Source organism: Anas acuta, chromosome 3, assembly GCF_963932015.1.
Source record: "Anas acuta chromosome 3, bAnaAcu1.1, whole genome shotgun sequence".
In the NCBI taxonomy this organism is placed as follows: Eukaryota; Metazoa; Chordata; class Aves; order Anseriformes; family Anatidae; genus Anas; species Anas acuta.
Window position 1 is genome coordinate 10,840,830 of NC_088981.1, and position 288,358 is coordinate 11,129,187.

General features: G+C 39.4%; 5 protein-coding genes and 2 long non-coding RNA genes across 28 annotated transcripts; 2 read left to right on the plus strand and 5 right to left on the minus strand.

Moving 5' to 3' along the window:
- Positions 1 to 13,489: 13,489 nt before the first annotated feature.
- On the minus strand, positions 13,490 to 18,473 carry MKKS (MKKS centrosomal shuttling protein). Its single transcript, XM_068675668.1, has 4 exons — positions 17,483 to 18,473; positions 16,810 to 16,985; positions 15,999 to 16,109; positions 13,490 to 15,550 (listed from the first exon to the last, which is right to left on the minus strand). Exons 1-4 carry the CDS (start codon positions 18,471 to 18,473, stop codon positions 15,113 to 15,115), a joined length of 1,716 nt encoding a protein of 571 aa, XP_068531769.1. The 3' UTR covers positions 13,490 to 15,112.
- Positions 18,474 to 18,555: 82 nt separating this feature from the next.
- Positions 18,556 to 18,861, minus strand: LOC137853386 (uncharacterized). The gene has a single exon (XM_068675692.1). It carries the CDS (start codon positions 18,859 to 18,861, stop codon positions 18,709 to 18,711), a length of 153 nt encoding a protein of 50 aa, XP_068531793.1. The 3' UTR covers positions 18,556 to 18,708.
- On the minus strand, positions 18,707 to 20,823 carry LOC137853385 (uncharacterized). The gene is made up of 3 exons (XM_068675691.1): positions 20,691 to 20,823; positions 19,835 to 20,064; positions 18,707 to 18,915 (listed from the first exon to the last, which is right to left on the minus strand). The coding sequence occupies exons 1-2, from the start codon at positions 20,737 to 20,739 to the stop codon at positions 19,856 to 19,858; spliced, it is 258 nt and encodes an 85-aa protein (XP_068531792.1). The 5' UTR covers positions 20,740 to 20,823; the 3' UTR covers positions 18,707 to 18,915; positions 19,835 to 19,855.
- Positions 20,824 to 20,894: 71 nt separating this feature from the next.
- Positions 20,895 to 98,150, plus strand: SLX4IP (SLX4 interacting protein). Of its 22 annotated transcripts, XM_068675678.1 has the most exons (13): positions 20,895 to 21,034; positions 21,963 to 22,004; positions 22,107 to 22,141; positions 26,553 to 26,610; positions 58,229 to 58,262; positions 58,705 to 58,794; positions 60,220 to 60,250; positions 62,359 to 62,479; positions 72,916 to 72,972; positions 79,372 to 79,449; positions 82,081 to 82,169; positions 94,698 to 94,807; positions 96,326 to 98,150. In XM_068675678.1, the coding sequence occupies exons 6-13, from the start codon at positions 58,730 to 58,732 to the stop codon at positions 97,143 to 97,145; spliced, it is 1,371 nt and encodes a 456-aa protein (XP_068531779.1). In that variant the 5' UTR covers positions 20,895 to 21,034; positions 21,963 to 22,004; positions 22,107 to 22,141; positions 26,553 to 26,610; positions 58,229 to 58,262; positions 58,705 to 58,729; the 3' UTR covers positions 97,146 to 98,150. The 22 variants fall into 22 exon arrangements, with proteins under 22 accessions (XP_068531779.1, XP_068531777.1, XP_068531775.1 ...); XM_068675676.1 differs by lacking the exon at positions 58,229 to 58,262 and adding an exon at positions 31,768 to 32,109 and having other exon boundaries at positions 21,963 to 22,141; XM_068675674.1 differs by lacking the exons at positions 58,229 to 58,262; positions 60,220 to 60,250 and adding an exon at positions 31,768 to 32,109 and having other exon boundaries at positions 62,356 to 62,479.
- Positions 98,151 to 104,710: 6,560 nt separating this feature from the next.
- On the minus strand, positions 104,711 to 141,766 carry JAG1 (jagged canonical Notch ligand 1). The gene is made up of 26 exons (XM_068675667.1): positions 141,162 to 141,766; positions 140,028 to 140,333; positions 129,250 to 129,301; positions 123,557 to 123,811; positions 122,508 to 122,568; positions 118,577 to 118,707; positions 118,141 to 118,260; positions 117,580 to 117,693; positions 116,922 to 117,035; positions 115,985 to 116,098; positions 115,539 to 115,585; positions 114,822 to 114,995; positions 114,156 to 114,306; positions 113,544 to 113,708; positions 112,911 to 113,024; positions 112,180 to 112,293; positions 111,956 to 112,069; positions 111,715 to 111,831; positions 111,176 to 111,203; positions 110,977 to 111,062; positions 110,087 to 110,200; positions 109,737 to 109,846; positions 109,418 to 109,654; positions 108,850 to 108,981; positions 108,245 to 108,395; positions 104,711 to 107,500 (listed from the first exon to the last, which is right to left on the minus strand). Exons 1-26 carry the CDS (start codon positions 141,246 to 141,248, stop codon positions 107,043 to 107,045), a joined length of 3,666 nt encoding a protein of 1,221 aa, XP_068531768.1. The 5' UTR covers positions 141,249 to 141,766; the 3' UTR covers positions 104,711 to 107,042.
- LOC137853387 (uncharacterized) lies at positions 121,880 to 127,317 on the plus strand. Its single transcript, XR_011094459.1, has 3 exons — positions 121,880 to 122,001; positions 122,880 to 123,005; positions 126,786 to 127,317. It is a non-coding gene; the product is annotated as an uncharacterized lncRNA (long non-coding RNA).
- A 14,679-nt stretch (positions 141,767 to 156,445) lies between the features above and the next one.
- LOC137852953 (uncharacterized) lies at positions 156,446 to 162,868 on the minus strand. Its single transcript, XR_011094089.1, has 3 exons — positions 162,769 to 162,868; positions 161,848 to 162,071; positions 156,446 to 160,105 (listed from the first exon to the last, which is right to left on the minus strand). It is a non-coding gene; the product is annotated as an uncharacterized lncRNA (long non-coding RNA).
- Between the last annotated feature and the right edge of the window lie 125,490 nt (positions 162,869 to 288,358).

Genomic DNA, 288,358 nt, shown 5'->3' on the forward strand with positions numbered 1-288,358 from the left:
ATAAACCATGAAGCTATATGTAATCTACAGTTCAAAGTTTTTACGGATTTTGAAGTGCTATCTTAAACACTCACATCCACTGCACAAAAATATTTTCTTAGATACAGCGGGGAAAAAATCTTATTATTTGAAAAGTTTAATCTGGATAGAAAGCAGAAGCAGCATAGATAACCAGTTTTAAGACACGAGGATTCAAGAATACTCAACAGCCATTTCCCCAGTAAATCATCGGTCAAAAATAGTAGAAATTTATTCCATGATTGTCTGCAAGTTTGTATTCCTGGGGATGCAAGCCAAGAAATTTTAGGGTCTCTGTGCACAGAACACAGCAGCCAGAACACAGAATCCCTGGACCAAGCACACCAAGAAGTCACAAAACAAAGGCAATTCTATGTCCTGAAATCTCTGGCTATTCCTTTTATTCCTTTTAATTCTGTTTCCCACAAATTTCTTTATTGACTTTTAAACAGGAGTATGCCAGAATTTTTCATTAATTTTGAATGTACCTATGAAAACTTTTTTTTTCCCCTCAAAAAACCCTTCTAATTTTTGTATGTTAACATAAGGGAGACACTTAATATTCACCCTTACTGAGTAACCTTTAATTTAATGAGGCCCTTTCAAACGTGTCTAAATACTCAAATTACAGAGCACCAGCTCTTTGCCTCCAAAAAAACTGTAGTAATGCTATTTTCATCATATCCTTGGGTGATCAAGACATGTTTCATTGCATTTCAGCCTAAAACACCAACTGAAAAGGGAAGATATCACAAAGCACTAGTCTCAAATGGATTCAATCAAGTTCCTGCAGTGAAACAAGTTTAGTTAATGATTACTTTACTCCTATCTCTATTGCCCCTCACATTAAACATCAATTTGCACTACTACAACAGAAAAAAGGGTTTCTGGTATTTTATTTTGCTTTGTCTTCTCCATGTGCAAAACTGATATTTTCATGAGAAGTCCTCTTCAGTAACAAAACTGCATTTCATTGCTGAGGATTCTTTCCTTTACCAAGCAGATTATAAACCATAGCATCAAATTCTGAAAGCTGGCTGAATAGTTCACCTCTATCAATTTTGCCTGTAAGATTCCCATATTCAATTAACCAAGCAGGTGGAATGAGATATTTAGGTAAAAGGTGAAGATTTTTTTTTTTTTTTGTGGTAAAAAAATCCTGCTGATGCAATACCCTAATACTGATGACACCTAACTGCTGAACCACCTACAAAGATGAGACACGTTGGAACCACTGGAAAACTAGAAGTCCACACAGAAAACATGCAAGAAAGTGGAGAGTAAGGGTGCTTATATTTTTTCAGGGGAGATTATCTGCTGTCTGGGCCAGCCAGCTGTAAAAAAACTGAGAAAAAGCAGGCAGGGGAGAGTCTGTCAGCAAGCACAGAGGCTGGGAATGCAGAGGGATTCTTCTGCAGGAGACCAAGCGGTGCAGAAAGCAGAGCCAAATGTAAGCTCCCAAGTCAGCACCAACGTAGCCCCATCTCGCTTGAAGGCTGTGCTAAGCGACCCACTTAGCAGCCTCCACCTCCCAGCATGTGGTCAGCTCAGGCCAAGCCTGTGCAGCGCTTCCCCAGCTCGCCCGACTCTGAGCTCACACCGAGCCGCCAAAATATATGAAGGCCAAGAGGACTGCCTGGCTGTGAATTGACGAAAATACAATGACCAGCGTAGCCCTAGGCCAGCCACAGGAGTGCAGAAGCACTCCTGCTGTTGAGTCACGGCAGCACGGAGTAGGTGTGAAGGAGTTTGAGAACCGCAGACCTACCACAGAATGACAATTTTCAGTGATGCCTGGCGATTTTCCCCATGAACAGTCTGCAGACGATTAGTGCAAAGACCTGAATGCTGTCTTTTCTTTGCGAAGAAAACGCCTGGCACCCTTTGGGGCTGCAGTCCCTAAAGTATGGCTTGTACTAAGTACGCAAACTTACGTGTCAAGCCACAGCAACAAGCACCCGCTGAAGTCACCCCGGACATTTTCAAATAGGAAATGAGAGCATTTTTTGCGCCAGGGGAGTTTTAGGTTAGATGTTAGGAAGAGCTTCTTTACTGAAAGGGTTGTGAGGCATTGGAACAGGCTGCCCAGGGAGGTGGTGGAGTCACCATCCCTGGAAGTCTTCAAAAGATGTTTAGATGTAGAGCTTAGGGATATGGTTTAGTGGGGACTGTTCGTGTTAGGTTAGAGGTTGGACTCGATGATCTTGAGGTCTCTTCCAACCTAGAAATTCTGTGATTCTGTGATTAAGAATAGAGAACAAATCATGGGTTACATAAGGAGGATTTCCCTGAGCCATGACAATGCCATGTAGTAAGATGCTCCTCAATGCATGCTATATGGCAACACCCCAAAACTATGTTTATCGTTTGCGTGATAGAAGCACTGAACACTCATGTGGCTTGGTCTTCTGAATGTCACGACATTCCTGGCTGTGCAATTCAAATAAGTACCAACAGGCAAGTGTGCAAAAAAAAGTAGTTTCTCATTTTTTTCCAAGTGCACAGGCTGCACCCTTTGCTGCTGGAAATTATTCCCATCAGCCAAAATTAGGACAGACCAACAGGTGAATCCAGCAAATATATCAGATAATGAAGTAACCGGGTCAGGACATTTTCAGACACAATTCACTATGTCTTTGCTTGGGTAAAGAAAGGAAAGTTAAAACTTCATCTTAAAACTAGAAATCCTGAGACACAGCCAGACAGAGGGAAAACTGATGTTTTGGAAGATGCTTCATTCAGGTTAGCTGCTGAAATCCTCCTTTTATAGCACAGCACTGCTTGAGTGCCAGTCACCACTGATCTGCATTAAGAAGCAGAGGGCTAAATGCTGCAGTGCAGCAACACAAGCAGACAGGCAGGCCAGACCTCTGCGGGTTTTGACCTCTGTGCTCCTACTGCTCCCACTCACCAGCCAGAACCAGAACCAAAACATTTAGGGAATACAAGTTCATGTTATGCCATGGGTGCCAGCTATTTCACCTCCCAGTTTTGTGAACCACCTTAAGCAACACTGCAGTGTTTCACTGGTGTACAGGGGGTAGAAGAAGAATACTGCTAAGGCTGAGCTGCTCTGACAATGCTGTGTCCAACACCAAGACAAGTGTAAACTGTACACTTGCAGCCCAACTCGATCATCATCCCATATTTCACATGCATTTAGTGTAAACTAAACCAAAGGATTAGCAGTAAGGTTTGTCTGCCTCATCAGAGCAGCCTGAGAGCAGTCCCATGACAGTGCTGCAGCAAGCCAGAGTAACCAATAACTTTGCCTTTTCATAGCAATGCATTTGTATTATTATTTTGCTAAAATGGTCTTGGAAGGACTGGACACGTGCCGTTTTCTGTCCTTCACTTACTGCCATCTGCAGCTGACAAAAGTGTTAAAGTATACAAAGAGCAGACGGAAGAAAAGATGCAGAAGCAGAGAAGCAGAGTCTTATCTTTGATTTGCATAGCTATGCCAAACAAATTCAGCAAAAGGCACAGATTTTATCTGAGGTTGTTTCCCTAGTCTAACAACTTGCCAAAAACCTACTGGAAGAGCAGACTCTCTAGTCCATGGTATTAAGGGCATCTCAAAGGTTTCAGCCTTTAATGCAACATGAACTTCAGTATTAATTTGTTATGCAGGTGTAGGAGAACTGTGGTATCAAGCAGCAAAATCCCAAATGTCCACATGAAACAATCCCCTACTTTTTAATTTACTAGAATGTAAAACAGAAAACCTCAGGCCCTCTATAGATAAGACATGAGTTTAGGACTCATGGGACAAAAGATCGAATCCCATCTCTTCCCACCTAGGGAGTGACCTACAGCATCTTAACCTGGGCTTCCTCTTTGCATCTGTAAGAAGCTGCATCTCATTTTTTTATTTTTTTTTTTAGACAGGTCTTTAAAAAGTGACTCTGAATAAGGACATACCTAAGGAAATGCCATTTAGGCATAACTGAGAAGTAGTTCTAACAGTGCCTATTAGAAGTGCAATCAATGCAGCCCAGCCATGAAGTCCTTAAACTGCTGATTGCTGAAAGCTAAGAGAACAGTTCAGGTGACTTCTTGCTACCCCAAGTACCTGTAGGCCACCATAAAGAATAAAGATAACTGTCAACATGGACTTGTATCTCATCTTCAGTCCCTTTTGAGGACAAGGACCATCTCTCCTTTGTCTGGTCCTTGCTTTCTGCCTTCTTTACTCAAATAGCATCAAGGAACTGATCAAAATCTCAATGTACTGGTGGGGAAGTGACAGACTTTTCCACACTGCCAAGACAACCAACAGACAAAAGCCTCCTTTACAATCATGAAATGACCCAAATTTTGAATGTTTACCTTTAAAAAGTAAAAGTAATAAAATCAGTTTTACAGATTTTCTTACCATACAAGTCACTGTAATTACCCCCATTAAATAAAAGCAACCCCCCCCCCCCCCTTTTTGACTATCAGAACATCTGACAATCAAAAGTAGACATGCCAGTGTTTTTCAGTTCAGAAGGCCTCCTGGATCTTAGCAACTCAAGCTGCTGTAAGCTAGCCTGACTCCACAGCATGACAACATCCTCCCCAGCATGATGTTTAAGGCTAGAAGAAACCAGTAAGAGCACATAAGAGCCCTCGGAACAGTTCCTGCACCTACCTGCAGGCTGAAGCTGACAGTCCCCTTGGAAGAAAACCCCCTCTTCGCATAAAATCTCCGAGTTCCCCCATCAAAGTCCACGCACAGCGCACAGCCTGCCCTACTGACAATAGCCAGAACCACACAGAAATATGACTGTCTTCAAATTCATCACATGAAAAACATTCTGTTAAGATAATTTCTAAAACTCGATTTATTATCAGCCTGCTCCTGAGGAGTCTGCCGGGAAGAGGCTGAAGCAGAGAGTTTTGCCTTCTGAATGACCCCTTATCGCTAAAAGTTCTTATCTAAGTGACTTATCTGCAACAAAGATAAATATCATTTTCAGCTCAGCTTCTACTGACAGATTCCTGGGTAGTACAAATTCCTTTTTCCTATTATAGCTATAAAGAAAATACGTCTTTGATAGGAATTTAGACTAATTCTTGATGAAACGTTGCTGAATGAAAGTGACAAGCCCAGCGTATGCAGTTTGGCGATCTCTACCAAATAAAGTTGAAGCTTACTGTATTAGATAAGCAATGTAGTGATTTTCTGTTAAGGTTTTCTCTCCACTAAATGCACAGGGAAAGCCCATCGTGTACTTGCTATACAAGCTATTTTATGTTTTTATTACCTGGAAATATCAATCCAATTCCCTATTCAGGGAGCCCTTCTACACAATTATGATAAAATTGAGTGCTTTTTTCTCCTCCATGTACAGAAATAATCTTTTGGCCTGTGGCTCCAAATCCACTCAGTCCTCTGCATTTCTTGGCTGTTTCTAAAATTGTATTTATTACAGCTATGGAATTGATTTTGTGCCTTACAATTACTTCTGGGTTTGCCACTCACCATGCCTAGCCATCATTTAGACAGGCAAATATTCTCCATCTGGAGACAGAAATATAAATACAGGAAAGAAAGGAAGACTTGCAGTTAGCAAAGCGACAGTAAGCCAGTGATGAAATGAAGGCAAAACTCCGCAAGCCAGGCAGCCTTGCCACAAGGTCTCACAGCAGAACAAAGAAGTATCTGACTTCCAGAGCAGGTTTGCACATTCATTTTGAATCCTTTAATACCATCTGCCTGGCATCATGCAACAACTGCTACATTCGACCAAATCATCACAGCAAATAAAGAGGCAAATACTGCTATTTCCTAATAATACAAGTATTCCGTCTAAAGTTGGAAGGCACATTCAAGAGAGGTTAGTCTTAACCTGCTTTATGAGATAGTTATCTGCAACAGCCTTCCCCATGCAAAGCTTCAGGCAAAATGTCTGTCAGCAAAATGTAAACTCATCTCTGCTTCACTTCAGAGGTGGAACTACTCCTAGCAAAGCCTGATGAAATGTTAAGCCTTGGTTTTTGTTCAGTTCACAGGGGCGCTTTGCTCAAAATATGCCATTCAGAGTCAATTATGTCCCCGAAATTTTCAGGTTCTGCTCACAGCACTTTAAGGAACAGTAAAAAACCATTCAATGAATTTTCCTCCCAAAAGTATCAAATTGCCCCAAAGTCATTTCTTTACAATCATTTTTTTTTTTTTTTTTTAAATTGGGAAGTATGTCTCTTGAATCACTTAATGTTGCTGGGGATTTAAAAAATAAAACAGAAAAGGGAAAAGAATAAGTTCTCTCCTCCTCCTCCCTCCCAAAATAATGAGATTCAAAAAAATGTGGGTTTATGGGTGGGTAGGAAAAATCAATTATGTAAAATATCAAAACCTAGTAGCAGAATTCAGATTCTGCATTTACTGGAGCTGAGGACATGCATGCTTGCAAAGCTTTTAAAACAGCAGAACTTTAATATCTAAAAAAATAACAATCGAGGACTGAACATTTTTTACAAAAAAAAAAGTGTAATATTTTGTAAATGCAAAGAAGTGTAAAAATATAAAATGTGAAAAAATGTAAAAATTGTAAAATTTAATTTTTTTGTGATGCCAAAGATATCTACAATTCTTAAGCTTTTGCCTCTAACAACACACGATCATTAAGTGCAATTTTATTAAAATAGAATGACATGGAGCTATATTGTTATTTTTAAAAATCACAGTTATTTTCCTAAAAAGTACATTTTAATACTGTAAAACTTTTTTTAAAACTTTTTTTTTTTAACCTTTTTTTTGTTTGTTTGTTTACTTTTTTTTTTTGTTTGTTTAAGAACAACTTGGGTACTAGATTTAATAGGTGTAATCCTGGATGACTTTTTCCCCAAAAGTAAGAGTTTTAAGCAATGAAAATTCACCTATAAAACAAATATCTTGCTTTCTACTCCAGTGTCTTTATAACCCATAGCAAAGTAGGTTTTAGATCCCTACCAGTGTGCATAACCAAATCAAAACAAAGAAGTCACACACTGAAAACCATACTCCCAGGATTATACTCAGAACTTGCAGTAACTGCTCTGGAGTTTGTGGATGCTTATGATTCTCTGTGAGGCAGGAATTTAGTTTTGGCCACCTTGCTATGACAATTTTGGCCTATCTTTTGTAGCACAAGCTTCATATAAAGTCATACAAGATGTGTACACTAAAATCAGCACCATTCCAAGAAACATAAGACTGATTCTGGGCTCCCATACAAAGGAATTTATGATAAAGTTAGCTGAACTAAAACCAAACAAGAACAGGTGCATAAATAGCTCAAACTATTTGCTATAGTTTGCTTAAAATGTTAACTTCATCATGAACATAAGAAACCTAATGACAGTCCTAAAAAACTGTTTAGAACAATTCAGCCATACAACTGTATGTTTTTCCTCATTTAACACCATTGTCTTAAAACATAAGCCATACATTAGAGAAAGGTATGTGTTACTACTCAGTGCCCAGATCTCTTTATAAATTGGTTCCACACCATGCCAATATACACAGATCCAAATGGAGACAATCCAGACACTGAGTGTCTCTCTAGTACATAAAACAGCAATCCATGGTTAACCTCAGAAACTCTGTAATGCATGGTACCTATTTCTTAACATACACTTTATTAAATATAAACAGTAATGTTGTGTGTAAGTATTCTTGTGCAGGAGGAAATTCTTCTCTGGCCCACATACAGAAAGACTGGAGTGACATCTGCTGTTTTGCGTGCAGTTTTAGGAATGAGGTTTTTCATTTAGCAGCCATTTTGATTAGGCAGATGCAATGGATCTTCATAACTCCTAAAAACAGGATGCAAATGCACTCATTTTGGTTCCTCTCAAAAAGCTGCTAGTCCATTGAATGCTGATATAATGAAGCCCTTGAAGAGATTTTACATTCAGAACGACATCAAATGCATACAGCTTTTCTTATTTGACCCTACAGTATTTCAACACTCAAAGGAAGATTTTACACAGCAATTTTCATTATTAAAAATCTAAACTAATTTCTCCACTGTTTTACTTTAGACGTGAATATGTTATTTGGAGACCCTCGCTGTACCACTAAAGTGCATGGGATTATTCAACATGGGGTTTGGCTATTCCACTTTCACAGCATTTTGTATTATGTACTTCTAATTACTGACACACACAAAATAGTTTATTTTCAAAGAAAAGAGACAGCAGGGACGTCTTTCTCTGTCTTAGTTATTGCCTGATTAATCATGTTTCAGCTGAAAGCAACTTTCAATTAGAAATGTTCCCAGCTGGGGAACACAAGCACATGTGACTGGCCAGACCAAACGTTTCTTCAGTGCTCGTATACAAAACTGAAAAAAGCATGGTTTATGGTCAAATTCATGCCTACATGTAAAGCATCATGATGGGACAGATCAATACCTGATTTAATAAACACATCTAGGCCAAATATAAAGACTGGAAATAACTGCAGCATTGCTCACAGAAATGCATGATGAAGTAACACAAGGAGGGGCAGTTCCAGGACACTGTCTAGGAGCAGGATTTTAAACACCTGAAAAGAATTTAGTTATAATTTAAATATAATTTTCTCATCCCAGCTGAACCCCAACAAGGATGAAAAACAGGAGGCCATGGTTATGGCACAAAAAACAAGTGAAGAATTTATCTCACCTTTGTTTGTTACAAAGGCAATCATTGTTTGCTTAAAATGGAAGTAATGAGACAGAAAGCAGAAAGAGAAATAAGGTTGGCATAGACAGACGCCCACACGACACATAGCACTAGTTAGTAGGCACTGTGCCAGTGCAAAAAAAAATATAAAAAAACTCACTTTTCTGAGTCACCTCCTGGATTGCAACGCTCACTGCTCTGCTGTGAGTTATCCCTTCACTGCAGTAACAGCAGAGCTGTGGATCCTCCCGTTTTATCTTGTATGCTCTTGGATCTATGGACCACACTTAAACAGGCTCTCATGAGTGGCTTCCCCATCAAAACAACGTCCAGGGATCTCCACATGAAGTGGATCTTGGTCCATTCCCAGCTCACAGGAGCCAGTGGGATTCCCCTCCTTGGGGATGTTCCCTGCTTCCAGCAGGCTCCTTGTTCAGGGAGCTCCTCATCACGCTTCCAGTCCTCCTTTCAACACAGGCAGCTCCCAGTGCCCTGTCACATCTGCCCTAGGCAGCAGTCATCAGGAAACATGTCTCTGTGTTCTCCAAACCCTGCAAAAATTGATTTATTTTTTTTTTTGCTCCTTGCTGTCTTTTTAGGGGTCAGCCCTGTCATCTAGTCCATCTCCAGGACCAGCCCGCGTGCCTCATGACACGCTCGCTGCACAATTTGCTAACATCGCCTTTCTTTTCTCCACACAAATTTCTTTAAAGTTGACAATTTGTCCACGTTCTCCAATAACGTGCAAGGAAAGGCTCACAGAACGGCAGCTTATGGGGTATTTCAGAAGGGCTGCAGCAGGGGAGCCGCGGGGTCTCTGTGAGGGAGCCAGGGCTGCCCCGCGCTGCTTCCAGAAGGTTCTGGCAGGCCCAGGGCAGGGCCCAGCCCCTCAGCAGGGCCTCTGGGGAGGCAGGGGGAAGAAAGGGCAGCGTGGTGCTGGACAGCATAGGGTGAGGGGAAAAGGGTGAGGAATAGCCCTGAGGGGAGAGGAGGAGGAGGCTGGTCTTGCCCCAGGAGCTGTTCCACCTTATTTTCCCACTCTATCCTGTCAGGAGATGGGTGAGAGGGCAGCTGGCTGGGCAGCAGACCAGGGCCTCCCCACAGAGGTTTGCCTTCAAAAGCGCACAAAATCCCATCAAATGCAGTCTTTAGAGTCCCTCTTTTTACCTTACAGGGCATTTAATGTGACCAAACCCTCACATTTCATACATAATAGGTGGTAGTATGCAGTTGATAGGAGCCCCCAGGTCCAGCTGAACCACCTGCATGAGACCTGCTCCTCCTCAGTGCTAGTCCTGGAAACCCACACCTGTGCTGCATGTCTCCTGCCTCCACCTCTGGCCCTATCCCACCTCCGCAGATCTACTTGCACACTAGTAAAGAGTAATAAATTAGAATATAATGCTAATTTTGCTCCCGCCTCTCAAAGTCATCGAGTCTTTCAAGAGCTGGAACTACGATAGTCCCTACAATTCCCTGAAAATCCCTCCGTCAGAGCCCTCGAGTATGCTATTTATCAGCAGAGGATCCTACTTAGGCTCACACAGAAGTGATGACTCAGAGCCAAGCTGAGTCACAGCTACGGACTGTGAAACTAATTTCTCCCCAACCATCTATTTTCTTTACCCACTACTAGATGAGACTAACAGTATCATAAGCCTGAAGGGAAAAGATACCACAGATGGTTTTTAAAGATGAAAAAAATGTGGTCTAGCTTCTCTACTTGTAAAAGAATTAACAGTTAATATAAACTAAGAAAGCTACTGATAAGGAATAGCTGTTGATATCGCGGGATGCTGCCAAACAAATGCTTGGTGAACACTTATTAGTCATAATAGTAGGAAGCCATTTGCTGGGTACCTGGAGAGAACTGATGTTGTCAGATCAGAAAACAAAGCACCAGCAATCTACAGAAGCCAGACTATACACAGCTGTGGCCTTCAGGACGCATGATGAAAGCTTGAATAAAAGCTTCTCATGAGTGAGTAAATTTGAAAGTTCAACTTTGTAAAGATGCTCATAGTAAGGTAAAAATAAAAGTCTGCAGGAGGAATGCCTACAAGACATTTCTATATATATATAAATTATATATATAAATATATATATATTTAATAGAAAACTAGGTCAAAACTAATGGAAGTCAGTACAGTTAATGACATAATGCACAGCTCAATGCTGGAACCTATTCTGCCATAATTTTATTAGTTTCTTGACTAAAGATACGTGGATCTACTTACATATACCACATTTACATAGACCACATTTCTGCTTCCAGCATAAAGAATAGATCTGTATATACAGATCTTTTGAGCTTATACTAATTTATACAGGACAAAGTAAACAGACAAAAAGCAAAGATATTTCTTAACTGAGAATTTAAGAATACAGTCATACTGGCCAGAAACTTATTTATCAGTACTGTGCAACTTGCCTTTGCTGGAAAAAATCATATTAACATTTGCAAATAAAAAGTACTAAACACCTTGAAAAAATCATTATAAAATGACTAGCAACTGCATTCTCAAAAAGCCTGTCTACACAGATTATAAGCGTGTTGGATGCAGTCTCTTTGCAATAAAAGGACTATTTCTGCATCTTCAGAATGGTAGTAAATGCAAATCCAGTTAAAAAAAAAAGTTCTTGCTATGACATTGACTTGTGGATATTGACTTTTCTGAGATTGAACAGTGTAGTACTTACATGACTCACTTCACGTGGCACTGCTGAAAATGTAACAAATACTACATTTTGCTATTCCGAGCAGCAAACTAAGAGCACTAGTAAAATTTAAAAAGTTCAGTTTTGGAGCAAGAAAAACTGTTTGCACATATTCTGCTGTGCTTGTGACAGTCCAAGCAGTATTTTTCTTACAAAGTTGGGCAACAATAGATACTCTTCCTTTATAGGTAAAGATAAAAAGCGGTAATGGTTAATTAGCCAGAAATGCCTAAACACTTCTGAAATATCCGTGTTGTGCTATTGGTAGAGGAAGGTTAAGTTTTCTGAACTCATAAATTTATTTTTATCCCATCTTCAAGGATCTACACGACTTAGTATCACATGAAGATCTAGTCTAAAACAAGTGTAGAGCCTATATTCTTTTAGTAAGGATCTACATTTGCTTTGAAAAACCTGTTTTTTTGTTCCTCTTAATCAAATAGTTCCTTACATTTTTACTTAAAACTCTTCACCCACAAGTCTCCACGCCTTAAAAAGCATCATCTCTGATTCCATTTTACAGATAGGAAAATCAACAGGAAAAAAATTGAGATAAGGACCAGTAACTACTCTAAAAATTTGCGAATAGTAGCAGAATCAGTGAAGTACAGGTTTTCTATATTCTTAACCAAAGTAAAAATGTCAACGTTTAATGGTATCTACTTGAAATAGGATGCAGTAATAGAAATACTAAAGATCCATAAATTACTCAGCATTTCAGGTCTTACTCACTTTGAAGTTTTCAATACCAAACAAACTGAAATACTGAATTGAGAAGCAACTACATTAAACTGGTATCTTAAACATGCTGACCTGAGTGGTTATATCATCAGCACTTTTAGCTCGTGCTAGGCCATGAGCAGTAGCACAGCTGAGAAGGCTGAAGATGAATGTACCTCCTTGCGCATTATCAGCAGAATTATTAAAATTAAAAACCTCAGAGCACTCTGCAGAAGTCAACAGAAAAAATAAATGAGGTCACAATCAGAAAACACTAGTCTTCTAATAATACCTGTATAAATGCTAATTTCTCCCACTGAACAAACTGTAAATTCCAAGGAGAGCAGGAATAAAACTGTAGTGTCTTCTCAAAAGACATTAAACTGGTGATATTACATTTTGTCAACCCCAAAACATGGTGGGAGAGTTAGGAAATGCCATTTTTGCATCTACGTTTCATCAAGAAACATTGGAGTTCAGCAAAGTTAATTTTATGCTGCTCTTGGTTTGAGAATCAAATTTCAATTTACTTAAATTTTAAACAATATCTGAAGTTGTATTCCTGGTATATTACCTGTTAAAAGTAGGCTAACCAACCTTCTGAAGGTACAGAAAGAATCTAGAACAACTGAGAACTGAGCATGCAATGCCCATAAAAAACAGCACCAGGTACTTATTTGTTTGTCACATAGGGAGAAAAAAATTTTATTAAGACTATATTAATATATAAAACATTCTTTGGTTCAGGTATAAATGAATTTTTATCTAGTCATCAAAAATAAAATTTAACTTAAGATTTTCACTATGAAGTTTACACTTTCTTATGCTTTTATTAAAGTATTTTAGCCAATGACGTACCACATTTTAGGTTTTCCTAGTGCTTTCACAGTTTTCTAACGTGCTTTCTAAATTGATGCAAAATAGAATCATAGCTAACAACTGTCTGATAGGGGCTCTGAACTTATCTTCAGATACCAAGGCAAAAGGATACCAGGAACTACTTCTACTTAAATATTTTAATTTTCACTTCTCAGCTGCAGTCAGCATTTTGCAGTACATAACAAGGTGCTGTTAAAGTAAAATACTCTAATTCAATACTGAGATAGACACTCAACTGGATAAAGCAACAACAAGATTCTTCTGTGCTTTCAGGCATAGATCATCATTTACCTTCATTATTTGTAATTTTTCTGTATTTTTCATAGCATATTAGAGAATTGAGATATGGATATCCCTTGTAACATTCTTCCACACATTTCCAGGTGCCTTATAAGTGTCTTATAGCACTGAAACAATCCTTTCAGGACATAAAAAGATACAGAAATTTAAATAACATTTTTTCCCAGTGATAAAGTGATTCATGTTCCTAGAAATAAAAAGGACTTTGTACAAGAGGTCTGGAAATACCTGTATTTAATTACACCTTTCAAAACTGACTTACACAAGACAATTTCACTGTTTATACTCAGTACATACATTAAAAACTTAGGAGATGAGGAAACATAAGCAGACTATGTAACTCTGTTTTCAGGAAAAGCATGTCATGTATAATTTGCCCCTTGCGATGGAAAACGAGGGAGGAGAAAGGGACCAAAAAAAATGAATTTAAGAAACTATAACACCTCTTTTGATCTTGCATGCACGCTGAAAATGGGAAAGTTTCAATCATTCAGTCTAAGCCTTATTTAAAGATCAAAACATGTCTGTGCAGCTTAAAGCCTTAGTTCATTAAAAAAAAAAAAAACCTATATGCAAAGAGTTAAGTGAATGGTAACTGGGACATTCTTGCATCTTTACTTATATAATAGAAACATTTATAAGCTTTCCTGTATTCCAGAGAAGGCAATCATGGTCCACTGTACAAAAAAAAAGCTTCCCCACCCCCAAGTCAGTTAGTCTGCCATTTCTTTTTAAATTTTCTATTACCTGCTACCTTAAGATCTTCAGGTTGATTTTTAACTCGCTAAATAAATTATATATGAATTGAAAATCTTCCAGCAATTTAGAAACAAAGTACAGGAAAAGGTAATAGAACTTCAGAGCAGAATTTGACAGTAAGTTGCTCAAGGTATTCGCTAAGGAAACCCTTCTCTTTTTATTTAGAATATTAAAAATTCTAGTGATAATGTCTTGCTGCAGTACAAAAATCTATATAAAGCTTTTGCTGAGACTACATAAATTCTAATCCATAACATGTTTTCCTCAGCAAGTAAATCCATTTTCCCCATTCCTTTGAAGAGGCCATAGAGTTTACAGAAACATCCAACACTGCATAATACAGGAGGAACATCAGACAGCCTCCTTCAATTCAGCATTTTATTTACTGAAGCAGAACATTCAAATCTCCTAGAAGGACACGAGAAACACAATTTTTGAAGTGTAGTTCGCTCTTTTGAATATACCAATTTGAATACTTGTAAGTCATGTTGCTGTGACTCGCTGAATATTTGGCTTATCATTTCACAATTTCTACCATGTTAAACATTTGAAAATGCTGTATGTCAGTAGCTTAACAATCAGAAGAGTATTTAATAGCTGACAGACTTAATTTCTGTCTATTGTCCATACTCTAACCACTTCTAAGTACCTTACCATGTTGTATATTACTCTGCTTTCAATTATAATTACTTTGTAGACCCTCATAGTGACTTCCCAATACCCAAGAGGGGCCTCCAGAAAAGCGGGAGAGGGACTCTTTGTCAGGGAGTGTAGTGATAGGACAAGGGCGAATGGCTTTAAACTAAAAAAGGGTAGATTTACATTAGACATTAAGAAGGCCTTTACTATGAAGGTGGAGAGGCACTGCAACAGGTAGCTGAGAAAGTTGTGGGTGCCCCATCCCCAGCAGTGTTCAAGGCCAGGTTGGATGGGGCTTTGGGCAACCTGCTCTAGTGGGAGGTGTCCCCGCCCGTGGCAGTGGGCTGGAATTAGATGGACTTTAAAGTTCCCTTCCAACCCAAACCATTCTGTGATTCTATGATTAAGTATCTCACTGTGCAACACAATTCATGTCACAGAGCTAATTTTGATCTTCAATTATGCATTTGAGATCCAAAATCAGATTGGCTGTCTCCACAGCTACTTGTAGGCCACTGTACTTTGCAGCAAAACAGTCCAGTGTCAGCAAGTCAGCAGCCTTTATTGAAGGCTCTTCTGGGCAGCTCTGTAGAGTTGGAGAGCCAAAATGGGGTCGCAAGAGCCTCCAGTTGAGATTCTGAGTATTACTGTTAATTCCGCAGCCACATTTTGAGAGTAAATCTGACCAATTAGAGACAGAGGGAAAACCTGACGGGACAAGCCAACAGTGTCCATAAACCGTGTCTGTGAGAATTTCATCATCATGACTCAGAGAGCAAGCTACAGACTCCAGGGAGCAGCAAAAAGCATCAGCAATCAACTGGTATTGTGTCTGAGAATAATCTGCATCTTTAAAGCTGCTAGTGGACAGACTACAAGTCTAAAAAAAAAAACAAAAGCAAGAAAAAATTAGAACAGTTTTACAGAAATAGCTTTAGTCAAACATTTGAAGTGCTGTTATTTTTAAAGATGGTTCAGCCTTAACAGAAAAATTGTTAGATTTTTCTGATAGAAAAAAATTCTAGAGATGTCAAAGCTGAGTTATGCAGATTATCATTCAATAAAAACCCCTCAATTTTTATTTTAACACTTAAACACTATTATAGATACCTAAAGAAACACTAGCAGATACAAATACAGTATTAAATTCTGAAAAAGATGCCCCTAGCAGAGGGCTTCAAAAATACCTTGGTTTTGAGGTTATACAGAAGTGCAACATTAACCTACAAATGACAAGTGCAAACTGTAACAATAATTCTACTAAAAGTTTTGCTTCCTACGTATATTAACCAGCTTAAAAAAAAAAAAAAAACTCGTCTTAAACATACCTTGTATCTTATATATGAAGCCAAATGACTTTCTGTACAGCCACCTCCTAACAAAGCCAAGGGTTCCTTAATTGTTAACTGTAACACATGCTCTGCAGTTTCACATGCACGCTGAAAACCATATGAATTTTTTGTTACACATACCATAATATATAAGATTTCACACACACACTTAAAACAAACAAAAGAAAAAACACCTACTGGAATAAAGATTTTTAGTAATTCCTGGGAGAGACTTCATAAATTTGAATGGTGTGAATATAAACTTGGCACGTCACTTCCAAAACCATGTTTAATAACTGAAGAATAGTCTTTGTCTACGCTCCATATGGAAGAACAGAAAAAAATGCTGTATTTTATTCCTTTTTGCAAAGCTGATTTACAAAGTCAACCAATATCACCACCATTTTTAGAGTAACTACTCAATGAAGAACTATGCCTGACTAGCCTTGCAGGCATTGCTGGTGACTTTTGATGGGCAACTTTTTTTGTGCTCCTATTAACCAAGGATGAGAATGAAAACATTTACCTAGCACTGGCTTTAAGAACAGGTGAAAAATTTCTCTCTGAAGAACTTCCAGCATTAAAATAGAGGTGTTAAAGGAACACAAGCACTCCAAAGATTTTGAAAGTCTGTAAACAATAGAATTTCTAAATCACTTTTTTGGAGCTATTTCCTTAAATCTAACTAAGTTTCACTTGGGAACCAAATATTTTTTAAACTCACTGTATTTATGTTTTCCTTTACTCTTTCTTTTTTCCACTAAAAGCATGATTTTTTTCAAGAAATATTTCAAGAAAACGTGCCCACCTTCAGTTCATCCCACGTCGTTTCATTTCTGTTACAGAGTACCAAGCTGCAGACAACTGTGTCATTAGGAATTAGATGGACAAAATGTTTTGAGCCAAAACTCTTAGTGCACACATCCTTCAAACTTCCATAACAACTGGGAGAAAACGAATGTATGGAAGCTATAGGCTTGGAACCTGCCCAATTAAGAAAAGTAGAGAACAGCATGTATGAACGTCCTCAGAACAGATGCCTGTTGCGTTTCATAAAGCATGAACATTTTTTGCCCCTCTTGGCTTTTTAATTTACATTCTTCAATATCTAACATTTGTGACCCCAGAAGAAATTACAAGCAGAAACCAGCACATTTTCACAGTGCAAGATTTAGTTTTACTTTAAGGTAAAAGGTAACCTTATTACTCTCATTAGAAAGGAGTTTGAAAATAATCTACATCTGCAAATGGTTGCTAGAATTAGATACTCCTCAAGAAGCAACCAGTGATCATCTGGGTAGTATGTCATCATTACAGCTAGCCAGTCACTTAAAATTGCTTTCAGACAAGGAAGGAGCAGCTTCTGGTTTGAAACACTTGCTCTGCTGCTAAGCAATGACAGTAGGTTTCCACCTAGGTAGGTTTTCATTACAAGACTAACATCGAGGGTAACAACTTAGTGCAGAAAACTTGCTTGTTACCTGTCATTTGACTCAGGGGTTCCATCACAGATAGCCCAGCTCTGTCCACAACCATGACTTGGTTCTCTTTCAGATACTGTTTCAACGATGGGTGGATAACTTTCTGGCACACTACAAGGCCCACCTCATCATTAACCAGCTGCTTTCCTACATTAAGCAACTGATTCAGCTCTGATGTTTCTAGAGAAATTCCATGATGGACTGTTATCATTCCTTCTTCAGGGTTGAAGAGGTCTCCTGACATGGACACACAGAAAAGAGCTATCTTGATAGTGTCAGAAGAAATTCTTTTGACAGAAGGTAGTTTTGCAAATTGAATTTCTGGTGTTTCTATCAGTAGTCCAGGAAGAACTGTAGAATCCAGAACTCTTCTACCTTTCACAGGTACTGTTACACACTTTCCTAAAACAGCCTTAGTTTCAACATGACACGGAATAGTAAACATGAAAGCCTTTACTATCAGCATGGTGAGATGATCAACTTCTGTTGCATTAAGCATGCAAGCGGGTTTGCTTGTTAATACGCTGCGTACCAAACAAAGAAGAGTCTTGAGATTGCTAAAATCCACAGATACTCGGCAACCACAGGCCTCAGATTTGAGGTAGTCAGTACACAAACTCAAAAGATCTTTGCTTATTTTAATTACAGTGCAAGATGGAACATGTAGGCTTTTAAAGTTTTCAATCAAGCTACAGCAAAGAATAGCAGTAAATAAGCCACAGTCACTGAAGCGGGCTACGTGGTTCTGTACAGAGGCTGTTAAAACCTTTAACACAGGATGGCTGACAGAAAGACGGCCAAGTATGGCTGAAGATTGTGAAGTTACACATACATAGCCTCCCACACCGTTGTGGAGTTGCTTAAGTCTACCAGCAGGACCATAGCAAGATTTTAATATCCTATTTAACAGAGACAGTGACTGGCTAACCGTATCTTTAGTTAAAGGGTCACTAATAAATAATGAAGGCTTTTTAGCTTCAAGACGAGACATTTTCAAATTAACATTTTTGGTTTTACTTGGATCTAGAATTCACAGCACTTTAAACTCAAAATTTAATTCACAGTACATTAAATTCAAATTACTACATTTTATTCTTTGTAGCCAAGGATTACTATTTCCAATGTGAAACAGTATGATAAGTACATTTGATTATCTGCTCAGGATCCATCTCTTAAAACAAGGCTCAAATTGTGAAATTTATATATAATGACAACAATAAGCTATTTCATTCAAAACGATCATCTTTTTTAGTTTCCGAATGTGATCGAACAGATTTTTTTGCAACAAAGTTTACAAGCATGGTTCCAAAATGGACACCTATAAATGCCAGTCCTGCCACAAGTAGAAGATTCTTTCTACTCCAGCTAGCTTTCCTCATCTCTTCTTCTGGCAACACTCACAGGTGAAAAAAAATCTTCAAAGCTATTTATATCTACAACAAAAAACAGAAAGGCATTAGCATAATCTTCTGACAATATCACATAGCTTGAACTTCTACTTTTTGCCACGCAACATCACGTAAGGACAAATACCAATCTATAATGCTATTTGAGAATACACATTATTACACGTGATTATGCAGTACACAAACTACATTTTTGTTATTATCTTCAATTCTGACCTCCAGATTGATACTGTTTTACTTATAGGTCAATAAATAGCAGGCTACTATAAACTGTACTGGAGTGTATGAAAGTATCACAGCGTACCACATAGTATTGTATCAGCATCGTAGCGATGTTAAGCTGTTTTTTCACAAGAAAAAAAGAACTGAAATACTCAGCATTGCTTCCCAAGCAACTACTTCAGAAACAAAAGCTCTTAATGTTGAGCCAAGTTTTAAGAAGCCTCTGAAAGACATCTTGCATACATTTTTTTTTTAGCTCTTAAACACTTCAGAAATTAAATATGTATTTGTTTACATTTATACACAATCTCTAAAGTATTTAGACTTCTCTCATACTTAACCATTCTTTTGTATTATAATCAACATTGCTATAAAGGACACAATATATTACTCTATGTAAAGTCACAATTATTTCTGAGCAGCTTCGAACCTGAAAAGATGCTGTTATAGATCACGTCAGTCACAGGAATTTGACTATTGCCTTTAAAAGTGATGGGGCTGGTTTCTCAAATAAATTTAAGTCCCGTAGTAGCATAACTCAATTCATCTTATTACACAGGATTTAACAGCAGTTTGCAAGTATACATGATGCAATTTTGGGGTGCATGTAACTACCAGGTTAACTCAGCTGCAAAAGAATAAAAACTCTGGAAGACCACATCTGTTAGAAAACTCATTTGACTCATCTCCTGCCTCAACACAGGTAACTAACTAGGAAACTTACCTACAACAGATAGCACTACAGCTATTTTTCTTTATTTTTGTTATCTTTCTGCATCACATATGCCACAATCGCAGGTTCTGGCACAAAGTCCTCTGTCTTCACTTGGAAGATGGGGCTGGACTTGATGTGAAACCACCCCCAGTGCACCAGCCCAAGGCCGGTTCCCATAACAATCAGGACTTTGTAGCTCTTCCAGAAGGTTTTAAGGCCCATTGTAAAGTGGCATCTACCTAGGTAAAGACAGTTTATTTTAAAGATATTCCACAAATCCTGTCTCTTCTAACAGCACGGAACAGATATGCCTGAATGCTCATAACTTTGATTACAGCGCAGCACACGACTAAAACGAAACGACACAAGAAAGCCTTATTTTGTGACCTTCAGGAAAAAAAAAAATATAAAAGCTTTAAAAACCACCTCATTCAGACATCTTGAAACGTTAACTGGTATTTCTGCTTCCAGTTTCCGCACGCTAAAGTTTAATAAAGCTCTGTCAATTTGTTATATTGACCTAATTACACACGCTACCGCTTCAAACAGCGAATATTTGAAGAGGAAGCTAACCTCAAAGCAGTTTTAAAACGCGCTATCCCCCCAGCTAATAAAAATAACAGCGCCCGCCGCAGCGCAGCGCAGCCCGGCAGCCCCCCGCTCCCCTCAGCCCCCTCCCAGCACCTCAGGCTCCCGGGGCCGCGCGTCCGTGCCCCCACCGGCCGGCAGCGGCGCCCTCCTCCTCGCCTGCCATTGGCCAGCCCCTCACCACGTGACTAGCCTTCCCCCGAGCCCCATCCGGCCGCTGCCCCCCCCCCGGGCGCCATTTTGCGTTCGGGCAAAGCTGGGCGGGCGGTGGCTACACCTGGCGGCCATTTTGGATAGGGGAGAAGAAGCTCGCGGGCGGCGGCCATCTTGCTTGGGGGCAGAGGAGCCGTTGAAACCGTTAGGGGCCGGCGGCGGGGTGCCCGCACGGCTCGGCATCGTTGTCCTGCCGGTTACCCCTTTTCTTAGTTGTTCTCCAAAAATCAAGGTGCCGGGCGGTGGTTTGAGGAGGAGCGGCGGCCGGCTGTCCCCCCGCGCGTCCCTCAGGCGCCGCCCCGTGAAGCATCGCCCCGGCTTTTAAAAAAAAACACCGCAGCTTTGCCCCGCTCCGGCTGCAGCCGCTCTGCAGCACTGCTTCGCTCACCTGGCTGAGCCCTCGTGCAGGTAGACGCTGGTATCCTCACCAAAATACGTTCACGAAATCTTCCTTGCCTCAGTTTCCTGGCTGCTCCTCCAAACACCGCGGCTGGTGTCTTCTGCACTCTCCCGTGCTAACGCTGCTCTGCTTGCCCTGCACGCCTGCTGTCACTTTTCACTCTGTCATGTCGCTATCTTCTATCGTGCTTGTCTTTTTATTATGGTTATTTTGCTTGTGCAGAACTGTGGAGCTTATAACTGCAGCCAAAAGTCAGGTTTTTAAAAATCGTTTTTAAATTGAGACAAATTTAAGTTTTAATCTCTACACAGAAAGGAGTGTAACACTTCATAAAAAAAATAAATAAAACCGAGTAGCTGATGCTTCAGTCAGCTATGCAAAAGGGTAACAACCAGCACCTGCCTGTAATTGGACACTCTCACGTTTCTTTCATTTCCCTTAAATCACAACACTTGTTTAGTGAAAGTGTAACACTATTGCAATGTATTGTTGTGCTCTGAAAGTGCACTGGCTATTTGTGAAAGAAAATGTTTAGATAACAACGAGCTAAAATAAACTTTTTGGAAGAGCATTTTCCAATGCGTAAGAGGAAAAAAGGCTGTGGTGGGCCTGAAATTCCTGAGACAACAGAACCTAAAGATGCTGCTGTGTTCCTCCACGTGTAGAAATGCTTTACTAAACATGTGTATTGCTTAGCGTCACCACTCAATGACCTGAGGTGTAGGATCAGAGCTCAGAAACTGACTAAAAGAGCCTTGAGTATGCACTGGACAGCGCTCACTGTCTGATATCCAAGCTCTAGAGAGTTCAGAATATATATATATATATATATATATATATATGTAATGAAGGTTAATTTTGATTCTTTCATAAAAAAAACAGTTATTATTGACTACTCTTAGAGAGGTCCTCAATTAGTGTTTTTGTCTTTTTCAGGTACCTGCTTCTCCCCACACGTGGTAAAGGCACCCAAAGATGGTCAGTGTGAACAGTTTGCAGCTGTTGTGTTAGAAGCTGCTGTATTTTCAAATGGGCATGTGTGGCAGGAATTTTCAGTTCCTTATCTCTACTGAATTCCAGGTTGCTTCAGCATTGGCAGTCCCTTCTTTGCTAAGGTAAGATGCTGTGCATCAGCTGACTGAAAATACTTTAGCTTGCTTTCTGGGAAGCCCTGTTTCCTCAGTTTTCCTGGGTGTCTACCATTCCACTTAACCTCAAATTTCAGAAAGAAAGATATTACGCTACGTCATTTTTGAAATATGCCTCGCTCTTGTTACCAGGAACCTATATGTTTAATTCTAGGGCTTTTTTTTTTTTTCACTTTTCAGGTTGTCCATTAAAAATTTAGGTGTTAAAATACTACCAACAGTATATGAAAACTTGTTGGCTTTGTTTTTAAGACTATAATTTCTGAGAGTAGCTTTTTTGTCTTATGGTTGTCTTCATGTTTCCTTATGCATAGTTTCATTTTCAGGCTTGCATTAGTTTGTGAAAAATCTGATATTCCATTAAACAGATTTTGTTGCCAAATAGCAGTAGATCTTGATCTCGTGTTTTGCAACATGGAAAATAATAATGTATTTTGAGGAGCATTGGCATCTTTTCTTGTAGAACTGACTCTTTTTTTTCCCCCTGATTTCTGAATATTAGTGTTTTGGTTTTGTTTCTTCTATTGCTTTGTAAATTAGTTTTGGAAACGGTTTCTTTCTTGTAATGGTCCTTGTCACAGTAGCATTGTTGATGGGTGGCAAATTCTTACGTAAAAGAGGGGGCTGATGCCAGGTGATATAATTTAGGTGATTTAAATTTAATAATTTAGGTGATAAGCACCCATCTCTAATTTGTTTTCAAGCAAGACATGAACATTTGGGGAGGAGATGATACTCTGGCATATTACGTTTCAACTCTTCTTCATATCATTGCTACTATAAAGATTAATGATAAAACACCAGTCAAGATATAGTTCTTGAGTTCACAAACCTACAGCACCATTGTGAAATTTGTGCCGCATGCAGCTCAGAAATAATGTACCACCTAGGTAGATTAGGGAATGTACCTTGTGTTCTATCATTATTAGCCTTTGGGTTGCCATAACCCAAGGCATAGTTAATTCCATGTCAATGTTAGGTTTGCTAATATTATCTTTGCTGTTGTAGGAGCTCTTTGTTGATGGCGTGCTCCACAGCAAATTGTAATTCTAAATTTCCTAATTTAAGATTGTGATTCTTGAGGTTTGGATAAGAAACTATCTATATCAATTATCACTTTTCTGTTTTTGGTATTTTTTGCCTACTGTTTTTCTATTTCTTTTCTTTTTGGTTGGGGAAACAAGGTGGAGGGATTGTTAACAACTCTATAGATACACACCTGTCACTAAAATAAAAAAAAAAAAAATCAGAGATGCTGCTTCAAATTTGGACACCAGATTTTTTTTATTATTATTATTTTATTTTTTCACAGAGAAGCTGATAAGCCGTAAATGTCCAGGTTTTGTGCTGTTCGGAAAGGGCTGTGACGTATCTTATTACCTGCTTTTCATTTTTCTGTGTGGGGGGTAGTCCTTCCTTGGAACTTCCTAGAACTTCCTTGGAGTTCTTGAACACCAAGAGTATAATGTTGTATACCATTAGAAGACATTGAGAAACACCTATGTTTTTTGCTCTGGAGGATGCCATTTCCTAGTAGCTTCAATCTGTCCTAGTTCTAGCAGCTGCTGTTTCAAGAATTACTAGATTTTATCTCCTGCTAAGATTCTTACAATAGTTCTGTTACATTTACTTCCAAAGTGAAGTAACATCTTACTACCTGACTGAATTGAAAAATATGATATTGTAAGTGATCAAGGGCACTGTTCTCTATGCTGTTTCTGAAACTTGCTCTCGGTAATATTGACAGAATTTACTTGATAAGGTAGTAAAGATTTTAGGGCTGTTTTGTGCAAGGGAGGATGATAGTCTTGCGTTTCATGGCGTGGTATTCCAGGTTCTGTCTGTGTGAGCATTATTTGAAAATTCACCGTGCTCTTTATTACTTGCTATTTAGTATTACTGTGGAGCTGATGAGTTGCAGTAGATACAATTCCTCTAACTTTGAGCTTTTGCAGAACATAGTAAAAATGTCTTATTAGCTATATTGAAGTTTATTTTCAGTAGTTACTTGTGGAATGGCTCTTAGTTCAAACTCATTCTTAAACTGGTTGTTACTGTAACTGAGTTATTTCTTACTGTTTATGATGCATTTACTATTTCTGTTTCTTACTGCTTGGATATTGACATGATGTATAAACAAATTATTGAAGTCACTGGAAGTTTTCATTGAGCCAGTATATGGAATTGAACCTTGCAGCTTTAGCTTTTTCATGTAATTGTTCTGAGATGTCAGGTCTCAGCATTTGGTATTTGGAATGAAAGCACTGCAGAGAAGTGATTATCTATTTCAAAATTACTGTGGTTGGATCTTAAGATCAAAATTATCTGTGCTATGCTATGTTGTTCTTAAGTTGGTCTTTATATTGTTTTGCCTTTTTTAAAGCTAAATAAGGATAGTGTCTGCATTTTTAAATATGTAAGTGTAGTGCCTGACAGAGAAAGATATCACCAACCTGACTTGTGTCCTGAAGTTTTGACAGCTCTGTCGCAATGTTTTACAGTAACTGGAACTAGACAGTGGGAAGTGGGTACATATTCATGCATTCTTGCTCTTTTTCTGTACTATCTCTTAAAAAAAGATCAGATTCCTCTAGCATGTTAAGAGACTACTCCTTTAGGAAACTTTAGAATGTAAAAGTCAGCTCTGTTCTCAGTGTAATTTCTGTTGCAGTTTGTTTATTGCAGGTGCCAGATACAGACACTTGCTTTTTTTTTTTCTTGATTTTGAAGCTTGAGCTGTCTTACTGGTTCTTATTTTCCTCCAATACAGATATACTCTCGTTCACTTGGTTTTCTGTCCAATCCCCATCTCTCTCTTGTCTGATACCTTTGGTCCTATCCTACGTGAAAAAGAATATATCTTAATTTTTTATTCTCTGGTTTTTGTAGCTATTAATTTGGTACCATTGGGCTTATCCCATGTCTGTTCTGAATTCCAGCATTGTGGGGCTAGCTGGAAAGGCTTTCACCGATTTCACATAATTTGCTGCCTTCTGACAAGTGAATGTTTAGCTCCCGTTTATGTGGGAGTGGTGAACTTCTCCAGTATTTTCAGTGTAGTGACCGTAATGTTGTCAGGTAGGAAAAAGGCAGTTAAAAAACTGAAATGAATTTGACAGGTGACAAGAGCTGTGACTTGCAAGTCTACGTGAAGGCTGTAGTCATTTGAGTGAGTTACAGTGTTCTTCTAAGGAAAAAAAAAGTCTTAGTGATTAACTAGAGCTTTCCTTTTGTACCCAAGGGAGGAGAGTGGGTTTAACTTCCAACATGAATTAACACTTCCTAAGTTATTTGCAATGGCCCTAGTCAGGGTCAAGATCTGTGCAGCTAAATACTTTCAAAAAATCCTGTTTGGGATAAGCAAGAGGATGCCTGAAATTCACTTTACATTTGTGCAGCCAGAATAATGCTCAGGTCACATTGCTTTATGCACGTAATGAAAAGTTTAAAATTTTAAATGAGTGTACAAACATGCATAGTAAACCACAAGCCATAACTTCTTTAATCCAAAAACAAAACCCCAAACAAACAAACAAAATAAAATAAAAGTGTGCTCTGTTCTTCCACTGGTTTAAACTCTGAAACCCCTGAGTACCAGAACTTCACATAGCAAATAGGTGTCTCAATTCTGAAATTTGCTTTCTGCAGTTTGGCCTTGCTGAACTCCTGTTAAATATAATATGTTGTCGTGCTCTTGAGAGAGATGTTATTCCTATAGGAGGATTGACGTATGCAGCCTGTCATGGGCTCCCTAGCTACACTGGAGTGGAGTATCCACAAGATAGGAGGGAATGAACTTCACTTAGACTCTGACAAGTGCTGGTATTATTTCATGTATTAAGGTTTTGGATTTGCTATTTTTCCCCCTTGAAAACAAGTCCTTTTTTCAACTGTGTGTGTGTTTCTTCTTTCTCTTATTCTTTCTTTAAGCTATGCAAATGGATTTTATGTGAAGGCATTTTTCTGGAAGAGAAGTTAGACCAGGGGGCCAGAGGTTGAGACAGTAGTAAAGGAACATTCTGAGTTTACTATGCTGCTGTCTGAAAGGTTGTTTAGGATAATTAACGTCATTTTGTCTCTACCTTGGTACTGGTCTGAAAAATAGTTCTAATTTTGTATTTCAGGTGTTTGTTGCTTAGTGTCCAAATGGTAATAAAGTTCTTTAAAGAAACTGAGACAAGCAGCGAAGTAATTCTCCTGTAAAGAAGAGTTTTCCTTGGGTTTCTTAAAGCAGAGAATATAGTACGAAGAGCAGCAATAATGGGGAAAAAGAGTAATAGATTCAAAAACATTCCCTGTTGAATAATATCCCCTCTTTTCTGGTATAGAGGTATGAGTTTTTCCTAGTGCTGATCATTTTTAATTGTTATTTTTATAGGACCAGTTTACATTGAACAGTCATAACAGTCATGGCATCCAACAAATTTGTCATTAAGGTAAGTGGGATGTTATAGCTTTCACTTAACAAGAAAAGGAAAAGATACTTCGTGATACTGCTTAGAATGTTTGTATGGTGTTTTAAAAAGCTGATGATGAAGAGGTGCATCCTTCAGGCCTATGGTCGTGGTAGCATATTTTGTATCAATGTTTCTACCTTTGGAAACAAACTTCTTGGATTGCTGGCACAGTGTGTCTGAGGTCAGCTGAATATTAAATCATGTAACTAAAAGTGATTAGTTGTGTAGCTGGAAACTGCGTGAATTCTTGATAAAACAGTATTTGCTACCAGACTTAAAATTTAGCATTGATTCTTCTTGTACTGTAGGCTTGCAATATTATTTGTATAATTCCCAGATAATCTAGGAATTCGTGGTTTAAGGGCTGTATTTTTCTTAAACGTTTTTTATCACATTTGACTCTTCGTTTTCATCTTTTCTTGCCTCTCTTCCCATTCTCAGGGATTAGTTATTTTATATCTGGCAAAATGCTGTTATGGTTTTATTTGCAAACAATCAAATTTAGTTATACATCTGAAGTATGACACTTCTCAAAACATTCTGTAATAACTATGCTAAAAGTGCTATAACTGTATCAGTTTATTAATAGCTAAACTAATTGCTTAGTAAAAATTGTGAAGTCTTCTCTTTTGGACCATCTTTCTTACTTCTGTTTGCACATGTACATCTAGGGTAGTGCATTTCTGAATGGTTAGAGCAGTTTTCTTAACAGAAGAGACTTTTTTTTTTTTTTTTTTTTTGAAGTACAGCTACAAATATCTTCCTGGCTGATCTGGCTGTGGAAGCTGTTGAATCTTTTTTTTTTTTTTTTTTTGTGGGTAACTAACCTGTTTAACAAGCAGACAAATTTTAAAATTATATATATATATTTGCTATGGAGTACAGTCTGTGTTCTTTTCTGTGGAGAAGTTACCTTATTTAGTGGGACACTTACTTAAATCTTTTTAATGTTTTAATGTGTTTGTAAACCTTAAATTGATATTATCATGTCTTTTTTTTTTTCCGTGTTCTCCTTTATTGACATACTGTTCAGTACTTCTCAATTAGGGTAGGAGTTAGGAGGAGTATCTTTGATTTTGAGCTCATTTTATTTGATATGCTGACTTCATATGCTGCTGGTGTATTGACAGGAGAACAAAAGGAGCTGGGGGTAAAGCTATTGTTTTTCTCAGCTGCTATCTCTTGATATCATTAATAGTAATGCAAGTGGTATGAGTTGAAGTATCTTTGCTAGATAAAAAGGCCTAAGATGATTGGTTGCTGACCTGCGTTATTACAGTTTGCTGATTCAGCATAGGCACTTCAGTGTTACTCAGTATGTACCCTGGTAATCACTAAGTACTTTAATATCACCACCTGAGCAGATGGATTCATTTCACATTGAGCTTGAATTTGTAGGTAAGCAATATGATAGGTACAGCTTTTGAGATACAACTTAATTTTCTTCCCACTAACCTTTAAGAAATGAAGATTAATTTTTGCATGCACAGAATGTTGAAAATTAACTCATATTGACTTTACATTGCATATTTGATACATTTTATTCAAGGCAAATACGTAAAAAGCTAATGGGAATTCATTTTGGGCAGAGAGATGCATATCATTGTATTTTAGACCAGGGATCTTGTGTGTGAATTTTTGCTTTTTTATATTCATTGGTTGTACAATATATCCTTTTTAAAAGAATAAATCCATTTTTAAAGATAGCCCAATTTTCACGTGATTTTATTTTTTCAAGAAAGGTCCCTGTGCAGAAGACACTTCCAATGAAGGGCAGAACATGTTACCACTCCTCTCCACAGGGAGAGTATGGAACATAGTTATGTTTTTATTTTTAGGTTCCTGGTGTTTGAAATCGATGGGGATATTTTATGGAATCTGAAAGTCTGTTTCATGTATGCCGTGTCTTCTCTGTTCTCTATTTTAAATTTTTACGTTTTATAAGTATCCGTACATTAATCTTTTTGGTAAGAGACTGAAATGTGCAGCTAATTTGTCTTTTGAGTCTTGGCTAACTCGAACATAATTTAGGAGGAAAACACCTGTCATGTTTTTAATGGCTTTGCTTCTTAAAGTACAAGTTAAATCAGGATCTCAGTACCTCCAGTGTAATGGTCAGATGTTTCCAGTAGAGGGAGGGTTTGGCTTATTTTTGAAAGGTGTTCCTAAGCCTGCTTTTATGGGCAATTAAAAGCGAATGGAATAAAATAATTGATGCTGTAAAATTGCTTTAAACCTTAATACAAAAACAGTCCTAAACACACATTCTTTTCTTGCCAAATGGCTGGATGCCATAGTGCTGTGATGTGCAATAGATAATATTTTATACAGGTTAATTTCATCAGCCATTTTCAATTTTAAGTAATATTGATACTTCATAAAGCACTATATGGTAAAATACTCCTAAATATGTAAAATCAGACATATGAATTAAATTAAGCTTTTTACGTTGCTAAAGTATTTTACTGCTGTTCTGAGAAATAAATCTTAACTTTAATTGGTGAGGCTTAAAGCAAAATCATGAACTCTATACAGACTTGAAAAATAATATCACTAGGGCCTTGTTTAAAACTTTGGACAAACTAGAAAGAATTACTCTTCTGAAATTATGTAAATTGAGTTTATCCATGTGAAACTGCAAATCTAAATACAGAAAATTTTATAGCTGTAATAGAAAAATTTCATTTACTGTTTTCTGCAGTTTGTTCATTTGCCAAACACTGAAGACTTTTCAAGTTGTTACTACACTTCAATAGCTCAATGCAAAAGGAAGCTTATTTTACTTTGGCATTTCCTACTTTCAGAAGTTAAGAGCCTCTGTTCTATCTCAGAGTTGCAGGCCTTTGCTAGCATATATCTTAGATTTAATATAATTATAGTTTGTGTTCCCTCTGGTCATCCAGCACATTCTGCAATTGATTTTTCCGTAGTGTTCCTTGTTATCAGTTGAAATTACTGTATGCTGGGAGTGTATATGAAACCCCACTTGGTCCTTCCTACTTAAATATTTTTTTTTTTCTTTGTATTGTGAGCTCCTTTGAAGCAGCAAGCATTTTTCTTTCTTTCTTGAGAGTAAAGCTAGAGGTATTGAATGGGACTGGATAGGAAAATAAAAGCGTGACTGGAATGTAGTCAATCTTCCCCTTTGTTTTGCTTCTTTATGTATCTGTTACTTAATTATCCATAATATAATGAAATCATTTCTATGTTGCTTTATAAGAAAACACATCATAACATTTGTCTGTGGAATATCTTAAAGTGCCCCATGAAAGAAAGTGTGCGTACAAATTATGTTGATTGTAGGCTGTAAGGGGTAGGCAAAGAGAAATGGAAAGATACATTCTGTTTTTAGGGTCTTTAGCACAGAACTGCTCATGGTACTGTTTTGTTTGGTCTGGAATAAGAAAATGAATTATTTAATTCAGAGGGGCCACTATGACTTCATTTTTTGTTTTTTCCATGCATCTGTTAATAGGTGTCTAATGCTAAAGCTTCTTACTGTATCTCTGCTCTTTCCAGTGTGCTTTAATTTTCTTGCTACCAGCTGAAATATTATACAATGACGGTGTATTGACAAAGATTTCTGTATCACGTATGCCTTTCATTCTGATTCTTAGATGACATTGAAGTGGTCAAGCAGAATAAGGCTCATATTTCTGTGTAGTGTGTCCAGTGAATTAGCTGATTGATATTTCTGTAAATATTGATCAAATCAAATATCTGTAAGTTAAAAATGCCCCCTGTGAGAAGGAGGGGCATATTTGCTTCCTCTTGAAAATTATTGGGAGGGGGGGGGGAAAAAACAGATGATTTTTTTATCTAATTCTCTAATTCTATAGTCTGTTTCCCTCTAATGAATAATGGAGAATAGTAAAAGTGTTTTACTGCTATATTAAGTTCATAGATACATGAAAGCAGTGCTTTTGAGTGGAGAATAAGAATCAAGAATACTGCTTGTGTTTAAATACTTTTTTCATCTGTTGTGACTGTTCAAAGTTACTAGACTGGTACTAGGGATTTTTTTACATAAATAGTTTTGAAAAGTGTAACAATGTTTTCTAGTTCAAGTTGTGCTTTTTCGAGAGCACTCAGTTGAAATAAGTAACACATGCGGTATCTCTGTCCTTTTCCATGTTGCAAAGCTTAGAAATGTGTGTGAAATTGTTGTAGTTGGAATATTTGCAAACGTTTTAGTAAAAATATGCTAAGATTCAATTTTCTAAGAATAAACAGAATTTGCAAAAGTATTTTGAATCTTAGAAGTATGGTAGCAGAGATCTCACAACTGATTAAACATTGTTGAATTTTGCATTTGATGTGTATTGTGCGTTCTTATGCTTCCTTTATGGATCTTTACAATTTCAGGAATAGCTAAGTTAACCATTTAGTGGTGGTTTTCTAGGAATGTAGTTCTCCTAAAGTGATATTGCTTAGAACAATTATAAATACAAGTAGGTGGAATTAAGTACACTTCTGTGATGTTTGTGTTAATTTCTACATGCATGCATAAAATATGACACTTGTCTTAAAGAAGATACTAAGGAACCTGTGGGTAAATGCGAATTAAATTGGGAATTATTAAGCAACAATAGAGGATGGAGAAACATCTATTTTGTTTTCTTTCTTACTGTGCGTTTCAGTCCCAGTTTTATGGGACTAGATATGGAATGACCACGGTGATGAGTAAATAAGTTCCAGAAGAAAGAAAAGAGAAAGTTGGGAGGTAGAAGGGGGAGGAAAATTGAATGCATGTTCTAATTCTAAGCCTCCTGGAGTCAATGGAAGTTTCCTGACTGACCTCGGAGGATTAATTTTCAAGCTTAAGGAAGTGATGAGCGGACGGAGAACTGAGACATTGAAGTGTTAGCAGAAAGGAAAAGGAATGGGAAGCCAGAGGAATAAACATCAGTAGGGGAAACACTGCTTTCACAGGGATCATTTTGAATGAGGAGTAAAAGGATGGTTCAGCTTCTATTACTCTTTTGGCTTTGGAAATAAATTAATCTGATTAGTATAAAAGTACTAGTTGTGCCAGAAATTGAGGATTTGGCTAATTGTGAATGCTATGCTACTGTGATGGTAGTATCATTCTAAACATACATCATACCAGGTGATATGATTTTTTTTTTCTTTTAGGCATAGTAAATTTGAAGATGTTATCTCCATGACAGTTGACTTATTTCTGACCCAATTGGCCTTATTTCTGACCACCACCAACATATTTTTCACTTCTACTGTTCTGCTTGTCTGCTTGGTGGTACTGCCAGCATGACCCCTTAGTCCAGCAATGAAGGAAGAAGGAATGGGGAACTTAGAACCAAACTTAATGTCTCTCAGTCCAGCAAAACTTCAGGACTTAGCAGGAGTTACTGCATGGGGCTGGTGATTGTCTTTAGGTCCTGGGATAGGCTTCTGCTTGTGTTGCAGGTGAAATTCTTCAGTTTCTTCCAGTGAGTTCAGATGGGGTTAGGCTGGAAGGTAAGGGGATCTCTGTTTCACACAATACCTTTATGCAGTAGTGAGTAATGTCATGTCCAAACAGTTTGATTGTAGTGATGCGGTTTTTGCTGTTGGTGTTAGAATCATAAAATTGAAATTGAAAGATTCTGCATGGTTTCACATGGCCTCCCTCCTGGGTAATGTCAATAGATTCTGATGTGTGGATGTTATGTGGGTATTTCGGTTTTGAGTGTTCTGACTGGACTATGAAATAAAATGAAGAAGAGAGGCTGACAACACATTTGAATTATTTCCTTATGTTTCATCCATGTAGTTCAGTACTTCCTTAAATGGAACTTATTTTTAAAAGCAAAATTATTGCTTGGTTTCAATTCCCAGCTAAAAGCTTAGTTTCTGAACATTTTATATACTGCAATAGTTACCATTGAACTATGACTTTGCAGTATTTTTCTTGACTCAGTAGCCAAACTTTTCCTTAAATAATGGTACCACAGGATGTGGCACCCTATTTCAGTATTCTGCTGCAGTCATTGCTAAGCATGAGCACTGATGATGCTTGACTATTGTGAAAACCCTTTAAACTGCTGATAAAATGATGACTCACGGTCACCTGATGAAAACAGATTCATTACCATGACTCCAGAAACTTTAGATCCCATGTAAGTGTTTCACTTCCCACACTAGTTCTTCTAAAAGGGATGATGATGCGGTTATTTTCTAACAGTTGACAGCTGCTCATTTAAGCTGTGACAATGTGGTTGGCAAAAACTATAAATTCCAGACATTTTTTTAAATAATTTAAGGAACTAAAATCCGTATGAGCTGTGAAGAAATCACCAACATTATCAGCAGCGTTACTTGGAGTGTTTTCTAATCAAATTATACGTCTTAGATTTCATTTACCACTGCTAAATTAAGTTCGTATTATGGTGGATCTGACCCAAGCCTCAAAGTCTGTGGGCTTTAGATCAGAGCCTTTAGGAGTATACTGGCAGCACACTGTATCTTAACTAAGGACATAACTACTTTAACTTATCAACAATCTTCACTTTAATTTATCCATCTTTTTTTAAGCTCAGTCTGTTTGTCTGTAATGTTGATGTCAAAAGAAGTAGGCTGGAAAAATAGTGAAACAGACAAAAAATACAATCTAAATCAGTATTATTTTCATTAGGAAAAGAGTAAAAAGCCAACCTAACAAACTGTCTTGACAGTTTGTGATTACTCAAGCATTGTGAAAAGATAAAGCAAAAAAAAAAAGTGAAAAACATGAAATGAAAGTTTATGATTCTGTTACAAAGTAGACAAAGGTAAGACTTAATTGCTGGAATTTAATAGTGCTTGACAAGTAATTGAATGTGGGGTAGCATGGCATGGCTAATTCATTTGTAAATGATCAGGAGTTCCACTAGTGACTTTTATCTTAAACTAGTTTTCTTCTTTTGACTGGAAACATTTTTAATTTTAAGTGCTATGAGCTACCATACTTAAGGAAATAAAAGTATCAAGTGATTTCAAATTTATGTGATTAAAACTTGTGCTAAAATGGATAATGGTCAGTTTGTGTATGGGACCAATACAAAAATGTTTGTTTTTAAACAGATACTAAGTAAAATTCATGATTTAAAAGTTGACATGTAGGATCCTATGGTATTGTAGTTACATCTCCATTTCTGTTCTTTTTTTTTTTTTCTTCTGTTGTCTCATTTCAAACTTAGGTGATGGACATGATCTATCTGTTTGGTGCTAAAATCTGGTACCCATCTAATTTGAAAATAATTATCAGATCAGAACTGAATATTCAGTTCAGATATTAAGGAAAATACTAGAAACAATATAACTTTCTAATATGTTGTAATATCAGTCGTACAAATGCTGTTAAGAAGTCACATAGGGGAGAATCATGGCTTTTTCTTTTTAGTCCCTGAAAACTCTCTCCTCCATTTTTATTACCACAGATAAAATGGTAATGAAGAGCAAACATTTGCAGATTTAATAATGACAGTTAAAAATAATGACAGAAATGCATTTGAAAAACTGTATAATATGGTGTGAAGTGGTATCTTAATCAACAGACAAGAACTCTTACTGCAGAAGTTCTGCAGTTTGTCTGTATTAGAGCCCTTGTATATTTTTATCCCTATTTTTTTTTTAAATAGGATAGAATCTGTCAACTTTTGCATTTGTGTGATTTTACTTGGGCAAATCAAGAGAGAATAAATGCCTTCATATAATAAATAAAAATCCCAATAGCTATATAGGTGCATTTAGTCATGGAAATAAATGTTTAATGAAGGTAGCTTTTGGAAGCTTACTCCGTCTGCTGTACCTTTGCATATCAAACTAATCTGTTTTGTTTCCTTGCTTCCTAGAACACAATATTTTTAACAGGGCGTCTGTGAACACAAACTCTGCTTACTACGAAAGTGTCTGTAGTTGAGAAATTTTCCCTTGCGGAAGTGGGAAGAGAACAGTTTGTAGTTCAGATCACGTGCAGATAATTTGAAACCAAAAACTTAACTGCAGTGACTTGAGTGCTTTAAGATCATCTTTTCCTGTTGCTGTGTACACTTTGCTAGGGAAGTATGGTCCTTTTATGAAACCTTAAGGCCAAGTGCTGTCTGTCTTGTTTTGTACTTTCTTGTCTTTGCCTCATCTTTCTTTGAGGCCTCTGCTATTTCAGCTGTCTGTACTTTTTACAGACAGATCCTCTTGCTTGAAATCCTGAGTCTACAACCTTCAGCTTTTACCTAGATTTTTTTTCCTTTTACTATGTAACTTGCCATGTATGTCTGAAAGAGCATTCAAGTGGGGAATCACTGTTCAAATGCTGTATCAAATATTCTTTGAAGTATAGGTAGTTGTTAGTATGAGGGGGAGTGAGGAAGAGATGAGAGGAGGGGAAGATTGACATAATATCACTGATTTCCACACAAGAAACAGACAGAACATTTTGATGTGACCACAGAACATTTTCTTGGCATTTTAATGTTGCCTCTGACAGGAGTTTGAGGGTGTCTGTGGAAGTGTGTTCAGAACTCTATCATCACTTTGCTCTGAAAACCTGTGCAGTAACAAAACTAAGCTAAACTCAAACCCAAGTGCAAGGTCCTCTTTGGAAGGCCCTGCTTAGTTTCCAGGAAGTAGTGAGGTGTCTGGCATATCTGACATCACTCAGCTGATGAAACAATAGTTTATATAAGATGCAGTTAAATCCCGCCTTTCAAGTTCAAGCCAATATTCTCCTAGTTTAAACTCAGAGAATCATCTTTGTTCATTGAATATACCAGTGATTTAATAGCACTCATAATTAACCAAATATACGTGATTGTGGTTTATCCTGCTTTGTATCATACAGATTAAGATTGATAGAAGCATATAGCTCTGAACATAAAATATTTGCTGAACTAAAGAGTTGGGAAAGGGCTAAGTCTTGGGCCATTAAGGATGTTCTGTTCAATGCCAAGATCTGAGGATTTGACAGTTAGTAGGGTCATGCAGTGTATAACTTTCCCTTCTTTATTTTTACATTCCTATAGTAGAAATAAAATAAGAAGGTGAGTAATATAAGTAGCACTACCACAGTGCATTGCCTTGCAATAATATGGTAATCTCCAGTAATGGAAAGGAAGCTTATAAAGAGATTCAGTACTGGCCATAAGTCTCTGGCTCTTACTTTGCTGGGTATTAAATTGTCATGTAGTTGCAATTTGTATCTCAGATTTTACAAACAATTTAGATGGTAGGAGTAAGTCTGATAAGTCTAAAGTTGAATATGAAGCCCACAATTAAAAAGCTCTTGCCTCCAGTAAGTGTCTAGTAACAATTGTACTGTAATATGAAATAGACTCAACAGCTGTGATTGGTGGTTAAAATATTTCTTAATACTTATAATCAATAAATACATTAATAGATATCCAGAGAGATGGTAGTACTGAGGATGAGAAGGAGTTTTTCTCTAATGGACTGTTGCTAATGTAAAGTTCAATTTTTCTTTTACTCCAAAAGCTTTTGAACGTTAGCAGGAATTAAGTAGTTCTGGTAGTCTGGTTCTGCCTTATTTAGCACAGTTTGCGCTGAGCCCAGGTCTAGCTGTTACAAGTTTATCCAAGTTGTTTTGGATATTAAATGAAAATTATAATTTGACAGTTATCATTTAAAAAAAAAAAAAAAAAAAAAAAACACAAAACTTGTTTTTGGGCTAGTCTCCAAAATGGTTTTGTGGCTTAGCAGCTGGACTATATGCTGGCAAGCTCTTGGACTGTGGGCATTGTTAGGAAGCTCAGGAAGGCAGCAAGGCATTTGTGAAGTTTGACTTTCAGATTGGGTGTCCTGACCATTTTCAGGCCAGGACAAAACAGAATGAACTGGGAAGGTTGATGCATTACTGTAAATATATTATCTTCACATTGGAATAATGTTTGTGGGTTTTTAGTATTTGGATAAATAAAATTTCTAAAAGAAAAAGAAGTAACAATTTCTCATTATTGTGGTGGAGGCAGCTCACAAGAGTGCATCATTTGGCAATAGGTTGGAAACCACCCCCCACCCCCAAATGTTTTCCTTTGTTTCCCTTGTCACTAAATTTCCTCAGGCAATAGATCTTGTTTTGGAGCTGTGATACTGTAAATGAGGTACATATGGAAGGAGTCTAGAACGTAACAACAGAGACACTTTGGCTATACCCAAATAGCATTGTAAGTCTATGTATTCATCAGGTTGTCATAGCAACAGAAAATCGTGTCTCCATTTGTAGCTAGGGATAAGTCTCAACTACAAAACTGCAGAAAACTTTCTCAGTTGAGAATATGGATTCAGACAGTTTGCTGATGGGATGGATTGGGGCTGTATTCTGTTGGTTTTACTGTGCAAGGAGAGATAACATAAAATTGCAACATGAACTTTAGCTTTTTATTATTAAGAGCTGAGAAACTGAGAACTTCAGCATCATCACTAGCTGTGGGCTCTGTTGTATGGAGCTTCCTGGAACTGTGCCTGAACAGTAGTAAAGAGTTGTGCCTACTGCTCAGACAGTATAGAGGCTCCTGGGATAGTTTAAACTTTTGTCCTCCTTCTTAGTCTTTCTGTTCTCTGTAAGAACTGTCTGTCCCTTCACACCAGTCTTCTGCTATGTAGATACTAGTGTTTTGAAATCAATGCTAAAGATAGTTTTAGAATTGGCAATGTAATGCTATGTAAGGGGGTAAGCTGTATGAACATCCATTTTATAGCAATGCCCAAATCAAAATCTTTACTGCTGCTGACTGTTGTCATACAGGTACTTTATTTTTGAAATACTTAATTTTTCTTTAGATTCCAACACTATTCTAAGGTGCTCAGATATTAGGCCAGTTTTGTTTAAAATGTAGTGTCATTTAAACATAATGCTCTTCATTATCTTACTAATGTGGTGAAAAACAGCAAGTTTTTTTTCCCTGTTTTTTGTTGGGATTATTTGTTTTATGGCAATTCCATTGTGGACTGTACAATGAAGGCTCCCATTTACTTGAGGACTTTTTTTCCATGATGTGAAAAGACCCTCTGAAAATTCTTTTCTGAGAGATCATTCTCAGCAGTGAATATCTGCTGTGGTTTTACTTTCATGTTTGCAACATTGCTGTAGAGAGACTATTTTAAGTCTTCCCCTGGTTCTGCTAGAAAGTAAAATGAAAAGGGTCAGGGCTGCGGAACAGCATGCAGAAGGTCAGTACCTAGTGGGGAGAGCAACTTTGAGATAAGCTTTCACTTGTTTAGCTGTTTTTGAAGATCAGGGGGTATGTTTAACTTCTTGAATTGTAGATAATCTGCAGGTTATAAGCATGAAAATGCAATAAGGTATCATTAGTATTAAAAGGAACAGATTGCATATAAACAAGTAATGGGATTGTGACAGTTATGCTGCTAGCTAAATGGAAAGAGAATCTGTCACGGAGTACTTGGGTATGCTGGAGTTTCCCTCTGTGATTTCCACAGGAAGCATCTGCAGTCTGATTTTATACAGAATAAATTCCCAGTTAGGTCTGTCTTTGTTGCTTGCAGCTGTCTTGAGCCAATCCAGTAATGTTTCTGGACTAGAGCAGAAGCTGAATATTTACAAATTATTCCATGATGAAGAAATGCATATCATAAAGCTTTATTTAGCTCATGGAATTGTTGAAGAGCCCAGTAATGGTGAGATACAATTCTTGCATTCCTTCTTTGATGCAAGATAAAGTTTATAGTGAGGGAAAAAGTGTGTAAACTGTTTTCATTCATGCTTTTCCAGTGCCTTTAAAGCATTGCTTATTTTTTATTTCTTCCCTCTTTACTTTGGTCATTCTGAGTGTGTAAGAAATATTTCTGTATTCAAATAACGACGGGTAACAGCGCGATGAAACAGGGGAGAGAAAATTTGCAGGCTTTTGATGCCTCATTGCCGGCGGGAAGAAAACACCCATGGCAAGCCGGGGCCATGCAGCGACGGGGTCCAGAGGCAGGCGAGCAGCCGCCGCCGGGGCGCAGCGCTTCAGCACCACGCGGCCGCGGACAGCGCTTGCGGCGGGCCCGGGCAGGCGGAGGCACCGCGGCAGAGGCTGGGAAGAGGGCACCTGGGGAGGGGAGGCCTCCTTCGGGCACCTCGGAGAGAACCCTTTCAAGGATCATTCGCTCCTTGCCGAGTGAATTAGTCTTCGTAGGTGTGGTGGTTTTTTATTTATTTATTTGTTTTGTTTTGTTTTGTTTTTTCCTGCTAACTTAATTTCTCGCATTTAGGAGCCATGCTGTTAAAGTCCTAGGGTAAGATGTTTCATAAATGCTTCTGGAGCACAAGCACAACCTCATTGAGACATGAGTGTCCAAAACTAAATTTTATCGAATTAGAATGTTCCCATAGTGTTAATTCTGTTCATCGTTATATTTATGATTTTTTTCTCATCAATTTTTAACCCAATAATTTTAGAGAATAAACTATTTTGAAGAAAATATCTTTTTTTAGTACACATTAAAAATATCAGTGGGGTATAAACAAATGGAAACCTTAATAGACAAATTTTCCTTCCCTCTTTACTTTTCTATATACACAAATGAACATTTAATAAAAATAAAGGCAGATTGAAACAGGTTTCTGGTTACTTATCCTTTTAACCTTTTTATACCCACATTCTTGATGCAATCTTGTATGTTCACTCTGTCTTTTTTATGTTTTTTCTCCAATGAGTTTTTAGAAATTTCAGCTGTTCAGTGGGGTTCATAAATACATGCTGGAAAGATTATGATCTCTGCTTTTTATTGTTGGTCGTGGCAGGAGAAAACTTCAACTAGTGTGGAAACTATTGATAATCCCTGTATTGAATGATTGAAGAAAATGTATTATTCATGTTGTGTACCTGCTTCTCAAAATTGTAGGTATCTTATGCTTCATTGCAACATTTAGGATTGGAAGATGGGACAGTTTCATACACATGACCTATGCCATTTTTTAAATGTTTATATAAGTGTGTGACTGGTAAACCTACTAGTTGGTCCCTATGTGTTGCACATAGCTTGCATCTTCTATACCCGGATGGACTCACAGTGCTCTCCTTAGTAAACTGAGAGCAGAAAATCTGTTTTATTTAAAGAGAATAATAATAATAATAAAAATACCAGTTGTTGCAGAAGACTTTTTAGTGGTTTCCAAGTAAGGCAACAGCAAATTAGATACTTAAGACTTTCTTGTAATGTAGCTGTGATATAATATTTAAACCTGTAATGAAAAAATATATCCTATATGGTAAGAGGATACAAGCAAAGTTACCATAGTTTCAGAATGTGTTGGTTTTTAATGACTGTATTTGTTATTTTTAATTTCCTGATTTCTTTTCCACGATTCTTTCCCTTTCTAAACAATGTAAAGGGAAGAAAAATTAGCTTCCTTTTGTGATATATAAGTATTCTGTTTACTTTTGAAAAACCTTTGTTTAAATTTAATATTTTTTTAAAGGGGGGGGTAAACATGTGGATATGTGTATGTTTTAACGCTCATTTTGAGACACTTTAATCTCAACACTTCTAATATTGGCAGTCTGGCATTCATTGTAACTATAATAGGTTATTTCATGCTGCTTCTCTTTATATTCATGGTTATGATACTGAAATGTTAAGACCACACACAGACAGCAAAGTCTCTAGCCACTTACGCATGTAAACAGTCTGGCTTTTTACAAAGTGGAAAAATATTTCTTGTGCACCATTTTAACATGATCAGCATGTTAAGGCTCAAACTGCAACTGTGTCAACATTTCTTTGGCTGTAACCATTAATTCTGTAGCCTCTTGATAATATGTAAAATGTGAAACTGGTTTGTTTACTACTGGGACTTGTCGGCAATTACTGTCTGCATGTAGCTCAGTACTTTCAAATAGATAATAGATCAAAGAATTATTTTGCATCATCGTTCTGGTTTTAGAAAAACAAAGGTTTTCTTGGTTTTAGTTTTCAGCTGGCTTTGGGCTCTTTAGAGAGATGTTTGAGCCATAAATTTCATAAATATTTTTCTTATGTACGTTGGTAGGCAAAGGCACAATGTATTGAACAAGATTCTGTAACTACCGTTTTATATGAAATTGTCAGAGAGAGGAGACAGGAATGTAGATCTCTTTCATGTCACAGTTATCTGAAGACCCAGCATGACTTTACCCCAGCTAGGATTTTTTCTTTTATTTATTTTTGTATTTGATGTAAGTTTTCAGCATTCTTACCATTATGAACTGCAAGTGTAGTGGTCACACATTTAATATTAATGCCCATATCATCTTAATCACAAAAAATCGTAAAGACTACGAACTAATAGACTGTTCTTCATTTCTTTATAGTATGAACCTGATAAGGTTAAGGATATCTGTAAAAGATGTTATATATACGTATAAATATAATTTTTAGACATAGCATATTTTCTTGTGTTTAAGCATCCAACTAGATTTGCAAATGTTGTGCAAAGTATCTGTTTAGTACAGCAATGGGAACACAAACTTTTTCTCCAGACTCAGTAGATCTTCTAGCTGTATGTTATGGCATAGTAAAGGCCTTTGAAAAACTGCTCTTAACTGTTTTTTTCCACCCAGGTTGAACTGATAACATGCTTGGCCTCGTCAACAGATGCACATAATGCATTTAGTTTATATATGTTATGTATACTAATACCTATGTTTTTTTTTAAAGTTAATTTTTTACTTATTGCTCCCTGCAAATGGTTTGGGGAAGAAAAAAAATACCTACCAGCTATGTATTATTGTATTTTTTATGATACCAAATCACAAGCTTTAGGAAGTGACAAATTGCAGGTTGAGTTTTGTGATGAACCCTTCGCCACTACTTTGAAAAACATGCTCTCCAAGTTATACACATCTGGAAAAAAATTAGTTTACATTTGTTGGTAGAAAAGCTTTCAATACCTAGTTCAGAAATCCCTCTGAGAAAAAAATCTCAGTAGAGGACCCTGAATCTCAGTATTGCCCCCTGTATTACTGCAGACAATCCTGAATAAAGATGGAATCTGATTTAAAAGCAAAGAGGAGAAACTCTAGGGCACTAAGGGATGTGGCTTAGTGGCGAGACTTGCTAGGTCATGTTGATGGTTGGACTTGACAGTCTTGAAGGTCTTTTCCAACCTACGTGGTTCTGTGATTCTACATGGCGGGGTGGCTTATTTAAGGGAGCAGGAATAAGGAGGAGAATGATGTACATGATCAGTGGAGCAGAGATGTGTAGGTAGAGTCAAACTGAAAGCTGAATAATAAAAGGTGTAATGGCAGAGTAACAGATCTCCTGGTCGCCCTTTCTTTTTCCAAAGTATGGAGGAGGGGGAGTAAAACAGGAATGAGTATAGTAGTTTGATCATGAGCTAAGGATTAGGAGTAAGAAGGGAGATCCAAACTGATGGAAAGTCTTGAGTGACAGGATTTTTTGGGGGTGGGGGTAAAGGGGGGCACAAGATTGCATTTGCCAACTGGGAATAGGGATGAGATTAGGAAAGTCTAGATGTTAGAAAGCATCGCTTTTGGGAGATGATGGTGGAAGTCATCTGCTTTATACATGTAGTATGTGCTCTACTTTGCACCATAGAAGGAAAACTTGAGGTCCCTGGAGTCAGTCAAAATATGTTTTATCCTTCTCTAGTGCTAATCTAAAGTAAGGATAATGTTTTAAGGTAGGTTAATTGTATTGGTTCAGTTGGCAGAGACTTCTGTGGTGCTTCCCATTCTGCTAATTTCCCTGTGGGAGTCAACATGTCACCATATGGTAGGTTTTACTTAATCAGTTTTCTGCCTGTCCTTACCAAGGTTGTAGAGAGAAACTGTTAAATGTAACTCATTTACCTGCAGTTATTGGTCTTTTTGGTTGTTTCTCTGTAGCATATTGTGATTGTGTTTTAAATATATCACTGACTCGCTGTAAGCATTTTTCTTACAAAGAGATGAATAATATCTGTGTAAGGCAGTTTGAGCTGCAAAAGGTAAAGTTCACTTCATGGTGGTGTTCTTAGAGGAGTAAGTCTTTAAAGGTGTACTTAACTAGAATATAGGTAAATTGTCCTAGGAGTCCATTTTCCAAGACTTTATTAGAAAGGTCAGGCCTGTTCTCGAATGTCATCTTCTAGCTATTGCTATTCTTAATCAGTTAATGGAGGATGAAATAAATCCCCATCCCTCAGCCCCACAAAAAAAAAAGTCAAAGCCTCTTATAACACAGGAAGTCTGTAAGAATAGATTTAAAAAAAAAAAATCTCATCTACATTTATATCAGGCCTAATATTTTATCTAAAAGTGTGTACACCTCCCTTGATGTCTTTTAAATACTTGTGTGTTTGTCCAAATGTTTCAAAAGATGCTCAGCTGATGAAATTGCAGGGATATTTGAAAGTTATCATTTTTCATTTAAATTTTCTGAAGCATTTTTTATGAAATTGTTTTATGAGAAGCTATTTACCAAATACTACCAATGACTATTTTTTTTTTGCTAGTCATGCATATTCAGCCATTCATCATTAGTGTATGGGTTCAAGAAGATGTAACTTTTGCTAAGCTCAGGATGACTGTTACCTATTAATTTTTTAGATCTATTACTTCCGAACATCTTCAGCCTAATAAAGGAAGGTTGAAGGCTGTATTGAAAAACTTTAAAGCCTGCAAGATTTGGAGCATATAGCAGTTTTATCATGTGGTAATCGTTAATATTAATGAATGTAAATGTTTCCACACCCTGGTCTCTAGTGTTCTCTTTGATGTTAATTACTTTGCAGTAGATCGCATAAATCCAGTCTTTGTGTCTGACAAGTAAGGGAATATGTCCTCTTAAATTAACTATGTCCCTTAGCAACATAGTAGGCCTTATTAGTTGATTAGTAACACACTTTTTTTTTTTGCTGTGTCTTCTACAAATATTTGTCCTTCTGTGTTTTTCTTAAAACTCTGAATTTGTTAATAAATTCAAGCAAAAATATATATACATACATGGGTATATTTCAGACACGTTAAAGTGGTATTTTTTTCTTCTTCTTACTAATGTGACACAGATAAAATGGACAGTATGTTCATTTGTTCCTGTCTCTGTTGTTCTCCATGATCCTGACATCCAGGAACTGTAATCTATCCTGAGCTGTCATCTGTTTTTTCATTCCTTTTAACAAAGACAGGCTAGCACACTATCCCCTTTTTAATTAAAAAAAAAAAAAAAGCTATTGCTTTCTAAATAGTAATTTCCTTTAAATGTTTTTTTTTCCTGTTGAAATATAAGGAAAAACACACAAACACGTGTGTGTGTGTGTGTATATATATATATATATATATAGTGTTTTTTTTACTTTGCAAAAGTGTCCTCTTTCCTTTGTTGGCTCATTAAATAGATGCAGACGTATAGGAACTGAAAACTCAGCCGTAACAGTCTAGCTTTGCAGATATTGTTGAAGACCCTTAGTTGTCATGGTATTACCCACTGTTATTTTCCATAGGTGATAACTGGACCAAGTGCAAAGGTTCATCTTTGCATTTTCCTCCTGTGATTTTCACTCTTGGAATTGTGCAATGGCTATAGCTCTTTTAACACTGAAGGTGTTATTATATTAATTGCATCAATCTTCATGTATTTCAGTATATTTCTGACCGCTGAGGCATCACCTAAGCTCTATCAGAAATATTTTGCAGTATATTAAAAGGACTTTCCATCTTGCCAACCTGTCTTTTTGAACTTTATGGGTTTCTAATAAGATGGGTGCAGGTGAATATTGTTAAGGAAGAAAAGAAACTTTCAGACCTGTAATATGATCTATCTGTTGGAAGAATGTTTCATGGATCTCTTTATCTCTGCCCACAGAGGGCAAAACCTTTACAAAGGAAGCTACTGTTGCACTGCTTTTCTTCCAAAGGGGAAGTGTGTTCCCCCCAAAATGACCCTGAAATTCATGGCTGAATGTCTTGAGGAAAATGCAAATGGATTTATTCCATTGAAGCTGATTGCAAACCTTTCAAATGTTGGAGCTGCGTATTTTTTTTTTTTGAAACTTTTGTTCATCTTATTCAGAAATGTGAAACCTGTAAAGGATCTACTTGTTTTTACAGATCAACAAGTTTAAGATCCTAAAGGATGGATTTTGTTCTTGAGTACAGCAAGTCATCTCTAAGTTTCTGTAAGCCTTTTTTACACCTATGCATAAATGTTATGATGGCAGAATTTGATGCTGTCTTGTTTTGCTTTGTTTTTAAAGTCTATTCATTTTTATTGCTGGTACTATTGTTGGTATGATTTGCTTCTGTAGCTGAGATCAATTTTGCATGACAGTCATTAAAAAAAATTACATATAGGAAACTCTGTTAAAAGTAATGGTGAAAACAAGTTGATTAAATATAACACACTGCTGTAAAAACAGTAGTCTTTAAAAAAAAACAACTAAACAAAAATCACGGCTTCTGTTTATGCCGTATTGATCTGTGGTCCTGCTCTTTATGTAGGAGTAAAAGCGCTCTTGGCAGATATGGTTAATGTATGTAGATTCTTGGCAGATTTTATTCTAAAACCTCCAAAGCTTTCTTGTAATACTAAGCTGTAAAGAATAGCTGCTTGAAATATCCTTCATATCCCATGCATACTGAGTGCAAGTGCTTTTTAAAAATCCCTGCAAAATAATAAATTTTTTTTAAAAAAAAAGTCTTGCAATGTTAAAGCTTCAGTGGAAAAAAAATCTGACAGGTTACATTTCTTATATACTTTTGTGCTTCCTCTGAAAGAAAAACTTTCCCAAATGGTCAAAGCAGTGTACTGAATGTGACCAGTAATTTCATGTAAGCACTTAAGTTCATAGCCCCCATCAGAATTCCTTGCTTGGGTATCGGATTCTTTGCAAAGGTATTTTCATTTCTGGCCACTATCTTTACGCTATTAAATGAATGTAAGTTGAGGGTGAGTTTATCTGCAAGGTCATAGTGAAACTTAAAACTTGATGTACAAAGTATACTTACCAAGGTTGGAACTAGAAGTAAACCGACAAAGAAAAGTATATGGCCATGCTGATAGTTATAAATTAAGTGTCAAGGTTTCAAATCTGGGAAAGTATCATTAGAATTTATAAAGTTCTAGCTAAATAGTCCATTCTCCTCACTTCAGACATCTGTTATTGGTTATTGTTTGAGTGACCACCGTGTACATTATACAAAAAGGAATGTGTTTTTTGTAAGATCTCTGCTAATGTGGTAGATAAAATCCCAGCGTTTGATAGCAGTGCCAAAGGGCAAAGAGGTGCTGAACAATATTCCTCATCTTTACCATAACTTTCCTTCCTGGAAAAACAGGCTTTGACAGTGGGAAAATGAAGACAGAGATAAGGAGAGGCGGAAAGAAGCTTGGGAACTGAGAATGATATAGACCAGAACTGTGCTTCAGTGAGCAGGGGAAAAAAAAAAGTTTTTTCTTACACTGATGGCACAAAAATATTTTTTGTTGTTGTTGATTACAAATCTGAGTTATACATCCTTGATATGGTAATAAATTAAAAGGACTTGCAAGTTAATAAACAGTTGTCTTTCTTGGCATGTAATGTAGGCTGGCCCTGGTTTTCACTTCTCTGTCAACTGATCATTGTTTAAAGAAACATGCACTGTTCTTATTAAAGCAGAATGCTATGTTGCTCTTGATTTTTAAGGTCTTTAAGTTTTGAGAACGTTTTTCAGAGAGGCAAAATTGGAACTGATGAAAACAATGCCTCTTGCAGGATATGAAGCAGCTGGCAGTGGTAGCTATCTTGTTTTTACTGTTTGTGGGCATTAAATTGCAATGCAGCAGGTAGCAATGCTTGTTGCTTGTAAATCATGTTTCTTTTACCCTTACAGAGCTAAGCAGATAGGTGCATGTTATGGACAATTAGTTGCACTGAGGATATAAGTCAGTCAGTTTTATTTTACAGTTTTAATAAGTTGCTGGATTGACATAGCCATGGCAGTTAACCAAGATTTAGTTCAGTTGAAATCTTAGGTGCTCTTTATTAGCATATCTTAATTTACTGAGCTGCCTTCTTCTGTAAGTTTTTCTATAGCCTCCATCCATTTAGAAGATGCATTAAGGAGGGAGGTATTGTGACCTTGGTAGGCATGAAGAAAGTCTTAAATGAAGAATTTAAAGTAATGGGAAATACCATGAAGCATTAGAAGACCTATGGCACGTCTTTATAATGTGCTTAATAATAGAGCAAAGCGAAAAATAATCTGTTATATGTAGAAATATGTATCTTTAACTAGAAAGTGATTAAAATAAAAAAGGGACCATTTTATGTGAGAATATTGTCTTAGAGACAGGAGATTTTTTTTTTCCAGTTGTTTGGTTTAACTGTAGGGGGAATCTGGGAGCTGAGTGAAGCAGAATCAGTATGAGAGAGGAGAAAGAGAGAGGGAATAGTGCACAGCAGGAGAGAGTACTAAGACATTTGTAGAGTTTTGCTATTTACTAAGATGTCATTAAAAGCTGAAATTTTTGAAGCAGAGACATTTACTTTGAAAATTCAGCTGTAAAAGAATCCATGGGTTTTAATACAGTTTAGCAGATCTCATTCTTTTTGAACTTCCTCAGTTCCATGTTTTAGGCAATGCCTCATATGATAGGACTAGTAAATCTCTTAGAACAATGACTAACCCTTACAAGTACACAGATTAGCATAAGCCCCATTAAGGTAGAATTAATGAATATGTATTTTTGTGTAGTACATTGGGGGAAAAAAAATCGAAACACAGTTCGTAGAGCAAAGTCATGCATCACAGCCTACTGGCTTCTTTACAGGATCCAGTGAATGTAATGAACAGGGAAATCTGGTTGCTGTAACCCACTTATTTTCCCTGAATATGGTTGGCAAGGTGCTTCACTGAAGTTGCTAAAAGTGAGCTAAAAAAGGTGGTCCTTAAATAGATTACCTGGCTAGCAGATAAAGGGAGAAGGAGCCGAACAGGGAACTCTGGGACAGATGCTGTTTGTAGATCATCTGAAAAGGGAGCTGAATAGCAAAGACTTGCAATGAAGTGTTTGGAAAAAAAAATCTCAGTATTTAGTGGCTGTACTATAAAATGACAGATGAATAAGTAAAGATGATGTCTTGGGGTGAGGGAGAACAATTTTGCACATGGATGCTGGGTCCTGAACAACTTATCACCACACGGGAGTGAGTTCTTAAAGCTTATAATTTCTGAAATCATCAGCTTAATTCACTGCAGTGTTTTAAAACACGAAGTAAGTTTTTGGAATTATTAGGAACAGAATGAAGGAAATGTAAGTTATACCATCACCGAGCTGTGGTGCAAACTGAGGGCATGTCTACTTATACACTGTGTATGTTTATAGCTCTCCTTAGTGAAACTAAGAATTCCTAAGAGGTGTGGAACTTCTTCAATATAAGGAACAATTTATTACACTTCAGCCTGGAAGAGAGACAGCTGGAGGTGAGAATAATAGTGGTCTGTTAAGTTATGATGGCACCATGCATGGCGTTGTGTTCTAATTTAACAACTGAGGGCGTTAAATGAAACCATGGTAATTTTGAAATGAGCTAGGAGATATGGTTCCTCATGCATGTGAGATTGGTTTGTGGGACTATGTGCCCAAGAATGTTGTGGATGCAAAAAATTGAGTTTTATAAACTAGTTTGATAAATTCTGGGAGAAAACAATCACTGAGGACTTCTAAATACAAATGCAGGCTGAAGAACCCTGCAACCTCATGTTACTGAGCATCTAATACATCTACTGAGGAAAGCGTTATTATTTGCTTATTTCTTTTATATCTGTAGACGTATGCTAGCCACTGTCAAACACAGGATATGGTTCACTGTGGACCTCTGGATTGACCCAGTATAACTTTTTATATATTTAAAATATACATTTTGTTACATAAAATCAACACTATTTATCATTTTAAGTGATTTTAATGTTTTCCTTCTGTGTTAGGATTGCTGCTAATTAACACTGGAACTTGACTTTTATAAACAGAATTGTGGGAAATATTTCCCACATATTTCCAATTAGTAACATAATCCATGGGACATTTGGAAAAAAAATGCTTTGAAATTTAAAACTTCAACTTTTTAAAAATGCGTTTCTAAATATCCTTTTTAAAAATGCATTTCCAGATACTGGTTGATATCCTAGGTACTGATAGCATTTTTAATATTACTAAGTTATGTCCTTTTTCTTTTTTGAAGCTACATATTTTTTTAAGCTCAACAAAATAGAGAAGTTTTGAGACTAAATCAGTCTTCCCCCCTCCCCCCCCTCCAAAAAAAAAAAAAAAAAAAGACTTGTCTGAAATCCTGGGAGCATGTTGTTTCTATTATACTTCATAATAGGTGAAAATGAGCAATGTGTTACCCAGATTCTCTGTACATTGTATTAAAATCAGTGTTTTCTCTTGTGTGTTCATTACCTAATTGACCACATGTGAATGAAATACCTATCAATGCGTTTAGTGTAAAAAAGAATTACAGAAACTGACAAAAACAGTTATAGATTATGCTATACTCCTGGAAAGTACTGCGTTTCTTTATTTCTGTGTTTATTCAGTGTTTGTTTTCTTATTAAAAACATTCACACAGAGTTTAGATAATCTTTCCCCTAGTGGAGGAGACTCAAGTAGATTAATGAGTTTTTACAGACTTTTCAAAAAGTGGTAGGCACTCCTCCCAGCCCCAGCCAGAGAAACTGAGTTGTAGAAAGATAATTTTCAGGAGTCTTTGTTGTTGTTGTTTCAAATTCTTGATGTGCCTGTTAGGTGCATGTAAATACACATGAATATATGTGTATTGCTAATGCAGTGCACACCTGCCTTCAGGTGATGTGTTACTGAGCCCCTCCTGAAGGCCTAATGGCAGAGCACAGATGTACTTTGTCAGCTGCATCTGATTTAAGCTAAGACATAGTCACCTGCCACCTGCTTTTCATTGCTCTGCTCTCCTACCCGAGGTTGACACTTGGGTGTGCTAGGATCGATGTGTGAATAGACATTCCCTATTTGTTTCTATCAAAAGGTTCTGATTTAACTTAACCCTTTAAAACAGGTGTTGTATCAGAAGCAGTTTAGTTAGGGGTCAGCTGTGCTCATTCTGTCCCGAAATAGTAACTTAGGGCAGAAGCAAGGTGGAAGAAGCATGGGCAAGGAGGGGACAAATTGGGAAATGAGCAGCCTGCCTGGTGACAGCATGTCTGACAGGAATCTGGGGACCTTCCACCACTCATTCTTACTCATCAGTAACTCCTCAGTGTTCAATTATGGTAACGTTTTCGATGTTTTTATAAACCAGGCATTGCTACTTTTCTTTTTTCGTCATTTTTGGTTTTATTTATGCATGAAGTCTATTTATTATATGGTATATTCAGTGGCAGATGAAAGCCTTTTTCACTGGAACGCTCAGGAAAGAAAAATACATATTCCTTTGCTTCATAGCTGGTAATTTCTTGCAGTTTTTGCTGATCTGTTTCCATTTGGAGATACTGTGTATCCTCCATCCATTTGATTCTGCTTTTTCAGGGTAAGAGGTAGTGTCCCTTGTTTACTGTATGTTTGCAGATAGTGTTGATTATTTTGTTGACCTTTCCTATATTTCATGGTGACTAAATATGCTACCACTTGATTTAAGGGTTTTGTCCAAAGGAGGTGTCTTTTGTAATGTGCCATTTTCAGAAGTGAATCACTTCTTATTTGTTACGTTATTTCTGGAAAAGCTTTCATGCAGTTCTGAAACTTTCCTGGCTTAGTTTTATTTGAAAGACAAATTATTTTAAAATGCAGTTAAAAAAAAAAGTTTTTTATGCCCTTGGAAAATGTAACATTTCAACTACTTAAGCAAATTTAACAACATGAAGAAATCCTTTTAATTTGGCTTGCTAGTCCTTTTTGCAAATAAAAAATACTTTGGCTTTATGTATTTGTCTTAAAGCCTGAGCATGTGTAATCAATGTATCTTTAATCTGGTAAGTTATTTTGGCATCAGGATTTAACATCTGCAAATATTTTATATTGAAACATGGACTGCAGATGTTTGGTTTTCTGTTGCCTCCTGCTTCCCCCTCAAGTAGTTGCCTGCTGCGGTAGGTAACATCTTCATAAGAGGGAGGGAAGGAAGTAAGTTTTAGTGCAGGTGAGACCTTGTCTCTTAGTATAAAAAGGAATCAGAGGCTTTGTGAAATAGTTGCAAAGTTAGGGAACGTGGAATGATTTCCTGCTTGGGTCCTGCCCTCGCTTCCCTGTTCTGTTTTTATGAGAAGGAAGTCAGCCCATCCCTGCAGCTGTTGTACAATGTGCTCGAGAAATATCTTACGGGATGCATCATGTGCTTGGGAGCTGCTGCTCCCTTCATCTTAGTAACGTGTGTGCTACCTTCCCAAACAAACACTGGACTTTTGCTCTTTTATCTCCTGTTCACTTTACAAGAATTATGTAAGTAGTGTTTTACATGGTACCCAGTGTCTGGATTGATCTCGCACAGTTTACATCAAAAGATATTTGAGATGGTGTCTTTTTACTTTAATTTTTATTGTATTTAATTTTCTTGTCATGACTAGAATATGCAGAAACATGAAATCAGCTGGCAAATTACTAAGCTCCTTAGCCATCCTGCATGGCATATACTTAACAAATGCATTAGTAGCTTGCCAATACATATGTGAAAATCTTTTGTTATACTTCAAAGCTTGGCTTGTTATTATTAAAATACAGCATGTAAAGTGTATATTTAGAAAAGCTGTGAAAAATATTTAACAAGTTAAATGTCTGAAACAGGCACTTAGGTATTTTTAATTGCTGGCTGTAATTTCTCTAGAAAATTATACGGTCACTGTACCGTTCACAATTTCTAGGTTAGTCACCCTCCTGTTTCTTAGCAGGCTTTTAATAAGCAAACCCTTTAATATGTTGTGAAACTCCAATCATTCTAGTTATTTTAACCAATCACTAGACCTGTGTTGGTTAGAAATAGCTAATTTGAAATTCAATTTAGTTACTATGTTGAAGTGTGGTAGAAGTTGGTAATGAGCTACATGTATCTATGATCTACAGTGCTGAAATCAGAGGAAACAATGGTCGTTGTGTTACGTCAATGCTTAATATGATGATACCTTCTACTGTTTTATCTGATCATCAATACAAAGTGAATGAATTCAACTATGCAGAGCTCTTCGTGTAGGGTACTTGCTAGATTCTTTATCTTTTCCTGAGTAAGAACCTAAATCCTGGCATTGACTTTGTAGAACCACAAAGGATGTGCCAAATTCTAGTTCGGTACTGCAGTGACACAGCCATTCTCATCGTGAGTTGCTTTCATAACACCAAACTTGTGTAGTCAATAATACCTTAGGGTGAGAGCTGGTAAGGTAGCTCTCACCTTATCTGCACCCGCTTACCAAAGGTCAAGTGATACACAGTGATGTGCTATCCTGTGTCACCCTATTGATTTGTCCAAGCCCTATACAACGTCCTTAATATTTACAGATAAAAAATAATTTCACGTAGATTAACTGTGAACTTGTTCAGCTACCCAGTTGCCAAGGGGTCCCATGCCCCCCTCCCAGTAAAGCAGTGTCAGAAATGCAGGTTGCTGCAGAGATAAGTACTTCGTCGTGGCCTGCTAGCTATGATTCTAAAGATGCCGGAGTATTTATAATACTATTTCATGACAAAAGGGTGAAAGCAGCTTGTTGGAATCTCAAATTATCTTTCTATTATCTTGAACAAATACTATGCTGCTATTTCTGTTTTTCTGGATCAGTTCTGCCACAGGCAGGGACATGGTATATATTCTTTCAAAACAATGTTGAGATTGCGCTGTTACTTGGAGACTTTGCCCTGAGGAAAAACTCACTTTTTGCAATTGTTTGAGCTCCAGCTACATGACTCCTTTCAATATGTGGGCTACAAAACCTCCTACGGAATTGGGACCAGACCAGCATAGATTGACAACCTAAATTAACCTTAATTCTCTCATGCAATTTAGGCCCCTTTTTCAACATTGTACCTGATAGAGCAGTTCTCCAAGACCAGTTCAGATATTTAGATTAAGTAATGACTGCTTAGCCTGACTTCGGATAATGAACTGAAGGGCTCTGTTTGCACTGAAATGTTTTTGCATTGCTTTAATATATATATATATATATATATATATATATGCAAATGCTGTTGTTTTACCATTGCAAATACTTAGGGTGTTCTTGAAGGAGTTGTGCTGATTTACTCTTCTGATTTGGGTTGATCTCTCATAATTATGTGCTTTAACAACAATATGTTAGTCCTTAATTTGAAAATCACCATTATAATATACAACTCTATTATAATACACAGCTCCATCGGATTTGAAACTACTTAGATTTCTTTATGCTTTTCTAGCAGGCCACTGCTCCCAAAAGCTTGATTTAAAGGCTTGTTCTCTGCTTACACCTCCATGGTGGCATGGGAACCCCTACACGTGGTCTCAGTACTCCTATTATAGCTCGTTGATTGAGTTTTCAGGTGCTTGTTTTTCCTTCACTAAAACACCAGAAGATTGAATCTTTGAGGATAGATCTTCAAGTTACAAGAATGCACTGAAATGCACGGTCATTGCTGTTGATTTGTTTTTTCGCTTTTTGGTGCAGAGTGATCCCACAGATTTTGAAAGCAAGGGATGAAGGAGATGTATGTGTTAGCTGGTCACCAGAATCCATCTTTAATCAATCTTTGTCAAAACTTTTTAAAACTCTTGGAAATATGGTCCCATTTGAGATTTCCAAAGAGCAGTCTGGTTGTTTGCTGGACAGTCAGGAGACTGCAGTTAGCACACAGCCCAAGTGCCATAAAGTTTTCTGATTCACAGCAGAGCACACTCTATGGGCACAGGTTTCTAGTTGCTCTTTTAGTTGTGCAGATCTTCCATCTCTTCCCCTTTTTGTGATTCAGGATCCTGTAATCCAGTTCTGCAAGCAGTACAAGCAGCTGTGGATCCCCCTAGAATATAGCGAATAGAGCGGCTTTGAGCACATTTTGGGTTAGAACTCTTCTCAGAAGCATGAAGTATTTCCTAAAAACAACCAAAAAACAACCTCACAAGCTTTGCAAAATTTCCAGAACCAATAGATCATTATTTAGAAAAAAGATCAAAAGCAGATGAATATTTACTTAATGGTTTCATTTATTAAATCTCAATCATTCCAAAGAATGGCCTTGCAATTTCTGATGTCAGGTGTCCCCAGATCTCCTCTGTTCCCATACAGGTGTCAGCAGCAGTGATGGCATACACAGCTGTCCTAAGCCATGTGTTTGTGCAGGTTGAGGCATTTGCTTGGAAAGTATATCCTATGCTTTGGGAAACTCTTTATATTGGTTTGAATCATAGTACCCCATTGATATACTTACAAAATTAATTCATCTTTCATTTATATAATGACAAATACAAAAACACGCCTGTGCTGTACTCTCACTTACTTAAATGATTTTTGTCTGTTGCTCTTGTTCCAGAAGAGAAAAAGTGTCAAAATACTGAAAATCATTTTTGGTGATGTGTAAACAAAAGTAAAACTTGTCACTTTCTTTGGAGTTAGAAAAGTAAAGGAGGAGAACAACTTTTTCTTCTAAGAAAAAATGGAAAAGGTGAAAATAGCATCCATATATTGCCGTGATATATTTGGCAGAGACCAGTACAATACTTAATTATACTTAACACAGTAGATTTTAGAACTGATGTAACTGAACTTGGAACATTTGATTCTAGAAAGAATTTGGAAAGAATGGAATACATTAAGAATATTTTTCTGGTTATTATAAGAGAAGATTATAATCTCAAGCTTTTTACCATTTATTTTCACAATATCTCTTAGCCATGCTTTTGCCACCTAGAGACTGTTGATAGGCTCTGTCTGTGATGTCCTTGGTAGCCATTTCCAGCCTTGCGATGTGTTTTGGTGGTCATCAGGGTCTAGTCTAATTATTTTTTAAACTACTGACATAATCTGAATATGAAATAAAATTATCTCTGTATCCAGATACCTCAACTTTCTGGGAAGTTAAAAAGATGAGGAAGACTCCCTGTATGCTTAGCCTGGAGAATTCGAAGTTTTACTGCGTAGGGCATGCTTCTCTACAAGTGGAACTGAGAAATGCGCTTCAAAATCACTATTAATTAAAATTGATAATAAACAAAGCAAGGCTTTTAGGGAATGATACTGTCTTGCTCTAGACCAATTAATGTAACAAATTCCTTGAGCTTCTGGGACTACAAAAACCACTCTGATGTGAAGCAGAGGCACAAAGCACAGGCTAACTGGTAGCCTTAGGCTGATGGTGTCACCTATGTTTGCAGCTGTCCTGGAAAGGGGAAGCATGTGTGACAGTTGCAGCCAGGCTCCCTCCCTCTCGCTCCCAAAGGCTAGCCAAAGACTGTATGTTTGCTTTTTAACCAGGCGTCAATTAATCCTGACCTCTGGCCCACATCTGTAAAATAATTACAGAAATGGGAAATGCTAATGTGTCTTGGGAGGCTGGCTCTCCGTTCCTGTCTGGACTAATACGATAGAGTACATTTGGAATGATGTAGCTGAGCATAAAATCAGCATGCATCCCAAATATTTTGTTTATAATGACTGTTTTTAGGTTATTAAAAGCAATCCAATTTCAAGAAATAAGAGCCCTGATGTAGGGAGCAGTCTTACTCATTGCCACGCTCATCTTCACAGTATCTGCTTGGGTTTATCTACTTGTAATCCATCTAATATCTGATTATCCCAGGCCATGGTTTTAACAGGTTATGAGAAGATGGCTTTCCTTGACAGAGTTACCACTTTGCATTGGTATTCATTCAGTTTACATTACGTGCCTGGTTATCTTTTCCATTTGCAGAATCTATGAAGTGTTTGATGTATTTGTATAAACAGTTTGATTCCAGAAAATATGTTCTAAATTAAATGCCATTGCTGTACAACAGTACACTGACAACATTCTGAGACAATTTAAAACCCTATGTTTAATAACAATGAATGATATTAGACTGTTATGGTGAGTACATTAACATCAGCAAAATCAGCTTGTGAAAATGAAGAGTCTTGAATTCCAGAATTATAGAGGATATCAAATTGACACATCTGTTTCTGTCTTTAATTTTACAGTAAAATGTTATTCTAGTGATTCTTGACATAAGTTTATCTCAAAAAATCAGGTGTTCAGGCCTCAGTTTTGAGAACTGCATCTCAAAATCATTTCCACTACAAATTTTGAGATACGTTGAAAATATAATTAAAAAAATGTTTTTATTTAATTTTTAGTTTGCCTTTGAGTTTACATGACATAAGGGTAGTGAGTTGCTTCTTGCAGCCACAATGACTGGAAATTCTGCATTTTCTCCAAAATAAAAGCTAGTATTTTCAGGGAATTATGTCTTCAGAGTAAAAATAAAAATTGTTTAGAAAGTTTTATAAGAACACCAGATCTATTAACGTAAACACTGTACATCTTTCTTCCCATTTTCTCCATTCTCCAGTTATTTTGTATTGAAATTTAGACTGTACAGGGAACTCTTCCTTTGTGCTGGAGCAGCCAAAACTGTATTGAGCTGCTTGTAAATATCATCTGTAAAGCTGTATCACGTGGAGAAGTGTTGAGTATAAATAAAGGTGTAGGGTACAAAGTGCTTTGTATAAAGTCAGCGTGCAAAGGTGTCTGCATAGGAGCTTTGTATCATATTCAGGGCTTAGGAGAAATAGCAGTTAACAAGACCCGGCAAGATCTGTGCTTATACTTTTACTCCCCTTACTCCTTTTTGGCTGGAGCAGTTATGATTCCTTGTGTCTAAAGCTCCTCTACCTGAGTGGGGAAACAGTTGGCTTTTTGATGTTGACATAGTTCCAGATATGGTGTCCACAAGAAGAGTACTCCAAAACTCCAAGGGATAGAAGTCTTCCATTAAGAAAACTCATCTGTTCCAAAATTTACACACTACTCTCGCATATTTGGTTTTCTTTGAAGTATTACAAATGTTTGGTCAGTTTCTAATGTTTTAAGATAACTTGGAACTGTTTCAGCATATTGTTTGAAATATGATTATTTTCTGTTTTCAAGTAGTTTCAAGATTGGCAAATGAAACAAATATTGCGATTCAAAGGAAAAATGACAAACATTCTCACTGAAAACGTGTCTTTGCTGGCATGTGTATGCGTATATTTCTACATACATCAGTATCTGTATCTATTGGGTAAATAAAATTTCTGCAGTCAATACCAAATCATGTAAGTTAACATCTAGCATTAGATAACGGAATTTTTCTTGATGTATCAAGTAATTGTTTGTTGTAGTAAGTTCCAAACCATGAATATCGTACTGCCCTTCTCTTCCTATAATATGCAGTAGCTGTTAACTTTGATGTTCAGTAGTCAACTCAAAAGTTTGCTGGAGCTGACTAATGATTCACCAGAGATTTTTGAGAGAGATTTTGCCATCAATTTAAAGCTGGGAGAGGTCTGCTATTGCAGCCATCTGGTAATTCTTGGGTCTCTGGAGAAAAGAGAAGCCTTTTGATAAAACAGATCAAAGCATTCTGGTCTTTCAGTGCCTGATACCTATAAGTAACTTAGAACTGATTTCAAAATGCCAGCCTCATTTGCTAAACTCTTGCATTCTAGTTATGACACAATATTGATCAAGCATTATATTTTTAAAAATATTTGAATAATTATTTACATTATTCTGTTCATAGATAATTAAGTGAATTTAGTTACCTAAGTGTTTTGTAATCTCAGAAATATCTAATTTACTGGCTGTGCTGTCATGATTAGTAAGGATCATGCTTCAATCCTGTTGCTTTTTGTCTGTACTAACCACACAGGTAAGGAGACTCCCAAAGGCTGTTCTTTTGCTATACCACAAGCCCAAGATGTACACGTGCCTTTCGGATTGTAGGTCATGTTCAACTGTCCTGTAAGAATAAGTACCACATTATTTCTAGAAATAGTTGTGTTAGCACTTGGAGTTCTAGCACGGGCTATGCAGATGTTTGGCAGTGTAGAGCAAATACAGAGACTTAGGACAGGAATGAATGCCGCGACCTCCCTTTGAAATGAGACCGGTCTCACTCTGGATTGTACATACACATTTGAGACTTGTCTGGTATCTGGATGCTGTTTCTATTCCATCAGACATTCCAGATGTGCAATTGCCATGACCACATATGTCCGGTCTTCTCAAAGACAGTTTGTTGCAGCACGACAGTGGCACAAGTAGCCAAAAGAGAATGGTGATGTTGGCTCTTACCTTGCAAGTTGTTTACTTCAAGGACGAATGAGATTTGGTGCTGTAGTACAGTAGAAGAAAGGGAATGCTTTTGCTTACAACGTACTGTACTTCTGCATGTGAAATGAGGCATTATTCTTTTGGTAGGGTACAGTAGGTCTAAGGAGATGTGTTTGCACCCGATACACTGACAACCGGAAATAATTAAGTCTTGTATGTTGCTGTCCTCAATTAAGGCCTATTAAGGAATTTTAGAAATAATTAACATGACTTGGGTATAGCCTGCATCATCCTAGCAATTTCATATCACAGTAATTAACAAGTTAGTCTTGTTATCATTTAACCATTCAAAGTATTGGCTAAATGACAGATGCCAATGAATATTCTTCAAACATGCTGTTTCTTTTATTAGGTAATTTGGAAAGAGGAAAAGACTTCTAAAGAGGGTGAGGTTTTAAAGAATTAGTGATTTTATGATAGCTAATATAGTACTAAATTATCAGAAAATATAATGATGGGGATGTGGTGAGGAAATAATTTATTTTTCATGTGGTAAATTTTGCCTGAACTCAGATTTTGAAGTGGCCTATAGGTTGAAGAAAGTTCAGTGTGCTTGTGCTTGCTCTTATTGTTTAAATGTTTTAGTTAACTACCCATGATATGTGTCTGGCACCATTATTTCTCATTAAATCCACAGACAATGATGGTAAATTTTTGATTCCGTATTTTATAACCTTCCATGAGCTTTTATATGATGCCTGCTGTATTGCTGAATCAGATGCATATGCTTACCTGATTGTTTACTTCCTTCTCTGCTTGATATTTGCTTCCTAGCAGCTACAGTTGAACCTTTTTTTTCTCTTTTTTTTTTTTTTTTTTCTCCTCCAGTGTGGGAACTTTGCTGTTTTGGTGGATGTTCATATTTTGCCTCAAGGCTCCAGTAAAGACACCAGCTGGTTTTCAGATCACGAGAAAGAGGTACAATAAATATCAAGTCTACTTCAAAGGCATGTGGTTGCAGGGAAAAACTTGGATCACATAGAACTGTTCAGACTTTTTCAGTGTTATGTTGAGAATATTGCTAGTTATACCTAACTGTGAACGGTTGCTGTGGGACCCCTAAGTGTGCTTTTTGGGTCACTAATGACCACTTTCTATTTACCTTTTAATTTTTAAACTGTGTGTGTGTGTGCGCGCATGTGGTTTTGATTTTTCTGTCTTAAATAACTTCATTTTTAAAAACATACCTCTCATGGTATGTTTCTCTTTTGTAAACTATCCTGAGTGATGAAAAATGGATTTTGACAGGTATCGTTTCTGCAGGGCTTGTTAGTGAAATATCTGTTAATTGCTTTGCCTCATTTTGAGAAGTTTTTTTTTTTATTTAGAGAGCAAGTGCTTGAGAAGGTTTTTTTTTTTTTTTTTATTTAGACAGCAAGTGCAAGAAAATACAATGAATATGCATGATAAAGCGCTGTAGAACCACTGTGTCTTCTTAAAAGAGATTGCCAATCTTTATTTTTAAATGTATTGTTTAAAAATCCAGAAAGCAGCTGAAATCTTGGAAAATCAGAGCATCAGTGACCAGCAAAATTAGGAGTGTAGCTTTCATCAGACTCTGTGATTTCTGTTAGAATCTTGTGATGAGTTCCTGGCTGGAGTTTTCCCCTATTTCAGGCTGTGTGGGAACTTGAGAAGTTCCCTATTGAAAATGAATGCAAGACATGTTTCAAATGCCTGTGGACTTTCCCGCAAGTCTCTGTTACGGTAATTTTCAGCAGATAGCTTTCCTAATAATAGCATAATTAACTTGTCACTACAGAACATCCCTGTATGTCTTAAAGTAATGTGTTCAAATAAAAATAAAAGAAACAATAAATTAGTATCCCAAGGGAGTGAAAGCAGAATACTTAACGGTATGTGGTCTGTCTGATTTGTGCTTTAATAACCAGAAAAAGAAGAAAATAGGGGAAATCTTTTATATTTCTTTCTTTTGACTACATTAATACTCATTACTGCTTCTATTTATAACCAGTTTTACTATCTTGGTTATGACTTTTATGTGTTTTCAAAACGTATTCTGTATGATTGCCAAAACAAAAGGTATGAATTTCAGGAAATTAGGTCATGATTGATTTAATAAAGAGGCATGACAGGGCAGCATTCATTACATTTCTGCGACTGCATATTTTGAGCAAAGTATGAAGGCTGCATATTTTCAGCAACCAAGAGGTGTGATTCCAATAGCTTCACAGTTTGCTCACTGAAAGTCTTATATTGAGTGTTTGTTAGACTGGGAAGGAAAAGGTCAGATTATATCTATATAAGCTTTTTTTTTTTTTTTTGAGAGCTTTCAATTTCTCATGTCAACGTTTATTTTTATTTTTATTTTTTAATTTCCAGACTTTGGAAACAACAAAGCCCACTAAAGATAGTACAGCCTGGTTTGGCTGCCTGTCTGATGAACTGTGGGGAAAATGAGGCAAACTGTGCCTCTTAGGCCCCCTGTAACACAAACACAAATTCTGACGGCTGCCCTTTACGGGATACGGGGCTGGGTGGAAGGATGTAACGTGGGTGCTGCAGAAAAGGGCTGGGCATGCCTCTGCCAGCCCTGTGATTTGGGCTGGAGGGAGGGAGCGGTGCTGGCCTCTCATGCCAGCTCCTGCTGGAGCAGGACTTGAGTAGAGCAGCCTGGGAACTGCGAGAGGGCCTGTATGCACGAGGGTGGTGTAAGAAGACGTGGTGCATGCTGTCTGGCTGGGCGTTCCACAGACCACAGCCTGCACGCTGCTGTCACGCATGGTGTTTGTGGAGTCACTCTGGGACTGCCAAGTGCAAACACTGCTGGGTGCAAATCGATAATCTGAGGTGCTTGCAGAGCTTTTCTGTCTCTGTTCTCCTGCCCTTTCTAATTTCCCTGCCCTTTATGTCCTCCTTCTTTTCCTGTGGAATATCAGTCAAAGTTTCAGTCAAAGTTTTAGCTTTGTACTTCAAGAAACGTTTCTTTTTCTTAGACAGATTTCCCTTCACATCACTGCTATGATCTCTCCATATGCATGCAAAGGTCTAAGTCACGAGTTCTTTTTAGCGGTGGAAAATAACCAAGAGAGGATTGTCTTGAAAACTGCTCCTGTTTATACTTCTTAAAATATAAGTCAATGTAGTTCCTTGTGGAGAGCCATTTAAGTAATATTTCCAGAAGCATAACTAGAATAAATGTTTTTCATGTAAATTAAGGAAGCGCATGCTCATCTTTTTGTTGCAGAAGGAACCAAATACAAACTATTTCCGCTGCTTTCTAGACTTTTTCATTCTGACCTGAATGCATAGTCCTGCTTAAGGAATGTGTAATGAGATCGCTTTAATGAGTTAAACAGAAGAATAAGTAGATACTGTATTTTATAATTGTATTTTTCAAGCAGAAAGGAAAAAGTATTTCAAACTGTAAGGAGAAAATACTGTTTGTGGTTGACCAATATATGAATGTTGCTTTCATTTAGAGCAGTATGTTAAAAATGCTGTTGCTCTGCATACTTTATAGATTAATCAAAAATAAATTTCAAGCCAACATATTTTATTTTAGGTGGTACTAATATAATTTTGTCTGTTTTCCAAACACTATAAAAAGGTAAAATATCTTTGTATGCCACAAAGTACAATTTCTTTGAGCACGTAGTTGCACACAAATAAAAATGAGAACACTGAAGAAAAAGGCTCAACTGTGTGGATGTCTAAATCTGTTTTTTTGTTGTTGTTGTTGGTTTTTTTTCCTAGTATTTGAGAGAGTAATTTTTTGCTTTTATTTCAAGGTGTGTTTTTTTTTTCTATGGTTTTTCTGGGTGAAGAGTAACTTGGTTGAAAGATTTCTTCTTTCTGAGTTGTATATGTTTTTTTGTTTTCCTTTGCTGAAGGAAGCATGAAAGATATGAATGATTGTGGTTAGGAAGAGAAAAATCAAAATGTATTGGAGAAATTACGTTACTGTGACCAAGTTAGCTCTAGGTCTTTCCTTCGAAATTTACACTGAATTGAACTGAAATATCTGTTGTGGTTTATAAGGATTCTCACAGTCTATGCTAACAATTGGTGGCAGTATTTTTACTAATATTTTTCTTAGATTTCTAATGTTATCATACACTTATGTATTTTTTCCTACTTCACATGCAAGTGAATCTAATTTGCTGTTCAAAAATGAATATTATTTTACCGTCATAATGTATTTCATCTGCCTAGTAAGAACATTAACAGCTTTCTATAAATAATTGACATTGTATCACGTGCTCTTATCTGAATAAAAATGTATTTCCTCTCTTATTATTCAGAATATATAGCAAGATTGTTTGATTATTTTTTTTTCTTTCATTCCAATGCATTTCCTTAATTATCTGCTTCTCAACTCTATTTAATACCTCAGTATCTGACTGCAGATAATGTTTTTAGGTTTTGTGTTTGAGTGATTTCATACTGATTTCTGTTATGTGTCTGTGGGCATTTTTGGAAGCTTAGATGTGACTAGGCAAATGGTTACTCTTTCAGGAGGTCTGCATGCTCCTGGAAGAGATTGTTGCTTCAAGGGTCAAGCACTACCTGGAAGCGCCTAAACAACGTGGTCAGTGGAAATCAATGGAACATGCATCATCTGCTCCTTTGTTTATTACAGGTAAAATCAGTGATATATTTTATAGTAAAATAAGGTAAAATACAGTGGAAACTGTTGTTCATTATTTTTTTCATGAAAAACTTGCAATCAGGAAATATAATAAAGCCAAAATATCTTTTTTTGAGGGGTGTAAAGTAACTTCGACTATGTTAAAACTCAGTAGGTTTTCATTTTTCTATACATCATTTAAAAAATAACATACCACTTGTACTATTAGTATGAAGGGCTGTCATTAAGCAGAATAAATGGTATAATCCTGGGTCTTGTAAAACTAATGGAAATCTGTTTTGTGAAGTTGGGCATTTACTTGAACACTTCTTATTTTAGAAATAATATTTTTCCTTCTCTTTCCTCTTGCAATATATTAGTTCATAAAAAGTTGCTATGATGTGATAAACGGCATTTGTCAATTTATCTGTGTTCCTGCAGATTTCTGTGACCTTGGAATGCTTTGGAGGGAATGATTACTGTGCAGGAAAAAAAAAAAAACAAACAGTTGTAAGAACATTCACCCAACTGCAAGAATGTTGGATTTGTGTGTGTAAGGGTGGTGAGACTAAAACATGCAATTTCAGTACATACATTTCACATCTAAAAATAGTGATTACTCTAACTTGTGTTCTTATGTTAGGACCTAATGCCTTGCCAGTGTTTGTTTTATGTTATTTTGCTAGCTGTTTTTGTCATTGTGGTGGGTTTTACAGATGATAGGCTTACCTAGTGTTACACCTCAAAATCAATCTTTTTTTAAACACTTCTTAGGAAATAATGACTTTAGTTTATTACCAGTCTGGAGCATATTATAAACTTGTGACAGTAAAGAGTCCCTGTGTGTTTCTAGTTCCAAATGAACAAATAGAATTTTCTTATAGTGAAAGCAGGCCATTACAAAGGGTGAGATCGGAAGTTCTGAGAAGATTTTTTGAGGTTTTTCTGTATTTTCTTTTACTGAGTGATATTTCATTGTTTATTTTTTAAGTTTCCTGTCTCAGTAAAAAGTATGTTTTCAAAAACAATGATTTTGTAAGATAAAACTGCCAGACAGGCTGATTGTTTTTATATATGCAGACATATGCACTAATTTGAGGGAGTTCTTGAGATTTTAAGGTTCTGTATTTTCTTGTATAGCACGAACTTTTCAGTCAAAATACTTGTATGCTGTCCCACAGTTGTGAACTGATCTTCTGCCTGATTCTTTCCCTTATTTCCTGAAAATGAAGAGCTTAAGGTCATCAGTAATATCTGTGACAGTTTTAGATTAAAGAATATTTACTTTGGATGAGGCAGAATTACTGTTCCCTGAGTTTTCTGCAGTTAATCTTGCCATCATTAATTAACGCTAAAAAAAAAAAAAAAAGGAAAAATAAAGAAAGAAAACAGTCTGTGATAACGAACATTCATGTTGAACTTAATTTCCAAATCTCTTTCCTCTTCCCTCAGCCTGCTTTGCTCAGGGCTGTAATTTGTAAGAAAGGTGTGCTTTGTTCACGTCCAAGAATCAAGTTTATTCACGTTACATTCAAGTCTATTCTTACCTGAGAAGGAAATAACAGAATAGTAGGTGGGTGTTCACCAGAGCAACAGGGACCTACCTCTGAGGGTCTGACCCTTTTAGGTGAGCCATGTTTAACTCTGTCAGTTATCATCACTCAAATGTGGCTTCAGAAACTCTGGTCTGTTACCTTCCTCTCTAGGTTCACAGTTTCTGTTTGTGGGGTACAAAGATATATTTTTGTTTTTTTCCCAGAGGAAGTGCAAGATAGCTGGCCAGTGTTCATCTTGACAGTGTTTTGTAGTATGCAAAGAAATGTTCAAGCTCGATATGTGGCTAATTACATATGCGTTCTGTAGCTGCTGGTGGTGAAATAAATGTTGAAGCTTGCAGTTACTGTTGTATTTGGAGGTTTTAAAAAGTGTTTGAGTTCTTCAAACTGAATGGTTTTCTTTTGTTCCAAGTCATGCAAGCCTGGGTGTAGAGATTCACTGCTGCGGCAAGGAAGGGGGGATGTGTGGCAAGCACTAAGATGTGTATTAGTTGGTTATTTACTGCTTCAAGTATCACAGCTGAGCACCCCACTCTTGTTTGAACTTGCATTGTTTCAGATCAATTTTAAATAGTTTGTTCTCCACGTTGCAGGATGTATTCAAAAGTTATTAGAACCAGAATTATTAGACCAATATTAAGCCTGAAAGCTTACTATCAAAGCATGTTATATTATGATTTTCCTCAGAAATAGAAACCAAGCTACCTTACTTGGATTAGCAGATCTGGTTCTGCTTTCTAGATCTGTAGAGCAGACTGTTAAATTGGCTACCGTTAATATTTTGAGATTTTTTTCAGCTACCACAATTTCTTTTAAATATTAATATTTTATTATGTTTAATGTTAAAATTATTTAATACCACCTTTCAGTTTGGTGGCACAGAATGTAAATATCCGTGCGTGTTACTTGTTAATTTACATTTCTTTTTCATTTAAGTTACACCCACATAGCAGTATGTGGTGGGTCGCATACCATCCCATTAGGAAATCTGTGGGTGTTACACATAGGAGAAGAAAGAAAGAAAGAATGGAAAAATGAGAGAAAGTAGCCAAGACAAGCAAGTTCTTCCTATTCTTTCTTCTGTCTGAACAATTTCCCCACCCCTCCCAAATGGCCAGTATGAACAATTTGCCAAAGTAAGCTTTAATTTAGTCTTTGGACATAGGCTTTGGTATAAACTCTCAGTTTCCTGTGTTTAATTGATGTCCAAACGTGTTTGATTTTGATTTCTTTTATTTTTTAAGAGAAACTTTAGATGAGGTAGGTTTATGAAGATTTAACTTTGCCTGCATCCAATCTGCATGGACAAAATCGGGCATTGACCACGTGGTTTGCTTGCACTATTTTCAATGAACATAAGTCAACCAATAATAATAATAGGCCCTGTATTAGTGAATTTTGAAAAAAGCATCTACTTCACTTTACAATTGTATAAGCTTTAAAATTAGAACTGTTGTTTGTGTGTGTATATGTATGCCGTACGTTTTCAGTTCACAGCAATTGCGCTGCTCAGTAATGCATGGTTGTTTCTAGTGATGGTGCCAAGCATCTTAGTGTGTCGTGATGCTTACTTAAATACAGAAAGGCTGTAGTCCTAAACAGCCTAAAAGTAAAGCCTGGTTTTTCATGTTCCACAGGAAGTAGTTCTTTCTGAATAAGAGCAATAAGAATTAAATAATTGCTGCTCAAAAAGAGATCCAAGTAGAGATGGTAAATATAGGAGCATGACAAAGGCAGGACCGTGAAAATTAAGGAAGAAGGCAAAGTTTACATGTGCACAGAGTAAATATAAAGGAAGATGTGTAAAGCAAATATGGCTGGTAGAAATCTCTACCTTAGAAATGGGAGGAAGGAAGGAGATATCTTGTACAGACCTCCTCCTTTCCCCAATTCAGGGAGAAGGCTCACTATGTTTACCCTACAAGTCATTTTCAGATCTTTTCTCATTCCTTCTCTAGCATCCTTCTTGTTTTTCTTGGCTTGATTGTGGAACATTTTTGCTCTGATTTCAGATCTTTTTATTGTAGTCTATTCTGCAGTGAAAATAATTAGACAGCATGCTGTCACATGGCACAGAGAGATCACAGATTGATTTTATCTGCATTTTTTTTGTATTATTGTGTTTTTATAAGAAAATTGGGCTAACTGTGATCGTGTTTTCCGTCTGTCTGTTCGCCTGTCCATCTTTTTCCTCCAATTACTTTTCCTAAATGTGATTGAACTTTACAAACTGGTAAGAATCTTAGACGTTACATTTATCAGCCATTAACGTCCGATAAGCTTACTGAAATGACAAACTGGAAGAAGTGAAAGTGCTATTATAAATAGTTCAGCCTTACAAAGATCCAGAGTCAAAGTTCACAGCTTATTAAATATTTAAAAAATGGATAAGGCTCCATTTCATAAGAAAATGCATTTCATTTGTCCTGTTGCTCATGAAACTGTTTCTTTGGCTCCTGTAAACTAACAAAAATATACAATAAATCATGATGGTTCCAAACTGTTCTGACCTCGCATTTTCCTTACGAGTGTTCACTGTCACTATACAATATGAAACGTAGAAGATGTTCATAGGGTATATTCCATGTTACAGTCTTGTAGCATCACAAATGATTTAAAGTATTCCCACCCTCCTAGCTGTTAACTCTTATTCTTCTGTTGTGAAATATTCTTTCATTTGTTTTTAACAAGACTTTTTTTCGTCTGTCTTCCTTAAAGAGCAACTCCACAAAAACTTGATGGGTGTAACTGCAGGGAGAATAAGCTTTGTCAGAAAAGCTACCACTGGGACTGTGGAGGACAGAAATCTTTTGAATGAACTTTGATGTTTGCAGTTGCACATTTTGATTTCTCTCTCTCAAAAGAATTATACTGCAGCTTCTTTACAATGGAGTAATTTATGATTTGTGGCCCAGTCCTGCAGATCTTTGTGAACTTTAAACTTCCATTCATCCCTCTGCGACAACAGAGGCTCATAGCTCCCTGAAGTATGCAGCAACTTATGCAATAACTTAGGCAAAATGTTTTGATTAGTATTTTGTACTTAATATTTCCTGTATTTGCTTTAGTGTTTTTTATTTTTTTTATTTTTTTCAGCCAGCTAATGGGGGAGTAAAGGCATCTGTTTTTTCACTGGAATGTGTCTTCTTCTAGAAGACAAAATTACATATCTGAATTTTCTGTTGTTGCAGGGAAGAGAGGATATGTAGCGAGAACACAAAAATATACTGATGTCCTGTTTAGGTATTTTCTCTTTAGTGATTTTTCTCTTATCTTAGTTTTCAATGCAAAAGATTTGAGAAGAGCTCTGAGAAAGGCAATGGAGATGATTCCAGATAAGAAATGCAGTATAGGGAACATGGAAAGAACAGGTTGGTGTGCTAGGACTCCATCCAGCCCAGAAAGATAATAACTAGGGAGGACACAACAGGCCTACAGAATCACTTGTACTCTCCTCCTCTTCCAGTTTGGGAAAAAATGGGCATAAAATGAAGTTAGTTGAAGTCAAAGTAGCTAGCAGAACTGTGAAAACTCTTCACCGAAGAATAATGGGGATGATAAAAGCTTGTGTTGAGCCCATGGGCTTTGACAAGAACATGAGAGAGGAATCCAGGAAGGGTACGGAGTTCACAGAAATTTCCTTTGGCTCAGTAAAGTTTTGAGCTGAGAGTACTTGGAGGCCAGGAGAGTATTGGGGGAAATATTACATGCAGTTTGCTCTTGTGTTTGGTTCCCATTGCATGCACTTCTCGTGATGTTTAAATGCAAGGCGTTAAGCTATATGGACTTTTGATCTTATCCAGTATGGACTTTCTTATCAAACATCTTTGGAAAAAGCCTGCACTGTAAACAGAAAACTTATTAGTACATTGGAGGGGGTTGGTGTGCTTCAAAGACTGTCAGAGGAAGTTGTGGCTTTCTAGACTGAAGGATCTACATTTGTCTTTTTCCTGATACTGAACTGATATTTGCAGACTTGAGCAATTGCTTTTGCAATTGCTATCACTGTCTTACATGGGACATTTGCAAGTGCAACACTAGACAGGTTGAATTCTTTCTGCTTATTTTACTTATTCCCTGGGAGCATCTCCCTAGTGAAGTTATGGTCACAGATAGGACATAAAATAGCATTTTATTTATTTTAAAGATATCCTATAATAAAGTGTTTTACATGCTTAATATTGAAAACAAATATATTATTTTCTTAAAACAATAGGAGAGTTGTTTAAGTTAGTGTATTTTTGTGAAAATCTGGCTTTAGTTTTGAAAACAGCTTTTACCTCAGACCTTTAATTTATACCTGCTTAATTCATTGTTTTTCTCTTACTTGCATCTTGATTCTTTTTCTTGTTTCCATACTTTTTTATTCATATTACAAAAATGACTTTCTGTGCATGTGCACAAAGTCTGTGGTTGCATGCACAAACGTGATAGCTACTATCTTTCTGTCCATATCAAACATACAGGTCTTTCTGTAGCATCCAGCTAGATCTGCATTGTAATTTTGCTGTTACAACCTCCGTTTATGCAAACACATGTATATATTTATACACACCTAAATTTCATTTTTTGGAGTTTTAGTTGTATAGCTAGACATAGAGTCAGTACCCATTAATTGTGTCTTTACAAAGTGGAATTATGTCTCCCCTTTAGTTTATCAGCACTGGCTAGAAGCTAATAGTCAATTTGCCTATCCAAAACATGCAGCATAGAATTAATTGTATCTAACTTTGTACATCTATAATGTAAACACCTACATCTGGTCTAGTGGTTTAAACTCTCTTCACAACTAATGGAAGTAGTTGGGCTCTTGTCAAGCACAATTCATCTGATACATATATTTACAGTAAATTGTCAGGTGATGTGAATCATGTTCCAGAAGAGCTTGTTTCTGTCAGTTAAAAATGGAGTGCAAAATGCTAGTCTGTAGATGTTGCAAGTTAGGCAAGATGAACCTTACTTAAAATTTCTGCTTTACTTGGTTGCTACTCACTTGAGAGTATCAAAGTGATTCTCAACTAAGCCAGGGAATTACATAGTTACCTTTCAAAGGTAACTTAGCATCCAGTGTTTTTGGAATCCACATGTGGGGGGATTTTGAAAATTGGTCCCTAAGCACTTGCCATTTCTTTGCTGCTTGATTCTTCTCTGCAACATCTGTTCCTTTTCAAAGTATTTTATTCTTTGCTTTGTATAGGTTTTAAAGCTTCTATCGTCACCTGGAAGCAGGAATTCAGAGGATAGGATGTCAGCGTTCAGCTTCTTTAGACGTGTTTAAACACTAGGCATGGTAGGAATAGATTTTAAAATGCTCAATGTAGAATTTTCTGAGGAATAAATTTGACTTTATTTTCTATCCTTTATGAACATGAAAAATTGGATTTCTCCTAGCAGCATTTCATAGATCCTGTGGTCTGCATTTAATTGATGCTCAGATGCCATGTTTCAGAATGTTTAAAAATATTGGAGAATACATTATTTGGTCAGTTCAAGAAATCTGATTTTCCTTTGCTGTCTCATCTTTAAAATCTATCTGTAGGATTGCTAGGAGCCTGTGCTGCCTGGAACATTGCACAGATGAAGTTCAAATGTCATCATCTTCTAGTGAGGGCAATGTGGCAATAATAAGTTCATTCTCCTGAAGTGGTTGCAAGTATCTGATCCTGGTCAGATTTTTGTTTGGCTAAGTTTTATTGTAGTATGAGTAAGTTTGTAGGATTTTCATCCCTCCCACACACACACATTTGGATACGTAAGAGTGCACCTGTGCGTAGTGGGTTCTGTTGTTTAGATGTATACCAGGCTTACCTATTATGCATTTTCAAAAACATATATGCTGCATGTCTTTACCTTCCTATTGTGATAGTTTTCTGTGCACAGATGGCGGTGACCATGTTTTGGATGTCCGTTAAATAGTGAAAATCTGTGCTACTGGGGCATAGATTCAATTTTGTAGACATAAGTGGAATTGCTGAGATTTGCAGAGCTGTTTTAGCAAGCATGTGTTTGCAACATCAGGACCGTTTACAGCATCTTAGGTTTGAAGGTTTCTCTCTCATAACTAACTGCATGGGAAGGAAGAATAGCTTTATTCTTTATTTAAAAAAAATAAAATACAATTATGAAATTGTAAATAATGAAAGTGGATGAAAAGGGAAATATTTCTAAGGGCAGAAGAAAGACTCTTTTAAAAATGACCTAGGTGTGATAGTTTCTTCTGCCTTTTTAAAATTAGTTCAACTGTATGTGAAATGAGACGGAAAAAATAACTACTTGATTTTTATATTGAGATGACATCAGGTTCCTTTAATTAAAAAAAAGGGAAGGGGGAAAAAAAAAAGTAGGTACTTTCTATTGATTCTTTCTAAAGAGAGCAATACTATTTTGCTTGCTATGTAAGCAAGAAAGAGTAGAATTTGAATTAAAACCTAAAAGAAATATGATTTCCTTAGAAATGTTTGGAGGAATTTACTTAATTGCAACCAGAAGTTTGACCTGGAAGTGTAACGTTTTGACCTTTTCGCTGTCTGGTTTCCTAAATGTGTTGTTTTGCTCTCTTTAAACTGTGAGAAAATCTGTTTTACACATCTTTAACCCTTGCACTCCCTGCAAGTCTGAGTCCCCAAACAATAACCAGCAGTCCAACAAAAACAGAAATGGACACTGCATCTTAAGAAAAGAAAATCATTATAGATACGTGTTGAACTTTGTCCTTTGTAGTTTCGTTATAGCTGGAAGTAATTGTGGGTGTAATTTGATGGTTAAATATGAACATGAGCTTCTCTTCAACTTTCCTTATTACCATATTACACAACAATACTCTCCTTTATGTCTTTTTGTTCTTAAAGTTCGTTATCATATGACAAAGAGAAAATACAGCTTCTTAAATTGCAAACATTCTTGGTGGGTTTATTTGTATTTGGAAAATTTTTAGAAGGCTTCTCAGAAACCCATCCAGGTAGAGATAGAAGTCCAATTCCTGGAAAAAAAGTCATGCGTGCTCTTCTTATGTAAATAATTCAGTAAGAGCAGTGGTGTGTATTTGATTCTATAGGTTTAGCCCTCATCAGTCAAGGTGCTAGATAAATTGTTTATTGTACACACTGAATTATTTCCATGGACTACAAAGGCACAAGTGACATAACGTAAACAAAACTACAGTGGCCCAGCTTTGCAGGACCTAGGCCTTAATTTATTAAAAACACATATGGAAGTAAATTAAAATTCAGTAGTGCAGCAATTAGTAACGATTCTTAATTGAGAAGGGGAAAAAAAAAAAAAAGAGTGCAATCTTGAATATGCATTTTGGACATGGTAAGAGGATTTGAGATATTCTAATGCGCAGTAAAGAGTGTTTCTCCCTGGATAACCATTCTACATTGCAATATTCTGTATATGTATCTGTGGAAAACAATGTTTAAGTGACAAAGCTTGCTTTAGAGACAAAACAGAAGGCAACAGTCCTGTATTTGTTTATAAGCATCTTTCTGATACTCTTTAATTAAAATATTTGGTTTTCTTGTGTGTGTGTGTGTATGTGTCATAGGGTATGGGCAATGTTTGTCTGTTCTTTTTTGTTGTATTTCCATGGCACCTGATAGGCTCATGTTCTTTGGTCATTTTGCATTTGCTGTTGAATACTGAGAAAGAGGATGCCCTATGCACCTTTGGACACTTAGTATCTGGTGAGCTGCTGCCAGTGACTACAGGTGATTGAGCTGCACAATTCAGGTGGTCACTTATAATGCTGTCCTCTTGAGTAAGCTTAATTGAGCAGCTGGCTACAAAGCCTTTTGAGGTCAGGTGCCAGCTTCTTGCACCACAACTGGCACCTGCTTCACTGCCAGAGCTGAGTGGCACTGATCAGATGATCACAATCTTTGGTCAGGCTTGGTCCTTTTGGTGGTATCCTCTTTGCATTGGAGTGAATTTTGAGGATTATTTTGAAGTAGAGCCTTTCAGCAGCTCGCTTAATTATGGTCCACTTGTTAGCATTAAAAAAAAAAAAAAAAGAAAAAAATACAGAAGGCTTCATTGTATTGGCTTTCCACCTATTTGCCATGCTCCAGAATTTCCTTCTATTCTGAGATGTTAAAAACCTAAAGAATCAGTTGTGTGAACGGAGAAAAACCTGTGAACCCCTGGCACAACATGCTTTGTTCAGACAACTCTGTGAAATGTATGCTGGTTCAAGTTCACAGGCATTTCTTCCAACTTACTTGCTTTTGGAGTGTCCTGGAGATGATAGGGCAGAAGAAGAGAGGGGTCATGACCACCAACATCTACCTCTTAGATCCACTGGGATGTCCTAATAGGAGTTTTTAGAGAAATAATAATAAAAAGAAGATAATGTTGTTTCCTGCTGTGTATCAGGATCAGCTTTGCAGAAACCACCTTTCCACAATTTGTGCCATCTTTTTAAAGTTCTGCAGAAGATACCTGCTACTGGCTTTTCTTTCCCTCATGCCCTCCCACCATGCCTCCAGAGGCAGACTGGCTTGCTTTTTTTCACCAGACCCACAGGTTTTGTAGCAGTGTGATACAACATACATTTCTCCACATGTTCCAAACTTGTTCCTGACATTTTTAGTGACCCTTGCCTAAAGACCTTGTTATTGGTAGAAGATGAAAGTCTTTGTCAGCTGTGGGAGCTATAGGGTTAAAACCTTTTCCTCTTGGGGAAGAAGGTTTTGCAGAAGTTATTTCCTATTACTGGGGGAGGAAAGGGGAAAGAGCCTGGAGACTTGTGAAAAGTTTGCTTGCCTTTGAGTCTTTTAATATCATAGCATTGGCACCTACAATAATGTTGTTCTAATGAACAATAAGGGGAACCAGTCATGTTTGTTAAATTCTGAAAGGCTCATACAGTTTTTTTTTTCTTTTTTTTTCTAGACATGATTTTGTTTTGTAGAGATTCTTGGCATTCAGAAAACAAAATCCTCCTTTCAGGTATTTCATAGCATCAAAAATTTTCTTGAAGCTCATGGATATCTTCAAGGACAGAGTCAGGCTGAAAGGACATATTTTTAAAACGTGATTCATGCTTTCAAAGGCCGCCCTGTGCATTCCCTTGCACCCCGTAAGTCAGACTTGTCACCATCACTGAGGCTGTTTCATTTTAGCTAGAAGCTACCTTCTACAGGCAGGCTTACTTTTATCACTGCTAGGAATTCAGTGATATAAGTACGTGACACTGCTTGATTTGGATACAGCTGTGTCTGGCTAGTGTAGGGGAGATGCTCAGCATGGTGCTGAATGTGCGGTATGTACAAATGTGGCATCAGACAGTTTTTAACTAAGCTTCTCCTTCACGACAATACAGCAGCTTTGAAAAGACTTGAGATTCTCCTCTGCTGACTTGTCACAGCATTTACCGGGGGGCTTGCTTTTCAATTCTCCTTGCCTTTTGGCTGGCACTGACAGATGTCTTACTCCTCCTCAGTTGTCAGGCTTATTCCAGTGGTTAAAGAGCTCCAGGCACATGGTTTCCCCCAGAATACTGTTTATATGCTCAGAACATTGAGGATTCATAAACAGCTTTCGGTTCATGTGTTGAAGTCTGTCATGTGCAATAAATAATATGGTCATTAAGTTTGAGATCAACTAAAGGGTGAAATCACATCTTGTCTCCTATTAGAAAACAATTGTCTGTGGTAATGGTACACTGACCTTCAAATACATGGCTCTACTTTATCTGCTCGAATGCATTAGCAGGTGGTGCTTGGTATTATTGCTGTTACATTATGAATGGCTTGTGAGAAAGCTGCTCTCCAGGATTGGATCAGTCTGCCTTTCCACCTCAAGTTTTAGTGAGGGGAAGGCATGTTTTTCCTTCAGAGCTGGCATGTTCTGAGGGTCTCCATCAGATGCATTTCTCACCTTGCAGCCAGATGGTCTGACACTTGTTTCCTTTTCAGTTCTCTCCAAAATACCCATGACAAGCAGGCCAAAAAACACCTTATACTGGGTCCAGTTTGCTCAGTAGAGCTCCGAAGTTAGAGTGAATTCCTCCCTTTCCCCGCTAGAGGAGAGCCTTACAACCCTGCTCTTGGGTTTCATCAGTCCAGTTTGGCTGCTAATGGCTCATGGGCTGAAGCTTTTAGATACTGTGCCATGTCCAAATATCTGTGTTCCAATAGCAAAAAGGATTCTGCTAGGCATATCTCTTCCTGTCATGATGGGATTAATTTGAAGCTTTCTTTACTTCATCTAGCAGGGGCCCTATTTCCTGATAGGAGCCAAATCTTGCTCCCGGATCCTCGATGAGATAGATCTTCTACCTGTTTGTGTCAACAAATAGCCTGTTTTCAGAAGATTTAGTGACTAGAAGAATAGTGCTAATACTGACAAAATCATGAAAGGGAAAATAAGGAGGAAAAAAAAACACAAAACAAAACAGTTTTTGCCTGTACTTTGTTAAAACTGGCTGTAAGGCACCCTGGAAAATACAGAAGAAAACTAAGTCATTGAATTTATTTGCAGATATATGAGTTATCAAGGTCAGACCCTGCATACTTGCAACACAAGTGAGCAATTGGTGGAACCATAAGAGAGGAGTGCTTTGTTTTTGTGCATGGCGAATAGTGCCTGCAGTGCTGCATTAATGTCTCTTAGCTTACCCTCGCTCTTCCTGACATGCACATGTGCACACACATACGTGTGTATATGGTCAGTACTGTACCCAGGCTTTTCTTTTAGGCCACATTTATTGTATATAAATCTAAAGGCCAAAATGTATTTTTTCTTAATTATTAAAAATGGGAAAAGGGCTTTTTGATGTTTTTATTATTATTATTATTATTATTATTATTATTATTATTATTATTATTATTATTATTATTATTACATGTTTTCCTGTGTACTTCTTGTAATTATCACTTGAAATAATGAAAATTTAAAAAATAATTGAAAAATTTTTAAACTGAAGGGAGAATGTATGGAAAGAGTGGCTGACATCCTCAGCTGTGTAAGTTGGTCTGGACCCATTGGTTATCTACTGTATAAAAATTTGCATCAGATGAAGATCAGTTATGCTTGGCTGTTACATATGAAGCTGATACTTTTTGTGTGTGTGATCTGAGGTAGTGCCCTGGAAATCCCATACCCATTCAGAACACCAGAAAAGACTCAGGAAGTCTTGGTGGCTTTTTGTGGTGTTCCCTGCCATTCTGCTGCCCCTAGCTTACCCCAGACTTAGGCTTAAATTTACATGCAACATTTGGTTTTGAATCTCATCTAAATTAGAAATAGTGACCTGGAGCAGATGGTGTGAGGAACTGAATTTCTTCTGGGAGAGAAAACATGCAGAATCAACACTAGGTTTAGAATAAAAGTGTTTTTTTCTAAGTTTACAAACGATCAGGAATTTGGATTTGGTGGTGAATAATTTTAAAAGGAGAAATATGACCGCTAAAAAGTGGTGTAATAATATGTCTGTAGATCACTTTGAAGATGAAAAGCTCTATATACTGTAAACATTATTACTCGAATAGCTTCATTTGCATGGAATAATTAATCTAGCATAGGCAAAATGTAGATTTTTTTTTAATGTACAATACAATATTTCAGAAAGCCCTAATGCACCTATTTATTTTCAAGTCGTAACCAAAGAAATTCATCTTTTTTTAACATTTGTTGCAAGGATCTGTGATCTTACTTTATGAACAGAGGCAGTCCTAGACGAGGATAATCTGTTAGAAACATGAAATGCCTAGGCTAGGAGAAAAAATTGTTTTATTTATTTATTGTTATTTGTGTTTAATGCTGGTGTAAAACCCCTGTGCAATGAGAAATTGGTGCCTCTCGGATATGGAAGCTTTTGGGGGGCAATCACACTCCTCAGGCCTGAGCTGTGGCTTTGGCAAAGGCTTGCCCCAAGTTGGTTGCGGAGCCATGCAGGTGCCCGATTCCGCTGGGAGGTGAACACCTGCCAGGCTGCTCCAGATAACTCAGCAGCTCAGAGGCATTTTCCCAGGCTCCAGATGAGCAGGCTCGAATAGCCGTGGGAGAGGGCTTCCCGCTGCTGGACGCTGTACCACAGCCGCCTCTTGGCAGCCCGCTGGAAGCTCAAGGCAGCTTGGCTCTTACTCCTTCGGCAAACAAGCGGTGCTGGATAGTTTTACAGCACAGAGTCAGTGTCTGATACTTCCTCTCAGTGTCTTGGGACTCTGAATAATAACAGGCAGGGCAAATTACCATTCCCCTAAAAGGCAGCACTCACTGGTGCATGTTACAGCTGAGAGTGAGCTGTGGCTGTTCTACAATTACTTTTATTCAGTCACATCTGGGAGCTCTGGAGTTGTAGTTTGGTTTAGCTTGTTTGTTTGTTTGTTTTTTGAAACTGGGATCTGATGTTTTAGGTGCACAGTTCAGAAGAAAAAAAAAAAAAACTACAGACCAGTAAGAAAATTTATAGTTCTACTTCTCTGTTGGTAATCTACAAAATGGAGCTATGTCTGCATTGTATGATGAAGAGGAACCTGAAGGCTAGGCTGAGTAGATTTACTGATCCCAAGATCTGTGAAATTTCTCTTACTGGCTGCAAAAGTCTTTTGTAGCTTGAGGGTAAACCTTCTACAGTGCACTTAAAATGAGTTAATGCTGGATTATTTGGTACATCTCACTTGGTCCCTCCTTACAGACAGCGTGACAAGCAGCTTTTGATGCTCGCACAGTATACGCTGGCTTTCTTTCCTGGAGCATAATTCACGGCTTGCCCTAAATCAACATCAGCATATGCTAGTATATAAACAGAGCTGGTGGTGAACAAGTCTGAAGCTGAGAGCAGATTGAGACTCATGCTGAGTAACTGTAGAAAGTTTATTTTAAAAAAAAAAAGAAAAGAAAAAACAGACACCTGCAAGGTGCATGAGGTTGTGAGATAAGGTGCCCTTGTGGGGCTTATGTTTTAGCTGCTTCTTCCTTGAAGCAGAGTGCTTAATTGGATAATAGATTTCTCTTGCAGGAAGCAGAAAGACGGTATCACGGTTTTTATAGTTCTGCAATAATCCTGACAATTTTAATACTGGGAAGTTTATGAACTCGAGCTGACTTTATGGGTTGGATTAGATGTCGCATACAAGAGGTTTCGAAACATTTGATAAGTGTAGCTGAAGGATAGTTTCAAAATATAGGTATTTTGAATGCAATGCATCTTAAACTTTTTTTCTACTATTAGCAATAAGTACCAGCAAATCACCTGCTTTGGCTTTTTCAGCAAAGTCAAGCAGCGGATAGTCGTGGAAACAAAAATTCTTCTTTAGTGTTAGTCCCTCCAGGCAGAGCATATTAGCTTGGGTGCCAGCTCCCCATGAGGGCTCTACAATACTGTCAGACCTGAGCTGACACTGCAAAAACAGTGTGAAGCTCTCTGCATCTCTTATGCATATATTTTGATAGATTGGAGGTAGGTGTTCTGCTCCAGGGAACAGTAACTGGCTGAATCAAGGGCCTTGAAGAAGAATTTTAAACTTTGTTAGGCCATTAGTCAATCAAATATGATTAAGTGCATAACTTCTCAGAACACCAGGATAGCAAGACAAATACACAGATGTATGTGTCACCTGCTTCTCAAAAGAATTTCATAAATGAAGTATTGTGCTCTTCTCTGAGTAAAAGCAAAAAATTCATGCTTTTTTCATTTCTATTCTTTCTCAAGAAAAGTATTTTTTTCAGGTACACGGAGGTGGAAAGACTTCCATTCCTGGTTTTGGAAATTTGTTTGGAGAGTTGTACTTCTGGGAATGTTACTTTTTTTGGCATGATAGAGATCACAGTGGAAATGCTATCACCACACTGATAACTTATTTATGTGAAGAGCAAATTCCTTGATTTGGCTAATCCTACCAATGTTAAAGAATTATGGATGCCAAACTGGAAATTGCTAAAGTAATTTTCTTTAATTGTGTTCATAAATATACAGTTAATAAAGGTGGTGGATTACATCCAATTTTTTCTTTAGCACTCATCGTTTTCAAAGGATAGTTTAACTTGTCGAATCTTGACTTGATCTTTAAAGGGAAGTCAAATTTTCAGATACTTTCAGTATCTTCCTGAGGGGAAGGAAAAAAAGATGTCTGATAAATTTCAAAGGGATTATGATCAATACCTATAGTTCTTAATGAGGACTGATGCTGAGCAGCACTGCATGGTGAGCTCCGGGAGATCTGGAGTACAAGTAGGAGAGCTACAGACCGTGCAGGAGAGGACATGCATATTTTATTTTGTATTTAGGAATACGATGTGCTTTAGCACTTGCTCCAGGGATTGGGAAAGGAGCACATGGGCTTCTCTTACATCCTGTTAAATGTTTGGAGAGAACAGCAGTAGCACTTGATTTTTGAACTTAAGTGGTAATTGCATCTAGGGTAGCTGACTGTCTTGGAAAGAGCACCATTATAAGTATTGCAGAACCACCAGAGTCAGGGGAAATGTCATTAATTGCCTTTTGCAAATTAATTTTACTGAGGTGTAAGGAGAGACTACAGAGGAGACAGAGGAGGAGGAGTCACAGGTTCTCACTTCTTTCAATTTCAGTGGGAGTTAAGTTGCTAAATACCTTTATGAATCAAGTCCTGATTTACCCAGGGTCATTTGGGAATTAAAGTAGAACAAAAGTAAAAGCTGATTTCCTTAGCTCTAGTCTTGGAGTCTCTTTGCTGTAATATAATCCTTTCTGTCCTTTTCTTATGCTCCTGGTGCACAAGGATTTCTGTCATTCTCAGGAATGGAAACTGAAGAAACCTCTGTGTCCATTACAGGTATCGCTGGGGCAGCCAGGCTAGCTTTGTGTGCTTGTGGATATTGAGGAGGCTAAATGTATGCATTTCTCGCTTAATTCAATGCAAGTGGAGATAATTAGGCCTCTTGTGGATTTTTATAGCCGGCATTTTTTGTATCAGCTTTGAGCATGTCGTCTTCCTCCAGAAAGTAGTTAAATGCAGTTAAATAAAAGGTTGCCCGTAGTTTTTGTGTAGAATATGAATGAAAACATAGCAGTAACTAGGCGTCTAGCCTTGTGGACTAATGACTGAGGCAGTAGCTTATTAAGTGGATAGCAACTGTGATCAGTTAATTGACTTAACTATGTTTCTGGTTGTGTACCAGAACTTGAAGTTTAGTAGGTTGTTTAGATTTTTTCTTCCTCCTGTTCCAGGTATGAATTTCTTGAGATTTCAATATGAGTAGTTTTTTTTTTTTTAAAAAATATTTCTTTAAAGATATGTTTTCTTGAGCTGCAGCTTCTTTCTCTCAACCAATCTTATCTTTTTAGATGTGCAACACTTTGAGACCAAAATATCTGATGTACCTTTACACTTATTATTATTATCTCTTTGTTTTATGTTGCAGCCAACAGTTTTCACATTACTGCCTATTTTATGAAGAGATGGGTTAATCTCCGTTGTGCTGTAGGGAAACATTATCGTGGTAAGAAATCATTTTCTAATAATATTACTTAAAATTCTGTGCAAAATGGAGGGCAAAAAAAGGGATGCAAACTAATAGTTGTTAAATTTTGGTCTGCTTAATCAAGATCTGTTTGGGAGCTTGACTTTTTTTCTCAAGGGGATGTTTGCTGAAAAATGAGAAGAGTTTCCTACCATATGATGGATTTTTTTTTTTTAACTTAATTTTAAATTTTTGTATACCTTGCCCCCAGGGTAATCAGCTAAGCCACACCAAATTCTGAAAGTTGATGAGACTCAGCATTTTACTGAGTCTCTGCAGGGTGAATCAACCAGAGGTTGCAGTATGAATCACTTCATTATTGCTTGAGTGTCTTGTGACATCAACTGTGTAGTACAAGTGCATGCAAGAAAAAGCTTTCATTCGGCTCAGTGCTATAAAACCTTAACTTAGGTGATGTCATTGGACCAGATCTTTTTTCAAGTCTTCTCAAGCCAAGATGCTCTGTAAGGAAATGATATCAATCCTGTCCTGCCAACAGCAATAAAGAGGAGCTGTAATGATCACTGCCCTTTGTGTTGAGCTTTTCATATTAAAAAATAATAATAATAATAAAAATTCTTCATGTTCCTTTAAAAATATTGACTACTTGAATAGTATTTTAAGGTATTTCCTATTTTTATAGGAATTCATTGGATTCGTCAGTGTTTAAATCTCTTCAAATACCAACTGTTTTTAATCCATTGCAGTGTTATTTTAAATGTTTCATCAAACTTGTTCCCCCTGTCTCCTGGAACAATAGATTGTGCACTAGTGCCTCAGCACGGCATTGTTTTCTGTATATTAAATTCCGGCCTTTTTAAAGTGTCAATCAAATATCATTGTGCCTAAAGATACTTTCATTTTGTTAATCAGCAAGTGAGATTGTCATACAGTATGACAATAAAAGTTGCTAACTGGAATGAACTTGCTGTAGTAGTGCTGCTAAAAAGAAAGGCTTTGATTCCGCAGTCAAATTTTTTTTCTACACAAAGTTTCTAGCAAGAGAGAAACTTCATTTTGCTGGGTTTCACTGCCAATAACTACCAGAAGAATAGCCTCACAAAATAATTTGATACCGGTGTCTCATTTCAGTAAGATACATCTGTAGTTTCACAGACAAAAAATGGACATTTGGCCTAACAGAAAAAGAATCTTGCATACTGTAAATGGTGTGTCAGTATCCAAAGTCAGCTTTACAAAGTGATGATTATTGGAACCATGCACAGCAAATTCAGTCCTTGCAATAGCTGTCCAGCTTTTCTTTTGCATCTCATTTGGAAGCGGTCTGTGTCAGTTTGAAAGCCATCGTACAAGAACTTTGGGGGTGGCTTCTCACGTCTTGAGGATACAAGCAGAGAAACAGCAGTCTGATCATAAGGCACAGGATGAATATTTCCTTGGAAACAGTTTTGCCTATAGAGCCGGTATTTCTGAAAGGCTCATCATACTCTTTATCCAGTTACAGTAGCTTAACAAGTAGTTTTGCCAACAAACATGCATCTGAGGTCTCTGTGTACACTTCTTCAACCAAACGCAAGTACAAGATAGTCAGTTTTAACACCCCCATCTTTCATAGTAATTACTCTAGCAAAGCCAATGCTGGCAAGCACTTGGAATGGTTAGTTGGATACTATTGGACACGTGCTGGTGGTGAAGGAGCACTGCCTTCTAGAGAAGCAGTTGACCACATAAATGACCCACACTGGTGAATTATGTACATCCTGAGTGTACTCCATTTATTATGTGGAGATACTTTACAAAAATCTCTGAGGTCAGCCTCCTGGGTATCTTTCTGCATGCTGTGTCTTCCTGTCCCAGAAAATAGGGTGTTGTGTTTTGTTTTGGAAGTACAGCAAACTTTAAAATCTAGTAATTGTCTTAAGAAAGAAAGGGAGAAAAAGTTCAGGTGAAAATATGAAGGTGTTGATCTGGAAATTACCAGATATGTCAAATAAAGTATCCAGCTTTCCTCTTTGCATATCATTTCCAGGGGTTGAATAAAGCTATGCTTGGTCTGTTTTAATCTGAGAACCCTTCCATTTTCAATCCTCTGTTACTAGCAACTTGGGTGTGTTCACAACAAACCATGTGATCTTGAGTAAAATACGTAATTCAGTAACAGTTAACTAATTTATTTAGTGACTTCAAAATCACTATAGTCAGTGTTGGAAACACTTGGTCTTATGCTGATTTTTTGTATCAAGTGCTGATTGAATATGTTGTGCTGTACTGCAAACACAATTTGTAGCTTTTGCTATGAAAAGACTAATCACCAGAATAGCACAAAATAAATCATTGTGAAGTGTTTTTTTCTCTTGGTTCTGTCTAGTATAGTTGTTCAGAGGTGTGGTTGGACTAATTTGCAGCAGTGACTGTTCTCTTGGGAATTAAACTGACGTATTGATTTTATTTTATTTTTAAGGATTAAAAAAGCAAAAAAATAATAAAAAATCAGTGATGTGATCTTGAAAATAAACAAGCAAGCAGTGGAGGGCATGAAGTGAGTTATTGCGCCATTTACACCATCTTTTCTTTACAAAAATAAAATGCATGCATGTCAGAATACGAGTTTAATTTTTACAATCTTCTTTTTAATTCTTTTTTGCATAGAGCTACGTGTGTTTCCAGACAAATTTGTAGTTTGTGTCAGTAAACTTGAATTTAATCCAAATGCTTGGACATGTGAAGAGGGTGCATTGGTATGTACAAAACTGTTCTATAATTTTTCTGGTTTGTTTTACAGTGGTAAGATGAATGTTTATATGTAGTTGTAATTATTTGCGTATTTGTGAATGTTATCTTGGAACCAAAATCTCCTATTCAAAAAGACATTCTGAAGTAATTGTCTGAAGCAGACGAGAATGGGGATTTCTGGAAGCTCAGCATTTTCTGAGTTGCATAAGGCACCTTGTTTTACAGATCTCTTTTTTCCTTTGTATTTTGTCCTTGTAATACTTTACTTTCCAAGATTATAATGGGTCAGTTTCAAGTGTCAGTGGCTTTCTTGTATGTTTTCCTAGCACTTGTTCTGCAAAACAATTCATATGGATCAGTGCTAGCCCTGTTGGGAAAAAAAAAATCCCCAAGCATTTATGGAGAAAAAGGCACTGGTGTATAGTTAAATACCATAAACTATTCTGCTTAAATATTTCATCTTGAAGGCTTTATCAGGGTCAAAAGCTTATGAATTTTATGCTGCAGTTAACTGCTGGTTGTCTCAGGAGTGTTCACATTGACCCAGGTGGCCTGCTATATGGCAGGCAGCCTCTTCTGTGCTCACAATAAGTCAGAATTATATGCTGAGTTCTATGTATGTTTTATTAGTTGCTGTTAGGTATGTTAAAATATACTTGACACCTTAAAAAAAAATCTAAACCTTGTACTTAGTATTTTTTTTCATATCAAGCAGATTTGTATTTGTTATACTAAATGCATATTATCTTGATTCTTAAACCGGTAAATATCATTAAAAGATGAAGGAACAAGGAAATGTTTTTCTCTTTCACAGAAAAAAATATAACTTTAGAAGGATTTTGCTGTTTTGGAAAGTTATTACTTTTCAGGATCATCTTGAAAAACTATTTAGATGCTTTAAGTAGAAAATCCTGTCTTAGTGTTTTGAGTAAGAAATAATTATTTCTTTCTTGTTTAAGTAGCTCTTATGAGATATCAAGTTCTCTCCTTTAGTATGTGTATTTTGTTTTTCTTTCCATAAAATAACAGATTAAAGCTTTTTTTTTTTTTTAGTTTATTTCACATGACTCTGTGTAGTAAGAAGGTAAATGAAAAATAAAATATGGACTTCAGCTTGACTATTTGAAAAATCCATCTGGTCTATGGCAACTCCTAGTTGTTTAAAAAGGGATTTCAAGCATTTTTGTGTTTAAAAACAACAACCAGTAAAGAACAAACAAAAATCTCTGTTGTGGGATCATACCCTAAACAATAATAAAGCCTTGGGAGTTTGCTGTATTTACAGATGCAAGAGGCGCACACAGAACTGGCTGGCATGGTCAGTGCGGTGTATTGGTAGCAGAGAATAAGATAAAGCTATCCCTAAGCCATTATCGCTGATTTGAAGAACTAACAAAAAGGGAACACACTCCCAGCAAATGTTTTTGAGAATCATCCTGACTCTTGTCATACTAACTTAAAGGACCCACTGCAGACTGTTTTGTTGACCCAATACTTCTACAGCATGTTAATACCAGGTTTGTCCTAGACTACAGTTCAGTGCTTTGCCAAACTGGGAGGGTGTTTGGTTGCCACTGAGGGATAATTTCAGGTTTTTGTCAATCCAGAAGCAAAGACTAAGGATCTGCACTGCGTGTGTGCTTTTCCCTATGCAATTTAGCCCTGAGTGTGCTTGATCTCCAAAGTAGACTGCAAAAGACCACCCAGAAGACCTTTCTGTTGATAGACTCCAGTGTATTCTGTCATGGGCTAAAAATGAGGCATATGTTTTGTTTTCCTCTGTCTGTTGTTTGGGTTTGAATCATTTCATAATGTTGTATTCTAGTTCTTTTAAATGTTTAATCAGCTTACACCCTTGGTTTGAGGGTCTATCTGTGTTTTATAAAAGCAGTTGACTCTGTGTTAATGGAGACTTTGTCACATTTCAGTGTTGCTTATTGTCATTGCGATTGACTTAGTCAAGGCTTAACAATTTTCATTTTTGTTTTACAACTACTTTTATGAAGTTTTATGGTTTGGGTCAAACATTCTTTCCTGAGCTCTGTCAAGACAAGTCAGGCTCAATGCCTTCCTTTCCAATTACTTTGAACCAATTTTATGTCAGCCTGATATGTATTTCTTTCACTTATTGCAACTCTTTTTTCATCTATCTTCAGCACTTTGTCCTTCGTCTTTTCACTGTCTTTTAAGCTATTTTGTTTCTCCTGGAATAGAGAGTGATTGAATCAAGACTGTCAGGAATTGTAGCCAGATTAAAAAAAAAAAAAAAAAAAATCTTATATCCCACATCTTTGGAAAATTCATAATTAGATTGGTTTTGAGATATTCGCAAGCACAAACCTTAGCATCAATTGCTGAGAAAAGCAATTTGAAGCCTTCTGCGATGCATCCTGTAAGACCAAGAAAAAGGTGGCTTAGGCAGTCTCTGTCAAATTAGCTAAAGCAGTTTAAGTTAATTGAAGATTTGAGAGCACTTCTAAGGAGTACAGTTGAAATAAAATAAAGAAAATCTATTGATATTTAATTTTCTATTTTCTAAAATCTGTTTAGAAATGGGTGTTCCTGTGGCCATATCTAAGAAACAGGCTGCAGGCAGTAGTTATCATTTTGGAAGAAGGGAAATCTTGTTTAAAGAAACAGAGCAAGTTATTGAAAATGCATAAGCAAATTGGAAGTCTTAAGGAAAAGATGGAAGAATAGCTGGGCTGATTAATGCTAAGTATAAACGTAAAGCCATTGTTTCCTGTTTTACAAAACTATGTTTGTAATCTTGAATAGTTTTATCTTGAAAAAGAAGACAGCTTTGGGAACATGGCAAAAGAGGAAACCCAAGGAAGTAAAAGAGCTCTAGAGAGATTAGTCATTTCTGTAAAAATGACGACATTTTCATGATTATTATGTAGAGAGCTAAAATGGAAAATTGGAAATAGGTTATCTGAAGAAACAGTGGAAATGGGTGGAAGGCTTATGGAGGCTTGTGAGCATTTAAAAATGTGCTAACAATGGTGTATTCATTGATAACCACATCAGCTTTATACTGGAATCTATGAGAGGAAGCAGTTGTAGGGAAAGCATGAAGGAGGTTAAGCTAATGACGGAAATTTGAAATTATTATTCATATAAAATCAGAAAAAGTGGATAGTAGGGGATCCTGGTTTGACTAAAAAGATCTCAGTTTCCACTGAGCCTTGTTAAGTTGCAAAGAAAATTATAGAAAATTTAAAACTGTTTTCCAAACAGAATGTTCCTCTTAAAAACAAAACAAAGTAAAACAAAAAATAGGTACAGTAGAAGAAGAAAAATGCTAAAGGTATGCCCTGTGCTTTTTAAATAAAAACAACCCATTTCATCATCTTCATGCATGTCTGATTTTATGAACTGTCATTGTGACATACTTTATGCATGTTACAGAATTTTCTTTTATTGAAACTACTATTACGAGAGTGCAGGGGACATAATTTGCGTGAATTTTGATTATGCTGGGAAGAGGCTTTTGGTCCTTTCATGAAAACATGTACTCTTAGCTGTAATTAACATGAAACTTAGTATTAGAGCATGCACTGCTGCAACAGTGTGACTGTTGGAACATAGAATGAAAAGGAAACCCATTTTTTCAGGCAGGAGCAATTTGCAATTTAGTAAGACGATTTTATGTGAAATCTATCTTAATACTTTTATTATTAAGTGATATCAGATTGAGTAGGGGAAGAAGGAAATGCTGTGAAATACAGTCATGCAAATTGCAATGTATAAAGTGCTAATCTTGGCATGAAACTGCGTGTGTATCTATGACACCAGAGTTAAACTGTTGTAGTGATGGGTTACGACCAACAAGTCAGTCCATATTCCCTCCAGTTCCAGCTACATATCCCTTTCATTTCTGGTTATAGTGGACCAACCAAATGATTCTTTAGTAGAGGATGAATTAGTTCTTTGAGTTGATGTAGCAGAATATGACATATTTGTGAAGTCTATGTTTTGTTTTTTTTTCTTTTAATTGGAGAATTAGTTTTCCATCACACCCGTTTACTGAACCAATTCGTCCTATAACCACAGAGTTGCTGATGACAACACAAAAAGTGAGACGAAGAGAGCAAGATCACCCCTTTAGGTAGCAGCTGATAGCTACCTTTGTTTGCAAGTAACATCCAAAACGCATATAATATTAACCTTTGTTGTAATATTTGCTGTGTTCTTCAGTTTCACTAGCCTGTTTTAAATTTCATAAAATCAAGTTTTCATTTGTTTTCATATAACATAACTTTTATTTAGTTATTAGAGGAAATGTATATAGAGGAAAATATTGTTACACTGTAGTTTGGTAGTTGTATGAAGGGCATTTGCTTCTTTTAAATGGCAGAGAAGGGAAAATGCAAACTAACAAACAATATCTGCATACCACATAGTGGAACAGCTAAAGATTTGCTTTTCTCTGATTTTCCGCTTTTGATACTTCCAGATTTTGTCGTCTTTTTGTTCTCATCCTTCATATTCAGCTTGAGCTGATGCTGAAACATGCAGTCCCTTCTGCTTTCTCTTCCTTTCTCTGAGCCCTGCATTCTTGTGCTCAGCATCTGTCAGTATTGGCATGTGTGGAGAGCTGGAGTAGTTCACTGATTCCTCTGAAAACAAGTTTTGTTTCTTTTTTTTTTTTTTGGTGGTTGTTTTTTGCATGGTTAGCTTTCAGCTGGATAGCTTTGGTGGCCAGGCTCTCACCGTGCGGCTGCATAAACGCTGCTGTTGAACCATGTGTTGGGCAGGGATGAAACTTCCCTTTCAATGTCAGTGTAGCTTTAAATTATCTTATATTGTAAGACTGCTCTTTCAGATAATTTACGTCACAAAGTAATGATACTAACATTTTTTACTCAATCATAAAGAAGAAAGCTACGACAGTTTGAAAATATTCCCTTTTTCCCAGCTGTCTGCCTTTTCTCCTTGGAGATTAAAACTCCTATAACAGAGTTTGCCAAAAGGTCCGTGTGCTTGCACCTCATCTTGCCACGTATCAGTCCTAGGGATTCATGCAAACCAAACTTTGCTGGGCTTTAAGCTAACGCTGTGAACTGGGAGCAGGAGCAGCTGGGCGTGCGTGTGTGCGCTCCCTTCTGCCAGCCCTGCTGTGGGGGCAGGAAACTCCTGTGAAAGGGGAGGGAGGATACCTGAGGGTGGCAGTGCTGGAGGTTGCCTCAGTGAGATTTGTCTGAGCTTGTCTTGGTTTCTTCGTATAGCTTACAAACTGACTGATTTATTTTTTGCATGGCGAAAATATAATAGCTATCAGCTGTTTAATATTCCAGAGAAGCGGACAAATGATGAAATGAAATTTGACATGGTTATTTCAATTAGTCAAGAAGACTTCGGAGAATTTCAGAAAACGCTCACAGAGATGAGTAAAGGGCATTGGGACTGTAAATGAAAATCATCTGTCGATAAATGCAAAGTACTTTACTGAAAAGAGCAATTACAGTGTTCATGCATGCTGCTGAGTTGAATAAACTAAGATCTCTGGAAAAAGGCCAAGATACTGCTACGTGGAACTGACTTGAAAATCTTTGTTCAATAGCATTATTTATCTGAAATGGAGGCAGAATTTGAATGTATATAAGAAATTAAATAAAAAATAATACTTGAATTGTCTTAATGCCGGTAAGCAAGTTGAATACCTACCTCTTCATTAGGACATTATGTACCTCAGTGCAAAATACAGATGAAGGGTAGTAGTAGTACAGAGGGTCCTATAGCTTGAGCATAAACGATTAAGCACATAAAATGATTTCCATATGAAGCAATCTTCAAAAAGGAGGGACAAATTGAGTAATCTTTTACTGATTTTAGTAGTTGCTTCTTATAAGAGTAATCCAGTTGATTTAAATGTAACTACTTAACAGTGCTCACAAGAGCTCATTTGTCAAAGCCTTGTGGTTATTTAAGATATTATCATCTGTCATCATCCTTTCACCTCCCTCATTTTGCTCTCCCCTCATGCTCTTGCTGTCCCAATTTATCCTGGTGGTTAATGCGGATTTGAGCTCAGATTCTAGGCTGTTTGTTGAATTATGTTCTTTGCTCCTGGCAAACTTTGAGAGGATGGGCACCTCCAACAAAGGTGCAGTGTGGAAAGCTGGCATTGATAATGTTTAAAGCTACAGTGAGCTAAAGGTTTTATTTAGTCACTGTGCATCCATGAGAATTTAATATTTCCTGGCACATTTCCTGGCCACTGATTTCCTGGCATATTTCCTATGCCCCATCCACCTGAGTGACCCCAGTCCCTGCTCTGGTCTCCTGCAACAACTGAACTTCCCTCTGTGGAGACATTTATAAGGGTTTAAAACATTAAAAATTGGAAAGTTGTTTCCTCATTTTCACTTTTCTGTAAACATGTAACAGCTGACTGGCTTTGAGGCCTTGGTGAGTCTGTCGTATTTGCATGAGATCGGCCTGTAGGTTTAGAAATTATCTGGAAGGACCAGACCACAGTGTGAGCTCAGAAATCTTGGGGGCTTGGGGGGACTGAGTGTTTTGTTCTGGAAACCAAGCTAAAACATCAGCTACATTGTTGAACAGTAATTCTTCCCTAGGCTGTGTGGTTCTGCCTATGTTACATATTTTGCTTGTATATAGCCAACAAGATCAAGAATATGTGATTCTTTCCAAGGTATCCTACGGTTCTTAAATGCTATTTTAATTGTATAAAGAGAACAGTTGTTTGGAGAAAAAAAAAAAAAAAAAAAAAAAAAAAAGGTGTATTCTGTGTAGATTTTTTTGTAAAGAGCCTTACTTTTCCAAATACTCATGTGATGATTACCAGTAGATTCCTTCTCTCATGGTTTCGTATGTTGCGGGATGGGTTTGAGCTCCATATAAAATTGCTGTTGTCTTATTTTATTAAAAAGGTCTTTAAAGTATGTGTTATATATAACATATACATGTTTTGTATGTGTTTGTTGTAATGAATAGAGGCAGAAACCTTAAAATTGATTACAAAGGTTGGCTTAAGATGCATGTTTTTAAAACATTGTTTTTCTTAAAAAAAAAAAAAAAAAAGCTTTTTTTTTTTTAGTGTCCTTACAAGAGGTTATTTTCTTTGAAAAGCTATTGTCTTTTCCTCCTTCTTATCAGTGGACATTCTCTCAGAAGATAGAATCTGAGTCTTCTACCATCAGTGTATAAAATCAGAATGATTAATAGCTCAATTACTTAACATTAATTTTAACACTTTTTGCCTTCAAGCAAATACACACAGAGTGTATCACGTGCTTCTGAGTATGTAAATAAATCATTTGTTTCGGGAGCACCTTCCGTGCCTTTAGAAAAAGCTTTATGAATGTTCTTTCTACCTGTACTACACATGTCAAGTTTTAAACAGCTGCCCCTGTAACTTTGATTTTTTAATATAGTATCACAGTTTTTTTATGCCATTTGCAGCTTATTTTTATTTATTTTTATTGCAGGAATTTTTCTATTATTTTCCATTATTCAGCAAATGTTCAAATGTAAACCTAGAGGAATTTCCCAAATTCAGAACAGTTTGGGATTTCTGCTATACCCAAAATATCATTACCCATCCCCTCCCCCCCCACCCCCCAAAAAAAAAAAAAAGAAAAAAGAAAAAAAAAAGACTACTTGAACAGCAAGAAGGAATTTTCCTCATAGGAGACGCTTGCTCTAAACCATGCCTTTGGAGTGTGGGGAATTGCTAGGAGTGATGTATCAAGTGAGAAACTCGGGTTCAGATCTTGTCCTTTGGACACTGGGCCAAATCTTGGACTAAACAGTGCAGACCATAGGGACTCTTGATGAGCAAAAGCTTTGTAGTTGAGAACCTGCAGACTGGAATCAAAATGTATGTTGGTAGTAGGTAATGCAGATGGCTGATCAGGGTATTAGATTTTGCGTTCTGTGCTATGCTATTAGCAGGTTACACACTGGAGAGATGCCATTTTCTCTAGTTTCAACTTTTTCAGAAGAATGTATTTCAAAACCATCAGCATTCCTTAAAAGTACCTGCTTCAGATGGTGAATGGGTACACCCTTGTACAGTGTGGAAAGTCATCCTTGCTGTTTTTTCGTGCACCTTTCTGACACACAGAACAGGACAGCCAGTTTTAAAATGTAGAGCAATATTCTGCAAGTCCAGTCAAGGAACAGTATTTCAGGTTGAGAATGCTATTTCTTTCTGTACTTGGGAAATGACTGGGAATGTTTTACAGTGGGGTAGGCGTTCATAAGTAGCATCTGTAGGACAGATCAGTTGCTACGTTGGAAACACTGAAAAATTTGTCATGGAGTCATGAAATGAGACGTAATCGGAAGATTTTTCTTCAGACAGGATAGGGCACAAGACTAGACCCAAAGTCCTGCCCTTGTCTGTTTTCTATCAGATTATAGTACCTGTTCATTCTTCACTGACAAGCCTCCCCACCTGCTTAAGTCGCCCCTTTCTATTTACCAGCATGCAGGGAGTCCTGTATGACCTCTCTGATCTGATGGTCATCTGTTATAACCATTTAGAAACCTAAAGATTAGCCTATATGATTGAGCTCATGATGCTGCTCAAGTGACATTAAGAAATATCATACAAATGCAAGCTCACATAAAGCTCCCAAGAATAAGCATTTGTTTCATTTCTTTTACTGATTCTAATTTTATTCAATTATGTGTGACTGGGATAATACTTTATATCCTTGCTTCATTAGCACTGTTATATTCAGCCTGACATTAGGTGCTGTCTCACTGCATGTGCTGTATGGGGCCTCAGTGGGGACGGCTATATGGCGCTTTGATACTAAATATGATTTATTGGACCTATTGATATTTTCTATTAAGTTTGTTTGATGAGCAAGTTGAGCCACATTGATAAGTGCAGCTCGGGAACAATGTGGTTTGTTTCTTTTAACCAGACATGAAATGTAATTATCCCATAGTGTTACTTGATTGGTACACAAGCATGTGCCACCGTTAGTGTAATAGGAAATAACTGGAAAATATGAACCCCAACCAGAGGAGGGAAGGGGGTGGCATTGTTCAGTCTGAAAATTTTTCTTTCAGCCCAACATCCTAAACCCTCGACTGAAAAAATATTTGTATGAGCAGTATTACCAGGCTGACTTGTGAAAAGGCCAAAGCTTTTATTCTTCAGGATAGTGAGTTGTGAGGATTCTTGACAAGTGCGCATCCATAGATAGTTACTTTGCAGGTGTTTACTGCTGTATTGTGAGACTGGGTTGTCCTGGTGAGAGCTGCAGTTGGTAGTCACCCCACTTTGTGATGTTTCTGAGAGTTTCTTTTTGATTTTGAGTTAGAGCAGGTATATAGGTAGTAAAAGAATGGATTTTCAATTTGACAAGCTTTAAAGTGAGTATATCCTGTGCCTAGCAGTCATGTTTCTGTGCGGGTCTTAGCAGAGAATTCTTTTTTTCCAGGCATCCCTTTGGATAAGGGTCTTCAGAGTAGGTTCTGTGAGGTCAATGTTATGAACAGGTAGGCTAGGAAGTCTTTGTAAGCTTAATTTCTGCAGGCCCTTCTTTGCTGACTTTTAGTGACAAAAAGGAGCGAGCTTACCCTAGGATTTTAAGAGCACAGATTTCTAATAGAACTTGGCAGTTCAAGGGCTAAAGAAGCATTTTAATCTTTTGTGCCCACCCAGTCTCTATACAAATGTAAATATGTCTGTCTTTAACAATTTGCCAAGAAATGTGGTTTTAATTTGTTCGCAGCAATCCCACTCCCTGCAGCTCTTTCAGAGTCAAGTCACAAGTCTGGCGGTGCTTTGACGTTTTTCTCTGTCATGGTGTCATTGTTTATATGATGTCTGCTTCTGCTGTCCTCCTTTTTATGCCTGGAATATTTTTCTTTAATTATTTCACTGCCTAAAAGGAATTTGGGATTACTAGACAGGATGAGAGCAGATTAGCTTTTTTTTTCTTTCTTTAACAAGTTCTGGAGTTCCCATAGGAAATAAATCGTATTCCCAAAACAGGCACGGTTTTTTATTTTTTTTAATTAACTAAAATTATTAAGTCTAATAAAGAAAATAAAGGAAGTATCACCAGTAATGGCTGAGTGTCTTAGTAGTATATGGAGTGCCCATTGTTGTTATTTATGACTCTCTTTGCATTCTATTGTGGACTTACTCCAGCCTTAGGGAGTTTACATCACTCCTAATAGCAAAAGGCTCTCTGGTTCCCACAGAGTCTTTCAAAGACTGACTCATATGCCTTATGTTAATTGTTCAGCTCTCAAAATACAGCTCTTACAGGGTGTGGTTCCAAGGGGAAAATCTACTGTACTTAGAGGGCATGTTCAGAAGTGTTTCACATATAAATCATTTTGATTTTTTATTTTTTAATGCCTTAACCCTTTTCTGTCACTACATTCTGCGATAAATTATTGGAAAACAAAACAAAAGCTTGACGATAGTGTAGTGAGGGAATGTGTTTGCCCTTCACCTCTGGCCCACTAACTTCCACTCTGACTCAGCTCAGAAGCGAAATGGCTTTGTTGTCTTTGCTTCTCTCCGGGGTCTGCTCATCACACACTGCAATGACTGCACATTCCAGGCAATGACCATTCCCTGCTCACATGGTGATCCAAGTTAAAACTAAGTTACTGCCTACCTGCAGTAGTAAGGATGTGTGGATAGGAACTGTCCACAACCCTCCTTTCTGCGTCGGCACAGGGGATTTTGTACAAAGTGCTGCTTTCCACCCATTGTTTACCACATCTAGAAGGATCATCTCTGTGGACTGGTGATCCTATCGCAGTCTGCCTCCCTGAGGTCTTCAGCTGAGGGCTGAAGCAGATGTAATGTAATTAGCTTCCCCAGTTACCATAAATCACAACGAGGGAAGTTCAAATGCTTCTGCGTGTACTTCTTTGGCTAAGTAAGAGTGCTCTCTGACTGCTGCGGTACCGAATTATTGTGCAAGAAGCTTCAGTCTGAGCAGCAAATGTTACTGGAAATCAGAATAGTTTCTACAGACCTTAGAGTCTATGCCTTCCAAAATTAACAAAGCTCATTAGTATCTTGATAGTCCCTTTTTTAATAGCTTACAAAATACAAAGATGTTTTAAGTCAAGGGGCATCCATGTCTCTAGCAAGAATAGAAGCAGCAATTTATCCTTGAGATTAAACTAGTTAGGCTTGATTTTTGAGGTTGAAATCACATTGCATGTATGTCCCATGTGTTTTGTGCCTACTGTAAGCACACGTGTTGCAGCATCAGAGCACAGAACTTCATGTGTCTGTTAATACACACAAAAAGATTTGCACAATTTGCCTCTGAAATGAAGGCTCAAAACAGCTGTAGTTTTTTAAACAGTCAAAATGGCCCTTTTTCTTTGCCTGATTACCCTCTTTCTGCTTACAAAACAGGAAGCTGATTGCACTGACTTATTCTTCTGGAGTAGAGGTGGGATTTACCCTCCTCGTCTATAAAACTTAAAATAAAATGGGCAGGGCTTAATCCTGTGTAAGTGACAGGTTTCTGAGCGGTGTTCCAGGCAGCAGTCATGTACATGCTTTGGCCTCGTGCCTCTGCTGTCCCTCTGTGCTTCGGTTCTTTCATACTGCCTGGCTCCACTGCACTAGGTTCACAGTGCAGATTGAGACGGCATAAAGAAGCAGTCCCTGTGTTTGATGAGCCCCAGTCAGAAGTTGCATTATTCAGCCTGATTAAGAAATGTTATCAAAGAAAAGGAGATACACAAAGCCTCTTCTCTTCTTGACTTTGCCACTTTTTTTTCCTCCTCTCCCTAGCCTCAGAGATGATACTTTTTTGAAGCATGTGGTTGTTAATAGTGAAGTCAGCAAATGGCCCTTCCCTCATTGAGATTGTTTCATTGTGAAAGGAAATGCTCACAGCTTGAAGAGAGAGCATTTTCCTTCCCTCCCTCTCGCCTCAATCTCATATTATATAAAACTATGGTACTGCTGTTAGCTGAGACCAGAAAGAATTCCCCTGTTGTCCTGTAGTAGCCAACCACTACAAGCTGTGAGCGTTTGAATGTTAGTATTAAAAGTTTTAACCCTTGCCTTCTTAAATGAGTAAGTAATACTCTGTATATTTTCTGTAAGTATGGAAAATTATGGGAATTCTTCTGAGAATAAGTGTATAGACCACTGCGCCAGTCAGTCTCTTCAGAAAAAAAACTGACAAACATGCTCCTGTCTGCAACAGAGATTCCTGGCATTTGTCACAGTTTGAGCCACAAAGATGTCAAATATTTGCCAACAGTTTCCTCAGATGGTTTGGAAAGCTACATCCTTTACATTGCAGTCTTGTTTGTTTGCGGTATATTTTAGCATATGAAGTATGTTCGCTGGGAGTCTGAAAAGGGAGTGAACTGACTAGACTCCCAAATATTAAAAGATTAAAAATAATTCTGTACTTAGCCATTTCTTTTAGACTGCTTGGATCAAAATAATAAAGAACATCTGTACGTCTTAGTATTAGAAATGGAGCTTAATGTTGAATAATCGTTGCTTGATGTGTCATGTTTTAAACCTGTGTTTTCTTTTGGAGCAGAAAGAAGAAGTTTCCAGTGGGACATCTGAATATTTTACTGCATCTGCTGAGAACAGAAAGCTTAAGATTAGTCTGAATGAGCAGATAAAGCAAGACATCTTGAAAGAAATGTATGTCGCTATTGTTTCTAAGCTGTTACGTTTATAATCTGATAAAATTTGGGTGAATAGTGTCCAGCCTATGGAATAAAATGTCAAATAGTATGAACTCCTCTGTAAAATATTATTTGAGATTGTTAAGAGACTACTCCTCTAGTCTGAATAAGCACATAAAATGATCTTTGTTATTTTGTACAGCATGAAAAAAGCTATTACAACCCACATAGATATCTCACATAGCGTGCGGCAGAACCAAAACAGGGTGTTTTTTTCTTGAAAGCAGCTCTGAGCCAAAATAAATAAGTGATGTTTGAATCTGGTGAAAAACACTTGCAAATATATTTTTTGTTCGTTTTGAGAGTCTGCAGCATACCACAATATTAGTCTGAATCTTTGGACACAGCTGAAGAGTGCCATGTAGATGTGGTATAGTGGATGGGGAGAGTGTGTGGGTCAGCTGAATGTTTTGCTGGTCCTCTGCTGTACCAGGATGCCATTGGTACTTGCACAAACTGCCAGTAGTTCCAAATGTTTAGTACATCAACTGTGGAATCAAGGAATTGCTGTGACCCCTGTCAACTTTTATTTTAAACTATGTTGTTTCATCTGTGATGTCTTTAGAAGGGAGATCAGATTTGTAGTTATGCTAGCTCTACCTATTTTGTAAGAGTTCCTTTTCCATAAAGTTAAATATGTAGAGTGGGGAACTGCTTGGTGTCAGTGGACCAGCAGAAAGCAGCCCCAGCATCGGAGGATCTATAGCAATATCTTTAGACTTGAAATCTTACATAGGCAGCTTCAGTACTTGTGCATAAAGTTCATCGCACAGCCTATGTGAAGTGTAGATTTGGAGGTAACACTGCTGAGGAGTGTTTACATATTGACACTCCATCGTGTCCCTTGTGATTCACTTTTTGTGTATAATTCCTTTCAGAATATCATCTGTGTGCATTACCTAAGTCCTTCCCAGATGAGCAGGCTTGGTATTAGATGAGTAGTGGTTAACTTTAAAGTAATGCTTTGAAATGTCCTGGGAAAAATTCCAGAGGAACGTTTCTAAACTAGAGATTAGAAATACACAGACGCACACACTGCCTCTCCCCCTTGCCCCCCTCTATTCTTTAGATATACATTACGCATATGAATATATGGGAATGGTTTGAAATCATTTGGGCACTTATGAAATACTATTTTATCTAGCCAGCTTGGGAAGGAATTCAATATACTTCTGCAGAGTTGACCTTTAACATTTGTAATGAATCCAGTTCTGCCTCTTGGAATAGAATGTGAACTCCTTCATGGCTTAGTCATTAATAAGTAGGGTTCCCCTAGTGCAGTGGAAAATCAGATGGATAACACTTGATATTATCCACACTAGACAAACATTGCTGCTTGTCAAGATGATATAGAGGGATTTTTTCCATGTTCAGAAAGAGGGTTGCCCTAGTGGTCTTTCAGAGTTTGTAAGAAGGGCAAATTGAGGCAGTAGAGATTCCTTTTTATTAAAAACAAAATCCCTTTATATTGCAGTGTGAAAAGGACAAAGAAAAGGAAAAGTAGCATGAGCAAACCCCAAACCAGCAAAGACTCCAAGAAAGTGGATCTTGGCTCATTGGACTCACAGACAGAGAACAGAAAGAATGACTGTCAAACTTCCACCAGTCCTCAATCTGAAGTGAAATGTAGGAGTACAGGACAACTAAAGGATTGCATAAATACAGCTGAGAGCAACTTGGAGCTTCCTATTTTAGAGATGGAAAATAATGTTAATCAGAGACAGCCAGAGGATACTAGCAGCCAGCGAAAACCTCACTCTGTGGAGCGGTTGAAGTCAAGACTTCTAAGCAAGAACCCTCCTTGTAGCTATGAGTCAGCACTGCTAGATCCAAAACAAAATCAAAAAGTGACCAAAACACAGGCTCAACAAGGGAGTTGTGGTTCAGAAGAAAAGTTAGACCATTTCAAAAAAGCATCCTCTGAAGAGGCTACTTTAATTCCTAGCAATACCGAAATGACTAAGTGCAATGATGGTTGTTCAGGTCTGTTCTTGGAGGAGAAGACCCCACTTAATTCCAGGGTGTTTTCTAAACAAGACTTAACAAAGACTGTGTCTGATGAAGAGTCACTTACTTTGGGAAAAAACCTCTCCCAGCCTCCTCCTGTGGGGCACAACGTAGCGCAGACAAACCAAAATGAGCCAGGCACAACCACCAAAGAATTACCTGCCATGTCTTCGTCATCTTGTTTAGAACTGCAGCCTGTGCCTGTGGAGAAGCCTACCCAAAAAAGGAAAAAAGAGGGTGAAGATGGTCTCAGGAAGTTAAAACTACGAAGGCTTAAGAAGTCATAAAACCTGAGATATTACCTCGATGGTATGGATGGACAGCCAGATTTGTGTTTGGAAAGCGTATATAAAAAGGAGGAAGCAATTCAAAATAATGAAAAATAATCTCTAAAAAGTCCAAATTAGATAAACTTTTAAAGAAAAAAATAGTTAACTAAACATCATAGCTGTTTGGTACCGTAATTAAGATAATTCTGTTATGTCTTTTGACATTAGACCCATAAATACTGTACAAATCAGATGTAATATTTACAAAAGGAAGAATCTCCTATAAAATATTTACTAAGCAGAATTTCAGATCTCTGTGTGTTTTGGTACTATTAAAAAGTCCTGACAGCTGATGACAGAAAAAGTTACAATCACTTTTGTAATCTGTTAACAGTTGCAGTTATCCATTTTTTTTGATGTTTCTAAACACATGGTTTATTTTAGTAAAAATCAATCCTTTTTCTGCATTAGGAAGTTTGTGGTTTATTCATGTGATCTTTACAACAGTAAGGCAAATTGAGGTTATTTCAAATAAATCTTTAACCAGATTTTAATACTGCTGATAATTTAAGGACCACTTTTCAGTGGGCTTTCCAAATAACTATAGTTTGTGCTTGGGCAGTTCTGACAGGAATGTGTGTTTCTAAAGTGAGCTGTGGATACGAGTGATCGTGCATTCGCTATTTGGAAAAATTAAGATTATTTATTTTTATGTGCGTAGTCACCTGGATTTGCAAACATTGCTGTTGGGGAAAGTTCATACATAAACATGCATGCACTTCTTTATGCACTCAGATTTCACAATCAAGCCTTGCGTGTATGCAAGGACAACAGTCTGTGCTTTTCAGGTGTTAGCGATCTGAGTTATTTTTTAGTTTAAGATACAGGTAATTTTTAATTGTACAGTGCTTTTTAATAATGCTTTTGTAAGTTGTATGCTAATGTGCTAAGGAACTGTAACTTCTTCTTTCATGTTTATATTTTTAAATGGCTAAAATAAAATTACAAGCAATTTCCTTTTGATCATTCTCTCAAAATCAATTTGAGCACAGACGTTTTATGTGAAGCAAATTTTGCAGAAATCTTACAGACATACACTTAATGGTGTGAGTAGCTTTATTTAGATTAATAGGAAGATTCACATCCATAAGCGTTGGAGTTGGTGCGTAGTACACGTTAGAGAGCTAGCAAGTCGGCAGTTGACAGCAAAACACTGTCAATTGAACAGCATCTTTTCTGCTGTAAAAAAAAAATCTGCTTTTGCTGTAAATGAAAAAGATTCTGCATGCCTGCTAGAAGACACTTTCTCTTTTGTCTTTCAGCCTGTTTGCATGATGTTTCTCATAATGCTTTGCAGTAAGGTTGCTAATGCTTACCCATACCCGTCTTCAGGCTCTGCAAAAAGGTCTTCCTAGTGACAAGCGCAGTGAATGCTCCAAACAAATCTGGGTTTGGAAGAAGAATAGCTTGAGGTATGTTTACTCTTGTCTTTTCTATGGGCTCAAGATACTTTGCTAGTAAGGGAGTGAAAAGCACATTTTTAAAGGACTTAAAAGAGGTATAAGGAAATTTAATAAATTTTCAGAAAAATAAAAATAAGTAAAACAGTCATTTGATACTTTATATTAAAGTATATGTTTTCTGGACAGTTTCTTGAAGTCCTTACAGTGCATAGCCTAATAAAAAATAATGCAAGCATATATTCTAGTTATTCATATATATTTCCATTATTTTTACCTTGCTTTTCACCTGGATCCTTTTGACTTTTCCATGACGTTCTTGGTTGTAACAGAAACCTACAGGAGAGGTTTAGATGATTATGTGAGAACAGACACATGTTGAGCTCACGAAATTGCTTGTTGCTTCTTTTCATTTTATTCTGCTTAGCAAAAAGACTCTATGCTTGCTTTTCCAAACTGGCAAACACACTGATTGTTCCTGTGACAATTGCTGACAGACTCAAGCAAGTATGCCCCAGATTAGTACTCCTAACAGTTTGGGATTTTGAAGCTTCTATTCCTCTTGCCCTTCTGCTCTCCAAAAGAATTTAATTCCAGTATTAGAAAAGAGAGCTCTACCACATATAGCTTGTATTATGGGATACCATTGCTATTATTATTAGGTCAGCCTTATAATTACAAATTAGTTTCAATTGTAACTGAGCAACATATGCAGCCTTACAAATGGATGTCATCATATGTTTATGGGGAGGTTGGGTAGACAAAATCATTATCTTTTATGTAGCTGAGAGCATTTGATTTTGCATTTAGGATATTTTGTTATGGTATTTACAATGCTGTTTTACATAGCCTTACTGATAGCACGAAACCATTTTCCTTTTCAAACAATGATGTTGTAACAATAAGAAATGTAGGGCTGGAATGTTTAGAGGGTTAGAGCCTACGGATTATACAAATGGACTTTTCAAAAGTACATGGTTGTATCAATTGTAATTACTGGCTTGTTAGGATCCTAGGCTCTTTTGAAAGACCCACTGCTTTCTAAATGTGTATTTTGAGCTTAATTACTTTGAAAAGTTGTCTCTTGAATCCTTTCAGAAATGCAGTTATTTCGGGAAAAATCATTCTTGTTTCTATAGACTATGGATGGTGTTGCTGGTCAAAATTGTTCTTTCTTTTTCTCCATATGGCAGCACTGCTATAAAAGTTTCCCGTTTGTAAGTCTTATGGATATTTTATGTGATTCTGATAACTGATCTGTGTTCACCATATGCCTCTGTTATCTTTCTGTTTTAACCCCAAGGTTCTTCTCCTCAGTCTTGTTTTTTATTTATTTATTTATTTTTTCCTTTATCTACAATCCACCTGCATCCAGATCACTGACAGGTGTGTGGTCTGGCATCCTCTGGAACCGCAGACCTGATTTCCAAGTCAGGCTTAGGAACAAAAGGGAAAAAAAAAAAAAAAAAAAGCTGGAAAGTGAGCCCGAGCAATGTAAAATCAGCAGTTTGCAAGTCTTGGCCCAGGCTTGCTATTACAAATTTGCTTCAGAGCTGCATTAGCATACCCTTCTATAAGAAGTTTTAAATATGTAAGGCTCTATTCTGTTCTGAAACTTCATCGAAGTGCAGAAACATTTTTTTTTAATATTTTTTTGGGGGGGAGGGAGGTTGTTGTGTGTTGTATGTTTTCTCATTTTTGGAACTTCTTTGAACTCCTCTGCAATATGTGTAGATCTGAGGAATTGACTGGCTAAAGCTCACAATGCAAGGTTCACACTGAAAGATACAAATTTATCTATTTGTCTTTGAAAAGAGATAACTGTATTTTCCAAAACAGACAGCTTTTTTTTTTTTTTTTTTTTTTTTTGACTTGTCTGGTTAGTTTGGTCTGTGCTAGTTGCTGATAGTGAAACAGTCCTTTCCTAGCCAAACACTTTCTAATGTGTGCAGACTATCATTTGTATTATTTGTTACATTGAGGTAGTTAAATTATTTGCTTAGTGAACTTCTGTGTTTAAACACACATCAAAAGCTACACCAGCCTTTTATTTATTTATTAAAAGGAAGCAGTTGTTGTAAAATCTCCCTTGACCAGTGCTGATCTGTAGGAAAACGGTAACTATCACTAGAGTTATTCTGAGTAATAATAAACTTTGTGCTAGGTCTGATACTGTAAAATAGTAGTTCTGCATGCTAAGGTCTACAGCATATGCTAGCGTGTTGTTACCACTGCATAGCTACATTTTGATGTTACGCTTGACTTGGATAAGGCCAACAACACCTGTTTCTAACAAAAAAAAAGCAAAATTTTAAGAACCCAAACTTTTCATTGCTACAGAAACTTCTGTCCAAGTGAGTGTTAGTTATTCTCCCTGAGGCTTTTGTTTTGTCAGTGTGAACTTCCTTCCCTCTCACAATTCTGCATGCGTGTCACATTCTTTGAGTTTTAATTGACTTTTTTATATCATTATCTCATTGATATATGAGATTTTGAATGGATAATTGTTGTTGTTTTTTTTTAAGGAAAAAGAGGATTTTGTTTGTTTGTTTGCATTGAAAACTAGTTGAAATAAGAATGATGTAAAATGTGATTAGAATATCCCAGGTTGTTTGTGTTATAAATAGTTATCTCCTTGCTTATATCAGTACCTCATAAAACATTTCCTATTGTATTAAAACACTCCAATGCAAGCTTGAGCAAATAGAGTTAATAGTATCAAGAGTCTTTGAGCCAGCAGTGGGAAGTGTGGGTTGGCCTCAGAAATTAGCTTTAATAAAAGGCACTCCTCACTTTGCTTTCTGCTTTTTTCTTCTCTAATAAACATCAACTAGCATCCAAAAATCTCTGTGAATGAGAAGATGGGGATAGGGAAGAGGAGCACACTGAGCCTTTTATCAAAGCGCTATCAAAGCATTCTGCAGCTGAACCTGAGAGGGATATGAATATGCTTATTTTGACAGTTGGGGCAGCACTGAGAGTAAGCAAGTTCTTCAAGGTAAAGCACATAGGGTAAGGAACTCGTGCTGCAAATTCTTTCATCAACTTGTTCAACTGTCTTTGAACTGTTCTCCCTCCTTGTTGACTCTTTTATTCCAGATATTTATAATGGATCCTGGTAGCACATGACCTTAACCCTTCCACAGTGGCAATAAGGCGATGTTTTTAGACTGGGACTTTTTGTTTGTTTGTTTGGTAGTGGCTTATGCTAAGAAACTGTAAAACAGTTGTTAAAATGATGTAGTGTCCCAGGGCATTCCAGCTATAACCCAGAAATTGTCCAGGGAATTAACCTCCACCATCCTGCCTCCTTTACTGTACATTACAATTATTCTAGAGTTGGGAATTGGCTCCTGTGAGAGCTGACATTGCACTGTTTGTGAATGAGAATTTCACTGATTTGTTCCCATTTTGTCAGTTAGGTCCTGTAGTATAGCTGAGACAGCCACTTTAGTTGCTACCTCAGTAGTAGGAATTGGTAATCTAGCTCCATAACTGCTTTACTTGCTGCCAGAATAATTGTCTTTTTCATTATGCATCAGATCTTTAAAGAAAAGTATCTAGAGCTATAATTCTAGAGATGGGCATGCCCCTTTTTAATATTAATATGATCTCATAGTGCTAGAATGAAAAGAATAGAGGTTTATTTCTCCACCCTGTAGAGAAACTGGTTGAGACAATTTGCACATCACAGAGAAGGTGCTCACTGGGAGATCTGGGCTGGAACTCTGGTCTGACACCCTGTCTGATACCACAGCACTCCACTGCCGCCCCACTGCTAGGTAAGCCATCTGCTGAACCTTGGTGGCCAACAGACCTCTCAGAACCTTCACCTCTTTCCTCCTCCACCCCCAAAAGTTGGAGTTAATCCTTGCACAGCTATTGCACTGTTTTTTTGTTTATGTTTCCTCCCCTGCTTTGGGAACAAGAGCTGATCTATAAAAACAAACTCTGTCAGCACTGCTAAACAGTAATTGTGATGACCACTAGTGCCAATACTGTTAAAGAGGAAGTTGAAAAATTCTTAAATATCAAGCAACCAACCGTTAGTATCTTGCTGCTTTTAGAAGGGGAGGGGGAGCTTACGCAATCACTTCCAACTTCTGGGGAGGAAAAGGCTGGATTTGGTACTTCCCTTGTCACAACTTCTCATCTTCTTTGCAAACACTAATAGAAGAATTGTCTCTGCCTTGTGACTTGTTCCGGAGGGACTCTGCAAACGGCAGGGGTAGCGTTCCACGGCCTCTGAACAGAGGGGGAGGCAAGGCTGCCTTAAGCAGGATGGCTGGAGCAGCCACATGGGGGATAGCCGATGAGACGCTGAATCATGCAGTCTTCATGGAGCAATGGAGAGCACAACCGTGTACATTTTCTAGCTTCGCAGAGAGCTGATTAACAATATTAACTCTTGTCGTGCAGGTGTCTCAGTGCAAGAACAAGTGGTGTTACTGTGGAGAGAGAAATAGTTTCCTCGTGAAACAGTTTGAGGATTGCTAGTCTCATATCCAGGCCCTGAGCCAGGCTTCACTTGCTAGGCTTTAAATGTACAAGAGCTGTCTCACTGTCATTTGCTTGTATTAACAATGCAGAAATAGCTGTTCCCAAGGCTATCTTTCCCCCAGTGACATGAATATGTTGGAGTTGAGGCTGACGTAGCATGCGTGGTCAGCACCTTTTCGCTAGTCACCTCTGTGTAAGATGGGCCCTTTCCATGCGGAGGTGCAGCAACTTTGATGTGGCTGCAATCAGCTCATGTTGAACCAAACCCAGATTTGACAGGTTCAATTAGCTCTAGCTATAGCGAAGCTGAGGGTGCAAGGAGGAATAATTTATTTTTAAAGTTCTTATATTTAAATGGCAGCTCAGGAAGCACACATTTTTTTGTTCTTAGATGAATAAGGATCCAAAGAATAAACACAAATGAACAGCACAAAACTTCTCCTGACTAAACAGAATGTATCTTCCCAGAGTAGTAAACTGTGAACTGGCTAAGTACGGTTTGTACAAAAATACCCCTGCCTTGATATTCTAATGGGAAAGCCTTAAACTTCCATGTTTCTATTTGTTTTCATCACAATGGAAAACAGTCCATATCCCAACCCCCAATTTGGAGGTGGTTCTGGGTTTTGGAAGACTCATTTTGTTGTAAATTCACCAGTATAAATTTTGAAGCTAGCACTGAGATATGAGGATATAATTTTAAAATATTTTTCTTTATACAAGTCTAATAGAATTCCCTCACTCTTCCCTCTCCCCGTACAATTTGTACTGCTCTAGTTTTATAGCTATGGTATAGCGATGACATTAGTGATATAGGAAAAATAGGTTGTGTATGGATAAACAGCACAGTAACAAAACTTTTGCATGGTCAGCATGGTGGCTTGTTGCCCTGGAAGGGCTGGAAATAAATTAATTAATATTGTGTTCACAATTTTAAAAAGATTTTGGAATTTGATGAACCCAGCTTTTGCTCTATACAGAGTCTTTGGAGATCTGAACAGCTTTTGCACTGTATTAGCTGATTAAGTCTAATTAGGGTTTGACTCTGCATGTTTTCAAGTAACTTGGCACAAACATATTCCCCGAGACTAGCAGAATTCCTAGTTGTTGTTTTCTTCTTTTGCCTAAGAGAAGGGTTTATTACTACAACTTCAGGTGTAAATGTTTCAGTTATTCAGAAGCAGTAGTTGGTTTCTGCATCATTGAAAGCACCATCTTTGTGAACGGTGGGCTTGTACAGGAAGATGGCTAATTCAGCACTCTAGTACAGAAATCTGTTCAGTTAATAGCCTCACTTCGTGCTTCAAAGCTGGCTGGAAGACTCCATTATCTGTAAGTGGCTTTTTTAGACACAACTTGTTTGTTTTGTTGCAGATTGTAGAAGTCTGGGAACAAAGAGAAAAAATACTTGTGGGATTTGTTTGATTAGGTATTATTGAAGTGGTCAGATGAAGCTAATCTTGTTGACTTCCTGTTCAGCAAGCAGTAAACTAATGATTCTCCGCTAAAGTTATGTGGCATGCAATTGTGAAGAATAAGAGCGGTACCCCTTTCAAGGTAGTGTGGCAACAAGTTAGAAATCTCATTTTAAAGTGGGCTTGAAATAAAAAGTAACACTGAAGAGATTTATAACCATTTTCTTTAAGATGGCTGTAAGAACAGTACAGAACAATACGTCTTGCACTCAGATTATTTTCAAGTGTTCATATTACAGCAATCTTATAGTATCTATTTACTACAAACAAATGCGGAAGAAAAGGCCTGTGGCTTGCAGTAGAGTGGTTTAAATACAAGGAGGAACCCAACTCTGTTTTATATTATTTTCTAGCTAAGCTCGTTACATACTGTTAATTTTTTCCTTCAGCTTTAACAAAGCAGAGTTGCAGCTTCATCAGGAAAGCATGCTAAAATAAAGAGCAGGCTATCATACAGCTGGCCCGTACTTCCACACCCAGTCCCTCTAAACTGGGAGGGACTGCATTAGTTAAACATTAAGCCATTTCAGAATATTTTAAGAGTTTAGTTTATGCTTCACAAAGCACTTTTTGCCCACTAGGAATCATCATAATCTATGGATCCTTTCCCATCCAGGTCAGCAGTTTGTACCTTGCCTAGCTACTTAGATTTGGTTACTATCTGGTGGTAGCTCATTGGCCCATGCCAAATAAATAGTTGCACAATTCCAGTCGCATCATCGCTGTCTCAAAAGTACATGGATGTACATTAGGCAAAAGACATTGAGAACAAGGGACAGGTTGCTTTCAAACTCCTTCAATTTGATTTTAAGCCAGCCAGAAACACAGTCATCTAGCAAGAAACCTGACTTCACCAAAACCAGTGGCAAGTCTTAGAAGCGCAGACCAACACTTGCCACTGTTTTTGCCCAACTGACTAGTTGGGAGTGCCTCCAAAGCTCAATAATCTCCACGCTGATTTATGTTTTCATACAAAAAATTTAATAAATATTACTTTTCAAGATTTATTGCCAGGAACAACACATCAAAGATGCATTTTCATATAACACTAATATCACAATACAAGGTATCTTCATGATCTCAGTGGTTAACCACTGAGATTACTATGTTTATAAGCCTTTTTGATCTTAAACATTGTAATAGCACTTTGATTTCCTCACTTGTTAAGGCGGGCAGTGTAATCTATGGCAAACCTACACAGTGATCTTACTGGACATTCTACTGTTCAAGTATTCAACAACTAGCTTATTAGAATACTCCCTAAATGCAGTAGATTACAAAAAAAGTCAAATCTACAAGTGGTTCAGTATTACATATTCATGGTGAAAAAAATAATCAGAATTTACAAAATAAGATTGCTGTGTTTCCAACTTCACACGCTAATTTGATATTTTAATTACATGCAACCACTCACATTTCATCTACATAAAGTAATAGCTCAGTTTTGTTCCCTTAAACTGCTTCTTAGCAGATTATCTGCCTGTCACTCGTTTTCAAGTCTAAAGCAGCAAAAAATTTTTTTCTAGTCTAATTATCTAAACTGCCTCAGTCAGTAATTACAAATAGTCTTAAAGTGATACTATGGAAGGTGTTTCAAACGTTTGACATTGTACAAAAACCAGCATCAAGGCATGAAAGCCCATCCTATTAAAAATAAACTATTTTAGAACACCTTAGTTTTGGCATATAGGCAACATGTAACAAGAAAATAAATTCAAAATAAAGAAGCCACGAGCTTACAATGCTATCAAAAACCTTCAACTCTAAACACATACATATAAATAAAAAGGAATGATATTTTAAGGCTCTTGATTATTAAGTTAATAAATCAAATATACACAGTGATTAATAAAAAAGAATTATTTACATATCTATACAAACTTCTATTTTTGACACATTTTCCTCTTTAAATTCTTCATTTACCAGCAACTGCTGACAAGTTCCCCCCACCCCACCCCCAACAAAAATACAATAAAAAAATAAATAATAAACTTATTTTTGATAGTTGCTGTGGTTCCGAGCTGCAAAGGCACTTTCAAATACAGAACTAGTTGTACGTCACCATAAAACCAATATACAAAAAACTCAGATTCAATAAATATAAATAAAATGTATTATTCTAAAGAAACTGTATAAATTGGGACATCTGGCAGAAAAAAAATTAACACTAAAGAAGAGTAATAAGGCTATGTAATACCTTATGAAACATTTCCATGATGTATCAGCTACAGCTGAATTTACATTAGGGCACTTTTGACTAGTTTTGCATAGATGTGAAATGCAGCACTTGGTATTCCAGCCAACCACAGCAACTATCATTGCCAGTGTAAGCCAGCTTGTCAAAACTTAAATTAACACAGGGATTCTAAGTAAATAATAGCCTTAGACTCAAATATTACACAACAGTTTAAGAACTACAAGCTCTTGAGTGCCTTTATAATGATATTTAAAGGCCCTGCATGGCAGCACCCAACTGTCTGCTATACAATGTACTCCATTCTATTTAAACTTTGTGCACTTTCCAAGTCTCTGTTGTCTTGTTTATTTGTCCAGTTTGGGTGTTTTGTAGGTGTGCTGTTGGGTGGCTTTTCATCTCTGTCTACCAAAGTGTATGCTGGCTGCTTGGCAAATCGGGCCTTCTGCTGGTGTTTGTCCATGTCATCTTCCTCCACTTCTGAATTGTGCGTCCTTATTTTGGCGATTTTAGAGTTTTTGTTTTCATAGTCTTTAATTGGGACAGTATTTGCTCCGTGTTTCTCGATGGGGTTTTTTATCTGGTTCAGCTGCTCCCTTACGTTGTTGGTAGTGTTGTCATCAGATGCTGTGTGAGTATGGCTGCTCTGCTTTCTGCGTTTTCGAATACACCAATAAAAAACAGTTACCAGGCAACAGATCCAGGCTACTGTTAAGACTGAGCTCAGTAATGGCACCAAGAAATCTGGAAGAGATATGAAACCAGTTAACCCTGCTGCAAACAACGTGTTCCAGTCAAGGCTTTTCACAAATAAGAGAAATCTCAGTTCTTAAGCCTTATTTATACACTGGGATCCAGACAGTAATGTAAGGATAATCTCAGCTTTTTTAGAATACAGGGTGTTTAAAGGGAGTTTAGTATTCTGAGTAGTGACTGACAGCCCTCAATGGAAAAAGTCCTCCTCTCGCCGCAGAACCAGTCATTGCAGGCACTGCTGCACTGTCCTGCCGTGGCTCTCCTGGCCTGGGGGCTATGCTCCCACTGAAGTTGTTTCTCCATTTGTGGCTGGCCATAAGATACCTTTGCCTGCCTGGTGCTACAGGGGAACTAGTTGTGATGAATTAAATGTCAAGGTCAAAAGCATCCATCTGGACAGTGTCATCACCGGGTCAATACGTGGGAACTTTCAGAACCGGCTAGACTTCAGTTCCTTTCTTCTTGTTTCTCCATGGAGAGGGCTGTAGGCCTTTTATTAAGAGGTTAAGCCACTGTTCTAGAGCATTCACAGAACACTGTTTTTTTTTTTTAATGTTATTTAAAGTAGTAAGATCCTGGTGCAAATATTCCTTGTTGTTCCCACTTAACAGGGCCAGCAGGCAGAGAAACTCAGAGTTGCTACAGATCTCAAAAGTAAGAAAAGCTTCACCTGCTTTGAAAGGCTATTCTAGTCATGAAGAGCATGAGTTCTTAGAGATGGGGGAAGCTTACCTGTTTTGTTTTTAACTGGTCGCCGTTGTACCCTGACTTCTGCGACTGCAGCAATTAGCGTGTTGTTTCCATCGCGCTTACTGACAAGGTCAATAATCTTATCTGTGATTTCTTTGATTGGGTTTTCATCTTCACCTATATCTTCAGCAGCCTAAATAAGAAGTCATACAATTAACACCAAATGCCAAATCAGATGTGCGGGTAATCTGCTATTTATAAACTTTCACAATCAGTTAAGCCTCTCAGTACTTTTCACACTCAAAACAACTACCAAAAACAGAAACAAAACAAAAATCTCAGCCACAGGCAGAAACTCATATTGCAAAATTTCTGTCCTCATCCTTAAAACAAACAAAACAAAAAGCAGTGCTCAAGAGAGCGTATTGGAAAGTGTTTTAGTCCCCTATTACAGTTGCTAACAGAGGGTAGCTTTCGGGTATGCACATGTAATCAGGATTTCTTCCCTGTTCTTAAAAGAGAACTGGGATAGAAACCGAACAGAAGTACTGACAAAGCCAGGAATTACTTTTATGAAATCCACATGTTATACTTATATCCAAGCAATTAACTACTAAGACATTTAAACATATTCCAGGAATACTTACAATAGCAACATGTATTTCGTTGTTTGCCAAGTGTGAAGGCTCACAGGTAATATAGATAGAATATTCAACAGAAACATTCTTCAGAATATTCAGATTCCTCAATTCACTGCAAATGTGTTCTGTGGTAAGGCCCTGGAGGAGACAAAGTGTTGTTTGTGTTTGTTTGTTTTGTTTTTTGTTTTTTGTTACTATACATGCACATGAATGCCTACAAAATCATTTATATCTATACCTAAATATATACAATGATGTATGCATTTTATTATACGTATAAAAAAAATAAAAATATATTGGCTTACATCAAAGCTGAAGAGAGTTTGCCCTAAAGTAACAGTTCAAGGGAAGGGGGTGAGGGTGTAAAATTCCCCCCAAACCAGCTTTTATTCTTCTCTGGACACAAAAACGTTTAGGGTAGAAATTTTTATTAAGCCTTCTATACTTTCTGTTTTCTTTGATAATGAAGGAGCATCAGCTTTTACTGTATTTTTAGCAGTCAAGTAAGTTGTTCCACACTAGGGAAACAAGCATTTGTGGGCCACAGCATACAGAGTTATGTTTGGCTACTTACTGGTGCCATCATTTCCTTATTAAAGGTAAAGGTGATGTTGGCACAGTTGTCCTGGTAGTAAGAATCAGGATTGCATTTAGTCTTCACCGGTTGTTGATTAGAAGGCCAGCATTCACCCACCGCGGCACAAGGATGAGTGAAACAGTGGTCTTCTTTAACAGGAACACAAGCGTGTCCAGATGGGCATTCGTTATGACCTTTGGCATGTATTACACAAGGTCGAGGACCACACCAAACCTAGAAGAGTATACATACTGATATAAGTAACCATTGGTTACAGAATTAAGACCGTATAACCCAAAACACAGCATAGTTGTACCTTAGAACAGGTGACTTTTCCATTCAAGCACTGACAGGTATTACAGTCATCATCCCACTTAGCCCCATCTGGCATTACTCGGACAGTGGTAATGCAAGGCCTTCCTGTAACTGAAGACATATTTAATAGAATTAAAAAGCTTGAGAAAAAAAAAGTGGAAAAAACCCTCTATATTAAGTTCCTTTAAGCCCAGTGATAAGCTTGCTTCATCAATGAACATGATATTTGCTTTAAACCAACAATAACCTAGCACTCCTCCCACCCCCCATACAACCACAAAACTGTTCACATGCAATTAATTATACACGTCTTGCTACAAGCAATATAAACAGCTATGACATCTGAAATACCTTCTTGGCATCCTGGACCACTGCGACCTGGTGGGCAAATGCAACGGTAACCGTTAATTTCATCTATGCAAGTAGCCCCAAAGGCACAGGGTGAAGACTGGCATTCATTGATATCTATAATGGGAAGGAAAAGGGGAAAAAAAGGAGTTACTCTATAATATACTTTTATTTCAACAGAAAAAAAACTTAAAGCTCCAGTAGGCAAATCCCTCTTATGTTTACTTTCTAGTGTCTACCCAGGGACAGATTCTTAGCAGCAACATCTTGCAGCAAATTCTTTGAAGTTTCTGCTGCATGGCACTAACAAAAATCAAAACCTGACCCCTACAGCTACTTAAGCTTTAAGGGCAAGGACACATTCCTTCTCACACAAAGATGGATTCTCTCCTTTGGCAGAATTCAGTTTTGTCCACCTACGCAATTCTTCAACTGACAGCAGTGGTAAACCCCTACCAGTTGTATTGCTGCTACTGAACTTCTATTTCCATGGCTGTTACTTAAAAAAAGAATAGTATTAGTGTCCTCCTACCTGTAATTATTATTAAATTACAGGGAAGTACATACATCACCTCAGGGCTTGTAGGTAGATTATTAATTGACAAGGTTTTTGGCTAGCACACTTTCATGTCAAACACAAACATAATCTAACTGGGAAGACCATCTTGAAGGGCATTTTGCCCACCAGGAGGCTTCAACTGAATGGAATTCAATATTTCTTTCATTTTCAGTAATTCCTGCCCTTCCCTACGTCCTCTACTGATCTGGATATAAGTATGGAAGACAGGACATCTATCATAAATCTGATCTACCACTTAACTCAATTAAATTGTTTGTCTTGCAACAAGATTTAAGCAACAGAAAAATCAAAGTAGAGTCACTGAAAGACTTACTGATCCTGCAGTCGGGACCTGCAAAGCCTGGGGCGCACTCACAGCGGTACCAGTTGTCTCCATCCACACAAGTGCCACTATTGTAACTATAAAGAAAAGTAATTATGTGCATTAAAAAAACACTACAAGCAAATAGAATCTAGAACTTTCAGACAATAAAAAAAAAGCAAAAGATGAAAGACAAACACGTTAAACTTACCAAGGATGAGGACTGCAGTCATTTGTGTCTGCAAAGTGAAGATAAACAACGTTAAACATGCAGACTTTGGCTAATACAGCTCTACTGTCAGTAAAGAATGACTGAACTTCCCCTAATGCCCAAGTTACATGTAGCTCAACTTTAACAAAAATATGCTGAAATTCTCCACTAAATTGATTCCAGGCTTCCACCACAAAATTTGTTAACTACATTGTGGAACACATGTACACAGGAAGAGATCGTTGTAAAAGAATCTAACAGTGGAAAAAAAAGTGGAAGCAGACTGTGCTGCTGGTAGAAAAAGAATGCAGGGAGAAAACAAGACAACATCTGTCTCCACTTAACTCATTTGCAACTTTCTCATGCCCAGGTCAAGGCTCTATCACATAAAGTCATTAAAAACAAAGATTCAGGTGATGCTAAAGCCTACATCAAACAAGCTTGCCCTTCTGTTTTCAATCTCGGCTCCAAGAGCGACAGGATGAGCTAATGTTCTCATCATGCAACACTCTGGAAAAGTTCAAGCAGAGATGACTTACTCTGAGTACATGTGGGTCCTTCCCAGCCCTCCTTGCAGACACAAGTGAAAGAATCTCCACTGACTACACAGGTACCTCCATTATGGCAGGGGTTTGGCAGGCAGCTGCTGTTCCTCGCTGTAACAGAAGTGAGATTTGCCATTAAGTTGTTAGAAAGCCCTCAAATCTGAGCCAAGAGGAAAAACTGAGGTCACAGATTCAGTGCTGCATCTGCTTCCTGGTGATTATGCAGGGTATTTACCTATATTACAAGTGGCTCCTTCCCATCCTGCAGGACACATGCACTTGAAAGTGTCCCCCTCATCATAACATGTTCCTCCATTATTGCATGTTGCTTCATCGCACTGGCTGTCACCTATGAAAAACCCAAACTATCCTTAATACCTGTGCTTTCTTAATACAATGCTTAAACTTGCTGCATTGTAACTGAGCACGCCTGTTATGTTGTGGAAGTGCTGAACTTACGGGAGTGGCACGTTTTTCCTTTCCACCCATTTTTACATTCACAGAAGAAATCATTGACCAAGTCTCGGCAAGTTCCTCCATTGTGGCAAGGGTTTTTACTGCAGTCATTAATATCTAGATATATTAAGGAGAGAAAAACAAGCTAAGCAGTGTTTACAGAATTGACAAACACTTAATGCCTGAAAGGTGCCTGTTCTATCCCTAACTTTGGCTTGAGTTTCAGTCGTGGATTAAACACTTAGGTCAGTATATTAAAGCTTTAAGCACTGTCATAGACATGAGGAACACTTCACCTTGTTCCTCCATTTTTTTTTCATTTTGTTTTAGTAAACAAGAAGTGAAAAGGTCTATTATGTAAACTATCCTATCAGTCAGAGGATAGGAGTTGAGTGCTTACTCCCCTTCCATCCTCAAGACTAGGAAACACAAACGTGACATATAGATATGCCCTTCCTAGAACAGTATATTCTACACTAAGGGTTTCCTACAGGAAGTTAAGGGTACAGCAAAAAAACTGAACGGTAGGAGAGCCAGGTTCTGCTTTGAGGGTGTTGTGGTAGTTTGGGTTTAGTTCTCATTCAAAAACATGTGACTCAGTGGAAAAAAGATGACACTGTCCTCTGCAGCCTTTGTAGGAAAGTTCATTGTTTGCTATTGTCTAAAAGACAGTATGGGCCATTCTTTCCTGATACATCTCCAAGAGTTCTTATTGCAAAGAATGGTTAACTTACTCGTTTCACAATACGTTCCTTCCCATCCATCACTACAAATACATTTGTAGGAGTTGATGCCATCAATACAAGTGCCACCATTTTTACAGGGGTTGCTCTCACAGTCATTAATATCTGCAACAGTTTGGAGGAGACGAGAAAAGAGAAAAAAACAACACACATCAAACTGGGAGTATAGCTACTGGAAATTATCTTCTCATTGAAGACTATTTGCTGCTACTCCCACTTTTCCTTTTGAGAAGAGGGGTAAGCAAGATAAAAGTTAATAAGAAAAAAAATCAAAAACAATTCAGGGATGAAACAGTGAGCCCATCACTCAGCAATTTGCTATTAAAAAGTAAAAGTAAGAAAACAGGAGTCCTTAAGACCCTTGTTAAACCCCACTATTAGATACCTCAGACCTTGTATACATAAGGTTTTTAAAAATATACAATTCAAGGCCAGAAGGTTCATTAGCGTGAACTTTCCCCAAGGCCTAGCAAATTCCAATCTGCCTCGCCCAACCAGGATATGAAAACTTAACACAGTTCCAAGGTTCAGTGTGTTAGAAAACCTTTAAGCAATCTGGGAGGAAAGGATGGAATAGTTTTCCAAGAACAGTACGGGAAAATAAAACGTCTTTTTAGCTCTTACTCTCATGACAGTAGGTGCCAGTGAATCCTTTGTTGCATTCACATGTAAATTTTCCACCTGCTTGGCTCTTGCATTTTCCATGAGGACCACAGACATTTGAAGAAATATAACGAACTCCTTCCGGTGTGCTGTTAGAAGCTACTGCCACTGTACAGCTGTCAATTACTGTAGAAAAAACAGAGACCTGAGCGAGGATTGCCCATTCTATCTGATTTCTTAAATTAATAGCAACATCTTTATTTCCAGTGACAGAAGTCTAAAAGACAGGCATATGCCTACAGCTTTACGATAAAAACACAACACCAAGTATTTGTTCATAAAATAATCAGTATCTTATCCAAAGTTAGCTGGACCACTTCCACAGCCAAGAATATATACAGTAAAGTGGCCTATTTAAAGCCTATGCTTTACATATATTTTAAAGAGCTGCCATTTACAAATAGTACTCATCTTTTCACACAAATAGAGGCATAAAACACAGGGCAAAATTCAGACTCTCTATACAAAATCTGCTCCACTCATTCCCCTACTGCAGCTGCGCTACAGCTTTGGCCAGGGGACAGGCAGAAACTGTTGTCTGTCATTCCCATTCACCTGCAAGGTAACACAAACCTTCACAAGGAGTTGTGCGGCAGTGATCTTTCAGGTGGGAGCAGTTTTTGCCTTCATAGTCTTCAGGGCAGTTACAGAAATAGTCCATAGCAAGATTGAAGCACTGGGCGCCGTTCTGGCAAGGATTTGGCTCACAATAATCTATGTCCAGCTGTAAGCAGTGCAGAAATAGGAAAGGGAAATAAAAATGGAAAAAAAAAGAGGGGGGTAAGAAAGGGGAAAGGCTGAGTGAGACAGAAGTTTTATCATAGCTTTCCCTCACTATGACAAGCAGACATTGTGGAATCTGACCTTTTTATCTACTGCCTCAATGACTTGTTCATAACGCACAGAGTTTAGTTAGACTTGCAACTATTTCAACAGACAGCAGTCTTGATATTAAACAGCCCCTGAAAGTTAATAGTTAGCATGCAACAAAACCCGACATGCAAACACTTGCAGTCTGTTCAACAGAAAAAGAATCTTCAGCAGCCCATGAGAATTTTCTGTTGGTTTCTCCCCCACCCCCCAATATATACTAATCAGTCACTTTCTTGGCAGACTGACAATGATATCAAGCACAACTTATATTATGGTTCACTGGATGCAAGGTATTCAGTCTACAGATCCAAAGGGCTGGTAGAAACACCACTGGCTGAGGGCCTGCTTTTCACCCATGCTTCTTACCTGACAGAGGTTTCCTGAGAAACCAGCAGGACACAGACACTGGAATCCATTGATTTCATCCTGGCAGTGACCCCCATTCATGCAAGGGTTACTCGCACATTCATTGATGTCTTTCTCACAGTGATCTCCTGCATAGCCAGGTGAACAGATGCACCGATAACCATTAACCAAGTCCTGGGAAGAAACAAGAATGTTTAAAGTTAAGGTTTTTTTCCTCTTTCCTTACATATTCTCATTAGAGAGGAGAAAAAAAAGTCCAAAAACATGCTCCTACAATGTCTAATGCCAACATAAGAAACTAGCTCAAATTAAAACAAAGCAGCAATATTTAGGGGGAGTGGGTTGCAGAAAAAAATATACATCTATACACATACACCAGCCAGTAATGGCTTACTTTCAGAATTCTGAGTAGGACATGTTAATCTACTTCTTAAAGCAGAATATCTATATTTACAACAGATGGTTTGTACAAGAAGCCCATTCACTGGTGACACTGGGAGTGAAAATGAGTACTTTATTGCAGTTATATTTTCTGCCTTTGCTATTCTACACATAGCCCTACATGCCCCAACGTGCCATAACCTCTCCCCTTAAAGCAAAGAAATTACAATTTATACCAGCTAATTGCTATTTTCCACACTGCTTGTGTTGCGACTCAAATATTTTAGTTACTGCTGCAAGTCTCCAGCAAGCCAAAATAAAACAAGAATGGCTTACCCGACAGGATCCTCCATTCTGACATTGTCCGCGACAATCATTAATATCTGCAATAAAATTAGCGTAGTTAGAAAGCAAAAATTTATTTACAGTAGATAGAGTTCAAGTTTCTTTAAAACTGCAGCTAGATAAACCTTTTGTCAAGTTTCCTGCATGCCTTCCTTGAGATAAGGTTATTATAATGGGTGGGAACCTTTCCCAATTCTTTTACTAGAAGTAGTGAAACTTCACATCATTGTTTTACTTGCTTTATCGGAATATAGCTATGTTATGGACTAATGAGTTTGATAAAATTGTGTATTTTCATTCCACACCAACTACTCCCTTTCTAAAAACATCAACTGCTGGGACTCTGCCTGATGTTTAAATGTGAGCTTAGAACTCAGTGGGGTATATACGTATACACACAATTAACCTGTAAGAAACCTGAGGATATAGACACTTACTTATATCACAGTTGTGGCCAGACCAGCCAGTAATGCAGTCACAATAGTAGCTGCCAATCAGGTTCCTGCAGGAGTTGGCATTGACACAGGGTTTGCCCTCACATTCATTCGCATCTGAAAAACAATGTGAATGGCCAAATGCAGGGCTTGTAGCGTAGGAGGAGAAGAAAAAAGTCTACAGTCTGTTTTCACAGCAATAATCAGCAGTTCATTCAGATCTAAAAAGAACTTGCAATATACAGCTCGGATTAGCGTGACTTGAACGAACAAAAGTCAATCATACATCAGCCTCTGAAGTCTCTTTCAATTTCACTGCAATTAGAACATACAGGCTACGCTAATTATTTGATAATTACACAGCCACTCATTAAGAGCAACTTCCCCCCCACACACACACATCTCAGTCCAGCATTTTGAAGGAGGAGTGCTGCAGCCTGGTCATTGGGATTAGCGTGTTGTGTAAAGAATGCGGACAGCTCATTCTTCGTGAGATCATCCACATTTTGGAACCCAGCTGTGAACTCCTTGGCCTGGAGGAGTTGACATGGCTGAAGAGATACAGCAACTTTCTCACAGGCTGAAGAAAGAAATACATGTGGGGGTGGGACTGGAAGGCACACGCATACACCCTCCACACTTCAATACATTTATGATTTCAAGTATTTCTGTTAGGCTTAGTTAACTATTTCTTTCAGCATGCATCAAAAAGAACTTTAACAGGAAGAAGCCACTCTGTGCTTTGAGGCTGTTCTAGGCCCTGGTCCTGCAAACATTGAAGTTTAGTTTTTCTACATTTCTTAGGCTTTGGAACTATAGACACGCCTGAAATAAAGTGCATGAGTACCCTTGCCTGCTGGACAACGAACCTTCCTGCATTTCCCCACCATTCCCCCCAGCACCTGGAGCAACACAGGATGAAGAAAAAAGGAGTTCTTACCTAGTTGGCATGTTTTGCCAGTCCACTGAGGTGGGCAAATACACTTAAATCCATCAACTAGATCTTGACAAGTTCCTCCATGACCACAGGGGTTTGGAGAACAATCATCAATATCTGTAATGCAGAACAAGGAGAAGCTTAGCTCTGTTACCAAACAGGCAAATGTCAGTAAATGATAAATGGTTGCTGCTACTAGGATTTGTCCTGAGGACAAGATAGACTACAGGACTTCTGCACAGAATTTCTAGGTCTATTCCAATTTTGGCAAAAAACTCCTTTAAAAAAAAAAAGTAATAGTATGACAAGGGAGTTCAAAGTACAATGGAAGAAACTTAACACCCCTGGCCTTTTGGAAGTGGAAGTCAGATTTTGATACAAAGCAGTCTCTCAAAAATAGTATTTTAACAACTTGCCAGAACACTACCCAAATTTTATGTTCTGCTTCTCTCCTGAAGCCATTGACCATTCTTTCCCCCCACATTTAACAAAAACCTCAGTACATGCAGAAGAGGGTCTACCATGATATGAAATGGCTGCTAAGAACTGATGCTAAAGCTAGGAACGGTTCAGTAGGCTGCCCTGTATGTTTACTGGGGATTAGAGAGACATCTCAACAGACACGCTAGCACATTTTTAATACAATTTTCAAAGGTCTTACTATCAGTGCAAGTAGGTCCAGCCCAGCCAGGTGCGCACACACACTCAAATCCTGTAGACGTTTCCAAGCAGCTTCCTCCGTTGTGGCAAGGATCAGAGAGGCAGGCATGCTCCGCTGTGGCAGGATAAAGTATGTCATGGGAGAGACTATAGCACCTGAAGCCAACCTTGCTCCTACTACATGCCTCTGCTCTGGATATACCATCACCACCCTTGATGTACTGCCCTCCCGAGTGAGCAGTGAATCAAAAAACTACAATTAGCAGGAAGTCATCCTCTGTGCTAACTCACCAACCCCCTGACTTGCACCTGTCTGAATCAGAGCCAAACTAGGGAACTTGTAATGATCTCCCTGGTGAGCAGAAGGCTGATGTGCAGAGATACAGGCTGTTCATGATGAAGCATGAACAAGCAAGTCTGGATCTTTTTAGCAAGCCCAGACATCATAGTTAACATTAGAAGTAAACTTTACCCCTAAACTCCTAAAATACATCCAAGCATAGCCATTAAAAGCTGGTAAGACCGAATTATCAGTGGCAGTTCAAGGGCTGCAAACACTTACCGATTTCACAGTTCTGTCCCGAGTAACCCTCAGGGCAGGAACATTGGTATTTATCGGGGCCAGTGTTGCTGCAGGTACCACCGTTCAAACAGGGTGGGTGGGTTCCGCAGTAGTTCAGATCTGCAAAAAGGTGAGGAGTATTAAAAAAGCCATGGCTGAAAAACAACAGAAACATTAGCAATTGTGTGCTTTGCTCTATTGCTCCGCAGCCTTACAGAACATGTCTGCACACACAAGCAGGACATGACAGAGCAAAGCACATATGCTAACACCACCAGAACAGCAGAGGACACACAGCTAAGTAGCCAAAGGACAAAAACCTCCCACCACGTTTCAGGAGGCTTCCTCCCTTGCTCCTGCATGTGCTCTCTCCACATTAAGTCTGCCAGTGTTGAAACTGAAGTGTTACACTTGGCTATCCATGAGATTAGCATACCTTTGTCACAGAGTTGACCACCCCAGTTGGTTTCACAGAGGCATTGCCATGGTTCAATGCAAGTGCCATGGACACATCCTGGGTGTGGAATGCACTTATCACAGTACTGGCCTTGCCATCCATACTGACACCTTCGTTTAACATAGGAAAAAAAATAAATAAATTCAGAAGAGGAAAACAACTGGGAAAAAAAAAAAAAATCATACAACAAACCCCTTAGAATTGCTCTGCATAGATAGGACTGTCGAACTCCAAAGCTTGGAGAAAGGCTAGGGAGGTTGGGGAGAAGCTATTCAAGGTTTGTTTGATGGTTTCTTGTAAACAAACATTTTAGTAGTTTTGCCAAGGTCTCTGTAGCTGGCCTCCTGACAAAAGAATAACTGTTCTGAGAGAATCAGCATGAGGCCATTCAGCACAATAATACTCTTTTGGAGCCTCATACAAATGTGGCAGAGAGGGTGGGTGTGCACTACAAATCAATCTCTGGGCTTTGACAGGGTGCATTATAAATTTGGGGGGAGGAGAGAGGGGGGGCGCAGTCCATGGAAACAATAGTTTTCCAGAGATCCTCATAAATACAAAGTTCCAGGCATTTCAGCCACGCTGGGTTTGCGGGATGATCGGCTAAGCCATAACCACCAACTCTGAGCCCTTGGCAAGGCAGCAGCAGAGCATTAAGAGTTCTCTGCTCTGTTAGAGCCTAACCTTACTCTGAACGAGAAGTCATACCCAGAAAACAGCCTGGAACACTCAGAGAGAGATTAAAGAAAATGCACACACCAGCACCCTGCATGTGTTCGAAGAAGATCATATGTCAGTGCATTTCAGAACTTGATTTATAGTAACCTCTTTTCAGGTAATAACTAAAACACATCAAATTCTAAGAGACTTTAATTTCATACCTGAAGTAGAATTTACTATCAAGCATTTATTGCCACTATCAACATGCTACCTGAATTCTACACTTAAAAGGAATATGCTCTTTTATAGTAAAGCTCCCCTAAAAGAAACTTCATTTGGGCTTTTACTTAGCTCTCACTAGCAAAGTAGACAAAGGAGCCTTCAAATTAAAGTTGATCTATAATAGAAGGAAAACAAACTGGGAATTAAAAGCAAAGGTCTGCTGAGGTACTGTATTGCATTAGCAGGCCTGGGAGTAATTGATCAGCAGCAATTATGCAATAAGCTGTCACTAAATTATGAAAATAAACCTCTACTGTACAGAAGTCAGCTAAGCTTTCTATTTATAATACCCCCCACCATTCTTTTACAGGCAATTTCTTCTCATGGGAAAAAGCAAGAGGAATCTATCCAATGGGTGATCACAGACAGCTAGTGGCAAGTTTGACTTCCTTTCTAAAAATCTCAGGTGACAAACCACATCATTAATGAATCTTTTTTTTTTTTTAAATAGCTATTTCAACTGCAACCTATTCAAGGTCAATGGGAAACTCTTAATAGTTTGTGTATAGAAAAAGCTAGTCCTAGCTTATGTTTCTTTGTGCGCAAAGAACATGAAAGAGGTTGTTTTGCCTGATCTGACTTTCTTTCAAGTAGCTCCTGGAAAATCCTTCTGTGCATTCTTACTATATTTCCTGTACAAGGATAAAAAATTAAGAACATGCCCTTTTAATTTGTATTGCATTGAAAGCAATTTGCCTGTGAGCTTGCACACAAGCAAAACTAATTGACCTCACCTGCAAAAACAAGCATCAAAATCTAGATTTTTACTCCTTTCTGACAAATTAAAGTGTTTTTTTTTGATTGCTTTCTTTAAAGAAAGTGTAAAGAAAAAACAGTTAAAAAAAAACAGATACAGGGAAAAAAACACCATAAGCTTCAGAGCCAGAAATATGACTTTCTTCTCCCAGATCAGCATCTAAGTATAAGAAAAAATTGGATAAAGTCTACGGGCACTTATTATGAAGCTAGGTATCAATTCCAGAACAAGATCCATGGTAATAATTCTTGTTTAATAATATGTATGCAGTAGTTTCTCATGAGAAATTTAAATTTAACTTTCTTTGTATCATGATTCATGAGCAAATTTGGTTTTGTTGGCAGGCCTGTATTCAAGAAAGTGACTTGCACCAAAAGGGAAAAGGATATTTTAAGAATGTTTGCTAGTTGTCTATTGTACCAGAACCCAGAGCAGTTTCTGCTGGGATGTTATTTTTAAACTCTGTTGCATTTATAACATGCAGGCTATATGACTCATCAAAACTTAAAAGAGAATAAAATCTTGTTTCTGTGTTCACTTTAAAGATATTGGTCTAACTTGGCAAGCAGAAGTTATCTGAAAGCACCAGAAGGACAGCATTGTTTCAAGACTATGCAAATCAAGTGTGGGAAAGTTGCACCTTAAGTAAATAAGAGCACTAGTGCATGTCTGGGCAGTGAGTGGGAGGTAAGAGACTTAGAAAGAGAAAGGAAAGAAAGAAATTTGGAAACAAAGCCTGTTGTTCTGACTAGGAGACAGCAACCCCTACAAGGCATGTTTATTCTGATGACAGAAGCACAAATCACTGGTAGCCTTGACTGATATACTCCTCTTACCATCTGGCCCCCCAATACTTACTACTTGCAAGGCTTTTTTTTTTTTTTAAATTTAAAAAGGTATAGATACAGTGTTTTGGGGGTTAACCACCATATATCAGTACTGCTAAACATTTAAGGCACTTAACCCACAACAGCCCATCCTGGGGCTTAACTTTCATTTTGTCACATTACTTGGGGAAGATGAGAAGTTACTTCCTACCTTCTTTCAAGCGTGTTCTTGGACAAAATTTTGTCTTGTTTTAAAACAGATTACAGAGACAAAGAACGAAGCACTGTGATTATTAAGGCTGACCTTTTATATAACATCGTCTGTCAAACAACTCAGATTTAATTCATGTTTGAACTACAGCTTAACTAGAAAGAAAAGCAGCTCACTTCATGCAGAGGTCTCCAGCAATGGGGAATGCACCAGTATGTTTGTTAGAAAGAAAAAGCGACTTTCTGTTCCTTCAGACTTTTTTTTTTAACCCTTGAATACCCAAGATTCAATTTTAACCCTTCCTACACAGGATGGATATCCTTCGAAAGTGCTCAGTTCCCTATCATATACGAACAGACATGATAATGGGTTACATGAAACAACTTGCAACCCATTTGTTGATCAAGAATATCCATATTTAATATTCATTAACCCTGTATTAGTAAAGGAGAAAACCTCCCTGAGCCATAAATATATACTGTGTATTTTGAAGTGTTCCAAATATTTACTTGTTGGGTTATGGATAAACTCTGCTTATTCATTGTCTCCTTGCCAGGACAGAATGGACTTCAAAGCACAGCAGCAAAATTCTGCATTCATCAGAGCCTACTGACAAGATTTCATCCCAGCTATTAACCTCTCAGCACTCGGAGCCTGGCTCACAATGGTAAAGGAACCGAGAGATTTAACTAATCCTATTCTAAAGAATACTTGACTTTTGCCTACTGATGGAAGAAACCAGGGGTGGGAGGGAGGAAGGGGGGAAACAGGAGTGAAAGGGAGAAGAGAGAAAAGCCACACTGTACTTCAAGCTTGTTGTTGAAAAGAGCTTATTAGTCGGGATATTGGGAAAAAAGAAAAAACAACCCACAAAACATTTGTGCTATTTATGCAGAAGCAATTAGTTAGTGCTCATTAGGCAGCATTCACATGATTTATCCCTCCCTGCTCCCCCCAAAACGCCACCAGTTCACAAACCAAAAGCTTCTTAAAATTATCAGTGCATTAAAAGCCTACACCACCACCCCCCCCTTATTCTGAGCTAGTCAGCATAAATAATTTGCCTTGGTAAAAAACATGACTCCAAAAATACCCTCCCTCCACAATCCTATTGTGTTTAGCATCGCTCATTTAATTACTTGAGGGGACAAGGAGGGAGAGGGGAGCATTTACCTGCACTCTCCTGGAATTGTGCAAGAACCATGCTTGGGGCTACATCCCTGACGACAAATAGCTGTTAAAAAAGACACACAAAAAAAGTATCAGCATGCTGCCTGCTTCTTGCATCTTCACACTCGTGGGAAGGTTTTAATCTCTAACCAGCATTGTAATCCTACTAAATCCAAGGTTTTAACAAGTCCCTCATAACAAGTGTACTAGAAAAGAAAGCTAAGGTAGGTGACTCCCTGTGATACAAAATCTCTCAGCTAGCTTTACAGAGGAACCATACATAGAAACAACTCTGACAAGTACTATGTAAAAGAAAGCATTTCACCTTAGAGAGCTGCAAATCACTCTCAGCTTACAAGTTTCCTTTCTCTGCAGGTCAACTGGCCCACTCTCCCCATCTTTCCATCTAATTCAGAGCAACTTTTAACAACTCTGGGTTTACTTTTGAGACCTCTCTCTGAACAGACAGGATATTAAGACGAGCGTCTATTCAAATTGCAGGTAAACTCAGTCAGCAAGACATGCTGATAGTCTGTTCCTATTCAGAGTTATGCTTTCTCATTCTGAAATTACTTCGGAAGTTGCCATTCCCTAATAAACATGTTAAACATCAGCTCAGGTAGAACAAACAGCCTGGGACTTTTCAAACACCAAAGCTTTGCACTTGCCAGGTCAGCTCTAAAACAAGTCTCTCCTTCCTGCTTGTCTTGAAGTTCTGCACCAAAGGGGAAATCCTGCCATTGAAGTCAGCAGCAGAACTCCCATTGAAGTTAATGGGCTGGGTTTTCTTCCCAAGGGCAAAGATGTGGATACTCAGAGAAACATATCTGTTAAGTACCCAGTACTAGTCAGATCTCTCCAAGATTTTAAAACAAGGCAGAAACTAGTCTTCTCCTGCCCCTAGTTCTGTGTGCAATAAGTTACTCACTGTCCCATCAGTGCTCAGCCCTGTTATCAGGGCAAACTGATCACCGAATCTCAGCCTGAATATGAAGCATTCAAGTCCTATCCACGACTGCTGATAATCTAGGGTTAGGGCACCCATCACAAACCTTTGTTGCATTCTGGTCCCATCCAGCCTTCCAAGCAGGTTTTGTTGCCGTTCTGGTCACAGGTATGGTGAGTGAAGAAGTCATCTCTTGGTCGACAAAACTTGTTGCAGCCAAAACCATAGTAATGTTCTGTGCAAGTCACACGGATTTGATACTCAAAGTGGGCAACTCCTGCGTTATGCTTCAGTGTCTGCCACTGACGGCTTGGATTGATCATGCCAGAGTGAGATGCCTTCTCGATTATGCGATCAGGATCTAGATGTTGGAAGAGACAGCAGAATTACACCTACGTTTAGGTATTGTCACCTCCCACATCACAGGTCTGTCTCTAGCTTCACATACAACACTCTTTGAGGCGGCCAGTTGATTTTATTAATTTTCTCTTTTAGAAAGCACAATAAGACTGCCCTGGAGCTGCAGACCATTAACTGAAATACACATACCTATCAAAGCAAACAAAGCTTGAAGTCCAAAGGGACTGTTAGGTCCCTGCCAATCACTTAACCCCTTCTCAGTGCGAGGGCACCCATTAAGAATCCTACAGTTAGTAATTAGAGAAAATTCAGCTGCTTTTACTTCTAGCTCCAGTAGGCTAGCACATACCTTGCTTTCCCCTACTTCTCCATTGCTGGTACTGCTTTTGTTCTTAACTGGAATATTTACAAGAAAATCATATTACAATAGCCTAATAAAGCAATGTCTACAAGCTAAACACAAGCACTACAAAAAGTTTGCAGCCTTCTGGGACTCCGATGTAAACACTAGTCTGAAAACAAGCAACTTTGGCATTGTTGACATCAGCGATCTCACTGGGCTTCAGCTAAGAAATACCTTGGAAGTTCTCCTTTCAGATGTTAGCTGACACTAAAAAGTCAAGATCGCCAGAGCTCCAGGCAGGGAACTCAAATTAGTGCATATATTTGCTATACATTCCCCTTCTTTCTATAGAGCATTTCAAAGTTTAGACTTTGTACTTGACATTTAGTTCCAGCAAAAGGTTTTTGGCTTTCAGAGCCATACAACTGTCTAAATTATGGCTTGAAATAATAATATTTCACATTAGCTCGGAACATTGTATATATCTGTGGTATTTCACTTCATAGTCCAGGTCTTGTGACTTAAATGATCTGACACTGCCTTACGACCTGCTGCTAGCAAGCACTTGACTGCCAAGTGAAAGTTTATCATAAAACAGCCAAAATATCCTTGCAGACATCGTACAAAAACAAAAATAAGTACCAGGCTACACTGTTCTGTATACAGGAGCACAATCCAGCGGCAGAAAAAATTTAGGTAGAAGGGCACTTTGCCAACGATGTGTTACAAAGCAGTGTATGAAGTACAAGCACATTCAAGTGTGAAGAATTAAAGCATACTGATGTTCAGCTTGTTCTTCTGACAATTACAAAAGAAAGACTGGAGATTTTATGGAAGGCAGAGTTGAAGACTAATGAAGTTGCTGCATAAAGCTGAACACAACACACAGGCAGTGTTTCATGTAAAATACTTCTAAACGTATTGCTAAGGACCTTTGATTTGTTGCTTTCAAAGAGAACATCCAAACATGCTTTGCAAGCCTCAGATACCTATTATCAATCCTGCCTGCTTGCCTACAGTTTCGAGGGTAGTTAAGTCAAAGCATTAGCTGCACAACCACAGAAGAGCATCAATACATGTATACACACAGTAAGCATTTACTGATTTTTTTATGAGTATTCTTGGCTCAAGTCTGCAGCGTTCATCAAGTGTTTACAGTGTGAAATTAAGGGCAACAACTTCTTATGCACTTTCAGGTATTTCTGGTTTTATAATATTTTCCATTTAAATCAGTCTTTATTATTCATTGGCACTAAGCCCCCAACCCCACATCTATGTCTAAGACTTTGAAACGCACGCAGGCTTTTATTAATTTAAATCCCATTCACAGGTAATGTAGATGCCTAAGGACTTTTCCATACTGGTATATCCAGAGCAATATCATGCCCTGCACTGTGCAGGTGTAAGGCTCTTAGATCTCATCAACAAGATTACTAACTAATTCTAAGAGGTACTTAAGCAGATGCATATCTATCCGCCTTGAATGGGGCTAGTCAAGCGATTAGAGTTCCACTCATGCGTGCTGGAGATGGCTTTGCTGCACTTGCCAAGATTACACCCCGATCTACAGCATAGTTGGAAAGTGAATGCATTTCCCCAAATACCAGGTCTGTGCATAAAGACATCCTGTTTCTTGTGAGTAAATCAGCTCTCTCATTTTCTCCTCTAAGTGGCAGAAGGGGAATGACACTCCACTTAGTTTTGCAACACCCCCCCACCACCACACACATGCTTGTTTTTCCAGTCTTTTCCTGTTCTCTGGGGGGAACGTAACATTGACAACTATTTCAGTCCTTGGCACCAGAAAAACAATCACCTTGGAAAAGAGATCTTGCCTCTGCTCTATCATTCTTCCCCTATCTGTCAGCTCATTAGGAAGCATGTCCTTGTTGTATGTCTATTACATCTCACTCCAGCCACCAGTTCTGTTGAGCCCTTAATCACTGGCTGAACACAAATGGAAACATCCTTATTAGTCCACTGAACTTCATTTTGCTGAGGGCCCAGAGGAAAGCCAGCTGTAGTTTCACTTTGAATCACAGCTAAAATGTCTTGCGTTTGATACATGCTATAAAGCTACTACCATACGTTTCAAGTCAAGGTCTGACAGACTTCAGATCCCTTTCCATTAGCCATCACCCACAGTTTTCACAATGAAGTATTGGCATGTTCCTTCTTGCATAACAATTTCTCCACCCTTCCTTATTCCCACCTGTCAGTGCGCACTTACACAAGTGTGCTGACCCAGACTTCAGGGAAGGCATTGCAACAACTCTTCCATTCTTAGCCTGCACCAACAGCGTTTTAAGTTTTATATGAGCAATCCCAAAGCAGCAGGCTGGTTAAGTAAATAAAACAAGAACTCAGCCAGGCTTGAGAGAAAGTGATCTTCATAATTCCTTTGACATCATCCGACTCAGAATCCCAGGCTTTGATAGAAAGGTTAGCGGAAACATTAACCAATTAGAAATTGATGAAGTGGAAGAGAGAGGCCTTCTGTACATCTTTAGCTTCCACTCTGCACTTCGCTGTCAGAGGGTTGTTTGCCTTAACTGTGGCTAAACTTCAAAGCTATTAATCTGTCTTTTTATACAATGAACAGCTATTTCAACTGCCCACCTTTCCCTTTCAGCGGTCCAGTTTCTGGAAATTGTAATTACTCAGCATCAGGAAGCAAAAAAAAAAAACAAGATACCAATCAGCAACAAAACACGCCAACCCAAAACAGAACAAAAAACACCACAAAAAAAAATCCAGACTCAGAAGAGCAGTTTGGGTGGCCAAGAACACTACAGTTATTTTTGAAAGTCTTTGTTTCAGACAACTTACAGCTATGGCTTGGTTTACATTGTGCTGAAGTCTCTTATGCCCGACTGGAATTCACATGCAACTGATACCAGTAATTTACAATAGCTCTTTGACATCGTTTGAGATGCAGTGTCAGCCCCATTAGCTTTATGTATGAAACAACAGTAGCAAGATGGAATCTAGACAAGAACCAGAGTAAGAAAACCATTTACGTTGAATATTGGCTCCAACAAAGCATGATTCTCATCAACTTCAACAGGGCCAGAATTTAACTGCAAGCCACTCTTGGAAGTGAGACAAGAGAGTATGTGGTAAAGGGAACGTAGGAGGAGTGGAATGTAGGGGGGGAAGGAAGCAGCCACTCTAGGATCTCCTAAAAATCTGGAGGATGCTAGAACTATTGCAAAATACACAAAGCCTACTAAACTCGCTTTTTAAAGAGCTACCACATGGAATTCTTACAATTCAACAGTAATTAGGTTGAAAGAAAATCCTGGGCATCAAAAAAATACTCATCACTTTATATGATGACAATTGTGTAGTTCTATTTCCTTAACTAGTTCTTCAAGACATTCTTTACTTACAGTCAGCTTTCCCATAGCAGGAGTGATGCACTACAAAGAAAAGGCTTTGTACATTACAGTGACTGAAGTGCCTGACCTACAGATGGATGTGCGACAACAAAGCTAGTGCAGGAATGCAAATCAGGAACGTACATAAGAACATGTCTGCACTTGGTCAAATGCACTGCTGAGAAATGAGGCAATTTTGTCTGAAGACAATTGTACTTCCAGAACATGAAAGCAAAGAAAGGGTTCATTGTGTAGCTTTGGAAATGCTGTTGTTTCATGAAAAAAGATGAGCTCTAATAATAGTAAAAGTAGTGGCAGAGACCCAGTCTGAAAAAAAAAAAATCCTCAGATCCTACTGTAAACAAAACCTTCATTTTGAATTCAGGCATCTTCCATTTTTAATACAATTCTGCTGCTGAAGCAATCTATTTTCTGCTCCTCCATAAAACGCATTTAATCAAGACCAAGAAGTTTCCCAGACATCTCCATTACTGTGCTGGGGTTGGGCTTGAAAGCACAGGTGCTGCAAAAGCGTTGAACATGGCAGGTTGTAAGGCAAACCACAGATGCCACTGCCAGATCATATTAATCATCTGCAAAGGACTTCTCTTCTTGAACGAATGACTAAATAGGACATCCCATGTATATATGCACACACATATTAATAAAATCTTCAAAGCACATCTGCAGAAAGGTTCCTGGACAAGAGAAGCCATTCCTGAACAGTCTGCTCTCCGCCACTTAAAATGTAAACAGAAAGCCACAGCACCATGCACATTTCTACAAGGGCCTTCTTCTGTGAAGTCTGTTTCAGTCCTAAGCGGTCTACGAGCTGTTTGGGTTAGATGGGCCACAGTGCTGTTGCTTCCTTCTTGAAGGAAAAGGCTTGTAACGTCACAAGTTTACGAGTTCTTCTTCATACTTTCTCCTGTGGCTTTTACCACACGCTATTAAAGCCTTACATTGAGAACAGAGCTACTTTGCCTACCTACTTCAGCAGCAGTAGGCAATATACAGAACAGTTCATTATACCAAGAGACTCAACACAGCTTCCCTTAGCCAACAGTAAAAGCTCAGCACAAAGTTTCCAAAACCAACTAAAGACATTCCAGGCAAAAGATTCCCACCCTTGATTTCCAGCCAGCTCTACCAGGTGGTGTCTGGTAAATATTTTTTCAGTCCCTGAATATAAATCCCTAGACATGCAACCCCCAAGGAAGAAATGATTATCGTTTCTGTTTCCCTTCCTCTTCTACACTCATTAGATCAATATCTGTATCAAGTTCTACAAAGATTATTTTTTTTAAATGTAGAACATTCAGTTTTGACAAGTACACGGTTTATAAAGAGGTCCCTAGTCAACAACATTTATGCTTCTAAATATCACTCCTTAAAAAAGTAAAACGACAAAACCCCACAAAAAAACTCCTGGGCTTTTATTCTCCCTCAGGAGGAAGGGAGAATTAACAGCATCTATTTTCAGGCATCAAACTGTTGGTGCTTAAGTGAGCAAGTTACTCAACCTCTAGAGGCAATGAGAAGGGGACAGGCTACTGCAGAACCTTGAGTAGTTGTTCTGAATAATTCAGACTGCAGGAGAGCTTTTCACTCCCCTTGTGCCCTATTCACAGTCGGCTGGGTAGCCTACTAAAGGCCTTTCAATAATCAGGAAACCAAGGACTCTGAGCAAAGTAAAGCAGAGGAACAGGTACTTACTAGTTGAGTTATCATTGTAATCCCAAGCCTCAACAAGCAACGTGTAGGATCTCTGCAAAAGAAAAATAAGAGTCAGTTTCAAAGCCACATACAACATAAAGAAAAAGTAATCCAACTTTAATTCCAAAAAAATCCTGGTCTGTGCCCTAAAACAGAATACTTGAAAACATAAATAGGTAATAGGTTATACTTGAGACAAACGTGATCTTCTTGAAACCCCATAAGCTACCTTATCCAGTCTGACTTAGAAGACCTTTCACCTTGGATAGCTCATCTTTGTCATCATTAATGCGTCTTATGTACTTAGCCAGGAAGCCCAGCCTTTGACACCATGCTGCAGCCACAATTGAGCATGTGTTGAAGAACTGCACGTGGAGGAGAGAAAACACTGAACCGGCATAGCAGCATCCAAAAACCCCAAACAAAAACCCTGCTCTCAAGAGCTGCTTCAAAAGAATTTTAGTTAGAGAAAAGTAGTCTTGATTTCCCTGCCCCCAGCCACCCTGAAAGCAAGAAGTGTTGCTAAGATTACTGTGCTCTGCCTTGACAGCGCAATCTCTAGGGACTTTGCTTTTCAGCACCCCCTTTGAAAGCTTTGTCTGCATGAGGGCCATCGCAGCTCCCACAAGTATCAGGTAACTGAGGGAAGAACTGATGGATGTGGAAAGGGGGTGGGGGAAGAGAGCAGCATTGTAAAACAAAGGCTAAAATCAGACTATTTGGAAGAGCAGGGAAAGGGAAGCCAGGCTATCCACCCCGTGTCACATTTACAGACAGCCTAACCTGCCAATGAGCTCTCCAGCACTCCAGTAATAATAATCATCAGCATAAACTAACCAGAGTGACTCCACGGGTTGGAAGGATGCCAGCTATTACATCTAAGCCACCTTTATCTTCAATCCCAACTTGAGAACAAGAGCCATTAAACGTATCCCCCTCCCCCTCTCTGCCCCGAGATAATAGTATCGAGGCTGTATCTTCCAAAAATTGCTATTTAGCCAGCCATATCCAAACTTAGAGTGATTCAAGACACAAAACAAAGAATCTCCAAAAAGCCCTCAAAAGAAAAAAAAAGAGGAAAAATATGAAAGAAAAATAAGAACCCCCCCCCCCATGACTTGATAAATATAATAAGAACTACAAATGAGGTAATAAAAGTAACATCTTTCTGGTGAGAACAAAAATAGACCATCTATAAACTCTCTCCATGAAGGACTTTGATCCTTTGCCATAGAAGCTGTGCACAGTAAGGTTTATTTCTTAATTGTATCTGTGCTCAGTAGCAGTCTGCAGTGCTTAACACCTTTCTGTAGCAGAAACCAAAATACAGTTGTGAGAGTAAGCTGCTGCTACAAGGTGCAAGCGTAAAGCAGAGCTCAAATTCCTTGGGGGGGAGAAAGGGGAGGGAAGAAAAAAAAAGCGCTGAGGCAGACTGCTTTCTCACGACTGGACACAGCATGCAGCCTCTGAATGAAAACCTAGTTTGTGATGGACACCAGCTTGGAATATAGCCTAAATATGTTTCATATTCAAAGCAGACTAGGATTCCATTTCGTTCACTGATAACTGTGGGAAAATGCTTCAAAAAGTAAGCAAAGCTGGGCAAGCTGCAACATGCACCCAAACCTTTACAGGAAGGCTCCATGGCCACACCGTTTTTGGTTAATATTTCATAAAAGTGACATTACTTGTGACTCGTCTATAACAAGTATCTCAACTCAGAAGAGACTCCTAAACCAGAAAAAACACAATGTGATCATTTAATGCTGTTTAAAGCCGATTTAAGTAGTCCTTATACAAGTCAGAGGCAAAAAGCAAACAAACAAAGCCCAACTATAACTCCTGAGCCATATTAAGACATACATTACCCTATCTTGGGTGCTTCCTCAGTGGTTTAATTACAAACACCGAGAAGCGCAACATGTTACTGCAAGCTTGAAAAAAATATTATGATATAGAGAATGAATTATGGCAACTTGCACTACTTCCAATAAAGTTAAGGATGTTTTCCTTTCGGCCTTGCATAATTGTTTTGGAAGATATTTTGTCTAAACTCATAGCAACAGTTCCCGGTTGGTTCTCAGGACTGTTTACCAACACACCTAGCCCTTAAGGAAAGGAAAGGCTGAATCCTGGCTTTAAGTGCTACTGTTGCTAGATACTTGTGTGACCACTTTCCAACAGGAGTTTGTGTAAAGGGAGAAGATGCTTCTGCTTAGCTGGATGGAAAGAAAACACCAGGGGGAGAGACCCACCCAAGCAATTCTCTCTTTCTATGTGCCCCCTCTCACCTCATCTGAATATTTTAAATGAGGAATCCCCATCCTGAAAAGGGAAGATACAAAGAATGGCAGTTTAATCTCTTGGCTCTATCCCTCTCAGCACGGGGCAGAGAAAGGACAAGACTTTGTGTTCAATGTGGGACACTCCTAAACAAAAGGCACGGAAACCCATGGCCCCACGAGAGCAGCAAGCAGTGCAACCACCACATACCTCTAGCCAATCCCTGCCCCCCCCCCGCGAAATAAAAGGCACTTCTGTGCAAAGACTGCATCGTCGAGATTTTTAAAAAGTGCATATCATCCCCACTCTATAGATCAACAATTAAGATATCTCAGGAATGACTACTTACAGCGAGGAGGTTTAAGTTTTCCCATGCCCACAGATGACCTCTGCCCATCTTTGAATAAATATATATCCAGACACAAGAATTCCACATCATGCACCTTACTCCATCAAAGCAATGTCCTAGGCAAAAAGGCAGCAGTGAACTTTCCGGAGTCACACCCAATTAGCCACTGTAAACCTGAGCTTGACCAGAAGGCAGGGATTCTGGCTTGAGAGGAAAGGCAGCTTGAAAGGAATGGCAAGCTGGCACAGTCTGCAGAACATCCACAGCCTAATCTGTCCAGAGGACTGGAAGACAGCGTGGTCAAATGTAAGCAAAACTCCTAGAAGTTGAGCTATGAGAGGATAGAAACGTTTGCATTCACAATCCAAAAGGATAAAAATAAAAAATAAAGAAGGCACCCATGTGCTAGAGTTGTTTTCCTCAGTGTCAAACCACCGTGATTTAGTCTTGGTCCATTGATAACACAACTCAAAGAAAGCTTTGAGGACTAAAATCCGTCAGAGAAATTCCCTTTTAAGGGTCTGAAAGGGCAACACAATCTCTTTTCTGGTTATTTAAATGGAATATTAGCAGCTCCGTGTAAGCAGGTGTTTAAAGCTCCCTGCTTTATTACCTTCTTCCCTCCCTTCATCCAGACATCCACCCAAAAGAGATGTTTTTGTACTTTGGCTTCTAAAGGCACTCTGCGATTCAGTGGGACAGAGCAAGAATGAAACATCAGGCTTATTAGCAAAAGGACAGCCTCCTTTCTGAAAGAGGCTGCAACTAGTCAAACTTCTTTCCCTCCTATCCTTGTGGTTAAACCATGCAAGAGCTTTGCTGAGCATGTGAAACCATGACTAGACAAATACGGTGGGAAGTCTGCATTCTGGATGCTGCGCCTGCTCCTCCTCCGCCAAACAAGGCGAGCAGGTTAAGCTCAGCAGTGCTCTCCTCGCGCTCTGCCAGCCACACAGCTGTGCAGACCCAGCTCAGAGCAGTCCTCGCGCGCTGCCTGTGCCTGTGGGAAGAAGGCCAGAAGGCTGTCGCAGGGGGCACAGCAAACCACCAGGAGCTGCTGCAAGCCCCGTGCCCTTCAGCTATAAGAGGACAAGAAGGGAAGGGAGAAACTAAGGAGTATCTCAAAGTGCCCAAGGGCCAGGGAGGAAGGCATCTCTGAGCAGATGTACAGCTCGTCACAGAGCCACTTCCAACAAGTCAGCAGGGCTGGCACTTGGGTGCCCCTCCTTCCACACAGCAAGTCCTAACACCCCTGTGCAGATGTGCCATGGCACTGTGCCGTGGTCAGCCAGTAAACCCTGACAACGTAATGGTTCCTTGGAGGAGCTAAGCACAAGTGACTTCTCATGCAGAGAGATGACATGTTTGGGAAACGGGAAACAACCAAACCCTCTTGACCCTTTCTTGAACACAGCATAATCAGGATGCTCTTCTGTGGGCCAGCCTACATAAGACTAAGGCAACACCCCATACAGCTGTTACTGTCCTAGCCCTGTGCACATAAACAAAGCTGGAGTCACAGCAATTCATGCCTCAGAGTCCCTGGCCAAGAGCTAGACCGAACTTCCAACAGGCAGCCCAGCCAGGAGTCCCATTGGGACATGCCCACATGAACACGCAGCACACTGTGCTGTCCCTTTGAGCAGCTCCTGCATCACTGTCAGTGCTGGTAAATGCTTCACGGCCACAGAAAGGAACACAGGAGCACCTTCAGGAATGACTTTCCCCGGCATTCAGTAAGTGAAGTCAAGAGCTTCTCTGCAACACACAACCGCCGCCCTCCTGTCAAACGACAGACGCAAAAGTACCGCTATCCAAACTATGCATACGCTTAAGCATCCAATAAACCAGCCTGATCTCTGATCTGGCCAACCTGCTGGAATAATGAGTGTCCTGTGAATACATAATGTGCTGAAGTTGCCATTGTGTGAAGTAAGTCCATGGTTTGTCTGGGAGCCGAGCAATGCTGAGTCTACTGCTGCTTCCTGTTGCTTGTCCTGTATTAGCATTATTTTTGGATAGGGCCCATTATGTTCTGTAATCCTTGCTGCAGTCAGTATGGCCACACTATTGTTCTTGGTTAATATTAGCAGTCAATGCCCCTGTCTGGGTGGCCAGGCTACAATGTATTCCGATCATAAAACTAGCATGCATTAATGAAACAATGTACTGGGAGAGAGGGGGGAGACTTGGGGTCCCCCCACTCCCTTTCTTTAAAAAAAATCATTAATTTAAAAAAGATTTTAAGTGATCGCAGCTACCGGGGCACATCACAGGACAACAGCCTTTTATCAGCACCTTATCTAGTTACAGAGTTATTTTCTCACGGAGCCCCACTTGTCAAAGACAAGCAGGTAGGCCAAGATGTCAATGGTAGCTTTCAACCTTCCCAAACAAGCAGATTACTTGCTCTTATCAGTCCCCCTACCTGTTTAAAGCATCCCACTGATAATTAAATGCACCAGTTACAAAAGGGTGGCAAGGTTAATAGAGAGAATACCTAGTAGCCAGCCAAGCAAAACAGTCAGGTTCACATAGAGCAAGCCTGAACAAGAAGTCTTTCTACTTATTTACCTAAGTGCAGAAGAACTGGGTTGAGCTGGTAAAGGACTCTGGATGTTTGACTATTTACAAACCACTTTAACCACTTCTATCCACATTTTACAGTTTCTTCTGAATACAGCAATAACGAGTGTAATTTATGCTGTAGAAGAGCGACCACAGAACCAAGAGCTCCAGAGAAACAAGAAACAAATGCAGCAACTTCTAATTTTCACATCTTTCCCTATATAGGACAGACATGGTTTACCAGTTAAAATTATTAGTAGCACTGTGTCCATTAACATATAAAATTTCTATCCATCTTCAGAAATGCTAAGTTTAGCCTGATTTCTCAAAGTCACTCCTGCCTTTAGTTTTAATGCTTTTAAGAACTGTAGCGCGTGCTTTCGCATTGCAGAGCATCAGACTTAGGACCTGAAAGTGGAATAAATGTCATGTACAAGAGCACAAGCCTTACAAGCCGCACATCATCTCACAGAGTTAGCTAAGGCCCAACTCGACCAGCTTCAGAACTAGCTTACTTCTGTTCCAGCCTTCATTCCACAGCGAAGCAGTAAGTTTCCCTAACTAGAATTTTGAGCATAAAGCATCAATTTTATGCAATTCGTTTTAGACATGCAGACTTCCAGCTGCATAAACAAGCTGACAGTGCTGGATGTATGTAGGCTGAGAAAGTTTAGGAATAAGCTTCAACACGAGGCCCAATCCAGCTGCCACTGAAGCTAAATTGGAGCAGGCCTTTATTATAACAAGAACAAAAATTCTGGAAGCAGGCAGGATGAGGATTTATTTTTAGACATATTATGGTAATATAGTCAAATGGATTTACCAGGAAGATGAAGTTCTGAACTGACTGGAACATAAATAACTCTTAAGAACATGTAAGAAGTCCAAAACCTCTGAATGGATGCATCGCTTCTCTGCAGTCCTGGGAAAAAACAGCCTCATGGATAGTAATTATGCTCCAGATGTCATTTAATACTCTCAGCTCCAGCTCCATTTTGGATAGTAATCCTAGGCAAAACATGGCACTTTAAGCACTGAAGATTTATTCTTAAATTATTAGTCAACAATAAATGACAGGGTGTGGGTATTACTCGATTAATATGCATTTTATTATAAAAATTTGTTCTCATCTGCCCATGCTCCAAGATGATTTTATCAGGCATTCTTTAAGAAGGACTGGAACAATACCTAGCATGTGTTACTACAAATTTTCAGAAGTTAACTGGGGAAGGGGGACGGGGGGACAAATAATAATAAAGCTTTAGTTTTATGATTGTGACCTACTGGTTTAAAAAAAAAAATACACAGTTCAATTAAGTGATATTTTTCTATCACATTCAAAATGCTGCTAGTTTAATCAGCTACAGATCAGTATTTTGGAAGTCTATTGTGTCAAGACAGGGGGAAAAAGTTCACGAGTCTTGAAACATTAAAACATTAACAACATTAAAACTCTGTCATTCCAGCCAGAAAAAGCAACGCCTACTCATAGGACATCTTTTACACCTTCAGGAACCAGCAGCAAGATTTATCATTAAAGGAGAGAAAGGCTGAATATTTTACTGTTTTAAAGATGGAAATAAGATGTTCAAAACACTTTTTCATCATATTTTACACTGAAGCTATTTAGATGCTGGAGGGTTTTTTTTCCACCTCAGTAGTTTGCTGGTGGGTTGGTGCAATTGGCCCCAATATTAAATAATTACAAGGATCATAATTTCAGGATAAACAAGACGTTTGAAACTGGAGCCATGCATACCAAAGGAATTGCCAACTTCGACCTGCTTCTTACTCACAGCCTCATCAAATCTGCAAAAGATCTCTCTTTACATAAAAGCAAAGTTTATTGCTAAGCTTTGCTTAGTTAATTTATGCAGTGCTCCCTCAAGGTACAGGGCACACCACACTTTGAATGTCGTTTGATTCTTTTAGAAAGCCAAGAGATTTGATTTATGTCAGGGAGTAGCATGTGTCTACCACGAAACAAAACTTGTTGAGACTGACTTTGACAAGTGGAACATGGAAATTCTTTTGTTCCATACTTTTCTGTATGGCTTCATAAGCCAAGCTTGCCTGTCACGAAAGTCACTAAAGTCTCAAAATGAAAGTATGAATGCATTAGGTGTACTTTTTCAAAATCTTATTATTATTGCAATTTACTCTAGAATTGCCAGCTAGTGCAGGGGTAGCTTCCTGGATGCACTTTAGTTCTTTTATGCTGGTCTGCTGCCCTGTTTCCTAGCAACTTCGTCAAGCCTCCAATCACTTAAATGAATTTACGGCCCACCATCTCCACACCCATTACTCACAGGGGCACATATCAAAACTGACAACAGCAAACTGCATGAGTTATTAATAAGGCTCTGCTCCTTCAAGTCAGCATTACAAGCCAAACCTAACAACCCATTTAAAGCACACCATTTTCTTTTATTCCTTTCTTGTGCGACAAATAAAGACCTCTAATGCAATATAACTATTTCTGACAAAAAGCACGAGGGGCAGCTTGACGTGGGAAGAGGTAGCGTTTTGGGGGTGGTTTTGTTGTTGTTGTTTTTGCCTTGGTTTTGTTTGATTTCTAAAGCAACAAGGCTCCTTAATGTTGCTGACTCAAGCTGGAACATCCAAGAAAAGCCTCCCTCGGATGGAGGAACACAAATCATGCACATTCAGAGACGAGTACACGTTTTCAAGTGCAATATGATTAACATTTTGGTCTAGCTCCTATTACTATTAATTTTCATTTGGGTGTATTCAAAGAAAACCTTCATGATTAGACATTTGTAAATGCAAAGCTGGTCTCGAGCTTTTACTAAAGTCAACAGCATTAACCCATCTAAAGAAATTGTTTTAAGTGCTGAAATTTCAGTATCAGATTTAACTAATTAAGTTTACTAGGTTATCTTTAGAGCTTTCAAAACTCCTAAAATGATTTGTGGACACAGTTTTAGTACAAATAAGAGCTTTGCCACATTAGATATTCTTTTGTTCCACTGCTTTTTGAAAGTCACAATGGCCAGCCGAAAGCTGTGTCCTACGAAGTTAAAGCTGGGAGGCAGGCTTGATAATTGAGAACAATTATCGCAGTCTCAAAAAGTCCCTTCTGCATGGGAATGCAAGAGTTTTTTCCAAAAAACTCCAGTTGTAGGAACCAGAGTGTCAGCAGTTGTCAAGTTTTACACATTTCAGGGGCTGCACTGGAGTTCTGCTGCTGCTCTAGGATTCCAGTGCTCAATTAGATTCAGCAGGACAATAGAAGCATTTCTTTCACTAAAATGCAGAGAAGCTTAAGAAACTTCTGCCAAGGTCCCTGCACCCCCAGGCCCTCCTTCTACCCAGGAGATTTCCCTTCCTTGTGATCCTACCCCTGAAAGGGGATGTTTGTAGGGGTGTGTTCAGTTTTCACATAATTTTTATATACACATAGCTTCAGTTTCCAGGCATTTGAATGATTGGGAGCAGGGGAGGGGGCTACTTTAAAAAAAAAAAAAAAAAAGTCCTTGATGAGCCTGACTTTTCTGAAAAAAAAAAAAAAAGTCAAAACCTGCAGCACAAGCATTACAGCCATTGGCAGAGCTTCAAATACCTCAGATTTTTACAAAACCCTTTATCCTTTTGATGGCATATTTGATAACAAGTTTTATCTCATTCATTTTAGGGGAAGAAAAAAAGAAGAAAGAAAGGACTTGTACTTCCAACAGAGAATACTTCTGTTAATTCCGCTATTGTACCGCGTAATATTATCTCCTTAAAAACGCAGACTTCATTTCACCCTTCTGCCTCTCCGGCCGTCACTACTCCAGAAGTCACCACTGACAGAGGAGGCAGGTAGGAGGCAGCACAGGACGCCTCAAGAACACATGGCTGCCTACAGCACTTGGCCGTAGGACTAACAAAGTGGGTGTCTACGCTGCAACTGGAGGAGGAATGCTTTTGGGGCGGGCTTCCCCCCCCCCCCCCAAAAAAAAAAAAAAAAAAGTCCACGCCCTCAGAGCAACCAGTCCTTATCTGACTAGGAAGGGCCAAGTTTTAGAGGGTGCCGAAAGTCTACCTCACCAGCAGCGAGGGAGGATAGGAAATGAGGTTCACCCCTCCCCTGTATGCGTGCAAGAGCCCTCCTCCCCTCGCACAAATGACCTTAGGCATCCAGGTTAGGATGACTGGATTTTCAAAACTGCTGAGCATCAACATACCCCAAGGCAGTCACTGGGAAAGTGTGTGCTCAGCACCTCTGGAGAAGGGGAGGTGGTGGGAAACAGTTTTGTTTCCTAGGTGATCTTGAAATAAAAGTTTCAAAAGCATAAATCTGGAAGGTTTTTATACCACAGCATCCCAGAGAGCTAGCTCTTACACCATAGCATCCCAGAGAGCCAGCCCAAAAGACAGACTGTCACGGCTGCATAAGAGCCCCCCACGTCAGTCATCCTCCCTTTTTGCTTGCCTGGAGGCCGCGCTGCTGGGCACAAGGCGACACACCTCCTGGCATCCAAGGCTGGGGCAGCCTCACAAGCCCCCAAACCCTACGGCCCTGAAGCCTGCATGAGTGGATCACCATCCCAAACAACAGCTGTTTTGGAAAAACGATCCTTGGGATCTGTGCAGCAAGCACAGGACTCCTCTGCCAGGCTGACCACATCAAAGTTTCACACACCCCCTTTGAGCTCTCCAGAAGAAACAACATGCACTGAAGTCCAAGCCAGTGCTCCTTATGTGACCAACAACGAGGCAGCTTCAGCTAATGAAGGGGTCACCTGTCCTCTATCTCCCCACAAGGCTGACCAGCATTTGTTGAAACTAACACCACTGGGGAAAGTGCCTGGCAAGAAGTCCCACCTCCCCGAGCCACCAAGTTTTGCAAACAGCTAGAGGGAAGCCAGAATCCACAGGCCACAGAGCCAAGTAGCCAGAAGAGGTGTGCTGTGGGTCAGAGAGGATGAAATGGACCAAAAGCAAAGGCTAGGGTTTTCTGTCTTTAGCTGCTAGCATCTGTACGTACCTTAAAACACAGCAAGCTTCCCAGGGAAGCTGGCAACCAGCTCACCAAGAGCAGCAACAGCAGCTCCCATCAACACCAAGCAGTGCAGTGAGATTTCCCCCTGGGGGAAGCAGGAAGCCTTCCCAAACACGCTCCAGGGAAGGAGGCCAGCTATGACACACACTTTTCACACGGGATCCCTCCACAGCCCCTAACCCACTGCTCTTTTGGCTTAAGCCCAAGACTTCACTGGTTTGAAAAAAAAAAATGAACTTCTGACCTTCTAATTCTCAAGAGACTTATTCATGCTGTAAAGTGCAGGGATAGTGGGTTTGCTTCCCTGACCCATTTAGATCCCCCTCGCTGCACATCTGACTTTCAAATTTAACAGGCTGTGCATTGTGAGCCCCAGGGAACAAAAACAAAAACACCACCACATTTTACTCATTTCTGTGCTGTGGATTCCCGACTCCCTTGCCAAGATGCCTGCTCCCTCCCCGATGCTGGTCCCTCTCCCCTGTATGCGAAGTCAGGGCTCAGCTTGCTATGACCATCTCAAACAGCACCATCCAACAGAGGCAGAGCCCGAGCAGGCCACATACTCACCGGCCAGGCGAAGCTGAAAGGGATAACAATCCGGTTCTTCTCATTATTCCGGCTGTACTTTAAATTGAAGGTATTTCCTCCGATGACAGGAGTGGATTTGGATCCGAAGCTGCAAGGACCGCCAGCCGTGACCCGCGATTGATACTCCTTCAGGCAAACTTTAAAATAGGTGTCACACTCGTCTCTGGTGCATTTTCTGTCTCCTGGGTTTCGGGTGCCATCGCAGCAGTTTCCATTCTGCAGTTCACCGTTCACATTTTGCATGGATAAGATCTCCAACTCAAACTGTCCCGATGCTAAAGTCACCTGTTAATCCCAAGAAAGAAACGGAGGAGAAAACAAAACAAAACAAAAAAAAAAACAAACAAAAAGAAAAAACGAGAAACAAGAACATGGTTACCTCACTTTTACCCCAAACGCAAACTACAACAACTTTGCAGACAGGAAAAAGTCATTCTAAAATCAGCTTACTTTTGAGCAGCACACACATAACATTAGAAAAAAGGAAAAAAATGCAATTGCCTCAAGCTTCTCCCTAGCAGACATCCATGGGAAAGGCTCATAAATCATTCCAACTAAATAACACTATTAAAGCTGGAAAAAAAAATAATGAAGTAACAACTCTAGAAAAAAAGTGTGCTATGGAAAGCCTTTAAATCCTTTGGAAATAAAACTACAGCAAACCAGTGCATGCAGAGGAGGGTAGAAGGCGAGGCAGTGAAGGCACCCTGCAAACACAACCCCCGCTTTCTCCGGGGTGCAGCTGGGACAAGTTAAAAAAAAAAAAAAAAAAAAAAAAGCTAATTTCCACCCCCAGGGCTGCCCAGCTGAAATTCAGCCCTTGCCCATTAGTCACCCAGAGCATTGCCATTAGCACTGATTTGAAAAGGCAAAAAAAAAAAAAAAAAAAAAATGTAGAAAAAGCAAAGGCAGGAGGAGAACTCGGAGCCGAAGCGATGCACCAAGTGCAGCCTCCCCTCCGGGGGACCTGAGCCTGGCAGCCCCCGCGGCAAACTTCGCAGCAGCACCTCCGCTCCCGGAGGCTCGGGGCTGGGAGGCTTTCCCCCCTAAAAACCCACAAAAACCCAAGCCCACCGGGAGCCGTCCCCGCTGGTGTCCCGCCGCAGCACCTACCTGTGCCCGCAGCGCCAGCAGGGCCAGCAGCACGCCCAGGGAGCCGAGGGAGCCGAGGCAGCCCGCCGCCCGCCGGGCCGCCCGCATGCCGCCGCCGCGCTGCCCGCCTGCAGGCCGCCGCTCTCGCTCCGGGAGGAAGGAGGAGGTGGTGGTGGTGGTGGTGAAGAAGCAGGAGGTGGTGGTGGTAGAAGAGGAGGAGGAGGAGGAGGAGGCGCCGCCGCTGCTGCCCGCCGCCGCCGCCGCCCCGCTCTAATATACCGCGCCGGCCGCGGCGCGCACCCGCGCCGAACAACGCCGCTTTTCACGCGCTTTCAATAGCGCCCCGCTCTTCAATGCGGGGCAGCCCGGCCTCCTTTTATTCTCCTTATTCCCTCGCCTCTCCCTCTTTTTTTTTTTTTTTCTTCTGCTGTCCCTCTTTTTATTGTCGCCCCTCTCCTCGCCTTCAGGTGGTGGTGGCAGCGAGCCCCCCGCCGCCCCCCCCTCCGGGCCCCGCGGCCACGCTCGCTCCCCCCCCCTTCTCAGCTCAGCTCCGCTGCGCTCCGCTCAGCCCCCCCCTCACTCGCAGCACACACGCACCGCCCGAGCCGGCCGCCCGTCTGGCAGCCCCGCCGCCGCTCGCCTTCATCTAGCCCACGGCGGCAGGCGGGGAGCCCGCCCGGCCGCGCATGCTCCCATCCATATGCATGAGGAGGAGGAGGAGGAGGAGGAGGAGGAGGAGAGGGGGAGGCAGGTACCGGCACCGGGAGGCGGAGAAGCTGGACGGGGATGGGATGTGAGGGGACGGGGGGGTGTGTGTGTTTGGGGATGGGATGGGATGGGATGGGATGGTGGGGGGGGGGGCGCAGGTGCCCGCCCCGAAAAATACTACTAAAAAAATAAATAAATACGAATTACACTAAAAAAAAAATGCCCTCGGAGGAGCGGTGCTCGCCCCAGCCCCCTGAGGGCAGCGCGGGGCGGGCAGCGCCGGGAGCCCCTCGGGAGCTGTCCCCGCGCCGCTGCCCCCCGCTCCCTGAGGCGCTGCAGGCAGGAGCCTGGCCGCGGGACGCCTGGGCTGGCCCCGGCGGCTCTTCTTACCTCCCCGGCTCTGATCCCACCCCGAGCTAACGCGGTGGATGTGTGAGCGGCTGTTTTTTTATACGCCGGAGTCGGTGGCATAGAGGAAAACGAGGTTTCTGACCTAATTTGATCTCCTTTGTTTTCGTTTCCTATGGCATAAAGCGCAGGGCACGCCTGCTCTTGGCGGAGGTGAGCTCCGTCCCTGCGGGCCGCTGGCACCCCGAGAGCAGGACCACGCTGGTGCCTCGGTCACGCTCCTGCAGGTCCCTGCCCATCCACGACTTGAAGCTGAGGTGCCAGCGGCCCTGTCACGCCTGGGAGACACGCGGCTGAATGCCCCTCAGCCCAGAAGCTCTAAGGGTATCATTCGCTCCCTCCTCAGGGTCACTCCCTTTTCTCAGGCTTGGTAAACCTTCTTTGTTTTTTCCCCACAAAGTGGCTGCACTTGGGTGAGACAAGAACCAGCATCACTCCTCTGGTGCTGGTTACCTTCCACAGCCGATTTAAATGTTGCTCATTCACGAGTGCCACACATGTGCTCCTCTGGGCCCTTAAATACCCTGCTGCCTGCCAGGAGGCTGCGTACCTCTAGGGCAGGTCTGGAGTTGGCCTTTCTGCAAAAGGTTACTCCACCTGTTTGACTCCCGTGCTTAGGAAATCTAAAGTGCTGGTTCCCACAGTGCCTGTGACTCAGCACTGTAGCTGTCCTTAAACAGAATTACTTGTCCGACAACCTAAAATGCTTTGCAAGCACTAATGAATTAAGCCTCCCAGTGTCTTGAGATGCAAAGTATTACTGATAGGTAAACCGAGGCAGAGAGTGAGTCATGGGTAGAAGTGTATTGCAAATGCTCTCCCTTGCAGCCCCAGAAGCAACTGTGACCTCGTGGAAGTCAGCAGCAAAATCCCCTTAACTTATTAAGGGCAGAATTTCACCCTTGAAGTCCTATCTCCTGCTTTTTTTTTTTTTTTTTTTTTCCCACTGAGCTCTCCCAGCCAGATCTTCAGCCACTGAAAAGCTGCGCTGATAACCAATCAAGCATGCAGCACTATGCTACATGAGGATCTTTTTTAAGATGCCCATCTCACTGTGTGCACAGTGATTTACAAATCTCTGTGAGTGCAGGAGGGCTCTGAATTGTGGGTGCTTTGAGTAGCCCGAGAGTGGTGCATTTAAAATTCCTTTTGTAACTCTGCTTACACGTGCCCATGTCACATGGGGCGCGGAGCCGACATGCCTTCCTTTGAGGCCGGTGAAGAACTTTTCAACGTCTGGCGCTCAGCGTTTTGCATTGCGTAAAGTTACTTCCTGCTAATCTTCCGATTCTGACATAATTACATTACATCCACATTAGAAGCTGTTATAAACATCCCGTGTGCCAAGGTCCAGCGTTACAGACAGTGCTTTGCCTCAGGCCTGGATCAGTTTCCTAACGCGGGGTTAGATCCTGCTTCACTGAAGCCACTGGGAGAATGCCCTGGACTTCAACGGGATGAGGATCACAGCCTTTAGAGGGAGCGCCTGGCCTACGAGGGTCAGGTGTCCCGAAGTCAGTGCTTTGTGTTAGGAAAGTTGTAATTTCCTTTTAAAGCTCTGTGAGTCATTGAATCATGGCTGTGAACAATCCCACAGGATTTCCTTAGATTTGTGATACCCGAAGGTAAGCTTGGAATGACGCCCCTGGAAATGCTCCGTTCAGGGACCTGAATCCATCTCATTTTCAATTCAGTGACTAAACTGTTTACTACCGTAATGCAGATCAAGACGGTAGCATAATCGTGAGGGTCTGCTCCTGCACCAATAAGCCAGGAGAAATGGTTACCACAAAAGGATCCATTGAAACGTGGAATCTGTAGTCATAAAGAATTCATAAAGCTTGATGACCTCGTTTCACAGTAGATGAGGAGACTGGAGGAGCCCTCTGTTTCTCCTCAGAGTTTTTTATGCACAGTACTTTCTTAAACTACTTTTTGCTTCTCTATATTAGCCTCTGTCAAAAATCGTTCCTCACAGTTTGAGATACAATTCTGGGAAGACTGAGTGCAAGAGGGACAATGCCATACTCTTGGCTAATCCTTTATCTAGGAGTTAAGCATCCCTTTTGCAAGGAGAAAGCCATATCTCTGGAGTTAATCACGGATGAGTGAGCTTTTAGATAAGGCCTTTCCTATAATACACCCATAACACTTGATTTTCCTCTTGCTGTACGGGAACTGACCTCCTCACTTGGGTGAGTGTCGTGGAGGCAGAGATAGGGGCTGTGCTCTGCTGCTTGGCTGACACACATTTCAGAGCAACACATTCCACCAGATGAACCCATTTGCACAGTTGAGTGATCTAAACTTAGAAAGCTAATTTCTCTAATTACAAAGTGAGACTGAACTCCTGTAAAGGTTTTCATCACCTGAGTGGAATGGGAATTGCACTTCCATAATCATTTAATGTTTAGAAACTAATTAGAAAGCGTTTAGTGGGGAGGCCACACCCCGTGTTAAGACTGTTTCACAAATGGATCGGGAGAGAAAACTACCTGTGTTGGGAAAGTTGAGCAAGTGGCAGAGGTTGGGAGAACAGCTACAGTTTGCCAACACTGAGCAGCGCATGCCTACTGCCGCAAAGCTTCACATCTTCAGGGTCAGGCAAATTCTTGAAGCCACATCTCTAGGCAAGCTTTTCAAATGAGACCAAAGATCTTGGAGAAGAAGATGCTCTAGTGACCAGAGACCCAAATCCATCTTGCTGCTGCAGGCGCTCACTTTCTTGGTTCCCTGGGGTATGTTGGCTTAAGAGAATTGCATTTTCAAAGCCCCGTTTTGTACATTGTGCATGAGACTTTTGGGACGTCGAAATTTCCTCCTTAGTTCTTCAGTACCTTAGCTCCCTGAAACTAAAACGAGGCTCTGAATCCAATTTGGAGGACACTCAGAGAATAAGAAAAAATAAAGACTGTGAGGAGCTCAGAAATGACTATAGCGAGAACCAGTAAAGTCGTTAAAAGAGTTAAAAGTTGCAGAGCCAAAAAATACGACTCTTGTAGAGCTTTAAAGTTTTATCCAGCTGTAATTAAGTGAATCCATAACATTATTGCTTTCTGTCACAGCTTAAAATTGAGATCTTACTCTGTTCCAGAGAATAGTACTGTTCCTCCTTCAGTTTCCTTTATTTATACACATATAAAACCTGCTTTCTCGTTGTTTACTTGTTAACCCTTTAGGATCAGATGCCTCCATGTTAGCCTGTGATCCCAATTTCTTTGTCATTCTCTTATCCTCCCCAGCGGTGGGATTCCTCCACACCAGTCATTCAGTCTGGAAGCCCCACTTTCTAAAAACGGGGGAGAGCTATGGCTACAGTTTTAGGTCTGGGTAGGGGTACAGCTTATCAACCTAGAGTAGCTTACAGTAGGTGCAAAGACTGTGACACTGAGCAGTGCTGGCGTGTCTGTCACAGACGAGATGACACTTCCATTTGATAAGCTGGAACCTCAGCTATTCCTGTCAGTCGTAGAAATGACTGTGCTGAAACTGAGGCCGAGCCCTGTCTCCAAGAAACAGCCGATGCTTTGAAGAGAGCTCCAAGTTTCTGGTAGGGTTTTCCTCACAGCTTTCTGCAAGGGTGCTCTTTTAGCCAATTGCATTGCGTAAGCACTCAGATCGAGTTTCATTTTCTTGTTCTGAAAGCATCAAGATGTCGGAAGTTTCCTTTTTGTATACATTGTTTCCTATGTTAAATGCATAGCATGTCTTCAATATGTTCTCAATCACAAATGATCCCTAAAGGGTGCGAGACTGAAGAAGGCAGGGGTGTCATTTCAGCTTAGGAAACAACTGAGAAGAAGGGGACACAATTAGCAAATTTAAATTGGGTGAACCGGATAGGATTTCTTGCCCTAGCCCTCCATTATTCCAGGGCTGATCTGATATTCTGGGCCTCGGGTTTACTTAGTCCCGCATGGGGGACATAAATGGAGTTGCTTCATTTGGCATGAAGAAGCTTTTAAGGGAGTCAGGATTGCTAAAATCTGGATTCAGCCCAAATTCTAAATGTGCCTCTGTCAAGGAACAGCAAAACCTGAAGTTATGGGTGTGCTGGAATGGTCAGTGAGTTAAACCTCGAAGTCAGGTGGGCAGGAGTGACCCTGCTAATCTATAGGGGAAGCATCCCTGCAGGGAGTTAGGGGTACACATAGCTAGGGTGGCACTGTGGCATGCATTTAGCTAGTCCCTTGGCTCTGCCTGCCGCCTGGCAGAAGGAACCTTTTTCTATCAGCTAAATATTTTTACACACAGCACAGGCCCCAGAGGGTGGATAACATGCTTGGGTGTACAAAGACGAGGCCCTGGGCAAAGAGGCCACGAAGGGCAAGCTTTCCTTGTCTCCATCCTGTACACAGGACTTGCATAACACACACCACACATGGGAGATGACTTCCCTTCACCTTCATCTTGTCCCCAAGTCAGGGACCACTCCAAGCAGGATGAAGGACATTGCTGGTTTGCAGCACTGTGACAGGAAGATGGGCTTGGTGAAGGCCTGAAAGGAAAAGAGCCTGGCTGTTGAATCGGACCCTTAAAGCCAATTAATTTCTTTGAAGGTAATGGCATAACATGGTGTGCATCCACTTCATGTCTCAAAAGGGCTTTGGACTCTTGCAGGTCCACAATCTGTGTGTTGGCCTGATTTTATTTAGTTTTAAATATATATAATGATGACTTTTATTTACTGTGGCAGAGGGGAACGAATGGGGCTCTGCCACAATTTGTATAGAAGCAACTCCCCACCTGTCCCTTTAAGTGCATGTTTGTGGTTGGCTGCCTTTTATTGTCCCCCCTCCTGGGGGCTGCAGCGGGTGCGGGTGCGAGTGTGCCCATGTGTGCACGTAGAAGGATTTCCCAGCCTGGCGGGCAACCCCTTTCCTTGCTGCTCGAAGCGGTGGCTTCCCTCACCTCCTTTCTTTCCAATATTTATTGGAAGCACGTGCTAAGGAATCTGTGAGCCTGCGATGCTAATGAGAGCAGAGCAGGGCACCAGATGCAAAGGGACGGGCGTGATTCCTAATGAGGGTGTCCCGAGACCCATCTGTTGAGTCTCGTGGGCTCTCAATGAAGTTAGCTGCGCAAGGTAGCCAAAGGAGTTTTTTTTTTTCTCTAATGCTTTTAGTTCTCAACAAGTGCAATCCTGTATAGAGCAGCATGTCATGGGGTTAGGCTTTGTTGTTACTAGCAGATAATGTGACTTTGAAAAGAATGCCCCCACCCTAGCTGAAAGGAGGATAACCCTCCTCTGCCCCCTCCCTTCCCATCCTCCTTGCTCAGATCAATAACAGGTCCCTAGGCACAAAGCCTGCATTCTTTTATTCTCAAATTAGAGCAGCTGCAGCAGCAGCACCACAGCTCATTGGAAACCTATTAGCTTTTGAAAGACTTAATCCAGTTTGAAAATAACTAGTGTTCCTCAATCCTTCATGCGCTTGCTCCTGGAAGGGGCAATATTCTCAGGCCGCATTGAGAGTGAGGGGACTGGGCTTATTATTATAATAACCTGCATCTCTCTCCATGTCCCAAAGGGGCAACAAAGAAGGCAGAATGTCAGTTTCCCAGCTTCATACGGCCTAAGAACATCGGATTTACTCTGCCATATCACACCCCATCACTGAGCTCTGCCGCCTCTCTCCTGCCTTCAATAGTGACCGATATCTTGCGATTCACTCCAATTTCATAGCTTTTAAGGCCAGAAGGACTATTATGATAATCTATTTGACCTCCTGCACAACACAGACATTAAAATTTCATCCTAGGTGGGATAAAAGCTGGGGGCTGCTGGCTCCTTTGATGCTGCTCTGCTGGGCAACAGTGGAAATGTGTGGGTTTTATTTGGAGGGATACCTTTTTCTATTAGGGGAATTTGTACATTTTAAGAACATAAAATATAGACTTTTGTGAATGGCAACCTTATGTGTGCTCAGCAAGTGCCTTGCCCTTGAGTTAGAGGAGCTGATTTTAGCTTAAAACTGCTTGTTCACCCAGCTTGGTTTCCTGGTTAGCTCTTGTGTCTGATCACCCCTTTTGTGTGGATGTCCCACAGCAACCCAGTGAGCTTGTTATTCCCATTTAAAAGATTGGATCTGAAATTCAGTGGTTGTAATGCCCTTCAGAGATATTTAGGCCACAAATGCCTTGTGAAAAGCATAGCAGCAAGGAAACAAACTTTTCTTGAACAAGATCCTTAATTTTGTGCCCCAAGTCAAACTGTGAAGCTGTGGATGCTCAGGGAGGTGGTTTTCTCAGTTTTCCAAAATCCAGCCAGTGTGTTTGCTGGGACATCTTTTCTCTGCTTACTCTTTTACTGTATTGTGCCAGTCCTAAACCTTTCCTGTAGCTGCTGCCAACTGTCATCTGTAATGATAGCAGATATTTTGCCAGTTGTAGCTGGGGCAGGACCACCAACTGACTTCCTGAAGGCCACCGAACAGTAACAGCTTTTGATTTCTACTGACCTGGACCAGATTCAGTGTGGTGACCTAGAGCTAAGGGGCTCAGTATCTCATTACTAATCCCTTGAGCTAGCCAATTCCTTCCACCAAGTCAACGTTTTCTAAAGTGTTAAAAGACTTTTCCTGCCCGCCTGCCCATTAAATCCCTGCTCTTCTGTCCGTGTCCTTGGATCAGCCTAATCGCTGAAGTAGATCAGTTTCAGGTCTTAATGATGCAAGCTTTGGGACTGACAATGCAGAAGATGGCAGGCGCTGCAGCTGAGGCTCTGTGCGCAGGCAGCGGGGCAGATACTGCTCTTGGGGGTCTGCTTTGGGGTGGCCGTTGTGCTGCTTTTGTAATGCATTGCCAGCTGGGATGTGTGGTATTTCCCCCTTTTAGCTTATTTATTAGAGATTTAGAAGAGAGATTTTTCTTTATTTATTAGAGATATCATCCTGCCTGGTGACAGGACGAGGGGGAATGGGCTAAAGTTACGCCAGGGGAGTTTTAGGTTAGATGTTAGGAAGAACTTCTTTACTGAAAGGGTTGTGAGGCATTGGAACGGGCTGCCCAGGGAGGTGGTGGAGTCACCATCCCTGGAAGTCTTCAAAAGACGTTTAGATGTAGAGCTTAGGGATATGGTTTAGTGGGGACTGTTAGTTTTAGGTCAGAGGTTGGACTCGATGATCTTGAGGTCTCTTCCAACCTAGAAAATTCTGTGATTCTGTGATTCTGTGATTCTGTGATTTACAATTTAGGTGTGGTTCTAAAAAAGTTAAATCTGGCAAAAAGGAACCAGGTGTTTCTTTTGATCACCCATTGGCATCATTGTTTGGGTGCCTCACGTACCAATTCTCCTCTGTGATAGTTTAAGATTTAAGATTCTTACTTTGTGAGATGACAAATACGGCTTCACAGAACGATAGACTGTCATCACTATGTTCTCTAATGTGTCCTCCGTATTAAAGTCTTATGTTTTAAGATACAGAGAAATGTGCTTCAAAAGAATGGGCCCAGAAAAGCAGTTTGACATTAGAATCGGCAGTAGCCTTGTCCACGTACCTTTAGCAAGAAGCATTGCTTTAATTTTAGATATCAGGTACTGAGCAGGTCTTCTACATTATTTGCCTCCCGTTCCAGCAAAGCTTTTTCATAATACATATAACCTTACCAGGGTAGGCTTATACATTGCTCCATACTTTTTCTTTCTTTTTTCTCCCCCTCAGATATATCTGTATGAAAAAAGGGGAGCTATTCTTAGACATTCCAGTTGCTTCTCCTTGATAATTCTTCTCTTTGCAGTTACTCTTGTGAGGTGGACGTAGCTGTGTTTTTGTGAGGACAGATTTTCTTGCAAAGCGAGAACCCTGTTTCTGCCACTACTTAGGAAGCAATACATGTGGCAGTATCTGTGTGCTTGCATGCCCTTGAATACAAATTTCCTTTATTGTCTTTTTTTTTTCTTACAACAAAAATTATTCATGGAATGCATTTCTGCCTTTGCCTGCATATGATATCCTGGGCTGCAGGTGATGAAAACAGATCTGCCAGCTTCTGCACTTGGTCTGCTAGGAGGAGTCGTGTGCTTGCTGAGGGACCCTACCACGTTTGTGACTACTGACACCTAACAGATCAGGACACTCTAATTCCAGGACACTTCCCCCTGTACTCGGCTCTGGTGAGGCCGCACCTTGAGTACTGTGTTCAGTTTTGGGCCCCTCGCTACAAGAAGGACATCGAGGTGCTTGAGCGGGTCCAAAGAAGAGCGACAAAGCTGGTGAGGGGCCTGGAGAACAAGTCCTATGAGGAGCGGCTGAAGGAGCTGGGCTTGTTCAGCCTAGAGAAGAGGAGGCTCAGGGGTGACCTTATTGCTCTGTATAAGTACATTAAAGGAGGCTGTAGCGAGGTGGGGGTTGGCCTGTTCTCCCATGTGCCTGGTGACAGGACGAGGGGGAATGGGCTAAAGTTACGCCAGGGGAGTTTTAGGTTGGATGTTAGGAAGAATTTCTTTACTGAAAGGGTTGTTAGGCACTGGAACGGGCTGCCCAGGGAGGTGGTGGAGTCACCATCCCTGGAAGTCTTCAAAAGACGTTTAGATGTAGAGCTTAGGGATATGGTTTAGTGGGGACTGTTAGTGTTAGGTCAGAGGTTGGACTCGATGATCTTGAGGTCTCTTCCAACCTAGAAATTCTGTGATTCTGTGATTCATGAAGAATACTCGCACAATAGTTAATTAGTCTCCAGAATCACAGGGGTTGTTCCCACTCTCCAGTACTGGTGATGCCACTTAATGCTCTGTTACCCTTTGAAACTTAGCCTCAATGTGGAGCTCAACATGAAGGCCTAAGTACAGAGGCAAAATCTACCAGTGTCCTTCCTCTTGCTAGCACTTTGTTTATCTGAATCACTTCCCAAGTTGACTCCTGTGGCCTAACCCCATAGAAGAGAAGATCTAATCTTTGATTGTCCTCTGGGACTGTATTCCTGCAAGGTCCTTGAAGAATATATCCTGTTTCCCAGTCAAAGAGTCATTCCAAGGCTGTGTCCTGTCTTCTCTTCTCATTTGAAGATTGTTTACCTGTTATTTATGAACTGTGTTTTGTCTATGGACTACTCCTAGTGTGTAGGCATTGTGATGCTTATTAGGCAAGGAGGAAGGATTAAAATGGCTCAGGCTTTACATTCAACTTCACATATTATGTGCAGGAGGATTTACAGTCACCCTAAAAATGCACCAAAGCCCAGCCAACCCATAGAGGCAGCAGGAGTTGTGCCGCCAGCAGAAAACAGATTAGGTCTGCAATAGAGAAATATTGAGAGAATTCACAGTGACCTGTTCTGTGGCCGTTTTGGAGCAGTATGGTGTATGCTGTTGGGTGTCAGGTGTGGAACAAAATAGTGACTGTTTCAGGATGGTGCTAAAATAAAAGCAAATCATGGATCGAGTTATGCCTGAGTGTAAACACTCAAACTTAGCTGTAGCAAACAGCACGCTCACATTTATGCCAGCTAGGGTTACAATTTGGCACTTTATTAGAGTATGAAGAGGTCACTTATTGTTTCAAAGAGGTTTTTCCTGAAAGGAAGGCAACCAGTGCTGAAGAGCTGAAAGCACTGAGCTGTGCTCGTTTGCATTAAAAATAGGTATTTTGGGCCAGCGGAGCTTCAAAATAAGCAAATTCTCAAACCAAACAGTTTTCCTTTCGGTAGCCGAAAAGGAAACCGCACATCCAGGAGGAATGTAGATCAAAGCAAACCCTGCAAATGATGCAGAAACACATAAAATAACAAACAAGGCTGGTGGGAAGAGGGGAGCTTTTGTAAGTAGATAGGTCTATTCATATTACACTGAAACCAAACCCAAGATTGCTAAAGAAGATACTTGAGAGGAGCATATAAGGCTATAGGTTTTTTCCTCAGAGGATTTTTTTCAGCCTGTTTTTGCATGCCTATTGTATTTGCAAAGTGACATATAAGGGGCATTCTCAGCACTGAGATCTCACTGATACCAGCGTTTGCCTTTCGCCACTCTATCTTATCTCTTACTTTCTTTCTTCTGCTACCTTCCCTGAGCCCGCACCTCCATAAGTCTGTGGCAAAACATCTGTTTGTGTTACTGCTTGTCCTTGATGCTGTTAGAACACATCATCAAGTCATCTTCCATAACTAAACTTTCAATATTTAGGTAGTTTAACTTTCATACTTAAACAAATGATACCCAATTTACATAAGTATTAGCTGGTTAAATTGGAATGTATTTGTTTAATGTGTTATATACGGGAGTAAAAATCTACCAGAGAACTCTTTTAAATAGAAAACATAAAATTATTGCTAAATACTTTAACCTCATTTCACTTATGTTTAAATAAACACATTGCTGCAATAATTCATGCTTGTAAAAACTGAACCGATAGAGACTTGGTAATTGTTGCAGTGAAGTTGCTCTTTAGCTTGATGACTTGTCCTTTTCTTGGATGCAGCTTCATGAAGCGATGGACGTATAAATCCTGAACTTCTCAGGGTTTTGATTCACAGAATTCTTGATACAAAAGGAAGTACCTTGCAAAAGGGGAAGGGTCCTTTGTCCAACAGCCATGACAAAGTTGGGATTCCTGGGATAGCCATGTTCTTTTCTGTGGGTCCTGCACACCTATCCCCATCTCTTATGTCCTGCTGGCTCATTGCACGTGCCTCTTCAGCTGAAGAAGCTGTATGTGTGCCACCCACCTCACATTTGGTAAGAAACTACTCTTGTGCAGTAGGTGATTTATTTCAGCTAGGCCAAAAAGTGAGAAGGGAACCCTTCTGTATGAACTACATTTCTTTATAGAAAATTGAACATGCCTCTTACCTCTCACTCCTTTCTCTCACTTCTGCAGCCACGCACCTCTTGAAAACACCCAGGTTCACATTGCCTAATGATGGGGAAGAGCAGCAGGTTCCCTGAGGCACTGTGTAGGTGAGGACAGGACACAAATGAGATTGACTCTATCTTGCATACTTGGAAAGGAGTTGGAAAGTTTTTTTTTTTTTTTTTTTCCCCGAACTGCTGAGCAGCCCCTTCTCTCTCTGCTTTCCACAGCAGCCTCCCATCAGGAAGGGCAGGCCCCACTGCACCCATCCTGTACAGGTCATAGGATATACATTGGGCTCACTTGAGCACCTTCCCATCTTCCCCTTGAGAGATGCCTGCTCATTGAGCAAAGGGCAGTTTATTGTAGAAATGCCATACAATTGAACAGTAATGTTACCTGACCCTTGGGTGAGTAGAAAGCAGCATGGTTCACTGTCATCAAGGAAGTGTGACCTGTTCAACACATTTATTTCAACGGTGCCTTATCCCTTTATACCACTTGGGGATTTGGCTTAATTTGCAGAGGAACGAAGTGCTCAGTTCCACAAACTGCTCTTTTCGTTTCTTTTCCTGCAGGAAGCTATACGCTGTTAACAGCAGGCAGAAACTGAGGGCCAACAGTACTTCTTTGGCTGGCACCTCCGAGCAGCGAGCAAAACCTTTTCAGATTTCCCTTATGTAGAAAAACTTTTTTTTTTTTTTGCATCCAGAGTGTTAATAGAAAGCTAGCTAGCACACTGAAGAAAAAAAAAAAAGAATGGCATCGATGGCATCGCTGTACAATTTTGTTAAAGTTTTAAAGGGAAGAGGGAAACTTGCAACCATGTTCTTAGTTAATTTAAGTCAATGCCACTCTTCTGAAGACTCTCACTGGGAAAGCTAAGGGGTAGGCTGAAAGAAATGTTTTCCCACTGTACCAATACAGGCTTTTTTGTGCCAGAAGATTTCCTCCTGCAATGTTTGATTGCTGCAGGACACTGGAATTGTTTCTCAGTTCTTTAAACATTTTTAACATGACCATTTTTAGCCTGACTGGAGACTAGTGAAAGTTTGAGCCCTGTGTCCGGGGAAGCTCATCTCTTTATGAGCAGTGGACCAGTCAATAGGCTCTGTGTATCAGATCATTAGACAAAGGGGCAGCCTGCAGCAAAAGGGATGTTTGTACTGTGGCCAGAGCAGGCTCTCTTAAAAATAATAGCCAAGAGTAAACACTATCAATTAACAAGTTAGATGCTTGTAAAAAAATGTCAGCCCGTTTGCTAACCCATTAAGAAGGGAAATAAGACTTGACAGTTCGCTATACTGTGATTCTAAGCATGATGTTGCCTCTTTAGAAAGAGTGCTTATGGGGTTGTGGAGGCAGGGTGAGTGCACTGCAGTCACTGCTGGCAAGCGATTGGGAAGATTTGGTGCTGTACGGAAGTTTGTGCATGGCTTAGTTTTATTTTTTTTTTCAGCCTATCTACAAGGGGAGCAATGACTTGTGCTGACAAAATGCAAAGCGGTGGGACCCAAACTAGGTAGTACAGAAGTACTGGAAGTAAAGAAGAAAATTATGTTGTGATCTCCTTTCTTCTTGGTAGATACGTGAGCAGCAGAATATCTTCAGCTCTAAGGAGAAAGAATCTTTTCAAAAGCAGAGCTTTAAAATGACTCCTACTTTAGCACTGGGCAACATAATTCTTTAAAACGGGACCGAATATCCCAGCCTTCTCAAAATACTCTTTCATATTAATTTCTGTGAGGCACCATTAGATTTTCAGTCATCACTCTGCAGCCAGTGGCTAACTCAGATTCACTAGCGTGAAGCTAGTCACCAGAAGGGAAGATTAAAAATTTATTGATGGAAGATACAGAATGGGAAGAGACTGTTAGTGTGAAAGTGCTCAAAAATACCCCAACAAATTGCTATTTGCTAGTAGTGATTGCCCTAGTTTGCAAAGAAACCCCGCTATCCATATTAGTGTGTAATATTATTAGTGTGTATTTTTATTGCATTGTACTGAAAGGGAGAGTTAAGAGCAGCCTAGTGTGGGGTAGAGCTTCCAAGAGCACTGTACTTGGACTGATGTTATGTATTAGGGCAATCAGGAGAGATGGGAATCGTGGAAGGATGATGTGGGAAGATGCAGAATGGATTAGGGCCGCAGGAAATGAAAGCTTCCTAGAGACAAGGCATGCCTGAGCCTTCACATTGCAGAGCAGTAAGTGAAATAATAATAAGGTGAGTGTGCCGAAAGAGCAGTTGGCTAGGGCCAAGAAAGATACCGCCAGGGCTTAGGGGAACAATACTAGGAGGGACACAGAAATAAGAGACATTGTCACTTAGCGGAGGCAGGTCCTGGACAGAAAGAAGGCAATTTTTGACTACCTGGCTCAGCTGAAAACCTTGCATGATTTTTTGGGGCAGCTGAACCTGACAGGGGGCAATACTCCAATGAAGTGATACGCTGCACACAGCTTACCCTGGGGAAGGAAGGGCTGTGTCTGTCTCAAAATTTGTGTGGAAAATGCATCTCTTTCTGTTTATATTGGACTCCTGCACTTTGGAAGGGGAGGTGACTCTTCTGTAACTTCACCACATGGGTAGGTTACTTCAGCCACTCCAGGCTGAAGAGACCTTGATGGAAGACACAGAGTAGACCAGCCCTAAATCAAACTGTTTGTCTGAGCAATTTGATACAGAGCATTTCAAAGCCACTAGAACATCCCTCATTGAGTCCAGCAGTTCTTATACTGTCCCACATATTTTGCTAACCTGAGATATATGGCAAGTCACACAGGTGGATTTTTTTTTAAGGACAACAAATTGCTCGGTGAAGGCCTTGTGCAGAGATGAAGAGTGAAAAACTAACTCCAGTCAGACAATTTCCAGTGTGGGGGTTGTGCTAGATGATTATGGGGTTGGTAATTGGTATCAGAGATTAACTATATTAACCAAGAGACAATCTCTAGTCCATATAACTGAGTTTAAGTAGTTGGGATGGAACAAGGGCATAGAGGAATACAGTGACTTAAAATGCATAAGAAAGCCAGCTTAGGAAGAAGCACTTAGCTCAAATCTTTCAAAAAAACAACCCAGTCAGGAAATGAAATATATCCTTTAACATGAAACTGAAGACATCAATTGTTTGTGGTTCTTTTGCTGAAATACCTTGCCATGTCTCTCATGGACTGACTACAAGGCCAGTCTTTCATTCTGATGACTCCACCAGTGTCGATAAACATAGTTTGAAAACGGACCTAAAAGGACCTGTGGGATTTTTATTTTACACATTTTTCATTAAGGCGCAGCTTTCTAAAACATGATTAAATACTTGATAACTTTTACCACTGTTAAAACTGATTAGTCTGTAATTTATTTTTTTTTTAAATAAATAAAAAAAAATGCCCCCAAACTTCCAGAAGATCAAAAGCCTGCAAAAAAGGTTCTTAAACATTAGAAACAGCTGCTTTTGCATAACTATTAATACATCCATTCCTTCTAGTACAATGTAGTTTCTTCACAGTAGCTGTTACGTATGTTAGCAAAGGAATTGTATTCTCACTCAAAATAGTCATTGGCTTTTTGTCAACCAAAAGCTATAATCAGAATAATTTTCATATAAGTAGCTCTTTCACAATGAAGGTCTTGCATGTAAGAGATTTCTAACAACTCTGAGCTGGAAAGGGACTGTTTTTAAAAAAGGAAAATGCTATTAATATCACTGTATTATAGAGAAGTCAGTTACATAAGAAGGAAAGCAATAGAGAAGCACAAACACAGTCAGACTCGATAAGATAGCCAGAGTGATACCATTTGTCAGTACTGGTCACTACAAGGAGCAAAGAAATTAGAAAGCAATTATTGTTTGCCTAAAGGAAACAAAATATCCTGAGCCTTTGTTTAGTAGTTTGGATCAAAGTCATGGGGCCATTTAGTTACATCTTGTCAAAAATAACTTACAATATTCTCAATCAAAAACACTGCTTCATTTTTAAATGCAGCAGTTTTTGTTTCCCTGTTATTCTTCTGGCAGAGAGTTCCACAGATCAGTTGTTCATATTGAGGCTTTTCGTAAATCAGTTTCAACTGTTATCTGTCTACTTCATTGGCAGGACTTTTGTCTTTTGTTATGAGAGAGGCTGAAAAGGACATGACTCACTTTCTGTATGTTTGATCTGTTATGTAACTCTCAACTCATTTACATTTACCATAGATAATCCTGGTGTTTTCAACCTATTTTTTCCAGATACTTCTTTAAGCTTCTAAGCATTTCACTTAGCCATCCCTGGATCCCTCTTGTTTCTGCTCTCTTGTCTTCTTCCTGTAGATCCACATGGAACTTATATAGTGACACTATTGTAATAGGACAGTAATAAAAATTATACTAAATGCCCATATATTATAAACAAATGTCTAGATGAGATTTTACAACACTTATCTCATCCCAAGGCTCTCATTTTTTAGATTTTGTACTATCAATGTAGAAGTACAATGAATTCTCTTGCTAAGAAAGCCATGGCTTGGCAGAGCCAGTTGGCATATGATACTGCTACTACTTAATAATTAGAGCTGAGTGAAAATAAAGGTATTTAAATTACAGGAGAGCTGCAGCACTGAACTTGACTTTTCAGCCTGCGCATAAGCATTCCTATTGCTGCTGGAGGTATATTGATAGTGACTCATAGCACGGCGGTACCGAAAATCTGTTGTTTCAGGGCCTGTGGTCTTCTACAGGATGATCACATTACAATTTGAATGCTTCTTGTACATCGGGGTATCTTTAATTCTGGAGTGTGTGTTTTAGGAAGGCTTGCACACTCCAGATTTCAGAGTATCTTGCTGCTGACACTGAGCATTAGGCAGTGTGAATGGTTCATTTCAAGTGATCTTGGTCTGTGGTGAAAAGAACAGGAACAAGTCCAGTACACACAGAACAACCGGCTTTTGTTTACTGAGTTAAAGCTGTAAAACCATAAAGGCAGCAAAAGCTGAAATCAAGGGAAATAGAAATAATGGAGTGGGAAGGGAAAAGGAGAATCAACATTTGAGGGTTCTTCTGTATGAAACAGAGATCTGGTTTTTGGTGATGGGGGAAAGGCATGAGTCACTCTTCCAAAACTTTGCTTGATGCAACAGCCTCTTTATTTTAGTTTGGATTTGAGGCTCCTGGAGGTGAAGAGATTTTTTATCAGCAAGAATTCACTGACAGCTTGCCAACCTCTGTACTTAAAGCCTGATTCATCAAAGCCTAAAAGTAGCCTTACATGATAGTAAATGTGCTCCTAGATTGCCAGCTGAAGCTAAGGTCCTCCCTCCTAAGATGCGGGAATCACTTTCTTAGATTTTATACTTAAAATTAAAAAAAAAAAAAAAGCTTTCAGTGTTCCTGATCAAGTCTTCCTGCTCTCACTGAAAGAGAGATTTTTCCTTGAAAAATCTTTGGTCTTATAGAACATTTTAATACAGATCCTCTTAGGAAATGTGATTGCTGTGGGGCATCTGGCTTGCAATCAGTCAGTCCTTTCAGAGCCTAACTCTTCCGTCCTGACATCGGCCCAGAGCATGCCCAGTGATGTCCCGGGGAGCCATGTGCCTTATATGTCCACTGCAACTTGCCGGAGGTCAAGCAGGGGGAAGCCAAAGGATTTGTGCAAATGGTGGAGCCAAGCAGAAGGTCAGGGATGGCATTTTGTGGCCATGGGAAAGAGACAGTTCTTTCTCCTGGGTCAGGATGAGTCTCTGTCAGTGCCGAGTCTCAAAGGATCATGGGGCTTCCATGGCTGGCACCCAGTGTTCTTAATTTTGTGGTGAGTAAGAGCCCTGAAAGCACATAATTTAGTCCGTCTGAAGATAATTGTTGAAATAAATCAGTCTCTTGTTTAAGGAATAAATCTGCAGCAAGTATCAAGAGAGCCTAAAGCACTGCTGATTTTAATCATTACTCTACGTGGGGAAGTGCCTATACTGCTTAGCGTTTCCAAACCAGCAGCGATACTATTAAAAAATCAAGAGTGGATTGAGAAGCTGTCACAATTCAAATTAAAGGGTTTGGGGGATTACTGAATTCACAGCTGAAAGAGGAGAGGCCTGGCGAGCCCCGACCCCACAGTCCACACCAGGTGTAGCTGACTAGCACCCCACACTTCTCTTTGCTGCTTCAGTTTCCACATCTGAACACTGGGATATTGTGACCAGCATTCCCGTGTGTGTTGCCCTTCTGGAGAGGAGAACCACTCCATGGCAGATGGATATTTTTACTTCTTGGCATTGATGGGCTGTTGCTGGAAGATGGGCTGGGTATGACAGGAAATGTGCTGTGGTGTGTCAGGCTGTCCCGCAGAGAGCGATTCCAGGCAATGGCCGGTGATTTTTATTGGGCTGCCCTGTGGTCATCCAGTCAGCTCCCCAGGGCTCCGTTGGTTGGCTCCAGTGATTTTCTCATTCAATAGCATGCCCCGCTTTGCTAGGGGTTTTTTGGGGCTTGGCTGGTCAACAAGGGATTTTTTGGGGTGTGAAAAGGATCAGTTTGGGTGAGATGGGTTCTAGCAAAGTAGAAATTACACTGGTCAGCTGTGGCTGGAGAGTCACGCTTCTCCAAAACTCCCCAGCCTTGATGTGGGAGCTGCACTGTGACAGAGAAGGCTCCCTATGGAGGCAGGATGTGGGCTGTGATAGCCACTGAGGCAATCTGTCACCATCCATGGGCAAGGTAGGACTTAGCAGACTAGAACTTCTTTTTGAGGCTTCATGGTTGAGTTAGGACTGGGCAATTCGGTTGCTTCTATGGCAGTTCTCTGGATACTGGCTGGTTAAAAGGCAGATCCTTGTTCAGCTAGTTTATAATCTTTTTGTTAAATTAAATGGCAAAGATATTGGGCCATTTATATAAAAATGATGAATCCTGGATGGATTGTAGGCAGGAGATAGGATTGTCGCTGCTGCTTACCTGTATTCTTCCTGGCCCCTGGTTGAACCCCCAGAGAGACCTGGTGATCTCGATATTCTCCCATGTTTTTGATCATTTCTCCCTTTTCTTGAAGAGCACATGGAGTACTTGTTTCTGGAGCTTTCCTGGAGGAACAGACACTGCTTTTGCCTTTTCCCCTGCAACCAACCCCATTTATCTCCAAACTGGGAAGCACTCGCTACCCTATTCAAACTGATTGTAGTGTTAAAAAAAATAAATTCATACAGCTTTTGGCTCAGCACCATTTGAATAATTCTAAGTGGCTGGGAATTAATTCACTGTGCCAAGTTGCTTTGAAGAAGAGATCTAGCTACATTTTATTTTGGTTATATTTTGTATGAAATGTGTGGGGTTATTGGAACCAGATATATTGACTTTGCACTAGGCTGGTGTGCACCAGTTATAAATGTGTCGCCTGGCATATGGAATCAAAACCGAGGGTTTTCTCAGACACAGATGCCACCCAGCTCCCTCAATTCTTGGTATCCTGCTCCTTGGTACACTACCATGTCTAATAGATACAAAAACACAGGGTCCCAGTGCTATTTCCAGTGACTCATCCATTTTAGAGATCTTAGAACTTGCTTTTGTCTGAAGCAAAATATTTGTCGCATGTTATTAGAAGGGGCCAGAAGCCACTTTACTGTGTAATAAATCAGAAGTAACCATAAGGATTTAAAATACAGCTAAATATATGCAAGTATGAGACCTGTTTAGCTCCAAAAGTGGTTGTGGGTATAAACAGTGTGTCACAAGCCCTTCTATCGTGTCTGAGTTACAATAATGTACATAAATCACAGAAGTGTCATATGTCATAAGCACAAGCTTCACAGGCAACCATTCTTACAAATCTTCGCAGAAAATGTTGGGAACTGTTGTCTTTGTTCAAAGTTAAAAAAAGTCTACTTAGAGTGTTTGTAAATCAGCCCTGAGAGAATGAATTGTCAGAGGAAGAGCACGGAAGCAGAAGTGTGACATTTCCAGCTCTCTGTAGAGGGAGGTCTGTTCTACAACACATTTCAGGTGACAAAACACAAATATGATGCCAAATGGAAAGAAAGAATAGACCCTCTGCTGCTGGGAATAAAAGAAGACTATAGTAATGTGATTATGGTAATGGTCAACAAGTCATAGTCTTGTGCCTTTGTTCACTGTAATTAACTTCTTGGAATGGCACAGTTGCTTTCTCTGTGCTCATCAGATGGCCCTGCTTTTGTGTCCACAGTCTGTTATTTCTCTTGAAGGGACTGCAAGCCTCCAAGTGCATTACTAAATGAATTCATTGCTGGAACAAAGATTCAGTAGTAGAATAGAGATTGATATCTTTTGTTGTCAGACATTCAATACCATATAGCAATCCAATTACTTAAGCTGTTTCTATCAGTCTTATTACGGCTCACTATTGAGGCATGCTTTAAAGCTGGATAATTCTGTCTTGCAAGAATGTAGTGGAACAGATTAGAGCTTTAATGAGAAGGCTTTCTGTGGGCGAGCGCATTTCCATTGTATGTATTGGGATTGAGGAATCATACCTAGGCAAAGGGCCGGAGTCATTGTTGCAAAGACCGATCAAAGGAAAGCCTGAAATCTGTACAACTGCTTGAAGAACTTTTATGGGTTATAAAAAAAAAAAATAAAATAAAAACTGGCAAGGTTTCTCACTGTTATTGCCTATCTGATGAGAATCTGTGGTACACGGGGAAAAGGAAATTGCTTATTGGAATTCAGATTGCGGGATGGATATCTCATTTTGTGTTTGAACTTTTCCTCCGCTGTGCTATAGGTCAAATTTTGTGCTTAGCTGTAGTATTTTTAGGAATGCTGGCAGCAAAAGTTGAATACTTACGGTGTATACAGCTACCCAGGGTAGATACTAGGAGAGGCATGTTTCTAGCACACACACACCAGAAAAGAAGCCTCTGATAATTGCACACAAAGGCAAAAGCTTAGATGAGCAAGTCAGCCTTCACATGGTTGCAGCCTTGGTAACTCTCTCTTTAGGAAAAACAGGTGTAGACTGGGTCCCAAAGACAGCAGAAAGCTGGAATCTGTAAGACCTCAAACCTGTGGCTGAAACAAGGGGGTGGAAAATAGTTATTTTTCTGTGGGGAAAAAAAGTCAACAATGTAAATATAAACAAACGTAATTACTTCACAGTTTTTGTGTATGTATAAAACACTCACACCAGTGTTTATTGTGGCAAATACAAGCAGTAGAGATTTGGGAGATCCCACGCTAAATCTCCATGTCTGGCAAGACAATTTGGCTTTTTCTTGAACGTACAATTTCTGATGGACTTTTGAAATGAAAATAAACCTATCTAAACTTGCCTCCTCGCTACCCTTAAATATTTGAGAATATATATATATATACATACATACACATATTGGTTTGATAAATGCCCCAAGGCAAATCCTTACTTGGTGTGTGTGGCAAAAGCTCTGTAATTGCTGCAGGACAATGTTGATTTCCAACAATTTAAGGATATGGCGTATTTTTCCTAGATGCAAAAAAATGTGTGTGATTTATGCTCTTATTATGATAAGCCTGATTTTCCATTTCTTATGGTTGCTTTACACTATCAACAGCTAAATATTTCCTCATCAAGCACACAGTTACCAGGTATTACAATGCATACATTCTGACTGGCCGTAATATTTTCAAAGTATTGTTTAGAAGAATAGCAATTATGAAGACATTTTCCAAAGGAAATTGTATTAGAATTAGGATAAGGATGTGGGTGTGTGAACATAAGTCTGAGGCATACCTGAAAGTTGATCTATGCATGTAGGTTTGTTTCTGAAAGAATTCGTGTTTCCATTTATAGGCCACCAATACTGCTTTGCTTCAGCAGTGAGGGTTTGCCATGGTTCTGGGCAGAAGCTAAACTTTATTTGTAGCCTTAATTGCTTGATGTGGATTGCAGTTAATGTTTCATGAAGCAAAGGATAGTAACTGCTCATTTTGCCAACAGCTACTGCTAAGATATTTATTTTAGGTCAGAGTTAAGGTGATTTTGTGCTGAAGTATCATTTTCTTTCTCACTCAGGAGTGAAAGGGGCAATTAAAGATTTTGGGTGGCCCGACCTTTATTCTTTTCATTGCTGACTTGTGACAAGTGATGTCTACAGTAACTACTTTCTTGTCATTTATTTACTCTGTTTATGAATGAAACATTTGGGCTTGGAATTTTCCAAGGGGAGCTTTTTTGGTGCATTTTCATTTATTTTGTCTAAATACATTGAGATCTCCAGGCCAGATACTCAGCTGGTGTAAATCAGCTTAGTTCTACTGACGTCAGTGGAGCGGCGCCAGCAGAAGATCTGACCCACTTCTTTAATCTGATCACTTGTACATCCCATTTATTTCAGACTACATCAGAGTGAGCAGAGCCTTACCTCATTCATCACAAACTTGATATAGGTACAACTGTGCAAGTTTTGGCAGAGGACTGTCTTCCCTGAGAGCAATGTAAAAAGCAATGGTATGAGGATATTCCCCTCATATCTGCATGGCCGAGCTGCCTCTTTGCTCAGCCTAAAACACCATCCAATCTCCTGTGTTTTTTGGGGTAATCCATGTTTTAAACACCAGCTTAGAGACCTGAAGGGTAGCCAGTGATACACCTACATGTGCTGGCAGAGAAATATGGGAACTACATTTGGGACCTTTGCTGTTATGGCTGTGTTGCTTCTGATGCCCAGCCTTGCTCTTCAAGCATGTTGGTAGCTCTTTTCTGTAATAGTCTTCAGGATGGGGGACACTGGGTCCATCTGAAGAGGATTTTGTAAATGTAGGACCAAATGTTTTCTTTCTCCTCAGCATAATTTTCTGAACTTTCCCTTAGTCTGAATTAGTGATTGAACTGCCTCTTGGTTCTTCTGCTTATTCTCAAACAATAATCTTATTCTAATGTCCTAGTAGCTTCCAGGGACACTTTCCCAGGAGTGTGAACTACCACATAGTTGGGCTGTCTGAGTTTTGCGTACTTTGAGATGTTGCTTGGCCCTGAGAATTTACATCAATGTCTTTATTTGTTTCTGTCCCATAAACTTGCTGCCAATGTCCACTCCAAGGATGACCCAGGAACATGTTTTTACCATAGCAGATGCTTTCTCTTGGTACTGCTACATAATACATTTCATTAGTTTACCTACCTCAATGTTTAGTTTACACTTCGATATTAATAAAATGAGTTTTTCTTGTTTGTTGTTTGTTTTCAGTAATTTTCACTAATATTGACAAGGTAGCACTAATTTTTTTTCTGTTTCTGGGATCTAACTGTCTTACCCATTTGTGTTCAGCCTGAGCTAAACAATCCATGTTCTCAGCAGTCAGTTGATCCTCTGCAGCCTTATCTAATGTCCTACAACTATTTCTGACCTTGTCATGCAGTGGCCATTGACTTTGCACTGTTCTTTCTCCAGTACCTCTGTTCAAGAGTTTGCAGATGCCAAAATGATGTGAGCCATTGCAGTTCCAGTATCTTTTTCCAAATACTAGATGATGTCTTGGCTTCACTTATTCACAAACTATGTCTTGTTTTTGTGGACTCCGATACTGTTGCCACAGGTCTCATTTTCCGTACGCAGTCTTTCGTATCTGCCAGAACTATCCCAGCTCCCTGAGTTTCAGCTTGGGTAGAGTGGTTTCCTTTTCTTCACAAGTTGTAGTTGCGTTATTCTTTCATCTGTTAACAATCTCTCTCTGTTTCTCTCCAGTGACACTATAATATCTTAATATTATCTTAATATCTTCTTGACCCTCTCATATCACCATGTATTTTTAGCTATCAATTAGTAATAGAATATTTTCATCATTTTATTTTTCTGTACTGTTTTACATTGTAGTACTCCTTTATATTTAATAGCGTGCCTCTACTGCCTGAGTTAACTAAGCTATATAAATCACCTGTGGCTTCAGAGTCAGCTGTTACCTGAAAGGAGACCATTTTCTTGTTGGCTAGAAAGAAAACCTACTGCTTAAACTTTCTTTATCTCTACTCTGTCATTTGGAAGGGCTTTGATTTTGGTAGAAGTATTTAAATTCTTCTGTTTCCTGCACAGTATATTGCCTTTATTCACTTTATGTCTAGTATTTTATGGTACTTAGAAGCTGGTCCAAATAAATGGGCCTGACAGTAGTCTGCCTTACCAACAGCGTTCTTCACTCTTAATGGCAACATCACTTAATGCTGGAGCCTGGTTTGCCAGTGAGAGTGTGACTGATGTGTATCAGAGCCTCTTCAAGGTACAGTTTCCCTAAGCTTTAAATCTGCCATTTAGGCACTTTTACTCTGGGATATACATGCCCCTGATGGTGTAGAACCACTGTGCTCTTTTTTGCTTTGATTCTTAGAAACCAGGATATGTGACTGCTGCCTAAACCTGAAAAAAAAAAAAAAAAAAAAGGAGTAGAATCTAAACCTTTTATTTTGTCCTTCTATATCATTTCTCTTTTCATAACACAAAAGCTCCATTCATCTCCCTTACATCTCTCTCTAACAACCTTTTCATCTTCCCTGCTTTCATTGGTCCAGTTTCCACTGGGTGCAGAGAAGCCAAGCTGGGTGTCAGGCTTCCTCTTAGAGATCATCTTGCTGCATGTGTAGAAAGGGAAATCCATTTTAACAGGAGTTCCCAAATGTATGAGTAAACTTCAGTGAGTGCACAGAAAGCAATAGGAAAAATCACAGTTTTGAAAGTCACTTTCAAGATGTTCTGCTTCTACAGAAGGCTGTACAATTGTCTGTGGAGACATCCAGCTTTGCTGGATGAGGGCCTTGTTAAATTTGAGTAAACTGAATAAACCAAGCAAGAACAAAAATCAATTAATTTTTACAATATGCTTGAGAGAAAAGCAAGCAGGCAGCTTTTCTCTTAGTTTTAAGAAAAAGAATGAGGCAGAAAAATGAAGCAAATAACTTGTCTCTTGGGAGCAAGTTACAAAGCAGACCCAAAATTCAGAAGGTTTTTGTTCTGGGCCTTGTCTAATCTGCTGACATTTTACTTTTTTAATGTTTTTCATAGGATGCTGTGCTTATTTTATTCATTTTTGTGAGTACTTTCATAAACAGAAGGCAGTAAAATCACAGTGAAGTTAGTCCAAAACTGGGACAATGTTGAGTTCAAGAGGTACAGAAGAAATGTAGTGAAGATGCAAATATATCTGCATCTTGTCAAAAGTTACTCTTTCATTTACCAAGGAAACATAACTAAATTAATGGATTTTAGGTCAGGAGGAAACTCAAGACTATCTAATATGGCCATATGTATTTTGCATGCCATAGAATTCCACTCAGTTATCTCTGCAAAACTATTTCCTGCCAGATAGTGGGCCAGATCATACCTCTGCTAACTTTAACTACTTCGGTTTCAAAGCTATAGTACACTCTAAAGATACAGTCTGACTGGGCCATAGGTGGTTTACCACATAAAGATCTAATGATTCTGATGTTCATGAAACCTGAAATAGGTGCTATATGTATGTGCTCCATTTGTAATCCTATAATCCAAGAGATTGCTCGAGACAGGAATGAAAGGAGGCAAAGGAAAATCAATGTTTAACTCGGAAATATTTGTCAGTTAGCAAGCCACAAGGAAGTGAGTACCTTTAACACCTGAAATGGTTGAAGTAGGAATTTGATACTTTTTTGGGGGAGGAGGGTATTTAAAAAAAATCTTCCTAAAAAAACCTTTTGAGCTTTGTTACCAGTGTGTTTCTTCAGTTGAGGGAGATGATCTAAATGTATTTGAACACTTTCGTTCTGTAGAAGACTGACAATCCAGGCCCTGAGAACACTCAAATGCATACTAAAATACATCCTACTGTTGGGCAACATGTAATTGTGTGCATAAACACCTTTTCTTAACAAGGATGCTTTCCTGAACTGGATAGAAAGCTTTTGTTCTTGAACTATTTTAAGGGATTTCTATTTTCTGGCATCTTGCTGCTTTTTTTTTTTTTTTTTTTTTTTGTTTCTCTCTTCAAAAACACATCCGCTTTAACATCCTGTTGAGTTTAAAAGTATATTTCTTTACGTTCTCACATGCTTTTGGTTTTCAAGAACTGGAATTTCTTAAACAAGGAAATCAGCTGGAAATCTCTTGAAGTTCTGTGTACTATAAATGGAATCTCTCCTTCACTCCCCAGTTCCAAATCTCAGGTCTCTGTCATACTGAAGACTTGTGAATTTCTTAACCTCTCTGAGGGAGGAGTCTCTTAGGTATTTTCTTATTGATCAGTACCTGTAAAGCGTTGATCTCTGTCTAAGAGGCACATCAATCTGTCTTGGCTAGAGTAGCCGAAAGGACTTTATGCATTGGATTTTCTCAGTAGTGCTATAAAATAACACATCTTGGTGAATAAAGCCAGCCTGTTAATGTATGGATTTTCTGCCTGGAGTGATTTTGCTAAAATCAATAACTCATTAGGAAGAAAAAAAGTCCAATTCTCACAATTCACACTCATGTAAATAACAGACTGAATTCAGCAACAGTGCCCACCTGAGTTACAATACTGGGTTTAGAGAATAACATGTTGTATGTTCAGATGCCGTGATAGCAGTTTCATTTTTGTTTGTTTCTTCCTAAAAAACACTATTTTATAATCATTATTCATTCATTAATTCTTGAAAGGAATGCTGTATTGGCAGAATGGTTAAACAGTTACTAAAATAGTCTACTGGTGAATCCTTTAAAAATATAACTGCATCCCCAGCAAGTAACTCACTTTCAGCAAAAAACGCAAGTGTCAACCTTTTTCAAAATCACAGTCTAGAAATCCTTCATATGTACTGTAATTCCTCAAAAGAAGGATCAGATAACTTGGAAAGGGAGGAAGCTTCCCATCCCAAGTGTGCAAAGCATTGCGGTCTTTAATTTATTGACTGTATTGACCTGACTTTTAAAAGACTCCCCAACTTGGCATCAGCATTCTGTTTATCTCACATGCAATGAATCTGTCCTTCCCTGTGTACAAGTACTTAATAGCTGTTAAATGATGAGGACAGGCCTTGCTGGATCTGTGAGAGTTGTACTTTAAGGTACATTTGGATTAATGCTTTCCTTTCTTTCTGCTCCATTCTCAGGTTGCTGCACTACTTGCTCAATTTGACTGTCCTAGCGGCTTGGAAACCTTGTCAGATGATTTTCAGCAGGTTAGTTTGTTCGGGGTGATTTTTCTTGCACCCAGAGGTTTTGTTTTATTTTGTTTTATTTTGTTTTATTTTATTTTATTTTTTATTTTTTATTTCACTTTTTCAAGCCCAGTGACAGGATTTAGAAAGCTCCGTGGGATGATGAAGTCAGCCACCTTCACAAAACTTTTCCATGTGATGCATGTCAGCAGCATAGCTTGAAGAAGAGTCTTCTCATTTTGCTTCCCACTTAGCATGAATTTAATGGCTGTCAAAGAACACCTCTGAACATGGCAGGATTAGTGTATGTGATCTGGGAATAAAAAGAGAAGGCAGAATGTGGGGAAAGGAAGGTAACTGATAGCTGGAAGATGAACTGGTTCCAAAGGACACCCTCCAGCAAAGGTTGGCAGAATAGAATTAGGTAGATTTAATTTTAGTGTGAGAAAGAACAACCCTTGCGTGTCAGCTGGGACTCATGTGGTTTAATGAATTACTGGAAGGTTAGGAGAATGGAACATGCCCTCTCCAGAAGCATCTCTGAAAGATCTGAAGGAATCCTTAGCTCAGTAATAAATTCCTCAATCTCAAATTAAAAATGCAGGCACTAGGGTGACTAAGCGTTTGTGAGTGACTGGGTACTGGATTTCTAGCCCTTGGAGGCCAATGGAAGAACTCAATACAGCCAAGGGATTAAAATCAGAAACTATCTGGTTCATTTGGTGAAAAAAATATAAGGAGCTATTCCAGGAGCATCAGAAGCCCGGTTTCCTAGGGAACCATATCCTGTGTCTCCCATGCACATTTGAGGGGACTTTCATGAGACCCCTGCATCCTTCCCAGCTCCCTTAATTACAAGGAAGGTACAAGGCAGCTTCTGCTGCATCTGCTGTGGATCTACACAAATACTGATTAAAGGCTAGAAGTACGGTGATTTGTACTGATTGGACATGTAACCAGTGATTCCATGCCTTCAGGGAGATTTTCCTCCGCTTGGGGCACTGGTTTAGGTCTCTTACCTCTGTGCAATGATTGATTTTCACAAGACCTGTAGGAATATAATTATCTCCAAGTCTTTTGCTTCTCTCCTGAGAACTTGCATTGAAATGTGCCAGTGGGTTTGAAAGTTATTAGGGGGAGACAGATGAACAGACAGACGGCATGGCTGCATAAGCCTCATTTCCTTAGGAAATCAAGTGGAAATGTTTGTATAGTTTATATACAACACAATATGGTTTGTGTCTGTCTATTACATTGAAGGTTGTTGTTGAGCTTATATGTTCCATTGTTGTGCTTCATCTAATCCAAAGTTTCTAAAAATACTGCATTTGAGCCTTTGTGATTTGCTTTCATGTATCTCATAGGAACCTGGGACTGGAAGGGGCGTCCTGGGTCATTGTGTGCAGGCTCCTGCTGAGGTACATGAACTGTAAAAGTTGAAAGAGAAAAGTACTGTACAATAAACTCCTGGTTGGTACAGTGGGAAAGTTAATGAGACAGATGAAGCCTTCCGTGTGGCCTTTACAAGGCTGGAAGTCGCAGCATGGGGCAGTCCCCTCACAGATTTTGGGTCATTACCTTATCTTCTGCAGCAACTGCAAGGAAGGTAGAGATTTCTGAGGATGAATGAATTCTCATCTTTACAGTGAAGGAGTATGAAGTATTCACATTTTCTGTAGAGAATCCTGGGGAAAAGATTGCCAGATTTTTATTTTTCATGTATAAAAAGTTTAAAATGTTAAGCATGTTTACACAGAGGAAATTATTTGGTCCAGGAAAAGGAGACACATCTCTTAGCTTTTAAATGTACTTGAATAACACGTTAAAACATGTAAGACATATTCAGCATTCTTTAGGAGTTTCCAAAACAAAACAAGAACCCAGAAAACCTTCCATGAAATAAGACAATAGGTGAGAAATGATGGCAGTTTCTGATTACATATTGGGTGCATGGGAGCAATAGCATAAGGTTATTTCTGAAGTTATACATGTATTGTAATGCTAGAAAGGCAACCTGATGATATAATGCTAAAAACCATAACTGCCTGTTTTTCAGCATCGGTGCTGTTTGTCTTAAGACCTTTGCTGTGCACTGATGCTTAGTATTAAATGTACTTCCTTACTATTTATATTTTTACTTTATGTTCTTAGTATTAAATGTACTTGCAGGTAGTTAAGGGCACACCTAGACTATTTATATTCCAGAATATCTAGACTGTTTCAAATCAGTGATGAAATGCCCTCTGCATAGTTATAACAGATGCAGCTGTTCAGAAAAGGTCCAGTCTGATAGAGGGAATGGAACAATAGTGTGCTTGGCAGTTTCTGGAACACAAACAGAAAATAAAACAACTCTTTGAAAATCTCAGTTTTGCAATGTTTAAACTGGCTGTGGTCAAAAAATGATTTCAGATCATTTCCCTTTTTGAAATCAGAGTCAATATGTACATAAAGAGTTGACATTTTGAATGTTTTGTATAGGCTAGCTTTAGCATGAGCTGGGAAAACCACTGACCTACCTCGGCAGAGTCTTTGGCTTGACTTGGCTGTGCTGCAGTTGTACACAATTTTCCCCTCCACCAGAGTTTGGTTCATCAAGACAGAGAGTGCTCTAGGTAGAGCACTTGAGGTGTGAGTAGCTTTAAGGATTTGAACACTCTTTGACTTAGGTTGCACCGTTTATATCCTACAATCTGTAGGGCATTCTTAAATACTTCACCAGGTTGTAGAGTGCTCCTGACCTGAGCCCTGAGCAAGAGTCAGGCTGGGAGTGGTGAACTGAGTCCCATCAGCCTTGTGCTGGGTACAGACACCGAGGACTGAATGTGCAGCAGGCTACCTTCTGTGGGCAGCCTGGGAGACAGTTATAAGGAAGTTGCAGTTGTATTTTAGAAGAGCCCATTTATTATTAAAAAAAATAAATTACATATTTTAGTAGAATTAGGCAGTTTCAAAAAGTCATTCCAGGGTCTGAATCATTAAACTTTGGACCTTTGAAGATATTTAACTGTTAAACTCCTGAGTGAATGAAAACCTATTTCTGGAAAGTTGTAGTTACTTTTGTTTTAAGGTGTTTGGAATGAGCCTACTCTTTTAAACACTATGTTAATGCTTTCAGTATGTTAATATTTAACAAAGAGGTTCTCTTCATTAAAAGCACATTTTCTGCCCAACAGATTTTGATAATGTTTTCCATTAAAACTCTGAAGACTGCTATATTTGACAGTGCTGCTAAGTTTGTTCAGTCAGGCTCAGCTTTCAGAAACAAGTCTTCTAACTAGAGGTTGGGGAGGGGTGGAAGGTTATTAAAAATCTGTCACCCGGTGGAAGGTTCCAGACTGCTTTCCATTGCCAGGTAGCCCTTCATCACTCTCCGTCGTGATGGCTTTAGGCAGGTGTGACTCATTTGTATGACTCTGGCTCTTATGCAGCTTTGGGAACCCAGTGCACCAGCTGGCTTTGAGCTTAGTGGTCTTCTGTAAGCCTCATGAGGTCCCATTTCTAAGCCCACCTTATCCTTTACTCATCTAATCGTGCACCTAATCTTAAATTGCAGATATTATAACATTGCCAGCATTCGGTGACTGATGATTCCAGCCTGTCACTGATCTTCTTTGTCCAGCCACCAGCAGCTAAATCCCTTCCCCAAGGTGCCTCTGCAGAACTAGGGCTTTGTCAGTCTCAGGCATGTTGAGATTTCTGCCCCCGTTTTTTTCTAAGTACATTATCTCCATACTTCTGCCAGATCAAGCTCAACACGGTCTTTGTACAAAATCTCTATACAAAGTACCTCTGGCCCAGTTCTATTGCCTCATTCACTTCACCGTTGAATTTACTTGACTTGGGTGGAACTAATAGAAAGAGTGAATACAGTTGGCCAAGTCCTGTTCTCAGTTACCATTATGTCATCTACACTGACTCTGCTGACGCTAGTGGAGAAAGCTCAGAATGAACAGTTTATATTCATTTCTGTGATAAACATAAAAGCAATTAAAATCCTTTTTATCAGTATGTATCACAATGCCATAAAAAGCACCTACAATATCATCATCAGCCTTTGAAGAAACTGAGTCCCAGAAGTATGCCTGTGGTCCCACAGATTGTCAGACCTCAGCTGTAAATTCTTATTTCCGTACCAAATGCCTTTCTTTACAAGATTTTTTTTTTTTTTTTTTTAAGGGAAATACTTGCATAAAAAGAACTGATAAAGCAGTTGTGCATATACATCACACTCAGAGAGGGCAAAATTATTATGCAAGATTTGCCATCTGTGTTTAAAGCACAAATGTTTTTCATTAACAAGGGATCATCATTTTAAGTTTTATCCTTATGTTATATAAGAACAATAATTGACATCCCTAGCTCTAAACTGGTCTTTAATATAGGTTGATCAAAAAAAGTATATTCACTTGAAGTTCATTACTATATTTACAACACTGCTTTCCCATGCTTATTTTAGGGTCATTGGGGAAAAAGCTTTAACTCCAAAAACATGAATGCATAGCTATTCTGGGAGTTAGACTGTCACTTAATAAATATATTTCTGATAATAAAAATTGGTGTAGTTTTCCTTGCAGGGACTTATTCAGAAGAAAGTTAATAAAAACTGCATGGAAAAACTAGCATCATTTTATTTTATTTTATTTTATTTTTGAAATTCCTACGGGAAAGTTAACTGAATGCAAAAAATATCAAGAGAAAAAAGAGAAATGTTCTATGATCACTAAAACCCGAAGGTAAGATTCTCTTAGTAAAGCTACTAGTAAGCAAGGTAGCTCTGATGAACCTTTTAAACATCTGTTCAGAACAAAGACCTAACTGGCCCTGCTGATGGGAAAGTCATAATGTGGCTTTTTTCCTGATCGCTTTCTATTCTTTGCATGTGTGACAGATGTCAATGAAGTTGAAAAGTGTCCATTTCCCAGCAGGGTGCCGGCTGTTCCCCCAAATGCCTGGGCAGTTTATAGAGGCCCTAGTATCTCCTGATCTTGAGTGAAGGATTTGTAGAGAAAGCATCCTGCAGGGTAGAGGCCTGCTGCCTTTGAATAGAGGGCAGCCAGCAGCTCTCCGGGCCTCAGCAAGAGATGCCACTGTACCATCAGGAAACTTTGATTTATTATCTGAGAAATTCACCATCCATCTGCATGAAGAGGTCACAGAAGCAACTTCCCTAATGTGAATCTGAGACCCCCATTATTTCCCACTTATTGCTACAAGCATGAAAAATTGCTCCAACTGAGAAAGCTGGACTTTCAGGACTTGTTGCCATGGCTGAGTTTATATGAATATTTAGAAGCAATGCTTAGCGAGTTTTTCTGAAGCAATAAACTCCAACAATTTTCACAGTTTTTTGCTAATTAATGCCACCACTGTGGAAGTGGAAGCAGTTCTGCAAACAAGCTGCGACAAATGGGATTTTTATTGCCAGTGGAAAAGTCTAGGGAATAATTAGCGGGTCCGTAGAGATCTCTTGATTACAGACATCTGCATTGGTAATGTCCAGACTCAAAGATCGCTGAGGGAAATGTTTAGGGATTTTCACCTTAGGGCACATTTATGTTGTCAGCTACACCCTTCAAACTGCAGTCGGACAAATGTGGGAAAATATTTTGTGAAATGTTAGACCAATGAACCTGATGTTGACTAATCTGGACTAGGGAAACTGGCTTTGCGTTCCAAAGTACTGTCCAGCAGCCAAGACTTGCACATGTAATATTTTGATATCTCATTAAACTTGATTTCACAGAGATATTTCTCAGTGCGGCATTTGAATTGCAGTGTGTTGCCTAAGATGCTTTTGCAGTTATCACTGCTTTGTTGAATAGGATGAAGAGGAAACAAGACTGGTTATTAAAAACCACATGACTCCTTTAAAATGAAGCACTGAAAAAAGAATTCATGTCAACACAGGATTTATTAGTGCAGGTTGAAGAGTAACTTGATTTGGGATTTTCCTGCTCTTGCCAAAGTGATTCACAATATAAATCATGGATCTACTTATAGAAGCAGTCAAGGATTTGTCTATTTAAGCAGCAGTCTTGGGTAGTGAAGTATTAATTTTAGGCCTTCAAGCAGAATCTTAAGCTAAAGAGTTTTAAAAATACATGATTATATTTATTTTTATAATAGTACAGTGCAGTTGCCCCAGTCAAGTTTCCTGCTTTATTAAATGTCATGTAAATCCCATCAAAAACTCATTCCCTCTCCTGAATAGCTAATAGGTAAATAATTGGTTGCTTTTACCAATTGTATCAGGATATAGAATTTAAAATAAATTAAATGTACGGTGTCTTTTGTTTTAAGATATCCATTACACGACGTAGCTTTGTCTTGCTTAGAATTTCCCTGTGACAGGATCTTCACTCCCACAAGCCTTGCATCAGAAAATACCCTTAAATGTGTATTTAAACCCATCCTTCTCCAGGAAAGCCATTAAGGAAATGATTAATTTTAAGATACATTTCAGTCCCAGTGGCATCATTTATCCTACTCACTGGCCAGGCAGTCACTTACAACAAAGTTAAGTACTGACCAGGCCTCATTCTGAATCTGGGCTGCCCTTCAAGATGTCATGAGGAGCAGCAGTAATTCTGGCTTTTAAGCCTCCATGCACAGCACACATATGCAGAGCTTCACTCGGTAATGCATCAATGTATGAGTGAGGGATTAATCATCAGCATCTTGCTATCGGCTCCTGAAGTCCTGAATCAATGAGATATAACAAGTGCTTGGTCCAAATCAGCTGGCACTGTGAGGGTTTGAACTACCAACTGTACCCATGGATAACCATTTTTATCCTCACACCGTTCTTAGAGGAGAAAATTGGGTCAGGCATTTCTAAAGATCTCTTTTCACTTAGCTTTTCTGGTCTCTTTGGGATGAGGAGTGGGAGTGGAAGGAACAAAGGGATGGGAAAGCCAAATTCAGCATTGCTGGGGATGCTTTTATTCACAAATAACTACAGCCAATGTGACAAGAACCTGTATTTTCATGGGCACTGAATACCAGAACCCTGCTTTGCTACTGTCTGACACAGAAAATGTACAGACATACGAAATAACTTCAGAAGGAGGTTTTTAATAGCCTTACTCCTTACGAAGTCTTTCTAGAAGTCCCCACAGATATCTGTGGTCACATGTATATTGTTGCCACTGCCCTGGACAGATGGGAAAGTCCCCAGAGAAATTGCTTCAGATTGGTGTTTACCGGTCACAACACAGGCTGCAGCCATGCTGGTTTTGTGGAATACGTACTTTTTTTTTGAGGGTTGAAGCTGAAGGGACACTACAGCTCACAGTGTCCTGCAGATAAGACTTTCATTTATTACTCGATAGTCTTTAAAACTACAGGGTATTTACATGCATAACCAGATGACTTTGAGCTCCAATTCTGTGCTTTTTTTTTTTCCCAGGTTTATTTAAGGAAATGCTTTAGAGTGGTTAAAGGTATGACTGTGTAGCATGTATATCTGCTGTTCAGAAATATTACATGAATTCCTGTAAATAAGGTATTTAAATATAAATGTGTTTGACTGTTTTCTAATGAGCCTTGTTCACAGGCCCTGCAGGGTTAATTAGGTACCTAGATCTTATCTTTACTCTATTACACAAAAGGCAAAAACCTCTACAGGAACTGAATCCACTCAGAAAGAGCAAATAAACTAGTTCTAAATGATCACAACCTGACCGAGCTTTTCTGCTTCAGCTCCCTGTATGCCTTCAGGCAATGGGGATTTAAAAGCACTGAGATTACAGGACCATAAAAATACACATTTACATTTACATGTGGTCACATGCAAAATTTAAGATTTAGAGAAAGCCACAAAGGGAATGTTTAACATAAGTAGCCAGGCACAAGCTGAATTAATGACACAGCAGCCCCAGCAGAAACACAAGAAAAACATGTAAACCTTCATCTATTATTAGTCGCCGTAGCCCACACTCCAGAGCACAAGGACGCGTGGTCACTAACGTGGTCTTTGCCACTGGATCTGTTAGCTGCCGGATGAACGGGAGCTGGGCAAGTGCTGAAGTGCAGGGAGTTCACGTGAGAGTCCTTGCTTGGAGTTTTGTTTCTTTGTTTGATGATTAAATCACTAATAATATTAATAGAGCAGCTGGGACCCTCCCTGACCCCTGAGTAAGTAGGGACATCCTGGGGGAGGACTCTCCATGCTGTGCACGTCGGACGGCTTGGTCATATCACGAGGGCTGGCAGGAGGCTGCAGGCAGTGCTCTCAGGACATGCATTGCTTCCTTCCAGTGCCGATGGGAAGAATTCGCGCTCTTGCAGCCCCTGGCAGGCATGCACAACTTTTGCACCAAGCCTTGCACATCTGCTCCAGGCAATCCTTTCCCTTAGAAGTCACACATCATCACGTAATGCAGACATACTTTTAATGAAGAGCTTCAGGAATAGACTCTCTTCCACATGCTGGTAGTGCACCTAACACTCTGGGTTTCAAAACAGGCATCTTGACTGCTTGTGCAACTGCAGCTCAAGTAAATGCTGGCTAAGAAAAGAAACAATTCTTCTTATCTTGCCTTGACTCCTTTGTTTTAGCAGGGAATAAATGATTTTTCGCAGGAGTGTCCTTTGAGAGAATTAGCACTAGAATGGTTTAATTTAAGCAAATGTGAGTTCTGGTTGTGTAATTACAGATCTGCTCACGTGCCTGCAGATTCGCTCAAGAAGGGAGTGCAGCAGTTCCCTGGGGAAAAGCAATGAAGTCTGTTTGTCTTGCGAAAATGAGGTTGTATTATAATATAGCAAATGATAGAATGGGGATTTCTGATGCAGGACATTATTCAGTAATTAATTTCCAATGACAGATGAGCTTCAGAAACTAGTTGTCCAGTTGCAAATCTTTTTCCCACAGAAGTATATTTGTTTAGCTCCTCTGCACACTTGAGATTACTCACCACTGTAGGCAGGGGCTGATCCTCAGCTGGTCGAGCTCAGCACGGTAATGGAGATCAATAGAGGTGCTATTTTATAGCAGCCCTGGTTTTAGGATGCTGATTGTTTAACCTTGTGAAGTGGAATGCATTGTGTTAGTTACATCCTAGTGGTCAGGAACTCAAGCTATCAAGAGGGATCCTTGTTTAAGAATCTCATTTAAAAAGGGGGAAAATTAGTTAATTGAAGTTTGTGGCATTATGGCTGTGCTGAAAGCTAAGCATATGCAGAAATCCTCACAGAATGAGGAAATAAAGACATGGATTGTAAGACTGAGAAAAGAAGAAAAATCAGAAGGTCATGTTTTTTTATCTCTCGCTGGAGTTTTCTCCTAGGATTTGTTATGATTTACTGTCATTGCATATTATGTAAACAGTCACTGTTTCCATGAAGTGGGAGGTCCCGTTAATCTTCTTCTGAGTAACTATTGAGCATTGTTTGTGAGCTTAACTAGAAATATACATCCTTACTGAAATGGAATGATCAAGAATCTGTATACCCCATAGCCTCTGGTTACGGTTCTGACCCTATAAAATGTGTAGGTGGGGTTTCCCTATTAACAGTCAGCCTGTAAAGCCAGGGGAAATCTGAGACGATTTCCCTGCTTCCTGCAGTTGTTTCCTCTGTACTGGATGCTCTTGACTCATCCACATCAGCAATTGCCTGGCCCCAGGGCCCATGAAAATACTTTGGAGGGATAACTTTCTTTTTGAGCTTTAGGAGCTGACTGAACGTCAGGTGCTTTGAAAAATAATAAATGGAGGATGAAGCCTCACTTTCTTCCCTTCCCTCTTCTTTACAAAACTGTGTCTTTACTTCATCCTTTACTTCATCCAGCAGAACCACATTACTCTGTCATATAAGCTGTCCATGCTTTCTTCAACAACAAATGCAAAGCAATTGCAGCAAATGCATTGCTTGTAATCTCGTGTACACACTGATTGTTAGATCTATTGCGGTCTAGTTTCTGCTTAAAAGGAAAATAAGTCTATGGAAGAAGTGCTATGTCCCTGAACTATTCTGCCAGCATATAAAGTACTGAATACTCTGTGAGATGCTATTGCCTTTCCAGCTGGACGTAGGCTTTCTGTGGTAGTATTGAACCACTTTACTGTAATATAATCCTACCCTCAATTTTCTGAGGACTACGTGACTGAAACTTATCTGACAATTCTGGTACAGTCTGAGACACCCTATGATGGTGTCTTTTAGGGATGTCCAAAGGCAGTATAGCTTTTCAAAGCAAAAGAATTCTTGTTTTTATATGAAAAGTTGAAAATAAAAATTATGCAAACTTGTTGCATAATCCTGATCTGCTTCATAAATGAGACACTTACAAGGACATATTTCCACATTTTACTCAGATGTGCATGTCTCCATTAATTTAGAAAAGCTCAGCTGAACCTAAATCCAGTATCACATAAAATTACTGATTTAAATACTGAGAGTACTATATGCATTTTCTTGTTGAAAAGCCCTGTCGTTCATGCTCCTTCCCTCACCTATGCCCCATATTTCACCGACATCAGTGGGAGTCTTCCTAGAATGTCTGACAGTAATGTATTAATTCCTTTTTTCCAGGAGTGATTCCTTCAGTGCTGCCACACCAGTGGAGATTACAGTTGGATCTCCTTCCATACAAGTCACTACAGCGGAGCAGATCCTTTGGCTGTGTTTCCTGTCATCAGGTGTCACCCCAGCTAGATGTCTGCAAGGAAGCGGTAAGAAATCTGCAACAGTCCTCTTCACTCACCTAGCTGCCAAACATGCACATTTCACTGTTTTTGTGAAAACACTTCCCCGCAGTAGAAATGTGATACAACTGGCTAGGTAGGCCAACAGCTCTCTGATCGTCTGTCTGCTGGCCTAACAGATTAAATATTAGCATTTATGTCTCCTTGAAAGCAATGAATTTTCTCCAAATACGGTTCTCAAAGAACATTTCTTCTTTTGCACCAGATAAACTGTCAGACAAGTGACACAGATAGGCAGGATGGGAGTTTAAACACATGACTGGCAGAAAATAGAACCTGTTATTTGGGTTGATTTTTTAATTTGCTTGCTCCCCACTGGTAAATGAAACAAAGTGCACAATTACAGCAAGATGACTACACAAGTTAGTGAGGGAGTCCTGGAGGCATCTGCAGGGTGAAGGCCTCTTGGCTGTTAGCTGGTGAAATCTGCCCGGGAGACAAATACTTTACAAAGAATTTCTTCCATGGGAAATCTTTCAGCTCCTTGGGGTTTTCATTGCTGCTTCTGCTCTACAGTGACAGTGTATGCTTGTTTATAGATGTTGATAGAATTTGGAGTTTCTATAGATGGGTAAGTTTGAGCTGAGTTTTTTTTTTTTTTTTTTTTTCCCAGCTAACAGAGGGAGGAATATTTGAAATAGATTTAAGAAGTAGACAGAGGCATTCTTAATTTGTTTCTTTAGGCTTTCATTTTTCTGATGCAAGTTATTCGTAACTCCCACAGAAGCCAATAAATTTGTAGTCCTTCACGGCAGGAGAGGCACTGAAGTCAATGGGAATTATTTGTATCCTGCAGTGGGGGAATAAGCCTCCTGGGAAACTGTGAATCTCCTGTTTGCCATAAGCAATTAATTACTGCACTGTGCGTAATTAATCACTGCTGAATTTGTAGGAATCCCTATTATTATTTAAGTGTATCTACGCTTTCATTATCACTCCTTTCTAATATAAAAGTGACTGATGCGAGTTATAAAATGTTAATATATACATTTCATCTGACACTTGGTTTATGGCTTATCCTTCGTTCCCTGTATCATAGCACTTGTTGCCTCAGATTCAGTGTTATGTCCAGGCCTGCTGCAGATCTCCTCTCCTCAGAATTTCACCCATTGCTCGTGAGAATTTCAACTTCTGGGTAAATAAATATTTTGGGTCAGGTCTTAAAAACACAGAAGTCCTTATTCACATGTTATTTTTGGAACCTGCCCATGTCTTAGTGGAACTCTCATACCACAATAGCTGATGGAAGAAATAGAGAACTGTAACTTCATGCCTGTACTTTGAGGGTCAGAGAGGAGAGGAGCAGTGGAGATGGGAGAAGGGATACAGAGATTCAGTGACTAAGCTTTCCCTGCAGGGAAATAAAAAGAGTTTAGTAGTGACAGTAAGGAGAACAAACACAGCGTCAAATGCATGTGTCTTCCAAAGAGAGCTAAAAATCTTATCAGGGTAAAACAAACTTACATAGCAGTGCTGGTGGATTGCAACAAGCTGAGATTCCTCTGTCCTGTCCTTCTTGGCCTTTTTTTTTTTTGGTGACAGATGTCCCTTCTCTCCCAATGGTCTTCTAGTTCAAGAATGAAGAAACTGTTCTCTGAACTTTTTATTCATGGTTGCCTTCATAGACTTCTCTATTCCTAGGTTGTGAGAGTAACTTCATTGTTATTCTTCCAATTATCAGTCTCTTCCTGTATTGCTTTTTTTTTTTTTTTTAATTTAATTTTATTTTTTTTTTAAGAAAATATTGAGCTAACTAGTTAGGCCTATGTTGAACCATCTCAGCTCAGATATTTATCTGTTGTCAATCTCTAACAGAAAACAAATAGAAGGGATTTCTAGACTGGGATTTTTCCTGTGTTTAGGCTACTAAGTTATGTAGTACTTTACAGGCAGAAATAGTTTGAGGCCATCTTTAAATACCAGAATTAGAAATTGATAAGAAAACAATACAAAAGAGTAAAGGAAACCTTTGGGATAAAGTGTTTAACTTTTCATGGCACCGAGAAAGGTAAGATTTGGTTAAATATATTCATTTTAACAGGTGGTTTTGACAGTGCCAAAGATCTCTTCCACACTCATGTTAGCAAACTATATCTCATGCTACAACATTCTTCATTCTCCTCCAGACCCCTTAAAGTAAGAGGGTAAAGAGTGACCAGTTAGATGCTCAGAACAGGCTTCTGGGATTTGGAAAAATATCATGAATGGCAAAAATCATGTGTAACTGGTGGGCAAATGAAGGGTGTTTCTATAGAAATGTGGTTACTATGGACTCAGGTTTGGAACTTTTATGCTGCGAATGAGTTCCTGCTGTGAAGTCCTAGCAGAAAGAGCAACACAGGTTTGTGGTGACAGATGGTTTAAGGTGGAGGCTGTTCTGGCTAAAGAGCAGAGCTTCACAGAATTTCAGTGAAGGCAGGTAGAAAGGTTTGAATAAAAACCCTTGAAAACTTTCTAGTTGTCTATGCAGGCAATTAAGAAAGCATTGCCAGTTGATTTTCTTGGCAACTGAATAAAAAATATATAAAACAGAGCCAGGTTTAGGTCACATAGTAAGTTTATAGTTTATAAAGAGAGCCTACAGTTATAAAACACCCTGCAATGGTCTTAATCATGTGATTTATACACCATTAATACTTTAAAAAATACCAAATGAGAGTCAGCTATATGATGAAGTCCTTATGTGATACAAACAGCCATAGGTTGATTATCTTCCTATTGAAGAGTATTCATTGGAGTTCTTTACCTCTCTTATCCCCCCAACAGCAAGGACCCATGTGATTAAACCTTACATTTCATAGATCATTGTGATTACATTGCATGTGTTTTGTACAATTATTACTGTTTTGCTTCAGGCGGCCTTTCAAATGTTTGCTGCATGGGATTATAGCAGTATGAAATCTAGCAATGCCCTAACGATTTGACACTTGCTGCTTCCTCTCTGTTATCTTCTGTCAAACACTAACCTGTTCATGGGGAGACTGTAGAATATTGATCAGAGCATGGAATCATTAACACAGTGTAGTTTTCCACATCCTGCCACATACCTGTTCATGCAGTTTATGTTCAACTTTGGCGGTGTAGCATTCAGGATGTGGAAGTCGTTTCTAATCAAGTATTATAAAAGAAGGGCCAGATCTACAGCTTCTGTAGATACCCTGGCATTTGCTAATTTCTGTTCAGCTGCATTGATTTTTCACTGTCTGTAGAACCTTGTCCCTGAAGCTTATAAATTGAGATAAATACTTGGTCTTGCTACTGAGCTTTCCAATAATCAGTTGGAAGCCTGAGGTCCCCTGGCTCCATCTGGGTAATAAACTGCAGATGCTGGATGCCTCTCCACCTGATGAGCTGTCAGTGTTCTGGGTAGATGAGCTGTCAGGAAACTAAAGAGGTTTCAGGTTGAAACCTTTCTTGAGTTTTTTTTTTTCCCTCCATTATATATATATATTTATATTAAAAAAAAAAAAAAAAAAGTAAAAATGGTTCTGTGGAATGTCTTGATTTCACCAAATCAGCATTTTCTCCAACCAGGATCAGTTCTAAGAGAAGCCAGAAGCCCGTGAGTTCAGCTGAATTTTGGAACACTGTTACTGTACTGTTTTTGAGTGAGGACGGTTTAGGGGCGCAGCGGCTAGAGATTGCCTGGTTGCATTGCACAGACAGCATGGTTCTGTGGTGAGTCATGAGGCAACAAGGAAATAGGGGGAGAGTTCAGTGGGTAGGGTAAAGGCCTTGAAGATGGAAAAGTTAGTGCTAACAGGGATTCATTTTAAGATCCCTGAAACACTTGGCACTGCAGGATTTTAATGTATATGGTTATGAGGTGGGCATTACATGGAAATCAACAAACGAAGTGGTTGGTTTAAGTTCAGAATGCTTGTATAACAGTCTTTGGATATGTTTTTTGGAGTTTCCACTAAGGGACCGATAGTGGAAAATGTGTCTCATATTAGTTATCGTGCTAGAGATACTCATGTCAAACACTTCACTTTGTTTCTAACTACTGCTGTCCAGATCACAGTTAGAAAGTGTTCATACGAAGAACCTTGAGTAGATGGAACTGGATCCTTCCTCTCTAGAACTCACTGGGAGCTGTGCTGTTTATTTCATTAAGAATTAGATTGGGCCTTTAGGAATAGAGAGTTTAATTACTACTAATGGAATGGATCCAGCCCACAGATTCTTTCCTCAGCTTTGAAAATTTCTCCGGTAAACGCCAAGATGTTTTTAAACAGAACAAAGCATCCACAAAAAAACTAAAAAGTTCCATCTCTAAATCTCTCTTCAAGCATGAAGGTGGCCCTAGCAGATATGTTTAATAGCTAGCAGTCAGGATATGGTAAGTCTCACAGTCGTGCTTTTGGGCCAGTTGACAGCAGAAGAGAGTTCCCGTGTGAATGCTGAGTGCTCCGTCTAGCTCTGTCGAGCCAATCCATTTCTTCAAAGACTAGACAGTGCTGAACTTAGTAACATGAAAAATGTGACTTTTTTAAATTCTATTTTAAGTCCACAGCTGGATTTTCAGTCAATTAAGATGTTTCTCTTCTTGTGCTTTCTGGTTAAAATATTACCTTAAGTCAACCAACTTATGTTTTAGTCTGCTCTTAAAAGATGGAAAGTCAAGCTTGCATTTTTATGAATTTTCAAGACCAAACTTTTCTTTCTGATTTTTTAAATAAAATCTGCAAGTGGATAGTGATCAGAACCTGAGGTTTCTCTTCTAAATGTCTGATGATTCCTGCTAGGATGGAATAATCTGCCAAAGCATCAATTTTAAAGTCAGTAAGGTCTTGGATACCCTCTGAATAACTGCAAATTGTAGTTCAGATTGTACGTTCATCTAAAATGACCCTGAATTAGAAAAAAGGTATTAGCATTATGAGAGAGCTCATAAAACTTTTGGGGTCAAAATTAGCCTCTAGAACTATACTTTGGTTTTCTATTACAGGGCACATAGAACCGGTCTGGTTTTCCCAGGGTTTTTGTTCATCTGCTTGCCAGCAAGCTATTTAAATTGAACTGCATCTCAAATCGGTACATTTCCTTATAAAGTACTGAGTAAAATTTTGTATCTTCTGCCACAAACTAATATGTCCTAACAGAATTCATTTTCTAACAGCATTTCCTTTTCCTCAGAGTAAAAATTAAGGCTGAATGAAGAAAGATGCATAAGCAACACTGGGTCCATATTCCAGTGAGATTGTCAAAGTTTCTTAGAAATCCCACGCTCCTAGCATGCCTCAGATGAACAGCTCTGGGGCTATCTATGCTTAAGAATGCATCTCTTGAAGGAAATACTATTTACCACCCTGTTACTACTTTTCTTCTTCATGGTTGCCTGGGATTTTTTGGTGGTATAGCTGTGGTATCATCTCAAGGTCTAAGACTTCTTGATTCAACTGACATCAGGATTTTCTTTCACTAGTCTACATCAGGACTTTGGTTCTCCAAGTTACTCTGTATTGACAATCTGTTTACATATCCTGCCCAGGACAGTTATTTCACTGATAACTGCATGGCAGATCATCGCATGGCCTTGGATTTGCAATTTATGGAGTCTGGTCTACAGGGACTTGACACACATTTTATTGTAAGGTTAGAGAAGGACAACTATGTTCTGCAGCACACTGAAATAAATGTAAGTTTGGGAAATTAAGAATGACATTTGCTAGGTGATTTTGCTTTGTTCGTCTTTCTTGGTACATGCTGATAAATTGCACAGGGCCATCTTCTGTAAGGCTCAGAAGCATAAAAGCTAAAATTTCTGTATCCAGTTACTCCACATTAGTTTCATATACTACAGTTAAGAAAGAAAGAAAAGAAGACAGGAGAGAAAAGGAAAAAAGAGAAAGTGAGAAAGGGTTGGGGGATGAGGAAATGAAGTAGAGAAACTACTCTGTTTTGTATTGATTTACACACCACAGTATTTGGTTTCTAGTAATGTTCATTGTCCCAGGCACATGCACCATCCTTTGAAACAGAAATGTCTTTGAAGGCCAGTCTAACTCAGAGGTTTGTGTGTGTGTAACAGGAGCATTCTAAATGACCTTTAAAAGCAAGGTTAATAGCTGCTTCTACTGTGTCATTTCCTCAGCTATGCAATGGGAAGATTATAAAGTATGGCGAGACTATTATCCCAGATAAATGATGTAGATGGAGTCTAGATATGAATAAACGGAGAAGGAGACGTGAATATGGGTCTTATATCCTGCAACATCACTGTAGATGGGGAAATATGCCCAATCTCAAGTCTCCATATTTGTGGATTTGAGGGAAGAGCAACGGGTTTTCACTTAGCAAGTGTAAGACATTTTATTCTTAGAAATAAAGATATATTATTCTTATAAATAAAAGCAGAACCCTATAAGGCCTTGTCTTCAGCAGGCAAAAGTACATTACTTATAGCTGGACCATCTTTCCAAAATGCACATTTCTGACAAAAAATCTTACTACATTTTGAACAGCTTTTTAAAATAAAAAATGGAAGAGAATTATGAAAACATCCAGTAGTCTCAGGTACTATGATGCTGCATTTAAAAAGCATCATTAATTATACTTAAACATAGTTAAAAGTAAAAAATGTTTCACTTCATGGCAAACAAAATGTTTCACTGATTCTGAAACTCTTGAGTAAATCAGTGAAGGAAGTAGGCCAATGCAATTCCAAGATTTGGGAATCCATAGCATGGACTCTCCATATCAGGCCTCCTGGAAAGAGATTCAGATAAGCCAGTACACTGGGTAGAAAATTGCTAATGAGATTTAAATTCATCCCTCATTAGGGGATGAATTCCCCCCCCCCCCTTTATTTTTTATTTTTTCCTGAGGGAGAGAAAGTTGTCTCAGTTGGCTACACAAGGTAATGGTAAGCACATTCACTTTCATGCTTATTTTCCAGTTGTGGTTCTGGTTGTTTTCCCTATCTAGTTGAATTCACGTTCTGGCTGAAGAACATGGCCTTAAAATGAGCCTCTGTTCATCTTTTCCTCTGCATAAAAGGTTTTCACCTGTCCATTCTCATATGCGTACACATTTGCATATTGAAGTTCCTGCCTTTGAATGATGAAAGCTTCATAAAGGAGCATATGACATTGAACCTGTGAGGCCTGTGGTTGTACAACCTCACTTTTCACCTCCACTCAGGCCCACTGGTCATGCTGGAAATCTCTTAGGCCTCCCTTTTCCACAGGAGACCCACCCAACTTGCAGCAAGTAGAAACTAGCGTCTTCTATCACATCTAGGAATTCATGGCCTTGAGGGATGTAGCTGTCTTTAAAGGTCTTTGATGGAAAGTCAAGGGATGAGGGATGGGGCAACTGCAAGACAGAAGGAATCATTTAGTGTTATGATGCTTTTTTTGAGAATCAGGCTTCAGTTTGTTATCCCACCACAGGCTGCCTAGTGTTTCAATCTCTCCATTCCTCACCTGCCCAAAAAATGTTTCCTTACTTTGCCCTTAGAAACACTTTCTTAAAAGCTGTGATTTGCTCAGGCACTTGAGAGGTAGAGGTCTAACAAGTATTTATGCCACAGTGCTGATGTTTCTCACACTGCTGGACACTTGTCACACTTTTGGTTTGGGAAAGTGCTGCTGTCTCTCTGGCACTCTTTACAAGCTTCAGCTGTCTTCAGCTGTCTGTAGCCTTGAAGTTCACTGCTGACTTTTGGAGTACCATTTCCATCCGACCTGGTGCTGGAAGAATGGACTTTCTAAGGCTCCAGGCCTGTTACTTTTCTGTAATGTTAGTTAGGATCTCAGCTGCATTTGGCCACATGAACAATAACCGCTGACTGACACTATGACATCTCCAAAGCACTGTCTGCCCAGTTTGGGTGCAGACCCCTGTTCTTGGTGGAATAAAGTAGACCTCACCTGAATGGAGAGGTTGAGTGAAACAGCCCTGTGGCTGCATGTTACATGATAACAAAGAAATGTCCCTCATTACCTGGCATTAATAGCAAGGGGGATGTTGGCTGGAAGCACTTGAGTGACTCTCTTCTTCTACCCATAAACCAAAGCACTGGCACCTAGGCCTTATAATTCTCAAGAGCGAAGAGAGGTAACATACCTATTGCAAGACTGTGGAGCAGTAAAAGGAAATCCATACTTTTTTAGTGTAGCCATTGGAATGGGATAAAGCAGAAATCTTTTTACCATTCTTTCACACAGTGCTTAAAATGTCAACATATTTAGCTATGTATCGTGGCAAAACCAAGGCATGGGAAGAGAGCTTATTTAACAGTGAAAACCAGTGGAATTCCTAAGGAAAAAATGGCATTTTTTCCTTAAAAACAGCCCTCATTGGCCCTGCCTGTGTCCCTGGGGATTCTATGCACATTCTTGCCCATGGCCTGCGACACCATTTCAGCCTGGCTCCGGCCTGTCACTCCCAGCCCCAGCAGTGCTGTAGGATGTCACTCTCCAGCTCTGCCATGGCCCTGCCCAGCCTGGGCTTGTCACTCCCAGCCCCAGCAGCGCTGTAGGATGTCACTTTCCAGCTCTGCCACAGGGCCTAGGTCCTGCTGAGCCAGGCCTGGCCTGCAATCTGATGTCCTGGCCTGGCCTCAGCCTTGCTCTGTCACCATGAACTTGGCTGGGTCTCTGGCCTTGGGGCTGCCTCCAGCTGCTGCCCCAGGCCTGCCCTGCTCACCTCACTGGCCTGTCCCCCGGCAGTGCCATCACACCCGTCTTCTTGTCCCTTAGGGAGTAGCTGGCCCTTGCTAAACCATGACATGACACTTTCCTTCCCTCATTCTTGGGGCTTGGCTGAATTCTTCATTTTCAGTCTGTAAAGTGCAGTTCCACTGCTGTGAAGTGTTTAAGCTGTTTCTTGCCTTCTGTCTGGGTAAGAGGCATCTTCATAGTTTGTGTATACAATTCATCACAGGTATCTAACCTACTCCTCTGTGAGTCAGCTTCCAGAAAAACAGTCCATCGGGAATTCCAGATGGCATGTGGGCACAATTCAAGGGAAGGTGTATTTGTTATCTCTTCAGTGTATTCATCAGAAAATGTCTCAGAAAATATTTCTGCTATTCCAGCTTTGTTAATTTTGCCTGATTATCAAACCATCGGTGTTTGTAATACCATCGGGTTGCCAAACAGTGAACAAGCTTTTGGCGTAGTCTCACGTCGTTTTTTACTTTACACTGGCAAGTATTTAATTGTTTGGGAATTAGTCCAACGTACACTGCCCTTCCCATTATTGATCGCTAGAGCAGCCAACATGTTTTGTAACTGCCTGTTTTAAAGACCGACAACTGCATTTGAAGTGTATAGTCTGTATTTTGTCAGCTGCAGCAGGGAAACATCATTGGAACTGGATCACATAATGTACAGACCTGATAGATGGACTCAATTAAATCAACAATAATATAGCAGTTGGCACACTCAGTGTAGCTACTCTGATCCTTCTGTAAAATTTTTCCAAATCCTTTTTATTCTCCAAGCCTCTGATCAAAACTTTAGGCCCTTTATAACCCTAATTCAAACATCACTTCAGAGGTTAACACATTTGAACTCCCAAAGCAATGCTTTTAACTTCTATCCTGTGGTCAATAAGAGGCTAACTCTATCTATAAACAGTGTCAGATGGTGTCTCACACATTGCACTTAAGAAACCTTACTCCTGATAGTTCTTTGACCTTGGTGGCCTTGCAGACTGGGCAGCTTAAATGACACTGAACAGGGTACCAATGGAGAGATCACATGCTCGATACTGTAAAGCTGACAGCAAACTGACAGTGCTTAGGGTGTGAGGAAGGAGGCTAGAGAGCATCTGAGGGAAGGGAACAATGAAGTCTGTCCCAAAGCAGGAGGTTGGGTTAACTATAAATTATTCTTACAGGCACATCCCTATTTCTGTTGATCATATATTAGCCACATGCACGTGCTCTAGAGAAGCAGAGAAGATTTATTCCTGGTGGTTACTCTTTCCCTATTGTGCCTGGTATTGTTGCAAATTGCAATAATGTCAGGAATAATTTGGACAAGATGAAGTATTAATGCAGAGCAACATCCTCATTGGCAAACAGAGGCTGGATCTTCAGCTGGTGTAAATACAGAAAGGTTTTGTGATATCGTGAGTGTTAAGTTAGTTTGTACTAGCCGAGGGTCTGGTCCAAAGAAGCACAAAGGAGAATTCAAGATTCTGTTCTATTGCAAACCCTCTAAAAGTCAAGTGACTACAGGCATGACAAAATTGAAATTGCATGAATGGATTCAGAGTATTCAGTTTTGGTCTGTTATGTCAAGACACCTGGTTACTAGATGAAGTAGTTCAGAAAGTACTGTGAAAAGTAGCGGTACCCACTGTTGAAGAGAGGAGGGAGGGTTTTCATCCTGGTTTCTTTGTTGAGGATGACTGTACAAAATCTCAGGCAAGGTCGAGTCAAACCCTTTGCAATTCTTCAGAAAACACTGCCTTAGAAAGTGTTGGATGTCCCAAATCTCATGCCAGATTTGCACTGCATGATTTGTATCAGTAGCAAATAGTGTATGATCTACAGCTGATGCACTCCTACTGTGGATGCAACCCCATCAACAAAGCTCTGTTCTATCTCCTTTTGTCAAGAGATGAACTAGAACACGACAGTTTTACTGCTATAAATAAGTCTGTAGAGGCAGTTTTTGAAATCCAGCTGTGTCCATCAAGATCATTTCTCTTCATGCACCTGATGGATCTAGCTATGTTGTCACAAGTCTGTAATACACATGCAGCCCACAACATATTTCTAGGCTCTCAAGCACACAAAATATTTATTACACATGCCTGTGCTCCGCAACAGCATTCATTTTTCTGTTATATATTGTGGGAACAACTTGAACATGCTGTACCAAAAAGTTTACATATGCTGAGCTGGTGGGAAGGATGAGAGTAGGGGAGGGAGATAGGTTTCTGACATGCTGACTTATTTCAAAGGCTCCCATTTCTTAGTGTTCACAACTGCAAATCGTTTGATCACTGCGTTGTTACACTTCAAGTTTGCAGAGAATGATACAGAGAAAAAGATTATTTTTTTTTCTCCTTCCCATGCTTGGCTGAGATCTGTGAGTTCTTCAGATTTAGATTAATGAAATTAATCAAAGTATGAATGAATGTAGAAATATATGTAGAAAATCAGACACTCAAGTTTCAGAAGTGACTGAACTGATACTAGCTGGTTAAAGACAGTCAAATCTTGAATTAAGGGCTTATAATGGCAACTATTGGGCAAGCTTAAAGTGACAAAGAGGACAAGAGTGGCGATTGCCACCCTTTTTCTAGTAGTCACGCTTTTTCTTAGTCAAGATAATGAAGATTTTAGATATTTTCTCCTCCTACCTTTTACCTCATATTGATCATGTACTGGGTTACAAAGGTTACCATAGTTTGGGTTTTTCCTTCTTTGAATATAGTTACCCAGAAATTCTCGCTATAGTTGATGCTGTCAGAGGCAGGTAAACTGTTTATACAGCTGATTCCTGTTTAGTGGGTATAATGTTACTGTTATTTATTTTGTAGGAAAACAGTGAAGTTTTTGTTTATCTCCAAGTTTATTTTCTCAGGAAGCAGCTGAAATGCTTAAATAATAGTAAATCTCTGTTTTTGTTTTTTTCCAGATATTCTACCTTTGGAAAATCTCATTTCCGAATACCTTTAGAAAAGTTTGCTTGTAAGCAATTTTCAAAGACATAACGTTTGACTTTGCTGATGCATGTGACCCCAAAGTTTTGACAAAATCTTTTCAAAATTTATCCATATGAATAGCAATATTTTCATCACTTGATTCATTTTTTGGGTGTTATTCAGTACCAAATGACAGGTTCATTGATCAATTCTTTTGTCTATAAACATAGTTTAAACATCACTTTTAAATGGAAAAGATAGACCAAACAATCTGATAAGGATTCCTGATTGTGTACACTGCATGTCTCCTTTTAATTGCATAGCTCTGGACTCACTGGTCACAGTACCTTTATTATTAATAACATAAATAGACTCTTCAATCTCTGTTTCTGTAATTTATCCACGGGATTGAATTCAGCATGCAATTTTGTAGGTCTTTTGTCTATAACCCGTACCTAGATTGTCCATGTCTCCTACTCCAAAACCACTGCTTTTTGCTAAAAAAAAATAAATAATAAAATAAGAAAAAACAGTGAATGTGGAGTGAACATGGATATGCGTTACATTCCTTGTTGCCTGGGCGTGTTCTGTAGCTCACCACTAAAAGATGTATCACAGCACAGTTTAGCAATCTCTGAGAAGATGAGAGGGCTGTTGTGAAAGTTACTTTCTGATCAAATTAAAACAAAAACAAAACAAAAAAGACAAACAAAAACAACCAATCAACCAACCAACCAAACAACAACAACAACAAAATACCTTGTCTCTAAACCCTGACAATGAAAAGAGACAAAGAACAGGAGAGAAATGTTATTGTCTCTTATTTATTCGTAAGATAGCATGGTGAAGACAGTCCATTGCTCCAACCACCTGTTGATACAAAGCAATTTTATGTCAGTGTTTGAAATTAAACTCTGGTTGGGCTAACTGCTTAATTATGGGACTAGTTTTTCCCTTTTGAGTGCATTTTTCTTGACTCTTCCATTTTCAAATAGTCTTATGTGGGACTGAAACCAGCACACACCAGGAACTAGAGAGATGCAGACCTTTGAGAATTGTTTTCTTCTTTTCCTTGTACATTGGTCCTCTTTTAGATGATTTTTGAGTTTGAGCTCACCTCTAATGTACGCTATGACCTTGCTAGAGAGCTCTATTCTACCTTACTCTTTTGAAGGTTAGTGCCTGACCTGGGATAACTGACCTCTGCCTCTCCGCAGCATGTGTTCAGAGGGAATGGCTGAAGTCAAGTAACAGCAGCTGTGTACGAACAGCAGAGATAGCCTGACTTCCCCAGGAGGGGAGGAAGGTTTCAACCATTCAGGATAAGTGTCAAATGTTTTTCTCACCAGGGAACTCAAAATAAACACTGTGACAATCCTTGTCCCATGTTACCTTGCTGCTTGAGAAAACATAATGTAAGTACCAGCCATAAGCTGGCCTGGAATTCCCCACTTAGTCTTTAAGCATTTCCTCGATGAGTGGAGGAGAGATTTGATTGTCTCTATCTTTGAAAGGTGATAGAAATACTCCAGAAAAGCATGCGCCAATTGCATGCATTAATGTCTCCTGCAAAAGCCAATTCTCAGCTGAGGATACTGCACAGAGAATATCTCCCATCAAAGCACAGAGCACAGAATGGGATAACAGGGTCTGACGTGAGTGAGTGATAACTACAGGGAGAGAGATACCTGCAGTGTCTTGTGAACTTCTTAGGCCTGTCGCTGAGAGGCAAGGGCTGTTTAGTGGATGAAACCGGTGTCTCTGAATCCCTGACCTCAACAGATTTTCCTTCGTTACATAAGAGTGAGAGTGCTGCCTCTAAAATAAGAAAGGGGAAGTTATTGTGATCATTTCTGACAGCTACACGCAGGAGTTACACAGGGACATTTGACCTCTGGATTTTTTGAGCAGTGTGGAGTCTGTTTTACATATTGAATCTTTGGAGAGTACCCACAGCATGCATTTGGTTGTGAAAATTGGGGTTTACATACTTGCGAAAGATAGAGTATAAATACATCCAGTATAGACATCTAAAGTGACTAGTACTTCCTACCTTTCCTGGCTATTTATATAAAGTAAGAATGAATACAAATACACATGGAAGATGTGGGCTACCCTACCCCTTTTTATCTTGTCTCTAAGAGAGCTGTACTGGAGATTAATTAACCAAAAAGAAAAAGTTGACATCTAGCCCTTTGCTGGCATAATTCAATATAGATACAAATGTACATCAGCATCTGATTCCTGCTGCCAGAAGAGGGGCCTTATGACCACCACAGGACCCTTCAAAACCTTCACAATTTTGGCAGAAGCCAAGAAATTGCAGTTAGGGCAAGAAAAAATCATTGAAAAACTGTGAATTACAGCAACAGCCACGAGTGTGTGCAACTTTAGAGATTAAACTCCTCCCTTTTTTTCACATAAAGTCTTGGTCAGCATCCAAAGCAAGGAGATCATTCTGAGATGCTTTGCTGTTATCCTGTGTCAAATCCAGAACCCTGCAAGGCTTGTTGGGGCAGGCTTACAGTTTTTGGTGGTTGCCTCTGTTTTTCCTTGTGGAGGATCTCTGGAAAAGAGTGATGGCTGTAAGAGGGTCCCAGCCAGCCTGTTCTACCTGTTACATCCAACCGAATGCAGCTCCACTTGTGGGCAGGCCTGCATTCTCCCTTTGAGATGCAGAGATTGGGTCAGCCTTAGGTGATTCAGTGGGCAGCGAAACACAAATGCGTCTGCCCTTGGCTTGCGTGACTTGACAAAGCTGAATTGCCTTCAGTGTAGCCGTGTGGGTTTCGAGCAGCTGAAGAACAGCCCCAATAGGACATGAAGAGCTTCCTACTGCAGATGAAGCAATTCGCCACCCACTTCTATTATTAGCAGTTGAAGGGTTTTTGAATCAGGAAGAATGGCAAAATTGACTTCCTTTTTGTTGGGCTCTGAAGTGAAAAATGGGCTGTTGTCATGAGCAGTGTTGAAAAATACCTCCTGATTTTGAGAAAACACACAGCTGTTGTCTCGTATTAATTATTTACCAGGATATTAAGCAGCCATTAATGGTGATGGGAATAAATGGAATGTCAATATATGTTAGGCTGAGAAATTAATTTAGGGAAATAACTTTTTTTTTTTTTTTTTCCCCTGAAAATTGCATTAAACCATTGGACTGCCCTGCACTGCAATAGGACACACAGTGGGGCTGAGAGCCTGAGAATCTGAATTCAATTTGTGACTCTGTCACTGACACCCTGTGTGACCTCGGGGAACTTATATAAGCTCTGTGTGCCCTGTTTCCCTTTTGTTAAAGGAGAAAAAAAAAACCTTTCTGTTTCTCATGTTTGCCTGTTTAGATTCAGGGGCACTCATTCTTTCTGTACTGCACCGAAAAGAGTGAGGCCCAAGTCTCTTTGTGAGGGGCCCAGGGCTTTGCCATAGAAGTCATTACAGAAAGAACAAATTCTGTATATCTGGAATGTTGAATCCCAAAGCAAAATTAGAACAAGGCAGCTCTGGGCTTGAACACACAATGCTGTTTTTTTAATTACTACTTCAATCATTCATTATTTTTAAAACTAAACACAATGATGTTTACAAAATAAATAACTACATATTTCCTTGTCACCAGCAAAGTGCTAAAAGGAGAATAAAGGAAATCATGTAGAGCCCTTCTTCAGTGGGAGATCGCTCCGAGAGGGAGCGGCAGAATTGGGTCCAGCATTTACCCAGCACTGATCAGTTTAAAGCACAAATGTTTCCTCCTAGTTCTCACGCTGGTAGGGACCAAGTGCTGCTTTCCTCTGAAAGTGCGAGGGTGTAGTTCTTCTTCTCCCAAGCTTCCACAAAGTGCTGGAAGTTCTCTCTCATGATTTCTCCAGTCCATGCCCCGCAGGCCCAACCTCCCCACTGTGCTTGGGAGTCACAGCTCCATGCCACTTGAAACAGCGTTGCCTGTGATCCAGCAAATTGTGTGTGTTCCCCTGGGGCCTGGGTGTTTAAGAAACACGTCTTCTTTCCCTTCAGAGATGCAAAATAGCTGAATAGGGTGACCTAAGACAGTATATCATGAGATTCCCTTGGATTCACAATCAGCCGTCTGCCCTGGATACAGATGGCATGGGATGAGAGTAAATCCCTGAGGGCGAAGACCCATATGCCCGTGTGTGTTTGCCAGTCGTATAGAGGGTCACCCGCTGCAGCACCTCTTTAAAAACTTATCATTAAGCCTGTCTCCTTTGTGAACTTTCTCATTATCATTTCATTGTGCTGTGCAGTTCTGGCCTGGCTCAATGAATATTGACTTCATGCTTGCTTTTCTAATTGAATTACAGGGGAGCAGGCTGAGCCACTGAAGTTTCCTGCCTGCAGTCCTGCTTCCCTGGCAGCCAACTGAATAGAGCCTGAAAGAAAAGCTGTTTGCTTGGGCATTATGGATAACAGAGACCTGTCACAAAGCTGCTACAATGATTTATTAAAAGACAAGAAAATGAGAAAGAATCTTGCTCACTTCCAGCAACAGCTGCTTGCTTTGCTTGCCTTCTTTTCTTTCTTTTTCTCTGGTTCTCCTTCTTTCAATTCTTTTTCTTTCTTTCTTTCTTTCTTTCTTTCTTTCTTTCTTTCTTTCTTTCTTTCTTTCTTTCTTTCTTTCTTTCTTTCTTTCTTTCTTTCTTTCTTTCTCTCTCTCTCTCTCTCTCTCTCTCTCTCTCTTTCTCTCTCTCTCTCTCTTTCTCTCTCTCTCTCTCTCTCTCTTTCTCTCTCTCTTCCTCTCTCTCTTCTTCATCATTACCTTCCTCTTATTTCTCTCTGTTTATCCCTTTCATTCATTCTGTCTCTCTCTTTCCCGTGTTCTTTCTCTCCCTTTCTGTCTCTTATACTCCCTTTCTCCGTCTGTTCCTCTCTTCCATCTCTTTATTTCTCTCTCTCTCTTCCTCTCCTGTCTGGGCTTGCCTTGCATTATCAAAAATAGAAAGAAAAAAGTGAAGAACAAATAATTTGAGAAAATGCTTCAAGCAAAGGGCATCGTTCTCCAATATCTTTCATTGCCTAAGACAGATGTGTTTATCATTGCAGTCAATTCATAGCAAAGAATACGAGCATGTCACTGCAACTGCTCCGGCAAACAACATCCCATAAATGTCTATGCAGTGTTAGCAAGTCTCATTTAGGAAAGCTTACTGTAAAAACAAACAAACAAAACTGGATTACATAATAGTTTACCTTTCCTCTCAATGACTGTAATGGTCAGACTCCTATTTGCAGATTATTAACTAATTATATAATTTCTTTTGTCCTGTCATTATTGTTATCTTTCTTCCTTGATTCTCTCTGTCTTTCCTGTTGTTCTGTACTGTTTACTTTCTCAGCTTTTATGGCTCTTCAGTTTACTTTTCATAATTTTTGTATCTTCTGTACAATTCTAGCTAGTCTCAGCATGGAAAGTTGCAATATATTACTCCAGGAAAATCTCACTGTTCAGTGGCTGTCATTTTCCTTAATTCTGATTTAACCCTTCTCAGTGATTAATCAGGAATTTATCTTTGTTTGGAATAAGTGTATTGGCAACTACTCTTTGGTAGCTAGCTACTAAGCTGTTTGCAAATAGAAGTGAGTTTTTTTAGTGACCTCATTGAAGATGAGGTGGATTTATTCTCAGGTTTACATGACTTAAAAGGGCAAACACGAAGCTTCAGCCAACACTTTGCATTTTAAAGAACACATCCACGGGGCTTATGTGTGCTTGTTTGGTAGGTGCACTCCACGTGGAAATGGACTGGCTATTGACTGTAGTTGAATGGCCCTGTAACTTAATAAATGACTTTCTGGCACTTAAACAGTTGATATTTGTTGAGAAATAATAGATGGTTACGTTAATTCTCTGATCTGTCTTGTCCAGTTCCTGATTTTTGTAACTATCCGCTGCATGGCCATTGGTAAATTAGTGGCTCTTTCTCAAGTCTTCTGCTGTTTGTTTCCCTGCTTTGTCTACTTTGTCTTTAAGCCTTACGAGGCACTGTCCACTAAGGACGTCAGTCAAATATGTGTATTGTGGGGTCTCCATCTCAGTCAGTGGCATTAAAACGTGAGCAATTAATGTAATTGTAGTATTATTCTGTTTTATGCAGCGTAACTTATGTATTTTATGTCTTGTATTGTGTTGTAAGAACAAAACATAGAAGTGTGAGTAGTTGTGTTATTGGACACGGGCACATGCACATATACAGTGATAGCAGATGTAGGATGCCGTGTCCTTGGGCTGTACTGAGATGCAGGCTTGTGTAGCCTCCCCTTCCTAAAACTAGGTGCAGCTCAAAGGCTGTATTTGCCAGGAGTTACAGTTACAGGACAGAAAGCTTCCTTAACTAAGTAAAAGGAGTCACTTCATCACCTGAGTTGGTGCTGGAATTGGTAGCTAAATTGGTCCTGGAATGGGTGCTGTTCCCACAGGGACTTCACTGTCCTGCTGCTTACAGACTGGCAAAACTCCTTTTAACTTTACTGTGACCAGGATTTCATCCACCTCTTTTGCAAGTTCTATAAAGAAGGGCTATTGACTATATATATATATATATATTTGGGAGCAAAATGTAGTTATTAGCGCCTAGGATTTACAAACCACAGCATGAGAACCATAGGCAATTAATGCGCTGAAAAATGGTGCTATGGTTTCTCTCAGTACAGAAAAAAAAAAAAAAAAAGAGTAAACAATAACAATCTTTCACCATGTTTATGTTAGCTATTTCATAGATTGAAGGATTGAGAATAGTTTTTTTCATGGCTAACTTGTTGGCCTGAGTAACAATTGAGCCCTTGAAGCAACACAAATGATTCTGACCTTTCGCTTATATTGGGGTCCTTGTAGAAAGGAAGTTTTATAAGCCACCTACACACTATTTCCGCCTGAAATTGGGGAGAGAATTTTACTGGATTGCAGGCATTTCAAAGCCATGAACCAGCTTAACTTCTCAATTCATGGCGTGAGGCTGAAGACAGGAACTGTTTTGTGTGACATTCTCACATCAAGACTGGTACCCATAAATCAAGACAAATGTCTTTCTGAATGACTTGCTACAGCTCAGCCACAAGATCTGGGCTTGTGGCAGCGACCACTCAGTGAAGTGCTTTGGCCTGTGTTATTCAGAAGGTCAGGTCTGAAGATCATAATGCTTCCCCAAATGTCCGTGACTTTTCACATTGTACATTATTCTGTGTTTCTAAAGTGTGTGAGAACCAGAAGATTTTTAATTGCTAGTAATTGCTTTTCAGCAAAGGAGACCTATGTAACATAATAGTTAACCATTGTAACCCAAAGTTGCGTACATTTTCTGACGGAGAAAGAAGGAAAAACGATCCTTAAACTTTGCAAAGCAGGTTGCTTTGATCAATTCTTCTTTATGTTGGTAGGGATCCTATGTTAGAGTGAGTCCCCTGAAAAGCAACCAGATTGCCCATTGCAGAAAACTGTGATGAATAACATTCCCTGTTTTTCACGAAAAGCATCTCTTCCAGTGCGATCCCAGCATCCTGCAGCATGTGCTGCATTTGGTTTTCATTTGATATTTGCAAGCCATTATTACCATTCAGCAAAATTAATCCTTGAGAGCAAGGGATACTCTGTCAAGTCAGGGCTCCAGCTGCATGAGTACGAGCCTGCTTTGCTCATTCTGGCAGCAGTCAGGAGTAACGCCTTGGATAAACCACTCCTGTGAACAGAGTGGGGAACTGGGCTGGCAGGTGCTGGCCTGAGCTCTGTTACTGACTTGCCAGCTGATTTTAGACACGCAACCTCATTTGTTAGTTGCTTCCATTTCCTTCCTGTCCTTTGTGCTGTTTGCCCACACTGTCCTGTCCCCAGGGCAGACTTATTTTCTTTATATTTGTACTGTGCGTAAGAGAAGAGTCCTCCTCTCTTGCACTTTTAGAGTAGCTCCAAAGACAATCCTTGTGATGTGCTGCCCAAGCATCCCTGGAGCTCTCTGCACAGAATGCAGCGCAGGAGGGAGGGGTGAGATGGGGAACCCTGTGCTCGCCGCTTCACCAAAGGGCTACGTGCTAGGGCATAATGGAAAACAACCCTTTCTGGGTTTCAACACTGCTACATCTGCTGGCAGCCAGCCTGCTGCAGCACCTCCAAAGTTGTTTGCCACCTTTTCCTAAAATATAGTAGCAGGTAAATCCCTGTCTTGCTTGCAGAAGACAAGAGGGCCAACTTTTTCAGACCTCTGGCATGCAGAGCTCCCTGTAGGTTTATTAGTCTGACGTCATGCTGTGGGAAACATCTTAAGAGGCTCTGAATCACTGAAGCAACCTCTTAGTTTTTAAAAATTAAAATTATATGCACTGTCCTCTGAATATAAGTATGTGAATGTTTATCAATCCATTTAATTAAATACGTCTTTCTTAATTTAACAAGCTTTGCTCAGCAGGGCAGTGATAAATGCACACAGTTTCACACTCCTGACAGGCATGTTTAAAAAGAAGGTAGGGAGGGAAGAAAAAAAAATGTAACAGAGCTCCCTAAATGGTAATTCAACTTAATTTTTTAAAAAGACTGTTTTGGTTTCGGAGTGATTCCATGACCTACAGCAATGATCAAAGTGATGCCGTAGTGGTGAGTCTCATACAGCCAGAGTACTACTGAGTGTGCCATGGCAGGCTCTGCAGTGTTTAAACAATCTAGAAACCAGGTGCTTTGTTTTCCCCTGTATCTATGCTGCTGGATTGACTGGATGCTCAGGTCCTTTACCCAGTAGCCCGCAGCTTAATCAGGGCCATGAGAGGTACAGAGAAGAGGTGACAGAACAGAAAGATAAAGTCCTCAGGTGTTTGGAAGATCGCCCGGATTTCCCTTTCTCGGACACAGGATAAATATTTTTAGTTATCCTGCGTGGTTCCATTATTGTTTGGCTATTTTTTGGTCTGATGGACATAATGCTCAGTAGGAATGATGTCTTGCAATCAGAAGAGCTTTTCTGTTTCACACTGAAGGGAAGAGCTGGCTCTGCATGCTCGGTGTCTGTGAGATTAAAGAAACGAGCTGGAGGACAATTTGTGGCATCACTATCTTGGTACATATTGTAAGCAGTCCCCACAGTGGTGCTTATGTAATATACACTGTAACCTTTGCAGTCATTTCTCAGAGGAGTGTTTCAAGGCACAAAGACTGAAGAATTTGAGAGAGGCTGGTGAGTTTCTCGGTGTACATGAAAACTAGTTCGATGCTGGCATAGAATTGCTCCATGCTTAGACCATTTATTAAAGTCTAGACGCAACATAAAAGCATGTAAATTGGTTCCAGTTGTCTCTAGTAAAAACTTCAGCTTGAGCTGGGAATTGATTGGTGAATCTCTTACCGTAATTAAAATTGACTGTTAAAGTTTCTCCCACTTAATTGGTAACACTTTCTTTGGAAGTCAGTGAGTTAAGATTCTTGCTGGATCATTTAAAGGAGTTCCTGTGTATATGATCAGAACTCAAATGTAGTTTTATAGAGAGGTTTACAGTTATGTTCCACCCTGGTGGTCTTTCATCCTGTATCTTTCCTATTTCAGTTTTATGCTGTCATTCACCACAGCCTAATTGTGTTTTGATAAAAATGAAACGATTGCTGACGCATTTCAGACTGAGAGCCGGTGATATTTTGAAGCTTTCAGTAAGCTGAGCTGAAATACTGTGCTGCTCAAAGCCCCTGTCTCCCTGCAAGTCTTCATTTTTAATTCCAGCATTTGTTAGTTGGTTTTCTATGGATTCTGATAGGCATCTATAACTACACTCTGAGTGCCCTGCCAATGGTGTGTTATTCAATATGCATAAAGGCGGTCCTGTAAACAGTTTTTTGTTCTTTCTTTAGGAGGAGAAATGTGTAGTCTTCTGTTTTAGATATTTTAAAATTAAAATTACACAGGTTGCTACATGTATGTGTTAATGCCACTTCAACACAGCACATCTTATCCTGTGAGTACCCAGCAGCATAGGTTGCAGTGGCTTTTAGCTCTTCAGGGATATCCTTCCACAGTCTTGGGACGGGACCAGGTCTGGAGGTTGGTGTTATTCAGGATGGCACTTCCGGACATACTTAGCTCTCTTTAAACATAAGCTTATGTCTTGTCCGGACTAGTCATGGACTTAATCACAGCATTAACTGCTCTCCTGATTCAGGCACTAGAGATCCACTTAATTCTCCCCACAGTCACAGTATTTTTAGCACACCCCAGCCAGTGCTTATTGTTGGTAAAATGTAAATGTGTCAGGGGATCATATTGCATCTGATATTATATGCACTGCAAACGTATCATCAACAACAAGACTTAAGATGGGGAACTTTTGTAACAGTGCTTAATAGCATACAGACAAGACAGGAAGAAACTCAGAAAGTTACTTGGCTGGAGGATAATGCAGTTATGTGTTTGGAAATTGTTTTGGAGGATGCTATCGGTCCTTGATAACATACAGTGATGTGTTCAGAATCTGTCACAGAGTGAAAGAAGGCATTTATTGAATCTTGTTAACTCGCCCTCACAGCCATGAAAATTGAGGCCAGTTAAACTTTTGCATGCCATGGTGTCCCTGCTCATGTGTGTATAAACACGTACCTGAAATTCTTCCTGTGCCATCCTGATGGGCATAACGGAGTTTGGTGCATAGGAGATCAAGCTCAGTTCTCCATGCAGTTGTTTGAAATGAAGCATGGTGTCACCAGGACTGGTGCCAGGGCCTCTGAGATCAAGCCCTGGAAGTTTAAAAGGTGCTCAAGAATAACATGTGGGTCTGATTGCAAGCCACTGAAATCCCTAGGGATACTGCATCACTGTCAGTGGATTGCAGGTGGGTGGTGTGGGTCACTCAGGCTAGGTGAGTCAGCATCCTTCATATTTAGCTGATTCTAACACAGGTATTGCAGAGGTGCAAGTTTAGCGTTTTATTTGTCCTTAAACACTCTTGTGAGTTATTCTGTCACCCTGAACCAAGGGTCTCTGGTAACAGAATTCCAGAGCTGTGCAAATTATATCTGGACTTCAGTAATGATTTTCATTATGCTAAGATTAAGCTGCCTAAACAGTCCTTGCTAAGCCAACTACATACTTGTGCTTGTGCTTGTATTCCAGAACAGTTCTGTGCATTATACCATACTGTATTCCTTTCAAAGCCAGAGAGCCACAGCTTACCCTCAGCATCAGGCCACCAAGCTACAAAAAAAGTGATGACTTGAAAAAATATATATGCATTATATTTTGAGGTGGACATGCCATTTATACAGACAGTTGTCTATCATTACTTCTGATAGCTTCAAATATATATTTATATATATGAGTATATTACAATACCATCCTTATACCTCCCAGTTAAAGTAATGGTGTGAAAGGGAATGCAGGTATTACTGTGGACAGAATCAGGGATGTGATTTTAACACTCCTGTGAAATGTCTCAAGAGAGATTTCTGAATAAGATTTGCTTTTTCTCCTTATGCTGTTGTGCTGTCTTTCCCAGTAACAGACTCATGGTTGTCCCTCCTTTTCTGTATGTATATTTACATGTATACATATATACACGCATACTCAAGCATGTGCTTGCACTCATATTTACAGCACTGAGCTGTTCATTTGTATCCAGAGTGAATTATTTCAGTTCTGCAGAGGGAAGCACAAAGGCTGTGTGAGAATATATGGCCCCTGCCATCCTTGACAATGACTCCTCAGTTACTCAGAGAATCTGCAAAATCTTTTTGGCTTTAAAACCTATTCTCAGTATATGAAAAGATGAGTTCTTGATTTGGCCATTTTCTCTGCTTTTGACAGAGGATCAGTGGTAGAAAGTGGTGATGAGCATGCCCAAAGAGATTGCTTTAAGCATCTTTGCTTTGCTTTTCATGTATGCAGCACGATCCAATTCCTTTTAAGCAGCAAGGTCATTTAAGTGTGCCACGCCAGAGGTTTGCCATTTTCTCCTCATTCACTTTCTTAAGTCTTATTGTCAGCCATGTTCCCTTTGACTAGCAGAGCAGCTGCTTGGGGTCTGCTTGTGTGGTTATAATCCCATTAAAAACCCCTCCATTATGTTGCTAATATATTTATAAAGAAACTAGTCACCTGGGGTTAATGGTTGATATTTCTCCCTGGACATACTGTACTAAAACAAAATCATTCCCAATCCCCTGGCTTGTTAGATGCAACCAGTTGCATTTGTCATGGTGCCAAATTGGCTGAAATAGCCGAGCAATTAATGCAGAACATGCTTTCCTGTGTTTGCAAAGTACTTACAGTCATCACTGGCAATCATATTCTCATCAGCTCTTTCCTGATGGCGCTGAGATGGCAGATATGCTGGGGCTTTGGGAGCTTAGAGTCTTTCATGGGAAATATGAAAGGCATTGAAAGCACACCCTGACAGAGCAGGTGAGGAATCTGACAAAAAAGAGCCCTTAAAAGCCATTTCTAAACATATAAGCCTGTAGGTTTCTCTCAGCCATTTCCAAGTGTGTAAACCTGAGGAAGACAAGTAACTGTTGTGGGGAAAGGATTCTGCAATATCCCTAGATCCATCCGTGCTGACTTAGACGTGAGTGCCGCTGTATGGGCACTTCAGAGGTCACTTCAGACTGGTCTGAGTGTGGTATTGGTCACAACACTCAGACCCATGCAGACTCAGCCATGGCTGCAAAACCCACCTGGGGTGGCTGAGTGAGGGCTCAGGCATTTATCCTGTGGTAAGGTTTGTGCTGCTGCTGCCTCTAAGTGGCTATGGGCACTTCATGTGGCTACTCCCAGAAGAGTTGTGGTGATGCCAGATTGCATTGGCTGTCTTTGTGTGACCTGAGTTTACAGGTAGGGTCCTTCTCACTTTCATCATCACCTGAGGGCTTGCCAGCAGTCTGCCTATAAGAAGAACCTTTGACCTACTGCAAAGAACATTTTTTCTGGGACCTCAGTGGAGCCCAGTTATCATCCCAAACCTTCTCTGTCTTTATTCTGTATGGCCAGCTTCAGCATAAGAGGCTTCTTAGAGCTCCAGCCATCTGGAAAGACTTTCCTTTATCTCTTCATCAGCTCTCTGTCTCGGTTGAAATCATCTTGCCTCTGTTTCATACGTTCATTCTGCTCCTGCTCTTGCTTCTCTCTGTATTTATAGCATTTGTGTTGTAAAGCATTTTCAAGTCCAGGGTTGGGGGACTTTTTTTTGTTTGAAGGAATGTTGTAAGATGAGCTCAACTCATGTTGAACTGTGTTCTGAACAGGAGGCAGAATGACCTTCTGCAGGAGGCAGTGGGCTGGGAGTCAATAGGTTTGGGTGCAGTGCTGTGCTTCAGGATGGTCCTGTAACCCTGTGCAGGTCACAGAATTGCTGCGTGTTTCACTTGTCCACATACAGTCTACACATGCAGTGTTTTTCTGGTTGTTGGGGCAGATACTATGATGTGTTTTCCTAGTGCCAAGCACGAAGGCATGGACTCCTGACCTGACTAGTGTGGGGTTGTGGCTGTCTGCTCCTCTGAAGGCAAGGGGACAGGGAAGCAGAGGAGCTCAGACCAAGGTGGCTGAGGCTAAACACTGGGCTCACCAAAGCAGCTCCGCTGTCAGAGTACCTGACTGTGTAGACTCTCATGCAGGCCTGTCATATGGAAGTCTATCTCTCTTGAATCTCTGTTCTTGATGCCTGCTAACCAAGCTTTTCTCCATACACATTGCTGTGCTGCCTGAGCCAGCTAGCCTGCAGGAGCACCTCACTTCGGTAGGACATCTCCGCTGCAGTTTGAGCCCCATTGTGATGTGGAATTTTCTCACAGCAAACTACAGTTTTGGAAGACTAAAACTAAAAGAACTATCTATAACTGGAGCAGTGAATTGCAGGGGTACAATGCACACAGGAGAACAAAGCGTTCTGCAAAAAGGAGTCCTTCCAAAGTGCAGTCTAACTGCCTTTAACCAAAATGTCTAATGTACGGCTTGCCAGTGGCTTCAGTCTCTCTTTTCATTTCCTCTTAGGGGAAACAGTTTGCTGGAATGGCTCTGGTCTCCGCACACTGCTATGTTGGCAGCAAAACCCACAGAGCCAGCTTTGGGAGCCTCCTGCCAAAGGTGTTAGGGAAATGCTGGTGGGTAGTGAGCTGGGGTAGCTTCCAGGTCCCTGAGTGCAGCCCAGTATGTAGGGCTTCAGTTATCTCTAGCTGTCAGGAGGTCCCCGGGGGACCCTGAGTCAGGGACACAAGCCTCAGTAGATTTGATGCAGTTCTTAATTGCACTGGGAGGTCAAACCGCTCTTCCTGGCCATCAGGACTTGAGGTCACAAAAAAACTGTCTTTTACCCAAGCCAGACACTCTTCAGTCATGGGCTGAATGTAGCTTGAGTGGAAGCAGGGGATCCAGCCCAAAGGTCTTTTTGAATGTTTCCATTTCATGTGGCTTGGTATTGTAATGTTCTCCCGTGGTTCTAGCAAGTTGTGTAAAATTGTGAAGCCAAAGCAGCATTCTTCCTTTAAAGTTTCAAAATTAAGAAAAATGGTTGTGGGGTTGGAAACTTGGGAGAGATGTGCTGTGGTTATCTGCTGGTCCAAGAATAAAATTCCTATGGCTTTGTACAAAAGCACTGAGTAGTTGTGTGTTAAAAAAATAAAATAAAAAATGAATTCAAGTCAGGACACCTTTTTAGTGGCAGCTGGACAATGTTTAGAGGATTCGAGAGGCCGCACATTTCTTTCTCATATGCCTCACTGCGATTCCCGTAAGTGCAAGAAGTGCAAGTCAGAATTTTTGCTGGGGGAACTGGGCAGACAAGAGGAGTAGCAGGCATGTAGCTCATGCAGCCTGCAGCAAGGCTGTGAAAGGAAATACACCTTTGACATGGGCAGAGCTGGCATGCAGCTGGCCAGGCTGCAGTGTCAACCACATGGTGCCTTTTGGGCCAGGGCAAGATGATGACTTTTGCAGCCACAATATGTTATAGCATCCCGGCAGCTGCTCCGAGGTACACCTTAGCTGCTTCGAAGGCATGGAGTTGGACTGGTTGTGACCTTAGTGGTGGGTCTGGCAGGAGATATCCTAGAAGTGGTTAGGATTTGTGCAGGAAAGGTTCAGTGGCTTCTAGTTGCTTCACCCAGAAGGGGCCACACTCTCATCTTTGTATGTGGGATGAAGGAGGTTACACATTAGCTATGCATGAACAGGGAGATCCATTTATACAGGGGCAATCCAGGCTCTCCATGAGATTGATAAATGACTCTGAGAATGAGTAAAAATAGTTGGAAAAGCTTTTAAGTTTTGTTTAAATTTAACCATCAAAAGTCAAAACATTAGCGGGTGTTTAGAGAAGTGCCTGAAACTTGGAGACCCTGAGAAGAACCAGAAAGGGAATTAAAGGGCCTGGCAAAAAGAAAAAAAAAAGAAGAAAAAAAAAAAAAGGAAAAAAGAAAGAAAACTCGTGCAAGAGAGATTAAGATTAAACAAGCCCATCAGAATAAAGCTGATCAACTGAGAACCTGCTCCGCTGAGATCAGCTGGGTGGACTGGGGCCTCGAGATATTACTGGGAGGGAGCCAAAGAAAGAGAAAATCTCTGTGCTTTGGGTCAGCTGGGGAAGTCAAAGCCGGGCCCGATTGGGTGGTGAAGGACGATCCATCTGGATAGGAAGGGGTAAAGTGTGGTGGGGGTGGCTGCATGGAGAGGAAGGGAGAAATTATGAAGTCCCCAACCAGCTACGTATGGTAAATCTGAATAATGGGGTGGCCAAAGGGAAAGGAGCTCTTGGCAAAGTCCAGAGCATTTATGGGAATCCAAGTACGAGTTTGGAGCATCATTATTTATTGCGGTGCTGTCGGTTGTCAGCGCTAAGAACCCTTCATTATATCACGACAACCTGTCTTTGCTGCAGTGGCCATAACTCAACCTGCTGTGTGGCTTCCCTGCCTCCCCCCCGGCTCAAATCCCGCGCGGTGGCTGGTTAACTTGTTCAGTGCCAGCTGCCCAGCCCCAGCCTTGCACATCAGTGGCAATTTGGGTGAAGAACTCATTTTGGCTGCTACAGGGCCTCTTGCTGGGCCAGAGTTTCTCCTTCCTCTTAGCTCCCGCTAAGAGATCCCCAGTGGTGCCAAAGAAAATAGTGATAATGTTAAGAAACAAAGACTTGGCTGTTAGTATATTTATTGCACTCATTTTCTTTTTGTATAAAATTGTTAAAAAAGAAAAAAAAAAAGTGAATTTGTTTTGTTTAGCTTTTGTTTGTAATTATTGCTGTGACTATGTCTGCTATCGCTGCTCACATTGACCACTGGAACCTCTGGGCAGGGATTGCTTCTGGCATTTAGGGTCCTGAGCTTGATTTTCTTGACTCCAAGATCAAACCCTCAGGCTGAGCACTGAGGAATTCCTGCAAAGATTTGCATGTGCTTCATTTTACATGCTGGGCCCAGCTGTGAGCCTGGCGATGGCAAGGAGCCCTCTTTCTCCCCTGCATGGGATTTGCAGGCTGCCAGACCCTGCACAAGGGAAGAGCAGATGTGACTGGCCTGTTTCTCCTCTGCTCTCGCATGGAGCAGGGAGTGAAATGGTGCTGCAGCTCCACCCTCCCCAGCACGCCAGCAGAGCTGAGCCAGTGAAGGGAGAGGGAAGCTGTCTATGAAGAAATAAGCATTAATCCAATGCACATCATCACAGCATCCCAGAAGGAAGAGAGACTTGTCCCTCTCCACCGTCCCCCGCTTGTCTCGCTCATGTCTCAGTGTGTCTCTGCATTGTGGTGTGCCTGCATGACCCACTGTCCGCGACTCTGTCCAATCTCGAAGGCTACTTGTGGTGTGTAGTTAAAGATGTGTGTCAGTCTTACAGGGTCAGGGGCTGAGCTGTTCAGGCATGTTCCACATTGCAGGTCTCTGTTGTGTTATATTCTACAAATGCAATTCATCCTGGAGAACTGAAGAGTCAGTGCTGCCAAGAAAACATCAGAGAATCTGAAATGTGTCTACCTTTATGAGAAGATCATTGTAGAATGCACAGAGGAAAGATCCCCAAAAGCAATTCCTCACTTCTCATCTAATGGCTTTAATTAACCTGAGCAGTTATGCTCTTGAATTGTGCATACTTCAGGGACCAGCTCGATGGCACTCTTCCTGCTGCTAGGAGAGTATGAGCATGACAGTTCAGTTATTGCTGTGCATTGTTAATATGGTTGATTTTGGTCCTGCTCCAAGAGAACCACTAAGAAATCATGGAAAATGAAGGGTAACACATTTTTAGAAAGGATTCTGGATAATTTTGGCTATAAAACAGGCTGCATAATCTTGGCAAAAAGTGGATGAATTCATTATCTGCAAATAGTGGAAAATATTATAAATGGCAGTAAATGAAATAAATGGGTGTTTCCACTGTAATATGCTATTCTCTGAGCCACCCAGAAAGAATACAGCTTGGTTTACTGGGTGGGTAGTCCTAGATGAAGTGAAAGATCATGTTCATATGCTCAAATACTTGTTTGGGAGTGAGATATTTTATGCCTTTGTTGCAGAGGGAAATCTATACATTTTACAATTAAGAAGCTATATTTTACAGCCACATATGGATGTTGGAGTGAAGCTAAAACTCTATATATGCCATATATCTGTTTGCATTCCACAGCTAACCTCATTTTCATTTGCTCTACTACACCTTAAGGGTTTGGAGAACTCAGTGACTCACTCTAATGGAAAGTCACTGACCCTTCTTATTAGAAGAAATTGATCTTTTTGTATATTTTGGATTTGTTTATGGGCCAGCAGTCTTGCTGTGAACACATGGAATTAAAGTCCTGGCAGTTTTCAATAGAAAAACAAAACAAAACATGTTGCCCACTAATGAGCAGAATTTGGCTGGGTGCTCTTCACTCCCACTTCTTTGGCCTTGGGATATATCCTGCCTCTTGAGATTCCCTACACAACAGAGTGCCTAAGCCCATGCGTATCTCTGAGCACATGCATAGTCTCAATGACATTTGTAGGCCTAAGGTTATGCATGTGTAAGAGTTTTGCTGGATCAGAAGGTGCAATTATGCAGCTGCCTTATGTTCGGGGAAGGCAGTCACAGGTTCTGTATTTTGTCACTCAGTTCAGCAGGGTCAAGGTTTAACTGCTCATCTCAGAGTGCCCCTCCAGAACTCCAATGGCTTTAGTGGGAGCCAGCACCAAGGATTAATTGAATGTCTGTGCCATATTTTTGTCATTAACACCTGGAACCTTTATCAAATAAACCTGTTCCTTTCATCCCTTTGCCTGGCAGTCAGGTACAAGACATGGTGTCAGGTTTTGTTGAGAGTATTTGTAGGTTGTTATTTCCACTTCTCAATCCATCATGTGGTTACTGGTTTTGATAATACTTTTGCTACAGTTCTTACTTCTATATTGTTTAAATAAAGGTTATTTCCATCTTGCCTATATTATATTTGTTAAAAAAGGTATTTCCTCATGTGCTTTGGTAAGATCACGGACATTGCCACAGCAGTTTTGCTGCCCCTTTTCCCAGTAGTAAATACTATTGCAATTTGCTATTTTGCAAAGAAAGAATGCATACAAAAACAGTCTGCACCCATGCTCACATCTGGCTCTTTATATACATGCATACGCTTTTACATACACATATGTATATATGTTTATATATATATTATTAGTTTGTGCACATGTATGAGTACATATATCTAATTGATTTTAATTAGGTAGGCTTAAGAAGCTCTTACCAGCTCCAGAGATATTACTAACTCTACTGGTATTTTTCCTCTGAGGATACTTTAAATGTATGACCACTGCTTATATGCATTTATGTACTATGTTATGCATGAACAAATCTCTGTTCTCATGCCATGTCTGCTCTTGTAGCCATCGTTCTGCATTTATAAACAGCTGCACCCCGAATTCTGTGAGTACAAATAATTGCAACTAAAGAGGTGAGCATTTATAGCTGGGATTTTCAAAGGAGTCCAAGTGAGTTAAGTACCCAAATCTCATTGAATTTGGTTACCTAATTCCTGTGGCTTCTTTGAAAATTGCAGCCTTAATTAACTATTTATCTTAATTAACTAACTCAATCAACTATCTGTGAAACAGGCAGGGTAGTGGAGACACGACACGTTAAACCTAGTCAGTTTTGGTTGCACAGTAGCTACCTCAGAATTTTCCAGCTGAGAGTAATGGCTTTATTATTGGCATCCACTATCAGTGGATCAAACTGCAACATGGACCATAAGCATTACCATCCATCCCAACTTTAGTGTGGCTCTCAGGGTCTTTGAGTTGACTAATTTTTGTGTTTAGACTTGCTAACGAAGATGGATGGTGAACTTCACAGACCTCCCTTAGGCTTCATCTCCACCTTTATATGCTCCTGGGAGTTCCTTGTAGAGACTGCATTAGGGATAGCTCCTGTGAAGGTTCCCACCAAACACTGAGCCATGTGATTTGTCACTTTACCTTGGTGGCACCTTAATCCACAGAGAGACATCTGTGTTTGAGGAGGCATTTGTGTTTCACTTGTTTTTCAGCAAACAAGCCAAGAAAAAAAAAAAAAAAAAAGGAATGAAAAGCTTCTGAGTCTTTACATTACCCTGCCCAATACTTATTTCTATTCTATAATAGCTTTGCCTTCTTGCATCTTTTTTTTTTTTTTTTTTTTAAATCTGTTTCAAAAAACTTTGATGTGGGTTTTTTATTTTCTTTTTTGAAAGACTATTCTGCTAAGTATGGAAAGCCACAGTTTTAACAGTTCCCCTGTTTGTTCAGAAATAGTATCATTCATATTTGGCATCAGAAGGAAGACTATACTGAAGTCCAAATTTACTCCTATTAAATTAAACCTAATTGAAAAAAGGCAAAGGCATTCATTAACTAGTTAAACAAATGGTATTAAATGTATTTTTTATTTAAAAGAAGAAAGAAAACAACTTTAACTAAAGGAACGTAAGTGGAAGAGTAGCTATTAAAACGTGTGATGGAAGAAGTACACGTTGTTGAAAACTTAAGAAGAAACCACAAACATGTATAACAATAAAGGAAATGTACCTTCTTGGCCATTCCTCTTCTCTGTTATTCTGTCAGATGTTTCTGATTTGAATAAGAGCTCTCGTTCACGTCCCTGAGCTTCTCCTTCCATTTGACTTTACATTGAAGTCATAAACCTGTAGCCATGGAGACAGCTGTGACATCACACATGTAGCATTAACTTCACCACAGGGCAAAATAAATGGCTGGGATGGCCTGTGAGGAGAGAGAACCTTTGTTTGAACCAAAAGCCAAGATTATCCGAGTCTTGGCCTGGAGCCCGGGACCCCTAGAGCCTTCAGTGGGATCTCAGCCCTGTGTTGTAGGCACGGAACAAACAGGGCCTTGTAGCAGAGACCCTCTCCTGGAGCTGATGGTCTCCGTAGGCAGGACATGACACAGAAGAAAGGAAGCATTATCAGCTGTGTTTTAAGATTGGAAAACTGAGGAAGAGAGAGTAAGCAACTTTACCCCAGGTCACAGAGCGGATTTGAGGCAGAGCCCAGAACTGTGCTCAGATAACTCAGCAGGAGCTGCTGGAGATGCCGAAATGCAGGAGTCAGAGCCTGTTTTTACACATCGGTTCCAGGAAGTCTTTCCCAAGCTCTCTTCAAAACTGAGAAAATATGCAAAAGGAGTAGAGCCTGGGACAAGTTGAAACATTGCTGCAAGCCTTTTAGAAAGTTCAAAATCGCTTTGCCCTCTAGGAAAGTTTGTTTTAGGAAGGTGTATATCTCCAGACCCACATGTGGGGTGAAGTCTTTCATGGCAGTGTTCCCACATACTTCCATGGGACCAGGATTCCACCCATGGCTTTCAAAGAGCAACATCAACACCTTGACTTGCATTTGAATGTAAAGAAGGAGCAGATCTTTTATAGATCATAAACATAATAGCTGTTAAGACAAATTAAATGGGTCTTGGCAATTGATGGGTTTTGCTTGCATTAGGCTAGTGATCTTAGCAGTTATGAGGTTCATCTGCATCTTTGCTCCTGCTGCCAAGGGCTGGTACTGCTTGGGTTACAGGCTCTGCCTTTGTGACCAGCAGTCTGATCACAGCAGTGAACCCCATGTAAGTCTTCCCGTTCAGACCACCCACCAGTTACAGCTGGCACAGTGTGTTATAGGTGGCTGGCTTTGAGAGTAGCTACGAGAAGTGGATTACTCCAAAGTGGCCTACGCTCCACATGCTCCCTACTTCCAGGGGGAAATCACCAGTCAGTTATTGGCCCAGCAGCCAAGGCATCAAGTCAAATTCTCCCCTGAAGTGAATGCAATGGCAGTGACTCCCACCACAGAGGGCATTTTTACCCACTGTCTTACCCCCACCGGCACGCAAAGCCTCCAGCTTTGTGAGAGCTGCGTGGAAGGTTGCCATACCACACCCAAGGATTTGAACTTCTGTTGACTTTAATGAGAGCTGTGTGGCTAAATCCCACGCAACTCTCAAACTGTAGGGGTTAAATCCATTTCGCTTTTGACTGTTAGACTGTGGTTGAGAAAAAAAAATATCCCATGTGTTTTAAATTGTTTTAACTGATAAGTCTGGCCAGCAATCGAGAGTAAATCATGGTATCAGCGCACACCCACAACCTAGCCTGATAAATGTCTACATTTTAAAGTGACATGAATGAGTCATGAGAGCAGAGTTTTAATTAAGAGGATTAGAAATGTCAGAATTTTCTTAAATCTGTTACAAAAAAAGACTTACCCCTCCACTACAATTTTGTGGAGCAATAAACTACTGTGATTTGTATAGTATAATTTCAAAGATAATTTAGTAATTTTCTACTTTGAATGCTGAGGCTTTATTAAGACATAGTATATGCAGAGCTTGTACTTTTTTTCCAGTAATTGCTTTATCACGTTAAGTTATTAATCTTCGTGACTGCAATACCTATTATATTAGAAGAAGCTTCTCTAATGCTTGACAAAAAACACAATCAGAGTATCACACCACTTCAGGCCAAACCACATGTTCTTTAATCAAGCAAAAGTCTTTATGAAGGTGTGTAAAGCAATGAATTGGTGAAACTCATGCTAATTCTTTATTATAATATAATGGTGGCCGGAATAAAATCCTATTATTTAAAGTCTGAATTCTCAGTGGAGCCACCTTGTCAAAATAAAATAGTCTGATTTGCCATGAAGTGTCAAATGGTGAAACATATCAGTCACAAAGCCAGATAAAGGAAAAAGAATTCTTAGATAATCAGTAAAGAGGGAAAGAGAAATTTTTAAAGAACTACTTTGCATGTGCGAAACTTGTTTTTTGTTGAGTATTATTCACAATTCATTTGTGTTTGGATTCTGACAGCATTTAACACCAAGGGACTACCAGGAAAAATATTTATCAATAGCAAATTTTAAACTAAACATTTTTAACAGAAATCCAACAAATATAGATAAAAAGCATCTCTAGAATTAGAGCTGATTATAACAAAATTAGAGAGGGAATTCTGAGCTTCCAGGCTCAAGGCAATACTTGACTGTAAAGACAAAGAAGAGACACTGTGGGAATTAAATTACTACATGTTGCAGCGAGACCTTCTTGATTCCTCAGGGAAATCAGGTGTTGACCACTGTAAGAGATAGGATATGAAGCCAAGCAGATTGGGTCAAATCTTATAAAGTGGCTGAGCTGTTCCTAGATTATTTAGGCTGGAAACAGGCACTATCCCAGCAAATTTTTGTCATTACCAGTTAGTGAATGTTGAAAGTGAAATACTGGATATTTATAAACAACTGTTAGAGAAATTTATAAATTTCAATATCCTCATGAGAAACGTTCATTATAAATTTGAAATAAATACAATTTTAAAGTTTAAATGGGCAGACATTAGTATGAATTTATTTGCTCTTCTATAATGAAGTCTTATTTTTTTCCTGCAGCAATAATTCTTTCTTTAACTTGCATAATCATTGGACTGTGTAATGTACTTTATAGGGCGTGGTGATACTTCTTGTCAGCTAGCAGCACAGTGCCAGTGTGAGCAGCTACCTGGCAGTGCTGGAACCAGCCAGGACAAAGTAACGCTACATGTTCCCAACACCATGCATGACCCGCAAAACTGTGTGAGAGATCAGTAGAAAGCAGAACTGAACCAGTTCAAAGTGAGGCTCTGTTTGGATTGTGCTGGCTTTTAGGAAATGTAGCTCTTGTCTGGAGAGCTGGGCGGATTATATACACACAGCTTTTCAGCCAGTCCTTTAGACCAAACACCCTCTCCATGCACCTGTCCTCAAGGGTCCTCAAACTATGTTAATTCCATTCATAATATTAACAGATACACCTCAGTTTAAAGGACTTTGACATCAGTTCCTACACAAGCATCTGTGCGGATTGGACATAGATGAAAACATTGCCACTTGGCCAATGGAAAGGCAAGTGTTGAAATATTTCTGCTGAGTTAAGAGCAGTTCTGTTCTTGTTTTGTTTAATTTCCCAGTCTTTATATAGGAACTGCAGGACTCTCTATATTTAATCATTACTGCGTACTAGGGAAAAGGATTGTCTGGAAATTGAACATTTTTGCTAAGATGCTAAATTTTTACGGCTTGGAGCATTTACTAGCCATGTACATGGGAGCCAAATCATGGTGAAGGAAAGATTTGTCAGAAACAGGGAAGTCATTTCCTGTATGTGGGTGGCTGTGCCACCATGGATGATGTCCATGAAGTGCACCCCAGAGGTTATCATTTTTATAGGAAATTCAATGTATTTATATTCTACCCATCACCATGCTCTCAAGTACCTTGACAGGTAGGACTATGTTGGTTGTAGCAACTAGCACTAGGCAGTTCTTAGGGATAGCTTCAAATCTTGGATTTGCATATAGCCATCAGAAAGCCTTTTTTTTTTTTTTTTTGTTTGTTTGTTTGTTTGTTTGTTTGCCATTTTCTGAAATGGAAGCAAGTATTGCATTGCCAACTTCTTCTTGCTTGTGCTACAAATTTATCTTAGGTCATCCCGGGGTTATAAAGCCCCACCTAGAAGCCTGGCATATGGCCAACGCTAGAGGGGAGCTGTAGAGCAAACCTCAAGAGCATTCTTGAGGTGTTTATTTTCCTTTACAGGCATAGGGTCAAAGAAAAAGAAAATGCATGGGAACCCAAAAGAACACGTTAAAGGATGTTTTGGGGCATCAAGAATTACCTGATGGCTCAGAGGCAGCAATTTTCAAAATAAAGGTCCTGAGAGAAAACCATGGGGTTAAAGAAAGGGTTGTTTCCTTTTCAGCAGAAAGATGATATAGCAGAAGACACTTGCAGGAAAAGAGTGGGAAGACTTAACAGAAGAGCATTTCAAAAGGCCATACTGCAAGGCTTGGATTTCAGGATGAAACTTTAGGTCCTGTGAATAAGTCTAGATAACTTAAACACTTTTGCTAAATAACAGAGCTAAACAGAGGGACTGAAATGGTTCCTAGGCTCATGAATTGACTTATCATTTTAAAGAGTACTTTGGCCTCTTTACAGGTTGCCATTATCGTGTTCAAATGCAATTTTAAAGAAACATGGGATAACTCAAAATCCTCTTAATTTCCTTTTCTTCCCTCCCTCCCTCCCTCCCTCCCTCCCTCCCTCTTTCCTTCCTTCCTTCCTTCCTTCCTTCCTTCCTTCCTTCCTTCCTTCCTTCCTTCCTTCCTTCCTTCCTTCCTTCCTTCCTTCCTTCCTTCCTTCCTTCCTTCCTTCCTTCCTTCCTTCCTTCCTTCCTTCCTTCCTTCCTTCCTTCCTTCCTTCCTTCCTTCCTTCCGCTTCTGTAATGAATGAGCTGGAGTGAGTCTGTGAGGTGACAGTGTTTTGCCTACTGCAATGCCACTGTGCTAGGTGTACCAACATGCTGCATTGTGAGAGTTTGTGCAGTTTGGGTTTAAGAACTTGTGACAGTTTTCAAGATAAGAAAGGATGTAAATTGGAAGCACAGTTACTGTATCTGACTGATCAGTTTGGACAATCTTATTACAAAATCAAAGTATCTCCATATGGTTTTATTCAGCAATGGCTATTCTATTTTAAATTCACACTCAGCCACTTTTCTGGAATTGCTTTTATGCATAGAAGGCCTCTAAAAGAGTATATATTAAAAAAAAAAAAAAAGAGAGAGAGAAAAGAAAAAAGATTTGTTTCCCAGTTTGATACTACATAGAAGAAAGGAATCAGCTAAGTAGGCAATGAAAAACATAGAAATAAAACCCACAACACTCAAGCCTTAACCTACAAATAGCAACATAAATAGTGAAATCCACAGGAGGACTGTTCTGTTGTCATCTTGTATTGTACTCTTTTTGCAAAAGCACAGTTCAGTGATGGACAGTGTCAGTTGGTCCTGTAACAATTATCTGTGCAGGCAGTGGGAAACACCTCTGCTTGGAATTCAGGGTATAATTTAATTTTTGCCATGAAGAGGAAGGCTTTGTGGCTAACTCTAAGAGCTAAGATGCTCAGTTGACACCGATTCTTGGTCACGTCATTTGCAGGCTGGATCTAGCCTGGTTTACATGAATGTAAGAGAGGAATTGTCCCCAGTGAAACACAGGGAAGCAGGTGATGTATAAACAGCCTACTTTTTTCCTCCTACATTAATCTTCTGCCGGTAAAGTGTGGGGTGCTCATGCTTCTTTTCTTCAATGTGTTCTTGATTGCTTGTGCAGAAGTGAAATGCTGTGGTGATAATCTTCAAAACAAATCCTGAAGTCATTACTACTTTTTTGTTATCATGCTAATTGACTTTATTTCATTACCTTATGCAATGAGATGTTCCCCAGTTCCCCTCATTGTTTCATCCATAATTAATCACAGTGTTTCTGGCTTAAAAAAAAAACACTTCCTTTATATGTTTAGCTGTTCGTTATTACTCCTTAGTTAGTTCCATACAGTCAATGATTTTTTGTTTAGCAAAAGGTATGCTTAGACCAACGCCCTGAACTCCACAGAGACACCATCCCAAATTAATTCTCCAGGTTGCAGCTGCATGATCTTGCTAAAGAAGTGAGTAATATTTTGACATTTAATATTAAATGAGTTATCTTTGAAAAATGCTTCCCTGCCCCTGGTGTACCTCAGGCAAATGGAAACATGCTTAACGTGCATAATGAAACCTTGGTAATGGAAAAAATGGGGAATTGAGACGACCTATCAGCATCTAGAATCTGCAGAACATAAAAACTGATGGTAAAATGCTGGTGAGGTTAAGACATAAACTAATCAAATTGATTGCATTTAATTGGAACCCACTTTACAATATAGCTGTGTTTATTCTTGATCCTCAGCAACTCTATAAAAAGACTTCTGGCAAGTGTTTGATTTGCAGTGTTGCAAATCAGGTTGTGAGATTTTCAGAAGCACGGAGCTCACTCAGTTTTCCAACTGACTTCAGGGACAATTTTGCATTTTTCAATTCCTTTTCATCCAAAGAGCACTTATGGTTCATGGGATTATCCCTTCTTATTTCAGCCACCAATTGCATTGGTGTTCCCAAAATTTACTTTTAATTTTTAGAAATAAGAAATCTGTTGGTGTCTCTCCAGGAATTTTCAGAAATTGTGAATGTTCAGGAACAAGCCATGCAATTAAGGTAGGAGGGTGAACATTAAAATGAAATGTTTGAATTTCATTGCTTATCTGTGAAGTTAAGCATGCACATGCCTTAAGAAGCAGAAATTAAGAAAAAAGTCGGGGTCTGATTTAAGAGTGTAACAATTTTTCTGAAGCATATAGCGTCATCACTCCTTGAGGACATTTTGCATAATTCACTAACCGTGAGCAATTCAGCTTTCTCAAGCCCGTGCCAATGAAGCCTTTGTACCATCACATGCTATCATTTGTCTACAGTTATATCTAGTTTTATCTGCATATATCAATGCTATGTTTCCGGTAAAGAACATTATTGCATATACATGACTCAGAAACCTGTTGTCTTTATTATTAGCAACTCTCATACAGAAGAACTGACTCATCTCTAAAAAAAATAAATCTGTATCAGAATATCTGAAATTGTTACAGGGATTTTAAAGGAGTTAAAGGTCCAGTTCTATAAGAGGTTGAGTGCTGAATAGACTTCAGCAGGCTGGGAAGGTCTAATTCCCATTGTTTTCCTGAAGGGTTGTGACTGTTAAGTACTATACCACTTCGGGCCGTTAGGGAGTTCATTCTTCCTCTTCTGCTAGTCTATTCTAGATAATTTTCCCTCAGGTTAATTGATTGCTAATCAATTTGTGGTAATTTAGCCAGTTGTAATGACTACTCCCTAGATACTTATTCAAAGCTGCAAATATTTGCTGCGTATACTAATTGCATAATGGATGAGCAAATAGTCTAAGATTTAAAAAGCACCTTATAGAAAAATCTTATAATTTTTGGTTGCATATGAACAGTCTTCTAAGCAAAGGGTGTTTGCCACAGTCAGGAAGAATAGAAGGTGTAAAATTCCGTAGATTCATGAGTCGCCGCCAAACAGGAAGGTGGTTAGTCTGTTCCATTTGTAAAGTAATACATTGATGTTGCAGAAAGAAAAAAAAAAATCTAAAGTTCAAGAGAAAATTACCTTTCAGAGACATAAAGTTTTATTCAGAATATTTGAAGTAAAGCAAAGGTGCTTTTAACAGTTATGTAAAATTTATGATGCCTGTAATATTAGTCTAAACGGGGAGAAAAGGTCGACTAAATGCAAAAATAACAAATTATGGCACCCTATGTATTATGTTAGACAGAAAACAAGATAGTTAGATGGTATTGTGACCAGTATATAAAATGCTTGGCTTTCAGGCCTAGAACCGTTCATTCTTAATAACAACCAAAACCCAGAAATGTGATAGGAGGAACAGTCCCTTGCTCCTCATGGAGAACGCCTCAAGGCACTTTACTGCCCCTGTTTGTCCCATGGCACATTGGCTCCTCAATGGGCAGAGGAGAAGACATTGCAGGGGCAGAGGGCTTGCAGTGCTGCCGCCAGCCCTGTCCCTGATGGTGAGCAAGCAGGGATCAGCTGCTGCCATGCCTCAAATTTTGGGAGTCTTTTTGGAATTTCAGATGAATGTGGGAGAATTGAAATACTCTGGCAGACCCACTGAGAACGTTGAAAGCACACTGGGTCACTCAGTGTCTCAGCTGAAAATGTAATTAGAAGGGAATGCAAACATGCACCAAATCTAAAGGCAACAGCTGCTGAATCCTGGTCAAGAACCACTTCTCTGGCCATCCCTATGAAAAGGGAATGAGCTAACAGACAGAAAGAGGAAGCTAGGTAAGAGTAGCAGTGCAGATTCTATATCCTTATGTTACACAGTGTCCAATACACTTTGGATACTATCACAAAATAATAATATTGATTAAAAGAACTCCAGGTTACTCCATTCAAATAAAAACAAAATAGTAGAGGATATTTTTTTGCTTCATTCAATATGTAAATACTTTCCATCTTCTTCTCTGATTATATTTCAGTGGTCAAGGATCAAGCAAGATTTAATATTAGGATAACTGGAGTCTTTTATCTGTTTGCCTTAAGATGAGTCCATAACAGAATTCGTTTTTATATATCATGGTGGAAGATGGAGTTAGTAGGACAGCTACAGCGTGCATAAAAAAGAAGCATGAAATACCTTTTAAGATTATATTGCTCTTTAGAAATAGCTTATGAAATGAGAGAAGTGTATATATTTAAATATACAGCATACCCCTAATATGGAAATGCAGTGTATCCATGTCCAAGACAAATAAGAAATCTTATGTCTTGTAGCAATTTTTAAGTTTAAAAAAACTAAATCAGCTCCCATTTGGAAGTAAAAAGAAGCCTGTTATGGTTTATACAATTAAGTTAAAGATATGATTTACAATTTGAATACACCTTTAAAATCCTTCTAATTACTTTTTAATAAAATAGAAATTGATAGAAACATTATACCAAATCTTTGTTTCACATGCTTAAAAATTTTCATTTTAGAAATGCCAGTGCTGTCTGTTTAAGAACTTTCAAAAAGTAGTAGAATTATATTAGAAACATTTCTACATTTATAAATACATATTTCTCATAGTTTAATTCTGCTTTACCTACAGAGATTACTGACTCATGGGAAAGGAGTTCTAGCAAGGCTCAGGGTAGGAGAGCACATTGTTTAGAAGTGAAGGAAGCATTAGACTCCCTAAACCATATACCTGTAAAGTGGTGTAATACCACTGCAAAATGCAACATTCAAAAACAAAGATGATGGACTAGTTCAAGAGATGAAAATGAAACTTTCCATCAGTTCTGAACTGACAGACCAATACATAGCTGTGCAACCGATTTCTTTCAGCGAGTTTTTCATTCTGATTTGGAAACTCCTGTAGAAATGCTAGAGATTCCTGGAGGCAGGAATGAATACAGTGGATCTCGGTTTTGCCTACAGGTTCAAGCTTAATAATAACTTTAATAGTAATAACTGGATGCCAAACCTTAGATCCGCTAGAAAAATGCATTATTTATTTATTTATTTATTTAATTTATTTATTTTGTGAAAATAGTCTAACTGACCTCTGGGCGTGCTTTGAAATTATCATGGCTAGTTAAAATATTGCACTGCATTAATCTTCATCCTGCTGCAGCAGCACGGTTCAGGGGTCATGTTCAAGAAACCCCAGCATTTTCAGAGTTGAAACACAGCTGTACCAGAAACAATGGGTTTCCTTCCCACCCTAACTGGAAAATTTTGTCCCCTCTCCTGTCCGTCCCAATAACACTTCAAATACCAGTGGGATAAGCGTAGCCCACTGCTGACTTTTTAATGGCTTCACTTCCATATTGTGTCTTGCATCAACAGGGTTTCCAAACACTGAACTGACTGAAGTCTCAGTCCCTTATTCATATGAGTAATGTGCATTTATACAAGTAGTCACATTGACGTAAGTCACAGAATCCGGTGACGCTGTTTAGATGTTTGTGTTATGGAGAAAGTTGTCTGTGGCATGGTTGAGACATGTTATGGTATGTATAACATGAAGTCAAGAAATTTCCATGAGGGCTGGCACTGTTTCAGACTCACCTTTTCAATGATAAATTCCTTCCTCTCGTCTTCAAAGCCTATGATGCAATGTTATTATTGGGGGAGTGAGTAATAGCAGCAGTCGATTCAAAGTAATACAAAATCATAAGTACGAGGTATTCATTGACCCATGTCTTTGCACTTTACTGGTACAATTAAGCACAGTTATTCCTTGCTTTTATCATTTAAAGAGTGACGTACTTTCTAAAAGGAGAAGGACTTGAAAGTTGATATTGAAGGGCTTGTATAGGATTTTCTTCATTAAGGTAAATTTCACCTAAAGTTATTGCAGAGAATTCTGAAATTGCAAGCCTGTGTGGCTATCAGCAAATATTTCTTGGACATTTTGGTTTTCTTTTCTTCATTAAAAGCCTCCAGAGTTTTGCACTCCAGAGATTTATGAAGAAATTTTTAAAATATAAGCAAGCTTTTTGCACCTGCTTTGATTTCGTAGATTTTTTTTCTGATCTTTTTGCACATCAGTTTGAGAAATGTGGAGAGTTTTGTTAATTATTGTGATATTAAGTGGACTATTTTCTTATATAAATAAAACAAAGTCCAATAAAATAACAGAAAATGGTGAAATTCTTCGTCCATAACTGTATCTCCATTTAACAATTGGGTGTGTGGTCAATGATTTCGATGGCATTGGTGATATAAAACAAGCATTGCCTGTTAGTGATAGAAACAATTATTAATTTACTTTTATTACCTCCACATAAGAAAGAATACCCATTAAATACGTGTGGTCAGAATGGGTCTATTGTGCGCAGTTCGCTCACTGTACCTGTGGGAGGTCCACAGCTATCAGGAGATTATCCTGAGTACTTTTCTGAAGTGGCTGAGCAGACTGTATTGTGCATGATTTGTGCGTGATTCGTCTGTGATTTGCTTTCCTTTTGGAGGAGATGGAAGAAGATCTGGGTGTATGGTGACCATGCAGTCTTGTAAAGAAACGACTTTAAGGATTTTGCAAAGAGTTAGGATCCCACAAAACTTTTCAGCAAACTTACCTTTCCATCTTCCATAAAATTGGAGTGGATTTGCTTTCCTTTTTTACACCAGTCATAGTGGAACCAAAAGCTCTCTTCAGTCCTTGAAATTGTAAGATTCCTGCATTGATATCATTGCTTTCTGGGGATATGACATCTTGTAGTCATGACGTGTAACAAAAAATATTTTTTGAAGAGGTGGATGAATCAATGCTTTTCTTCTTTGTGCTTTGCTAACCAAAGCAAACAATTAGAAAATAATTTGCTTGAACAAGAACTAAAGCAGCCACTTTCTTTCTCTTTCAAGAAAATGTGAACCTCTCAGATTACATCCATATTTTGGCATGAAATAGAATATATATTTTGGATTACAAAATGACTTTACTCTCCACTTTCTTTCTGTTGCAAGGATATTTTGAAAAAAAAAAAAGGTAGTATTTTGAAATGAAAATACATAAAGTTTCATTACAGAATGTCTAAATGAAATATTTTGGCATTTCTGGACTGGAGCATGTAATTTCAAGAATAGTTTCCTCTGGTGATTCTGAAAAATATTCTGGGAAAAATAATTTAAAAAAATGAGAGTAGTTATTCCTTCTATTCATCTCCCCTCAAAATCATCAAGTTCAAATATTAAACATTTACTCATTATTGTGTTATGATAATTGAACAGTAGATTAATACTCATAATCCCTTGTAAGAAAAATAACGTGTGTCTATTGGCATGCTGTTTGCTTATTATTTTTTAGTGCAGGAGTTAAGGTCACCAAAAGAAAAGTAATAGAAAAAAAAATGAAAAACAAAGCAGAACAAAACATATTTTTTTTTTCAATGAAAATAGCCAGCTCTGAGGAGGAAAGTAGGAATATGAGGAATATGATTTTAGCAACAGCAGTGATTTGAGCTAGCTTTAAATTTCCAATACAAAGAGCAGTGAAGGATGGGGGATCAAGCTGTACTTTGGTGTTTCTACTGCTCTAGTTTAGATCATCCCAGGTATTATCCAGAGCTGCTTGTGCTGCTGGTTAGCTGCTACAGGTGCCTAAATTGTCTAGCCAGGGTATGCCTCTGAATGCTGCCTGCCACCTCCTTGTGCAGCATGCTCATGGGCAAAGAAAATTTGATGTTTGGGTGCTGCTGAACAGAGACAAAAGAAACAGTCACAAGAAGCATCAGCATTGCAATGGATGGATCAGAAGTATTTTACAGTTTACAGGCGCTGGGTATATCCTGTTTGAAATCTGTAGTTTCCCCTTGGTTTCTGCATATATGCTAACATATTGGATAGATTGAACTTGGCCTATCTATATCTATATAAGGATTCAGTTCTAAGTACTGGCCAAGGACTGGCATAATTTCAGAAAATTGTTAGTTATGCTGTTTTGCATTTTAAGTGTGTTTCAGGTGCTTGTGTAGACCTGAGAATCGGTCATCTCTCTGTCTTTGATGCCTTTGCTCCTGTAATTCTTCTGTGGGGAAAATGACTTGCTAATTTCCATTCTGCAGAACTTGGAGGAGAAAGAGGTGGTATGAAATTGCAGAGAAGTTGGGTTATGAGCCCAACCACTGATATCTTTGCAGTTCCCAGGCCTTGATAGATGTGGTCCAGTATTCTTTTCTGGAACAAATCACCTGGTTTTGTTATTAATAGCGTTGAGCAAACCTGGTCCGAGGCAGGACTTGAGGAACTGGCACAATAACACTAAATCCTGCCTGAGCGAATAAATGTCATTGTGGGAAAAATGTTATGAAAGCAATAAACCTACCTCCTCATTAAGTGCATGCGTGTGGGAAGCTGGGGCGGGCAGGAGGGCTGGGTGTGACAGGAGGCAGCCAGGAGAGGCATGCATGGCCAGTGGCAGCACAGGCACCAAGCAGGTGCAGCCCTAGAGGCTGAGAGATGCAACTACGACATGACATGCAGCAAGGGAGGCAACTGTGAAAGGAGTGAGGGAGAAGAGTCAAGATCAAGCAGCACTGGCAGGAAACTCACCCCGAGGGCCACGCAGCCAGCAACAGAGGTGGGGGTGGCACAGGCATGTTTCCTTTCCTCATCTGTCTGTCCCCTGCCTTCCATCACCACCCCATACACTTTCTCCATGTTATAAATTGTAAACAAATCTATTTAGGCTGGAATATATACATATATATATATATATACCCCATCCTGAAATTTGGTCATGTTTGGTTCCTTTTTTTAATGGTAACAAGGAAGAACAACTAACATTCAGGAACGTTTGGCACACTTTAATGTGTGTGTTTTTTAAACATTTTTCATCTGTGGAAAGCTCCTCCAAACTACTAAAAGCCATGCCTTCCTCAAGAGACTTTCATTAACACCCTTTAACCTTTAATGTACCTCTATGACATCCTCTCCCCAGAATTTTCAGAAGAATTTAGGGCTCCGACCCAAAGCCAGTGGGAAGAGTCATATCAGCTTCAGTGAATTAGGTCTTTAGAGTCCTTTGCACAGATGCCAACTCACTAAAAAGGGTGTAATAAGCAGGCTAATCAGCTACTTAAAAAACATAATGTGAGCATAGTTCTCCACTTCATTATGTTGGTTTTACATGCCGCTAAAGCCAATGGAGTTACACTGGTGGAAAACCAGGATCACAGAATGGAGACTCACCCCCTGCATTAGCCTTCTAAAACTGGTTTCAAAGATCAGAGGCAGTTAGTCTGTATCTTATACTAATGTTGGGCCTGGTCCAGCGCTCACTGTAGTCAACTGGAAGAGTTCCATCAGGCCCTAGGGATATATATGTCTATGTGTGCAGATATGTATGTGTCTCTCTGTCAATCTATCTGTGTAATTTATCTATTTTTACCATGCTCATCGCTAGAGTGACTAAGAGCCTGAGTGACTGAGGTTAAGCAATATGTAAAGTCCCCAAAGCCTTGATCTAATATATACTTGCTGATCCTGTAATATAAAAATAAATGTAGGTTAGTATATGATCTGTGGGACATATACAATCAAGCATGCAGAACACACAGAAAGAGCAGGGCTGTTTCCCATCCAGTTGGACAGGTTATGCCATTGGCAGGACACAGCAAGTTGCTGCCAAAAAGGCATCACCCATTTTTTATTCTCAGACTCTGTTTTTATATGCTGCTGATGGATATCGGATGAATTGCTCATTGTAAATCAATAATACTTCATCTTCAGATTAATGAGGAACTAGAACTGTTTCTAATAAATGTTTAAATGCTTAGCATTTTTTAGAAACCAAGCCTTTTATGAGGAATCCTTTTTTTTTTTTCTCTCTTTTTTTTTTTTTTTCTATTAGGCAAGAATGACATAAAAACATTCAGGATAACCTTGTGAATCGTGGAAAAGTAAAAGAGTAAATGGATGGGCAAGTATTGTAGCTGTTTGCTTTATAACTTCAGCTGCATAGAACGCCATTGTACAGGTAAATAAAGTGAAGTATCTATTTTAACAAAAATGAATGCCCTTCAGAAAAGCAATCACACTAGTAAGTAATAGTAATGAACCATAGGAGTGTTGTTATTGCACTGCCTCAGATTCTGTCTGACTGAAAAAGATCTGGGCAGACTGCTAAGGGAAGAAGAGTTTACCGTGTGCCTCTCTTGCTAGCTTCTGAGCCTGAAGTTTTGTTCACAAAAAAAAAAAGGGTGTGTGAAGTTATGTTTTTGTTTTTAACTTTCTGTAGTTTTGTATTTAAGAATTATTTCTGTGAAGTAATGAAAGATGAGGGTAAGCAATGGATTTAACACGAACTGAGGCAGAAACAATTCATTTTTATAAAGAACAAATGTTTAATCCTCCAGAGGAACTATGAGAAGTGAAATTGCATGTCAAAAGTAGCAAAGCAATACAGTGGTCAGTAAACTGCAAACCTTTCTTGTTCATCAAACAAAGAGAAGCAATGAAATGATCTTAGAATTTTCTCTTTACTGTGTGAGGAATGAAAATAGCCCAAAATAATGCAGTGGGTCAACTGTATACACTGGGCAATAAACTAAACTTCCTGTCTCTAACAAAAGGCTTCTCTTTATAAAGTGCCAGCACCTTAAACTGCAAAACATTGGTATCCAATTCTCCTTTAGCTCTTTAATAATGTCTTCTGAGAAGTTTGTAGTTTAGTATTTAAAGTATTTAACAAAATATTTTATTTTTTTTTAAAGAAACATAAGCTGCTGATAGATGATGAGCATAAACAATAGAGTTTGGAGTCCTGGATTCCAAACTTTTTGGAAAGAAAAGACTGTGCACCTTTGATCCATCTCACAGATCCCCTGCATAACTGCACAGACAAAACAAATTTATAATTTTTACTCTTTCATGTGTTTTCGTGGGCTGATTACAGGCCTATGCAAACACTAGTATTCCATAGTTTGAGCCATATTGGCTTAGACATTCTTTTTCCCTTTTCTGATAACAAAAATAATTCATATTCTTGTCAATCACACAAACATACATGCCTAGCTGTTAAAGGATACTAGTGTCTCCTAATGGGGGAAAAAAAGACTCAGTGTCTTCCATCGGCTGATAAGGCTGCCCATCTACTGATAAGGCTGTGTCCTTTAATTTGATGGTAGACCGAGCTTTTCCCTGAAGAAAATCAGGAGTATTCTCACTTTGGGATGTAGATCTGTATACTTATGGCTGTACATATAATTTTCCCTTAAACTGTTACTCAGTTTTCCTGGAATGGGATGGGAAGCAGATGTACACTGCTGAAGAATGAGGTTAGTCTGTTCAAGTAATTGACAATGGACAAGACAGTAAGTCCCTGATCTCCCAGTGGTGGTTTTGGAGGTCCCAACACTTGTTTTCTGTAGGCAGCATGAAACCTACTAATTTTTGTCATCACAGCAGTGACAGCTGGAAAGCAATGCCAATTGTGTAGAATCCAAGGGGCACTCTAGCTTAGCCCACAGGCCAAGGTTGGAGACACAAACTTCTCCACATGTGGACTTTTGGTTTACCATCTTCAAGAAATGCATTGGGCTGAATTGAACCCTAAACTGGCAAAGAAAGGGTTGTCAGGAGCTGCTGGGGAGGGCAGTCAGTGGCGAGTGGCAGCACCTGGAGCTGCTGACATTTTAAGTAGGTACACCTGCAAGGGACTTGGCTCTCTTCTCCCTGGAAAGTCCTTTCAGAGCTGCTCTTCTAAGAGAAGGTTTGGATTGAAGTTTAGGATCCAATTTGGTACTGAGGAGAGGCTTATGCTAGGTTAGTAATCTTGCAGTCTGATATTTTATTAAGAAACTGAATTATGTTAAGATGTATTTATGTGGGGTTACTGCTGTTTCCATGTGCTGATAGAGATGGAAAATTCTAGTTTTTTTTCTGATTTGCCAAGGAGAGGTTATTTCATGTATGTGTTGTGTCATGTCCTCCCCCTGTTGTGTAGGGCCTACAAATTGTAGGGGGGTGGGCCTCAGCTGGATGGTTGAGTGGGGTAAGCCTGGAGCAGTGCTGAGAGCATCTCATCAGGCTGAGAGTGGCTTAGGTGCTAAACGTAAGGAACTGGTCTTTTGTGCCTTCTCTAAAACTCAGGTTGCTCACAGTACAGATGTTGGGCTTGGGCTGGCCTTCTGGAGCCAAGGTCTACTTGGGTGGCTGGCTCCTTACTGGGATCCATGTTCTTCTGAGAGGAACTCTGTGGGCAGATCTGTGAAGGCTCTGAAGACAGGCTGGTGAAATCAAAGTGTTGCTATGGTGTTGTGCTAGTGTGGTGCATAAGGTGACTCCAGGTAAACAGCCTTGATAAAAATGGCTTAAATGTTACTGGTCCATTTGGGGTCTTGTTGCAAAAGGATGCAACAGGTGAGAAGGGGTGCTGAACTCCTGTGTCCTCTAGGAAGGGAATTATGTTCAGAAGTGCATGTTGCTCTGCTGTGTTGTTTTTTCTTTTAACTTGGCATTTTAACTTCTTTGTAGTCATTCTCCTCCCTTTGTGTCATTCCTCTGTAGTTGTCATGAGAAAGGAAGATTCTGGGCCTGTGAAGGACTTATAAAGGTGTCTAAGGAAGGGATTAGCATTGCTTTAAGGGAGGGACTGAAGAATGTGTTTTCCTTCTCATATTAGGGATTAAGGATGAGGGTAGCTGCTCAGTGGGAGCTGCCACCCCTCCCGGAGGTAAGAACATATGAACTCTTACTTCCACTGGGGATGGTGGGTGCCGCTGAGTTTGGGGATGATGGGTGTTTTCCCCTGATCTGCTAATTCCCTCCTGCTAGCCTTGAGTCCGCTCTCCAAAGATAATGATGCCTGCCTGGGCCTTCCTGCTGCAGGCTGCTGGCCCTGCCCTTCAGGGGGTGTGAGGCTTCGTGCATCTTGCCCCGGCAATACGAGGGCTCTGGGGTGCCACAGGCTACTCAGCAGCTTGTGGGTTTGGGTGTTTTTTTTTTTTGTTTGTTTTTTTTTTTTTTTTTTTTTTTTTTTTTTTTTCCCACACTGCTCACCCTCTGGGTAGGTGCATGGGGCCGTTGGTAAGCTTGTGGCAGGGTAAGGCCACAGTTATTCATGGCCCTGCATCTCTTCAGCCCAGTCCTTTGACACTGTGAGGAGGGCACACACAGCTGCTTGCTAAAGAGGGAACACTGCACTTCCCCATGCAACTGCGTTTCTTCGGACTCTATTTAAGGGACCTGATTTTTGACTTCCCATACACCCGTGTTACTAGGCTCTGCTGTGAGTTACTCCTTACTGACATGAGAGACTAAGTTCAGTTTACAAGCTCTCAGTTTAACAGCAAAAAAGAGTCTATCCAGCAGTGTTCCTGCTCGACTGAAGTCTTCATGGGGATTCATGTGTTTGGCTCAGCAAACCTTGACATTAATCTGCTGTTGGAACATCTATGGGAAAGAACAGCCGAGTTACTGAGGAATATAAGAAATCTTAGCTTGTCTGGCACAGAATAGCCTGCCACCATAAAGATGAAAACACGAGAGAGGGGGTAGGAGGAGTCCACTCTGCTGTTTCAGTTTTCATCAGGCAGTTCTGGGCTGGCTTCCTTTTGGTTATCAGGGAAAGCTAAGAAAAGTAAAACAGTGTTGCTACTCTCAGAAACCAGCCCTTGAAAGGAAGCTCTGACAACCAATCAACCTATGTGGCAGTAGTAGAAGATGTTAGTGTGCATTAATGATAAAGAGATAGTGTTAATGTGGTTTCAAAGTGTTTCATATTTAGATGTGGCTCCAAGTTTGTTGTGCATAACAGGACAAATATAACTAAGGTGGGGCTGAGCCCAAGAGCTGGATTCCAGCCTGTTTTAGGAAGCCAAAATAAACAAATACAATATTTCACATGGACTGTTGAGCTAATTATGCAGTTTCTGATGCTGCCTTTTAAAGGGAGGTGGTGGTGGGGAAGAGTAAGTGTCCAGGAAGCACACTGCTGGGAATGTTGTGGGCTTCATCCTGATCTTGCTCTTGCCATGTAAACCACATCTGACTCTTCTGAAGCTCAGGATGAGGGTTGACTGGTCTTTCTCTCTGGGATGCATTAGGATAGCCTTGAACGTTTTACAAAAGTGAAGCACCAGAGGTTATTGGGTGGGTGCTGAAGTGAGAATCTGGTTGTAAGGCTTGTCACAGCTAGTTGCTCTGCTGTGTGTCTTGGAGCAAGCCTCTGTGTCTCCGTTTCCCACTTTGTCCAGTGGCTGCCAGCTCTGAACTATTTGTTTGCCTTGTGGTACTGTCTGTGGGCATAATATCTTCAAATTCACTCTACACCTGTTTTATCCCTCCTTGTTATTTAGCTTATCTCCTTCCACCTATACATATTCTACGTTTGTATAATGAGCTCTGTCTCCGTGTCCAGTCTTGGCATTCCTGCTTACGTAGATTGTAAACTCAGGAGCAAATTGTCTGCATTGGTTTGCCGACTGCCTTGTTTTATCTTATCCCTTGTGATAAATATTATTCTTAATAATAAGAGATGATTGTTACCTCAAATAACACCCTCCTTCACCCTCCCAACTTTGGTGTAATTTAATGCTGTACTGTAGTTGATGACAGCACTTGAAGGTTTAAGATTTGCATCTTTTGAAGCTTTTATAATGTCTCATGCAGCGGGGCTCTGGTCTTCTTCAGAGTCTTAAGGTGCTACTGTTATACTACTAATAAAGTGGTTATAAAACAAAAGTATTTAAAACTACTTTATGTTCTTGTTATGTTGCCTCAGAAAAAAAATCCTTCTGTTTTCTGTGTCACTAAAGCCTCACTGATGTGTGTTAAGCTCTGTAGAGACCCTTTAATTACAGCGCATCTGAATGGCTGTCACATTAGGAGTTAAAGATCTCTATTTCAAGGAAAGAAGCATTTTTGTTTTTAATATAAACGAGTATGCTTCAGCCTTTTCACCAAATTCAAACTGCATGGAAGGGTATTTCATAATAGACTAGGAAGGCAATATAAAATTAAGTAAAGATGGGTCTGGTGCCTAAAAATATTTGGCAGAATTCCCTGGAAAGCCACATTTGAACATTTTTAATATATATTACAAGGCAGACAAGAATAATTATCTTCTCTTGAAGTTCCCCGAGTGAGAGAAGTGTATTGTAATGCCCTTTGAAAGAAAATAATATAAGCTGCCAAATGATTATGTTGTGGAATTCTTCCCCACCCCCTGTCTTTCACTCATCTGATTGTACATTAGAGGAAGAATATGGTACAAATGAAGCGGTTCTTCTTTTATTCCTTTTTAAAAGAAAAATCTTGACACCTTTAAGGAGATATGCCTGCCAATGTACAGGGTAGCCCTTGCTAAAAGGAATTAAGGAGAGTATTTCTAAATGACTAAGCACAAAGCCATCAAAGATGAGGCACCTCTTTCTTTGAATTTGATGTTGTGAATTCTTGGGAAAACTGAAGTAACACCATCCTTTTTTTTTTTTTCTTATCTTCTACATGTGGTTCAAAACCAGAGACATAAAAACATCTAGAATTAGTCTATTTAACCACTATTACAGTGACTGACGTGTTCCTGGCAAAGGGAGCTGTGAGACAAAAAAACTATGAAGTGAACCTGTAGCATTAATTGATGTTTTAAAGGGTTGCTGGTAAATACCCAATTCACTTTAAAATTAATTTTCTTCATGAAAGCCCACATGGAGATGGAAAAAGGAAAGGGCATATCATTAGGTGAGAGAATTTCCATAAAACATTGACATCCTCAGTCTGTAGAAAGACTTTGTTAGTGCTAAGTATCAAGGCTTTGTTTTCTTTTGTGTTGCCTGTTAATAGGTAGATGGATGGAAGGACAACTCTGCCAGCATCTCCTCTGGAGCTTATCTTGCTCTTCGTGCTCCGATAGCGAGGAGTGTAAAGGTAGCCAGAATATATGAATCAAGACATGATTCTTGGAGACAGAGTTAGTTGCGGACTTCACTGTCAGCTTCAGTGTGTGTAGGATCAAATACATGGTGAATGAGGAAAGCTTGTGTCCTGATAGTGAATCCCTAGAGGCAGAGAGAGGCATGGGCTCATGGAATCAACATGAGGATAGAAGGGTTGAGGGAGAGGCCAAATTCTCTGCTGTTACAGGCTGGAATTGGCATCCCTTGGATAAGAATTTCCTTCTGATTTACACAGCCAAGAGGGGTCCTTGAAGGGTCTTGAGAGAGCTGCAGATATGTGATCCTGCAAGTGAAGAAAAACCTAGGAATATATAGAGGGACAATGAGAGAGATTTTGGCAGCAAGACTTAAAGTAAAAATAAATAAATAAATAAAAAATAGGGTGGGAGGCAAAGCTGCAATGAGAATGCTGAGGCTGAGCAATCCTACCCTGGGAATCTGTCTGAGTGGGGGGCTGCAAGCTGTTTTCTTAATTATTTATTTTTTTCAGACCAGAAGATGTGAAATAAAACTCCTTTATTTCAAGGGGGAGGTGGGAAAACTGAGGGAGAATAGTGTTCACTTAATTTAGTAGACTTTTTCATATGAAATATACATGCATGCGGTTGGTGTATATCTATTTGAATGAAGATTGTTGAATTAATCAGGTGATCAGGACAGATTGTTCAGATCTCTCAGGAAATGTTGGTATGCAATTTTTTAAGTAAGTGTCTTCATGCCTGGCCTGTTGCACAGAGATAGGGTACTTTAGAAACATCTGCAGAGTTAACTTTTAGAAGTGTTTTAATTTAAGCTGGATGGGGCCAGTAAAACTGTGGTTTCATTTTATGGCTAACAAATTGATCTTTGGAATACTTCTATGCTGCATTCAAACATGCGACTGCAACTTTATCTCCCTCTAGCACTGACAACTGTTCACAAAGCAGTGCGGAGCATGTCATATCCCAGTCGCCATCTATTTGCCCTCCTTCTTGGGGAGGTTTTACCATTGACATCAAGCTCAGCCTTGCAGCTGCAGTTCAGCATGTGCCACAGTTGCGTTCTCTGCACATACAGCTATATCATTGTTTTGTCTGGGATGTTGGCTTGTCATCCTTGGTTATAGGAGAGGACAAACTATCCTTACACAAATTACTGTGATCTGTTGTATGGCATAAGAGGTACCGCAATTGTATGCTGCTAATTACTTTTATGGACTCATCTCCCCAACCCTTCAGTGAACTGATTCCTGTAAGCTGCTGGTGCTGGGGAGGGCGAGGGATAATGCTCTGTGGTTGAGAGAAGGCTCAGTGGTGATGACAACTTTTTTTTCATTCTCCTCTGGTAGTGAATTGTATTGGAATATATCTGTAGATGTGTTGCAGTTCATAAGTGTTGTGCGTATTTTGGAGAGGCCACAATGCAGTGCAGGAGAGTCTAGTTGCTCATGTGGTTCAGGAGCTCCTCTGCCCTAGCGGTGCCACTCTGTCAGCTATTGTACATTTTTTCAAGTCCATTTTTTTAATGTGACAGATCAGAGCTTGAAAAACAGGACGTCTTGGAACATGAACTAGATGAAAACAAGCTACAATGAAAGTGAAAAAAACATATCATTTTACTGCCGATTGAAAATTAGGACCAGATGAAGTCTCTGAGGCCCTGGGCATTTAATTTACTGGAGTCGGTCACTCCTCTGTGAAACCAGCCTCAGTCTGTGTTCTCCGCACATACGTGGTATCTTCGTTTGTTTGTATTTGACCTAATTTGTTGAGGAAAATAATGAGATGGATTGTTTTGGTTTTCTTGTTTGCGTAAACTTTACATACAAGTGATTTACTTTGCAAGCCACTATGATAGGGTGGCTATAGCTTACATGGCCAAGAAATTCTGTAGAACAAAGCTATCTAATGAAGTGCTGCTCTGGTTGTGCAGACATAGAGTTCTAAATAAACAGGTTGATGCAGCCTGGCAAAGGTTTTTTGTTGTTGTTTTTTTTTTTTCCCCTACATTTGCATGCATATGAATTCTATCAGTCGTAGCCAGAAAGAAAGGTTGCTTTGCAATCTAACCTACTTGTTCTGTTTTTGTGAAGCAAACACACCTTTTCCTAGGGACTCCATGTCTAAGGCTTTCATATTGTGTACTCTCTGGCTCGGCACCGTTTTAGTTTGTGGTCGTGTGTGTATACATATCTTGGTTTATCTGGTTGTCAGTCTAGCGCACAGTAGGATTATAATGGACTTCACACACCAAAGTGTTATTGTCCTTTGAAAATACAATTTTATGTGATTTTTTTTTAAGGTTGATAAATCAATCCTACAGGTACAAGATGTAACTAACTTTTCTACTTTTTTTTTTTTTTTTTCAGATCTGCTTCTACCTGGACATTTTGACTTAGTCTGAATCTAACTTCAGAGATTTTAATTGTGGTCACAAATCAGGTAACAAGAGAATTTCCCTCTGTATTTGCATTTGTTTGTTGTATTTTATATGGAACATGTCTTGAGGCAGATGTTTGGCAGTGGCCTTTTAGGGGAGTTAGGGTCTCAAGTAATTTTACAAACACACCTCCAACAGCCTTCATGAGGAGTTTATGCACTTCACATGAGAGAGAAAAAAACAAAAACAAAAAACCACTACCACACACGTAACCAGTAATAAAATGGAAGCCCACTGAGCTACACAGGAAATGGGATTTCCATTCCATGAGAAATATGGACTCATAAATAAGGATTCCCCTTCCATATCGGTTCTTTTTAAAAACACTTGCCAAACAAGTTTCTATAAAAAATGTTGATTCAGAAGTGCTGAAGCTTTTTATTTGGATAAAGCCATTTTTCCTTTAGAGCAAGTTGCGGCTTTACCTTTTATGTTGCATTGATTTATTGTGTAAATATCTAGAAATAGGAAGTCAGGAGGATAGTACTGAAATAAGATGTTCGGACTTTTTGATATTAAGCACTGTTCAACTGACTCCTCACATGCCAAAAGAGTGAAATGTTCATTTCTGGTGAGAAATTTTGCTGAGATCTGATGTGTGCTGAAAGCAAAATCCTCACCCAACATATAGTCACGCTCTGGCCAGCTTGGTTGTAATGCCAAGCAGCACAGAGACCTGTGTCCATTAAACCCTTATGCCTGGATATGCCATACTAGTATCCCGACTGGGCTAAATAGACATCTGGCTAGAAATATGTACCTGCAGCAGACTGGATGCATGGTTATGTGCTCTATATGATGTTTGCCCTACATGCAGGCATGAAGATGTTCTTATGCTGAACCCCTTGGTAACAAGGGAAGCTGTAGCTGTCCTCTGGAGTGACTGGAGAAGGAAGAAGGCCTCCGGACTGGAGGGGTGCAGGGAGTGTTTTCAGTCTTGCTGCAATGATTGTGTTCCCAACTGTTCCTGCCGATACAGAGAGTGTGAACAAATTGCACTCATAGGAGAAAATCAAGCCCAGAGCACTTGTGTGTGCATAACACTTCTTTAATAGAAAAGCCTGAGAACTGTTTTCTTTTGAATATGTTCTGGGTAAGTTTAATGTGGTCCTTTGTAAAGAAAACAAAAGTCTGGAAACCCAAATCTCCAGGAGACTCTGCTCTATTAGATAATTTGAAAATCTTTAATGATCACACACATAGATCTGAGGGATCTCAGGCACGCAGCTGTAGTTTCAGAGTTCTGGCTGTATTTGCCATCTGTCTGTAAGCAAGCAGATCTTGGCTGGGTGTTCTGCTTCATATAGCTGAGTGTTATTCGTTTTGCTCCTTGTTGCCTCCAGTCTAGGCTTTTCAAGAAGATTAATGGAACCTGAGAGAAATAACCCATTGCCCTTCTTAAGAAAGTGGTATAACATCATGCTAGTTATTAACTCAGATCTAATTGGTGTCTTAGTGTTTGCAGTTTTTTAAATGGGTTGGAACTCCCATTCAGCCTAAAAATGGAGAAGTACTATTCTGTTCAGTAGCATCAGAATTTCTTGCCTGTTTTAACCCCAAAACTATGAAAACTGGTGAGAAGACAGAATAAAAAACTGTATTGATATTCTGCTAGCTAGTATGACACTCCTAGAATCACATCAAACTGTCAGAAAAATAAGCGGCTAATCACTGAGAATCTCTCCTCCGTTCTCCTATTTGCCAGTGGGCTAAAGGAATGTATGTTGTTTTGGGTAATGGAAGAAGCTTTTGGTTTTCATTACAGCCTGTAAACATCTTGGGCTGAAAGCCTCAGGAGTGGTATCATGTCGTACCACATGTAATGTACGCTGCCCAGCAAGTTTTGAAACAGATTTTTATGATGATTGTGTTTACAGTATTCAATGAAAACAGGGATGACTGGGCAATGGGATGCCAACCACTCCCTGCTCCTAAGCTGAAGAGCGTGGATGGGGGTTGGTGTTGAGATCTTTTATTAAAGCACCGTGCTTAGCTTAATTACCATAACATCAGTGGAAAGGTAGAATATTTCAAAAATCTTGTTGACATCAGTAGGTTTTAGTCAGGTCCTAGATATTAGTATGGAACTAATAACTACTAAGAAGGGCTAATGCTGATGAACTGCTGGCTGAAAAATAAGGTAATCATTAAGGTATACAATTGTGTTTGATTTTGCAGATTTCAGGTCAATTCCATAGGGGAAATAGGTGTATGGGAGGCAACCTTGTGAGTGTGTGTGACTTAAAACTTCTGAAGGAAGGTGCTAGCATGTGTTACACTAAATTCTCAGTGATGCAAGCCTATATGTGAGCACTGGGGACAATCGGTGGATTTCATAGAATCATAGAATATCCTGAGTTGGAAGGGACCCTTAAGGATCATCAAGTCCAACTCTTGACACCGCACAGGTCTACCCAAGTTCAGACCATGTGACTAAGTGCACAGTCCAATCTCTTCTTAAATTCAGTCAGGCTCGGTGCAGTGACCACTTCCCTGGGGAGCCTGTTCCAGTGTGCAACCACTCTCTCTGTGAAGAACCCCTTCCTGATGTCCAGCAATTTGATTCCAAATTGCACATTTACTCTGAACAAATGCTGAAATGGATGCAGTGTTTGGTTCTCCCAAATGCAGACTATGGTGCATAGACCAAAGCTTGTTGGTGGATGTATTGGGCTTTACATTCTGGAGACCAGACTATAGCTGATAATACCTCTCTGGTTTTACTGGCCAAAGTTCATCAAATGTCTTTTTTATTGGTTCATTGTGCTGGACAATGTCTCCCAGCTAACTGGAAACATCTATTAATCAAACCAACTCCTTTCCCTGTGGGTTTTCAAATCCCATTGCAGTAATTCCTGAAAGCCATAATTGCTGGGGATTCATTGTGCAGACCCACAAGGTGTCTTCCCTGTGTAAGGAACCTACACAACCAACACTCAGGTTGGTTTATGCCAACAGTGAGTGAATCCATGGCAGAGCCCTGCCTGTGGTGGTGTTTTCTGTACCAGCCTGTGCACAGCTGGGGACATGCTATGCTTGGGGGTCCCTTTCTGCCAACCAGGGGAGAAGTCTTCTGTCATTTGGACAGAAGTTAAGAAACAGAGGATGATTGGTACTTAAGTGATTCTTCCCCTTTCCATCCTGCCCATATTTGTGGTTGATTTTAGCATGTTTAAAATCAATGCTTGGGCACTAAATGAACCTCCAGCACTTACAGCTATGCAGGCCTTTATAGGTTTAAAGAGCTTTCAGGATTGCATTATCAGCTTTCTGTCTGAGTAGTCAGAGGGTTCAAACTCAAGTGTGGTGACTGTCCACAGGTCAGTGTGAAATGAAGACAAATGTGGTCATAGTCCTTGCCTCAAGGTATTCATACTCTGAAACCAGTAAAGGATCAGGGTTGTGGAACTTGTATGAACCTAACACAGTGAGTCAGCAGCCTGGTTAGACTTAGACCTTGTATTTTCTGCCTCTTGGCTCCACTATCTTCACACCTGCCTATGCTGTTCTCCTGTCTCTAAAATCAGCAGAACTAATCTTTTAAACTGCCTTTTTAAAGTACTAAGACTACCCCTTTTTCTTACACTTCAGTAGTGAGTATTGACCAGGTTGTGAGTAGTGCTCATCTGCTGTGCTTCTCTATGATTTTCAATGTCTGTACTTAGGACTCAGTTACCAGCTCCGTCTCCATCCTTGAATAAAGCCATTGGCAATGGTTAGCAGTTGTGAGCAGTTAGTCCTGTAATTAGCATGCGGCCCAAAGGTTAAAAATTTGTTCTGCTGCTCTTCTTTGCATAAATACATCATCATCATCCTTGCTTCCCACTGCTTCAGCATCTAGGGAGCAGGAGTAAAGTGCTGTTCTTTTCTCTGCTGGACAGGTACGAGAGCAGTAAATGGAGCACCTGCACCTGTAAAAATGTAGGCTCCTCTTGGTAACCACCATGCATGACAGCAGTTACCACAAACTCTGCTCTCAGAGCTGCCTGAGAGACCTTGTGTGCTGAGAGGAGGGAAAGGGGGTGGAATGAAAAATGTGGATTAACTTTCTCTGCACCAGTCTTCCTGGGTGGCCTTGAACATATCACTTACATCTTTCCTGCCCCTCCTTTTCCTCCTTGTGCTTCAGTCTCCCACCTGTGAAATGAGGATAGAAATTTCCTCTCTCCCTTCTTCCAGCTAAGCCATTCAGGTGGTCGATCTTCCACAGCAGATGCTCTCTGCTACAGCACTGAAATCAAGGAGGTTGACCTCATCAGTGTGTTCACGGGTTAAGTACTGCATGTAACATAAATGTTTAGAAGCCAATTTCTACAGTAAGCTTCTAGGATGGGATTTTCGAAGTTCCTGAAAATGATATCCATGTATCAGTAAGATTTACCAGATTAATTGCTCATACCCTAGGACATTCAAGTTCAATGTCAATATTCAGGTCCCCAAATCAGTGGCTTGACTCTCAGAAGTAGTCAGTGCCCAGCAGCTTGCTGCGGATATGGTGGAGATGAATGTGGGGTTTTCAGCTCTTCCACGGTCGGGTTGAAGGTTGAGAGATTGGCTTGGGAACTTCGCTGCCTTGCTGTAGATGCTGGAGCTTTTTTTTTTTTTTTGAAGGGGGGAGGGGTGGGTAGTGATGAGGGTTGTGTGTGTTTTCCTTTTTTTTTTTTTCCCTTAAACCACTGTTCCACTTCAAAATGTAACTTGTTCACAAGGACAAAGTATGTGTACTAAGTGACTTGATTCATCAGTAGATTCCGGACTGCCAGATGCATGTGGTGGTCTTGGTTACTGTCCAACAGAAAAAAGTCACAAAGACCTGACAGTCTGCGTATATATTTTCACACATAGCTTTTCTGGCATTTTGGTTAACTTGGCTGTATTTGCTCAGTGGAAATATGGACTGAGCATTTGCAGGAGCAAGGGGGTGGTCCCAGCAGGTCAGAGTTCAGGTTACTGGTAGGGCAGGGTGGGGAAATTTGGATTGCAGCTGCCTACACAAAATTTGACCTCAGATTAACCAGACAGCTTCAGTTTCCACTGGTGCTGTCCCAAAACCTCTATGAGCAAAAATAACCAAAATACAACAAAAGAAAATAGTTTTTTGGAATTCATACAAAACAGGCAAGAGAAAACCTAAAATGAAGAATTATCTTTTTTGTTGACTTCTACCTGCTGACAGCTGAAAGCAGATGCTAGGGACTGGGGCTAGTACCACAGTAGCGTGCGCAGACATCAGTGTTAAACAGGTTAGACGAGACCATGTCCTGATGTTAATCAACAGGTCTCTGTTGAAGTTGTGCCAGTTTATACCGGTTAAGGATATAATTCCCAATGTAATAATTTACAGCATTTTTCTCTTTAAAGTTTAAACTCCTCTTCCTTCAAAGAAGATAAAGAAGAACTGTTCTTGATTAGATAATGGGTTCATAGGAATAGGGTATTTTTATTAAATATTAAGAATTCAACATTTTAGGTTAACTGAAAGTTCTGGCTTCATTTAGTCCCAATTGAAGCTGACAATGAAGAATATATGCTGCTCTTGCCAAATCCTGATATGGTAGGGCAACAAAATGTTTTGCAAGTGGTGGTGAGTCTCCCTTCTCGGAAGTGATCTTACTGAGTATCTGTAATCAAGGACAGAGTTTCAGAAAAACTCAAATATGGCTTGAGTTTCAGACTCCGAGTATTGAGTGTAAGTCATCTTTTAGGTGGAAAAAAAAAATCCAGAAATTTCTGGGTGCCAGGAACTCTTTTTTTTTAAAAATAAATAAATAAATAAATAAAAATCTGTCTTTCGGTGTTGTTGGAAATGTTTCCATACATGCAAATTCTATATATCTGTAGGCAATTTTAGTCTCTTTTAAAACATGAAGTGGAAGATGGCAATGGTGGTATTTCTTTTAAAGGATGAGGGAATTGTACTTCAGCCTCGCGAATTTCTTGGGATGAACTTAGATGTGCTCTTTGAATATTTTGAAAGAGGTCTGGTGAAAAAGCAGTTCTGTTTCATGCTTCCATATATTTTGATTTGTTGAAAATGATAATAAGAATGTTTTGCTGAAGTACTTCTTAACTTTCTGGCCTTATCAGAGGGAAGATGTATCATGTGTCTTATTAGACAATCCAAATGGTATGAGGATTGAGCCCAGCAAGCTCTAGCGTTTTGGATAAGGACTGGTGAAGCTTCCAAAACTCCCTTAGTAAAATTAGACATTGATCCCCCACACTGCATGCTTTAGACTAACTGACTTCACAAGGGGACTACTCTAATAGCTTCAGATAGTATTTTGGAAAGATATACTGTTGACTTTGTACCATAATACATCAGATCTAATCACTCCTATTAGCTTTGCTCTAAAAGCTAATTAGGCGTTGCTTAAACTTTCGTACCTTCCAAAATATAGTGTTGAATTCAACTTGCTTTTTTTGTATGTAGAGTTTTTATCGTTTGACAAGAAATGTAGTAAATCAAATCTTTCCTTAAAGCGTCATAAATGACTAGTGCTGTGACTGGTGCCATGGACTGAAGCACTTTCTTCAACTTTGTGTAAACATGTTTTTTGTTGTTTTTTTTTTTAAAGATATCTTCAGACTGCAGAAGCAATGAATGACAAGAAATGACCTATCAGGGTAGTCAGTAGCTAGGACATGAAATATAATTGATAATTAATCAAATCTAAGCTTAAGATGTTTAAAGGTAAGTAAAACTTGGTGTTTTAACCATTCTCTAAATTTGGACGTAAATCTTCTATTTGATATTGTTATTTTAAATGTTTATTGATGTTATTTTATTTTTTTTTAAAAAAAGCTAACGGTTCTTTTTGCTCTCTTTCCAAATAATTTCCCCCATCATCCACACCCCCTACCTTCCCAGTTAATCTTTGGTATGTGAAGAGTGCAGAGGGGAAACTAATCAAAAATAAAAGCTTAATGATAACTCTTAACTTTTTTTTTTTTTTTTGGAGCATCCTTTTGCATTGCTGTGGCTGCAGGCTTCTCCAAAGCTTCAAAGTTATCTTCAGTTGTCGTCAAGGAGTGTAAGAGTAGAATAAGTTCACTACTGAAAGAAATTTCAGGTGAGAGTTTCCCATATCCACAAAGACAAAGTAAACTTTATGGTAACATCTTCCTCTGTACAGGTAAATCCAGGTCTGTGTGGTGAGAGGGGCAGGCTAGGGCTGCATCAGTTCCTTTTCTGGTTCCACAATACATGAAGTGGTCAATCTATACATATAATTAGAACGGCTTCAGCTCTTGTGTTGCTTAGTTCTATAGAAACACTTAGCAGCCAAAATGGGATGAGTCACCAGTCCTGGATTGTTGGGGAGGTGGATTTTGGAGCAAGTTTTGAATGATTTCCCCAACTCCTACTGAATTGCTGAAATACAGGCCTAGAAACAGACAGATTGCACTCATTTGTGATCCCCTTTGAAGCCCATAGTATAGCTCCTTTATACTTCTTCAGCCAATGGTTAATACTGTTTGATAGTCAGTTATTTCGAATTCTGTGAAGTGACAAAAACACAAAAACCCTCTGGTTTATACCATTTAATGCAAATATAAATTGGGGTTAATTATAAATAAAACCATCTTTCTCTTATGTCTCAATTATTTGTAAGTGGAAGAATTAGTTTCTGTTCAGCTTTCACCTTCTTTGTGATTAGGTGCAACCATTTCTTTAGGGGATGAAAGGGCAAGGGAGATGTCAATTTACTATCCTACACAAGGCAACAAATTTACAAGGGTTCTTCTGACAAGTTCCTACTCCTTAGATAAAGCTATGTCAGTGTGTAAAGATTTCTTTTGGGCTTCATATGTTAAGCAATGAAGGGAAGTAGTGTGTTTTGGCTAACATGTAGAAAAATGTTAGTTCTTAGGGTAAAAAAAAATTAAGCAGTTTCTTCAAAAGTGTGCTATTCTCTATACTAAGAACTGTGGTGTTGAATGGTTAGATTTTTTTTTTTGACTGAGAAAAAGCTAGAAAAATGCTGGGTGGAAATTCCATGATCTGAATAAATTACTCATCCCTGCATCAGTGTGATGACACAACCTTACAGAGCATCTTTAAACAAAGGGAATCATTTTGCTCTTTTCTCCCACATCGCTCTTTAATTCTGTAACATCTTCCTTCCCATGACTTGTTCCATTCTCTTCAGTATGGCAATTTCAGCATGAACTTGCTCCCTTCAACAAGAGTGAAATGATTAAATCTGTTCCAATAAATTGTTTCAGTATGTTAGAAGTGAGTTCTTCTTCCTTACATCTTTCCCCCCCCCGCTGTGTTTTGATGCACTTGTTACAATGGCCCAGGCTCTACAAAGCATCCCAGGATGGATCTGGGATGTGCACTTGGTATTTTTCTGCATACCTCTGAGTGTGCACTGGGGCTTCTTGCTGCATCCAGGCTTATGGCACTTTGCTTTTGCCTTCTTCCCCTCATGTGATAGAAATGAGGTCTGAACACGAAACTTCCTGCAATGAGGGTCCAGGTCACAAACCATCCAGGTTAATTCAGAAACAGGGTTGCAGCAGTTACTGCATGAACATCCAGAGGGTGAGGTACGAATTGTCTGCATAGTCCTATATATGACCTTTTCCCCTAGAACGCACTATGTAGCACTAGGTAAATATCTGACAGCCTATATTGAGATTTTAATTATTATTATTATTTTTAAATAACTAAATTTACTGATAGTGTGTATGTGTATAGAACAAAGACTTAGAGACAGTCACATAAACAGGATTAATTTAATAGCTTGATTATTCTAGTCTCAGAAACAATAACGAATCTTTCATTCTTAATGCAAGTGCACCTAAATTTTTAGAAACTGGAGTTTTTAGTAGGACTTACTTCATACAAACATAACCCCTCTATAAGGGAAGAGTTAGTAATTACTAGGCTTTTACTATTGTCTTCTCTGTCTTTGTTTAATGTGTTTGAATGTTGAATCATGATAAATTATGTACAAGTGATAAATTATATAATGTTCCAGTACGGTGGGAATTAATTGTGGAACTGCCTTAATTTGCTCTTTTTTTTTTTTTTTGCCATAAAACACATTAAATCTATTACGTGGATTGCTTTGTCAAATGGTATTCATAAGAAAGGAGGATGGGGGGACACCCCAAACAAACAGAGCCTTGCTCCCTTTGGACAGATGGCAAGGGCTGAACCATCGTGAATGTTATTGGCCTAATTGGAATCACATTTGCGTATTGTTCTCAAACTATGCTAGGGATGGGGCTGGCAGGGGCGGGGGAGAAGAGCCTCACTGCAGAAATGCAGTGCCGTGAAAATCCTCCAGAAGGTTAAGGGGGATTCCTCCACCTCCTGGGCCACTGCTGCTGCCTGCACAGCCTGCTGCTGACCCAGGGTTAGACGTGGGCAGACGCCCCACAGCTGCATCGCTTCTCCTCCCTGCTCTCCATGGAAATGTCTGTGGGGAGCGGATCGCCTCAAATGCAGCTGAAGCCTGGGAAAGCATGCGCTGCTTCTGAGCAGTTTACAATACAGTAAATTAGAGACAGGTCTTTTAGTCACAATACCCTTTAAATTAAATAAATCAGCACTAAGCTTTTTTTTTTTTGTGTGTGTGTGTGCAGTACTAGCTCAGTATAAGTGCTGTCCTGTTTTACTAGTTGGAATGGTGGGTGGCATAAAGAGCAGCTTCTAGGGCAGGCTCAGGAGGTGATGCTCTAGGATGTTCTCTTGATTGCACATCTGGGTATGATATGGAAACATGGTTTAATCCTACATGCTGGCAAAAAAAAAAAGTGGCAAGTGCATGTATCTATGCCAATCTGTTGCTTGCATGTTGCAGGAACAGTTTTACAGACAAAACAGAAGCTGTCATTTTCTTACTTAACAGTGTTTACCTGCAATACCTGTGGGTTTTGGCCTTGCCCAAAAGAGGATCCTTTCAAAAATGTCAGTACTGAATATTATTTCATCATGATTCTGTGCGTTGGAAGCCAGAGATGAGATCCTGGTTGTCCTTGCAGACCCATGTAATCTGCAGAATTCAGGGGCTCAGGTTAACTGCCTTCTCCAGGATTACAGGAAAAGTTACTCTGTAGTTCCATGAAGTTTAGACTTTGAACTTGAAAGCAACATTTTCCCTCTACTTAGCTGTATTTTGATCGTTAATCATTAGGAATGGGGCTATTTTATATCCCTGCCAAAAAGTGAGTTTAGGATTAAAAGGTATTGGAGGCAGTGGTATGTCTAACTTCAAAATTCATCACATTGCTCAATGCTCTGGCGTGCAAGTGGTATGTATGAATAAACAGTAGAGGAAGTAAATTGCACCTTCATCCCAGGGATGAAGAATGTGGTGACTGACTGATTTAAAAAAAAATAAATAAAATTGCTTTTTGTGGAATTTTTCTGTTCTGTTGCATTTTTTTTTAACTGCTGGGTGACAAGAACATGGAATTAAATACAAATAATACAGATACATGCCCTCTGAAGAAAACACTACCTCTTCAGCCTGGGCATGTATATTGAGTTTATCCTTGTGGAGACCTTGGTAATGACCAGCATTGTTGCTGAGATTTTTAATAACAATAAGGATAATGGTATTTAGTGCAGATTCAGACATAGGAAAGATTTTTTCCAAAACTGGAAGAGAAATCAAAGTACTCTTTGTTCCCTAGGATTAGAGAAGGAATCCTTGTACCTGGAAAAATACCGATGAAACCTTTGAGGTTCAATTTCATGTTCTCAAGCTTTGTTCATTCCTAATTTTTTTTTCTTCTCATCTTCTTGCTTTTATTTCTGTAACTCGTTATCCTTTTCTACTTACACAATGGAGATAGAAAATATACAACCAGAAGGGCGTTCCAAAAATTGAAAGTTCAGTTTTCTGCTTCTGTGAGAAATTTTGTCAAGGAAGTTGAACATAAAGCTTGTTTGTGCTCTCGCTAGCATGAGCAGCTGTATATATCTTTATGTATATATTTATCTTTATTCAGTAGCAAGGATTTTCTCTCCACATCAGGGCAATATATTTTTTTACTTGGAGTTTAAAAAAGAAAGGGGTAAAAAAAAAAAAAGCAGGGATAGCAATCAGGCAACTAACTGCAAAATTTAATTAAAAGATAACTAATTGTGGGAATAGATAGAATTATTATCCATTGTCTTTCCAATCAGTCATCTAAGCATGTGAGCATGCAGGTTGAGAATGAAACCATGTCATTTTTGTATAGAGAGTCATCTAATATATAAATGGAATTTAAGGATAGAGAACAAAGTTAGAGATTATCAGTTAATAAAAGTGCATCTTTCAGGAGCATTTTGAAGATCAAATCACTTGATGAGTGATTTCCATATTTGAGCTTTTCTCTTTGTTCCTTACAGGACAGAGCTTGTAAAAACTTCTTGATGGCTTTTTGGCACTCATATGTTGTAGTCATATAAATATATAATCCTTTGAGCCCGCCTGTAATTGGCTGATATGTTAGTCTTGAGGTAGAACAATACCACTACTTAAAACAAACATGCCAGAAGGCGCTAAAAGGCTCACAGTCTCTTAGGCTGTGCTGTGTTGTTTTCTTTTTTTTAAAGGCAAGACAAAAGTTCTGTGCATAATCCTATCGTGCAGAAAGCTCACAACTTCAGAGTGATACTAGTTATTAATTCTCTGGTTATGTACTTGCAGTATGTTTTGTCCTTTAGTCTAATAGCTGTTGGTGACTGTCAAAGGTCGCAGCTACTATGGAGCTCCTATGGAGCACTTGAATATTCCTCAACTTTTCATAAATGTCAAGGCTTTGCTGTAGGCTAGTCCCTGCTCCTGCCAGGAGTCTTCAGCTCCTTTTTGTGATCTTTGCTTGCTACGTGCTGGCTGGACCTGTCCTGTCCTCTAGAAACCTCAAGCCAGGTACATCCAGTTATTCTCAGGAGAAACGCAATCTTCTCTTTGCCCCAGAGGGCTCCACCTGACCCCCAGTCCATCAACGAGCACAGTGTAAGCACATCTTGACTCCCCAGCACTTTTTTTTAGCAGCACATACAATGCATAACATCGATACAACAAACCGGAGACAAACTAAGCTTTTTTCCAACTGTTGCATAATCTGAAAACCTTTCAGGCAACAGATGAGACTTTGCATTTGGATGGTGGCTTGGAAAGAAAGCAGCGAATGGGCCTGATGTATATGAAAGCATGAATAGGTGCAAGGAGGTGATGACAAGGGGTCGTGGTAGCTGTGGGGTTCTGTAGCACTGCTTTGGCCAGGAAGCATTACAGAGGGCTCCTGTCCTGAGAAAGCTGCTGAATTTGTTTGCTGTGGGAGCTCAGATGATAGCTCTGGAAAGGTGGCTGATGATATAGAACATGGCATGCTCAGCAAGAGCTTTAAAGTAGGAGGTTAAATGAGTGTCTGCAAAAGTGGCCTTAGGCTCTAGCTAGAAATGAGGGAATTGACTGTTATCCTGAATTTCTTGACAGCTCATCGAAAGCCAGAGGTACGAGGTGGAGATACTGAGGTAGATTACTGGCTAATCTGACACATACACTTATTTTGAAGCTATTATAAAAAAAAATATGAAGCCTAATTTACGATGCTGATTGTCAAAGTCATAGGAAATACATACTGCACAATAAATCCTTGAGTATGTGCTCCTGGAGTGGCACATTCCCTGGCGGATGGTGGTGTCATCAGGCACAGTGTGTGCTGCTGATGGGTGTTTCTGACCATGGCCTGCTGCTCTTCTAACACTCAGCTGAAGTCCTGGATGCTGTTCATTCTCTGTCATGTGGAAAATTGTGCTGTAGGTTCTGTAGGTGAGACAGTTCACATGGCACTTGGAGGCAGAAATGAATTTGTTTAAGGATGGTGAATGTCAATTCAGAAGTTCCCATGAGGAACCCATTTATTTACAGGCGCTGTCACCCAATTTATTATTAGTTCTTGAGCTTTCAGTATTATTCTCTATCTATATATACACACAGAAGAAGAATAATTAACTCCTCAGCTCTGTATTACCAATATCTGCAGTGATGTTTTGTCTGGGAAACTGCTGTTTTTTAAGAATTGTGTATTACAATGACTCAGATGTTGGCAGGGACTGTTTAATGCATAGGAGACTGCCATAGTGTTTGCTATCAGAATATTTTAGTTCAAGATTCCAGCTCTTGTACACGCTTCCTTTTATGACTTACATTGGCAACCTGTTTCTCCCTTTTTCATATCCTTTCTTTACTCTACATGAAACAGAGGTGGTTTTGTTCTGTGCTCTCACCTTTTTTGAATCATAGTTCATTTTCTAGGGTCTACCAGGCTGTGTTTTCCCTCAAAGAAAATGCAAATGCTATGGAATGTAAATCTGTATTCTTAGTGCCACTTGCTCTTTTACACAGAAAACCACAGTCGTATTTTAGGGACTTCATGGAGTCCTTCTACAAAACTGGCATATCTGCTGCTACCTTGTGAGCAAGAACCCTCTGTAGATACTGGTTGTAGAAAGAAACCTTCCTTATTGCTTGTGACAGCTTTCCCATTGGAAGTATCTTAAAAATAACGACAATGCAGGTTTCTTAAAAACTAAAGATGACTGACTCTTGTGTCTTGTGAGACTATTTATAACAGCTCCATCCAGTGGCTTCAGCTATAATCTGAAGGGAGGGCTTAGCTGTAAGGGGTTCAAGATCTTCAGGGCTGAAAAATGCTACTTTAATACATGTGATTTGGCAGTTATCACCCTGCAGAAGAAAGCATAATTAAAAAAGTGAAAGATGTGGTGTTTATATCTTGAAGTCAGTTCTGAGGAATTGCCCTACTTTTTTTATACTCCTTATATCAAATAGCTTCCATTTCTTGGCTTTTGATGACAGACCATGCCTGGTCAGTTGCTGGAACATAAATTACTTATGTTATGAAGATGTACATAGTGACTATAAACAATCCATTTTTGAAAGGGCAAAATTGTCTAGGTGGATTTGCTCCTGAAGCAAAGGTCCTCTCTACAATAAAAGAGAATGCTGGAATAACTCAAATGGTTCATGGTGTCACATTTTAGTTGAAAACTTCCAATTTCTTTATAGGAAGTCTTTGACTTTTAAAATTTGAGCTTTAATTTCAAAACTGAGTTTCTCCATTTTTCTCGTAAACACAAATTATCTCAATCAGGTTGATATTTTTCAATCAGATTGAGATTTCAACATTTCTTTCCCATTCAGGATGGGGAGGAAAAAGCTTTCAAAATATCCCAAGTTCTCAAGGGCCAGAAAAAGAGTTTCCCACACAGCTCTAGTCAATGGGAGTGTTACCATAAACTTCACTGTGCTTTGGATCAGGCCCTGAGAGCATATTGGAGATTTTGTCAGCCTCATTGATTGCACAAACCAGCCTTGTTATGAGGAAACATTCCTGGGCCAGACAGCATTCTGACATTTGTCTGTAGTTTTCACATTTAGGAGAGATTATTGTCTCCAGAGGGTCATTCTTAATGATTTAAATCTGAGGTAGATCGTTTTTTCTGGCAGTGCATGTGTAATCTAATCCATATATTGTTGAAAATAATTGGAATGAGCATTGAGCTGCTATATAGCTGTGGTCAGTTAGTATTGACTGTATCGAAACTTGCTGAGTAGGTGGTATAAATTATAAGAGGACCTGGAAAACCAAAGCAAAAAGAAAAAAAAAAAAAAGATATTCAAAACAGGGCAATGTGGAAGTAGAAACGCTTTCCACTGGGATTAGTTTGGAAGCAAACAGTCTGAGCTTTAGAAAATTTGCTCTTGTTAATTACATGTTGGATAACATTACATAGACCATATGACCAAGTGTATGTAAAACTTTTGTTTGTTCCCGTCACAAAGGGCTTGATGGGGACTTCAGGCACATCCTCTGAGCGAGGGATGGTGTGTAAACTGTACCACCCAAGGAGCAGCCCCGGGAGGCAGCGTGACTCACAGACACGCCGCTGAGACAAAAATCCCTCCCTGCTTTCCCTTGGCTTTTAATGCTGTGAAATAGAAAGATGCGGCTGCTTTTTACCATGGCAAAGCTTGCCTGCAGTGGCACAGCTACATGGATTAGTAGCTGTGGGAGTTGGGGGAGGATGCTCCAGCTCCTGGCTCCTCTTCAGGAAGGAGGTGTGTGGGCAACTCAAGTTTGTATGGTAGCCTAATGTCTGCGTAACTCATGGAAGTGAGTTATGTCTCGAGCCTGGCTTGGTAACACATTTCAACACTCCTCAGTTTTTTTAATGTTGATTGGATTTAAATATGTGCTTAAAAGTAAATAATGCTTCACCAGAGAAAAATGTTGCTATGAGACTATATTCCCTTGCATGTGTGCACTCCAAGTTACAATTCAGTGTTACACCTAGCTTCTGTGAATTACTGCACTGTCCTGTGACACTTCCTGGCTTCAATTTTGGACACTTCACTTCTTGATAATTAGAAAAATATTCAACACATTGTTTATCAGGATCTGACACTATCTATCAATATTTCTGTATACTAATGCTATGTTCCCTTTAAAAACAAAAATGGCCTGGGGGTTTGGGAGACTCTAGGTAGTACCCTACATAACAATGGAAATCAACAATTGTTTTCCCCAGATGTACAAGGTCCAGTTTGATATATATCTAACATGCTGAACTGATTAAGAAGGTATTTTAATGGAAAGAGAGCCAAATTTTTGCTAACAGGTTGAATTTTATTTCAGCCTCCAGAGTTAATTTTGCAAAAGAAATCAGGCCTCCAATTTCCCATCCCTTGGCACCTACATTTCCTCTTTTTCTTTCTATGGCTGTGTTAATTCCCAAGTGAAAGATGTTGAATCCATAGGATGATTTTCTTTTTTTCACCATGAGTGTCTTAAAGATACTGCTCTTTAAATGTTCCTCTTGCACAGATTTATGCTAAACATGCTGTAAAAGGAGGCTCTGTTGAAACTAAAGTTCTAAATATTTCATTTTAAATTTGGATCAACAGTACAGTCAACCTCTTAATACATTTTTGACAACTTCATCATTTTTGTCAGTTTTTAACTTTTTTTTTTTTTATTAACACTAGAATGGGGCCTTACCCTGAAGTCTGTGTTGTTTGTTCTTGCTTTAATAATTTTAATAATTCCAGCTATTGATTCTTTTAATGTTTTTTTTTTTTTTTTTTTTTTTTTTTTTTTTTTACTAATTAGGGAGCATTCAGTTAATGAACTGGAGACAGTGCACAGTAAAATCCCATCAGCTTTTGGACAGGAGGGAAAGAGGTAGATATAACTCTTAGATGCCTGAAAACTATCTACTTTATATTTTCTTCCTCAGGTTCATTCACTGACAAAATTTCTCAGTGCACCAAGTGGGCATAAGTGATCTCTGTTATCAGAGTGTGTTAAATCGAAGTCTTAAATCTGTGAAGATGACACTACTGCTGAGATGCTGACATGTCTCTCATTGTATCTGGGATTGTGGGCTGCTCTAACGGTTAATACTGCTTAACTCAATTTTATATTCCATAAAATGATTCTGAAGTAGTCTGAAGGCCTCATTCAGTCTCTTGTTAGGTTGCTGCCTGTGTTAAATTGCTGAGGGATTGTATCCAAATGATGCTTATCAATGCTAAATTGGGAAAGGATATTCCCTACTCCTTTTCTCATGGAGCAGCTTATGGTGTGTAACTGGTGAAATGCAGGATTGGTCTAGCACAATAAACAGCTGTTAACTGCATTGGAAGGTCTAGGAAACTCTGGAATTTATGATGCTCTTACTGGAGAAAGGAGTTACTCCCAGTAAACAAAGGTAGCTGTTTCCCTGCCTGCTCATAGGTGCTCACATAGTTAATGCATTCCACTTGTGAGTCATAAGGGGAACTCCAGAGAAGCTTCAGGCTGTGTCTAAAAGACTTACAATAATGCATCTGTTGAATTGTCGAAGAGCAAAGTTATGTGCAAGACTGGAATATTGATTTTTGTCATTATCTTGACAGCAGTTTGTTCGGAAAACAGAAGCAGTGTTTATAGTTAACAGAACATTTCCTATTTTCTGATATCTCACTGAACCTAAGTGTCACAATTTTTTTTTTTTTTTTTTTTTCCTCCTGAATTTTCAGAGCTAGTTAAATTTAAATCTTTAACTTGTGTGTTTCATGGGACCTTCAGTTTAAAAAAGGCAGGTCGTCTTTATGTGTAGGACCAGTCAGAAGCATGCAGCATGATGGGCATTATGGCATTATGGTCTTGGCAGTAAGTGTCTGCTGCTTGCGGTTTTGTATACAAGTTCTCCCTTTCCCACCTCTAGATTGTAAAGCCTTGCCTTTGGGGGGGTAAAACTCTTCCATAGTCACATCATCAGCACTGGGCATACCCAGCTGACACTAGAGTTATAGACCGTAAGCTGTAACAAGAGTGACAAAGCTGCCGTAAGGAAGGGAAAGGAATGGAAAGAATTAAACTTGTATTGACTGCATCGTGGGTATCTCTTAGCATGAGGTAGCAGTGGAGAACAATATTTATTCATTATGATATAATTGCTTGGAGCTAGATGTATTTCTGCCTTCCATGCTGGTTTTCTTTGAATGCCTTCTGTTTAGATTTTTCTTTCTCGTTGCTGTAATTTGCCATGCTCTGATGGGGATGAATGTCATCAAAGTTCTGAATCTTTTGATGTTTCTAATATAAGATGCAAATATTTAACAGATGAAAATTATTTGCTAATAAGAAAATAAGTATCAAAAGCAGAAGTACAAATAAAAAAAAAACCCTTCTGTAATAGTTGCTAGAAATTCGAGTGACTTATTGTTTAAACAGAGGACAGGCCCTTCTTTGATGTATGTAAATATTTTCAGACCAACATCCTCATACTGTTGGTGTAACTGCTATTTTCGTTTGCTTTTACACCTCACTTGAAATTACAGGAATACTCTGGGGAGGTGTAGAATTGGTGGATCTTTCTAGATACATGGGAACCGGGCAATAGAGGCAGGATGGAGCCTTTCAACTGTTAATGGTTGCCATCCACTCATCTGTTCAGACCAGGAGACTGCCCTGACTTGTAGATCTGCCAAACTTCTCTACAGACTACTGCAAATTGCTTGTGCTTAGCAGGTTCTCAGATGCACTTGTGAAGCTTCTGCAGACTGTAACAAATAATGGGCAGCTTGAAACTGTCTAAAACAGGGTTTCAGATGTAAAGGCAGATTTGTCTTGGCCTAGTCATTAAATGAATGCATGTCTTGCTGCTAATTGTTGGAGCCGCTACAGAGCAATCCAGAAGTGCTGTTGTATCATCCTTTGTCATGACAATCTACATCTTTGTAGTACTATAACTGAAATCTGGGAAAGGATGTTGGGCAGAACATGATGTATTTTGACTTCTTTTTGGCTGATCAGTGTCTAGGGGTCAAGGTGCTTTGGCCTTTGGATTTATTCACTTGCAATTTGGAATGGCTAAAGTATTAAAACCCTTAAGTGCATTTCTTCTCAAAGGCATCTTAAATCAAACACAGCTTAAATGAGTTATTGAAAAGAAACAGTTTCCACTTCTCCCTTAATCTGTCTCCCATGCTCAGTAATTGATGTCTAGTTTCATGAGTCATATTTAACTAGCCTCAGGTTAAATCTCTTGCAGCCTAATCCTGTACATCCTTCCGTAGTCAATGTCTGTACTGGGAGTTGGTGGAGGTTTTCAATGAGTAAAGACTGCCAGATGGGGTTCTGTAGAAACTTGCACTGTTTTTATCTAGAAGGGGAAGAAACTTTGAGAAAAATCAGCATCTGTAGTCTTTACCTACAGTCTTTGACTGGGGAGGCTCCCAGGTTTTTGTACTGGGGGCTCACGGAATGCTTTGGGGATTCCCAAGGAGTGCCGGGCTCTGCTTTATGAGCATGCAGGATATGAAAGCTGTCGGGATCCGATGCTATATCATGTGGGAAGGCAGCCAAAAGTCAAACTGAGGCTAGTATCCCAAGCAGAAATTTCAACACATTTAAGAAAAAAATCAAAACAAAACACATAACATCCAGAACTTGCTGTTCTCTTCAAGTGCGTGCGGACTTCCCTGTGTAAGAAGACAGAGATGGAAATGTACTGGTTATGCTATTTTGATTCCTGTCATTACTGAGAGGTCTCCTGAGCTGTCACAGTTTTATGCTCAGAATTCACTTTTCAAGACCCTGATTCTGTTCCCAGATTTCCTTTTCTCTGACTTTTTTTGTTGTTAGGGAAAGGAAGAAAAAAACAGCGGAAGACAAACATCTAGTAATAAGAATTTGCAAATTTGTTGCGAAGGGAAATGTGAATGTAGTGCCAGTTTTCACTCAAAACCTACTTTCAGCCATAAAAAGTCATTAAATAATGGCTGTTTCCATTATTGCTGCTGAAGAAACAAAATATATTAGAAGACAAAAGAACACCGAAACTTCCCTGGCTGTTGCCAATTGCTCAAACTAAGGAAGAAAGTTGTGCCTTTCTCTCTTTCCTCGGTTTGTTGTCTCAGTGGTATACGTATTAGTCTTTAAGTGTTGTCTTGCCCCTTTTGTTTGTTTTTTGTTGTCCCTGTGACTGTTTCTGTTTATAATCAGACCCATTAGTATGTTGATAGAAGCGAACTACTTGTGGATTTTTATTTCCCTCTGAGTCTGCAGCAAAGTTTAGCAGATAAGTAGGCTCGCCTCTAATGAAAGAGGGGAAATTGCAAATGGGAATTTCACTGGATACATGTCATTAGTTACTCCCCCAAGTCTTACAGGTGTGACATCAATCAGGTTGTGGGCCATGTTCTTGGGGTCTCAGAGGGACCCGACACCATCTGTGTGGCTCCTGTGTTCAGGGTCACTAACTGAGTATGCAGAGAAAGATCACTTCCTGAGGTATCTCTGCCTTTGAACACCCTCTTCCACCCCATGATGAATACCTCAAACGGCCAACACCTGAAGGGCATCACTTTTCCGCTATTGACACTGATGGATGTGCCCAGAGCTAAATTAGCACTTCCTCCTCGCCTCAAACCCTGGCACCACATCTGGAGCAGTGAGATGGTGCTGCCAAATCTGAGGAAACTGAGGATGCAGAAAATCATATCTAGCGAATTCCCACTAATTCCCACTTTTTCCTACTTAGAGACTTTCTTAAACTATTATAAAGGGGGCATCAAAAAAAAGTCTGGGGCTTTGTCTCCAAATAAGCTACACCTCAGCAAGACTTGAGAAGAAATCCCTTTATAAAGGTGTTGCAGTCCTTGCTCATGAAGATGTATTTCTCTGTATTATATCACTTATGGGCACTGAGCTGAGAAGAGGCAAGAACTATGGGGCTTTCCTTTTTTTTTTTTTTTTTTTTTTTTTTTTTTTTTTCCCTCCCCAGCCCTGTGTGGAAAAAACTGTTGCAGCATAGATAAGAAATTATTTACATTTTCTCTTCCTTGCCTATCTAACACTGTAGTCATCCTTTCCCCTCAAATTTAGCTGTTTGGTTAGGGGGCAGTTTTAAACCCAACCCTGCACTGCATGCCAGACAGCACTTTGTATGCAAGGTGGCACAGAGGGCCCACCTTTTGGGGCTGTGATTCCCATTCCCTTCTGCCACAGCCAGATTCCTCTGGGAGCTGCACGCATCCAGCCCCAGACTGTATGGAGGAGAGCAAACTCTCCTAGAGCTGGTTATCTGCGTTTGAATTCAAGAAAATAACTTGCTGGGTTTCTTCCCTTGGGAAAATATCCCCCGATATAGATTTAGTTCCAGTCAGGCCTCACAGTTTCAGTATCTAACAGAGCGACCTAGTTTCCTTCAGGCCTCTGAGTCTAACAACTTGGGAACAGTTTCTCCCCCTCCCTTCCACCCCAAGAGATCATGCTTGCTAGACGGGCTTTCCCAAATTCTCACAGCTCTAATCTGGATACCATTTAGTGTGACAGCCTTCTTCCCGGGTTCCCACAGCTGGTTAGTGTTTTGAATTCCAGCCTCATGAACTCATATCAGGCTACATGGGCTAATGCTCCGAGCGCAACCTAGAGCAGATAGCTCTGATGACAGAGTAATGGAGAAAACTGGTACTTTCTGTGTGTTTATAAATGCACTGTCATTTGTGGTGCTCTTCGATTTCTGCGGAGAGTAACCGACTGCACTGCCTCACAGAAGCGTTTAAGTATTAATGGCAGCAGAAATAAAATCATTAAAGCACGTCTAGTGAAAGACTGCTAAAACAACCTGCTGTGGTGAAAAAAGCCTAGTGCATCCAAGGGGTCACAAATGTGGCTAAAAAAGTCACTTAAAATAACTGCTGTTCTCTCCAGCTGAACTACGTGAAGGGGGAAAAAAAGTCTAGGAAAAGTATGTCCCTTATTCTCTCTCATAACCTTCAACCTTTATGTTGAATAAAGTATTTTAAGTAACAAGAGATGCTGGTTGTCTAACAGCGCAATGGACCTAGCACCCCCCACCCCCTTTTACATTTTTTTTTTTTTTTTTATAACACCGTTGAATTCAGTCCCTTGCACTTGTTTTGGGCTGGTTTGGGCAGCGACCTCTGGTTCAGTGGTGTGCTGCTTGCCTTTTCCCTCTCTGCTGACTTCTGGGGAGCACCAGCATATGGCTGGATTTGGGGAGATGTTCAGAACCCCAGCCTCCTCCGTGTGCATGCGAGAATCCCATGCTCAGCACTGCTGCTAATTAGACCCATAAGCCTCTGAACATCCAGCACTCAAAGCGCTTGCAAAGTAATGTCCTCTTTGAAATACTAGTTTTGATATATAACCAAGTAGATGTAAAATAATAACACAGCTCTGTACAATTTCTTCCTGATGCAAACCACAGCAGCTCTACCAATTCTAGGGGGAGTTTGGCGATCTGTGCCAGTACAGGAACTAACCCATCTCCTCACTTTGGGTCTTTCATTATTTATTTATTTATTTCCTTAAACTAAGCAAAGAAAAAAAACTCCTTTAAAATTAAAAGCATACATTGCAATGGAAATGATCGGTGGCACGTGCTGAAAGCATGGAGAAACAGTGTGTAGAAATTACATGTTGTGTGCGATGGTGCTGCTTGGAATACTATTAGGGGGCTGTTTTACCTAATAAATAAATTGTGAGGGTGAAGCTACACTTGGGGCACGTGAGAAACAGGATTTCACTCTGAAGGATTTTCAAAACACTTGAGTGTTTGTTTTCCTATGTTGACACAACTGCATCCCATGACTTGCCTTTCCTAAGTGAGTAGCAGTCAGGAATTTGAGCACTGTCTGGATGGGAGGTGGCTTTCTTCTGTGGAGAGGAAATAAAGAAGATGGCTTGCTAGAATCTGTAGATAGATCTCTGTTTAATTTATAAGCCCCTTCTGAGAAGAGGTCAGATACTTAGGACACTGTTCAGTTTGTCCAGACTGGCCAGCTCATGGACTAAACATTTGCCTGGCAGAAATTCATCGGAGATGAAGATACGGTCCAATAAAAGAATAGAGTTGTAGTCAGAACATCAGTCAGACCGGGTTAAGTAAATCACAAAACTTACAGGGCGCAACAAGATCTTTGTACCTTAACAGAGAATATACCCGCTTTCATTTTTTTAATAGGAAAGCAGATTATTTTTTTTCCCCAGTCAAAACCAGGTGTGAAAATCACATTTTAGAAGTGACTGCTCGTGAGAAATTTGACTTAAAGCTGGATGCAGGACTGGAAGGGATCAGTCATCTACCAAAAAATGGTTATTTGCAGCACGTTCTGCAACCTATTAGTAAATCTATCCCTGGTTAGATGTGGATATTTGTTATCTATTGAGGAACAGTTTCAGAACCTTGTTCCTCTGATGCTTCCAAATCCTTCCCTTTTTCCTTCTAAGTATATCAGTGCACAACCTTTTTGGAGTGACATGATCCTCCCATTAAAATAGGGGCGTTTAACCTGGATATCCTCCTGAATGCGATACATCTCCTCGGCACTTTCTTCAGAGAGGAAGAAGTTAACTGGTTCCACGAGTGAATTCTAACCAGGGATTATTCAGACCTGTAGGAAACATGGGAGAGCAAATGTTTACTGACCGTGTAATTAGCACGATGATTTGCTCTGTCTATTGGCCCTTAGCACCATATTTCCTGTCTGAGCAGTGGAAAGCGAAAATATTAGTTGCTGTTTTACTAGAGGAACAAGTGTCTTCCAAATGAACAAATGATCTATTACCAGTCTTGCAGACTCTTCCCATGGGAATAGGCATTTTGCTTCTTTTTTTACAGCTAATTTCTTTCATACAGCAGGTTCCCAGACACATCAAATGCCTCACATGTTAAGCTGTTAGTTAAGATTTATAGTCTTTGTGTTATCAGAGTGAATTACACTACGGCTGGCAGTCAGACTTCTCATGGACTTCTGTGTCTAAAAAAAAAACCCATCTTAATAAATTGTTTTTTGATATCTAATGTCTTCCTAAAACAGAAGACACTTCTAAGTCTCTTCTGTTCAGAAGGTGGTTGTATTTCTGGGCAGCCAAGGAGCAAGCAGTGAATAATATTCCTTTGCTTGCAGAAAAAATAAAATACATATAGTGTTGGTGGGCTTCTGTAGGCAGGCAAAGGCCATTGGAGAAGCTTGGAGTGCAGCTCAGTGGTTGTGCCAGTGGGTGCATTGCTGAGGTGGTAACAGAGCTCATCTGAGTCACGAGAAGAAAATGTGCACTCAGCAGATTGGAAAAAGAACCAACAATTTTTACTTTAAGTCCAGGTCTTCAGCATCTCGTGGCAGAGTTGGAGTGATGTTGGTGCTTTGGTGCTAAGCTAGTATCACATGATATCACGTGGTGATCTGGTCCTTAGCCTTTATGCAGCACTTTCTCTTTTTAGCCATAAATGTATCACCAAAATTTTTTTCATCGCCGTAACCCAAGCTGGAGAATAAAAGCACAATTTGGTGTTTGAGGAGTGAAATGATTTCTGGAAACATCAAATAAGCTGTTTAAATTTTTCTGGGAAATTGTCTTTAACAAAGTTGACTTTCCAATTTATATCTAACCTTCTGGGATAGCTTGGAGCTGAATGGAATAGCACTTCCTAGTATGAGAATCAAGAACTGAGCACAGAGGTGTAAGTTATTAGTTAGGGGTGGGAACTTTGCAGGTCCTCAATCTGCAGCTCTTTTCCAGCTGTGTGACAGGACACGAGGAATAAACTCTTCAAAATAAGGGAAGTGAAGCCTCTTCTTTCCCTCACCTGCCCTTCATCACCCTTAACTAATGCATCTTTTAGCTATCAACTTAGCTCAATTTTTCTCTGTTTCAAAATAAATAAATAAACTCACTTTTTAAAAGCCTGCTGTTTGGTCAGCAGCTCTGATACTGCATCCATGTGCTCCTGCTCTGGGACACCTCTGTTCTGTGAAGTGAGACTGCAAGATCTATCAGACTTGATAGTTAACCAGAGGCTTAAGACAACCTGTGATCCCAAAACTCAAGTGTTGATACTTGAGCCACTCTGACACACAGCCCCAAAGCTTGCTGCCTTTCTTTTTCTCAAGGGAGACGTCATGTTTCCTTCATTTCCAAGAATTACACTGTTCATGTTGTCCATGGCTATTACATATCTCTGTATGCTTTTGGTTGCAGTAAGACATCTACAGTAGTTAAGGAAAATATTTCAAATCGTGCTGCAATCACTAAGTCATCCAAACATCTATTACTATTGTTTTTATTGTAGTGGTAATTGTCTGATTTTTATGAATGGTTAATCAACATTTTACTGAACAAAGCAGATTTTTATTTTTACTTTTTTTTTTAAAGAAATGCAGAGATTAAAGTGGGTTCATTTTCACTTCAGTGCTGAGCAGAATAGCAGAGTTTTTCTCACGTTCTTTTATGTTTTTCTGCGGTAGAAAGGAAACTACAAAGCCCTACTACAGTACAGTAGTTTAGTTCAATTGCTTTTCATCTTGGAGACCTGATGCTGATTTAGGTCATATGTCAAAAGGAGTCTGTCTCATTCCAGTCTTTAATAGACCTGAATCTCCATCCCAGACCTTATTCCTAGCCTGCACTTCATCCAATTAATGAATTTCAGCACAGAAGAGCTGGATGCTGTAGGGAAGTATATTGCCAGGGCCGTTCAGCAAGTTCGCCTCACCCCTGCTCGCCATGTCCTCGATTGCTTGCCCAATAGCTTGAGGTCCTGATGGGGCAAAGCGTGAAAGGACCCGTGCAAGCCTGATATTCCAGGTGGTTGTGCTGGAAGTCAGACCGTCACCAGCCATGTGACAGCTGATGTAATGCTACGGCAAGGGGAGGAGCAGTGCAAGCTTACACCTGCTTGAAATCTGGAATCAGCACGCTATCTTTAATTTGTCACATGCATAGATGCTTTCCTTGTAATGTGAATGTCTTGTTAACTGCAAAAATGAAAAAAACAAAAACCAAAAAACTTTCTAATGCTAACTTGAGTGTAATAAGATATTTCAAAAACTAAATATACTAGAGATTATTAAAAAAATTGCTTTATCCCTGCTCTAATTATTCTATGGTTAGTATAAAAGCAGAGATGCTTTTTTTATTAGAGACTGCATGCAGTCTAATCTTTGCTTTACCTTTAGGGTATTAATAATTTGGACTTATTTAATTCTTGTCTCAAATGCAGTACCAAGTTTCAGAATACCCTTCTTAAGGTTAAAATGTTTTGATCTTGTTTTCTCATGTTGGAAATACTGTAGAATTTCAGCTTAGCAATATTTATACATAGGTTTAAATTTTAGTGAGTGATGTTGTGGAAAAATTACTTGTGTTATAAAAGTCTAGCTTTTGAAATGTTGTAGGTGATAGAGTTTAAACTCTTATGTTGTTGCAGCTTCATAGAACTGCAGAAATAATTCTGCAATGTAAAAAGTTAAAGATCAGGTAAGCAAGTTTACATCGGGCTTTTGTTTGGGTAGGTTATGTTTATTGGAATATTTGTTTACCTGGTTATTTGTGCTTTCCTGCATTCTTCAGAAGTCCAAATGCAGACCTCTACTTATGTTTGTATTTATGTATTTGCAATGCAGTTTTGTTACTTGCTGTCATAATATAAATGCTGGCTGGAATTTAAGTTTGTTTCACGTTTTCTTATTTAAAAAAAAAATAAATAAACCTTGGTTCCTTATTACGTTGCTGGACCAACCAAACAAAAAGCAGTATTTATTTGTTGAAATCTCCTCAGAGTAATAGTTTGAAAGCAGTTGATAGCTATGATGTGTTCCAGAGATGTGACTCCAGGGATTTAAGAAGGACAAGTGGAAAAGGCAAAAATGTCTGTGTAACTATCCAAAAAGTGCATTAGCCCTCCTGTTCTGAATTTTTCTCCGATGTTTGGGAATATCTCTGCAAAGCGCTGTGCAGTCAAGAGGTATTTTTCCCTGTATCTAGGAGGTTACAGCACAGGTCAAGGGTTGGAGGCCATTTTCAAAGCACCTCAACAGATGAAGGTCCAGGGCTCATTTTCTTGGGGAAGTCTGTAACATAACTGGAAACAAAATTTTGAAATCAAATCCAGAGCCCAAATTTTTGAGTATCATAATGAGACGTTCCAAGAGGGCAGGCCCTGTCTTCCTTGAGCAGTTACACTGTATTTCACAAAGATTTAAAGCTTTGTGTGTTTATAAGCAGACAAAGAGGAATGTCCTACAATGCAAGGAGTTAGGCAATCCTACTAATACCTGTCACCTCTCCTGGAGATAAAACCCTGAGAACAATGCCACGTCTCATGGGAGTGTCACATCAGGCACCTCTTGGTGTGAGGGTGACTAAGAGTGAAAAAGGAGAGTCATTGGACGGAGAAAACTATCTTGTTGCTTTTCAAGGAGGGATTATCCAAGGGAAATGAGAAAGAAGGGCACTATAATGAGAGGGCCTGCCTCTAACCCCCATCTTCTGTGAATGTGCTGGGTGAATTTCTGGCAGCAGTTTTTCCTCCATCCCTTGCCTTGTGATGATCAGTCTCTGCTACAGGGAAATTGTAGTGTTAGTATGATTTCTTGTTACCTTAGAAGTAATTACAGTCATCAGTTTAAGCAAGGCAATATGCAGTATGTGACACTAGTGATTTTCCAGCTCACATCAGCCTGTAGCAGGTTTCCTGATTATCAGGCGAGATAAACCCAGGGAGAGAAAGCAAGGAGTGAGCCACTTTGTCTTGTCAGGCAGCTTCTTCAACACGTTTGCTGGGATGGGATTCTTTCTCTACAGCAAACCTACACATGTCGTGTGTCAGACTCTTTCAGAGGGTGGGAACCTTTCTGCCCCCCTCGGTTTTGGTTCTCAAAAAAGTCAAAGACACCCAGCGAGCACTTGTACACATGTAGTTAGTTGGTGGTCTGCCCGCTGGCTTGCACATTGGGCTTTTTCCAGGGGGGGTATGCTAGCATGTGGTTTCCATCTCGGGAGCTCTCAAAGCCTTCTCACATTGCCACATGAGCATTCTTCAACAAATTGGGAAGAGTGCGGCTCTGGTCAGGTACCTGGGCTTTGGTAGCCCTCCACTTCCTTAGTGATACCCTTGAAAAATAAATGTTTGTAAAAGGAGCACGAGGCGTTTTAATCCTCCTTTCCAATGCTTCTCTCTTAGCTGTGGCTGCCCGGCGGTTTGTCTCTGTAGCATCTGGTGTGCAGTGCTCGGGTGTGCTCCGGCGCTGCTGGCCCTGCCGCGGGGCTGCTCAACCCTCCTCTAATGCCTGCGTCTGCTGGGCTCCCCGCTGCCTGCCCCAGGGAAAGTCTGTGCCCTGGATGTTGACTGGAGACAAGCACTTTCCTTTCACCCCTATTCCCTTTCCCTCTACCTGTGCATCAACTACAAACCGTGCCTATCCCAAGGTGGAAAAAATATTGACGGTTCATTACGAGGCATCTTTTTGTCCTCCTAATAGATGCCAAAGTATTTGATAAATGTTCTTACCTGAGCTTTAATTAATCTCAAATTTAATTTAATCTGGAAATGGCACCTGTCTGACCCTCAGAGGAAGGTGCAAGCTTGGATGACTCCTGGTTTCATTTCTCAACTCTGCTGTAGGTGGCCAGTCCTCTAGGTGAATCTTTGCTCTCGTTACTCATCTGTAACAAATGAATAATAGTGTTTTTTTTCTCCCATCTGTAGCTGTTCATGTCTGCCTTGGCCTGATATTTGTTTACATGTGCAGTGCCTATCGTTGTCTTGACCGTGATTGCTTGTAATCTGGTTAATTACTCTGGTATATATAGTGTTTTTATAGAGTATGCTTCCTGATATGAGAAATCACAGCCCTGTAAAGTTCAGGCTTTCAGAATTCAACTTGAGAAAACCTTGATGTGCTGCCTGGAAGATACAGCTTGTTTTGCTATTAGCCAAGATGTCTGAGCTTTTGCCAGACTCCGACTTTTTACTTTTCTTCCCATCTTGTATCTACATCGTGCTGCCTCTCTGGTTTTATGAATGGAATGTCATGTTCTGCATCTGCATAAAGGTCCTTTCATTAGGCGCTCCCTCTGTTCTCAAGACATTCATGGACATTAATTTGGGGAAAAAATTCTTTGCAATACATGACATTTTCCTTCCATTATACTTCAGCTGTCCCAGATTTATGTGGAAAGATTACACATAACATCTTATTTATAAGAATATGTACACTCACTATTCACACAGACAAAAATATTACAATGTATTCTTTCTGCAGGGGAAGATCTCTGGCTAGTCAGAGCAAATTACATCATGGGACTAAGCAGTTTTTATCAAAATCCTGTATTGACAGAACTAATTTGCAACACTTATGTGCTTTCCAAATCAACATTACCAGAAGACCAGATGCACAGCTCAAATAATTGCTGACTTCGCCACTGTCTTTTGCCTTTACCTCTTTTACAGAGTTTCTGGTAACATAAACATTTGCAGCCCAAACCTAGAAAGTCTTGTGGGAAATTGAACCAACTTTTTTTATTTGTCTTTCAGCAGCAGTTTGCTCATCCTTTTTTTGTTCCCAACATGTTAACAGATGTAAATATGAATCATATTTCATTCTCAGACTCCTTATAAAAATACACTCAGAACCAAAGTTTCTGAGTAATAAAAAATTTTGGATGCATCTCCAAACCACAATGAAACACCCTATCCCCAAACGAGTCAAGGCTTGGCTTGCACACCTCTGTCTGAAAACGAGAGGGGAAATCTTTTGAATAGCGTTGCTGTTTATTTGCGTCTCTTATTTTACAGACAAGCAGCACTGATAAACTTGTGTACATGCACAGATGCGTGCTTCTGAGTGTGTGTGTTTAGGTGTATGCTTTCCTGTCCTTCTTATCTTCCCTGTCTGTTCTTTGTGACTGATCTACACTGTAGACATTTTTGTGGTTTTAATGGCTAAAGCGAGCTGATACTCATTGTTTTCAGTCAGCCTCCTCCTCCCTGCACTTCAAACAAGATTCAGAATTAGCCTTTCTGAACTTGCTCCTACACCAGCAAAGCCAGGATGTACTAGTGATCTGGGATTATATTTAGGGCACAGAGTCTGGTACGAGTTAGGATATCAGCCAGTATCCAGGAACTGGTGCTGTGGGTTGGACGTGAGGCTTGTTTGAGTTATTGGAAGGCATCTTGCTGGCTTCAGGCTTTCTGTAGTGACCTCTAAGGCAGGACCCTTAATTTAAGGTCAAAATAAATCATTTGCTTTGGTTAATGATTTTGGGACGGATGGGTTATGTAGCATCCTCATAAAATTAAATAGCTTGGGATGTGAGTCTGAGTACAGGCTCGTGTTGTGTGCTCATATTGTGTTTGTTAAGCAGAACTTGTGGCATGGTTTTGGCATGTGCAGAGCACGTATCAGTCACCCAAGCGACCTCTGGCTGTGTTTGAGGACTGGAACAGGCCAGGACCTGGTCCCAGTGGGTGGTGAGAGTGAGGACACCATTTTGGAAGGAGGAAATGTTCAGCTCATGAATGTGAGCTGCGCTACACCTTCAATTGGCCTCAGGGCCCATTTTATTTGGTAGTATAGGCATAGCTATTGGTGTTTTCAATTGGAGCTTTGTGTGCTGAATATTCTAGTTTGGGGCTGTACACCCCCTTTTCTGTGTTAGCAATGCACAGTGCCGACACCCACGTTTAAGGGGTTGGATTTGATGCTATGAGCTGGCAAGCTTCAGTCTCACCTGCTGAAAATATCAGCTTCTTTGAACAGAAAACTCTTAGAGTGGGCTTAATTAAGCATAGACTGTTTGACTTAACTGGGTTTTGATTGTAATGGGTTATTTTTTCTGGCAAGGAGCCAACATAGCAGAGGTTGTTTATTACATGTAAGCATTTGCTTTCATCCTCCCTCCCCAATTCACGAGCATCTTGCTATTGTATGTGACCCTGTGGTACTGAAAGATCCTTGCTTTCTCTGTGGACCTTGCATAGACTAGAAGCATGAGGCTTGTGTCCCCAAAGCTAAAGGGATCCAAATCAGTAGAGGGAACAGCAGCAGTAGTGGGAGGTCAGGGCTGCAGGAGCACTTCTGAGGTGAGGACCAGGTCATGCCTCTGTAGTGCTTCCTTCCATGCCCTAAGCCTCCAGTCTTTGTTTAGAAATGAACCTTTAACTGCAATGGGATTTAATGAAAACTCTTCCAGGAAGAAAAGGGCATTGCTATCACTTGGCTCTAAATGCTCTCAAAGAATTTCTTGTATGCATATACAGGGAAGGGGGGGGAGGATGGAGGGAGTGGGGGGGGACACATGACAGAATGGGACATAAAACTTCCCCAAAACTTACACAGACAAGAACACTGAAAAATGGTTTGCTTCGTTATGCTCTTTGCATGCCCAAGACAAATCTGTACATGCTGTCTCTATCCTCTAGATAAAGTGTTAAAAAAGAGGAGAGAGAAGACAGACAGCAATGATTAGTTTCTGTGGGAAATATGCTTCTTTCTTTGTTTCTTTAGGGTTTTAAAATTAAAATATATCTGCACAGAGAAATGAGGAGATAGCGGTTCTGCTCTTCTGAACGTGGTTTTCTAGACGTGGGGCCCAGATGTGAGGAGTACGATGTGTCATGCCTGCTTACAGAGCAAAGTGGAGCGGAGCAAACACGTCCTGCTAGTTTTCTTTTCACACTAAATCACAGTATTCTGGGAATGCCTGGGACACCCCAGGCTTTATGTCATAACCTGAGTCATCTGAGGATTTTTCTGCTGTAGCTACAGAACATTCATATAGAAAGACCTCTTGCTAGTGTTTGGTTTGTGTTTACCATGAACAAACAAGCCAGAGGAATATGTGGTCAGCGTGATGATGAGGAGTTGAAGTAAAGAGAAAAGCCAAAATGAGTGTAAACATGATCAAAGCCTTACTCTAACACACATGCTAAAAGCACTTTCCTAGTTTTTATGGGAAATCTATTTAGGACCCTACATTACCGGGAAAAGTTCTCAGCTCGGTTAGAGCTATGTGAGATATATGCTCATCTTAAATAAGAAGCTGGAGCGAGGCCATCATTACTGTTTTTCTTTTGCTTAGCTCATTTGAAAATGCAGGTTGCTGCAAACCTATCCTAGCTTTCTATCAGTGGATTTGATTTTTTTTTTTTCCCCCTGTAAATCACCTTATTAGTGGGGGTGTGAGCAGGGAGGATGGGCAGGGAAGAAGGGAAAGTAGTTGGTGGTTCCTTTCTGAAAGTACTATCTGGCTGAGCTGAATGGGCTCAGAAACTGGTGGAGCTGTTTTTACAGGGAAACAGCAATTACTTCTTTCAATGTGAGCTGGAAGAAATAGTCGCTCAGCAATGTGATTCTTAGTCATTCTGTGCTGCAAGATCACTTTTACAGAGCTTTTGTAATGACTCTGTTTATAATCAAAACTAAATCCAGTGTTGTTCTTATTTTTGCCTATGAATGGCTTGATGTAGCAATGAGTTGGGTTTCTTCCTGTAAGGAAGATCTTTCTCTCGTTTCTTTTTTTCCACGCATGCAACTTCAGAATTGGTGGTCTTCCGATCTGTTTCGCATCCTCTCTCCAGGATACATGATGACGGAGGAAACTACAAAAAAACATAAGGAAAGCATAGCTCAGAACATCTTTTTCTATCATCAGACTTGTTCTGTGATACATTATGCAACAACGAAGTACTGAAACTGTTGGGCAGTAACCAATGATCAAGAAAATACTTGATAAAACATCGGGTATTTTGTTATTGGACGTAATGGCTGGAAGGAAAAAAAAGTGCTGTGACTTATCAGGCTTTATTGCTTGCTATGGAAGCTGCTAGTGTAACTAAATGAGAAAGCAACTTAAATTTATGATAATTGACACCACGTGTATTCTGGAAGAATACCTACATTCTTGCACAGAATGAAGGATTCACTTAACAGATAAAGAAATAGCAGACAATTCTTGAAAAGGGACTTGTGCTTAGTTTTTATACTTATCCAATTTGAAGCAGGACTGATTTTTTTTTTTTTTTTTTAAATCAATTGAAGATCTAGCTTGTAGCTTGTAAAGATTTAACAGTGAAAGTGATTTAGAAATATATTTTCTTATATGCAATACTGGCAGCCATTTGAAAAAGTGATGAAAGCAGCTTTGCACACAATATTAGACTTTCTTACATGAGACTTTCTTACCTTGCTCCAATTGCCATGGTGCTGAAGTTTTGCATATTCTTTAATCTCCCCTCACAATGTCACTGAGGTAGGGAAGATTTCTTGCCCATAACTTACATAGGAGAAACCAATACTGCAGTGCAGGAAGTGAACTCCTTTCCAGCTCTCTCTGGAGCTGATGGCTCCTTCATCTGAGGATCTGACTTGATTTAATTGGTCAAGGGTAACAAGCTGTTATAAGCACTTATTAATTTGATCCCTAGGATCAAATTTATTTTTTTACATTAAAGCCGTGTAAATCAGTGTCTGATTTGTGAGAACTCACAGCTCTCATGCTTTGCAGCCAGCTCATTTTAACTGTACATGACAGGACAAGTTTTGAAGGCTTTGTCAAAATGTAGAAGAAATACTTTGCTTGGGAACCATGGGTGCCAGTCTACAGTAGATATCAGCTACTGGTACTGGAATTCTGCCCTGACAGCAGCATAGCATAAGCCTTTCTTATATGTGGTTAGGGTTAGCATGTATACTTCTGTTTTTTAATGGTAAGACTTTGAAAAGGGAGCCCAGACACTGTAATCTGTTTTGCTGGTTTTGCAGCAAGTCCTCTTTGGGTTTGAACTCTGCTTTTTGTTACCCACACTTAATTGCTATTAGCTAACTGGTCCTTGTGTCCTTGGTAGCTTTTGGCACTGTTTGGGCTCTTGGTAGGGATGCAGGTTAGTGGGAGAGCCTGTAGGTGTGCTGTTGTCTGTGCAGCAAGATGCAAGATATTTGGGTACATCCAGCCCCTTGCACTTCCAAGCACTCAGAGCCTGCTCCTATTCATACACAGATTCAGTGGGTGTGATGGTCAAGGGAAAACAATTCTGACTTAAAAGAAATGATTGCAGGTATTGAGATTGCTGTGAATAAGCAGCTGATAATTGGGACATAGCTGGGTCCATCATCTGATCCAGGGGTGTTGCAGGCAGGGCATAAAGGAATTCTGACACTCTCACCCCCAGACGCAATGTGGCAGCTGAACACAGGCTGCTACTAAATATATCCAGGGACACTGGTCCCATGCATGGGCAAACACTGCGGATCTTGAGGTTTTCTACAGCATGACTTAATGTTTATCAGAAATGTAAAACCAGTTTGAGCTCAGAGACCTTATTTTTCCTATAATTCAAAACCACTGTGGGCTTAATTTTCTTTTCCTTGTCCCTTAAGGAAATTTAACTTGAAAACAAAAGCATTGTTTTTCAGAGTCTGTGCCGAGTTCAGGTTAGGAAGGTATCCACAAAAGGTAGCTTGAGAATGTGCCCATAAGTATACATCCACCTACTTATCTGCAATTCTTTTTTTTTTTTTTTTCATTGCGCTGATTTCTCTGTTTTCCCATGCTTGTCTTTCATAGTCATGCTTTTTCCTCTCTTCCCACTCAATTCTATTTTTAATCAATCTATCTGTGGCTTAGACTCAGAATGAAAATCCAACTTACATAAGACGAACTTTTGAACCATGAGATGTATTACAAAATTAGTGGAATAAAGAGGATTTTCCCTCACTATTTAAGTGATCCTTAATTATCCTGCAATTACTCTTTTTCATTCTGAGGAGCAGCTGTCCACCATAGCTGATCTCCTGTGCATGTGTATGTGTAAAAAGGCTGATAATCTCCTTGGCTATTTATTTTCCTCAGAAGGCTCTTACAAGTAATAGCATCAAAATTGCTCAGAAGACCTAAATGAATTATAATTCCAAGTTCTTCCATATTTACTTTTGTATTGACTTTTTAAGAGAACTTAAATTGGGAGACAGTGGTTTTCCAGATTTCTTCTAGCTGTGAAGTTAGATGTACAACTCTGCTCTTAGTAACAGTTGGGGTTAACTTTAGCAATAAGGAAGGCTTGCAAGATCTGAGTATTTGCAATGGTGTCTTTTCCCTACTTATCTTTCTTAGGGGGAACCTCCTACTTTTCAGCAAGATCAGCTCCTTCCAGCTCATTTTGCCTGTTATTTGATGAAGTCCTTAAGAGGAAGGAACATGTCGCTTAATTTTCTATTATTGCCAATGATTTCTTAAAAGCCACTTAATTCTTCACTAAAAATGAATATTTTGTCTTTTGGAGAAAAATTCTTAGTGGAATGATTTTTTTCCTAAGATACTTTAGAAATACCACTGTCAAATTTGTAACCGGTCTGCTCCTCAATTAGCTCTCAAAACTATTTCTTCAGAGTTTCCAAAGAACCAGAGGAGGATTCAGAGGATTTGTCTGGAAAACCAGAAGTGGCCTCTTTGCTTCTTATCACATTAAAATTTTTGTGCCATCTGTCTTGGTATATTGGGACAGTTGTTCTTCAGGATCTTTGAAGCATCTGGCTACCTTTTGTATTTCTCATTTCCCATGAACTCAGCAATATTTGTGTCGCATGCTACTTAAACTTTTCAGGCATGATTGCCATTTTGTATTTAGACGTGAATGCATTTGTGTTCTTTATCAGCCAACCAGATTTGGTTTATTTTTTCAGCCTCCCCTATGTGGCAGTGGCTGGGGGATGTCTGGGAGGAGGGCAAAGGAACCTTCATGCTCCACAGCATAGAAAATGGAGGGACCCAATTGCCAGGTGCCCAATTCAGCTTCCATGGTGGCAAACACAGAATATTGACCGAATTTCATGAAGCACTTCAAGATGTTTTTGATAAAAATGTAGTATAAGTGTTATGCAAATACTGATCAGCATATATTCTTTTAATTATTGTTGCTCAGGGTTGTGTGTTTGCATGGCTATGGCCTTGCTGTGAAAGCCATGCCTGACTTGTTTCCTCAGTGGATGGAAAGTAACTACAGACTTGATGAATTAGAAAACAAAAAATTGATCTGAATTCAAAGATGTGAGGCCCTCACAGCTGAAATGCAGGATGACTGGCTAGCTTTTAATTTATTTGGATTGAGGATGGCTGACTAATTCTGCATGTTAAACAGTGTTGGATCACAGCAGTTGCCTGCCATACATGGATTGCTTTCTGGTACTGGTATCGGTCTTACCAGTGACTTGCTGTGTGATGCTAGTTAACGTCGACTGTCATTGTTAACCGTGACGCTGCAAGATAGCATCTGTCTACTCTATCTAGGATTTAAAATAGCTTACCTACCCATAGACTAGCAATTTCTGGATATTATCTGTAATGTACTCTGTCAATATCTCTTCCTGTAAATCTCATCTGCTTTCTTCCTCAAGTGTCTCAGCCTCTGTTTTTGATAGAGAAGACAACTTCTTAGTTCGTAGTATTGCAACATTTGGCTGAAATAGCCTGAACCCTTGCCTGTATTTCTGCATCATCTTGGATAATGTTCCACCTATCTTCCATCCCATCCTCCAAAGATCCATGTCTGAAAGCTTCCTTTTGGCATGAATCTCACCAAGATAACTCTTACAGAAAGCTTTCATGCCTTGTGATCCAGCCCCACACTGTCCTCTTGCCAGTCTCCTCTGCTTCTAGCTATATTGTAGCAATATATTCTGGTAATTACTAACACAATGCAGTATAGTACTAGCCAGAATTTGGAACACTGGTTAGACTTACGGAGACTCCCAACTTTGCAAAACGGACCTACTAATAATATCAGATGAGCAGGACCACTGAAGAGCTATCTTTTAGAAAACTGCTCAGTAACCTGAAAAGGTGCCAAGATTTGCCAGACTCTAAAGAAAGTGTCTTTTGAATTTCAGGGGACTGTAGTGGACATCCTAACAAAGAATATTTCTCTAAGGGAATTCAGTTTCAGGGCACTATGTGACTATTATGGAATTTCATTATGTTTTTTGTTTATAATACAATGTGTAGTCTGCATTTAATTGAGCTGGAAGGAATTTATCCTTCATATTTTCTACATATCACTTTAATTTTGGACTCCACTTCTAGAAGCCTGACGGATAATGCACAAGAAATGTGCTTAAACTTAAAACAAACAGGCTATGTCAAAGTACTGCTGATTTATAATTCATAATTCTTTCAGTCTTGTCTCCAGCTGGTGTCCATCTTCTGACATTCTGAATCAAGTCAGAGGTGCAGTGTTTCAAAAACTGTGGCAATAGTGTGAAGAAAAAAAAAAACACCTCTAAGGCTCTTTCTGTGCTTCTCCTAGCCCTCTGCCACCTGCAGCTTGTCTAAAAGGAAAATCTAAAAATAAGTGAAGAAATAAATATTTAGTATTGTTCTAAATCTGCATGATTCTTAAACAGCTGCTTCAATGCAGTGTGAGTTGACTTGTATGACCTCAAAAACTATTTGCAACCATTTTTAATAATAATTGTACTGAAAATGACATAAGAACTTCACACAAGCTTACAGACTGTGAAAAGATGATGAACTTCCTCCCTGTTGAGTTCCAATGTGTCTACACAGAAGCGTTTGGGGAAAGTAAGCAGGTTAATACATTTACAAATGGTCTCTCCTTCTTTCCTTCTTTCTTATATTATTTTGAAGGAGTTTTGTTTAGAAAGCAAGACTGTCACATTTTACTTTAATGTAGATTTTCTTTTCCACGCTAACTGAACCTGCAGGCAGCCCCTGATCCTGTTGGCATGCCTCTCAGCTGAGTCCTATGCTCCTCACCATGCATTTTATTGTTTTTTTTTTTTCTTTCACTGAGGCGGTTATCTTCTCAGATCACCTAAAATTGCATAAATAATACCTATAGCAGATCAGCAGGGGAATTGTCCTGAGCATGCAATGGAAGTTGTAACTAGAGGCTTGTCCTGCAAAGAAAAAGGAAGGTCTAAGGAATGTTTATCTCCTGCGAGGTTTGGGTTTTGGTGGTTATGAAATGAAGAGTAAAGGAACCTATTTAACACAGCTCTGCAATGAATGTCTAGAAGAGGTACTGTCTGTGCCTCTTCTGCTCACTTTTTAAAGAGGCAGGCTGGTATGCGGTGGAGAGTGGCTCTAGAAGGCTAGCAAAGCAGGCTGCTTGGTTTGCAAGCAGCTGGAAATATGAAGGTCACTGATGAAAATAAGTGTTCTCCAACTGTTTAAGATCAGGATACCTGAAGGAGATATTTTTGTGACTTAATTCCGTGTTTAGGAAGTGTAAGACAAATAAGATTTTAAAAGGTCTATTGTTTTCATATCTGCAAAGTGATTCTAGTGTGGCTCAGTTTGTTGTAACTGCTGGAGGCATAGGCTCTCACCTTAGCCAGTCGCTATCGGGCTGATAGCAACCTTAGTTAAAACCATGCCTTAATGCTTAAATAAACCTTAGATTCTCAGTGCGTGAGAAACACAAATTGACTTGCAAGTCTGTCAGCATAGCAAAGCCATTTTTTCTCTACCCCCTTCCTGCTCATCTGCTCCAATTCTGCTCATATCCTCATTGCTCAAACTGATAGGAGCTTTAGCTACAGACTTCTTCACGCCAGCCAGCAGTCATCTTTCACAGCAAGGGAGTCCTTGGGGACACATGCACTTGGACAGTCTGTGTCAGCTCTATTACTGGCTTGCTGGTCCTAGTCAGCTTTTAGCTGGTTGGATACAGTAGACCAGATCATCTGCTGATGTGAAGGAGCTAATCCTCAGCTCACTTTCTCTTCTTTAATTTCTCCATCTCTTTATTTGAATAGAGTGTTCTACATTGGCTTGAATTTCTAGGCAGTGGATATTTCAACTGCTAAATAGCTCTTTTCCAAGCCAAATGTGCACCAGATCAATGTATTTTGGGTGATTTTTATTTTTATTTTTTTTAATGTTTTGTTAGCTCTTGCTGATGAGTTGAATACAAAATTGTGATTAATAAGAATGGGTCACCCATTCTTAGTATGGCTGCTGCCTTTGAGATATGTGTTGCCTCATATGAAAATTAAATATCTGGAAGTTTCTCAAATTTAAAGTGCATGTTGTAACAATTTCTGAAGAACCATCCTTCTTGAACACACAAATATTTGAACTTGTTTCCTGTGGTTACTACATAAATCTATCAATTAAAAATATGACCTATCATATGATCTATCAATTAAAAATATACCATTGCAGACATGAAAACTGGTGACTGTTATGTTTGTTTATTACCTGTAAATACTCCACATTATGAAATCTGATGAACATTTTTATCCTTAATTGTGGGAACTCTGGAATAATCCCCTTTCATTTACAGAGATTTTTATTTTACTATATTTTTGCAACAAAAATGTGTTGCTGTTGCCCCACACCTTTCTATTTTTTCTTCTACTTATTAGTCACATTACAGAAGGAGGCAATGATATGCTATCAGTACAGCTTCTGGTATGTATAATATTTTGCTCCTTGCTACCACAGTAGAGAAGTTTGCACTCAGCATGTTACTGTCAGGTTGATCAAGTATTTTCTCTACTATGTGAATATTCATGGACCTGATGAAATTAATCTTTCGGTGACATGGAGAGATTTCTGACCTTTGTCATGGTGAAAAGTCAAGAGACAGGTGCCAAACTTTGTCCCACTATTTATGAACGGTTTCATCTGTGTCAGTCACCAGTGAGCCACCCCAAATATGACTGGGTTATTCTTTTACATTCTTGGTGATAATTTCTAGTACAACATGTCCCAAAATACTTTTTGTACTTTTGGAAGCTTTGCATATAGGGTCTGATCCAGTACTCACTGAAGTCAATAAAATCTCCCCATTGGTTTCAGTTGACTTTGGATTAGATCCTTATTTAGGGGCTATAAATATATCAGTGGAGGGGAAAATCCCATCCCAGACTTCTTGATAGATTCCTCGGTTTTTCTCGTCTTTCTTGCCCTCTTGTATTTTTGTCGAATGAAATTTGTCAAGCTCCATTGCGTTTCCTAATCTCCACTCTTATGACAGACTGCAGGCCAGCAGAAAGACGAGTTTAAAACTAGTGCATTTTTTCATTATGCTGTCTAAGATGTTTTCAATAAAGCAGAGGGAGATATCACTTTGCCAAATTGGTGTCATGACATTCCAAAGGTTTTGGCTAGTTAGCAGACTTCCAGTAAAAATACATGTTGCTCTTCAGACCTCTTGTGGGTGATCCACACCTCTCTTGGAGCCTCCTCTTATTATATTGTGGCTTCAAATGGAAGAAAGTCTAATTTGTTTTGGACCTGTAGTAACAGTTCTTAGTATTATTAATAGCACACAGAGTGAGCTTATTATGTAAAATGCTCAGAGTGCCACTTCTGCCTTTCATATATATAGCACTTAGCAAACAAACAAGAGTGAGAAAACATGGTTTGGTTAACCAGTCTTGCAGGGAGCCAAAAAGTAGGTGAGTATCTGAAAGAGAGGCATTTCTGTGAAGAATAAGGAGTCTGCTCCTCTGTGGTGAACAGGCTGAAGCCCCTTCCAGGCTAACATGCAACAACCACGGGCATTGAATTGATGCTAGACACAGCTGTCCAGCTGATTCTTATTTTTTTTATATATATATATATATTTTTTTTTTTTTTTTTTCCGGAAAGTTGCTTTTCTGTTTTGTCTGCAGCCTCCCTGAGATAATTCTTTTTTCTGATTCTTCTACTTTCATATTTTTATAATTTGGAAAGTAGTGACTGGAAGCTCTGCAGCTAGCAAATTTCTTCTGTCTCCTCTTGGTGCCTGTTGACTGAGGCAGTAGTTATACAGCAACATACCTGTCAGACTGTTTATTTTTACCATTCATAACATACATACCTATTGTGTATGTATTCAGTCTGACATGCCTATTATGTTGATATGTGTAAATAAAAATCACAGAATTTTTACATATGTGACTAATGGTCATGTGATTCTGATACACAGCTTAAAAAGGTGAAGGTGAAAGCAAAGGAATGCCATTGGTGGAATTAAAAAAAAAAAAAAGCACAAAACAACACAAAATAAAAACCCGGACATTCCTATGTCTAACTGCTGTGTTGGATGGATTTAAAACAAAATTTTCCACCATTACCCAGGGAAAAGGATCTGAAATGTAATAATACTTCTGGCACCACCTTTCACAAATAAGGCAACTGCATTCAGTTAGTAGGCATTTGAAATTCTGCAACAGGATACTCACAGCGCACTTCAGAGACTGCAGCTGACTTCAGAGACATCCTCACTGGAGTCTGGGAAGCAGCCAGTATCACTGGAAAACATTTACAAAGAAAGCAGTATTAGTGGGACTTGCTTTAAAAAAAAAATACAAAAAAATAAAAATAAATAAAAAAATAAACAGGCAAAACAAAATATTCAACTCAATGCTGCCTTCCCCATACGTGCCAGAGGTTCAGCCAGGTTCTGAGTGGCTTGGAGTGCTTTCAGCGTGGCTGACTGAAGTTGGCATTGAGGAACCTGGGCAAAGGCTTGACTCCTCCATGTTCAAGGCTAGCTCTGATTTTGAGCAGCGCTTATCCTGAAGTGTTTGTACCTGTTCTGTAAGAATGATGGGCCACGTGCTCTAGGAAAAAGTGGTTCTGTGAAGACATGTACCCTATTTTGACACAACCTGTGGTTTCAGGACTGGTCCCTGCACAACGTGGAACAGATACAGAGCATCTGTTTAACTGGAAGGAGCTGACAACACTGAAAATTGTGCAGAAAGGGATTGTTGACAGTTCTTGAAATCTCAAACTCTGTATTTGCATAAACTGTCCAGGCAACAATTTGGAAAACTAAAACATCTGAGCGAGTGGAAGTCTGTCTGCTATCAGGAAAACAAATGCTAACAGCAGAGATTATTGTACAAAATGTTAGCCAATGCTGAACATCACTGTATAAACTACCTAGACAAATTCTCAAGGTTCCCCAGCTTGTACAGACCTCGATGAACCAAATGTAGATTATTGAGGCCAAGCAAAGCTTGAGAAAAGCCAAACAAGCAGAGATGAATCTTATCTAAGTTTTCAATTTTGAAACTAATGTACAAGTGCTTTTTAAAAGCCCAGTGTTGGCTGCATAGTGTGGCTGTCTGATGAATAAACAGAGCACTTGAATCGCTAAGTACAGCCAGCCTCAGACATTTCTGCTATGCTAAGGTCTGCTAATAGAGAGCACAGTAGTTACTGAGGTCAAGAGAGGTGGATGTGAACTCCAGTTTGACTTTATTCTGATTTCAATGTGTTCACTGCAGTGCAATCACTCCACTTGAATGCCAGCTGAATCAGAGAATTTTAAAAAAATGTTGAAAGTAGGTTTGTGACATATGGATAAAAAAATCAAGTGAAAAATATCTTCAATTCATGAGAAACTTTTTCTTTTATTTTCCTTTCTTTCATTTTCTAATTTTTTCTATTAGAAAATAAATGAACTATTTTAAGTTTTCTTTGTTTTTTAAAACCTATTTTAAAACATTTTCATGGGGGAAGTAAAACTTTAGCATTTAGTCTAGCTTCATTTTCTCTAATTTCTTTTTAGAGGTGTTTGTAACTTTCTTCATATTTAGTATACAAATAAGAAAATGAACTTGCTTTGATATATCTGTACCAAAAAGGTTTTGTCCTGCTTTGCTTCCCCTTTGCAAAGTTACCTCTGAGTTCTTAGATGTTGAAATCAGCAGTGGTTTGTGTGACTGGGAAGAAAGAACTGTTTGGAGCAATTATTTGCTCTTACAGGCTTGGCTGACTTCTTCCCTTCAGTAGTTGTTGACAGAACCGAGTCTGTCAGAAATGCCAGTAGTGTACCTGAAGGTTATGTAGAGTGGAAAATTTGTTGAAACCAAACTTTCTTTTCTCATGTGGAACTAATGGAAACTTGTTTTGTTGCAGATATGGCCCTTGTCTTCCTATGGATTATTCCATGGTAGGCAAAGATGGATATGCACAAAGTCACTGGGCTGCTAAAGCTTTTCTTCTATCTTGTAATCCTTGCATTTTTATTAATCGTGGTGTTGGAAGCTTGCATAGGTTTCTTCAACCTCGTTTCCCCTTTTGGATGTTCCCTGGTAACTGCACTTGTGAAAATTAAGGGTTAATTACCACTTCAAAGATATAGTTTATATATTTTGTGTTTAGCTGGATAGTAGTTAGAATACAAAGCCACATTCACCAAAAAAAGGTCTCAGTGATGTCATACGCGCTTGTGACATCAGCAATCTGGAGTGAATTACCGTCTTTGTCTACACTGAAGGAGCAGGCACTGCTGTATGTGGTGCTTTGTATGAGAGAATATTTTGCTATTAGCTTGAAGTGAAGAAAGAGGATTGAATTTGGGCTCAGTGATTCATCACTTTGCTGTACTTGTTTTCCACTGTGCCCGTGGAAGAGCAAGCCAAAGGTAGCACTTTGGTGGGTTTGAGTGTGATACTGAAGGTTTTTTGAAGGACCATATAGTAAAATTCTGTGGCTCAAATATAGTCCTCAGCAATTCTGGAATTCATATTGTGTTTTATGAAAGTGCCGTAGTTATCTGCCGCGTCCTAATGGTTACTTTTATGAAGTACATACAATAGACATTGAGAGCATATTAATTGTTCATTTGGGGGGTTAAAAAGAAAATAATCCTTCAAGACAGAGTACTCCAAGAGAAGCAACGCAACTTATGTTCATCATCAATCACCCTGTAAACTGCCCAGCATTCAGAGAACAGCATGCACTTAGCAGAAGAGAAATAGTTTAGCACTTTGGGAAATCTGGAACATGTTCGAAACATGTGGGGAAAACTATGGCAGTGCAAACAAAATTGTGAACAGTATTTTGAATCAGTGCTTGCTGCTTCTTTGTGGACACCTTCAAGGGTCTCCCTTTCATTAGAATGATTTTTTTTTTTTTCCATGTAATGCTCATGTTACATATTTTTCAGACATTGTGTGTTATGGTTCCAGGAAATTCTGACTTATGAATGTACTCTCAAGTATTCAGCCTTTTTAGATAGGCGCTTTTGAACACTACTCTAAAAGAATTTATCATTATGCTGAAAGAGTATAAAATATATAGTTGCCAGACAAATATCAAATGTTTAAAGATTAATCTTTTTATTTATAGATTAATTGCCAGCTTCATCAAATTAATGATGTTATTACTACAACTGTTGCTACTAATTGATTTATATGTCACCTTCCACGTGTCTCAAGGTGCTTTAAAATATAGCCATAAAAATGACACAAAGCCACAAAGGCATAATAAAATATAATTAGAACAAATAATAAATCCAAAAGTTGCTAAAATAGTCACAAGGGAAATAGCTTTAGTTTTAGGAATTACCTTTGATCAGTGAAGGAGCAATGCGAGCTGACTTTACTTTTTTTTTTAAACAACTCCAGCCATCCTCTCAGTTTTTAAAGCTGTGTAGCAATCCTATGGTCTTTGTGGGTCCCACTGTCAAAATCTGACATTAAAAAAAAATGTCAAAGCATCTCAAATCTGTACCTGTTTATTTAAACTTTTGACAGATGGAGACTAATTTTCTAACAAGGTTTCCCCTGAATTTAGGTACCTCATTTCCATTGCTCAAGGTCAACAAAGATACATCTATAGTTTCAGCTTATGGTGCAGCACAGGTTCTTTCTTTCTATGCTTGAGGACTACTAGTAAATAAGAAAACAGGTTTCGATGCACTGGATCTCTCTCTCCCTTCTTTCTCCTTATTTTCTATTGTGATGGGATTTACTGAATAATAAAACTGCAATGGAAGTTTTCCTAAAGTTTCTATGAAAATGTTGACATTTTAGTGAGAACTCTTTTTTTTTTTGTTGTTTCATCAAAGCTTCATTTTGGGTTTTAAAAGAATGTACATCTTTCATTTGTTGTCCGTCGCCACTCCCGCTCCCCCCCCCCCCCCCCCCCAAAAAAAAAATAATCTATTTTTGTTAAGCTTGTTTTTTTATTTGTATCTGACCAGTCATGAAAGACAAGTGCTAAGGACTGACCTAGTAAGCTATGTGGAAGAAGAGCAAGGATACCAACTTAAATGCTTTTCCGTTTTTTGATCTGTTTTTTATTTTATTTTTATTTTGTATTTGAACACCCTAGAGTTTGATTTTTGATCTGATAATTTTAGTCTAAGAGGCTGAATCAGTTTTTCCAACTAAAGATACCTCAGTATGAGCACCATTAACTTTGAACTGTCAGTCTACCTCAGGAACAGGGGGAGGTCCTCAAGTATTTAAGGACTATCACAAATATCTTTCTTGTACAAGTGCAAAGCACTCTTTGTTTTCAATTTTACGTTCTCTGACATAGAATCACACAGTGTATGCACTCAAAATTAAAATAAAACCAGAGCCTGGAGTGCTGCAGCGCTATTTCATTAGGCACACAATTCTCCCCATATATTAAAGAATGAGAAAAGGAAAACAGATGGAATTTGAGTGATACTTGTTGGGTAACATCATTTCATGTATTTTGGGAAGGCCTATCGTAGCAGTAGTGCAAGAGCCCAAATAGGCTTGAGTAGGCTTTCTAAAATGCTGATGTAGCAAATAGTTAATTTATTTTTTTAAAATAATATATATTTCTCTTCAAAGTCCTCATTTCCAGGTACTATGTAAAGACAAAAATGTCTGTTGGATTTGCTCTGGTGCTACTGACATGTAAATTTTTAACCATGTTTGAGAGAATGCAGACACTGCAAATCCAGGGAAGGTTATTATCACATGCATAATGTTCTTCCAATCTGGTGAAAAGTGTTAGAGTAAAAGCTTTATGATTCAAGTCAAAGACATGACAGCAAATGTGTGATTGCAAAATGCTCCGGTTCTTGTGCTGTTTACGTTCTGCCCTCAGTGATTCTGTATAAACAGACTCAATATATCTGTCATAAGAATCTGCCAGAGCAACACTTCCTAGGGCAGATGCAAAAAACTTGGAAGCAGATAGGAATATTTCCATAATTTTATGAGCTTTAGACAAAACCTAAGTCTTCTGGGCTACCTTTCTTCTGTTACATGTCTGACTTTGCTACCCCTATCTAAGGGCTGTAGCTAGATGCTCAAAAGAAGCAATCAAACAAGTGCCACGGATATTGAAGGTGTTGCTTGAGGGTGTTGCTATGGTCTCAGAGGTCCTGATGTGAACTGGTGTTCTGTTCTTGGTGAGTAATGGGTCAGTCCTGGAGATCAGGCAGGTGTAAGAGTGTATGCTTGAGCAGTCAGCAATCTTGGTATCTGGTTCTGAATGGTATTTGAAACTGCCTTCTCATTCAGTCATGACAGAATGCGCTGTTTTGTTCAGTAGTTCATTTTCCTATAGAGTGTAGGAAGCCTTTTGCAGTGGTTGGACAATAAGCACCTCTGACACGGCAAGAAAGTTTTGGGGATTGGGGTAGAGGGGCAGCAGCGTAAGCTGCCCTGTGAGTGAGATGTAAGTTGCTGTGATGGAGCTGCGTCATCCAAAGGTGGGGGAGTGATTCATAGCAACCTGCCATAACATTATAGTGGGGAAATAGTCGTCCTCTACAGTAAAAGCATTCCCTGGGATTGAAGCAGATAAAACAAGCTCAACTCGATTGTCTTACTATGCAGAGTGAATTGTCATGCCTTTTTTTTTTCTCTCTCTCTCTTTTTTTTTTTTTGTTTTTTTTTTCCCCTGGTATGCTGGGGGCTATTGAGCTGGCAAAGGATACAGTGGTTGAACCTGGTGGAGAACCAGTGAGAGCTAAATTCAGCTGTGATAACCTGTGTAAGTTTTTTGTGGTCTGGGATCAAAATCTCACTCCTTTTCCCTTCTAAATTAATATTTAGAACTCGGGGACTTGTCTTTTCATTTGACACACACATTTTTTAATTTATTCACTTTAAAGCTCTGTAGATTCTGATCCTGTAAAATGTTAAATGAAAATCTTTTCCTTCATTTAGAACTAAACCTTGCTTGCCTTTAAGCCTTTGCTGAAGGATTTGCTGGGGACTGATGAGGTAGTGCTGGAGTTCAGCTACATGAATATGCTGAAATGCTCCCTGAATCAGGGCTGGAGCTCAGTACAGAGAAGCACAAGTAAAGGATGAACATCAGTGCATCTTTTCATAATATTATCAATTATAAAAATGTGAGAAGACAGTAGTTTTGTCCTTATTAATATTTTTCTTTGCTTGTAAAAAGTATGTTTTCTTATCACTTTACATTTATAACTTTTTTTTCTTTTTCTGTAGCATTTTAGTTCCTACAGTAGACTTACTGCAGCATCTTGTCATTTTCCTGATCACTTCTATACCCTCTTGATTCTAGCTTAATTGATCAAATAGTATGGCTTTTCTGTTGAAATATTCTGATGTCATGCAAGCAATAGGATAAATTGGGACCATTGACTCTAGGTGGGTAGTTTCTAGCATAATGTATAAGGATGTTTTGATCTTAATATTTTTTGGGACAACTTCAATTTTTCCAGTCCAAGATCTTGTATCCATGTCATGCTCAAATCATTGTATTTTGTATTAGCTGTAAAGAGAAAATATGTCCAAATTTCTCTTTGTATAGCCATATGTGCTTAGAACTAGAATCAGATGTTATGCTTTCACTCCAAACTTGTACGTAGTACCCTTGCAACATAATACCATGCCCCTTTTATGTCAAGATGTCAAACCTCTCTCTATTTTTACTTCCACCTATATGAAAATGTCATCAGGGCTAAAACTGAGCTGTTTTTCACACCCTGTGCCCTATAAAACATAGAAACATTACACTCATTAAATTTTATGAAAGGAATTCTTCTTTCTTAGTCCACCGCAAGTAATGTTTTGTGGTGTGTGTTTCATGGTTAAAAAGCAACAGCAATTTGAGGACTAACACCCCATTCCTCCCTTACTAAATCAGGGATATTCCACTTGTTTAAAATTACAACTTTGTTTTACACTCCAAGAGCGCCTTGGAGAATACTTGTCTCAAGAAACACAGAGAGTGTATATGTGTATATATGCATTTAACAATAACCAGAGCATAATGAAATGTATGGGACATAATGAAGTTAAAAGTATAGGACATATAGTTCATTTTTACTGCATGACTAATGTAGAGGAAGCCGATTAAGTTTGGGTAACTGAAGTTTAAGATGCTTGAAGAAATGCTCCGTATGCTTCAGGAAGAAAGCAAAGGGGTATCACTGGTGTTATGAGGCCACTTATTGGAATGCAGCTATTTCAGCACTTCGCTATGTGCAGTGGTAGGAAATGTTGATTGTTATGGCTTGTATATCTGAGAGTACACTTATTTTTGCTGTTCTGACCAAAAAATGCCATGGGATATGAATATTATATATCCGTGTTAGAGTAAAACACTACTACAAAGGGCTAGATTTTTTTGTTTTGCTTCTTGACGTTAGGTTTGACAGATATAGGGAACACAACAACCTAATTTCTGTTTGCATTTTGGAACAGTAAGCAGCAGAAGTAAGCTTTAACCAGTGTATTCTTTTCAGTCCAAGAATAAAGAGAAGTGCTGTCCTGGGCCCCAAATTATACAGTGTGCCACCTGCACCTTTTTCTCAAAAGAAGCATCAGCCCAGTAGTCCAGACTCTGCGCTCTGACTCTTGGAAAGCATCTCTGACTGGTTGTTGCTGGTACTAGGAAGTCTGCATTTATTTAAAGCTCCAGATACCAGCATTTCAACAGTCTCAGCTTTCACTTCTGAATTAAAACAAAAATGTTGGTTCTCAGGGGGAATTGGGAAATAGGACATAGATGAGTCTAAGAGATTCAACATTTGAAAGGGATGAATGCAGATACTGTACTGTAAAAGAAAACAATTGCAAAAGGTGTCTAGACTTGACACGCTGTTCCAGTGCTTGACTTCAACAATTCCAGTTGCTGTCTTTTGTCAGAAAGCGTGAATAACTTCCTAGCATTAAAGACTTGAACACCACTCTGAGGAGTCAATTCTCACCCAACCAGGGAAGTTAAAAGTCAGTCGTGTAGTCTAAGGTAATTATCTAGGCTTTCTTTTCAGTTGTGGGGAGGGATTGCCACCTCTTTTTTTTTTTTTTCTTTTTTTCTTTTTTTCTTTTTCTTAATCTACCTCTATCTCTTCTACACCCGGTTTTCTTTCCTGAGCATGGAAGTGCCTAATTATCTAGCTTAGATGAGGCAGCAAAATTCTGGATGTTGGGAGTAAAACGAGATGTTTTGGCAAACCAATATGTCAAAACGCTGGAACAAGAGCAATAAAAATGCTCTGCAATCTGTCATAATATTTTCGGCAGTGCAGTCTTGACAAGGCAGAGAAGCACGGAACGGCAGCACAGCAGCTGCCCTCCCTGCTGCTGGATGCTCCTACGGGCAGCAGTGTCTGTACTGCTCTTGGTCCAGTGTGGGAGGAGCTGTGGGATCTGTACTCTCTGTGGTGATATTATTAGAAAGAAGGAATCCTAAGTGAGCGCACTGGCTGTTGAATTTGGCTGTGAATCTCCTAATTTAAAAATATTTCTTGGACTTTAAAAAGTTACTATTAATACTAGGTTCCTTAAAATTAACTCGATGATGAGGGTGTTTTTAAGAGCCATTAGAATCTATTGTACATAGAGCCTGTTTGTTATTTTGGAGCACTTTAAATTGCACATTACTGACCTGGGAAACTGTATTGGGCGCCACTGTAATGCTTTATATTACCTCATCAAACTCTTTTTATACAGTTAAAAAGTTATTTGCTCACAGCTAAATTCCAGAAGTTTGCCGACATGGCAAGTGGAGAATATTGCCTCTAACTACCGCAGCAGAAGGGACTCATTGGCTTCCCCCTGCATTGCTGGCAAGGGTCTTAACGCAGGAGGGTAGCAAAAGGCCAAAGATCACTGAGATGTGCTTGGGCAAGCTTAGGGTCCATCCTCAGCTGCTGTGTGTTAATGCTCTGTTGAAGGTCTGTCCCAACTATCTGTCATACGCTGCAGATATACAGCCCTCGGTGTGCATGTAATTGTGTGTGAAACACGTAAGCAGAGCACGATTATTGCTGCAGAGCTGGATCGGGATGTTTAGTTTTGTGGAGGGAAGAGGTAGATGGCAATGCTATGCAGCCATATATAATTTCTTCTTTCTGTGATATATAGAGGCATATCATAAGACCAGACTACACTTATTTTGCAAACACATGTACTACTTTCTTTGGAGAGCTCCTCAGCTTTGTGTTCTTTGTGTTCTTTTTTTTTTTTTTCTTTTTTTCTTTTTTTCTTTTTGTGGGCTGAAATTGATTTAGATGACTTCTTAAAAAGAAAATGTGCTGCAATTTTCAAAAATCACTGTGTGTGAAAGCAGAAATATGAGCTGGGCATGTGTTAACATCGGAAAAATACTGTGCATACATTTTCAATTCTCCAGTGTGGATTTGGCTTGTGATGATAAAAATGCCACAATTACCGCACAAGATAAGAGGGGCCTTGATATTGGTGGGAGAAAAATTGCTGACAGGATACTCTCAGCTTAGAAATTAATTCCCTTACTTGGTCCACCAGACCAGGCCTGTGTGACCCTTCGTGTTTTTGTACTCTTATCAGTTTCTGGCTAAAGATTTAGGGGAAGTCCCTTCCCTCACTTTGGTGATCTGTGGCCCACTGTGACTTTACATAATGCAAATTTATGCAGTGTGAGAAGGACTTGTTGCAAAGAATTATGCTCTTCTCTAACCTGCAGCCTTTGGGTTTTATGTTGTTCCATGCCTTGCTTATGCAAAATGCCAGACTGTCTGATAAAAGCTATTTCTTTGGACCTAGAACTGTGTGAATAAGAATAAAGAAATAACAAGCTTTAATTTCTTGCAGTAAGGATTTATTAAAGTGAATGAGAACACTTTTGGTGGCTTTCTAAATGATCCTATCTTAATTTCAGCTTTCAGATTTTTATTTAAAAAGCTTCTGTGTCTTAAATGATTTTCAATCTCTGTTGGTGCACCGCTGCTCTATCTCCATGGTTTATACAGCTGTCAGATACCTGTGGAGGGTCCCTTATAAATCAATTCCCCAGTAGTAATGTACAATTGGCCTGAAGGGAGGCTCAAGTCACATAGTTTGAGAGGCGCAAAGAGGCATCTTACAGGTTGTTTGGTTTTATTTGTTTTTGAAAGGCTTGGGGGTACTTGAGAGTTTTGTGAGGTAAGAAAGAAGTTTTAGCCTGAAGGAAATACTATAAACTGTTGCTGAACGTTTTGCATTTTCTCAAAACATACCTTTCTTTATTTTGAAGTTTTCCCATTTACTCTGGTCATGTGCCTCTGCCAGCTGCTTTAGTTGAGCCTGGGAAAATGGTCTGAATCATGTATAGGTTCATCTCAGTGAGCTGTTGTGTTTGAGGAAGCAGATGCATAAAATGTAAGGAGTGTCGCTTTTTTAAATGCCTGCAAAAAAGCAGATTTGATCTCTCTTCCTGCTAAATCATTGATTAAGTCTCTCTATGTGGACATATGCATAAATATAAAGGATAGGAAAGAGAAGAGTTAGAAAGACTAGTTTGAAAACTAAAGGCATGGCTTCCTGGTGTTTGCTTTTCTTTTTATGGTAACTATTTTTATTTTGGCACAGTATTTATTTGAGAACTGTTGGTCAGATGCAGCGTGTGTTTTTAGCCATGCTGTGTGTGTGTTACCATTTTCAGATGGGGAAGTGGATGGTCAGGAAGATAAAGACCTGTTCAGGCTTTATCACTGGCTTAGGTGGAATTAGGACTTAGTACTTTTTGGATGGACTTCATCCCACCCTCTCAGTCTTCCTCGGTCATCAGGTTTTGTAAATGGGGAGCGAAAGCACAGTTCTAAAGAATGCAATCAGACCTCTACGTAACTTCTGGTTAAATTTATCAAATGCATTGTCACCCTGTACTTGAGCAAGTTGTGTGTGTGTTGAAAACAATGTGGACGAACATCAGAGCCCTCTTCAAAGCTCATTGAGGTAGTGAGAATCTTCCCATGGCCTTCTCTGGGAGTTGGATCAGACCTCTGAGTCATACATAAATTTATTTCAAAGGGAGAATGTATGATGTAAACACAAATCACCTTGCATTCATGTTTCACAGGAATCTCAATGTATTATGAACCTGAGTATCTGTTGTTCAAACATCTCAGTGTTTTCCTTGGTTTCTGTGTGTATTGTTCACACTTCAGGGACTGTTTACCTTTTCAGAAGTGAAATGGCATCAGAAGACCACAACTTGTGTTAATATGATTCAAAAATATCTCCCCAATACATTAAAAAAGCTGTAAATATAAGTATATATATATATATATATATATAAAGTACAAACTAATGGTACTTGATATATACGAATACTAGAATCCATTCACATATCTTGTGCAGAGGATTTTGTTATCCATTTTCTTTTAGGAGAACTAAACTCAGAAGTTATGAAAATAGGTTCCAAATTCCTTGTCATAAAATGATTCACATCCACTGACATGAGTAACTTTCTGCTTTGTGACAGGAGAGGGTTTAGCCCTTCGTATTAAAATCTAATTGACCTTTTACTACACTCTGTCAAATGAGGCCTGTTCATATTTGCTATGGGGATAATGTATAAGACTAAGCTGACCAATGCCAGATAAGAGAAGAGAAATAAGATTTTTGATCACTAAATGTGTTGCAAATACACTATTCACTATCCACCTTAGTGACCTTCATTCTTTGATTTAATGCTATAGACAAATACTGTGATATCCACTTAAGTGTGCAACCATATTTTAATAGCCATTAAATAATGTGGTATTAGTTCCACAATTTTTATTATACGAATGGACCCACTGAAATATCTGATTCGAGCTGTAGGCATGTGAAATCTATAAAGCTGCACATGCATTTGACCCCATGTTTTGGTGAATTAGAAATGTAATTTGATGCAAGTGGACAGATCCTGAGTTTGAAGCAACTTTCCCCGGGACTGCTGTTGCAAGATGTCCACTTTTTCATGCCTTCCCTTCTTGAGATGCTCTTGCATTTCCCATGCTGCTGGAGTTGGTTTTGGCTTCTGCAACATTTTGGGCAAAAAAGAAGACTGGCGTGGGAGGACATCTGCCTTGGAGCACCCAGCATATGAAGTCAGAGAGAGCTGGGCCAGTGCTTGTGATGTGGACTTCTTACTGTTGTGCAAATCCTATACTTAACCATAAATGCAGAGTGAAAATGTTTTTAAATAATAGCTGCTACAAATTAAAAATAGGAAAAATCAGAGCTGTATCTAAAACCTTTTTTGGTCCTCAGCTGAAACCATTTACAAACTTTCCCAGTCAAGGTCTATATTTTTCAGCTGTCTTATTTTCTAGTTTCTAGGTATTTCAAATACTCCAAAAATATTACAACAAACTAATTCTTTCTGACCTCTGGTGAAAGGGCAGGGATGATTAATTTCACACTGTCCTTTGGTAGTGAGTCAGCAAGTTTCTTACTCATTCGGTTTTTATACATGCCTTTTTTTAAGCCAATGGGAATTTCCTTTTTTCTCCCTTCTCACACCTAGTGCAAAACCCCACAGTTGGGCAGCAATTTATGGAATTGCTTGACCACTCCTAGGAAAAAAACCTAAAACCCAGTGCAAGTCTTTTTGTACATGAGTTGTTTAATCCTAAAAAATCAAAATGTATAAAATCTAAGAAAGTGCACAGATGTTGAGATTGCAGCTCTATTAACCTTAGTTTCTTATCACTTGAGCTGAAATGCCAACTATTTTGTTGCATTCAAGGCAAATAATAATCATGGAATTACTGAGGTTGTAAAAAGACCTTTAAAATTGTTCCAATAAATCCTGGTTTGCAGAGATTTGCATGTATTATTTCCTAGGAGTTTTGCTATGGGTCAATAAATCCATACTAATTTCTTAGACTTCAGTTCTTGATACCTCCATATGTATTGTCTTCTTAAAGGTAAGAAACAGTCTATCATAATGCTCTTTGTGAAGGTAGTTGCTTCTTTGAAACTATTTACAAAGGGAGAGTAATTGCTTCAGCAAATATTAACATAAATAGCATAAGCCATTGATCTTCACAGGGCTTCTTCCATTCAACCAAATCTTATGAAAGAAGAGCAGGCATCATGAAAATACACAAGTAATTGCAGTTATATGCACAATTTCAGTTCAGCAACACTGATAAACAATCAAGTAATCACTGGGTCCTCACAATAACGAATGGGCATAGAAATGTAGGCATCAGATATGCTCACTACAATTCTTTCATGAATGAACTGATAGTAAATCAAAGTGGCAAATGAGATGAAGGTGTGGTAGAGATTTTGCTCCCTTTTATATTTTTTTCTGTGGTAGCCATGTAAATTTTTATTTTACTTAAGCAAGATGCTTGAGTGCACATTTGATAGGAAACATTCATGTGACTGACAGCTTCATTAAGCCATAAACAGCTTTGTTATGTGAACTGTTTTTTACCCTTTTCTGTGCCTATTTGAAGAAAGGGGAGCCATAATTATTAATTTTCTTACCCACTTTAATTGATATAAACTTCTGTTAAAGAACTGCGCTTCTCCCTGCTCACTTGGACCTATCCCAAAGTGTGTATTTGTTATTTATTATTGTGACAAAATACACAAAGCCCAATTCTAGAGAAATTCAATCCCATCTGAAACCATTTCAAGTTCAGTCCTTGTCATTGATCAGTGTTTGTATATCCTGGTTGTTTTTGTGGCTTGGACTTTTCATCTGAGTCAGGGTCCCAGTCTGAATTCACTGTTAATGCTTTCTCTGCCTGCTTTTGAAATGAGAAAATGAAGAGTCTGCTTTGGTTTGAGCTTGGTGGTTCCATTCTGAATTAAGTGTTAGTATTGAGATTATTAAGGGCTTGTTTCTATGCCCATCACGCAGAGCGGATTTCAGTTTGAAAAGTGAAATATTTTATACCAGCTGTTCTGTAAGTCACATCTAGAAGTGGAAGAAAGGGATTTCTGCAGGGATACAGAAGAAGTTTAGTTTCATAATACTTATACGGAATGAGAAAAGAGAAAAAGGTAGAAATGCTAAAATTTCAGGGAAGGGAGATTTCCCTAGTAGTCATCACAATAAATATTTTTAAGAGGGAAAAAAAAAAAAAAAACACAAAACCAAGAGGATACGCATGCCTGATGCCAAAGAACAGCCAGTGTGCCTAACACACTGGAGAAATTGTTTCAGAACAACTCATCCATGGGAAAATATGACCCTTACAATATTACCAAGGTCAGTGAAACCCATGGTGATTTGCTGAGTAAGGAGATCACTGGGCAAACGAAAGATGCCTGTGGTGGGATACTTTCCTGGGACTCACGTTATTTAGGATTTGGGGATTAAAAAATATGGGGATGAGAATATAATTGATAGCTTCTTTTGTTATCTGTTTTTGCTCAATCCTGCTCATTATCTAAAGACAAAAAATAAATCCATAGTAGAAGTTGGGATTCTTATTATCTATGAAGTGGGAAAAAAATAAAATAAAATACCTCCTGAATCAATTTCAAGTTAATTTTATAACCAGCTAAACTGTTGTAAATTTACCTTGAAGAAATATGGCTAAAACAAATTACAGAATTAGGATAACTTATGGAATCTTTGCAGAAAATAAAAGGAAAATATTTATATATATACATGTATCTATATATATATTTTTTTTTTTTCTGGAAAGCTTATGATGTAAAACTAGTTGGGTGATTAGAAGTTACATAAATGATATGGTATATGTGATATAAAGGATGAAACTGGATAGGAAAAATAGTAAAGTTTGCACAGTCTGTTGTAGTGTAATAAAGGATGGTATATAAAAGTTTTTGACCTTCTTTTCTTCTGGGAGCTTGTGAAAATGGGCTTTGGGGCCCATTGCTGT

Coding starts and splice junctions, on each gene's coding strand:
- MKKS (XM_068675668.1), bottom strand. CDS start 18,473: ATGTCTCGTCTTGAAGCTAAAAAGCCTTCATTATTTATTAGTGACCCT. Junction 16,986..17,482: donor ACCCCTGAGTCAAATGACAG/GTAACAAGCAAG, acceptor TTAATTGGGCAG/GTTCCAAGCCTATAGCTTCC. Junction 16,110..16,809: donor CGACGTGGGATGAACTGAAG/GTGGGCACGTTT, acceptor TATGGTTTTCAG/CGTGCATGTGAAACTGCAGA.
- LOC137853386 (XM_068675692.1), bottom strand. CDS start 18,861: ATGAGGAAAGCTAGCTGGAGTAGAAAGAATCTTCTACTTGTGGCAGGA.
- LOC137853385 (XM_068675691.1), bottom strand. CDS start 20,739: ATGGCCGCCGCCCGCGAGCTTCTTCTCCCCTATCCAAAATGGCCGCCA. Junction 20,065..20,690: donor CTATCCAAAATGGCCGCCAG/GTGTAGCCACCG, acceptor GTCTTTACCTAG/GTAGATGCCACTTTACAATG.
- SLX4IP (XM_068675669.1), top strand. CDS start 22,056: ATGGGCATGTGTGGCAGGAATTTTCAGTTCCTTATCTCTACTGAATTC. Junction 22,142..58,704: donor GCAGTCCCTTCTTTGCTAAG/GTAAGATGCTGT, acceptor TTTCTCCTCCAG/TGTGGGAACTTTGCTGTTTT. Junction 62,480..72,915: donor TGCTCCTTTGTTTATTACAG/GTAAAATCAGTG, acceptor TTTTTTTTCTAG/ACATGATTTTGTTTTGTAGA.
- JAG1 (XM_068675667.1), bottom strand. CDS start 141,248: ATGCGGGCGGCCCGGCGGGCGGCGGGCTGCCTCGGCTCCCTCGGCTCC. Junction 115,586..115,984: donor TGGCCACAACTGTGATATAA/GTAAGTGTCTAT, acceptor ATTTTATTGCAG/ATATTAATGATTGTCGCGGA. Junction 107,501..108,244: donor ACCAGTTAAAAACAAAACAG/GTAAGCTTCCCC, acceptor TATCTCTTCCAG/ATTTCTTGGTGCCATTACTG.